Source organism: Plectrocnemia conspersa, unplaced genomic scaffold, assembly GCF_051122295.1.
Source record: "Plectrocnemia conspersa isolate PC_06_02 unplaced genomic scaffold, ASM5112229v1 ptg000004l, whole genome shotgun sequence".
Lineage (NCBI taxonomy): Eukaryota > Metazoa > Arthropoda > Insecta > Trichoptera > Polycentropodidae > Plectrocnemia > Plectrocnemia conspersa.
In genome coordinates this window covers 19,713,296-20,001,653 of record NW_028277168.1, presented here as the reverse complement: position 1 = coordinate 20,001,653, position 288,358 = coordinate 19,713,296, and the positions used below count along the sequence as shown (strand labels likewise).

Here is a 288,358-nt window from a genome sequence, read left to right as displayed (position 1 = left end):
AATAGCAACTTAATTAGAACAACTTACTTCATTGTTTTATAGAAGAATAGCATATATCCTGAAACCTTTTTAATTTCAGATGCTTTGGGTAGAACTAAATTAACAGAAACATATTAAAAAAATTACATTTGACTAGGAATCAGAAAGCTTTCCTAAAATAATACCTTATCAGAGCCAACACCAAGCACTAGTTTTGAGTTTCATATAGTTTTCAGGCGCTAAATATATTGTTAGAAAAAGTAGTCACAATTCATCACCATATAAAAGTACTTTGGAACATTCAAGTATCAAGATAGCAAATCCAACGGCTAAAAATTAAAAAGGTCTTCGACCCAAAAATACAACATCGATGCAAAGTAATGTTTTTGCTAAATATATTTTTAAAGGGCGATAAAAGATATAATACAATGGTTTTTTAGTAAAGCCTGACTCTACAAAAATTGTAAAAGTTGTTTAAATATATTGTAATACTAACTATACTTTTATAAGAAAATTAACGTAACAGCAAACGTTTTATAAGAAAATAAAAATTTCCCAGCTTGTTGAATGCAACACGATCAGTTTGGCTATAGATGCTTTATATGAGCGCGTGGGGAGCGAATCGAGGGCTTCCAAAATGGGGTGGGTTTGTTCCCAGGGGCGTTATAACTCAGCAGTGAGCCGATGTTAGCAGTAATTACGACTCACGCGACTCTTTACAACCCCAGAACCCATCAGACCACCAGCATTTACTTCTAAATTTTAAACATTGAAAATCTAATACGAGCCACGCGAGAACTAAATCATGAATCGAACCGTTGTTCGTTAACGTGTTGAGGAAGTTTCGTATATCACTTAAAGACAGTTAAGATGCGGAAATAATTCTGGCTAATGGGATAATGGGTAATAAAGGCACAATCGATTCTTGGAATGCTTACGAATAAGTCAAACCGCAATATCCATTATGTTTTATATGCTTTATTTGTATATATATATAAGACTTTTAATATATAAATTTGTACATTCCAAGAAGTTTGAAAGTTACCTGAAAACTAGAGTTCACACTCTCTTTTCGAATAATACGAGAGAGCTCATGGTTTGTACTGATGCGCCACTCGCTCTCGTCTTTTATAGCGTCTTATTATCCTGCAGAACACTTTTCTCTCGAATGAGTTGAGAAAGCGCTCGTTAACTTTGTTAAATGTCCAGCTCTCCTAACCGTATGTTAGCATAAGCTAGATTAATACATGATATTTGCTCATGTTTTATTGCAAAAGGCCTAAGAGTTGACTTTTAAAATTGCCTGTCTACATCCATGGTAAGTATTATTATAGATTTGTAATAAGCACTATTTTTTAAAATATTAATTTGTCACCCCGTCTAAAATCATTTACTTAAAATTTTACTATCCTCATTATAGTTATTGTGTGGTAATTACATAATGAATCATAAGCAACTTTAAAAGCGATTGGTGATATGTCTAATGATATTCCTCTATAGATTGAACATGTGCGTTATAATATATTCATGTATCATTGCTATAATAATATAACAGGGTAACAAACAACACATAGAAGAGCTGGTGCAAATATGGATGAGGTTTTCAACACAATAGTCTAGCGAAAATATTAATTAAAGCCAGTTCACAATGAAATCGTTTTATGTAGTGTCTATTCTAGAAAATTTTGACGAAAATGTTTATTACTTAAAAATTTTATAGAACCTTTTTTTGTTAAAAATTAAATTTTTACGAATATTTTTATGACAGCTGCATTTTTTATACCGCTGCATAGGAAAATGTGGGTCCGTGTCAGATGTTTAAAAATATGCTTGCTTTCTTGGAAGCATTTGAATAATAATTTTTTTGTGATTTTCTCAACTATTCTAATCGGAAATCTAAGCACCACATAGGAATCAGCTTTTTGCGAAAACGTATGAAGACTTTCCACATACTTTTTTTAACAGCAATACAAATAAGGATGGCCGATTCTATTTGAGGTAGTATGTGCTTTTAAAAAAATGTTTTAAGAATATTGTGTGATAATGTATCTACTAATATGTTTTTAAAAAATATTTATTTCAATTACTGTGAATAATAAAATATATATGCTTGAATATTGGCAAAAAAAATTGCGAAAATCTGAGGAGGATCGTTTGCCAGTTGCATTGCATGTTGGTAATATTAAAAATCATTTCAAAACCGTTTCGATATTTGGGAAGGTTGACTAAGCCATCAATTATTGTTTTGGGTATTTCAAAATCACTCATAAAATATTAAAAACTAAAAGTTTTCCATCTACACTTCATGTTCACGAAGTCTACTTTTGCTCAGGAAGGTCATTTAGGGAGGGATTTCCCCCTTGAATTTGAGCAGAAAAATGCATGCCGTTTAATTAAATACTATAAATGTTTATTAAAAATATATTAAATTACGTCCCTGATTCTAAACCAGAAATTAAAAAATCGAAGAAAATCTAAATCTCGATTCTATCCCAAAATTTCAGTGAAATCATATCGAAATACATTTTCAACAGTAGATATATATTTTTACCAGTGAAAATATAATTTATCTGGCAAATGCTAGTATATGATTTCAACTTTTGCGATATATAAATGTTATTTTTCAGTAAAGTTATATTGTCACCAATGTAGTCCAAATACATTTTCGCTATTTGATATATATTTCTACTAGCAAAAATATAATTTACCTGATAGGCGCTAGTGAAATTATATGCTGTTTTAAAACTCGATTTGCCCTTTACGAAACATCCATTTGCTGTTCTAATTCAAACCTAACCTAATGAAAGTTCTAAAACTAGTTTTAGAACTTTCATTCCAAAATACAAACTAAGCCAACTCATCTCTCGGGAAGAAGAAGTACAGAAATCGCATCTCGCATATTGCTCTATAGCTGCCTTGATATTACACTATGTTTTAAAAATATAATTCTTTTTTTTATCGATATTATTACGGACTTTTAATATGAGGGTATTGATCAAAGTATATTCAAATCGAATATTGCTCAATAGGATGGTGCAAAAACAATTATCCCTTCTCAGAAGTCAAAAATTCACGTCAAAAGCAATAAAATTGTGGTGGCGCCGTCGCAGTGGAAACGCTCGTTACCGAGCGTTCCCACTGCGACGGCGACCAAATATTGACCAAAGTTTAATTTAGATATGCTTCACTCAATTCTCACTTATTTTAAGTCGTAATATTGTTATATAAAAGTCAAAATAAAACGCTTAATAACCAAGCGTTTCCACTTCGATGGCGACGGCACGATTTTATTGTTTTTGACGTAGATTCTAAACAGCCTTTGAATTTCGTCATTTAACTAAATACTATGAATCTTAATGAAATTGAAATATTAAATAAACAACCACTATAAGGCAGCAATTACTTCTGAAAAACTAGTCGAAATAGTTAATTATTAACAATTCAGCGAATTCTCTTATTGACTAAATGTTGGATTCTTACATGATCATTTGAAGAGAAATATTTTGTAATATATCTTAATTTTATCTGTGCAATGCTTCTGCCGATTTAATAACATCAGAATCTAATATTTTTTAGATTGAGGGAATGTAAATATCATGCCAACTTATTTTATTCCTTTTAACCTAATTTAGCTAATATATAAACTTTTAATAGAGATATTTACACGATAATAATCTTCACTTGTGTTAAAGCAGTGATCATTCACAAACTCATCAAAATTATGTTTTACAAATTTCCTTCTCTTGTCTTAAAATTTAGGTTTGATTTTCCATTTAGATGGCATCTCTATTGCTTCAGCTTTTACTGATGCATACATATTTTTTATTCACTTGTGGCTGATTCTAAAGCATCTAATGCGGTAATCAGATCAATATATTTTTTTTGTAATAACTTTGCAAACCTACTTATTCCTCCTAATATTTTTAGGTAGTGGGGAAAAAAACGACCTTTGATATTGCCGGTATAAGAAAATGAAATACCGGTAGTAAATGAGCATCAGTCATAAGCAACTTTTCCTGATCAATGGCAGGACCAAATAATTTTATTTATAACTGAAATTTTCATTACAGTTGAAATAAGATATAGATGTAGTCGGTGAATTACGGATGATGTCGTTAACTACCACCGATTTATTTAATCAATGCTTTTATTATTATTATTGTTTTAAAAAATATAGCTAGTCTCTTTTCAAGAAGAGTTTAAGAAAACCTGTTTACCAATCGCCCAACGGGAGTGTTTCAAAAGCGATTGCGCCACCCCGTAACTTTTCCACTTTGCAGCCTAATACGAGCGCGCGGGGTTGTGCCGTACGAAAATTTTCAAAATAACTATGCAAATTGGCATACACGGGAAAAGGGCAGGAGACGAGGACGAAACAGGAGAGCGAAGAGACAATTTCAAGTTTAGATTGGAATATCAGGGGCCATTTCGCACGGTCTATTATGGCCGTGGAAAAGTCGGCCTAATAGAATGAACTCGACTGCAACCTGCCCTATGTTTGAATATAAAACGCTATAATACAATATAAAGGTAAAAAAATCTATTTACCTTTTATATTATAATAACGCATTGTTTTTTAAACAGTGTTTCTTTAGCAAATACATAGTTTATTTAAATAAAATATATTTAAAAAAAAAAAAATTAAAATTATCATTATCATTACATGATTAACATTGAATGAAATTTTATTAAAAATATACAGATAAAATGTACTAAAATACAAAGGTATAAATCCGGCAACAATGGAATTTGTATTTTCTTTTGCATTTAAAAGCACGCATAATATATATTTTCACGCCGTTTATATTATATTATTATTTATGCGTTAATAGCTTTTAGACTTGGAGTAACATAGCTAGTGTATTTTTTATCCTGACATTCCTTTTAGCTTATCCGCTAAAACATCGATTGTTTTTAAATCAATGAAAGGAGCAAAAAGTCATTAGTGTTAATGGCTCTTTTAAAAAATATCTTACAGATTAAAATCATGTTCATAATAGAACAAATCCATCTGAAAAAATCTATTATGCAAAATTATATTCTGCTGTGAAAATACAACTCACTGCTATGGATTTTTAGTATAGTATGTTTGCCTTGTAATTAAATATATTTTTCTCAAAGAGAAGTATATATTTAATATAGAGAAGTATTAAATTCAAGTAAATAAAATAAATAAATAAATGCATTTTCTTATTATTTCCTAAAAAATAACTACAATTTTTCCGGTTCTGATTTCCATTGCATACCACGTTCACCCACCCACAGTCACCTTGTTACAATCTTGTGACCACAATAACCATCTGACGAGGAAGCAATTGCGTCGAAAATATTTAAACGAGCCCCGGGGCTAAGCAGTTAGCTCCGAGATAGCTTTCTAGCCCCACCTGAAGACATATCTCACCCTTCTGACATCACATTACCAACCTCGCTTAACCCCTAAACGCTCATAACATCGACATTAAAAATTCACTTTTTATATTCCTAAAAACCTAATTTTTGTGTATTACTAAAAATGTGAGCTTGATAATAATATACTACACCCTCTGTTTATATTATCGCCCATAATCATACCCTATTGTCTGAAACAGCTAATATTTTGATTAAATAACCCCGCGCGTAAGTTATGTCAACGCGGTAACGAGCTCATGGTGTGAATTAACCCACAAAATGATATCCAGTTAGCCGAATAACCAATGCTCGTGAATTATGCATTATCGATAAGCTTGATCCTTATTATTTCGGAACAAACAGAACATTTGTAAACAGTAGTAAAATCAAATTAAAAATGTTTAATGTATAATAGAATAAACTAAAGATCGTAGTCGTAGCTGTATGTTAATTATAATCAAATTCATTCAAGCTGTTATGCTTAAAAACCTGCAAGGACATTTTGCTGTTATTTTTAACCATCAAAAACAAATACTTTCCCTGATCTATACAGAATTACGAAAATAACTAGAAAATTATAAGACAGCAATTTTATCAACACCAGCCAAGTATTCGAAATTATACTTCAAACTCGATTTGATTTCTCGAGGAATTAAAATTCTCATTTTCACTACTCGAGAATTCTCAAAAAATGTTGATAAATAAAAAATATATGTAATATATGTTATATGACCTAATTTTTCTTACGCACCTGTACTAAAACATTAAAATGCAATGGGTATAATTTTTTTTCAATATTCGTGAAAAAGATCAGCAAATTTCTTGAGAAGAAAAGCTTATCGAAGGGGACTTGATTGCTCAACAGCATCATTTTTGTTTATTTTATTGAATTTTAAAGAGACTTTTGATAAAGTTTGTCACTCTTAAATTTTCAAAAAAATTGAAAGTGTACAAAATTTTAATTTAAGTGTGTGGTAATCCGATAATGGATTACCATTTACCTATAAATTTTATTAAAAAAATAATTATATTATAAAATGTATATCAATGTGTATAGTTGCACATAAATGGCAACCGATTTTAAGCGAACTACAGATTTTATCAATTGAGAAGCCTAAGGGCACTTTGTGATTTGTATAATCACTTAGTGTGCAGTACCCTTCTGCACGCTACTCTAGTCTAAATGCAATCGCCTTACTTTTATAATAAAAAAGTTCCAAAAAAAGTTTCTATTTCTATCCTACAATTTTTTTAATACTAGATATGCTGGTATATGATTTTCTCAACTTTTGTCGACGAGTGTACTTTTACGAAGGCACTTTTTCAAGTTGCTTGTAATGAATATATACAATCAGGATATTCCAAAAAAACTTAATTTATATGTAATTAATAATTACCAGCGCTTGCATTCCCTAGTATTTTTTGTTAGAGCAATATGAACAGGAATGTTGAGCAACTGAATATTCTTAACCCGTGTATTGATTTGTTCTCATCTAGATACTCGCAGTTTATTACGTTAATATATATTGTTTTTTACTGTGTGCATTGTCGTAAAACTGCAATTCCCTGCACAGGAATTTAAATAACAATAAAAATAAAATAAAGCATTAAAATAATAAATAATTTAGTACAAAAAAATTTAATATTAATTCCTAGTAAATAAATACTGATTTTTTATATGCTAAAAACACAACTCTGATCTGCCAGAGACATCTATTGCTTGAATCTCTATTATAAATAGTTTACAATTGAGCACATGTGTCCGTTTTTCCTACAATGACATTGATACCGCATTTCCACGAAAATATGTCCTATTCCTAAAATAAGCCCTAGTGTGATTTTTCAGGATATTTGAAATATAAGCCTTTATTTATATATATATAATATGAAAAATTCTGTTTTTCTATATAAAAATAAAATAGTCGTGTTATCAATGCATTAATTGGACAAGAAGTACACATTTAAGCAGAGCTCTATTGCTGGATACAAGAGATTTGTACCAATGTTTATACAGAACATGTAATTGTAAAAAAATCAGACCGACATTCATCATTTGATGGATTGCAATAAAAACGGGATTTTTTTACTGGTATTACCCATATTTTCCGTTTAACAAAAAAATATATTTGCTAAAAATACACATGACATACTCGGAGGACGGTCGTACACAAAAAACCGCCATTTAAATCTATTGTTATTATTTATTTGATCGGTTGCTGGAATTTTGATATTAATTACACAGAATAAATTATTCGATTCGGTAATTAATATTTATTATCCATTTAGAAGTAACAAAAAATATTTATTCTTCACATGCAAATTCTGCTTATACGATCAGGTGATTTATAAATAGGTCATAAAATTTGCTGATGCTTTCAAGTTTATTATCCGTGAGCACTTTACAAAGCTTCTGTTAGTTCTTTGACTCGTAGTAAAAACACATTTTTGCCGTCAAAAATATATTGGGACGGGTGAGCCCTTTGACGTTTTTTTACGTTAAACAAATTCATATATTAAAATTATCCCAAGCTCACAGAGAAAAGCAAAACAAGATTGGTTCTGAAATATTTAAATACATTTCCTGAAAATAAGCTCTAGTGCGTATTTTGGATCAAAAATTAAAATAAGACATTCATGAGGTCGTATTTAACTGATTTTCGCAACATATTCACATAAAAAAACATATTCTCAAAAACCTAGTTTTCTTAAAATTTTCAAATGTTAATCTAAATATTTGTTTTTATCTAGTAATATGCAAAAAATCAAATGTTAATGTGTTTATTATATTATTTCCACTACTATGAAAAAAAAATGTTCACATTAGAAACGCTCTGCTTTTTATTAATTATCCATTATTTTATATGCTTATAAGTTATATTTCTTACTAATCAAATTTTCGCTGAAACATTTAATGAGAAGCTGTTTATTAATTACAAAAAATACTTATGTTACTGCACATTGCTCGATTTATATATTATTATTTATTCAATGTTGAACACCCGAACGTCCGGAATGCAATAAAGCCCAACAGCACAATGGCGATTGATGATTGCTCCATATCCAGGACTAGGGACGGGTCGAGCCCAGTAAATTCGACAGGAAAAATCTTACCCTGTGTAAGTGTTAATTTACGAGGCCTCACTCGGGTATGTAATAATCTGGCACCGGATTTAATTTGTCGGAGTGATTTCACACTGCCGCCGACCTGGCCAGACAGCCCGCTTTTAATATATCACGGTAATGACCCATTTTGAACTGCGCACCACCTATTAGCAGCCAGGGTTGACAGATGATGGCGCATTCCTCGCACAGAGGAGCGTACGCATAGTATGTACTATGTAGATAGTAGGTTGGATGTTGTGATTCGGCTAAAAACGGCTGAGTACATAGACAGACGAGTATTTGTGCAATATGTTTTATCAAGTGTTATTTTATTATTACTATATATAAAACACTTGTACATATTTGGAAATATATAAGCCCATTAGTTAAACTGTACTGTAATGTTGCGCTTTGTTACACTCCATAGATAAAATACACTATGAATTAATTTTAATAAATTAAGACCATTGCAAAGCATAATGATAATCAAAAATCATGAAAAAAGTCTCGGTCGATGCTTAACTTAGCTCCGCTTGGTGCTAATTTGGATCAACTCTTAGATGTCCATAACCGATAAAAAACAAATTTTGCATAATTGTTCCTAAATACCCTACTCAAAACATATGTTTCTCCCAAATATATATATGTAATTCCTATTAAATCTGTTCCAATATATTCTCAATTACATTATAAGACCTCCAGGAGACATTATGCATCTCTGAATACAGTGTCTTTTTTTGTATATTACTTAACTCACAAAAATATAATGTTTAAATATTGAAATAAGTAAGATTATATTTGTCTATTCATTTTAAAGAACTATATTCGATATATGTATTTAAATGCCACACCTTGAACTAATTACAGTTGTATTAGTGCTATATCGACAGTTAATTAATTATATGTATATCACCTCACATATCAATGTTTTGTGAATTACATTTTAAAACGCTCAATACGAAATATACTACATAATCGAATTGTTCATATATGTAGGTCATTAATGAATACACATAATACACTTGAACAACCGCTAAATTTACACAAAAAATTAAATTTATTACAGATGGTACTAAAACATTCGCAGGGGATGTAGCTCAGCGGTAGAGCGCTCGCTTTGCATGTGAAAGGCCCCGGGTTCGATCCCCGGCATCTCCACAACTTTTTTTATATTGCATATTCTTATTTGTTCAGCTGTGTTTAACTAACTGCTAAAGCTTTACATTATACAGCAATATTAAAATTCAATAGAAATAAAATATTATCAGGGGATGTAGCTCAGCGGTAGAGCGCTCGCTTTGCATGTGAAAGGCCCCGGGTTCGATCCCCGGCATCTCCAAAACATTTTTTATCATTACACACATCTATTTGTTTAGCTATCTTTCCATAACTACCATACCATTGGTTATTATATTTGGTGCTACTATTTTTGATGTTGAATAAATCAGTTATGGCTAAATTTTATATAAATAAAAGTTAAGGAGTAAGAGTGAGCAATAAGATGTTCAAAGAAAGTTGGTGGCAAAAGTATTTGTTGTGCATTGTGTATTAGCCACAAAAATAGTCACTCCTTACAATAATTAATTATAGCAGTTATTAAAATCAGAACCCATAAACTAATTAATAGATAGCTTAGAAAACTTTGCATTAAAAACACATTTTACTTTTGCTATCATGGCTTTAAATTGATATTGTTTTTATCATATCTTTGGCTCATTTGAGCTTAGCAAATTTAATCAAACTAATTTACAACTAAATTTGATTATATATAATAAATTCTGCATTTAATATACTAAATTTTGGATATATTTTTCATTTAAAGGTATGACATCAATTATATATTTTCAACGAATTCTAGATTGAGTTTTAGGCACAATCTAAATCGCATTTCCAATATGTTTTGAAAGAGAAACTAAAAGTATATTTTTTATATCTAAAAACAGATTTTAAGACAAGATTTTCTAATTAAATTTCATTGTGCTATTCAGCTTTTTTAATTAATAGTTTATAAGTACCATATAGAAATCAAGAAGAATACATCATTTTTTACAAATAATCATAATAAACATTCAGATCCATTTCAGCTAACAGTAAAACCTTAACAGGGGATGTAGCTCAGTGGTAGAGCGTTCGCTTTGCATGTGAAAGGCCCCGGGTTCGATCCCCGGCATCTCCACATTTATTTTAAACATAGGTTTTGTTTAAACAACTGCTAAATATATTACAGCTATCAATGGAAAGTTCACTATTTTTTTTAAATATGTAAATTTAAAAAAAAATAGCAAAAACACAAAAAATATTATAGTGGCATATTTAAAAATTTCCTAACAATATTAATTTCAAAATATATTTTTATAAAAAAAAAACAAGTAAAATTTAGCAAAAATATTATAGTAACAAAATTATGTTTTAGCATTTTTTATCTTATAAAATTGTATGTATTTATCTACTCTCTATTTTATAACCTTATGCCCGATACAAATAAAATTTTGCTTAGTTGTTCCTTAAGACCCTACTCTACACTCTCATTATCTCCATACATATTAAATCTGTTCCAGAATATTCTCGGGAAAATATAATCTCAGCGCATCACAATTAACTTTTTACTCGCTTTGACTATTTGTCTACTCTTTCTGAAGAACTGCCTCTGATATAGTATATATATTTAAATGTAACAAACTTTTAAAGTAATTACAGTTTCATTTTTGTATCGATTAAAAATTAATTATATATGCTACCTTTTAATGCGATTATTGTTGATTAATATAATTAACTTAATATATTCAAGTTTTGAACATATTTTTAATTACACTTTAGAACAATTTTATACCTAATAGGAATTACATTATGTGATCCAATTGACCACATGTGAATGTACGTCATTATTGTATATACAAAACACACTTAGCTTTGTTTAAACAATCGGTAAAACTACACAAAATTTAAAATCCATTACAGCTGGTACTGAAACGTTCGTTGGGGATGTAGCTCAGCGGTAGAGCGCTCGCTTTGCATGTGAAAGGCCCCGGGTTCGATCCCCGGCATCTCCAGAACATTTTTTAAACATTATACAGGTTTGTTTGTTTAGCTTTGATTACACAAATCGAGTTCTCCACATTATTTTGAGCTAATTTTATATATTTTAACTCTAATATAAATTAATTATAGGTACATATCTTTTCCTTCAGAGTCTGACCCTTCGCCTCAATATAAATTCATTGAATTTTTCGAGAGAGCACAACAGATAATCTTTATAAATGGTTATTAATTTCGGTTAATAGCCTGACGTGGTGTGCCCCACAGATGGATAATGGCCGGAGCACGCTCCAACCCGATATTATTAAGTCAGTGATTTATTGGACTGCATTATTCTGCATGATCGGATGCTGCAGACAATTGCAGATATTAATTAAAAGCAACACTGAAATGCAACATCACGCGCAACGATTCAGCGTAATACATTATACAGAATGTCCCATAAAACACACATTAACAATCAAGTTACAATTGATTTTATTAGACTTAATTATATAAATATCAATATATTGATATTAAAAATGTTTTATCAAATTAACATTAAATAGGAGATTTCATATTGACATGTTATTATATGATATTATACATGCTTTGTAGAACAAAAATTCTGATGAATTAAACTGTAATTATTCTAATTAAAACTTACTCCCATTACTAATTAATTTACCTGACGTTGATATTTTTTCTTTCGACATAAAAATTAATTTTAATTAAATCAACCTGTCGTCGGATCAAATTTGCAAAATGTAACGCGGTATTGACACACCACGGTACCAATCACACCCTTGTGTCTATGACGAGTCCATTAATCATACCACCCCGCGGGCGGTGACAAATATGCGAAACCACCCCTTGGGCAATACTCTTGCAAACGAGCCGAACGGTCGGGGGTCGAACACACCGATTAGCTCTATTTAATTAAATATTTTTACACGACAAAAAATATAGTTAACTTCCTATTTGACTAAATTATTAATCCTTCAAGACAATTATTACTTTATAATATATTTAACGTGTGATAAGATCGATTATGTTATGCACTTTGTGTAAATTTTCCTATGTACGTACTTCGCATAGTTACTCTAGTGCGATGCATCTTTCCACACGTTCACTCTCGTGTCTTGGCATTTAGGGCATTTGCTTCTCAATCCTCTGAGTATTAATTATTTAAAATTATAATAAACATTAACTACTATTTTTTAAAAAAAAAATTTTCTATATATTTTAGATTTAACCATTAATCAAGTAATCAAACAAATATTATTTCATTCAAAAATGCTCATAATATTTCGTAATGCGTCATGCGTTTTCTTGTAATAAAAAAATACTATGACACCATTAAGTTTGTTTCTATATGATAATCAAAGATGGTAGTATACTATTTCTACGTACTATCAAATAAAAAATAAATTATATTTTACTTCAATTTGTTATAAAAGGAGTCGCTTTTTTGGGGCAAGTGAATTTTTTTTATGAAGTGTATGAACCATAATTATTTATTTCATATAAAAAATAATATTTTATGTTACACTTCTTGAACAGAAATAAATTTGAAGGTCAACTTGTCTGGCTAGGTAAACATAAAACCAATCCAATAAAAATAAATCGAAACTTCCCGGTTGATAGTACATTAATTAATAGTTTTTCAAACTAAAATTCTGAATTTTATTGCAAAATTAAAATTCATAGATTAAGAAACCAGGGAAAAAAGCTACAATTCGGATAAATTATAGCCGTATTAGTTTATTGTAAAATAATTAAAAAAGAAAATATTATTGCACATTTTGTGTAAATTGAAAATGGTTGCAATGTTTACAAACCATTTATTTATAATTTAATAATATGTATGTTTAAATACTTCTACAATTTTATGTATAAACGATTTATACAAGATATCCGATTATAATATAATATAATTTGCACTCACCAAATTTTTCGGCGTCCTTTTTCTGCTTACAACTGTCACAGACACATTTATTTTCATCACTACACTTATACACCACACCATATCACTATTTATATTTATTATTTACACTTTTTTTATCTATCGCACTATTTTTTTAAGCTTTATCCTTGTGAATATTTATTTTGTAGCTTATCCAAAAGCCTTTCTGGTGGATCGACAGCACAGGCACAGAAATATGTGGTAGAAACTGGTGAAATGTATTCAGAATCGATAGATTCCGCTGAATTCTGCAACCAACCCTTAGCCTTACTCAAAAGAAAATCTTTGAATTTAATTTTACCGTTACGATTCAAATTTTGATAGACACTGAACGAATAAAATAAATAACAAACAACTTCTTTTGTTTATTCTGTTGTTTTTCGAAATTAGGTAACTAGGTAATGATCGTTGCGATCAACATCTCATATATTTATTATAGTCCATTATATATTGTAAGGTCGGTTATTCTGCTTTTTTACCGTGCCTCTCATCTGGCTGTTATGAAAATTAAATATCATTCTGAATTCTCTTTTCTTATTTTTTTTTCAGGATGATTTTGTAATCTGCCGTCTTTACCGTTCCGTTGATAAAGTCTATACTTCCCACTCTGACATAAGAAGAGCATCTCCAGATCATTTGGCTTCTTGAATTTCACACAGCTGGCTGAATACAATAATCACGGTATTTTTCACTTTTTATACGATGAACTTGAACGCTCCATCTGACCCAAATAAATTAATTTTACTCTCATCAGAGAACGTTACTCTTCTCTAATCGATAGAAATGCAATTTTTATGCTGATTGGCCCATTCCAGGCATTTTTGTCACATTTTTTTAATCATTAACGGTTTTTTAGCAAGTATACGACCGAATAAATCTTCATCTCTGAGATGCTTACGAGTTGTGACCACAATTATTTGTTCTTTGAACTCGCTGGTAATATCTATCGCTGTTTTAAGCCGATCAGTTTTCCTATCGGCATCAAAATATGACATTCCATATCGCAATGATTTTATTTTGTACACCTATAACCAATCGTTGACAATGCTTTGGATCTATCTGAGTAATATCTTCACGCTTACAATATTTAAACTGTTTTTTGCCTGAGGTTTCCTGTAACACTTAAAATGTATGTTAAATACAATCCTTCATTGCAGCATGCTATGCATCCTAAAATACAAATCTCTATACTTGCAAGGCACGTTAGCAATAATAGTCCTGCAAAAATATTTTCGAAACAAATTATTAAAAATAAGTGTTAGGGACTGACAAAAAATTTAAATAGCAATTTTTTTTAATTATTAATTCCAACAATGTTCTACATAAATATATCTGCAAAAATACACCCCAGATGCACTCATTGCTTGTCGATAAATTTTCATAAAATTTCCTGATACACTTATATAATATCTGTGCTCATGCAGCTGACGATGTAAAGTTTTAAAAGCGCTGTCAAGCGACGCCGAGCAATATTGCAAGGCTCTAATGCAGAGTGCCTAATCCGCATGCAAGCTCCGCTCTCCATTCCGCGGGTACTTTATGGGCGAAACCCCGGAGCTTTAAAGCTCCGGGACAATCCAGATGCTGAACACAGGAGCCATAAAAACTTACCATGCCAAGTCACAGCTTCTTCCACGGCTCAGTTTGCACGTGAATAAATAAAGGTCATCCGAGGAATCGGCCCAACAACGCCGACCCCGACACGTAGGACCGTGATCGCGAGACGCAAATCCGCAAAATGTTTGAAATGTTAACGAAGGGACCGGGAACTTGAACGAAATGTTTGTGTGGGTCTACATACGAGTCTTACCTCTCGCCATATACATCAAGTGTGTATAAAGCTATATTGAGGAAAAGAAAATTAAGATTTTCAGAAGAAGTGTATAGTTCATGTTCAAAAATCATATTTTTAAATCAAAAATAGTTGTTTGTATTGTATGCTTACAATAAAGAAATATGAAAATCCTGTAATACGTTTTTCATCTCTACAAGAAAATGAATATTCCTTATAGAGTTTAGCTTAGAAAAATTCAGCATTGACAAATAAAATGTTTTAATAATTATCTGCAAGATTTCTTTACGATTGTGAAAAAAACCAGGAGATAAGATTTTACTAAAGATCTTGACATTTTTTAAAGATAACTTAAAGTTTATAATTCACGTGCTCGATATATCACTAATTACTTGCCAATTGAAGATTGGTTTTAAGATCTGCCTTTGTCCTACTTGTAGAAAGCGTTAATATTATTCTAATTAACAGTAATTTCTACATGAACAAATTTTCTTTTTCCTTTCTAAATAAAAATGTTTAAGCTATTTTCAAAAAAATCAATACATTTTCAGTTATTTTTCAGATAAAATCTGGATTCAAATCCCACGTGAGTTAAAATATGTTTCCACTTTGATTCGCAATAAATGATAATATATATTTAATTTTCTGATTAAATCTTTTGCTCTAGCCTCACAGTTATATTACTACATATTAACATTTTATGTATATGTAAAATTTATTGTATGTCTGTCTATATTTTGAACGATCTAAATTAAATTTTGCAGCTTTCACAATTTGACACTTTTTATCATGAAAATGGGAATTTTATTGAATCCACTACAATGTTTTACTTTCGACCATCATGCCGCATTGGGGTAACCTGTTAGGTCTTGATAATCTTAATTTAATATAAATAAATTGTAATTAAAATTATACATCAATTTCAATTACGTTCAAATACAGTTTGTATCTTTATGTATAGGTATACGTAAAGTACATCTGTTTCTACATCTGAAGGATCGAGTCGCCTCGAAAGCGGATTGAACTATGAATTCCGGAGGTTGAGCTGGACTAGGGTTAACGTAAAGAGAGAAGCGGTTGCTGTTTCAAAGTCGTAAAAAATCAGTGAGTACAAGTTGGAGATTTTTGATTGGAAAGTTGATGATGTTGTTAGTGGCCATATATATTTAATTTTATACAAATCGTCACCTTGTAAGAAATATGCTCTCCCTCTTCTTATTGCAGCAAATTACATCGATTTTATGGTGTTGTAATTGTATTAGTTATATTCTAATGCATTTTTTAATAAGAAGTTTGCTATTGGAATGTCCATAAAATATTTTAATCAAGCCATATTGTACACAACTTTTAATATAAATTTCAAATGGCTATTGTGATGATCCATCTATTGTCGCGTACGGTCTGCACCAAGCTCCTCTAAATTTATGGCAGGAACTTTAAGCTGCACCAGCCGATATGACAAAAATGGTTTTGTTTCTCACACTCGGTGCGTCAATAGATCTTAAAAAATCTTAAGCAATAATGTGTTTGCTGAAGTAGCAAAAACTCTCGTACGTCATGAAATTTGCACATGCTTTAAGGCTAGAATTTATAAATCAATGCTATTATTTTTGATAACACTGTAAATTAATCACTTAACATATGATAAGATGCCATAGTGTGTATCATAGCTTATTTAATCTGATGATATCTATATATTGAATGGAACTGGGTAGTAAATTACAGTATATTTATTATAATATATATTCATTCTTATTACGTAGACATAAAAAATATGCACTAAGCTATAAACTATTCCTTAAAATTTTTACAGATTTTTAGATAACCCTAAGAATAATAATTTAAAATAAGACTGCAAACAAATATGTTTCTTCTAACTTTTAACCCTATTTTATTAGGCGAAGGATTGATTTTTTGTTCAACTACAAAAATGTATTATTTAAAACTGTAGAAGATCCTATTCTTGAAACTCGCGTTAAAATCTGTGATCAAAAATGATTATTTATCAATAGGGATAAATTAGACAATAGTGGTATCATACAAAGGCCCTCGTTACGATTCGGAAAAAAAGGGTTTCTCATAAATAACACGCAAGGATTCTCCGGTGCATTAAATGAATATTTCTTTGTTACGAAACGGTCACGGAAAACAATATATCACCGTAAGGCCACAACATTCTTGTTGCACAATTCGACCTCGAAGATATCCAACAAGCAAATGTCACTTTTTAAAGGTATTGTTCTAAGAAGCGAGTGCAACGATTGGCTGGATTATCGCTGCATGAGTGTGATTAGTCAGCAAGCTTTGCAGATCTGAATACAAAATGCTGGTGTTCAATGATTCGCCCCGCCCGCGAACAACATACGGTCATGGACGCTCACATCGCGAGAGGGACTCCATCATACGAGCACCGCAGCAGAGAGGGATCAATATCCACTATACTGTCGCAGCCATACCAATCAGAACTCTAAGGATCTTCCACTTAATTCATCCCTCCGCCAACTTTTCCACCACCGCTCGGAGAATAATGATGTCGCAATATGTAAATTTAACTAATAAAATTCTCACAAGTTTTCACCTGCAACTGCATCTTACGAAATCACACCCCCAAAGGCTTAGAAACCTGAAAAAATATTTAAAGAATACTACGATAGATTTTACTTTTTAATATTATAATACGGTGTATAGTCGCTGATTAAAAAAAATTATAGACAACACTGAGATTAGTAAAAATAAACATATTGTATGAGTAACATCCTTAAATGTAGTCCTCAAACATCCAAGCATGAACGACATTTGGATTAATAATTAGTATTTTACAAAAAAAATATTTCGTGATTGCAAATCTTTAAAGCTCGCTTTTTTTAATAATGTATATCAGGCGCCATGGAAAATGCGCGTCCGACAGAAAATTGTGAGAGAAAATCTCCTCGACGCTCATTACGCGCGAGAGATTGAAATTCGTGGCAATTTTCGACGTTATTAAAGCCGTGTATATACGTACATAAGTATATAGAGATTGTCGATTTGAGAGATAAGCTCGAGATTAATTATGAGCGAGATGAGCAATAAAAAAATAATATCAAAACTGTAGTAGATATAATATATGACTAACATTAAAAGCAAATTATTTTGAGTTAGAAATACATTTAAGCTAAAGCAATTCAAAGATTCTCCATCGACTTTTGAATAAGATTAATTCAATATGTATTTTTATGGAATAAATTTTAAAGGCCGCGTGCGTCGGCGGTTGATTCGTGCATACTATAGCGTAGCATAAATAAAGGATTAGTGTTGAGAGTAGTGAGGATTGGAAGAGGAGGCACCTGGCAGCGGGTGATGGAAACCTGGGACCACTCCCAAAGGGGTAATCAGTCTCTCGACCGAGGATATTGCGACATCTCACGGCACATTGCCGAACCGCACACATACTATATGTTACACATATAGAGTATATCTACATAGCACTATCACGGGCCACATGAAATCGTGGGACAAACGTCGATAAACTACCCCAGCACGACATCGATACATGTCCAACACAAAACGTCAGGTTCGTTGTCATTAAAATGGACAGATCGACAATGGGTCTGTATCGATGTAATAATATATAGTCAATAGGGTTTTATTTAAAAATAAATACCCTTTTCTGGCACTAGATCTGTTTTCAGACCTGACTTAAATCGAGCTGAGATAGAAAATAATACGCTATTATTAAAATAAAATAGTAAACTATAAACGAGAAGTTCAGAACATAAAATAGGAACTCAACTAGTTTGCCTTTAATATTCTTAATAATATTCCTTAAGCCTCAAAGATTTACATACGCTCAGATTCAATAATTTAACTTTATAGACGTATATATATTATAGCCGTGGTTAAACTATTCCAGATATAAATGGGAGACTTAGCGAAGTTAAAATACAGAAGATTCAACACGAAACACGCGAGTTGTCATTCTCCAATCATTTATTAGCCTGGTCTTAAAGAGTGGTAATTAAATTCGTTCGTTTATTAGGCCATTATTGAAACAATTTAATAGCTCCCGGGAGTTTCTGATTTTCTACTAAGAAAATTGTCTAAAATTAACCCAACTTTACAACTAGAAAGGTTTGCAGCGCTGATTTTTTTACAACTTTTTTGCGACAAATATTGCGAGTTGCTTTAAAAAAATATTTAAAATAATGTGTAAGATTTATTAGAATGATTTTTTCTTAACTTCGATAGTTTGGAATCGGATATTGAAATATGAGAACACTGATGATTATTTTATTAATATAACGTTGGCAAGCAAAGTAGAAATATATGAACTGTAAATTATTATACCTTTTACTCTTTCTAGTTTTTTAATATTTTTTATCCTCGCTTTTATCACTTTGAATATACATACTTCCATACATCAATAAAATAAAGTATTGTTATATTCACATGTAACACATCCATCAATTCGTCTACTAAATAAAATTGTAATTATTTTTATACATTTTCCAATGTTGTTTGTCGGTTGTCAAATTGTCTTAGGAGCTTTTTATGATTAATTGCTCTTTTGTAAATGTAAAATTTCCATAGCATATGTATTATAGCAGTGAAAGCAAAATTGCATTATACATTATGAGTTAGGTTCTCAATTGAATATTCGATTATTCAAATTATTTCCCCAATTTTCAACTATATGAATATTCGTTTATACTATCAAAAATGAAATTTGAAAAAATCTTACAATGAAACAATTTGTATACTTGAGCAACACTAGCAGCTTTAAAATCCATGGTCCTTTATGTGCCTTTATTTTGTTTCGAAATGCGAGACAATGAGATGCTTTTTGTTAATAAAAATATGCTTTTACCCCTTCTAAAAACATTTGAGACTATACTGTTTATCGGAGGTGTATACTATGACCGAAATTAACAGAATTTGTGTGTTGAACGAAACAAAATATTGTATAGAACGCTTAACGCTTATCAAAAAAACAGTTGTGCATCTCAATTTTTTGTAAAGTTCATTTTTTCTAATTTAATTTATATGAAAATTCGCACAAACGTATATCCGTATCGCGTGGTTTAGATATAATAATAAGGACATAAACCCAAACTTGCCATCTCTTTCTCAATTACGAATAATGATGAAATGGATAGCTCTCGAACTGACTATGTTAACGCAAATAAATTATTGTTTATTTAAAAATAAAAAAAAAAACATTTCTTAAATGAGCGAAAGCTTGAAGCTCGACTGTATTAATTTTTCAACCTTGTATTACACGAGCTACAATCGCCGAGTCAGATCACGGAGCTATGCAAAAGTGGTAGCTGGGTCACTTGACGGGTTGGAAAATTATTGCCTAGTAGCAAATAGAAGAGTCGAATAACAAATGGCGGCCGGACGTTTCCGCGATGTTATAACCGTCTCCGCCACCGCCGCTAAGATCGCGTTTATTCATAAAGGGCGGGGGCGAGAGAACGCAACGTCGCAAAACGATTTGTCCTTCTGTCAAGTGTCACAATATTGCAACCAGCACAAAAAGAAATATGGACCCACCCGGGCGGGTGCTAATTTGACTCTTTTTTATTTTCGTGCACTGGAGAAAAGGGCACGAAAAAACGCTTAATTAATCACTGAGAGTAAATCTTTGAGCTCTTGCTGTTGCTATAAGACCAGCGATATTAACTAAAAAATGAACGCAGAATCTCATTTGCCTTATGAAACAGTTGACTGGTTAAAATGCCATCTGAAGAAAATTGTAATTAAAATACTAATTTGTCAGGATTTCGGCAATCGGACAATCGGCTTTCTCTTTTAGGCTAAGAGTAATTCTCTTCATATCCCATTATAATTTCAACATGGTTTTCTTTTGATTGCCAATCAAATTCTATAGCTTTTTAAATATAATTAATTAAATTCTACTTACTATCACAACTTTCCGAAACATATATAAGCTACTCAAACGCATCTATACTATCTAGTATAACTAAGGCAAACCGCAATTCTGACACATTGTTTTACACTTATAAATTCGCTTTAATAAGAGCAGTTTGACTATTGAATGAAGTATATGCAGAAATAAATATATTTCATACTAAATATAATAAATTTAAATTAGTACATATCATCTTCACTAATAAAAATATAAATAATTAATTGTAAATTTTCATAAACGGCAACACTATCCAATTTTAAAATATAGTTTAATATCTTGCCATGGGCACCCCGACAAAGCCGCGTAGGACAATCCCGCGCCGTCATAGCCGCGCAAAGTCAAAACAAAATTCATTTTATAACATGGTTTTTATTTATTAATAATTACAAATATATATAGGAAAAGGGAGGCGTCTCGCTACCGCTCGCGCCGACTTTCACCTTGTAGAACCAAACAACCTAACCTTTTTTACTGATATTGTATTGATTTATTTTCATTTCGGTATATTTTGTAACTGTCCAGCATCATCCAATCTATGACTAACTGTTCAAAAAGCGAATCACTAGTGATAGAGCTGTCTACAAAACAAAATAATTAGAATTAAAAAAATCATTTTCTTTCATTTTATTCAATTTTATAATTTTGATTTGCGCGGCAATGTCGGCGCGGCTTTAACGTCGCGTCAATGTCGGGGTTGTATTGCGCGGGATTATCTTGCGCGGCAATGTCGGGGCGGCTTAGTCGGCACGGGATTGTCAGGCGCGGCTTTGTCGGGTCCCCCTTGCCATGTCCCTGGACACCAAACTGTGTTGAAAGAAACATGAAGAAAAAGAAGAACTTGAAATAAAATATAGAAAGCTATATTTCACTATCGGAGGAAATTCAAAACATCACTATACAACAAAATCAAGTTATGCAATCAAATTCTGAAGCCAGTTTATGTCTACGGCTGAGATGTGCCATACAGTGCTACATTAAAATGATTAAAAAATCATAATAAAGTATTACGAAACATTGTAAATGCTCTATATGGAGACATTTGTACATCGTAACCTATGTGTTGAATACGTTGGCGACGTAAATATAAATCGTATTGCTGCTAAACATGAAACACGTCAACATCGAGGCAGCAAACTCCGCAATATGGACGGCTGAAAAGGACTAAGCCATTCACACTGGTCTATTTATCGTTACTATTTATAAGTGACTAATAATAAAAAATCTACTGCGACTAAAATGTTTAGTGTATGGTGACGATGTGGTAAAAACTCAAACGTTTAAAAAGTTTAGATAGTTTATTCTTGAAACATGTATATTACCCATCCCATCTCCTGCGCTCCGATGATGTACACTTAGTGTACATCTAAAAATGTGAAAAAATTATTATTATCTCATCATGAAAATGATGTAATTGATTAAATAAGCATTGTCACTTTAAACATATTAGAGTTTTTTTACTTATTTTGCATTAACCAACAACATACAAACTTATTTTCAACACGTTCTCCTCATATCTCTAAAGTTTCATCGTATGCAAGTATATGCGACCCATTTCCACTGCGACACTGTATAAAAAGCGTTGAAATTTAAAACTATCCGGTGTGAATAAACATAGAAAATTCGAGTAGTCGAAAAGTGTTTGTTGGGACGTATCAGTATTTAATAAGCGGTCGAATGCGAGCGTTTTTCCCAAGTGAGCGTCCCGGATAAGCACTTAAGTGTGCCCAGAAGAATCGTCCGGGAAACATGATATCATCCAGACGGGAACACGTCGCCTTATTTTCCCGTTTATATTTTCCCTGTCAATATTTAATGGGATAAACGGTAAGACCGCGGCGACCGACCGAAAGCGCATACACACGCTTTGCATAGTAAACGAGCGTATGAACATACAGTTTTCCACAACGGAGACATAGATATGGACACGAGATGTGAAAAATCATTTAAATTATGGATGCAGAATCTTTGATAAGGATTAATTTATACAATAAAAAATTTGTCGTGAAAAAAAACATGCAAAATTGACGATCAATGCTTTAAATATACGACTATCTGATTAAATTAATTAATCTTGTTTAATTTGCATAGTGCATTTTTCAAGTATACGATTTTTTTTTAACACTGACTCACGCGAAAGATTACAAATGTGATAAGCAAGGAGTGATTACGCCGTTTAGCTTTGCTAATTATTTTATGGAAATCGATCCAGTCACTGAGCGTAACGAACGTGAAGGGTTAAATAATAGGGGATGTTCTGTTAATTTTATACAAAAATTGTAAAAGATAAACTGTTGACAATGAAACTGTTTTGAATAAAATATATTATTTGTATAAAAAACATAATTTCCTTTTTTTATTTTTAAATAGACTTATTATTTCAATTATTAAAGATCAGAAGAGAAATTGTATTCTTTGCCTCAATGATGAGACAAATTATAGAGTGAACGGTTAAAAATTATTATGAGCCAGGCCAAGATCTGTAAATTAAATTACATTATGTAATAGATTACAAAACAGTTATATAATATATCAGACTTCACAAACACGCATGTGTATTTCAGTAACGAGCTTTAATACATACCTTTAAATAATTTTAAAATGATGTTATTATTATCATAAGTCATAACTCATAAAATAATTATTTTAGTCAATTGACAAGATAATGGACCAAGAAAAAGCTACAGTTAAATTCCCTTAATCTAAGTGGAGTATCACAGCCAAACTATCTTTCAATTTTAGTAGCCATATTATGTTGCTGAGGTCTTTAGATTCATCAAATAAGTTCAATGGTATGTTGTCGATTTTGGGATAATTTGACACGCATGCGATTGAGACAACAGTCCTTTATAGCTTTTTTAAAGACGATAGTATGTTAATTCTACGAATCAAATTTTCTTTATTGTTTCAAGCTAGTTTTATTCACATTGCTTTCGCTATGACAATAAAGAAGTCTCAATGACAGTCTCTTAATGTGTTATAAATTACCTTGAGAGAGGAATGCTTCTCTAATGATCAATCTCACAAAGACAGATGGAAATATTTCAACAAAAAACATCATCTATATCAGGTCTGGGCAAACGGCGGCCCGCGAGCCGTATCCGGCTCGCGCCGAAATTCTATCCGGCCCGCGAAGCATTTTAGAAATTACTTTAATATAAAAAAATATGTATGTACATATGTTACGCCGAATTTGTGAAATTGCCTATTATACGAAATTTAATGTTTTAAAAATATGATCTTTACAGAAATTATAACGAACTTCTGATATGAGAGTATTGGTTTTGACCAATGTATTAAAATCAAATTTGGGTCAATAGGAGGTCGCAAAAACAATTATCACTTCTCAGAAGTCAAAAATTCACGTCAAAAGCAATAAAATCGTGTCGACGCCGTCACAGTGGGAACGCTCGGCAACGAGCGTTCCCACTGTGACGGTGACGGCACGATTTTATTGCTTTTGACGTGAATTTTTGACTTCTGAGAAGGGATAATTGTTTTTTGCGCTCTCCTATTCGTCAAAATTTGATTTAAATATGCTTCATTCGTTTCTCACTTATTATGAATCGTAATATTGTTAGGTATATATAATTTTATTATGAGCACTAGATAACCAAGCGTTTCCACTGCGACGATTTTATTGCTTTTGGCGTGAATTCTAAATAAGGACGTCAAGGGGCACCCCCTCCTTTGAAAAATGCCCCAAAAAATGCATCTCATTTGATAAAATACTATGAATCTTAATAAAATCATAATATTAAAAAAAAAAAAAAAAAAATTTCATCTTTAGAAATAATTTTTAACGCTGCTTTGTGTGCAGCAGATTCTGTGAACGATTTTTTTCAAAGTAAGCTCAATTGCAGTTTTATATCTTTTCTAGAATATGTGATTTCATTGTTGGCCCATTCTATGGAAATTTTCATTCGTTTCAGTTCCAAGAGCTCCAAAATTTCTGCAAGATGTTATGTTCAACCATTTATTTTTTGAGCAAAAATCGTTTTTTTTTTATCTATTGACCAGCAATCCGGCTAATTATTTTGAGTTCGGCCTTGCTCCTCAAGATCAGCTTGAGATGATTCAGAGTCATCAACTTGTACCAATATTTCCATATTTTCTGTTATCGTCTTGGACTTTTCTTAGTGGGACCAGCGGTTGAACAGTAACTGGAATTTTCTTTCATTTTTAATCTTTTACACTAAAAAAAAATAAAAAATGAAAATAATGACGTTACATTTTTATAAAAAAAAAGAAATAAAACTCAGTAACAATTGCTTTTAATACATTAAAAATACCGTAAAAAAAGGGTACCGGAACGTCGTTCCACCACGTTACATGACAATAAAAGCCCTGCCCGTAGATATTCGGCATTGTGGACTTCGAATGTCGTGTTTTTATGGCAAAGTAGACTATAAATTATTTTGTTATTAAATTAGATGACAAAGCATTATGCTTATTGTTCTATGGCGTTATGTCTGTACTAAAATAATATAATATACATCGTCATAACCAGATATTCACAACTTACGCGAAAATAAAGTAAGGAAAATGAGTCTGTAACTAAAGTCAGTTCATAAGTAGCTCATTTTTAAGTTTGTAATTAGCCCTTTAACGATGTGGAAATTAATTAAATCGTGTATGATTTTTGTAGCCTTACTTCAATCTATTAGGCTTTTGACGAAATCAGTTGCTTGATGTGTTGAGCACATTGTGAGTAACATCAATAGCCAATTTAGCAAACGCTTTTTTAAATAATAATACAGTTGCAAAATACAATTTATTCGACTGTACTATTGAGAAACTTTTACTATACTTTTAATTAAAATGTATAATTCTGCAAAGTGATGACATGTTAAAGAAAATAAATTAACAGAATTTTGTCAATTATGATCAAATGTTTTGGGACTTGATATATTTGTTTTTGATAGCACTTTTTTAATAGGTATTTTCGAAGATGAAATACATAAAATTACAATTTCAGGTCATAATTAATAGATGATCGTTTGCAATAAATTTTGCCGATAGGAATTGACGAACTTTGAACCCCAGTTTGATTAAATGTTATCTAAAAAAGAAAATAAGTAAAACTTACAACTAATTCATAATATATTTCTAAAGATTCAAATATATGCGAATATTAAAATTTTAGAGTAAATTATGTTTGTTTTTTTAAGGTCGCTTAAATTTTGATTTTTAGCCCACCGAGCCTGATATATAATATTTCTAAACTGGGCCTTTACATAAAAAAGTGTATAGACGATGGTTTTTTGTTGAAGTATTATTCCTAATTAATTTTATATATTGAAAACATAACTCAGAGAAATGTGGATGCGAAATCTGGTAATGACATTATAAGGCAAAGAAAACAATAAATTTAATTTATAAATATCTTAGTCAAGATTGCTGATTAAAGCTTTAAATTATTGATCAGAATATCTAAAAATATTTATATTATAAAATTTATATAAGTTTGCGAATAACCCTTCTAGATGATATTTTACTTTATAAAATTATTCCCAAACCTTACATATTCAAATACCCCATTATTCATCGCTCTGATAGTTTTGAGCTCATAACGTGATACGCTGTCCGATTTGCTTTTTTTTCTCTAGCCGGTCCCTTGAATATGTAAAAGATTCAACCGATGTAAAAGTATTCAAAAATGTTTTACTGTTGTCAGATCCCACGGGATGTACGGAACCATGACAGCAAGATAGAGTCCACGAAAAAGCTCTGGACATTTCAGACAAGGGCTCGTTTCTGCCTCGAACGAAAATAATAAATATATTCTTACATACGAACGCTTCGCATATGTCCGCTAAAACAACCTGCATATGTATATTTATAATAACACATACACATACACATACTTTGTATTTATTAACTGACTTGTCAAATTTAACAGCGGAATCCTTGCTTAAAAAGCTTTATGAGCAATCGCATCGAGAGTGTCTTTTACGATTGTGTAAAATATTAATATGTACCTATCCGAAAATATACGACTGGCATCGTAAAAAATCTGCACTTTGGTTTATTGGGGATTTTTTGGATTACGCATCGCGGCCATTATGCCGTAAAAATATTGTTAAATTTAATAAAAAATGGCTATCGACCTTAATGGTGCTTTCATCGCTAAAGGGAGAGTTCTTATACCTTTTTCACTGGGATTTGGATATGTATTTTATGCTAATAAAAGGGGTATTATAGCATTAAATGTTTTATTGAAAAAAATATGGACGCTCTCATATTAATCTGAATTAAACTGAGAATAATATTCAAGTAGATAAGCACTAAATATAAACAATGTCCAACTGCTAAAAAAATATCTTAAACATATACATATCCAAAGTACGTCACACTGATTATTAACGTCAAAATAAATTACCGAATTCCATTCAATACTATTATTAATTATTACAAAAATAAATTATCAAAATTCGTATCTTGACAAAAATAAGCAGTGCAATAATACAAATAATGATAATACAAATACCTTTCAAAATTGATAGAAAGTTTTTTATGCCTCTATTATGTAAAGTCTCGAAATTAATTTTTAAAAATAAATACATTAATAGTTAAAGAACATTTTAAATGCAAGACCGCTAAAACGCCGTTGATTTTAATGCTAAGGACAACAAATTGATTAGTTCATATTTAAAATATATATTTATTTTAATAATTTATTTAGCTAATATAGCTAATTGCTTATACATTAAACAAATTTAATCAAAACATACATTTAAAAGACTTTAGTAATATAGTTTACTTCATAATGCACGTGAATGTGAATTTTTGTTGTTACTCCATTCCGAGCAAGCTTGTGTAATTAACGATCTAATTATTGCTTTATATAGGATTTTTTCTCTGTTTTTTTTGTCGCTCAGGATTTTGTGGCTCGCTGTTTAATTCAGTTTCCTTGTTCACTTTTAAGAGATGGAAGCAAAAAATATCTATGTTTTGTAAAAAAAATTGCTTTAACTTTTACTCGGTTTATTTTAATTTTCCATTAAACCAAATATTAATTATTTTTTTGTAAAGATGTTTCTAATTTAATTGCAATTGGTTTAAGACTGTAAGAATTAGTTATGAGAGTTGTGTCTTCTGCGTACATTTATATGTCAGTTTTTTTTCAAGATAAAAAGATCTCTCCGTTGATTTCTCAACGGGTATGACGCTAGTCTCGATATAACAAAAATAAAACCGCCTTTCAAAGAGTCACGCCGTAATATGAATATTAAATATCGACATTCGAATATAAGACGTAATGCCCCGCGTAATTTTTGATAGTCGACCATAACGTTTCTCGCGGTCGTGTCAATCATGGCGTACACTTTATGCGGTCGGTATCAAAAATAAAGTTCGGGGCGTATAAAAATGGCAGTAACGGGCAGGCGTATCCGTGTCGGGGGATGATATCTGAATATCATGTTGACACCGGCACCACGAGAAAAGGCGGATAACGTTATATGTGGAGCCGGTACGTGTTTTTTGAAAACCTTTTAGAGTTATTGAATACGTAATGGCCGCCAAGGTGGACGGCGGCTGCCGTCCGAGACCGACAAAACGTGCCGAATTATTATTTACCGTATTTATTATTCAAATTCAGAAAGGATGTGTGCAAGATCCTGGAGGTGGCGCCCCTTTTTTCTAAGCGCCTTGGGATTTGCGCTTCTCATTCGACGTGGCTATCGTTGATTGACAAAATCGTCAAAGTCGCGAATAATTTTAAGGGCGGTAATTAATAAACTAGCATTGCATTTAGTCAAGTATATAGTTAAATAGTATATAACATATGCATACAAATAAAAAATAATTTATTTTGCTCTCTAAAGTACTAGTAGTAAAAAAATATTCGATATAAAAATATGCACAATATATCAGAATCACTAACTAACCTAACCTAACCTAACCTAACTCTGACTCAAAACGCGGCAGGAGTATTTAACGTTGATTGTGATTGGGATGATTATCATACTTTTTTATTTTGCAAGAAACAGTCACCCCACTGGTGTTAGGGCCGAATGGTGTGACTTTATCAACCATTGAGCTTGATGGATCTATTTGGAATACATTTATTGCACAATTAATATACATATGTACACGAATATACAAATATACATCAGGTGTTAGTGTCGGGCGGCGGTGTTAGAGCGCAAATTAATTAAAATGGTTTAGCAAACCGTCAAGTTAGTAAACCGAAGTAGAATAGTCGTGGCATATAGTATTTCAAGAATTGCAGCTTTGCCGTTGCTTCAATAAGTATGTGTAAATTATTGCGAAACATTTTATATGTTTTCTGATATTTATAACAATAATACATACCAGGTTTATTTTGGATAATTAGCCGTAAACTTCCTGCATTAAATATGTAAATCAATCATGTACAATATTTTAAGCAAATTAATAAATTTTAGACAATTTTTTGTTTTGACAATGCCATAAAATCTTGTAACCGCGCGTTTGAATGATAACAGTTACACTGTTCATTGATTACAATAAAAAAAATACCATAATAATTATTGTTTTAAGCTAAACTGCGCCCTTTTTTTGGTAAATTTTCGATTGAAACCGCAATTCACTTTTTATTAATTTAGAGTCTTTAGTTATTTTATAATATCTCTTCAAGTTTTGAAAAATAACTCTTTGTTAATATATTCTAATATGCAACTTATATTTTCAACTAATAGCTAATGACATTATTATATAATACAGATTTTTTTATGACTTCATTAAAACCAATTCGGATCAATTCCTCGCATTTTACAAATAAATGAAAAGGCGCTTGAACTCATTTACTAACTATATAGAAAAAATGCACCAAATATTATAATCTAATAATAAAAGCAAAAATGCACAAATTAATAATATATAAAAAATTTCATGTGAATAATATGAATTTATACTTCATTAAATTAAAAAATTGCTGCAATAGAATTTCATCAATATTATATTTTTTTCAATAGCTTGAATTAGTTCAAATCCCTTAACGAATACCCAATTTAATTTACCTTATTATATAACCGTATCCCATTACATATTTTTTAATAAAGTAATGTATTACAACAGCCCGTTAGTTCTGCGCTCACATGGGAAAAGATGATCATCGCTACATTCGCGTTAATTTAAATTTTACAAGCCAAATTGATAATTAACCGTCAACACGTTAACGCGTCAAATTAGTATCGTGCTCTTATAATATTATGTATATTAATGAAACGCGTTAATATTTCAGTTAATCATAAAGGGACATCGAGTTGTGTTTAATGAATCGTCCGGGTCGAATGCTAACTTTTTTTTATTTGGACCATTAATTTGATCAAACGCGATAGCGGTGACGTTAGTCGCTTGGAAAACCATCAAAGTTGATCAGGCCATCTAGGATCCTCTTGGGGGAGTCGTGGGGTGAGTGTAGCAGCCCAAGTAGTATTGGGGCTCTAATTAAGTATACGTTTGGTCAAGTGCGCAATCCAGAATTTATGTGCTTGCCCCGACACAAATGCCGTGACTGTCCAACGTTTCGTCAGTCTAGTTAACACGACGTGACATAATCACCTGACTATTTGACATATGTATAGTAATTATTTAAACCAATTGCGGCACATTCCCGCGACCGTATTTGTGGTATTAATCGCTCCGGTGATGGCAACCTGGACGGCGATTATTCTCGTGGTATTTTGGATTACGTTTATTGATTATTAATTAAAATGACTACATTACCATTTTATTTCTTATTTTATATTTTAAGTATGTTTTCAATATCTGTTAAATTAAGTACATGTTTAGAATAAAATAAAATTCACTAGACATAAATCCAAATGGATAACAACTATTTGCGTTATTGAAACAATCACCACTATAAAGTAATTAAATTATGACATCTAATGATTGTTTATATTTGTCTTAACTTAATATAAATATATAGTACTGAAGTAACAACAACTCTATTACTTTTCTGCATATATAAATAAGGAAACACACAAAAAAAAAATCCTGAAGCCATAAATATACCTATTACCAATATCAGTTTGTATGATCTTCAATCGACTTTAATTCTAACTAGTATAGTAGTCCGGGACAAGCAAGAAGGTGAAATGCGTCTGTATTAGTCACAGGGTGTATATCGAGTGTTTAACAGTTTTTTATTAATTTATTTTATATTATTTTTTACCTACTAATACTTAGAGAAAAGCGTTTAATAAATAATTTTAGATTATTGTTGTTTTTACAAAATCGTAAAATAAACTTAAAAATTAGAATATAAAAAAAGATATTTCGCTTTTCATTGAAAATTTAAATATTTCTGTTAATTTTTATTTATGTTATTTTTTAATTTAAATTCTTTTAATTATTGTGAATACATCTTCTTATCACTGATTTATTAAAACTATTTGGTTTTCGTTAGTTTTGTAATTCTGAACAATTTTGTAAGCTGGGTTGATCCCCAGTTTTGTCACGGCGACTACCTGCTGCATAACTGTTATGCGTATTTTAGGCACTACCTAAAAATACGCTTCTTATTGTATTCCGCCATATCTACATACTTTCTAAACACTCTGTATTTTCTTTACAAAACAATTGACCGCCTCGTCCTAAGTTAAGTTTCGCCCAAACGACAACTCGTCAACCAATACAATGCATTTTACGACAATAAATCATTATTTTCGTTGCAAATACATGTATACAAACCAATCAAGAAGGACTAGTACGGATATCCTCACAGATTCACTAACACTAACACGTTTCACCTTCTTGTTTGTCCCGAACTATACTACTAATTTCTCTACATTTTTAAATGCATCAAACTTAATAGTTAGAGCCCCATATTTATCATCGCCATTATTTTATCATTTTAAGTACTTTAAGATTTGTTAATTTTATCTAACGAAAGCAATTATTTTTTTGGATAATTTATCAAGAATAATAATAACAGCATTTTATTGTGTCATTTTCAAAACGATATTAATTTCCGAATAGTCTAATATCAATTTAAAGCAGAAACATTTGCTATTATCAAAGTCAGAGAAAACCAATCTATCAATTCAAGGTATCGTTCGTTATCGTTCGCATTTGATTACCGCACACCGCGCCATTTCGGCGTCACGAACACAATTTGTGTGAAATGTCCTGGCCAGGCTATTTTTTAAATTAGCGAGTGATTTGATTCCCATGGGCGGTGGGCTGGGTCACGTGGAGGCCCTGAAGGGCGGCGCGTCACGTGACTCCCCGGGTTCAACCGGTAGGTAATTAATTAATCAAAATAATGATAATCTTCACGAGGTTCAAAAGCGAACGAGACGAGTGCGCCGTAATTGCTTCATCATCACGCGATGCCGCCGAAGAAAATTATTCGAATTGGATACCTACTTGATTAGGTATACACTGAATATAACGCGATGACGGCCATCGCTTTGAACTAGCCCGCGAACGTCCCAGGAGCGGTATAAATTTTCAGCTTTAAAACGTAACGCACTATCGTTTTATACGTTTGACGTTAAAGCATATACATACATGCTTAAGCCTCTCTTTTATAATACCTTAAAATAATGGAAGCATCCAGCCAGTTTCCAGAAACAAATTTATACGTTTCATCATTCTAACTTCACACAAAATAACGTTAAACTGAGTATTTACTGTAATGTATTTATTTAGACCTTTAGATAAAGACATCATTAATATCATGGTAACTAAAATATTTTTTGAGAAAAACGATATCCTGCTCTCCCTAGCCCGTTTTAATTACTTACAACTTGTCACTATCTATCGGGCTTCCTACGCAGATTCATCAGTCCCTAACTTATCGCAAAGGTCTTCCAAAGTTTTGCCGCTTATATTTTCCTCTGAAATGATGCTCTTCACCTGTTTAAGGTAAGTGACTCCCAAACTTTTTTATAATACAAATTTATTTTTTATTTTATAACTACGCAATCTGCAGTTTGACGAAGTTCTATAAATTCTAAATACTAGTGTACGCATCACAGCTATGAAGAATAGTAAACTGGTTTATATTTGTAATTAGGCTGAAGGAGATTCCTGTTTTAGTACACCTAAAGACAGAAAAAAATCTTGTCCGAATATCCTAATAAATAACAGGGACAACGAATATTTTTGTGGCTATCGGGAAGCAACCACAACGGTTTCGCTTACAAAAGTTCATCCGGTAGATATACTCATGTTTAAATAGAGTGGTTGAAAATGAATTATCAACTAAGAGTTTAGTTAGTAAAATTATACTTAAACCCATCGATATTTAAGATAAAAGCTATTAATATATAAAATAGCCATAACGGGCAAAAAGTGTGTTGTTTTTCTAATGTGAATATAAAAATCTTGGAAATACATATTTCTGAAAACAAGTTTAATTACATGATTGTTATTAAAGGTATTTGTTGTAAATTAAAACTATCCTTAAAATAAGTAATGTTATAGTTTTATGCGGGGGGCTTTTTTTTACATTGAATAAACAAGCCACACCCCCCCACACCCCCCGCAAACTAAAAGTTTTATTACTCGTCTTAAATCAGGCATTAACTCAATAATAAATAGAAGTATTAGTTTAGGGCCGCGAATATGAAATTAAAAATATAATTAATAGTACAAAAAAATGTATTTTTAATGATATTAAAGAAATAAATATTTGATTAAATAATTCATAAAATCATGTTCGTGCATTAATTATTTACCTTTAATTCGGATTCCTCTGTGTATAATATTTTACCGAGGCCCCGCCAACCTCCAGCCGGCCCTGAATATTAGAGTATTTTTAATAATATAGATTAAAAAATATTGAAATCAACAAAATGATCGATATGCAAATAAAAACGCGTATTTTAAATATTTAATAAAAAATATTTTGCCATATGAATGTTGACGGGTGGCAATTACACACATATTGAGCCGCTGCAGTAGTATTTTATTAAGAGTATATAGTTTACATGTTATTTCATTTAAATATTTGGAGTGAACGGTGAACGGGGCAACACCAGCCGCTTTCATTCCGTTGAGGTCCACCAAAAGAATGTCTGCCCTTGGAGTGCCACCAAGTTTTGTTCCACCAATATTAAGCGTTCCACCTTATTTTTCATTATTTTCTACTCTGTGTATTTATATCGTGTTTAAAACATACTTTTTATAATTATTAACAGTTTTTTTAATTATTAACAAGTAATTTAATAAATATAAAAATTAATAATACAATATTTTCCTATTTGTTTTTGTATTTTCTAATAACTGCAATATTTTACCATTGTATTTATTGGCAAAATAAATAAATTATTATTAAACTAAATGTTTACTTTGTATTATGGTAAAAATAAAAGCCTGATAATAATATTTTATTAAAAATAAAAAATATTTTTGTGATCGACGATATTAAAATATTGTTTAGGCCAAAATGTTATTTGTTATGAAGACCGTTCATGGTCACAAGATATTATGTTATGACATCAGCTGTCATTGTTTTGAACGCAGGCTTGGTGGCAATGTTCCTCCATAAAGTGATAATTATAAGTATAGTTTTAAGTTTCTTGGCTGCGACACAATGTTACAAGCCAGTAATACTCCTCCACGGTGTTTTGACGGGTGCTCCGAGCATGAATCTAATCGCCAGTCGCATTCAAGAAGTAACAAAGAATATTACATAAATTTCATGCATATATTTGTCATTCATATACTAATAAATTATACACACAAACATACTTCGACTTAAAAAAATTAAAAGTTTCCATTGCATCTCATGTTTTGATGACAAATATGACGCACATTCTTTGACGTAGATAACATGTTATCTATTTATGTATGAACAAGTATTGAAATTTGTCAAAATATTTATTTAGATACATCCTGGAACAGAAATATTTAACATTGAACGATTCGGAGGATGGTCCAGCTTAGAACCAATGTGGCGTCAAGTTCTCGAAATCGGTAAAGACGTTGTAAATATATCATCGAGGTACCCCGATGGAGTAAATCTTATAGGTATGTTTATATTTAAAATTAGATTGTACGATCAACTGTTTTATTTATGTACATAATCGTTTATGTTCTAGGATACTCTCAAGGTGGTTTGATATCGAGAGCAATATTGGAAAACTATCCAGAACACAATGTTAAAAATTTTATTTCATTAAGTTCACCGCAGGCTGGCCAATATGGAGGTAATTGATAAATAATATAATATAATTCATTATAATTTTATAACATATCATCTTTACAGCTGCCTTTCTACATTTAATCTTTCCTGGACTCGTGAGAGATACAGCATTTGAGCTATTCTATTCGCGAGTCGGACAACACACAGCTGTAGCCAATTATTGGAACGATCCAAAACATCAAAAGTTGTTTTTCGACTATAGTGTATTTCTGCCATACATTAATAATATTATAGAGTAAATATATTGTTTATTCCAATTATTTAAATACTTGTATTAGTGATAATAATAAGATAATCTATTTCAGATCAGATAAAAGCGAACAATTCAAAAAAGGATTATTAAAATTGAAGAAAATGGTTTTAATTGGTGGACCGAATGATCAAGTAATCACGCCTTGGCAAAGCAGGTTTATATTTGTATTAGATTGTTAATTAATATTTCTATACGGCTATATTAATAATAATTATTTGTATTTTAGCCACTTTGGATATTATGACGTGAATGAAACTGTGATTGACATTAAATCTCAAGATCTATACACAAAAGATCTCATAGGAATAAAAACATTGGACAAAAGTGGAAGGCTGCATATCATCACAGTGCCGGGAGTAGATCACTTCATGTGGCATCTTAACAACTCCATAACTGACAGCTATCTTCTTCCATATTTAGATTAATCTTATTTATAACAATTTTTTACAAAACAATACAATAACAATTAGATTATTATAGAGTGAATAATTTCATTGGACTATTAATTTATTGTAGATAAATTAAAATCTAATCGTAAATTAATTATACTCATTTATCATATGTCTAGTCATATTGACCATATTTTTATATACACTTTTTAGAGGGCGTGTTTTGTGTGTAACTCCTATTGTAGACGTTACATTATTTTTATAATAATAAATGCATGTGATATTTAAAACGCTCAATTCTGTCTTGGAACTCATTTGTGTTAAAATGACCAATAGAAATATTATTGTGTTAAGATGTATTACGAATAGATAGCATTGCACTAGTCTTGTCGCAAAGATAAGATTACTCAATTAATATGTAGAAATAGCTGTATCATTATTTTGTTTAAAATAAACATCTTTCTACATATATATCGTCGATTGTTTACACACTTTTATGATTATTTATTATACATTTCAAAATTTGTATTCATTTAAAGTTGATTATTTAATTCTAGATTACAATCCATAATTTTTTGTTTAATTATAATTTTTGTTATAATGGTGATATATACCTAGTTTATTTTTACATAAATGCTTTTTACGACAAAGTGTTATACATATTTATAGTATAATAATATTTTTTCTATGACGTTACTTGTTAAAGGTTTCTAACCACAAAGATTCAATAGCCTTATGGAAATTTATACACCAGATTCAAATTATTTTTTTATGTAAGTATATATTTTTTGTAATACTAAATCGATATATCAATATATATGATTTCATTTGCTAAAATCATTGATAATTAATCAACTGTGTGCTTAATAATTCGAATAAAAACCTTAAAAATGCAACATGAATTCAAAACCCCATTCTATTGTCCTGTAAATTGGCAGTAATACTACATATACTTTGAAAAGCGATAAACAAATGGCAATACGAATTTCTTTGAGCAGACTTTTTCCTTTTTGTTGAAATTCCATTGACCAATGACAATCAAACAATCAAAACTGACTTCAGAACTGAAAAAAAAAGCCTTTAGGTCTGTTCATCGCTGAAGGGGTTAATTGTATAGACATATCTTTAATAATGCCATCTAATATAGCAAATATGGTGGGATAATATTATACAGTTGATCGCATAGCTCGATTTCTTTCACTCCCCCTTGTTTCTGAAAGACTGAAGAAATATTGGTATTTGTTTTTTAGTGCTAAGAGCTAACATATAGTAGCTTATTATAGTTGACTCCTAGGCGATTTTATGAATGTTCTCTGTAGAGCACGTTTATTTTTTACTAGCCTCTATCAACTCTCCTATCTCTAATGGGGCCCATGAAATCATAAATAAGCACAACTTAGAGTTCATGATGTTCTGCAGTTCCACAAAGTAACACAATAGCTGATTTCAAACTTGAAAAAAGCGGTTTATTGATGGTTTGGTGGAAAAGGTTGGGACTTTCTAGGAATAATTGATTCCAGCGATTCACTACCGCCAGTGAAAAACTTTCCCACAAAACCTAATGAAATCTGTGAAGAGAGATTATGCGTATTATCTTTTTAAACGAACCGTAGGTATCATTTGAAAACTAAATGCCGAGGAAGAACATTTAATTTTACGACGTGTACAGATCTCTTCAATAGTAATTTTCGACCTACAATCAAAATTAAACGACGTAAAGTTGGCTCAAGCTGTTGGTGCCTCGAACATCCGTCGTACTCACCTCCAATGATTTTCATATCTCAAAGAGGTGCAGCATGTGGAGAATGTATAACTGCGCACTTGGTGCGTTAATTTTTTCTAGAGAAATCAATGCATTTTTAAGCGCTGAAAATATTGTATTGAACTATCTTTATGACTGAAGACTAAATATATAAATGTCTCGTTTTGTACCGTAAGTGTTTTCCATTAATAAAATCCATAATCAACATACGCAACCGATTCACTCGCGTATGGCCTCGCACTCACTCACCAGAGCCGGCCCCGTCCATAATTATAATATAACTGTATTATGCCTCAATAGTAAAAGCAATTGAAACTAGTCGTTTAGTCACAAAATAATAAATTATAATATTTTTCTATTATTAAATTTAATTTAATGTGTAAAGAATTTTTATTAGTTCTACGAAACCTCTAGCTTTTACTAAATTGTAAGAAAATAAAAATTATGATTTTTATATATATGAATAAATAAACGCGTAATTAAAAATATGTACTAATATATTTAATATTAAATTAGTAATAAATATACATTTTAAAAGTTTAGCATGATAGCAACATCATTATCTAGTTCATGGTTCTCCCGAATGGCAACACCGTTATAGAGTCAGCCGCCCGGAACCGCTGAGGTTATGTTTATGACTGACATGTGTGTCCTCTGACGTGTTTTTAACCATAGGCGTTTTCGCACATATACAGGTACTAACGCAAATTATTTATATTATTTTCTATAATACGCGCGTCTCACGGAACGGCTCCATTTCGTAGTTTACATTCGCCGGTTATTGACAGCGGATATTGATTTATGAATGCACCAATAAAAACCAAGGTTGCATCTAGATGCACTCGGCGCATTGTGTTTTATTAGTCATCTCGTGCGTACGACTCGCAATATACAATTATCGAATCATTTTCAATTATGAAAAATAGTAAAATTGGTCCTAATGCAGTTGAAATATGAGCATTAACATTAGACAGCCGCCATTTTGTTATCGCATTTGAAGTATTTACTTTTTTTTCTTTAATAACCTAACCTCAAAATATATAATACATATAGCGATTTATATTAATATAAATGTACATATCAATACTAGATACGCAATTTAATTAAATGTTTCTAATCTTTGACTATTCAATAAAATAGTATTTTTTGAAAATTTTATATGAAACATCTGGAAGCATTGTTCCTTTGTCAAAACGTTCCATTCCTTGCAAAATTCTTAAAAATTGTTTTTATATACTTTGCAGCTTATCTTCATTACAAATATTTAACTCTATTATACGTGTCAGTTACATGATAACAATTCACAAAAATCAACTATAAAGCTCATTTAATATATTCATTTGCAACTTAAAATATATCATCTACCAGCGAGGTAATTAATAATATATTTTGATTGAACAATTAATGTATTACACTAATCATGTGTCAGTGTCGAATGTGGAACAGTACGGATGTATCAAAGTAGTGTAGCAGGTCATCAAGTCAGTAGTCCTTAAAGAGCCGTTTAATGTTACTCAAATGCATGACTGTAGTTCCAAGTTCTTGCGAACTCTTTTATATGCTTTTTTCGAGCAGCTTTGCTGAATAATGAATGAGTTTTTTTCAATCAGTTAATCCCCACCCTCTAATGAACTTACCTGTCATCCGGCTCGTGTGAATTTTTAAAGGCAATCCCTAAATAAGTATTATTTTATAGCTTTGCGGTTCTTTTACATAAATTAATGAATACAAAAGAGTTAAGCTTGATGATAATTCAATGTAATTACTAACTGAGCATTGAATGCGGACAATATCATTTAAAACTAAAGTTTGTTTCGCGATATATACGAATACATGGATTCAGAAACAACCCCGGCTAATATGGACTTCTTTTCTTTTCCTTCTCTAATTTCAGCAATATTTGCATATTTTTCTCTTAGCTTTCCCGTGTTCATCTTTTTCACAAAAAATTGAAAGATCAGATTTTCTAACCTTTTCTGTCGTAAAGGAGAAGCCTACTATTTTTTCTGTTACTTTAATTATAAAATCACGTAGGAAAATTCTTGTCTCGTTACAGGAATTATTTAAATTAATGCTATACATGAATTTATTTTACTCTTATTACCATATTTGGTTTGGCGATTCCTTGCTTCTGTTGACACCAGGGCTATGGAGTCGGACTTATAAAAAATCGACTGACTCGAAATCCTTTTTATAATTTTCTTTAACAGGTTAAAGAGTGTTTATTTTCCACGCCTAAAATAATCAAATATGATTTAAAAGATTTTATAAACGGTGACTTATTAGAAGCAATTATGTTTTTAAGATTTAATTCAGTTTAAATCACTGATGAAAAGGATTAAATCTAGATTTAGTATTGAAAATTTAAGATTAGATTTAGTCAACCTGGCAAAATGAAACCAGCTTTTTCCCTTTCAAGTGTAATTATTAAATTTGTTATTTTTATTTATTTTAATGCATCGTTTTATTCTATTTTTTATTTAATATAAATATTTTATTTCACTTAACATACATTATGTATATTATTTTATTAAATTTATTTTTTATACTTACTTTTTTACATATATGTGAATTAACTAAACGTGACCTTTTTTTGTTTAATGATTTTTTAAATTTGAAAATAACTGGTATTTTTATTGCCATCAATTACATGCTGGTAAAAAATAATCTTATTAAAATTGTTGAAGTCGGAGTCGGTAAAATTTTAAACGACTCCACAGCCCTAGTTGACATTTTGATAAAATTGTGAACACCTCTTGACGATTTTTACATTTTTTTACCATATCCCCTGTATTGTCTATTTCATCGCTGGTTCACCTCTTTAGTTTTATATTAGCATAGCAATCGGATTATATTTCCTGTTCATTCTTAATGTTTCGGTAATGTAGGATTTTTGCCTTATCGGTTTTTCTGTAATAGGGATTCTCGTATAAAAGTTTTTCATAAACAAACTCACTATATGCTATTCTCTCTACCATTAGTTTATGGATCCTTTTTCTTATCTGCAGGTGGCATTTTTCAGTTTTTAATGCAACTTGTTTATGGGTAGCCCTTTTTCTTATTGTTATATTTGGTTAATTTTTAGCCATAAAATGCACAAATTTTGCTGGTATCTATCATATTTCGCAGAAATTTACAATCATTCCATTTGAGGGTCCATTTTGGTAAAGGGCATATTTTATGACATAATTTGGATCAATGTTGAAACCATTGGTTGCTGAACCTTTTGAGATTGCTATATAAATATCAATGAATCACACATAATAATAAATATATGTTCAAAAAAATGTTATTCGCCTCTTACTGCCCATTAAAAATGAATTTGATTTTTTTCTTTAATGATTACGTCAGATCAGACAATTTTCAACCAAGTACCAAAAGTCAAAATATCGGATTCTGGCAAACAAAAAGTTAAATGATGTTATTTGATTGCTTTTATTTACAATAATTTTGCAAACACAGTAAACCCTAACCAATCCAGACTTAGTTTTATCCGAACCTCACCTAATGCAGAGAGCTCTAAAAAAATTTAAAATGTAAAAATCAGACGACGATTGTTCAAAGGTCATATGTATTGCGACTGAGGTCATTAGGCAACAACCTGGTTCCCGGCTGTGGTCCAGACAGCTGCTTGTTATTTGTTACATAGTACACCTGTTGAGCTCATATTGTCCATATGCAGAATGAATATGATCAAATTGAATGACCAAAAATCCTCTCATATCTACGTCATTCAACAAATGCCACACTTATTAGGCGAAAAAAAAGTGCTGTTCTGTAGAATATTGTTTTTTTTTAAATAATTAGCCAGAGTGAACACCCCCATAAATAACTCTCTGCAACAAATCCTTTTCTGAAGAAAAACTCCGAAAATTTAACTTAGATATGTGCGCAAATAATTTGTTTTATGGAACAAAGTATTTATTTAAATGCAGATATCTCATAAAATAATTTCCTGTTTTTTATAATATAATAATAAAAAAAATTATAATAGAAATAATGTGCCTAACCTTTAGAAGTCCAGAGGCATCTATGTCATACCCAATATATTTTCTATTTTGTAAAGCCATTTTAAATGATTTGACGATAAAATTTATATTATTTTATTTCATAAGTTTCTACGTATAATATGATTATTATTACCTTATTTGTATTAATGTCATGTTAAATATCTTATCATAATGTTTCGTTTATTATTTTTCAGCATCAAGATGACTACATCTTTGGCGCAACAGCTTAAAAAGCTACAACTTCCGCAGTCGTCTGCGTATAAAGAGCAAAAGAAGAAGGCCTCGTTATTGTTCGATCCAAAAGAAGCAGCGTCTATCGACAAAGAAACTTTCTATGAAATTGGATTAAGTGGTTTCACAGAATTAAAAAACATCAATTCGTTTTTTAACGAATTTGAAAACACTCTCTTCAGCGTTTCTTCTAAAGTTTTCGAGAGAGCAGTGCAAACGGAAGAGTCCAACAAAAAGTTAAACACTGCATTAAGAAGTTTCCTATTGAAACTCTCTCCTTATTTTTTACTTCTGCCTTCTCAGAAGGCTCTAGAGTGGCTCATACAAAGATTCCACATTCATTTATATAACAAGAATGATATATTTACGCTCATATTGCCGTATCACGAGACCAAAATTTTTATACGTTTTGTTCAAATAATGAACTTGAGCGACGAGACCGAATTTTGGCATTGGCTGGAGCCGATCCAGAAGCCCGGAATTCCTTTAGCTAAAATCGTATTGCACAACCATTGCGTATCGAACGTTGGATTTTTGAAGTTCATATCTGATATGATAAAGGGTACTTTGGATGAGTTTGGCGATAAAGCTGAGATTCTTACGACGCTCTTTGCGTTTTATTGTTCGACTATTGTCGGTACTTTAGAAAGCGCACCAAAAATAACGGAAGCTATTGTTACGAACATTTTACCTGGAATAATGGAATGTTTGTCGTCTCCGTTGATTGATTTGCGAGCTGCCGGTTATATGATCACGGCACAATTGGTTCTGAAGGTTCAGTTGAAAGCTAAAACTGCAAAGCACTTAGTGCATAAAATAATTTTGTTCAATCCTGAACTGAACTATGAAGCTGTCCTATTATTGCATATCATTTATGAATCGCAAAGTAATATTATAAACATTTCAGAAAAATGTTTAAACAACTTCACTCCAAATCATTTGGAAATGTTGTGCTTAAATCTTGAATTGCTGATTAAGAGCGGAATCAACATTACTAAATTTATGTTGGCTTTTATGCGTGGAGTTTTACCACTAGTGCAGAAAGATCAAGAGTATTTCAAGAGATTTTATAAGCTACCCGAAGCTGTTGTAGCTGATGTAAATGTTGAATCATCCATTGCCGAAGATTTAATCAAGTAAGTTGATTTATCAATAACACTAACCCAAATATAAACTTTTTGCTACAAAAGTAAAATAATCTATTTAAATGTGAAAATTTGCACTTAAAACTTTAAACATAACAATTTTTTTTTATTAATAGTGAAAAAATCATTTTTAATTATATTTTACATCAAATACATTGTTTTTGATACATTATTTTTTTAATAGATATTTTGAATGCTCTGATTTTAACTCTGACATAAAATTGACCTTAATAGAAACATTAATATTAGTCATATTGAGCGACTATTATCATTGTTATTTATTTAATGTTATACTAAATTTAATCCACTTAACCCTTTAAACGCCAGCAACCATTTTTTATGTTATTTCTCTTCACGCGTCTTAATTTACTGATAAATGAATCTAGTACAATAAAATTTACTAAAAAACAAATTGTAAATAATTAATTAATTTGTTTTAAAAAAATAATCAACAAGCGAGTCGCTGGTGTTTAAGTGGTTAAAGCAAAATAGGCATTCCAGTCAGCATTGCTGCCTCAATGATGTATGTTTCTATGCTTTCACAACTAATGGCGTACCATTACACAATTTTTATGGACCCAAACTCTTCAACAGCATAATAGCGCTACTAACCTTAATACTTACATTATATATTGATTAAGGAAACTAAACATGAACATGCTGCAATTGGTACCATTTATTTAATTTCCCTATTAACCACTTCATAACTGAAATGTTTTTCAAAAGTTGTTCAAAAAATCGATATTTTTTTCTTCTCTTTTTTTAGGTAAATAATAAATATTTAACAATAAAAAAAATATTTTTTTAGATTATGTTTTATGAATCATTACTTCTATTGTTCAATTTTTTTATTATTATATTTAAAAAAACGTGTTATTCGAGGCATGTTCTAAAAAATATTTTTTTTTTTAAATATTTATTATTTACCTAAAAAAAAGAGAATAAATTAATATCGATTTTTTAACAACTTTAAAAATCGAACATCCCACACATGTGCGGAACCAATCTTGACCCTTTCTCCGCAGATGGCTTCTATAGAAGTCATCAATAAAATCGCCAGTACTTATTGGGCACCTAAGGGTGCCATCAACCTTTGAGCCTAATAATATGGCTATTTAGTATAATTTAAGGCTGTAAATTACTTGAATTTATTGAACCCAAATATTTTTTTTAAATATGGCATGAATAGGTGCCCCTCACATATTAACAAATTTCGAAACGGCCCGTAAAAATATCAGCTACACTGAAGAGGTTAAGCGGTTAAAACTGTTATGAAAAATTAATACCAATTTAAATAAGAATGCAATTTTACATTTAAATAAGTTATTAGTTTTTTTGTAGCAAAAAACGCATTGCGCAGCGTAATCTTATAAAAACAAAATATGTTTTTTTTTCAGATGTGTCATTGATTGCTACGTTCCAAGTGTTAAAAAAGCTGCTGAAAATGACGACGAATCTGATATTGAAGTAATTGAAGACGACAATAAAACGAAGGATTTAAGTCCAATACAAACATGGTATTCAGGATTTTTGAAAAGCCTCGAGCAAAAGTATCCATCTGAATTCGATCAGGTGTTGAAGCAATATAGAACAAACAGTCAAGTGTCCGAAGAAAAACTATCGTCTCTCAGCGAAATTCTCGGATTCGCTCCAAAAATAATGAAAAAGTTGGGTGATTCGTATCTATTTGAGAAATTGTATCATCACAATATAGACGTTCGCGTTAAAGCAGTCGATTATTTGATATCTGAATTCAAGACTTTATGCATCGACAATAAAAAATTCTTAGGCGAATCTGTGCTCGATCGTTTAAACGACGAGAGCCCAGATGTTGTACAGCCGATCTTGTCGATCAACGTCAATATTCTAATAGACGTTATCGACAAAGAAGTGCTTATAGATAATCTACAAAAGATTATTATCAAAGGACAATTGCAATTACCGTGGTTTAAAGCTGCTTGTGAAGCAATCAAAATTTTGCTGACGTTTGATATCGATCTATTGAACAACGAAATATGTTTCTCTATAATGCCATATTTATTCCCGACCAATGAAGATGCTAAAGATATCGTTTTGAATATTTTAAAATCAGAATTGGGTAAATATCTTTTGTCAAATCAAAATGTTTCGAATATCACTGATAAAGACGATCATAAAAAGATTTGTAAGGATATATTCAATTTGTTAAAGACAGGTTCTAATTTGAAGCAAACTGATTTAGTAGACATTTTAGATTGGGTGGAAGAAGAGAATTATATGTCAATTTTCTATTCTTTAATTTTGATATCGTTCAATATTAAGAATGAGAATTTAGAAAGTAACCTAAAATTGCTCAAAGAAATAACTCAGTTCATTAAAAGATTGAACATTGTAACCGTCGATGAGACTACCGTATTATCTGAAGATACTATTGTGACATTTATAGACGCAACGAAAGAGAACAAATTTCCAATTGAACTTTATATGTATATTTTACAACAACAAATCGAAAATATTGTTGTGTCTGATCGTTCTCAACCTTGGCTCGATTTTAGCGAAAAAAATTCCAGTAACGAATTCATCGTGAATTTATTTGAAACAATACTCAATAGTCGCTTCAGAAAGTATAAAAAATGCTATAGTTCAACCATGAAAGCCTTGCTCGACATCATATGTCCGAATAATAAAGACAAAGTTGAGTTCATGGCAAATTTGGTTATAGGATTCACTAGTTCTAAAAAGGAGACTGAAAATTACGGCGAATCAAACGCGATTCTCATCAGAACTATCCGAATAATGAGCGCTATGTTTCAAAATATAAAGGACTTGGCTTGGGCGTGCGAATCAGATATCATAATCACATCCATTATCTTGTGCGTCCACTCTAAAGAATTCTTAGTAAGAGAAGTCACTTTTACTATTATAAAAACTATCCTGGACAAATGCGCTCCTAGCACTAAATACTATTTTCTATTCTTGCAAGAATTATCGGCTAGAAAGGAACAATTGATGATTGATCATAATCAATTGCCTTTGGTTGTGTGGACGATATTGTTCCAAGATAAATGCAAATTGAGAGCGCTACAAGTTCCAATGAAAACGACCATGAACTCATTACTGAAAATACTTTTGAGCAAATCGACTCCGTATCATGTGAAGCGATGTTTAACTACAATTTTAGTGTATATAAATACACCGGGCGTTTTAAATACGTTATCGCCGCTTGCGATGGATATTTTAGAAGACAGCAAGAATTCAATAATGGATTATCATCGGTCTCAAACGTTTGCAAACATCATACACCGCTTAAGTGTTAAAACTTACACTCCTGAAAGTGACGATCTGTGGAAATTGATCATAACTTCGTTCGACAGATTGACTATGATCGACGACGAGAAGAACATTCTTTATTCTTGTATATTTATAATGAAGCAAATCAATCAAGACCTCTTCGGTATATTATCGTTGGAAAGATCTCAAGAAATCCTCAAAGCGGTCATATCCGCTGGAACATATGGAAATAATGCATTTATAGTAACAACAGCCTCTAAACTCATGAAGCGTATTGAATTGTCGGCGGATCAAATGCTACCGTTGTTTAACGAAATGCAAAAGGCTTATGCGTCCGACAAAAATAAGACACAGAAACGATCGTCGACTCCAACTTTATCGCTCTTAGAATCGAAGGAATGGAAGCTCGGTGTTACACTATTGGAATACATTCAAGATAAAAAGAAATTGAACGGTATTGATGAAATATTGAAAGTATTATTCAGTACTTTGAAGATGTGCCTGAGTTTCGATGAACAATCTGCTGTCGAATACATCAAACAATTGCTCTTATCGTGCATTCTACATTGCTGCCAAAAAGTCTATCCATTCGAAAACACCAAGGATAAAGACACTTATAAAAAAGCGATCGATATCGAAATGATTATTCTCTGTATAAGAGGAACGCAAAATCCTCAAACTCATCATCACACGTTAATGCTTTTACCACAAATTGCTTTGATGTTCCCGAACGAGGTGCTGCAACACATGATGGCAATCTTCACTTTTATCGGATCGTCTGTCTTGAGGCAGGATGACGCTTATAGTTTCCAAATCATCACAAAGATAATCGAAACTGTGATTCCGATCCTTGTTAAACCTGATAACGTCACTATATTAGACGATAAACCAGTACCCGTGTTACAATCTCGTGTAATACCGGTGTTACGTATATTCGTAGATGCCGTTTTGGATATTCCAGAACATAGGAGATTCATTTTATACAAAAAACTAATCGACACGCTGAACGCTGAACATTTTCTATGGACGTTTTTGGGATTGATGTTTGAAAGTTACATAGTTCACGGCGCAAACGAGAAGAAGGCGGTGGATGATCTGCAGCGTAAATTATCCGACAAAGAAAAACCCGTTGGAAGATTAGATTTTGCTATTTCGTTAACAGTTGACTTTGCTCCTAACGTCATAATGGAGACGTGTAGTAAATTGATTACGTTTTTGAAAACAATGCCTGAAGAAAAACCTGACGGTGAAGAAGTGGTGAAGAAAGTCGATCCGACTGTTATATTCTCAGTTCCTCATCATACTGCTAAACAATTGAGACATTTCAAGTACACCATCATTACATTTGTCAATAGTCTTTTATCATCAGAGATCTTCATTGCGAATGTAAATGCATTTGAAGACAAACCCATTATGGAAACTCTGTATAAAACTTTCATTGTGAATATATTGACGTTTATTCAGACTGTATCAAGAACGGCCGATCAGAACGTAGGAAAACCTCAAGCTAAATATTGGAAAGTCATGCTGCATCATTGCTACGAAGTCCTTGATAATGCCAATAATTTATTATCAAGTAAAATGTTTGTGGTTGTAGTCCGAGGATTAATGAGTCACAACTTATTGGCCGTTAAAAGAAAATCCATGGAAATATTGAACAATAAACTACAGCATCACGCGTCATTCTTCACTACATGCGAAAGTAACATAATGTTCAGCTTATTAGAACCATTATTGGACATCGTCAAAGATATCAGAGTATATAGCGAGGAACCGCAAATCAACAAACAAGAAACTGAAGTAAATCAGCAGACTGCACTTCTATCATTGAAATTGTTGATCAGATTATTGTGTAATGATCATCCTGAAGAATTTAAACCGATCCTCGTTTTAGTGACCGATTTGATCAAATCGCCGGCTTTTAGCGGAAACCTGATGGCATCTGTCGTGTTATGTTTGGCGGAACTATGCAGCAATTTAAAGACTCACGCCATAAGTTCTTTACCAATGTTTATGCCGAGTCTCATTAAAATATTGAAATCTCAGACAAAAGAAGATGCCCCGGATTTAATTCTTCTGAGTGTGATTACTGCGATTTATAAAGTCGTCGACACAGTTCCGCGATTCTTAAGTCCGTATTTGGAAAAGCTTCTGTATCAACTTGCTATATTGTCGGCGAAATGGGAGAAGAAGAATAAATCATCGCCGATTATGGCTAAACTGACTATGATCAATAATAAGATATCTAATAAGATTGCGCCGAGGGTGCTGATTCCGGTGATTAGTCAATGCTATAATCTTCTTTTGAAGAAGGGTAGCTTTGACGCGATCGGCCCAGCTATGAATATTTTAGCCGAAAGCTTTTCTGGTGTGACTGGTCCAAGTTTCACGGCCTTACAACAAGATTTGACGAGCTTCTTTTTATTGGCATTGCAATTTAGAAGCGATTATGTAGAAGAGAGTGAAATATCTCAGGAACAGATTGATGTAATTGAAGAACATATAATAAAAGCTCTAGTGGCACTGGTGCTCAAGCTTTCTGAATCATCTTTCAGACCTTTATATTATAAGATATACGATTGGTCCAATAGATCTAATGATGATAAACATAAATATAGATCGATCACGTTTTACAGGTAATTTAATTTTTTTATTTGTATTACAGTGTGGCCCAATTATTTGGGTATTCCTATATAATATTTTAATATTTTATATTGTTTTTAGGCTCAGTAGTCAGATTGCTGAAAGTCTGCGCGGTTTATTTATATTATTTGCCGGTCATTTCATCAAGAATGCTGCCGATTTACTCAACGCTTGCAACAAGACCAAAACTGAAAAATTATACTTTGACGACGAATCCGATTGTTGCATTTTAATTGAATACATATTAAAGACGTTCTATTCTGTATTCACTTACGATAGTCAAAACTTTGTCAACAAAGAAAGATTTGAAACGATTATGCAACCACTTGTGGACCAATTGGACAACACCGTAGGTGGAACTGAATCTTTGACTTTAAGAGGAAAAGAACTGATTATACCGTGTATAGCACAATTCTCCATGGCCACTGCCGATGATTCGTTATGGAAACCGTTGAATTATCAGATTTTATTGAAGACGAGACACGCTGATGCTAGCATTAGGTATATATTTATTTTTTTTATTTACCTTTATAATTATGTATACTAGTGTTTTGTTACCAATTAGTAGGTGTTTAGGATGCTCTCTTTATGACATTGCGACATAAAAATTCCCATGAAAGATTAAGAGAGTCAATGATTGTCATGCCCATGGCAATACAATTTGAATCAATCAGTGCGATGCTGAGATTCAACACATTCTTACTATTATCTACGCGGTCGATATTGCTGCCCAATCGCATGTGTATTCTATGTCTTAACAAACAACTGTTTGTGCAGTAGCGATATAATACCGCTACTAAATTTGACCATTAGTTAAAGAACTTTATCATTATCATGTAAATTGAGTGCTGCATCTTCTCTTAAATCTTAAGTCATTCGTTGTAGATTCTTACATTGTGATATATATTAAAGACGAGGATGATAATTTAATATAATACTTACAAACTATTTCATTCCACATACAAACAGATTATTATATGGATTCTTTAACATTATTTTTTATTAAAGATTACTGGGCTTGGAATCCATGCGTGAAATGGCTACAAAACTTGGCGATAGCTGGTTGCCACTATTGCCTGAAAGCGTGCCATTCCTTGCCGAACTTTTGGAAGACGATATGCCAAGTGTTGAATCAGCTACGCAAAAAGCTATTCAAACTCTAGAATCTGTGCTTGGAGAGCCGCTGCAGAAATATTTCTAATCATATAATGTATATTTTACTCATGTGTATCCTATGTTTCATGTAACACTTTTGTTTTAATCAAATACATATATTATATGGTCTGTAGATTATCTTATTTTTTGATAAGTTTCCTGTAATCCTGAACAGACCCATTTGCTGTTTGTTCAGTGCTTTTTTTTCACTTACCTTCTACATACATAATAAGCAACTGAATTATTCCTGAACAACCTAACTTAACTGCCGTGAACAGTGTGCTAGCACAACCTAACATAACTGTCGTAAACAATGTGCTGGCACAACTTTGACAACCTGAGACGACTGCTATAAAAGTGGGGTGTAAGAAGTTATAGGCAAACAGGTAGAATAACTCCGTCAAATTAACAAAACTAAATTTATTTGTCGTATTTTAAAATTAGTTTAAAATAAGCTTATAAATACAAAAATGTATTTTTTTCAACATAGCACTACTACTGTAAACGATGTGCTAGCACAACCTAACATAACTGCCGTAAATGATGTGCTAGCACAACTGCTGTAAAAGTAGAGTCTAAGTTGTAAGCAAACGTAAAATAACATTTGATTTTTTAGTTTAGAAGGGTTGAAGTAAATTTCGAAACGACGTGCAGGGACGCCATTTCAGTTTTTTCCAGGGTGGAGGCAAAAGTTGGTCAGTCGGTGGTTTGTTTTAATATTTCGATTTCATTAAAATGTATTAAATGACATGCATTTTTCTGTCTCAATTCAAGGAGGGGCAAATGTCCTCACCCCAAATAACGTCACTGACGACGTGAGTTATGTTACTCTTATTGACCAAGTATAAGTGAAAGAAATACCCTCACATGGAGATACAAAATTCAAAGCGGAGCTAAACAATAACACTATTGGCCCTAAATTTACCTTCTCTCCCATTCGTCCAAGCTACACCCAAGGACCAGAGATATAACTACATGTAATCCATTGTGTGCACCACTGCCGTTACCAGTAATAAGGCCCTACGACTCCAACGCTTTGGGTGGGCACCCAGAGTGTGACGGCCGGGTGAGTAGTTCCCTACCCCCCATAGTACTAAGTAGTTTTATTAGTGTTCCTCCCGAACATTAAAGGAAACGGGCTCTAGCCTACATTGCATGCATTGCGTTTTCTTTATAGTAATAGCAATAAGTAATACCCAAGGACCAGTATAAACATTTGGTTACAACCACTACTCACTCACTCAATGAAGACTCTTGGACTGACAGATGAACTCACGACCCGCTCACAGACGACTCACAACATACTCACCAGCTCGAATCAGCTGACCACGGGGGAACGAAACACCAAAGAAATGGCATTTTCACAACTATAAGGCTCTACGATTCTTCCTCATTCGACACTGACACCCGATACTGACACCTGCATTTTTATTGCATATCGGTATAAATTATATATGTATTTGTGTGCAATAAACTGTATATCAAACAGCTCTACTAGCATCTAACTAGCTGAATAAGTCACACTAATCGGCATATAAATCCTGAAAGAAGAAGTTCCTCACACGACTGAATCTATTTAAAAATAAACGAATGGTAATTTTAGAGTACTGCTTGCTTATTAGAAACATTCTTAAAAGTGCAATATATGCATGCAGGTCTTCTCAAGAATCATCTTCTACCTGCAAGTGAATCAAAACGTCGTGGACTTCTGGGTATAGATGTTTTTCTACAACATAACAATGCTCGTACCATACTGTTCATATTACGATCCAGGATCTCTATCTTCGAGTATCTTTAACATTCGTAGAACTCAAAAAAGTTTAGGTCTGATATAAAGGTATACAAGTAACTGTACACACTCAGCTAAAAGTTTTTTTCTACGTTGAAAAATTATGTACATTCGTGACTATTCCATTCAATAAATTACAATATAAAAAATATTTTATGTTTTCATTTGACTCACCTTGTATAATGATAAACATGGCTATAGCATCATAGTAGATTAATATAGATATGCACAAATAATTAGATCGGATAAGCCAAAATACGTACTAAATTATTTATTTGCCAATATCTAACAGTTAGATTCTGTATATAAAATATTCTTCTACAATCAATAACTCGTCTCGAAATTGGATCACATATATTATGCTTTTTCTACTTGCTGAGTGTGTGTAAGTGCGCACGGTGATAATTAATTTTTCTGATTATCATCATAATAATTAAATATTCTAACCAACCAAATTGTTTCATAGGAAATTGTATTTCCTCATCTAACATCTCTTTTTAACATTCCCTATCCATATTAAGTTGGTTGCATTTTGTATAGCAACCTGACATAGAGACGATATTACATATTAAGTGACTATACAAGGCACACATTGCTCTTAACAAATTATTCGTGGAAATGAAACACACAATGCAAAATTTAAGAATTTATTTTATTATTACGATTTTTATGAATATTGAATACTTTACATTTATCAATGATCAAATATTACAATTGACTTATGTCAGGCAGGATAATATGTTTTTATATTATATAATTTTAATAAAAATTACCATTGTTTTCATTAAATAAAATCAACGCATAATAATATAATTATATAGTATAATGTGAATTGTTTGAAACACTAATGTTTATATATATTGTCTACAATGATTACTCGATATCTATAACAAAAGCCATTTGTTCAACTCACTATGTTGACGTACAGAAAAGCATAATTATTAATATAGGTAGCTTTATAATTGTACAATAATATATGGGCTAAAAGAACATTAATACCTCATTAAAACAACATGTTTGCAGTTCTTATATTATTCAGTCAAAGTCTATTTGTGTAGAAGAAACGATGTGTTCAAACAAAACACGACCTCTTCATAATACATATTTACATTATATTTATCAATAAACTTTCCATACAATCAATTGGATAAAATAAATTCATAATTTAATAATAAATTATAATTAATAAAACGATATATCTTTGGTAGACATTGAATCTTCCATCAATATTGTAAATTGAATCAGAAAATCTATCGTTGACAATAATTTAATATAAGCTTAGTATTTAGGCATTGTTTGTATATTCTTGTAACATATTTGGTAAAACAGTCTTACATTGGTCATCTTGCGACTGTTCATTCGTCCGTTCCATACCAAAAAAAACGTTCATGCCACCATACAAATCTGAGTAAAAAAACAAAAATATACATCCGTGTTGCATTGAATTAACACATTAGTACCATCATCCCTTGTAAAAATAAATATGTTACATTGTTTCAATATATATGTGATTAAACTGCGTTCGTTGTGTTAACTTCATGATCTTTGGTCGCATTGCCGTTTTTAATGGTGACGTCTTGCGTCAACGTTACAAACTCTTCACCATCTACGTCTTGTTCTTTTCTGAAATCAAAAAGTTCACCCATATTATATAATCAAAAAATCAATAGAGTATTCTTAATATAAGGCTAGTGTATGTTCCCACTACTTGACAGCCTGTGTTGATCTGTTATATTTTTTATTTACTTTATATGAAAGAAGATTTATTTACTTCAAGGGTTTTTTGTATAACCTTTTTGTGAACGTTTTTTTAATTTTATTGAGCTAACAATTTATATGAAAACTAAATGTACAGAGCGTGTAATTAAACACATAGATACAACTGAAAAAACACTAATTAAACATTAGCGGAGAGAACAGACGCACCGAAATGAAACTCTACGATGACAAAGAAAACTCGAGACAATCAACGAACACCATAGAAATAATTAAATTGCTACTAGTAAATAAAAATAAATAGTATGTATATATCTATATATGTATATACATATATTCATTTCTAGTGATCTCTGTGATTAAAAAATAACATAAAATTATTATTATATCATAATCAACAAAAATAAAATTTGAGTGACGCAGCTTCAACCCCATTGGGAATTGAACCTGAGGCATATTTTGTATGAATAATATTTAAATACTACATACATGTAAGCTTTTATTATTCAAATTATTATGTAACATCTTTAAATACCTTTTTCTGTATTGGAATATAATAAACACTATGACTGCATTGCCAATAAATAAGGCTGCTATTAAAAGAGAAGGAATGATCACGTCTGAAATAAAAAAAAAAACAAGTTTATTATTACTTCTTATAAGCTTGTATACAGTATTATTTTTTCTTAATGAATTTATTACGTACCAACGAGCATGTTGGATGAAAATTCTACTTCAGCGTTCCTGGTATGGTTCGCTATGAACGTTCCGTTGCTGTCCCGAATTTTGATGTCTTTTTCTGTAAAAAAATAAATATTATAGACATTATTCTTACTGTATTGAATTACTTTTTCGACAGATATAATAAGTAAAAGATTAAAATACAATCATACGATAATAACTAGAGAAAAATAGTACCCCTATGATGGGTACATTAGTATTCTAATATTTACTATGTCCTTTACGAATCATATGCGACACAATGGTTAGTGAAGGTTAAAATGCTCATTGTATTTGCATACATTTTAACGAAATCAATTATTGACGTTTGTATGTTATATCTAGACACACACCTATAATCCTTTATTACAAAAAAATATTTCAGTATCTATACACTGTTTTAAAATTATAATAGTAATATTCTATAATGTACAAAACACGATACCGATATTTATTATTATCTGTTTCCTATCTTATCATAATTCTCATCTGATTTCTTAAAACGCGTAACGCTTATGTTACTAATAAGCAAGCGCAAGATTATGAGTGCGACGTGTGAACCTTTGAGAGTGTAAGGCCTAAATTTAGGTGCGAGCAACAGCTAGTGGTTCAGTATTTTTAAATATTATATAATGATTTATTTCTTTGTAGTAATTTATATTTATATTGAGCTATATACATTCTATTCAATATGTCCTATGTACATATCATAATCGATATAAATTATATTCGTGTGCTTTTTTATCAAGGCAAAAGCGTTGAAAGTTATTTTGTAAATTAAAAATAAATCAATCCTAACCCAAAAATTAAATTCGTAAAAATCTACATATAAATCTGTGATGACCAATATTTGATACAGAAGTAAAAAAATCAATGGTGCGACGAGATAAGGGAAGACTCATTCATGATAATTCCAAAAACCGCTATAATAAATCGCCCTATAAAACGGACCACCACCATCTGCCGGTTGGCCTTCCAGAAGTCCAACACCAGAGCACCATTAAAAAGCATGTCTCACAAAGAAGACTTAATACCACATAAGGCCCAATGCCGAGGACCTGCTTTTGCTCATTTATGCCCACCTCATAAAGGTGCAATTTTTTAGATAAGCTTCTATAGCTATACCACGAAGACTAGCCCTCAGAGAGCATGCACCCATCAGAGAGGACCTGCGCTACTGTACCTAAGCTTTCCAGACAATTAATGCTAGTAAAGCGTCTCTTAACGACCGTAGTCACAGATGCCCTCCTCTATCCCCATTGACCAATGAATCACAGTAAATGTAAGTTTGTATGTTACTGTTTGTTGAATTCTCCATGGTTTCGTTGCTATTTATTTATGTATCTGTCTATATAGTTAATATATTATATTATTTATCCCAAATACAAAGCAAGGTGTGAAACCTATCCGCATATATGAGGCGAATACACTTTTTTCCTAAACACCTATAAATATATCGCTGTTTTAAATTATTATATTTCTGATTTAAACAATGTATCTTTTAATATGTATTTGGAATAAACAGCTTAAAAAGATTCATATATTATATATTTCTAAGTTATTACAATCTACTTTATTGATGATAAAAATATGAAGTAACAACTTATCAGATTGAACTAATAAATTGTTTTGTACTTTATAAATCTGGTATGTAAATTAAAACTTTTGAATTGTGCGTGCTCATTACATCTGCATTCCCCAACGCCTTTTCAGATAATAAGTGACTTGCTATCGGTAGCAGTTACACATTATCCTACAATACAAATTAAATATAAAAATATTATATTTTTAAGAAATTATTTTCATGAATATAAAAAATACTTACAATGTATAAACTCAATAAAAATAAAATGTTCTGCTCAATCGATTATGAAAATTGGTTCGGGAAAGTCAAGCACTGAACATTGAAAAGAAGTACTTAAACTCGTTAGTCAACAAAGAATTTCAATATCTTGCAAAGTGCAAATATTTGTTAAGCCAAAAAGTCTCAAACCGATTTCGCTTGAAATGAAAGAAACGAAAACCACAAAAACAAACAATTCGATCTTCGATTGGTTTATACATACATACATATATTTTTTCTTCTTTATAAAAACAGCAATTTCATATAAGTATAGTTATTTATTTCATCGTAATTATTATTGTTATTGATATGATTTATATCCAGTGTCGAATATAATCATTTTTGTTATCGATGAATCAATCTGTGATATTTTTGGCTCGCGGTATTAAAAGTATTATAAATATATCAATAATAGGAAATTCCGTTCATTTGTATATACATTTTACACGACACAATGATAATTGATAAAAAACAATTTCCGCAAATTTACACGTAGATACCCTTTGTGGGGATTTAATGAGACCTTGCCGCTTTACAAAATTATGCAGAAAATTGCGTTTAATTTAGAAATAAATATATAGCACGTTAGCGAAAATGTTCACTTTACTAGTTGCTGTGAAGCTGTGAATACAGTTTGTGATATAATGAAGTGTTGTCTGATTTTAGTTATGGTGTTCGCTTTTGTAGCGATTGAAGAAGTATCTACTACTCCAAGTTAGTCGTTTTTAATCAAATGATATTATGGGCGTGTATTTAAGTTGTACGATGTATTAATTTCAGAAGAAAAATGTGGTGAAAATGAAGAGTACCAGTCCTGTGCCATGACGTGCCATGACACTTGTGAAAATCCTCACGGTTCGAAGGGAGTTTGCACCAAGGAATGTTTCAATGGATGTGTTTGCCAAAAAGAATTTTTCAGAAATAAAGAAGGAAAGTGCGTCGATTTGTCAGAGTGCCAATCAGAAACTTCTACAAAAGCACCTTAATATTTATGTAACTATTACACTATTTATTTTTACATCGAAATAATCTTGTTTGATCTAATATAATAAATTCCTGTATTTATAATAAACATTATTTTTTTCATTTTCAATATCGTATATTATAGATAGATTACTATATTTTTTGTGAAACGTGAAATTGTTTGCTAAAGTTTCCGCGATGTGATATTTATGGCATACTGATATGAAATAAATATCACTTCATTGTAACTTTGGTAGTAACATATCGAAAAACAAAAATAGGATTTTGCGTAGAGTGTACCCCAAAAAATAATATTTAAAGTCAATGATACAGAGGTATATTGTATTTAAATTAACAATCTCGTTGAAATACACCAGTATCAGTGGCATAAGTCTGTGACTATTACCTGAAAGACCTGGGTTCGAATCACATATGATTACATATGAAATCAGAATTAGTGAATATTATACAATCTTATCTCTGATGACAGATTAGATTTTCCTAATCTCTCGAATGATTAATTAAAATCATCTTTATTCGTCCATATAAGGTATTAAATATTCTCTAATAATAATAATAATCAAAAACATGTCAAAATGATTTAAGGACAATATGCGTTTTAACTATTTCTTTATAAGTTATAAAAAGCTTTTTAGTATATTTTCAGAACTCTGAACATTGTAGATAACTAGCAGAAGAATATTTCAAGATATGATTTAAATATTGAATAGGAATTATGAATGATATTGTTTTTCGTATTATATTATTTTTTCATACGAAATAAAAAGTATATTTATTATAAAAATATATTTATTATTGCTAAATGATTTTAGGTTATGACAAATAAATATATTTATATTATTATAATTCATTTTTATGTTTATTTGTATGTTCTGATAACTAGTGCTTGAAAAATTATATAAATATATTTATATGTAATGTAGAATATATCGGTTGCATAGAATATTAACAGTAAATTGAACACACACAAGTCACGAGTCTTTATTTTTCTGACTAATTGGTACAATAGAATAGTGTTAAATTAGGTAAAAAATACCCGATCGAATTCCATATGGAGCCTACTGTTTTTCAATTTATATTTTGTCATATTTATGAAAATGGAAATTAATCAATATTATAGTACTATAATCCGATCAATCATCAAAGATTATGTTATCCAAGATTTTCCTAATCTCTCGGATTAATATCGAGATTATTATATCGTACACATAAGGCATTAAAATTTCTCTAATATTGAAATACTACGTATAAAATAATATGCAAATGTGATTTGAGACAAGAATATGCATTTTAACAATGTTTTTCTTAGTTTTCCGAATATTTTCAGAAACTGGGAACAATATGCTAATACAAATAAGATATAATTTTAATCGATAACGTATTTTTTTAATTTGGCAATTATTTTTTTTCATTTAAGATACGAATAAACATTTTCGTACAAAAGCAAAATTTTATTGATTTAAATGAAAATCTTACTGTTACTTAATTTTTGGACTTCTTATAAAATTGTGAGTTATGGGAGTTTGCGAATTTACACTTAGGATCAGGGCTTTTTTTTAAACAAAAAAGGTGCCGGAACTCACTTCTCAAGCATTTTACTTAAGAAAATTATATTCAAATATCAATTAAAGCAGCTTTTCCTATGCCACGAAGCGCATAAAAAATAAACAATTTACTTATTTCAAAGTATTGGTCAAAGTGTATTCAAACCGAATTTTGGTCAATAGAAGGGCGCAAAAACAATTATCACTTCTCAGAAGTAAAAAATTCACGTCAAAAGCAATAAAATCGTGCTGGCGCCGTCGCAGTGGGAACGCTCGTTGCCGAGCGTTCCCACTGCGACGGTGACAGCACGATTTTATTGCTTTTGACGTGGATTTTTGACTTCTGAGAAGTGATAATTGTTTTTTGCGCTCTCCTATTGGTCAAAATTCGGTTTTGATGTTCTTCATTTGTTTATCCCTCATTTAAAATCGTAATATTATTAAATTGTAGCATCTTATTTTTCCATATTTTGCGTCCATACTTTACATAGTCTCAAACCCTAAATTCCCGTTAATGACTGTGATCAAAAACGATCATTCTTTAACAATGGAGACAAATGCATAATGGCGTAAAAGGATTTGCGGGACCGCACAAATCACGTCGGGGTCACCAGTTTGGCGACAATTAAAACAATTAAACACAGATTGAGCCACTGCAACAGTGTTTTATTGAGAATTAAAATTGTTTATTTGCTTATTTATACAATTATGGGGCACAATCCCGCGACACATGCGGTTGTCAGTAGAGAGAAAAAAAGACGCCAAGTTTTGGCCATAATGAAAATCAATATTTAAATATTCATTTATATAATATAAAAATGTTTCAGTTATTGTTGTAGTCTTTTTTTAATGGGAACGGTGATTGAGAAGTATCTGAAATTTTCTTTCATTTTTAAACTTTTACACTTAAAAATAAAATGTTACGTAGATTGTCAATCGATTTTTATAAATTAAAAATACCGTAAAAAAGATGCCGGAACGCCGTTCCACCGGGTTAGAGTACGCTCGGGATAAGGATTCCGGTTTGTTATTGTGTGCGTGAACTGTGTGGCTCAAAACAATTTCGCTCAGAATATTTAATTTTTTTATTTTAAAAGAAAATATATGTTTATTTAACATAAATACATCTGAGCTAAGTTGTAAATTTCAACGAACAATTAAAAATATATAATATAATCGAAGAAACCAAACATTGATGTCATTAATTAATTATTTGCAAAATTCAAAATCTTTCACTAGTCAAAAAAAGAATGAAGTCTTTAGCTATTCTTCAAAAGCAAAAAGATTTAAAATGGGGAAAGAAATTATTCCCAGATTGTTTAATGGCTCGATGACTCTATTAAATCATTAGAATCCATTTAATAAATTAAAAAATTATTATTGGCGCAACGATTAGAATAATAACTTTTTCTCGCCTTACAGAGAATAGTGTAAAAAAACCAACAATGTACGGATTAATGGAAAAATAATTAAAATATTTTAATCCACGGGTAAGAGAACGAATAACTTACAGTGTATATTTGAAGCCTTGATATCAATTAACCCAGATATGCCCAAGAAATTTCATTTATAAATAAAAAAAACAGTGGCACGAGTTTAGTGACCTACCAATGGGACAGTGGGCATATCTGTATTAAACCAATATCAACACAAAATTATTTAAAATAAATCAATAGAGAAGATCGAACTTCTGTGCCACACTGCACTTTTATGACGAATACCAGCGTTGACGAATCAGCGACTGTCCTTAGAAGAGAAAGCGAGACAACGAAGTACACGCCACATCGGTTCTCCCTCTCATATACATGTACACGCACATAATAACAAACCGGCATCTTTATCCCGAGCGTACTCTACATGATAAAAAATCTCTGCTTACGACCATCGATAAGCCGTTAAATTTCTTCCTCTATAAGTCTGTTTTACTTATATTATCGATATGTTTGAATTTACTTATAGTTATGGTTTTTTTAAATATAATAAATATAAAGTTGCAATTAAATTGTTTCAACAATATGCTTTTTTATGCAATATTTTGTTGAAGAAACGTTTTTCAATAACCTGATTTATAATTATTGGTTGTTTTAAATCGTTTCTTACAGTCATATTTACAGTTGTTATTATTGGTAATAAATATGTTATCTTTGTTATCAATGATTTTATAAAATAGTTTTTTTGCAAAAGCTGTATTTTACATATACATACACCTTCTTATCTTGTTAATATTTTTCTTAGAAAATTGTCATTTGATTACATTAGTATTTATTACATTTTCATTTTTATTGATTTTCTAATAAATTAAATTTACTTAATGAAAGATAGATTATAATTAAAAGATTTTACTTTATATGTACATAAAAAAAATCGATAACGGTGACAGTCGCACATTTTTTTGTTAAAAATGTAGTAAAACGACGAAGCAAAAAAGAGACTTATATTATTTGCACGTATTGCATAAGCAAATATGCCATTGTATCAATCTTCGGCATTGTCAGCATTCAACGGCTGACACATTATTGTGTATTGAACATTTTTTTATATTCTACAAAAATATGTCTTTAAAAAGAAAAATTTTCATACACAAAATATTCAATAAAAAAAATGGATTGTATTTATATCACAATGAATAATAATGATATTTAGTAGACATAATATAGTTAACAACGTACAACAAATTAAACTTTTTAAGCATCACTTTGAAGTAAAAATAATTATATATTCAAATACCTTAGGTCCTTTATTAAACTTTACTGCCTTTCAACTCCCAAGTACTTCGTGTTTTATAAATTTATAATTCAAAAGCCTAATCGAATTTCTAGATTGAATATTTTCCACTTAGTTAATAGTACAATATTTGCTCATTTTATCCTATTTGAAATATGTTTATATACATATACAATAAAAATATGTTATTGTATCAACTAAAAAAAACAAGCATGTAACGTAGAAAAATCAATATATCCACGTAAATATTACATAGGGCGTTTTGTGTATTTCGTACGACAGCGTGGGATTAAGGATTCTTTAATAATAAAGAACGGACCCTTGAAACAAATCCAAACAATAAGTACCATAATTCATTTCTCAGACTTTATAATTAATGACGCCTTTCTTATTTTTATTTTTTACGACACTACGTCTTAATTTAGGCCGAATGTTAAATTATTAAATTGCGAAGCACCGTAAAACGCCTACGTCGTAAAGGCAGTAACAATTTTATACATTTGATCGTGACGATGCTATATTTAGAATTTTATTAATATTATATGCATTACCTTGCCAAACTGGATACTATAAAATTTAATGTAAAATTATATTCTTACTACATTATTAAACAATAGTGCTTTTATATCAGATCATATATACAGAATATTTATACTATTCGAAACACGTGTAAAAATGTATAGCTCTAGGCATTATGCCAAGAAAAGAAGCAGAGGTCGTTCTCCTATGATTGATTTACTCATCAAATGACTAGTAATTTATGAAATAGAAGAAAATAACACTGAAGAAATATAGTTTATTGCATAGCGAGAATGTTATCAGTGACCTTAGTAGACCTTACTACTATAATACAAAAGATCTTAAGTAATTTCAAGCATGTATAAAAAACAATGACTAAAATATTATGTTATCTTTTTAGTGAATATTTACTGTGGTTTTCATTTCAACACGTTCAACAAGCGTCGGTTAAAGAAGTGACACAGTCGTAATAAATCAAGCTGTTGACTTGAAACTCGGCTCGAATGTTATTTATAAGGGTACTTTTCGAATTACACCAGTCAAAAGATCAACAGGGTAGAGTGTACACAACAACAATTTCAGTCTGTTAATGCAAAGTTTAAATACATATCAAGCCCAAGGAGCTTTGAGCAGAATGAATGTTGACATAGGGTGGGACCAAACAAAGCAGGTCACGTGCTCTATCGTGAAATTATGACGATCCCAGTAGCGTACCTCCGTCAGGGGTCGCAGGTTAATTAGATCTGAAACTACGGATGGCTCTCTTGTAAACTGGTAACTAGATTAGGTCGAGGAAGTTAATCGGAACAGATGATGGGTTAACTGATCGAACGAGCCGGTATTATGTGACGACACAAGAGGATCGAAACAGATAACACAATAACCGAATAACTAATATATATATATATATATATATATATATATATATATATATTTATAAAATATAATTAAGGGAGACTTTTTTTCTAACGTGTCATAAAAGAAGAAAAAGTACTAGAGCTATCGATTTGTATCGTGCGAATGTGTCGTTTCCGATATTCGGAATTTAATTTCGAGGCGTTCGGAATTCATTTTGTGCTTCGGAATCATTGGAAAATTTATACGAAAATTACTGTCGCAATTCTGCGCAATGAATATTAATTCTCTCGTTGGAAAACACAAACACGCACCGTCAATTAATTAATCCTAATGTATACATGAATAAATGTACCTACGCGTATGTAGTATATATTATAATATGTATGTGCAAAAGTTATATATTATGTTATACGTTAAACTTAATTTAGCGGGTGTCCCATAGAGAAATTCAACTTGTAATATCTAAAGAGAAAAAACATGTTAAACATAATACATATATTGTCCTTTATTAATCTGATTTTTTTAATAATATCATCCAAATGAAACATTAGGAAAATGCGTATGAAACATTATCTTTCACGAATGACTTTCTTAATTTATTTTCATTAAAATTCATCCTCAATCTAAAATTGTCGTGGATTGTTGATGTATTTTTATAACAATAATGTTTCTCGAGATATCAACATTTTTCTATGTTTTATTACGTCATAAACTTTTTTTTAAATAAATTTAAAATTACGACCGAATAGATGGGCTAACCTCATAAGTACATGATCATAGATACAATGTAATAGTAGACATCGTATGCGTGTTAGTCGTCAAGCGATTTAAAAGTGTGGTATAAATATAAACACAAAACCTATTCTGTATCTAGGTATAATATTCATCGCGACCTATTTTCGTTCTAAGGGTTTAATTCCAAATTGTGAAGCCGATATTGAGGGTATTCGCCGCAAAGTTTCCATTGTGTATTGCAAAATCAATTTAATAATTTGTCTTTGGAGTGTTCGATAAGGAATTTTATGTCGGATGAAATTATTTTCCGGCAACATCTGTCCGGCAAGATTGTGAGTAATCTCTCAAATCGGAAAACAGTCTAAATTAGCCCGAGGGAGAAAGAGAGAGATGCCGTTAAAACAAACTTTGAGAATCAATTTCCTTTCGTTTAGAACGCAGCAGTTTACGGTCCGTTCGCATTCAACGTTCCGTTGATAAGCAATAAAGGCAAAAACGAGCAAACATCCCTCGGTACGTACATAGGTATTAACCGAGGGATGTATACCGGGTACTTTGCGGAAGTTTGCCCGAGATACTATCGGTACGGTTCCGGATTGGCAGTTGACCAGATTTTTCCATTAAATAGGTAGGGGTCGATTAAAACGTGTAAAAAGTTTCCGAGTGAATAATGTTACTTATGCAACTAATGAATTAAAATATATTATCTACTTAGAGTATATTTTAAATTAAATGCTTCTATTTTCATTACCAATAGAAATTTTGATTTAAAAAGTATCAATCTAATACCAAATATATGACCTAGTGACCTAGAGAATACTTTAAATTTTGTACCCCCGCAAAATACTTATCATATCAATAACAAACTAATGTTCAATGTCAGAATTTATATAAATAATATCAGAGCAAAATCAACTCTTGGAGATTCAGATCGGATGAAGGGGAAGCAGCTGCTTTTCTAGAGCTTCAAAAATACATCTGAATCGATTTGGTGTTCAATTTAAAATCGGACTGAACTCTCGTATATTCCAAGTCGGAAGCGAAGTGAAAGTTTTGAGTAAAATTTAAAAGTTAAGCTCCGAATGAAATCGAAGCTTTCTATTTTACATCTTTACGATTCTACTCGTTTCTTTGAACAATCCAAATAATTTAAGGCAAATTTTTATTTCTGTCTAATAAACATATTATTAGGCACTTTAAATTTGTCTAACAGCTAATTTGATATGTAATGCTATTATTACGTTGTTTGCATCAGCACTAGTGGGTGCTCTTCTTGAGGATTTTTTCAATCGATTGAAAATTCGTAGAATCCCGAGAATTCCCGGAAAATTGAGATTTTAAAAATATCAAAGAACTCTAAGAAAAGTCACCTTAGACATTTTTCTTTATTTATGGATACTGGTGGAAAATCCATCTTAGACATTTTTATATTTTATCGAAATTAAAAAAATCCCAGGAGAGAAATTTTGGGAAGGACCCACTAGTAGCATATAAAAAAATGGCAAATAAAAATAAATCTACCAATTTACTCGCATATCTATCTGAGAGAAAGTACACGTAAACGTATTTATATTTTGTCTGTAAAAATAACTAATAATAGATTTGGACCAGATAGACTTAGAATACACACAAAATTAATTTTAGTAATAAATCGATAGATTTCTTGTGTTCGTGTCAGTATAAAAAAATATTTTGTAAAATTAAAATAAATCTCATTATATATACATAAATTAATTAAAATTCTAATATAACGCATTGATTTTAAATAATAAAAAAATGTTTCAAATTGGTTCTTAACATTGTTTTGATTGTTCCTACTGTTGAAAACACGCACACGATAGTTTTTAAAATACTTTGCTTATTAATAAAGCCAATTCATATTTTTTAACTGATATAAAAAACGGACTATAAATAAGTAGATTTACTAAACCACTACATGGAACGTTCGTTATAGTTATTAAAATCATGAAAAATTTCTTTGTCACGCAAAAAATATTTTGAATCAATTTTTTACATAATAATTTCATTAAGAATATCAAATACTATTCTATTATATAATAGTAGAAAAAAGGCAAATATATTTTTATTACGCTGGTTTAGAATCCAAATTAGAATGCTGAACGAAATCGAAAGTTAAAGTAATGAAATTGAATCATGGTGTTCGAAGTAACGTTCTAATTAAAGTCACTGATGTGTTCGCGAAAAGCCGTTTTATATGATCGTGATATGAGAACATTAACAAATAGCGAATAAGGGTGAAGCATAAATTTTCTAATTAGGTATGTTTTTAGACAAAAAGCTACGCCTTCGAGATATATTCTATATTATTGTATGAAAATCACATTTTCAATACTTTTTTATACCAGTACGACAGACTAGTGGTATTAATCGATGACTAATACCTGAAAAACCTGAGTATCTAATATTAAAAAAGTCAACTATATATTCAATACTTTGGTTCAGAGTCCAAAAGTGCCTGTATTTTAGAATTAAAATATATTATTTCTACACTTGTATCAACAAAAATATTAATTGAAAAAATAAAATATATTGAACTACAAAATACACTAAAATATTTAAACAAGCGATTTGATTTAACTTGGAAAGTGTCATGTAAAATTATATATACCAAATTTTCATTTTCATTTGTGTCATAATGAAAATATTTAAATACAATACTGCTACGATTTATGTTGCTAAGTGTATTTATTTTGCATTAATTTAAGTAAGTTTTTAACGTAAATTTTTAATCAACGCACATTTATTATACATCTTATTTTTAAATCCAAATATTATATAGCATGACTTTCTGAGGCTTTCACGTCATAGTTATTATCGCAACCGCACTGAGAAAATTACCAGCAAAACTAGTTTTACCCCGCTCTATATCTATTGTAAATAGAGAAAGTTACGCACAAGTTTTCACGTGAAATTTCATCGCTATCTCACATAAAGCCGCTCATGTGCGACAAAGACGACAAAATGATAATACCGACTTTATTATTATATTATTGAGGCAAATTTTAACGTTTGCCCTTAAAGGGCTTCTTACTGATTGTTTTCCGAGTCGACACAATAGAAAGTCTTCAGCACGCCCGCATGACGAACTTCGCTTAGATTTGAAGTTTAATCAAGTTCGCCTTCAATTTATATAAATTCAATCCGTAATGTTGGCTTAATTTAATATTAAACGCGATGACGAAAATTTTGCGAATTTCTTCCGTTAAATTATAAATAGACGTTCCTATTCGTGGATATAACTATACGTAAAATACTATTATTCATACTGTTTTAATTAAATAAACAAATAATTCGTTTTAAAAATACACTGTGGTCATCAAATCATCGCAATGAAAACTATGGTGGTCTTATTTAGGAAATGTTTAAGGATAAATTTTATTTTCTGTATAAACTTTACGCAAATAATGTTTTAGTTGCAACGAGGACTCTACAGTGGCAATAGCTAATAAGGTACTACTAACATGTATATTATATCAAATACTTATTTTAATCGTTTTCACTAATAACAAATATACTGCACAAAAAATAATTAATAAACATTCGATAAAAATATTTAACTTAAAAAAAATTATATCACTTTGAATAAATAGTTTATGAATCAGACGCTATAAATATTTTTTTCTTATCAAGAAAATCTGTGACCACATTTTTTTACGCTGCGGCTTAAAAAAATATTTTTAATACAATACGCACAAGATTATCTGTATTTTCGTTAACGACCCGTTTTAGCGTTTGCACTAAGATTAACGTTTCGAGTATTATTGTTATTTAACGGCACGTTAACGGCACCCCTAACGGCTCGCATGCTCCATTATCAAATAATCAAAACCATTTCTAGTTTTGGGAAGCTGAGTTTGCGGACCCGTTTTCGCTACTATATTATGTATTATTAAGCATCTTGCTCCGGGGCATCAGTCGGATGATTAATTGAGAACAGCGTTAGGATATGAATTTTGCGAAAAGACCAAACGTCCTGAGGGGCGGAAACTTTCGGGGGGTCAATAATGAGCAATACTAAAATAGAAGCGTGCTAATTATGCGAGCAGGCAAATTAAGTCTTAATAAACTCATATTAAAATAAACATTTCCAATAATTTTATTTTTGCCTGGAATTTTAATTTTTAATTTTTACATAAAATGTTACAAATTTATCAGTGCAATATTAAACACAAAAAATATGTGTTATATATAACTACTATAATTTTTTTATATACTATCCGTTAAACTTTGAAAAATCAATATAATGCCAATGGTTGGCAGTCACTAATAGAAAACACCTATTTAAAAAGTCTCTCAGTTCACAACGAGCGTCGTATATTTTCGTCATTTGAGCTAATATTGGAACAGCGATTTTTACGTAGTCTACCACACAACAAAAAATCTGACTAGCCGTTAAAAAATAACCTAAAGAACGCGGAAACGACAGTAACAATTTTAAATGTTTAACTCCGTAAGTCTGTTTTGACGTACTAATTGAATCGGTTAAGTTAACTGTAGTAGAAGAAGCGAGCAGCTGTCGCGACGTGGCGTATGTTTGGATATTATAATTAAATTTTAACCGGAATGTTACTTTGACACAATGAGTTTTTGAAGTTAAAAAGTAAGGGTATGTGACTCTTTGTCTCTTTCATCTCATTATACTGCATCTCAAAGGAAGAAAAAACGACACTTTCGACAAAATCCGTGCATTGTATTCTGATAAAATATAATATAGGACTCCGATTTTGTATCGTTTTATTCCAAGAAAGTTTCCGACAGATTTACAGCACTCAGAACCTTTTTGGATAAAGTTTTCTATATAATAAGTCGAATGAAAAGGCAATTTATATTAAATTATTTGGTAAACATACGTGTCGAATTTTTCGTTGGAATTTGACTCTCGTTATGTGCCTGAGAATATTGAGTTTTATCATGGAAATTTTTTCTTCCATCAATTTTTGATGAAAGCCTTTTATACGAGTCTCAATATACTAATATAATAAGCAAGAATATTGCGTATTTAATATTTTTTAAATGTGTTTCATATATACATAAATCGCTCATACCACTTGTAAACAGTCTTCAGAGTCACTACATTGTCACCATATCATGAGCTTCTTTAGCACCTTTTTGCAACATAAAATAAAACTTAATGTTAACGCGATGTCCTAAATCCATAATGCGCGACAGACACTCTTCCGACTCTAGAAGCCGGCTAACAAATCACAACTTGTTCAAACTTGACACTGACTATCTCAACGGATCAGGCTATCTGACTTATTACTTCAAATGCATGTAGCGTCAGAAGTTGCTGCTATATAAATTCATTCACCGTATTTTTTGATCACACCTTGTATGTATATATATAAGCATGTAAATCATATTATTTATAGTAATTAAATTAAAAAAAAACATGTATCATTTATTAAAACATATTAGTAGTATATACATATATATTAATATATATTTTTTTATAGCTATGGAATGGACAGTGTCACAGAAACGTAAAGACCATCTTTTGCGTAAAGGATATAGGTTTCGCAAAGAAAGGATTTTGGCTGATAGTAGTGTATCATGGAGATGTTTGCAGAAAAATTGTCCAGGGCGTGTGAAAGTAAATCAACTTAACGTTGTCGATATTCATGAACATAATCATGCACCAAATCCAAATAAAAATGAAGTCACCAAGCTCAAAGCTGAAATTCGTCGACGAGCATTGACAACCGTCGAGAAACCTCGTCAGATCATCCAGAACGCTACAGCTGGAATTTCTTTGGATTTAGCAAGCAAACTACCGGCTGAAACATCTATTAAACGAATGATCCAGAGACAACGGAGGCAGCATATTTCATTTGGTCCTGTAAATTCACTCGCCGATATCGCGATTCCAGATTCTATGAAACAAACTATAAGGAATGAAGATTTTCTGCTTTGGGATTCTGGTAACACAGACACAAAGAGAATTTTGATGTTTGCTTCTCTGTCAAATTTAGATCTTTTAGAAAAAATAAAGCATTGGTTTGTCGACGGGACCTTTAAAGTGGCACCGACTCTTTTTTATCAGCTTTTTACAATACACGCGCTCATAGATTCTTCAGCGATCCCTTTAGTATATGTTTTACTTCCGGATAAATCCAAAACAAGCTATTTACGAATGTTTCGTAAACTTAAAGAAATAAAACCATCATTAAACCCAGCAAGTATTATGTCAGACTTTGAAAAAGCCAGTCAGAGTGCATGCTTAACAATTTTCCCTGGAGTACAATATCAAGGCTGTTTCTTTCATCTCGGTCAACATCTATGGAGAAAAATTCAGAGCTTAAATTTAACAGAAGCTTATCAAAATGATGAAAATCTCCGAATTCATGCCAAAATGTTGCTAGCGCTTAGCTTTGTCCCCATATGTGACGTTCCTGGTGCTTTCGAAGATTTAAATGCTAGCTGCCCACCTCTACTGACTCCATTGACCAAGTACTGGGAAGATTTTTACATTGGAAGGCCAAAAAGAGGTCGACGAGGAGATCCAATGTTTTCTATAAGTATGTGGAATGTAAGAGAACGAGTGATCCACAATCTTCCTCGGACCAATAATTCAGTGGAAGGCTGGCACCTGAGTTTTCAAAACACTGTAGGTTGTAATCATCCATCAGTGTACAAACTAATCGATCAATTTCGTCGAGAACAGGATTATTACGAACTCAAAATTCAACGATTCAATTCAGGCTTTAGACAGACGCATGCGTCTAAATGTAAGTACGTTCAATTAAATATACGTCTTACAGTATTAGTAAAGGATTATGGAACTATTGCGACGTTGGAATATTTGAAAAGAATAGCTTGCAACTTTGATATATAAAATTAAAATTAGAATAAGACTTTTTAGTGCATCTCTGCGTATTTTGTATTTAGTGTGATATTTCATATTGTCTATATCGTATTCTATAATATAATAAGATATAACACATTTATGGGGTGCCCCATTATTATGGCCAAGCCTGTATATTGTATATGTATTTTGTTATGGACTTAAAATATTTTGTATATTAAACTTTTATTGTAATTTGTAATTCGAATTATAGCCATTGTTTCTGTCATTTTTCCATTATGATCTTCGTATTTTTATGTCAGTAGTTTTAATCCAATTTATGTTTTATTACTATGTAAATCTGTCTGATTGATACATTTTTTATTCTCCATAATTATATTAATTTTTAATTAAATTATTTAATGTACATTATTTTTGTTTTCCATTTATTTTTATATTTCTATCCCAATTGTATTTAATCAGTCAGCAAAAATAAAAAATCATTATTCCAGTTTTTATTATTTACATTTTTAATCAATGTTTTTTTTAATTAAAACGCTTTGCGCTATTTTGTCGCTGCTACATTTAATGGCAGTTTCGAGGAGCTGGTCCGATTCGTATTATTTCAATTATTATATTATGATTTTTTCATCTTCTATATTATGAATTATTTCTGCCCTGTTAGATCACAAGAGTCCTTATTCAATTTAAATAAATAAGTGGGAATACATTGAATATTGCAATATCAATGTCTATACAGAAACTAATATGTGTGAAAAAAAATTAGTTTTCTATAATATATTGCAAATATCTAAAATAAGTTTTTATTTATTTATTATTTTTGAAATATTATTTCAATTACACGTCTGTGCCAAATCTTTTCTCATTATTATATTTATCCTTAATAATTTATTTCACGGCACCACGTAATTAATCTTATCAAACAGATTGCCGTAAATTAACGAGGGTTTGCCACCGTTTGCGTTAACGATGTGAAATAGGGGACGTCGACAATGCGTCATACATAATCGAGTGTTGCCATCTTGCATTTCTACGTTATATTAATGATGACAATTACTTAGCGGTAAATTGATGTTAAGCATAACTTGCTATATATTTACTATTATTATAATAATATATGCGTATTGCCATTTTAGGACCATTTGTTAACAACCTAGATTTGTAAAAAATTCTACAATAAAATTGTAATGTAAAATAAATATTATTTAGTGAAAGTTATCACCAATCGATGATGAATTAATCCCATTACGTAAAATCCAATTTGCGGTAGTTTTATATCCCCACAATCTGATTTGTACAGCTGCTTGATTGATTGAATTACATCCGTTATATTGTCTAGTATCTGAACTAATACTAGACGATTAATCAGAGAAATAAATGTTATAATAATTAATTATAAAAAACTGTTATATTATTAAGATTTACATAATAATTAATTCGATTATGTATATAAATTGGTTATTAAAATATTTTATTTTATTCTATACATACAGTGGCGGCCACCTAAATAAGACACTTTTTACAAAATCATTTCGTAACAAAATATGGGATTGGAAAGAAAACGGTTGAGACTTAAAGCCAAAAACGAAGAAATCAGAACAAATGCTTGCATTTCTCTAAATTACATTTTAATTTTTTTTGTTCTCTTAAGTACCATTTGCTTGACAATCCATAACAATAAATTAACACAATAGTGCGACGACCCATTTTAAAATATTTATGGGACCAAAAAATGTTTTAAACATAAATAAATAAATATACACAAATAACAAAGACTGCCGCTCAATTTTAGATATCTTTACCTGCGAACGAAGAAAGTTTATATCGCTTGCAGAAATACAAAATTGTACCGTTTTACAACAATTTAAAAATCCACAAGTTATATTTATGTTTATATAAACTGATGATATGTATATTTTTAAAAACTAAAATACGTCCCGTCGAAGGTCAAATGAAACGTTGCAGTTAATGTCATATTACTTTATATATTTCTTAAAAATAGACATGGTACATATTTGTTTGTGAGTTTATATATTTGAGCTAAAAATGCTTAATTAGCATATTTTTATATACAAATAAACAAAGTGATGCACGAAAAAGGGCATTACGTTTAATAATATGTGGGATGTTGATTTATTATAAATTAAAGAAACAAATATGGAAAAAAAAAAAAAAAAATTTTTTTTTTAAATTAGTATACCAACTCATCAGTGTAAAACAATTGAAAATAATCAATAGGTTGTATACAGTTTGCAGGAACTTGGGGCCTAGGACATTTATCATTTGGTGGAAATATTACTATGTATAAGGTACATTGTCATTACTAGTTATTATTCTCTAATTTTTTGATGTGGTGCGATTTGTTTGAGGTACAGTTTCTTCCTCGCTATTATTTTAATTGCCTGTATTCGATTCAAGGCAACAGGCCTAATTTCGACGTTACTTTATTTACTATCATCATTGGAAGATGAAAAATCAAACATGAAATCCTCCCCATCACTATCATTATAAAACATATTATGATTACAATCATTATATTCAGCGATAGCACTGTTTTTTTTACAATAAAATTTAAAAAAAAAATTACAATAAAATTTAAAAAATTAGTAATTAAAACAAAATTATTATTCACTATAGTCTTACTTAGACACAATTTATGGACACCCGAGACACTGTCAAAACCCCAATAGGCAATAAAAACGTCACAGACGCGTGTCTACCGAAGGACGATCGCCAACCATTGCCTTCGGGAGAAATCTACGGCACATCTGCATTTAAATTTAATCATAAAAAACCCGACTTATCGCGATAAATGAGCTCTCCCGAGCTTGATTCAAGTAAAAATGATATTTTTTTGATAAGATATGCTTCTTGAAATTCTTATCTACAACACTGCAAAAACGCCATTCAAAACATGCACAGAACATACCTAAAAATCGACGTTATATTTCATTAATTGAAATGGTGCGCCTGACGCACCCTACGAGTAATATAGAGCCAAACGCTGGTGCGTCTCACGCACATTACGAGCAGAAAGGGTTAATGAACAGTTTGACGGGCTATACTGATGATACCGAGATTTAGTACCCTTGCCTTTCTGAGAAGTCCAAAACGGCGTATTGTACACATGGTCACTATTTAAAAGGAATCATTGTCAAACGGATAATTTTTGCTTTCATTTTCATTTCGAACGCCGTGATATCGATTTCTTTCCTTATAAGGATTAATTCAAATAATTAAAATTAATAATAAATAGTGTATTTACCTAGAATATAATTTTAATTAAATAACAACTTTATTGTGGAGAAAAGTGCACATTGTAATCCTAAAAAACGAGAACTAATTGTGGATTTAAAAAATGACAAAGGTTGGTCAGTGCAAATAATATCAGAATATCTAAAAAATCAAGATGTCAAATATATAATGCGTTAAAACATTTTAAAACATATAAAACCTGTGAAAACCTGAAACGTAAACAACGTCCAAAAAAACTTTGACACGTGTGTATCGAAAAATAATTAAAATTTCCAAAGAAAATTCATTAAAAACTGCAGAAGACATTAGAAAAGAAGTAAATCAATTAAATGAAAGTGATATAAGTGTTAAAATAGTGCGTAGAAGGCTGTATGAAGCAGGATTATATGGCACCATTGCTCGACGTAAACCATTAGTGAAAAAAACAATTAATTTTGCTAAAAATCATTTAAACTGGACAATATTAGGCTGAAAGAATGCTTAGTTATAAATAGAATAGGCTCTGGTGGAAGGCAATATGTTATAAGATATGTAAACGAAGAGTTCAACCTCAGAAATACTATAAAAACAATTAAAAGAGCTCAAGGAAGCATTATGTTATGGGGTTTTATGTCTTGGCATGGGGTCGGTCCTATCCATTTAATTGAAGGGATTATGAACCAGGAAGTATATGTTAATATTTTGGAACTCGTAATGTTACCTTATGCTGAAGATTTCGGGTCATTGTCCTGTTTATAGACAGGACAATGACGCAAAACATATTTCACGTAGGGAAAAAAAGTCGTTCACGGACAATATTATGGATGTTTTGGAATGGCAATCATGCAGCCCTGATCTAAACCCTATTGAACACGTATGGAGATATTTAAAGCACAAAATGAATTTGTCACGAATTTAAAATAAATAAATTAAATTGTAAAAAATGAGTGGGAACTGATTCCTGCCGCAAATACCAACAATTGATCGAGACAATACCTAACTGTTGTAGGGCTATTATAAGGACAAAAGGTCACCCTACAAAATATTAGCGGTATTTTTATTTTGTTTTATTTTTTTATTTGTTTTTGAATTAATAGAATACACTCATATGTAGGGATTCCAATCCCGGGCCAAAATTTTGATCCCGGGATTTCGGTATTGCAATAAGTCGATCCCGGGATCCCGGGACCAGTCCCGGGATAATTTTCCTGTTATTTTATCGATAAAAATAATTTAAAATGAATAATACGATATATTTGTACATCTGTTTTTTATAACGTACAATGTATAAAGTACATATAATTTTAGTCTTTGGCTTAAAATAGAAAATAATATAATAAAAATAAAAAAGGACAGGTCTTATATATTTATTTGAGAAGATAAAAAATTAACTTTTGTCAATGTATGTACATATGTACATTAATAGACACAATTAATGGAAAACATTATTTTGAATACAACTCACGAAGTAACATCAAAGCATCAAGCGTTTCATCATTTAGCCTTGATCTGATTTTGGTTCCTAAGCAGCCTGCTGCTGAAAAAGCACTTCAGACTCACAGCCTCAAAGATTCACAGATGACACGTGCAACTTGCGCAAGTTTGTACACGAAATATAGCTATTTTGACAATAATAATTCGATTGTGCTTGATAAATCAATCAATCCAAAAAATTCGGGATTATGTTTTATAATCCCGGGACTCATCGGGTATTGAAAATCGTTCGGGATCCCGGGATCCCGGGATCCGGGATCCCGGGATTGGAATCCCTACTCATATGTATCTCGCATATAGGTGAATCACTTTTATAAATTAAATTTTAAATTAAAAATAAATATTTATTACAACATTATGTAGATTATCTAGATAAAAAATAAAAAGTTGAAAGGTTTTAACAATTTGAGATCAGGAAAATGTAAGAAAACCTAATCTGTTATGATTGATCTTAATTATAATTACATAATAATCACTAATTTTAAATTAATAATAAGATACAAATTTAAAAAAATTATGGTACATATGGGGTTTGAACCCATATCTTTCTAGGACTATACCATTAGTCTATCGTGCTATTTAAGCTTAACTTAATTAGCATATTATGCCAGTCAAAAAAAATTAAAGGATCAATGACAATATTTTCAAATAAAGACAATGATTCTTTCGACGTTTTAATGAAATAATGTAGATGAGAATGAATTAGGAATGTTTTTATTGGCTATGTTATGGAATTATTAAGCGATCAATTATTAAACATGCATTAAATATTATAGTAAGAATTATAATAAATTAATAGAGCAATTTTTATGTTCTCGTATTTTTTAATACATGTTTTACCAATTTTTCTGTTGGATAATTTTTCAATTAATAACCAAAATATAATTCACATGCAAACATATTGACCTAAGTTATTGTAAATGAAGTCATCACCTAAAAAGATATATACTGTAATAATAAAAAAATGTATTGCTTATTTCATAAAATTTAACAATATGTTTTTGGGATCACTTTTTCTTAAATTTAATTGCTTAAAATGAAGTTGGCTACTATTTGGCTGAAGAGCATATTATTTTACATAAATTTATTTGTGTTAAAAACATATAAAGGAGTGATGAATATCAGGTTGATTGTATAAACGTGCCTTGATATACAAGGTAAATTATAAGGCGTATAAATGTGATGTATCATCTACTTCACACCTTTTAAAATTGATGCTTCACTGACATTCATATTAAGTAAATTATTTTATTTATAGATAAAAAATATGCTTCAGATGCTTTTAATATTTTTTAACAGAAAAAGGTGAAAGGTGTTATAAAAATACAACTGAGGTGTCCTTAAAAAGCAATAGAGTATTATATTAAATTCTCACTTTTTAAATTTTGTGATTATCACTTATTAAAATTACTGCTTTAAATAAATACATCACTGACTTCTGTTGTTGCTTTCTTTTTACCCAAAAGACGTCTAATTCCATATTACCTTAATGTCTTTCAATTTCTATCGTTTCTGAGAGATCGGAATTAGTGATTATTATATAATTATAATTCAGATCGATCATCATATATTATATATTCCTAGAATTTCCTAATATTACGGATGAATATCATGACGGTTAATTAAAATTGAGCTAGGTCGTATATATTATCGTACATATGTATGTATGTATTCGGTATTAAAAAATCCATTATAATGAGCTTCTTCAGCTTATATGTGTAAAAAAAACATATAAAAAAGAATACCTTTAAAAGTTTTTATACTACATTAGAAAATAATAATCAGATGTACAAAATGTGTTTTTAATGAAATTTTAAAATATTCTAGTCACACTGTATTAGCGTACTATCAATCTTCAAAGTTAGGAAATTTATTATCTTCTATTCATTTTATTTTGTCTGTCGGCTGAATGAATTTTTCACACATAACAATAGATAAAGCAGCTCGTACACGTCCGATAGCGCGTCACGTCCTATCTCCACGCCGCCTTGTTTTCGTTTCGCCGATTTAAAAATGGACGAACGTATGATCAAATAATATACTTCGCGTCTAAATCTATACTACGTCTACGTCTACGTGACTCGCTCGGTCACGTGACAAAGGCCGTTAAGAGCGCAACCGCTTTTATCGACGACGATCGAACGGAAAAACTCGGCGAGGTTTTTAGAACCGATCGCGTGGACATAAAGGGTTTTGTTTTATGTTTCATAATAGTAATAAGTCGTATGTTTCTGTAAATTATGACGACAGTACCTACTCTTTTTGACTATATTTTAATATTTTATTGTAATTTATTGAACAGAATGTAACAACATGACTTTTCAACGTTCAATTTTGATTGTTGTTAACTTTAATTTTTTTCGAATTTGATAGTTAAGTTTATAAATATAACGCAAAGTTTATTTAGTAAAATGATAATTCATAATTAAAAAAATCAGTTCAGTAAAAGCTGCTAGAATTAGATTCTTATAAAGACAAAGTTTTATTGCTGTTTTATTGCCAATCTAGAGTACGCTCGGGATAAGGATTCCGGTTTGTTATTGTATGCGTGAACTGTGTGGCTCAAAACAATTTCGCTTAGAATATTTAATTTTTTTATTTTAAAAGAAAATATATGTTTATTTAACATACATACATCTGAGGCATAGTTGGAAATTTCAACGGACAATTAAAAATATATTATATAATCGAAGAAACCAGACATTGATGTCATTAATTAAATATTTGCAAAATTCAAAATCTTTCACTAGTCTAAAAAATAATGAAGTCTTTAGCTATTCTTCAAAAGCAAAAAGATATAAAATGGGGAAAGAAATTAATCGCAGATTGTTTAATGGCTCGACGACTCTATTAAATCATTAGAATCCATTGAATAAATTAAAAAAATATCATTGGCGAAACGATAAGAATAATAATTTTTTTAAGCCTTACAGAGAATAGTGTAAAAAAACCAACAACGTATGGATTAATGGAAAAATAATTAAAATATTTTAATCCACGGGTAAGAGAACGAATTACTTACAGTGTATATTTGAAGCCTTGATATCAATTAACCCAGATATGCGCAAGAAATTTTGTTCTCTTAAAATTTCATTTATAAATAAAAAACAGTGGCACGAGTTTAGTGACCTACCCATGGGACAGTGGGCATATCTGGGTTAAACCAATATCAACACATAATTATTTAAAATAAATCACTAGAGAAGATCGAACTTCTGTGCTACACTGCATTTTAATGACGAATACCAGCGTTGACGAATCAGCGACTGTCCTTAAAAGAGAAAGCGAGACAACGAAGTACACGCTACATCGCTTCTCCCTCTCATATACATGTACACGCATACAATAACAAACCGGCATCCTTATCCTGAGCGTACTCTACATCCTTTGTAAAAACTACAGAAATTAAAAATGTTTTTAAATCTTAAAAATAATTGCCAACATTGATGTAAAAATAAGCATCTTGGATGTGCCAAAGATAAAAAGAAATGGATCTCTTATACATTTCTAAAAATTAAATTAAATTAATTTTTTTTTTCATTAAAATACTTAAAATTGCTTGATTCCCGGGAATTCCCGGGATTCAAGATTTAAAAATAATTTATAAAAACATAGAATTAAATTCAATTATAATAAAAATCCTTTAATTTATTATGTTTTGATGTAATTTGAATACTTTCTCAATTCAACGAATAATTTAGGATAATCTCAATGTCTCAATGTTTATTCTGGGGCAAATAGGAAAACGAAGAAAATTTAATTATTAGATATTCAGCCTTGCATTTAATACGATTTAAATTATGCAACCTTTTTTTACATTTCCTGAGGTTTTAATTTTACGTTGTTTCTTTGTTTCCGCCGCACAAAAGGTTAATAATAATTGTTATTAATTGATACCGCAAATCCTACGAGGGCGGTCTAATGCGAAAACGAAGCGAGAACGGTTTTCCGGGGCTGAAACATCCCCGAGGACAATAAAGCCTACATCGCGCAAAACCGCATATAATCCCATTCAGATTATGGCGACAACAATGGCGGCGAAAAGCCTGCCAGGGGTGTGAGATAAAGTGTCAATTTATAATAAACGAGAAAAATGATGAGAGTTTTCCGGGTTGGCACAACCGTTTCCGCTGGAAAACGAAACCGCAGTTTGAGAACGACTGGCCGGTGTGGTTGTTAAACTTTCGAGTGCCAGGATTCGACATGCGAATTTATGAAGGAAATTTTGTCGTATAAATAGACGTCCCGATTCGGCATTAACGTTAACGTGAATATGTGCCAAAATCACGTTGGCGTGTCCATAAATTGCAGATTTATATGACTTTAATGACGGCGTTCTTTATAATAATAAAATAAAACAGTAAAAAGATTATAAATTAAAGATTAAAACTTAGTAACTGATTTAAATATTATGTACGAACATATCAACATAAATTTATTATCCCTATAAATGACAAATCACTTCGAAAAACTAATATCAAACTATTTCCTTATCGTCAAGCAATAGATTTGTAGCTTAAGTACTTTCATTGTCAAACGAATACCCGGAATACCATCGCCATTATCACGGCCATTATTTCAAATACGAACTCCAGTTTCGTTATTACCATCATCATTATCGATAACGTTTGAAATCGCAATGCATTGTCGATTATTGTTATTGTAATGTCGTCGGCATATCTCTCACTGAACGACGATATACTTTTACGATAATATTGTATTAAAATCAGATATCTTTAAAACAAGAAGATGTTTTGATTCGTTTTAATATGCTGTCAGATATTTGCAGAACTAAATTGGAATTGAAATTGTAAAAGCGTAATTTTGCCGCTCGTTGAATTTCAATTAATTAATAATGGCAATATAATTTAATGGGAATTTAATGTAAATGACATTTTTATCAATTCTAGAATCTATTCAATATGAAACATGCTGCGGTAATTGGTTTATCTTCGAAAACAACCCTCGAGTTTGAACAGTGTCCGAGATTCAAAGTTTTGCGGTCAATTTATTGGATTTCGAGGCGAATTGATGAGTCTTTTGGCAAAAGCTTCGACAAATTCCGTTCTACGTGTCTTGAAATATTATAAAAATATTTTTTTAATACAGCAACATGTGTTGCCTAAAAATTGCATATATTCTGAGAACGTGTCCGTAACAATGCCGTCAATTATTTTTGAATTTCAGTCACGAACTCGCGGAACGATACAATTGATTTTCACGCGAAAATTTCGAGAGCGGAAAAATCTTTACCATTTTTAGCGTAGATATATCGTCTGATTGCTGAGGATATAAAATGTCAAAAGATCAATAGTTCGAGAATATTTTTAATATGATCCAATCTTGTCGATAAAATTTGTTATATAATTTATGAGCGTATATCGCGTGATAAGAAAAAAATATCAAAATCTTATAATACAAACAGCTGTGTAAAAATAAACATTCGCTTAAAGAGCGTCAGATATCCAAATATATTTGAAAACCGATGTTTATTCAACAGGCGTTATCAAATTTAAGATATCGTGAAAGTTAAACACTTCGAACGGATCAAGTTAAAATTTAAATTACGGTAAGATTGTTCAGTCAAAACAATCTAAAGATTTTTACATAAATTTACATGCGAACTTTACTAACTGCATTAATATAAATGATTTCATCTACACCTCAAAGTGCCGACATTAGAATCAAAATTATTGATTCTATCTAGTGTTTTTTATTTCTTAATGTTATTTTCTCAAGCAAAGATAAATTAATTCTGATTTCTTGAGAAACTTAGGCCAACAAAAAATATATGCATATAATATACAGTATAATTCTTTTTACTATTTTATTACAAATGACTAAAAAAAACAGTTATCGTGCACCATCCCACATAATTTTTTCCAGCTCCTCACAGCTATTGCCAAAAATATATTTGTGTTAGGAAAGTTCATTAAGAAGCTATATGGCTTGTGCAAGAGGAGAGTAATTGAGCGCTGACGTACTGGTCACAACGGTTCGGCATAAGAGACGCGATCGCAACTCTCTATACTGTAATTTTTGGCAATAATTAATTTTTATTTTTTATTAAACCTTTCGTTGTAACCTGACAATGCGTTACAACGAAGTAAATCTGTACCAACTGAATAAGTCAATCAGATATAATGTATACCTACAAGTAAGTATTAACCACCATACTGAAAGTCTAGGAATCGGTGACATCTATATTAATAATTATAAATTATTATGTGTTTTATATAATTTATAACCAATATGTCACTGCAGCTATGTAAATAATATTATGGTTATTAATTAAAATATAAACGAATGCAAAGTAAAATAAAACACTAACGAAAACAGGATTACATAATTATTACATTATTTATTTATCTAAAATTCCTATATGAGAAATTATTATAATTTTGCTTTCCATGACATTTTTCCTTGTATTTTTTTTTTAAAAGTCAACATCATATTATTTATAGCATTTACATAAAAACATAGACTCTTAAAGACCTAATATTAATAATTTATAAGTCATTGATACTTTTATTCTTATTTTTTTATAGTCAAAATGAAATATTTCCTAAACGTAATGTCTGTACTACACTCTCTGGAAGTTGTCCGAACCGAAGATACAACTGAAATCGGCCGAGATCTACGACTTTGAGTAAGTGACCACACTGTCGCAAATTTCATATACTGTCCGGACGGCGGCCGTTAATGACGTTCGAACGGCGGCTTCAGTCACATCGAAAAATGTGCCAAATAATCGCAATTTTTAAATTATCATATTATTAAAATTACGCTACTTATAATTATAAAAGTTTGTGTGTGCACTCACCAATACAATATCAGTGAAAACTTTTCGGTCGTAAATATTCAATTTACGCAAAATCTTTTGTCTGCTTTTGCAAAATGCCATAAGGCATAAAAATGCTACTTCAGAATACAAACACCACATCCTAGAATTTATCGCCATCGATTCTAAATAACAATTCGTTATGGTGTGACATTTATATAAACCGATCTATGAAAATACTCGAAATGTTCGAAACGATTTTTTTAATAAAATCTATTATAGTACCACTAATTATTTTTTAATTATTTAATTTTTTATGAAAAAAAATATAATAACGATGTCTGTTAGAAGAATATACTATCAAAAATTTAATTAATCCCTTTTGGTGCCCTAAAATATTCAAAGATGTCAGTAAGAGTCTGTTGAAGTCCCCGATAAGCATGTGGTATTATAATTTGACCACGTGACCACGATGCAGCGCTCGACATGCGTGCTAACTATAGGACACCCGCGCATACTGAAATTGAACCTAGTTACTCGTTCTATCTCAGTTTTCGAAACACCGTATCATTATCTCTCTCACTCTCGTCACTTAACACGCGAGAGAGCGAAAGGGGAAGTATCTCACCGCTCGCGCTCGAAAGAGCAGCTCCGACTTCGGTCTTTTTGCCGACAATGTTCGGAAGCGCTCGAAGCTAGACAAGTCGACTGAATTACACCCACTTTACCTCCCGTTCTCGGTAACTTTAGAGCGGGCAGAACCGAACTCGATCGAAGTAACTGAACACCTGAATTAAAACCAGTATTCATGCTAAAAATTACACCAGTAATTTTTAAAGAAAAAAGCATATATGAAAATTCTTGATAAATCTTCGAAAAGAAACACTTATTCTATTTATCCACAATATGGTGATATTTTATGATGAAAATTTAATTTTTATCTCCCAAATATAAAATATTTAATGCTCTGTAAAATTTACAAAAGCTAATAAAATCTAATCCGGCGTGATTAACTGAAATCAGAATTGTAATATTACTCAGTTAAATGGTAATTAAAAACATCGTAGATTCTTGTGGGATTTGAACTCACGGTCTTTAAATTAATGTGTAAGGACTTATCATTAATCAACCGTTCCAAATCCAATGTTTTGGAATGTACTTTGAAATTTAAAATAATACTAATCGATATGATTTTTATGTATTGAATTCTAAAAATATCAAACAAGTTGCTCTCGCGACATGTGGAGTCAATACAAAAGATCACAAAATGCATTTTCTTTGGCATAATTGGTCAAAATAAAACTTTTTTACCATTGAACAAGGCTTCTAGTTAACAATAAAATAAAAGAGCTTTTCTCGAATACATAAAACACTTCATTACTAACACGACAACATGCTACAACTTTGTAAATATTTATTATTTTATATAAAAATAAATATATACAAGACATATATTCACACTTGGTCCTAAAATTCTGAAACATATAGCTTCACATATTATTTAACCTAACTGACAATATAGTTATAGTAGAAATAGTATAGATCTTATTATTTTTAGTTACACAGAAAAACACCATATATGCATTTATAAATATTGTACGTCGTACATAAAATATCTATAAAAAAAATACTACACTTGCTCTTTATATTTTGTATAAAAGGCAACAACAAAAACTCATGTAATATTCAAAATATGTATTAAACAAAATAATCTTCAGCAGCACTTTAACTATAATTGATTAGATTCTTTGAATTATTAGTATTCAAAAAAGAATTTCACGCTCGTGCGTCATCAAAATGTTACTAATCAATATTTTATTTTAAAACTGTTTTAATCGCAGAAACAGTGTTCAACTATATATTTTTGCTTGCAAATCATAAAGTGACAATTGAACCTTATTCACTAACACTGCACCACACAAACTCAATTTATTAAGACCTAACCAATGCGATGCTACTACATCCATGTAACATAATTGGTTAATAGAGCCACCATTCAAGCTCCCCTCAATTATCTACTAAACATCGTCATATCAGACGTGACTAAGGGACAAAGGAGGAAGATGCACCATTCGTTATATTAACCACATGGCGAATAAACTGACATATGACTAAGAGGCTAAAAGGACTTCGGTGTCCTTTGTCATCACTTACTAAAAATTTATCTAGCGCACATGCAGGCAAACGTTCGATTAACACATGGTGCTCTTTATAATATAATTAAATTTACTATATGCCAAAAATATTTTATCACAGCTACAGATTATTACATTAATCATAAACCATATAAAATATAATCGTATGATCCGAAAGTATACAGCCAGATATATATAAACACAGTTCCTTGAAAAATTATCGTTAACAAATAAAGAATTATGAATCAGAATAAATATAGTACATACTATGGTTGTATACTAAGCAAATTGATTATATACATACATGGGAAACCATTAAACCTAGTCGTTTCATAGGAAGGTAATAAAAACCTGTCAATTTATGCATGTCAGCGATATTTGAGCATGTTTATTGACTACATACAGGTCAATGATGTGATAAGGTTTCCCTCAAAAAACCCTAAAGCCAACAAAAATCGATTTTTATCTCTACTTTATATTTAACTGCGATAATTTTAAATGCATAAAAAAAACATTAAAACGTTTTTTTGTCGTTAAGTAATTATTTTTTAATATAAAATGTGCGTTAAATATTTTACATATACAAGGAAGTTTTGGTTATGATATTATTTTTAATAGACGTTTTAGATTTTTTGGACTTTTCTCTAAAACAGGTAAATGGGAAAATGTATTATATAATATAATCACCACCTTTGAACCCTACTTCATTAAAGGTTAACATTAAAGCAACTTTGAAAACGTATTTTAGTCACTAAACTTTGCTTGTTTCTCGTTAAATATTCACAACCCCACGTTTTGCTTTTTAACCGCCCGTTATAATTAACGTCGAAGCCATTTTCGATATTTTCCTTCCGTGTCCTTCACTTTTAACCACCTAAGCTCAAAACGAGACGAGCTCACGCAAAACGGCTTCAACTTGTAAATTCGTCAAAGAAAAGCCTATTGACTAATAAATCATTCAATCCTCAAATACTTTCATTTAACCATATCTTTAAATTCGCTTCACGGAAAGTTTTTCTCAAACCAATCCTTTGACGTCACAAGGCGAATTCATCGCGGATTTACATTAAGCCCTTTATCTGGTAAGCACTTCTCGCGTGTGTACCTCTGAAACATATTTGGTTTGCCCCTTACAAAAGAATGAAAAAATATTTCGTGTAAAATGGAGCAAAAAACATAGCATGTACTTTTTGAACCGGTGAATTTAAAGCTCGTTTTTGAGCTTACAACCCTTTGGACTGATAATAATTTAATTAATATTATACAGGATGTAAATATATGGATATTTTAAAGTCCGAATCAGATTATACATGTTTTGTATATAAGATATACCGCCATATTTTTAAAATAAATTATACATCAGGTAGAATTCAGAATAATTTGTAGTGCTAAAATATGTATGTTTTAAAATAATTTATATTGATATACATATCATGGATCAGGATAAGATAGCGTGGCATTGAAGCAATCGATTTGATTTAGGGGAGATAAACGTTTTGATAAATAATTCACACATCAACCTATTTCACTGTCAACCGTATTATTCTATTTGTTCAACTCGAAACTTAACACATTGTATCAGATGTCGATAGTCTCTCTGGAGCTTTAAGCCATTAGACAATAGCTTATCTATGCAAAAGTCCTGAAAATCCAAAATTTCTCCAAAGACGAGCAAGAAAATAAGATATATACTACACTTTCTAGTGCTTGTTATTTCAAATATGTTTTCTTCCCTTCCGAATCGAAAGAAAACACTCATCCGCGGAAAGAAAGAGCCACGAAGGTTTTTTATAGTGACCTATATTTGGGTCATAGCCCCTCACTCTTCCCATGTAATTTGAGATAACGAGGCTTTCATTGCCGACCGATAAATTTGAAGCCACAATGGGGTGTTCGATTAATAAAGTTTTGTTTGTGAAACAAAGTTATAAAATTTGAATTAGCGCTAAATAAGCACAATCAGGGTGTTCTTAATTACCGAAATTGGGTCAGTCCATAATTTCATGCACATTTACACCATATGTTAGTTTAGAATAAACACAATTTCATAGAATAATGGCTATGATGTTTTTGCATATTCTGAAACATACATTAAAGTATACATTTCGTCGAGTAAATATTGAAGCAATGATTTTGCTATAAGCACAATATAATTTATTTATCAATAAAATTAAAGGTTTAGAACCACGGTAAATTTAATTTTATAGCATTTTTACACAATATAATGTGTTTAACTGTTTTACACCTAACCAGAAGCGAAATAACAGATGGCTATATTATATTGTATAAGTGAATTTGCCTCCAAAATGTAGAAATATATAATAATTTATGATCAGGATTTAAAAATACGAACGAAAAAAATATTTTACCACCTCTGCATACAGAATCTAATCGATGTTTAATTCTCGTTTTTGAGCTTACTTTTACATTCATCAAAATAAAAATTGTTTCATAATTAAAACATCGTAGTAAAAACACTGGGTAAAGAATATCTTTCACTTCCACCTTGACTATACTTAAAAATCACAAAAGTATAAAATATTTGGAAAAACAACTCTATGCCAAATTCTTATTATAAAACATCTACAACCATTCAATGTTATTTCATACAATTATCATAAAATTTATAGCAAATTGAAATGCATACATTAACAAGCAATTTGTTCGTAGAGGTAATCATAAATAACAACTAAGCTTATCTAAAATCAGCAGTGTAAAAAACGCATGTGTATGTTATAAACTACATGTTTTACAGTATTAGATACAGAATAATATATAGATACACATTTTAACCAATTTTAGAATCACTGTTACACAAATACAGTCTAACAAAGTCTTTATTAGACATTAACAAATAGTCTGGTTCCACCCTAAATCATCACATTGGCCAGATGATAAAGAACTGGAAAAGGCGTTACACTTATTTTAATTATCAATGGTGCATTAGCCAAAACACGGCCGTACTGAGTAACTTTCTTCAAACATTTCAGTCAGAACTTAAAACACAGGACTACTACCTCGTTCCTGATTTAGAATTTACGTGAATTTAGCTGTGCTTGCACTAAACAAAGCTACACTGAAACGACCTTTAAAATACCAAATGAAACACCCAAGATTTTAACCCGATCTTTGAGACAAATTTTTTTTATTATATTTTTTGGTCAATAAAATGCACTGATCTAATTTAAATTACAATTCTTAAAGTTTATTTGTGTTGCTGAAAACTCGCGAATGGAATTCTTATATCAATTATTTTTATTACTTTATATAAAATTTGAGTTAGTTGTGAAAGAATTGAACACAAACCTGATTTGTGCTAAGATACTGAGTGACACATTCAAAGATGAAAATGTGTTTATGCTTCAAGCGGCTTTAATTTAAAATTCACATTGCTTTCGCCATGATAATGATTGCCGTTGTTACTAAACTATCGTATATAAACGTAATTTTAAATGGTGTAAAAAATCATCAAATTTATAAACCAACATCACAAGTGAAATAAATAAAAAATAATAATTTGATACCAACTCTTAAAATCATATTGGTATTTGTCAAATTTTTTATTAATAATATTATTTTTAGTAAAAATATATAATAATTTAGTGGCTGAATATGGGAGCGGATAAGCCTGATATTTTTTTTAATACGATTTATTAAAATAAATGGATAATAACTAGAAGAGTTTTTCGACCTCTGATATATGGTAAAGTAGTAAAGTAGTACGATATATATGAAACGATACATATTAAAAACATCTTTTAAAACACTACGTTGCCTGGCAGACGGAAAAGCACTATCGAGCACTGTGTGAGCAATGAATTTTCCCCAAGATCTAATCCCCTGTTCTACGTGGCTCTGCTGTCTATCCACTTTCGTGCCACCCGGTGGAAAATAACCTCCTCGATTCAACCCACACCCCGATGTCTGGCTCTCGGGGTTTCGGCTATACTTAACGAGGCGGGACGCCAGACGAGAGCCATGTCTGCCAGCACACGCATATAACATAATATACAGTATCTTTAATATAAATCCATAATTAATTTATCTCTTCCGTCGACCCCATCATAAACACTCACCAAACTTCCCCTAACAAGTCCATTTTTCCATTACTCGTCCACGCACCGATCAATCATATCACAAAGTTATATGTCATTCAATTTCATACGATACAAAGTTAATTAGTGAGAAAATGGAATAGTCACATTGTAATCGCCCTAGCCCGCAATACCACGGCCACGATTGCAATATGAATGTTTAACACGTCCATTCTAGCGCTTCTAGCTTTATGCGTCCCATAGTTTATTCGAAACCTTTATGAATGAAACAGTAGGGGTTGAACCAGGGATTTCCCGTGACGGTGCCGTCGCGGATGTGTGCGTGTGCAAAAGCCAGTGGTGTAGAATGGCGTAAATGTGTAATAAAAAAAAATTGGCGATATAACCGAATCATTGTATAGCTCTGGAAAAAGTTGTTTTGTTCAACTCTGCTACAGAGATGAAACTGGATATTACATTTGCATAACAAAAACGGTATATGGCGCAATTGTTAAACTTGCGTGAGAGTATTTACACATACACATTCAAACAGGCAAAAACTATTCCTGAGATTTTAAGCACTGTTAAGGGAATTCATATGCATATGTTGAGTACATACTACATAACACAATATAGTTAAAAGCACGCAGTTTCCGGTAAACGTTTCATAAATAACAATTATCATGAATATCACGTCATTGCCATAAACATAAACAAGTTGATGATTAATTTCAGCAGCAGTTTTTTCTACAAAAAAGGATTAAGACTTAACATAACCATTTTAAATACACACAAAAGGTACACTATTCCTGTAACTCAATTTAAACTATCCTTTCCGAATATCCTTCACATATAATTTATTAAAATTTATTTAATAACCACAGCATGAAAAATGTTTGATCTCAATTTACCATCTAAAAGTTGTACAGATATCTGAAGTCTGTTGTTGCATTTTTTAGTAAGTTATTATATAAATTATTTAATATTAATATTACTTATAAAGTAGTAGGTAAAAGTATCTATTTTTAACTAGCGGTGTAACATTGAGTTGCGGACAAACAGTTCTTAATGAAGTATTTTACTGGCTTTGAAATTACGCTGCGTATTTACAAGAGTTTATTTTAAGTCTCACAATCGAATAAAGCTTATTAAATTTCTGGTCTCGTAATAGATTTATAAATGTATTTCATATAATAAATAAAATATAAATAGTTCAATTCTTTGATATTCACACAAAACTTTAAAATCTAATGTACATTTTGCATTTTAATTTTGGTTAAAAATTCGACAGCGAAAGCTCTATTACTTCTTCAAGAAAACATACTAAGCTTTTAGTGAATTATGCCCTACCTAGGCCCTAAAATGAATTAGTTAATTGTGCCCTAAAGGCCCTAAAATTAATTATATTAAAAACCGAGTTTCATAATCTAAAAATTCTACGATTCAATAACGAGTTACTATAAAATTAAATTGCATTAATTTATATAATTATGTGTTCATATACATATATATGCTTTCATCCTAAACGCAATCAAAAGCAATAGGAATACTGCATCTGTCAAAGTTACTAAGGATATTTTTTATAACTAAGTAAAAGAATGATGGCAGCTAAATCTAATCTTTCAATTATTATTAACATGTATGAGTTATATTTTTTTAAATATGTTTTTTTTTATACGAGCATTAAATCGTTATCACTTAAAAAGTAACGATAACTTATCTTAACAACGTTGTGTTATACAATAAATTATGATTATGACACATTTGGGAAATATTTATAATAAAAAATCACAGTAAGTGCAGAATATGCAGACTTTCTAGTCTTATTTTATACGAATCTTTCTCTTTTACAAATATATATGTATGCTTTATTGAATCGTCTCGTTACAGATCTTCTGCATTATATCGGGACCAACCATAATGCATAAAACGAATAGATTTGCGTCCCTGGATTTTTTTTCAGCATAAACGGTACGCTTCATAAGATTCCCATGTCGTCTGGGCGAAGTACCGTTACACGAAATAGCATGCTTTATCTCTTTCTTCGTTGCGTGCGACACCCCTCCTACTTTTATTTCTAAGGAATCGGCGTCAGTTCTGGATTGTTAAATGAATAAATTTGATTAACCTACAATACCACTAACTTCATTCCATAATTTTGCTACTTATGTATCGGATTTTTTTAATTTTGTGCAGTTTTTTTAAATAAATATAATTATTATAGTCATTATTAAATGTGTTCCTACTATTGCTGTTTCAAAAAGCAATAAAATATTTGTATTTATTATAAGAAAAGAGCATTATTATATAATAAAAATAAAATGGTGAATATTTCTTTAGAAGCGCAGGGTAACACCCCCACGGAGTATGGCTGAGAGGCAAATAGTAGTGGATTCTAATTAGAATGTAACGGTAAACCGTCGAGCTCGATAGGGAACCTTATGATGCTAACTGTACCCAATAATTAAAGCAGAAACAATTTAACTAAAACTGTTGGACAATACGTATTATATAAAAAAAAATTGCTTAACAATATACATTTCAGAAAATAATCACGCTGATAAATTTACATAATTATGAATATGTAATATTACACGCTTTAAAGAGTCTGATAAGATATGTAAACTCATCCCTTAATTTACACGGTAAATACGTTCCAGAAAATAAATCAATCGATTAGTATTCACGTGTTATTTAAACGTTTATATAACATTTTCAAGTGAACGATCAAAATGTGCATTCCAAAAAGCAATTTAGGACACACTGCACGTGCAGTAGGAGAGGTTTGAGATGTAGGTCATGTACAGTGATTATGAATAAGCTATTAAACCGAGTGATACGTGTGGAAACAAATATTTTTCTTAATCTCGTAAATCGAGGGATAAGTGTATTAAATAAAAACAAAACATCTAGTGATTCGAATCATATGCATTAATCAAAGATCAAGGACTGAAAAAAAGACGTAAGTTTTTTAAACATTGCTTGATGATATATAAATTAGATTACTGTCGTACCTTCGTCATAGATTTTCATTAAAACATTACTACCACTTCGCTACTGACTTGGAATAGCAAGAGTTTAATCAAACAGTCCATTAACAGTCACCTTGATTCTCTACCATCCAGAATTTGCATAGTATTCTGTATCAACAGTTGCTCCATAGCATCTTACAAAATCACAATACAGGAACTAATTTATTTAAAAAAATATATATATTTAACTATTGATAAAACTATGATTATGTAGCTATATTGTTAATCGAATATAAATAAAAACTGGATTCAAAGCACCTAAAACTAGTGTGTATTTAATACTTTGAACTATTAACACATTTTATATATTAATCAGATATCTTAGAAGCGTTTTATTATTACCAACTAATGTTTACATGATCTAATATAATTGTTTACATTTATTAAAAATGAGAAGGACTTTACTAATAAACTGATAAATATTCTCTCTCTTAATTGTACCTTTTGACCGATACAAATAAATTTTAATCAGGGTTAAAACAAAGATAAATAAATGTGTATTTTATTGTACTATATTTTTTAAATTTCGCTGATTTTCATTTTGGAACTATGAGAGCAATCCATCCCTATCTGGATTAAATTTTGAATACACTTTGCTATGTGTACTCTTTATGAAACGCTACCTTCTGATTTATGTATGTAAGAAAATAAAACAAAAATGCGTCTCTAATGAACGAAAAAATAGATTTACATTTATTTTGCTACTAATTTGGCTATACTTTCATGTATTTTAGAGATTTTAGCTAAATAATTAATATAGAAACTTAACAGATTATGTAATATTCATATGCATTTATCTAAATATATACAAAAAGTTATTGAACTATTTATTGTGAATTTTTGTCGCGTTTTGATTTTAGCTAATTTATAGCTTTTTGTTGATACAAGATATATCAAGTATGATTTTAGGGATATATTTTCATGGCTTTACATAAAAAATGTATGTAAAATGTATATGATCCTTAACTTTTAACTTAAACTTTGCTCTCCTGGAAGCAAGACTTTCGGTTTTAACATGTATATATCAACAATGTATTTATTTTGCACAAATATGTTTGTTTACACAGAGATGCACACTTATTTCCCATATAAAGTTTTGTTCAAACATGATTCGATGTTAACGAAACATGAATGACTTGTAAACAAAGCGGGCTAACAAGGTAACTTCGTACATATCCATCTCGCTGTATACCCAGTATCCGACAAATATAGAAAGCCTTAAACCTTCAACTAAGTATCGTTATCTCGCTGTATAATAACGAAGAATAAGCGTAATATTCAAGTAATTATATTTAAAGTTATTTATTAATAAAAAATAAAAATGTAAGTCATCAGATTGCATTGTTCTAAAGTTATTGAGTAATACATAAATTGCTTAACTATACATTTTAAAAATAAAACATAACAATAAAAATGCCGATTTTGCGTACCATCGTGATTTAATTTTCCGTGCGAACGTCGTGTATTAATTCATCAATTTAAACGTAATATTTCCATTGGATAAATTATAAATTGGAACTTTATCTCGCTGTGTTGATAATGAAAATGTAAGCACACGAAACGTTCGCGATAATAGTAAAAAATCGTTAAAACAATCATTATTTTTGTAGTTCGGTGTAGCTTATCTCGATTTTTATCACTCAATGTAAATGTTATTTATTCGCGATATTGTTAAAAATCATAAAAAAATGTATATTTGAGTTATAATTTTTATTGTATTTATTTTTATAAAGCTCCCTTGAAAAAGCACGTGGTGGAGTGCTCGCGTCTATAACCGTTTAACCAGAGCTTTTGCCTCTAATGTATTAATAACAAAATACAATATAAACCATTTACTCAAATCATAAATGTATAATTTAATAATAATCTGATTATAAACAAACCTGCAATCAGATTCTCGAAACAAAGTCAGAGCGCGAAGCGTGACGCGTCCGCACACGACGGAATTTCCGACTGAAATGAGGGGAGTAGTGACGTGCCACTTGTAACCGTTGTGCGCAATCGTGGCCACATAAAAGTATTTAATATATAATATATTTATATTAATATTAATATTGTAATTTATTTGTTAGAAATTAGTATCATGTGTCATTTGTGCCATATTTATTTACTTATTATTGTCAACACATTTCTAAAACAATATGTAATATGTACAAATACATTTAGAAATAACCCGTTGATATACAACGGGTTATTAATATTTATTATTGTGACTGTTATTCTTTCAAATCAGACTCCCAAGACTGCACCGCTATAATATTTTTATTATTTTGGTGTACCCAATGACGAAAGAATATATCTATATTTACTTATGTCAATTGGTGTAGATGCACCATCTGGACTTCGTCTACCCTTCTTCCCCTCAATATCAGAATCTTCAGAAAGCCCGGTTCAAGCCACACAATATCCCCCAATTAATTAAAAACACGCTTTAAGCATACAAAACGGAATAAAAAATCGATTTTTTTCGTCGGACCGACTCTATAGCAAAATATTAAAAACAAGAATTTCACAAGAAAACAAGAAATTTTTACTGCTGTCTTCATTAAATATCTGTAATATTTCTTTAATATAGCTTCTATTAGAAAATATGATAACGATTAGATATTGCTTCAGATATTTAATCTACAAAGTGCATGCATTTTATGTGGATGGCTTTAATTCGGATAAATATGTTACATATTTTTTTTGTAGCCGTGTTAATGAAAACAATTAGTGAAAAATTACTCCATTTTATGGATCATACAAAAAAATAATTGGGTGTAGTCTGCATTAAACTACACATTATATTTGTGGTAAAGTCTAATAATTATACTACTAATGGTGGCATTTAACACAAAATCAATTTATAAAAACTATATTTACATAATTTAGAAAATAATTGACATGTTCGCCAAAAAAATAATCCTTAAAAATGTTTCGCGCAGTTGTTTACTATTTGTATGTTTGACGTACAGGCATTTTAAAATCGTAATTGAAAATAGATGCATTTATATCATTGAATTTTGATATATAAAAGTATTAGCTACGTAAAATCTTTAAAAATTCTACAATAACTCGAGACTCTAACAGAAGTAAATAAATTTACATTGTATAGGAAAAATAAAGTTGAATTTGGCTTTTGTATAAATAAATCAATGGATTAATAACACAAAATATTTTTTCAATATTAATAAGATATATTTTTGATGATTTATTTTTTTACAGATATTTTTAATATATCTTCTTATTGTATTGAACAGTTTGATAAAAAAATATTTTTGCAGTATTAAGGAGATATATTTTTAATGATTGATTTTTTAACATTTCTTTCTGGTATTTTTTTATATTTTATTATCATATATGTAATATATAGATTCTTATTAAATGTACTACTAGTGAATCTAAAGTCATTAAAGACTACAATGTACAATATTATACACAAAAGACGTCGTAAAATTTGCATAATAGATTAATTAAATACAGCATAGCTCTTATTCCGTTTAATAGCTATATGTCCTTCAAAAGCAAGATAGATAATATAAAGTGTCTTATTATAGAGCTATTATCGTACCCGTTGTAGTAAAAATTAACTGAATGATTTAAAACCCTTATAAAGTATAATTTATTAAAGAAACATAATTCAATCGTATTATCTAACTCATTACTAAATGCTCGAATATTATTGTCTACTAGTAATTACAAATTCACATGCATGCATTAACACACATCTGCGTGTTTCATGTTTATTGATCTAAATATTCACAATCAATAACTATTTAGTAAGTAGTGACACGCCAGATTAAAATCTATTTTATTGTTTATACAATATTAAAAATGCTTACCATGGACGACCTAATATGATTCACGATATTTATCAGTAAGAATAGGAAAATCTATGAAAAACTCATCTATAACTACTAATTCCGATCTCTTAGACACAATATAGTTACATATACATATATATGTAAGTATTTATGCATTTAAAAATAAATACACTTCACTTTAAAATTATTAATATTTTATTAGCGATTAATAATTTATATTAAAAAAATTGTTCAAATTGCAAATTTTAAATGCTAATAGCTCTTACAGTTAATCTTTAATTACTTAGTTTTGCTTTGATTAATTCAACAAATTATTATTATAGAAATGTTACAATTATTTTCATGGGCATGACTGGCAATTTATATATATTAGAATTCATAATTAAATATCGAATTATTATTGCTGAATTTTCTAAGGTAGTTCTACCGATTTAACACACACAATACATCATGATTAAAATCCAAAAAATAAATTGTGAGAAATAAACTCAATCATAATTGATTTACTTAAATTTGTTTGTGTTGGTTATCAACTCAATATTATTTTCATTACAATTTTATCAAGCGACAAGTGGTACAGTGGTACATTCAGTATGTTATGAAACAGTATCCGGTTGACACAAGTGTTAAATCATATGTAATATAAATGTAATACCCTTTAAGAATAGTGCACGTGTAAAACTATAAATGTTTATTTACGTTGAAGTATATAGCTACAGCTATTGTATTCGCAACGTAACATAAATATTTGCAACAATTTACATATAGACATTGCATTAATTGAATAAATAAAGTTGTTGCCAATGTTTTATTATTAAATTAAATTTAGCTAAAAAATGGAACATCCCTATAGCTCTCCCTGATACGGTCGTTCACCAGCGATACGCAACAAATGTCCTTTATACACCCTAACCATAAAGAAGTTTTATTTTATTAAAATAAATATTTGTGTGACTCAAAACCAATCTAAAAGTGAGCGTTCTAAAATATTACAAAGTTGCGATTTTGAGGAATAGCGAGAGAAGATTAAAATATATTTAACAGTCTTTAATAATATTTAATAATAATAACAATTCACACATTATATAAATGCACTTTTCAATGTCGACTCGAGATGCAATCTTAGTATTTCAGAATTAAACATTTAATAATTAGTACGCATAGGATTTTCATCGCTATCTACTATTTTAATATATTAAAATCTTATCAAAAGAGCAAATATTATTTTATTTTTAATTATTTTTAATCTTAAGTAATTATTTGTGTTTAGTGCGAATCCATTGGTAGTGTAATATAATTTTTTTTTGATAATTTTGGTATTTTGATAAGAATTTATCTCTCTACTTAGAACAACCTGCCGGAATGCCGACACCATTATATGGACTAGTATCCAAATTCCATCCCTATTTTGCTAATGGAGACATAAATCCAATCTAAGACCCTTATCACTCATCGATAAGAACTCATTCAACCCTCTGTTAAAATAATGATCTACCTGATCTTTTTTTCTCTCGTTTTGAACAAAACACCACTTACTCTCGTAACAATAAGGGAGAGGACTAATTAGCTAATATGATGAGTTTTGGACTCACCGATGCATAAAGGCAGACTCTTATCCCACGTGTTGCCTCGGAGGCAGTGCAAGGTGCGGTGGCGTAGCCCCCCGGGAAAGCTGAGCCCTACGCAGCACATGAAGTGGGCCTCCGCCCCCCGGCGCCACGCTAAGTAACCGCCGTGGGGTGCTCGAGGGGTCACGCATCCAATGGCTGTCAAACAACAAACAATAAATCCATCAACACAATACTCTACAAATTTAGCTAATACGAAATAAAAATAATAACTTATAAAGCAAAATTATTTAAATAAAAGCACATGTTAAAATAAAATATATCATAAATTATTTCGAGATATAAATAAAACGTTACAAACACGTGTGCTTATAAATATAATGGAAACCCTCGTGCTTTACATGAGTTAAGCAGAGCTATGTGTAATGTAAAAATGATACTTACATTATTACTTTAAATTTAAGCACAGCTGTTGTAAATTTAATTTAAACAATGTTTGAATAAAAATTCTCTCTCTTGAAGCTGATAAAATAGCAGTCAATAACATATTTATATAATATAATTTATATGTCGTTTAATAAGCCACGATTAGAAGCAATATTAGATGTGTCAGTAATAAGCAAATAAAAACATTGTTTACTAGATATTATTTATGATAATGAAAAATCATGATATAATATTCTTAAACGTATTAATCTATAGTTAACCAATGTATATGCTACAGTAAAGTTATATTTTCATTGTTTCAGTGAAATCATATTTGAATACATTTTCAAGCTAGCAAAACTATATGCTGCTCTAAAATATTTATGAAACTCAATTTGAAAGTTGCAAAACATCTATTTGCTATTAATATTCCAACCTAACCTAAACGAATTAACCAAACCCAATTTGACCTAATGAAAGTTCAAACAATGCTTATTTATTAGTGAAATTCTATTTTTACTAATATAAATATAATTTCTCCAACTAGGCCAGTTAAAATGTATATTTTTAATTTCAAATGTATTTATTCATTGCGCGAATATGTCGTCCTATAAATATTTTTTAAAAGAAATTCACTGATAGCGTACAGATTTTTTTTTATTTTTCGCTGTAACCTTACAGATGTAATCCTAATGCGTTAAAACGGGGTAAATCTGTACCATCTGAATAAGTCAGACAAATGTAATGAATACCTAAAAGTAACTAACCACCAGATTTTTCAGTCTGGGAGTCAGTGACAACTATATAAACAAATATAAATTATTATATGTATTTTAATTTATAATCATTTGATGCCACTTTGCAGCTGGAGCTGGTTTTTAATAAAAAAGCATTTTTATAAATAAAAATTCGAATCTGCTGCCGTGACTCGAACCCGTGACCCCTGTATTTTCCAACCTTTTTTAACAAGTGACTATCAATTGAAGACCACCGTTTATGTCGCTATATCAACTCTTTGAACGCGCAAATTGACTAAAGTCGCCCGATTGATTTTTCGCAAAAATTGGTAAAAAAAATGAGTTTGTAGAAAAAGCTGTTTTTTGTGAATAAACATAAAATATAATTTTAAATAAATAAAAATTAATAAAAATCAGAACATTTGAACACAGTAATAAGGTATAATTTGCATTTTTCAAAAAAACAAATTATTAATAATTTTTTGATTAACGCGTCCAAAGGGTTAAAACGTGTTACGCCTATCAAATGACAGTTTAGAGCAGCATATAATTTCTCTAGCACCTGCTAGATAAATTATATTTGCACATGTAAAATTATATATCTATTAATGAAAATGATTTTACTGACATTCCAGTGAAAATTTATTTTTACTGTTAATACACATTCACTGTAAAATATGTATTTGAAAATGAAAAAAATAAGAAAATCGCAAATAAAACTTTGAAAATTCATTAAAATACCAAAAAGCATCAAACTAGATTTAATTAGCTTTTCCTAATTTTATGGATAATGTTTTTAATTTATATACATTGCTAATATTTTAAATAATATAAAATAAAATTAATTTACATTATAAATTAAATTGCAAGCAAAGACTGAATCTTCAAAAATATGTACATATTTAAAGTATTTTTTAAAAAACATGAAATTAAATGTAAATTTGGCAATTTAAAAACGTTTTTTTGATTAGTTTTAAATAATAATTATAATTAATAAATCATTTTAACCCTTTATGTGCTAGATGTGAATAAATCCGAATCACCATGTAGGGCTGTTAGTGCAAAATTGGATTAATCCCACTCTCGATAAAAAATAATAGATATTTTTAAGTGCTCAATTGATTTTAATAAAGAAGCAAATAATTAGTCAATTATACAGTAAAAAATATAATTAAAGATTTAATCCTGAAAGTGAATATAGATGCAGCATAAAAGGAATATAAACATATAAAAAAATCTTACTGTATTTGTGACTTTTTATGAAAATTGATTCAGCACCTAAAGGGTTAAACCTAGTTAAAGATCGATGATTTTCAGCCATTTTAACTATTTGAGCTGTATGGCCGTACATATACGGCGGTAGATCTTTCACTGTTTTGACGTACCCTAAATAGTTACATATTTACATATGTATATAACTAAATAAATGATGATTATTTTTTTAATTTGATTCAATGTAAATAATACTAATAAATTAAAGGGTACATAAATTAGCACAACAAAAAATATGTTATATTAATTTTATAAAAAAATCCACAAAAGCCAAAAAAATATATAAGAAATGTATATAAAATAAATAAACGAAATTAAATATTAAAAAAGCGTTATTAAATAAATTATTAAGACACACTATATAATTTACTATAAATACATTATAAATATATTACAACAAAAAAATTATGGAAAAATAGTTATAATTAACTTGCTCCCAAGTATATACTAACAAATTAACAAATATATCAAACATATTATAGGCTTAAACTTAAAAAAATCAGAGCTAGGTTGCTGTAAATTTTATGTTTTTTATAAGTCGCTTCGAATATGTCAAACTCTTTAAAGCCTGATATGTATAATTACCATTAATCTCTAAAATTTTATCATTTTTAGCATTCTAATATACATTAATAAATCTAGTTGCAGTGAAATATTCTTTTCTACAAGAAATGTATCATGTTCTACACATTATTCTTTGACAGAATCAGAAATATTTTGTCTGCTTTCAAAGAACTTGAATTATTTCTATGCAATCAGCTTAAAAATTCATAGGATGTGTGATATAATTTATTTATGCACTTGAACTTAAATAAAATAGCAGAGCTTAGTTTCAGTTGACAAATAAATAATATAAAGATTTGCCTTTTCTAAAAAAAGAATTCTTATGAATATGATGATCTATTAAAATCGAGGTAGGTTGCGCACATGTGGTATGAAAAATTGTCTATATGTATCCAACATATGTATAAACCAAATTATGAATACCCGTCACGTGAATTTGGCCTATAATTGGAATTACATAGAACTTGAAAAAAGATGTTTTTTTTATTTTATATATTTATTAAAGAAGCCATGATAATGAACAAGTCTGATTTAACTTTTTCATTATACGGATATCTCTCCATAGAACAAGCTCAGCAAAATTATTTTATTTAAAATATAACCCATGAAAATTCAGATTTGATATTATTTTTCCAGATTCCTCAAGAAGCATATTAATTGATTTTTTATGGTTTATTTACTTAATAATTTTAGATCTAATACCATTTTTACAAATTTATCTGACTAACCCTAGTCTAAGTAACTCATTAGAGAAAACAAAAATGGTTCAATCGAGTTTTAAGTTGTGGTTTTTTTGAAAAGTAAAACCACATCATTAAATTAACAATTACAATATATATAAATATATGTATTAGAATAATTGAAATTGCAATAATAAAACTTTCATGGTGTTTTATCAATACTTTACACTATGCTACCTAAAAATAATTTGGCAACTATTTCGAAAGCAATTTATTGGCAATTTACGAGTTTAACAATCCTATATATTTTTTTAACAACGCGAACACATTTTTATGTTGTCGCACAGGCGAAAGGTAAAAAATATGACGTCGTAAAAATAGTTTCACAGTGTAGGGGGTACTTTAATTCAGATTTAAATTTAACATCACACACGCGTTCTTTTTCTTCAAAATGCAGACAAATCAATGACGTAGCAATAAAATGAATTTATCAACAACACACAAATATAAATTTCATATTGACGTTTATGTATTTTAATACACTCGAAATAAACATAATCAAAAGAAAAAAAGCGTCACGTTCGAAACAAATACGCAGAAGTACAATTTCACTCTAGCGAGATAGAACAAAGGGAATCCTACACCAATTACGTTATTACAGACCCACCCACGTTACGGGAGATATAGGCGACAAATAAATAAAATAACCTACGTGTACGTATAAATGTCCTACCTTATTATATTGTACTCTATATTGTTTACAGGTACAATTTTGCACTTAAGTTTTTTTATCCACGAACTATATTATAATAATCGATTTTTAAAGTAGAATAAATTTCTGTATAAAGATTGCCACAAATTTATATCTCCCAAAATCATCGATTGTTAATATAGAGGTATATAATATTATACATTGCAATTTTGGTTTACATATTTATTGACAATTTTATATTGAATTAAATATTGAAATATGACAAATTTATACAACTGAGATCAGCGTGTATATATCTTATCATTGTGGCAAAACATTGTTATAATTATAAAACTTGTATGAATAATCAACACTTCCAACCGGTTTAAAATTTATGTATACACAATAAAACATACGTAATAATAATAGAACCTATTTATATATAATTATTATAGTCATTATTATCAGGTAAATTGACACAGCTGACATTTTTCTGTGGGTCATATTTTTTTTAATCATATTTCTATTGCGTCACAATTAAATTATACGAATTAACTCATTTTTTCGACAGAGTCGAAATGTAAACATAAATTAATAAAACAGAAGCGAGTCAACCCTAGAAATAAGTACGCAATTCTGAATCGAAAACCCAATTTTCGGGCTTGAGTTATATTAATAATTAATATGTTTAATATAGCATTACATTTAAAACGTAACAACGATTTTAAAGCCAAAGGGCAAAGATGGTATTTCTTAAAATTGCTATATTCAGCCCTCGTACGCAAAAAGTGTTCCGCAAAGATCTTTTTGATAATTCAGCTCACTCATGTCCCAAGGGGAAAAATTTTAATTGGAATTTATATTTCGCATAATTTTTTTATACTTTAGTTAATAAACTTTGTATTTTATCGACGAGTTATTTCGTAATCTGTGCCTGTCGTTATTATTACCCTTTTCAGCCTAAATATATAATGAATTTCATATTGGATGCAATAATACGTTATCAAAATAATTTTATTCGTCGCCATATTATTTGAATTCTCGCCCTTTTCACTGCCACTAACATTCTGTTTTTAATCAAAATAGTGACAAAAAAAATGTTGCGGGATTACAAATAAATGTCGTATATATTGATATTGAAAAAGCTTTCGACATGGTTTATCATGGGTTATTAATAAAAAAAATGCGCAAATAATCAATTATTCTTGAGTAATTTGAGCAATCATAGATAGTTTGTGTAGATAATGGAGGATTTGGCGGGGCCTCATAAATGGAATAGCCTAGAGCAGGGCTTCCCAAACTTTTTCAACGACGGAACACTTGGCAAATCCGAAAATTTCCGCGGAACACTGGTGTTCCGCGGATCCAAAATAGGTGTTCCGCGGAGCCTAAATAGATATTTCACAAAAAATTAGAGTAGATTAAAAAAATTGTTAGTCTTGCTAATACATAAAAATTGTTCATAAATCTGATAAAAAAGCTTGAAAATATGTGTTAAATATTCAACATTGATGTGTATAAAATCTGGAGGGAAAAGTTTCATAAGTCGGTGTTGTTTTTTTTAACTTTAAAATTTGATCCTATTTAAACAATATTTTTTTTGTTAATCAATCACACGATATTAGTGCTTGTTATACGAATTTTATTTATGTGACTAGATATGCTACTAGCAGTCACTGTATTTTGCATAGGCATGCACTGTTGACTAAAAAAATTTCCACAAATTTAAAAAATGTTATGAAGTAGCCGTGAAAATGATAAACTATGTAAAATCTAGACCACTTCAATCCAGATTATTTAAAATTTTGTGCGATGAAATGGGTAGTGAACATGAAGCACTTTTATTACATATTGAAGTGAGATGGCTATCCAGAGGAAAAGTACTATTAAGACTTTATGAACTTCGAAATGAATTATTAGTCTTCTTGAAAGCACAAAATAAGTTGCAACATCATTTTATAAATTTTTTAACAAATCCTTCCTGGTTGATACATCTGCATATCTGGCGGATATTTTTTTTAAAGTGAAATGATGTTAACTTATAATTACAAGAAAAAAGTATAATAATTTTGATTGTTTTCCTGTCTTGGATATGAATGTTTAAATGAATTGAATTTTTAAGTAGATAAAAAAGTTTCACAAGTATTTTTAGAACACCTATATTACTTGAAAATAATTCTTTCGGAATATTTTCCAAAAACTAGTAAGGACGATTCCTGGGTTCGGAATCCACAGTAAAACCAGTGGGCTTAAGGGATTATGAGAATTTAGTTATGACTCTGATTTGAAACAAAAATATCAGCCATTAAATGATTTCTGGGCGAGTCTGACTGAAGAGTTCCACGAGGTGTCAAAACAAGCTCTGGTTTGTTTACTTCCGTTTTCCACGACGTGTTTATGCGAAGTGGGATTTTTTAAGTATATTGCAACAAAAACAAAATACAGTAATAGACTCCACGGCACGGCAGATATGAAAATACAACTAACCAAAATTGTGCCTGATATAAAAAAAATTGTTATTTAAGAACCCAAAATCATCAGTCATTAGGAGTTTTATTTATTTGTATTTTTATGTATATTAAATAAATTTAATACCATTTCTTTAATAACATGTTTTATTTTATTATGAATTACCCAGCCTAAAAAATAAGCTAAGTGTTCCGCCAAAATTTTCGGATTTGCCAAGTGTTCCGTCGCTGAAAAAGTTTGGGAAACCCTGCACTAAAGAGTTATAAAATACACAAATCACTCATTCCTTATAACAAGCATCCTAGAAGATTGAACAGAAATTTTATTGAAATTTGGAGAGATTTTTCACTTTCACTCGAACGTAACTCTGATATCTTTTTACGAATAGTTGCACCCAAGTTCCACTGGAAATAAAGATCTGTTAAACGACACGACATGGCACTTTCACATGCTAAATGGTTGTCAGCAGCTCATTGCCACAAAAAATCTCTCGAATGCTTTTCAACACTATCGACATATTTTCTCATTGTCATGTATATCTCCGTTTATGTATCATATAAACCTGGGTTGGCCAACCCGCGGGCCGCATGCGGCCTTGAACATTTTTCCGGCCCGCAAGATTCATCACACTTTTACAAAATATATTTATTTTATAATCGCCAATACACCATAGACAATTTTTTACTCCAAAAAATGTTTATAGTGTATCTAAATCTAATATGGAGATATATAATTTTATATATGGCCCGCGGAGTTATGATTCACTTCCAAAGTGGCCCGCAAGATCATTTGAGTTGGCCACCCCTGATATAAACAATTATATGATACATATATTTACACATGAATAATCACTTGTAAGCAAATGATTAATTTTATATATAATAAAGCACACAGAAAGAAAAACGCAAATTCCTTTTGAAGTAAGTTTTTTCTCCAATTATAAATTAACGAAGAGATTTATTCACTTTGGAAGTTGCTCATTAAAATGTAACATTTAGAAATAAAATCCCGAGGAAAGCTGAGCTACTACAGAAATTCAATAAAAACATACATATAGCCTTAGTAGTTTCAGAAGACGCACACTATACTTGAATAATATGTATTTGAAACATATTGATTTTATTTTTATCTCCAATGTAACGTTTCCTCGTCTCTCTTAAGCGAACACGATATTTAATACACTTTTCAAGATGTAAGAAAACCACATCCAATCAAATTAAAAGCACTGCAAGCGCAGCAGTAGCTGAAGCGAAAATGTGAAACGGTCTAATCTCCAGAGATCTGAACGCTGCGATCAACGTTTAAAACGAGTCAGTGGTAGTACTAGGTGGAAGGGCTACAAATTTACACAGGCATTAAGCGCGCATCGCAGGTACGTATCTACGGTTAATTTCATCCGCCGGTGTTTCCATTATCCATTCACTTTTGCCGAGAGAACGGTCGCAATAAATTCGCGAAATGACGACGTCGCGGTCCAAACGACCAATCCGACGGATTAATGGGCGCCCATCGTAAAATCGGCCCTGAACGTCGAATGATATTTACCCGTAACGGCGCCGTAAAGTGAGTGGAAAGGAGCCATAAAAAAGAGTCCATTACAATAATATGCTCAAAACAATTTTTGAACGGCAAAATGCTTTATGAGACTAAAAATATGTAGATATACAAAATACGAATGACACAATGGGAAACGTACTAGAAAAAAAATAGTACTGAAAGAGCAATATTGCGAAACGAGTATTCTCGCTGAAAACGTAGCACGTCGATGTGAGCTAACGGAAATTCCGTTCTGTATCATACCTATGTATTATATCATACGTATGGTACAACGTACGAGTAATACGAGGGATGGTACATAATTTAACTGATTAAAAATAAATATGTCAGAGACGACGCTCACCTCTTCTCTATATGTATAAAAGGAAGTATACCGATTTATGTTTTTACAAAGGCCAGCAAACTCATAAGGGATAAAATATATATATATTGAATATTTAAATTATTTGGCTTAACACCTGTAACGTTTTTATCGTTTAGCTTTTGTATTCCCATAAAAGAGAAGGGTTACTTTAAGCAATGTTGAAGGTTCCTCACAGATCAATACTGTGCCCATTATTTGTCTTACTATCTATAACATATACAGCATATACAATACTTCATGCAAATAAAAAATGTATAAAGCTATTTATAAAAGAGACGCATAAATGTTATTTCAAATAACAATTTTTCTTGTATTTATCTGTATGCAAGATTTTTATTTACAAGTTTTAATTATGACATACAATAAAGACATTTATTTGTAATATACTGACATGTGTTTTAAAACAATGATCGGCAAATTCATAAGGTATAAATTTTATTACAAAAGTTTAAATTACATGGCAAACTATTTGAAGTATTATAATCAATGTATTTTTTTAAATCCTGTCGTTATATATTGTAGAGGATTCTACATACTTCCCCATTAGAAGCAATCAAGACTAAATTTAGTAAACTGAGTTGCTTCAGAAGTATTCAAATGAATATTTACTAAATGGTCACTATCAAAGAAGTATTATAAGAAATTTAATAAATATATTCTTAAATTCCATATATAATATATTGTATCCATATGTAATATTTTAACACAAACTATATTTGACTATTAAATAATGCCGATGAAAATCGGTTTAAAGCTATATCATATGTATACTTATTACAAGAAAAAAAGGTTAAACCTTTTTATAATTTGTTGAACAGTATCTGTTTATATGGTACGAAATTCGAATACCCATTTCCCACCGCTTGTCCTTTTCCCGGAACCAATTGAACGTGTTATCAGGGGGGTTACGTTTGTAAATACGATTCCATGTGTAATATATCCAGATAAGTGTAAACATACAATACATAGGTATGCATATACATATATGTATATAAATTCCTAAAGATCCTTGCATGTAGAAATCTCGTTTCATCTCCGTCCGCAGACAGGTGGGGCGCATAAAATTCAACGCTGACCTTTTGCATCAACCTGGTCATATTATTAGGATACGTGGGGTCCTTTCAAGACGTCACTTACCAGAGTCCTTTTTACTAAATTTACCATTATTCTGTCGAGAAGGGTTGGCCTATTTGAATTTTTCAAGGCTCCTTTCCCGCACCCGACCCTTACGCGTCCCGCTTGGTGCATATTTAATTTATTGATTCGTAAAGGGATTAACTCAAGGAAAATACATAATGGTTTGCATAATTCGTTTTTACGTTCCTTTCATTTACAGAATAGAGACAAAGCATATTAAGGAATTAGTTAGGAATACGATGGTTTTCAGTCGCTTTCTATTCATTATGCTGGACTGAATATAAATGATAAACAAAAACAATATTAATGAAACGATTTTATTTTAATATTTTATAATAATTTTGGAAAGCTTACTTGAGATTACCCTAATAATTTCATCGTGTTTTTGGATGTTATATTGTAATATTCAAGATCTCCACTTAACACGCGAAAGATTTCGATCCCCGCAGCGTCATAAAAAAATATGTTATTTACCTATAACCTATATTTTAAATTTTAAAACGGTATTAAAAAGTAAAGAAAAATAACTAATAATCTATACCAGGGCTTCCCAAACTTTTTCAGCGACGGAACACTTGGCAAATCCAAAAATTTTGGCGGAACACTTAGCTTATTTTTTACGCTGAGTAATTCATAATAAAATAAAACATGTTATTAAAGAAATGTTATTAAATTTATTTAATAAACATAAAAATACAAATAAATAAAACTCCTAATGACTGATGATTTTGGGTTCTTAAATAATTTTTTTTATATCAGGCACAATTTTGGTTAGTTGTATTTTCATATCTGCAGTGGCGTGGAGTCTATTTCTGTATTTTGTTTTTGTTGCAATATACTTAAAAAATTCCACTTCGCATAAATACGTCGTGGAAAACATAAGTAAACAAACCAGAGCTTGTTTTGACACCTTGGGGAACTCTTCAGTCAGACTCGCCCAGAAATCATTTAATGGCTGATATTTTTGTTTCAAATCAGAGTCATTAACTTAATTCTCATAATCCCTTAAGCCCACTGGTTTTACTGTCACGGAAAATGGATTCCGAACCCAGGAATCGTCCTTACTAGTTTTCGGAAAATACTCCGAAAGAGTTATTTTCAAGTAATATAGGTGTTCTAAAAATACTTGTCAAACTTTTTTATCTACTTGAAAATTCAATTCATTTAAACATTCATATCCAACACAGGAAAACAATCAAAATTATTAGATTCAACCGATAAAATCTGAAATTGTATTTTTTTATCAAAAGATTCAATTTTATCTCTCATATTAAAAATTGTAATACTTTTTTCTTGTAATTATAAGTTAACATCATTTCACTCTGTAAAAATATCCGCCAGATATGCAGATGTATCAACCAGGAAGGATTTGTTAAAAAAATTATAAAATGATGTTGCAAATTATTTTTTGCTTTCAAGAAGACTAATAATTAATTTCGAAGTTCATAAAGTCTTAATAGTACTTTTCCTCTGGATAGCCATCTCACTTCAGTATGTAATAAAAGTGCTTCATGTTCACTACCCATTTCATCGCACAAAATTTATATAATCTGGATTGAAGTGGTCTAGATTTTACATAGTTTATCATTTTCACGGCTACTTCATAACATTTTTTAAATTTGTGGAAATTTTTTTAGTCAACAGTGCATGCCTATGCAAAATACAGTGACTGCTAGTAGCATATCTAGTCACATAAATAAAATTCGTATAACAAGCACTAATATCGTGTGATTAATTAACAAAAAAAATATTGTTTAAATAGGATAAAATTTTAAAGTTAAAAAAAACAACACCGACTTATGAAACTTTTCCCTCCAGATTTGATACACATCAATGTTGAATATTTAACACATATTTTCAAGCTTTTTTATCAGATTTATGAACAATTTTTATGTATTAGCAAGACTAACAATTTTTTTAATCTACTCTAAATTTTTGTGAAATATCTATTTAGGCTCCGCGGAACACATATTTTGGATCCGCGGAACACCAGTGTTCCGCGGAACATAGTTCGGAAAACCATGATCTATACTATTACATATTTCTCAAAATATGTCTTTAAATTTGCCTCTCTAAAATATCACAAAAAAATACCTTTTGCTGCTTATTTTTTAGTGTATTTAATACTTCGTATTCCTATTTTTTTATTCTGAATGTTAATGATATTATACAACTAATTATTCAAGTAATTAAAATGGATCGATTCAAAAAATGATACCAGTTGCAAAATGTTAATTTTATTTAATTGTCAAAATGTTTGACTAATGAAAAGCTATCAGTTATATAGTTGAGTTGTTAAATTCCCTGAATCCATGTGAACCATAATATTAATAAAATCCTCAAGCACATGAACACATGATTAAGAAACAATCCTGACTGACACATTTAAAGACACGAATGTATTCCCAAATGATTGATTCTTAACGATTTACCATTTTGTTTCAAGCAGCTTCAATTTCCAATTCACATTGATAATATATAAGTTACAACGACAGTAGCTCAATGTGATAGGAATAGAAGGTTAAGAATTTAATTTTTGTGATCAATTATTATTTGTCACATACCTAATTAAGTGTTGAAGAATTTAATACTGGTATACATAGGAACTTAGAATTGAGCTATTAAATTATTAGTTCAAGACGGATGTTAAAGCAGCTTAATTTATTTTTGTGCATTTACTATTAAGGTGATTCTAGAATTATATGCCTTGAAGATGAAAAGAAAAATGTCGTATGAATCCTTATTTAATTAATAACAACCAACTCAATACGGTAATTGAATAATAAGTTAAGGCTTTAACAAAAGTTAGACGTTAGTAATCCATCCGTTCTGGACCAAACAAACTTGACAAATGGGTGCCACACAAACAAAATTAAAATTTTTTTACACAACTAAATCAATCCATGTTTTGGTCTTAACGTATGGCGAAATGTGGACAACAAAATGCGGTCTGCTTCATAAATAATTTTCGGAACCAAAACTACATCAAAATAAATTATTGCTGACTGTTTTGTGGTCTGCGTTTTTAATACAACATTTTTTTAATCTTAGGAAAATCATTACGAATGAAAGTTATTGTCAACAAATCCACAAACTAACCAATCTAAAATGTCCAATACTCTCGCATGAAAATGCGTGACAAAACATAAGCTGCACTATAAATTATTGCCTGACCCATCATATCCACCATTTAAACATTTACAGGGTAAGGTAACAACCAAGTTAAAATTAATTATTAGCTGATAAAAACGTATTTTAATTTTCAATTTATTATCACCAATATTTTCTTAGCAACCTAATGAATATATGTATAATATATTATATGTACTCATAATATTACATATTTTGTAAGAATATTTCATTCATTATAATATGTTATATGGAAACACTAAAAAATCCATTTAAATTTACATATCATTGTGACAATTCGTTCTTCGACCTCACTTAGAAGTTTTGTGAGCCCTTTTTGTTTTTTCTTCTACTTCGCAATACGATATTACAGGCCCTAAGACCCTCTTAAAACTTTTTAAACTTTTCGCATCTTCAACTAGCACGCACGTCCAATAAACGTCAATGTAGAAATGGAAAATGTAAGATGAGGAAAATTTTCTTTTCGGAATCATTACGCTTCTTTCTAATTGTGTCGCACTGTGACATTAAATTATCTTTAATGAAAAGAACATTTTTCAGATTCAGAGTTGGTAATTGTATATCGACATTTTCATGGTGTATAGTGATATCTATAGTGCAATACCAAAAAAATCATGCATGTTGCTTTAAGATGCACTACTATGATAAATTTGTAATCTGAAAATGAATAGCTAATAGCATTATTTTTATTTTTAATAATATTATATATATATGTATAAAATATTATATATTTTTTTAATAATAAAAAATACACTAATCAAAAGTTAAAATTTACTCTCTCGGACATATTTATAGAATCGCGCGTTCACACAGCGAACAAAGCTCGTTACGCGATTAAGCTTACGCTGATGACGTTACAAGGGTGGAGAGCTGAAGACCCACTTAACCTGAATAATTAACGTAGATATCAAAGAGGAAGTCTCTTTGTTCCAACGTAGGACCGCAGCACCTCGCTTATCAAGCTTCCTGTAAGTTTTTAATAATGAAAAGCCCTTTCCAAAAACTTGTCACCGACCGTGGGATGCGAATTATACGGCAACAACCCCAAGTAATACTTTGGTAATCAAAATTTAATCTCCGAACGTATAATTGCAAAACACGGCGTAATAAATTCGATTCGAAACGTTAACAGACAGGGATTTCTAGCGTAAACATTATGAACACGCCAACGTTAATGGCGTCTTTAATTATTCGGCATTACTTATTAATGTATACTATTAAAATTATGATTTATGCTATTTGCAATATAAACAGCATTAATTCAACTATACCATAAAATCAAAAAGGCTAAACATAAATTCGGAAAACTGCGCGGAAGTGCAAATGTAAATGTGGCAGAATTTGCAATGCGAAAAACGATAAGAAACTTCGAAATGGGTCGCACATTTATCTCACTAATACGGCGTTACTGACATTTAAAACTTGCACGTAACATTGTGCTACTACAGATAAAAAGTATATATTTTTTTCGCTTTGAGGGGCTCAAATGCAAAACCTGTATTAAAAAATCTGAAATGAATTATGAATGTCATGAAAATTGAGATAATTATGGCAAAATATTTTTCTTCCCTTACTCTATCTTTTACTTTGCTAAATTACTAAAAGCAAGCTTTTAAAGCAATATTATCATTAATCAAATTAGTAATAATGATCAGATACACTCTATCTAAAAAAAATCATTTAATTATTAGAGGTATGCAAAATATTTATATACTAAGCCGAATATTTCGCATAAGAGTTACTATGGTAGACTTTTTCATATCAATACATAGCAAACACTTAGGTTATAAATAAAACATATTATAAACAATGAGATAATTAATATCAGTGCTTCTCTAACCACTAAATCGTTTTTCTAACCACTAAACTAAATTTCGTGTTCGACTTGGACGGTTTTTATTTTAAGAAAATGACAAGGATGGCATTAACATTAATCAAGGATGTCATTTAGATTGGGAATTGCCCCCCCCCCCCACCCCTTGAATTTAGCTAAAAAACTATATCTCATTTAATGAAATACTATAAATCTTAGTAAAATCAAGATACAAAAAAACTATCAATGACTGGCCAACTTTCGAAATTACATCCCTGACAATAATTATAATAAATGTATAAGCACATCTGTTGATCAATATTTAAAGATATTTATATTTTAATATATTTTAGTCAATACTCGAACCATTTATTATTTTTAAATATTTTAAATCAACAGATGTCACTAGTACAATTTGAATATATGATTAAAAAATTATAAATACCTTTATAATGAAATAACACTCCTCTCTTCGGAAACAATATTTTAGATTTAGCCCTTAAATACACGTCCAAAGATTCTCCTTCAGACTCGAACACTATTGGTTTATCGACTTGTTCGCACGAAGACAACAAAGTTCTACCGGTAGTGCCGTCTTTGATGATCAATCTGTCTACACAATCCTTATCGTAAGGATAAATAATTGCTGAAAAATGAGATAAAAATAATTATTAAAAGTTACATATAGGTACTATATTTTGAATAGAAGTTCCCAGCCCGGTAAAATAAACAATGTATTTCTCTTCAAGGAAAAGAGATAAACAAACATTTCGAACACTTTTGAAAAGTTGAATTCCTGTAAAGACGCAGTCCCTAAAATGTCCTTTTACTTAAAGATATGACTAAAAATCTGTGCAAGAATCTTTATTTGTAAAAGGTTTTTTAGTTTTTTTCTTTACATTAAAACCAACATTTTATTTTATATTCTTATTTTTATAAAATTATATCTAATAACAAATTGTAAACATGAAAATGGTTATTAACAAGTAGCATGTATTGTATATAATGGAATGCTTGTAAAATTAATCATATATTTGAAATAGGCTTTGCAATAATACTTTGATGAATATTTTAATTTCAGATGAATGGATCATGAACTGAATCTCCTACAATTTACTGATAATGTTAGATGTTGAAGGATTGAATAAACATCTAATTGATTTGCGAAAGTAATTTAAATGCAAGACATTGAAATGAATCGCTAGATATGTTCTCAATATATGGTGAGAAAGTACTGTTGACCCCAGATTCGCATGCCATTTGTATTTGCGAACACTGCTTTGCTATGTTTGGCATCGGTGTGTTAAACTTTTAAGTCCACGCATTCCAATATTCAAAAAGACATTCTTCTTGTAATATTGATTTAGTTCTCTTTTGTCAAAGGAGACGAGATCTAGAAATCGTCAAAGTCCTTAGATAGACCTGCGGACGCAGTCTAAGGAAAATTTCAGAGTGCAACTGGACGAATGGTAAAGTGACACTTTATCATCAGTGTTGTTTAGTTTAACTCTAGCGATAATACAAAATATGGGAAAGATGTAGAAGTTTTACTGCTAGCATACATTGACCATATTGCAATCGGGTCTAGGAAAATTAACCGCCCGCAATTCCTAGCCAACAGTTTACCGCTGCGTCCAATGATCACATAAACAATTTATAGCCAACAATTGATCGCTAGCATGTTTTACCGTTTAGAAGCACAGATGTATTTGATCAAATCATAAAAAGTTATTTTTTTTAAGTTTCTGCTTTAACCCTTTGATTAGTGAGTTAATTTTTCAGCATAAACATATGTATGTACATCATGAAAGTGAGTATTTTTATTTTTTTATATTATATTCCTTTTGCTAATTTTTTTCAAATATTAAGATTTTAATTTATTGATAAAGCAAAATTCAGTGGCTGTCAACATTTTAATATAATATTTTTAATTTAAATTTATCATTTTTTAATATTTTATTTACATCTCAAATTCATCATTATTTTTATTTATTGTATTACATTTAATCACTATATTATTGTATATTAATTGATAAAGTAAAATCAGAGGCTCACAACATTTTATTATAAGCTTTTTTATTTTACGTATCAACTTATGATTATTTTATTTACTTATAATTTACACATTAGAATAAATGTTGCTTTATTAATAAAATTATTTATTGGTTCTCAACATTTTATTTTTTACTTAAATTTCTGGCTTAAGCTATAATTAACATATTTTTTTGATTATTTGAAGAATATATGAATTCGACGCTCAACCAGACGACATCTTCGTCGATTACCAAAGTATTCCCATATAATGTGCAACATACATTCGGTTGTTCTTGAACTCCAAGAACGAATAATTTATGATTTATGATTTGACAAAACACGTCTCATTGCTTCTAAACGGTAAAATATTCTAGCGATCAATTGTAGACTATAAATTGTTTATGTGATCAATTGTCGGCGGGGAATTGTGGACGATAAATTTACCGGATTCCATTGCCATCATAGACATCCAAATCGCTAACCAATAGTTTACGGTTCTAAAACTGTACATGGTATGCAGCGTCTTAACAGGTTTCAAAGAAAAGTCATGCGGAGGATTTTTAAACCATTGAAGCTCACTACTATGTAAATCCCCCAAGATCAAAAAGCTAACAGCAGGTGGACTTGAAGAGCAAATATTGTAAGCCCAAGACTGTGCTAGAGGGATAGGATGACTACCCATGCTGCACGACTGGGCCTGATGGAATGGAAGATGACGTTGAGCTCAGGACCGAGTTGAGTTGCAACACCATTTCTAATATCAATCAAAAAGAACTTGAACTTGCTCATGTACAGCATTTTATTTAATCAATAGAAAAGTAGTAATACTTTTGTAGGGCTGTAAATATTAATCAAACATATAAAAGGTTGGGAACCTTCCGATTTAGAACATCCATGTATAAAAAAATAGTTTACCTCTAAATGATAAATCTATGACTGTCAGCTGAACGGTTTGTCCTGGCGCTGCTTTCAGCAGCCACCTGCAAATCGAATCGCCGACATAATAATGTGGATATCCAGGGCTGTGTATGAACCCTTCTCCGGCCTCCACCTCCATATTGCAATATTTGGTCACCCTAGAACCTAAAAAGTTAAAACAAACAATTCATTAAGACTGAAATGTATTCAAATTGCTTCAAAATCGACGGACGCAGCTGACGCGACTGACCAATACAAAATTTACATGCCTCGATAAACTATCGAACCCCTGCCAGACGCTCTAGCCCCCTATTCCGATAAACAGAAATAACTGACCGCTTGTATTGGCCATAAATAAAATCTCCCTTTCAATAACTTTATCTATTCCATTTATCGCCAAAGCCGACGCGATGTTTCCAAAACAAAAATGCACTTTGGATACTGTGCCAAATTAGTGTCAAGTCAAGCTACCCACACCCCACATAATTGTCAGGAAAAATTCACATAAAATTTAATACAAAAGGGGTTAAATTTTCAAAGCGGTATTGAATTCAACGCAAAATGTGTAATTACGCTTGAACAATTTGGGACACGCATGAATAGATAGTTTACATGCATTTGTATGTTTTCACGCGCGTGCTTTGCGTTTTATCGTATAAAAATTAATTGGGTGCTGTGTATCGTACTAGGATTTTAAATTATGTTCACTTTAAATTATAAATATTTATTTGTACACACTCTGAGTAATGTATCTAAAAAACGTAAAAACAAAGTGACATTATCCACTCTTAACTTTTATACAATAACGATACTTAAGAAAGAAATTTAATTGACATTTTAAGGTTTGGTGCCCCTAAGGGGTGTAACTTCGTAGTCAATAAGACGCAGGTGGAAATTATTAGATTATATTACATATTGCAACAGATTATGAATGGTGAGATGTTTTCTCCGAACAGTGGTGGAGAAGCTGGCGCAGGAATGATGTCGGTGGAAGATCCTCAGAGGTCTTGTAGGTGGCGTGGCAGCGACAGTACAGCGGAAGAAACCTCTTTGTTGCGGTGCTCGAATAGTGTAGTCCCTCTCAGGATGTGAGCGTCCATGACAGTATGTTGCCGGCTCCGTCTCCAAAAAGGATAGTGATGCCGTAGACCATCAGCAGCTAAATCGCGACGGTCTACCCGTCCATGTCATTCTCGTGACGACCTAGGAAGGAGACCTCGTCTAGCGCCTGTATGCGCAGTATGCAGGCGCGAAAGCCAGGCTAGGTAATATCCGGTCCTGATGCGACCGCGGAAGGAGGGAGTAGGCCCAAGAACCTTCCAGTATGTTGTCGGCGCGCGAATGGGCGTCTGCTGGTCTCTTCGAGTGTCCGCTTGTGACTGCTCTCGCCTCATTGAAGACCAATCACAATCATGCAGCGATCATCCAGCCAGTCGATGCACTCGCTTTCTAGAATACCGAATATGTATACGCTTTGAAAAAGTGACATTTGCTTGATGAGCATTGTCCAAGGTCGTATACTGCTCCGGTGATTTATTGTTTCCCATGACCGTTTCGCAAAAAATAAATATTCTTTCAATGACGGAGAATATTTACAGTAAGAACACGCGATTCTTTCTGGTCGTAACGAGAGCTTTTGTGAGGTCCTATCCTTTACGCTATTGTCTTGTTTCTTTGTGGATGGGTGATCATTCTGGTCACATTAAATTAACGTGAATTTTAAGAATAAGACCCCACAATATAAATTCAAGAAGTGTACTAATATAAATCTTATTAGATTATAAAAGTTTATTATTTATAAGAATGGTTTATTAATTAATTCTTAATCCATATATTACTAAATGAAAGTTTTAAAATACATTTTATTTATTTTGTTTTATTATTTATTAAATAGCTCGAGAAAAATATTCAAATGTTATGGACATAAGAGCTGCCAATAAAAAACAGACGTCTAATACGTGTGGACAAAGAACTCCAAAGGGTTCAGTGCGCGTTAAATGACGTCATACATTAAGATACTATTAACAAATAGATTTTAAGGGATTGTTAACTAATAATGCCTTTAAATGTTGACTAATTACATTTAATAATAATCTCCGACTTACATCAGCAACAAATAAAAATTCTTCCAAAAGTGGAAACATTTCTGTGTTTTCCTTTTGTATGCGACAATCCCAAATAGCCAGCTTCCTTTTAAATACATTCATATTGTCTCTTAATGTGAAAATATTTATTGAAAATCCTTGGAGAAAAATATTAAGTTCATTAATATATCCGCAATATATGAAGTTTAACTATCTCCTACTCTTCCAACGTTTCAAATAGGGCCGGGAAGATTTCCATTTAATAATAAACATTTACATACTTATGTATGTAAATGCATATATTACTACGTTTGAAAAAGTTGAAATCATGATATTACTAGCACTTGCCAGATAAATTATGTTTTCACTGGTAAAAATGTATTCCGATATAATTTCACTGAAATAACATATTTCAAAAAATATTATAGGGATAGGTTCGAGACTGTTTTTTTAGATTTTCATTTAGGGATAACCCAAGAATTTCTGGTTTAGTATCTGGGACGTAATTTCAGATTTTTCAGCGGGGGGTGCAAAAGTTAGTTAGTTAGTTAGATTTATAGAATTTCATTAAATGAAATGCATTTTTTCGACCGAATTCAAGGGAGGCAAAGTCTTTTCTCACGGTCGATGCGTATTTGGTTTTCTACCTGGTCTGGTGGTATCCACAAATCTAAACATCAAAATAATTATGGAGTAGTAAATTATCAATGTTGACTTTTTATTGATTATTATATAGTGAATAAATATTTACGTTTTTATAAGATGATTTAATTTACTTAAAGTAGAAAGCTCTTAAATAAAAAGATATGTTTATTTTGTAGCATTAGTCTTTTGAGTTCATTTGTGGTTTTTGCCACGTAATTTATCAAAAATATGAGTCCATGACCTTTCAATTGGTCACAGGAATTGATACTATTAATCTATGTTTCAGATAAGAATCCCTCGATTAATTTACTTTAAAAACTAGCAATTGTTATGTAATCTTGTTGTAAATTTTAGTTTCAAATTATTTTTACCCTATCTTCTGTGAAACACACGCACACAGGAATAATTAAGACTAATTTAATACCACTTTGATATTCTATAAATAAGAAAGAAAAACATTAACGTGTGCGCTTTTTTAATAACTTTTAATCAAGCACGTGCACGAACTTCCTAATTTATACGACACGTGTATTGTAAAACGTTTTTACGCTACGAGCTATGATTCATCAAATTTTATATTCCATAGCAATAATAAATATTTTTTATTAATAACTTATACGATGAAAAATGATTGGAATAACGACCGGCAATATTTTATCGAAAAGCTACATCACTTTTGCTAATATAATGAAATTACCCTATTTTAATCAAAATTCCATCAAAAACCTTTCACTTTAACCGAAATATTAAAGTGTATTAACCAAATTTCTATAAATATATTCATTTAATAAATTACTTATAAGAGTTATTAGGTTATAACACATATGGAGACAGCTGCTTGCAACGTTTCGGCGCATTATTTAATCCAATAATGCCATATGTCACTAACATAAATGCACAATGCATCCAAAGCATATATGAGATTCTTCTCACGTGCTGCCATTATATTTTACTGTGTAATAATTTCAGAAGCTAACCAATAGTTCCTAATGGAACCTTAACATAATTGCACGATACAGCTTAATATATAATATTGAAATAACAGATAAATTAGGGTCACTCGGTCATCTGAACCGCATAATAAATCTTCACTTTATGATAATCATTAATCACAAAACTGACGACGTTAAGGGGTGTTTATTCTACCCCATTTTCACACGCCCTTAAAGAGCGTCTATATGTGCATCTCTTGATGTATTTAATATCAAAAAATTGTCCGGAAACATAATAAATGATTAATTACCGTCCATGCAAGCGTATTTCATGTAAACGATCCCTGGCCCCCAACTCCTAGATACTTCATAATCGACGTTCAGTATGAAGCTGCAGTGGTTCACCCCCGAGCATCTGAAAAATATGAATAAGTTTCAGTCATGGCACTAATGAAGGCATTACCGTTTTACGACGCTTCTTTTTTGGTGTATAAAAAAGTTTACCTCCATAAAAGTAGCGAAGCTGTGGAAAAGATTGGATGGCTTTTTATTATATATTTCGTGTATTAAAAGGATGATAGTACACTGGTTTATTTTTTAATGTGCACGAAAGGATGTTAAATTGTTTTTATTATTATTTAATTTTATTAGTTGTTATAAATGTGAAATGTTGATCTTTATTATATAATCGTATATGAAAATATTTTTTATATCTATTAATATGTAAATATATGTATTGATTACAGATAATTCTAATATAAATTAATTCATAAATTTAATTAAACTTTAGGTTGCTATATCTATGAAGATCTTTCTAAGTTTTGATATCAATTAGAGATGTATTGAAATATTATATCTATTATAGATTAAAAGCTTCATAGATATTTATATTATTTTATATAAAAATATAATATAATCCAGAAAGTATTGAAGCGTTATTTCGTAATTAAAATATTTTATATTAATAACTGAATTTTTTTATTATTATATAATAGATATTTTTAATATTCTATAGCAATAACAATATATTATATAACAACAAGAATAGCAAAATATTATCAAATTAGAGTATTCGATAGCCTTAGAAACGACTCTGTGACATTTCAATTAAATGAGTCTTTTATTTATGTACTGCAGAATGATCTTATCTCTTTTATAAATATATTTTTTATTGAATTTAATTAAAAATATTTCTTCATCTTGTAAATATTGATATATATATAGTATAGAAATAGTATTTTATTGCAACATAAAATTATACAAAAGTTTATTGCTTATATAACCAATACCTACTATTAAAAAGGCCAAAAACATCACGCATGACGTCATCAGGAAGAGGGATAAACCTTTTTTTAAATATATATATATATATAATAACTATTGAAATTTAGTATTTATAATTTATTTTTAATAAAAAATGTTATAATATACACATTTACATATATGCTTATTTAAAAAATATCTAATATACTTCTATGTACATATAATATTTGGAAATACACTCAAGATACCCAATCCTGACAAATGTGGCACAAAAATTAATGACATTTAGCTAAATCCGCACTTTCTGATATAAACATTATAAAACTGATGTACGAAATTAATGAACATCTTCACGATTATCACTAAATCAGGACAAATATTACCAAATCAGGGCAATGTCAACGATCTCATTAATATTATTTTATCTAATATAGGATTTATTTTCTTTATTACTATTTTTATATGATCATATTTTAAATTGTATTTTTTTTCTACTGAAATGTTTAATAAACATTCTATTATATAAATAATTAATATTTCCACCCTGCTTATTGGTATGATTTTTTATATAAAGAAGTAGATCGCAATTACAAAAAGGTTGGGCCGCCCTGGTCTATGAACCGAAAATCAACTGAAAGCCATCCTCAGTTAAAAAGTTACACGATAACAACATTTTTCATGTTTTTAATTGTTTTGTCACATGAATGAAAATTTTCGACAATATTCTAATCACGATCCTTTATTAAATTAAATTACGATTCATAATGTTACTTATTTTATTTTTTGGGTGGCTCTGAAATATTTTATCTAAAATATTAGCACTGCGCAGCCAAATATTTATCAACCTTTTTATAAAATTTTAATTTATGAAGTATACAATATTTTCTTTAACACCTTCAATACCGTGTGCATAAATTTGTGCGTTCCGTCATTTGAACTTCATATAACAAAAGCACATTAAACTTCCTATTTACTGTAACGTCTTTAATCACAGATATTACTAATATCATATTAATTAAAACAGATTAGGAAAATCGATGTAACGTGTTCGTGACATCACGGACCAATTGGTCGCTAAACAACACGAAAAGACCTTGTGTAGGTACACTATCAGAAATACCCACAATAGATCGTCCGGTAGATTTGAACGAGAAAAAATACCTACAATATAAAAATAAGCTTTGCATGCTACTACATACTGGTTACTAAGATTTTTTTTAACCGTGTAATTGATAATTAATAAAATATATATACAATAACCTCAAAATGTCAATGGCCAAGGACAAAAAAATTAGATTTTCAAATTTAAAGTAATTAAAAAAATTAAATATAATATATAACACGACATAATAGCATTCTCAAAATCTTAACTATAACAAATTATACATTCACATAATTAAGGAAATAGTTTATACTTTACTTAAATGTATTTCAATTGCACATGAAATATTATGTTTAACAAAGAAATTAGTTATAATGTAGAACATTTCGTAACTATGAATTACAAAAATCTTATTCCATTGATAGGAATATTGAAAAGGAATTTCTTTCATTTTTTAAACCAAATATCTGATTTTAGCTCCATTACCAGAAATTTGCTATTTCTGGTCTAGTGATAGGTGTGCCGCGGACCGCTCTAAACCAAACATCTAGACCAGGTCTCGGCAACATTTTTTGGCTACGGGTCAAAATAATAAAAATGTGATTATTAAAAAGACTATTCGGGTCAGTGAAATTTTTGGTCCTAACAACCATGTATGTGGTCTAGTCGTGACACGTTAAAAAAATGATATTTGCAGAACTGAAATGGGTCACTTTAAATCATTAAACGGGACACTTTGTGACCCGCGGGACATAGGTTGCCGAGCCCTGATCTAGACTCTAGAGCAGGTCTCGGCAACCTTTTTTGGCTGCGGGGCAAAATAATTAAAATGTGACTATTAAAAAGACTATTCGGGTCAGTGAATATTTTTGGTCCTAACAACCATATATGTGGTCTAGTTTTAACACGTTAAAAAAAAATATATCCGCAGAACTGAAATGTGTCACTTCAAATCTCCAAACGGGTCACTTGGTGACCCGCGGGTCATAGGTTAGCCCCGAGATGCTTGGGTCTAGACACAGAACCGCTATCTCAGTTTTTTTGATATGAATAATAATTAAATTTGACCGCTCAGAAAGCGACAAGCTCCCTTCCCACCTGCGATCCTGTTGCAGGTGGTGAACGATCATCGATGCCTTTGAATAAATCTAGAAGACTTCTTCAGAGGCTGCCTCACGCTCAGGAGCCCGCGCCACGTCTCATCTTCGCGGCTAGTGACTCCAGCATGGAGTGCACGTGACGGGTGAGAACGTACTACAGAAATGATCCTGTGAAGTACAGTCCTAACATTACAACCGCAATGGCTGAGGTTATAAGCTACCTGAGTATAACTGCGCTTGCGAGTTTCGTGAATCAGTAGCGCCATCTATTAATTGATTTGAGTACTCCTAATACATATAAATATTTATGCATATAATATATTTTATTTATTTTGCATATTATTATGAAATACAATAAGAAAAACAATTTCTATAATAATTATATTTTAAAATATATATTTAGCTCTAGCGGTGAGTATTGCCTCTAAATTATATCAAGATTTTTACTATCTATATGATTTTTTATTTGATCCAAAGAGCGAAAATTAATAAATATGTTATTTAAAATTATTAATCATAATACAATTTTATCGTTCATATAGAATCACTAAATATATGTATATTTTAATGAATTTTCTTATATTGTGAAATGTGATCTCAAATTACAATCCGTTAAAATTACACATAGTTCTAAAAAAATATCTTGGTAGAATTCTTTAGCCATTCTGTTCCAAAGTAATAATACAATTTAAATTTCACATTTAAATATAAAACTATATATTGAATATATAAATATATAAAAAATACTTGTTAAAGTGGAATTTATCTACTAAAGAATTATTATCAAGATTTTTTTTACAAATTGACAGAGAATTGCTCTATACAAAAAATAATTGTTAATAAAAAAAGACATAGAATACAAAATACTAGTAACTCCATAATTTTCAAATATACAGGAAGTGCAAAAACGAGTAATTGTAAGCAACGTCAGGACCACCTGCTAAATTTATTTTCTTAAGACTGATTGATTTGTGGCTTTTTAATTTAATTAAAATTTGAGTTTTCATCGGCATAACAAACAAAAAAGCAATAATGGCAAATCTATTATTATTATTAAGCTATCAATGTATTTAATAAACATGTAACAGACACAGCACCCGTAATTGAGCATTCAAATGATAACTACGCTGGCAAATATACCGATTTCGAATCTACCGAAGCGTCCGAAAAAATTTGTATTAGACAGTAACAAAGAGTCTGGCTCCACCCCCGAATCATCCACTTCAGCCAATGGACCGAAGACTCCCATCATCAATGTATATTTTCGTGTATTATATTCGAGACAAACATTCAATTGTTTTCAATTTAGAAACATGAAAATATTTTACTGCGTTATTTTTCTTTTTAAATAATCTAAAAAGGTTTTTTATATTGTTATTGACAATTGTCTCACGATTATTATTGACAGCCGAATTTTAAAATTTTTGGTTAAACAATTGAAAAATATAAATTCTGAGCTAAGCTCGAAATTTCAACAGGAAATTAAAGATAAAATATATAATCGAAGAAACTAGACATTGATGTCATTAATTGAATGTTTGCAAAATCCAGAATCCAGTAAAAAAAAAATGGCTTCTTTAGTTATTCTTCCAAAGCAGAAATATGTAAAATGGGGAAAGAAATTATTCGCAGATTATTTAATTCTAAAGTTGGTTGCCTAAAAGAGTAATAATTTTATAACACTACTTGCTCAGTAATGCTGTAAAAATTCTAACTGCAATCTAATCCAAGTGACAAGAACTTCTGAATATATGTTTCAGAGCGCCAATTCAATAGTTGCAAAGAACTAAGATCTCCATGTCTTAAATATCCACCAGATTTCGCTATTGCTCACATATTTGAATCGCTCAAAGGGGCAACGAGAAATAGAGGTTCAGGTCCGACGAAGAGATGCAACAGACTGTGCACGATTAGCAGCGTATGTGATTAAATGAAGGCTATCCATATAATTTGTATTAAACGCCATGAATACTAAGTGAAATAATTATGCCTTTTTTACCTCTTTTCTAAATAGATTAAGAGAAAAAAATATTGAAGGTATTTAATACAGTAACCATCCTATTTTGTACTTACAATATATAATAGATACCGCAGTAGACTTATTTATTACCATGCATTTTTTATTCACTTTTATCACTTACATTTATTTATTAAGCAAAATTAATTTGTTACATATTCATTTAAGCAAAAACTGCCCATAATTTGGCATGGAAAATTGTCTTCTTTATCTAGAAAATAATAAACTTCGTGCTACTTTATGTCGTTCGTTTCCTGTCGCACGAAAGATTTATTCTATCGTTCTGAAAAAACCCCTCTTCATTTTTAGCAGTTAGAAAGAATTTTCATTTCGTTTAAGGACACTGGTTAATGTGGTCATTATTTAACATATATATATTTAAATAACAATTGTATACATATTATTTAATAATATTTATAAATACATATGCAACTAAATAAAATTCATGGGATCAAGGTGCGGAGCTACCATGTGGCACAAGGTACAATTAAATTGGGTAATATCGCATATATCACAGGGTGTGAACATCGAGCCTTTGTGAACGGTCAGATTGGTGACAAGCCGACAATAGTTTGTCGCCATTGGGGCTAAATCCTCCCCCGGATTTCAAGGGTAGAGCACACAATGGATGCATACACAGTTTCCGTCTATATAAATCGTATCGAATGTGATCAACGGACAGTGGTCGAAAGAAACCCCTCAAATGATACAAGCCATTTATAAAATCACTGAAATTAACATATCACTAAAGTCGCTATAAAGTAGTTGTTAACAATAAAGAAAAAATAGTTGTTAATAGTCACGATCTTCAGCACTATGGGAATGATTGATTTGCTGAACTACATATGGTTGAAAGGCATGCAAAGAAAATATAAATTTAGAAAATTGCTCATCCATTTCCAATCCCATCTAGAAATTAATTCAATAAATCACTCCCGATCAAAGAACTACAAATAATTATTTGTTTACATCCACACCGAATAAGCTTGTTTACGTTATGCTCTTTCATCTGTGATTTCATGCAATGTTATTTTTTGTGTATTATTTGTGTTATGTGAAAACACATAATCTCGCCGGAACTGATTTACGTTTTCACGCGGATATTCTTTGTTTATTAGTTTGTGTCATTGAGTAAATCGAACCGTGACACCTATTATCACAATGAGCGAAGCCACACATTGGAAATAAAAGAATTGGGTCGAATTGTGTGTAAGTTACAGGCGAGAGGATTACAGCAACAATCACAATACAGAAATCCTTTCGATTTCAAACGAAGCCTCGGTGGGACTGTTGTAACATATATACAAATATCTATTGTAATACGCGCATACTTCAACTTTTGTGTATATTATTTTTTAATATATTTTTAATATTTCAAAAATGACAAATTTTAATAACTATATTTGCTGGGAATACTAAAGAGCAACTCAACATATGCAGGTTAGTTAGATAAAGGCTTGCGATTAAAGGAAGTGTATGTGTTGCATATTGACTTTGCCTTCAATATCTAATTACAATATATTTCGGAATCAAAATTTTATTTTGTCACTCTTCTAGATTAAAAGAATATATTTTCTAATACAAAAAATAACACATTGTTTAGGTATGCCTCTAATATTCTTAACGCCTGATTTAATATAATTGTTTCAAATCTGTTTTATTATAATTTATATTTTTATTAAAATTTTCAAAAATAGGTGTAGGACTTAGGACTGTCAGTAATAATCGATTTTCAAAAACTGTTCTATTGGATAAATCTGTAAAATTTAAATACTAATTTTTAATAATATGTGAAAAATAATTTAACTAATAATAAATATAATGTTTAAAACATCCGTCAGACTATCACCATTTCAAATCATCAGAGCATTTTTAGAAGAGAAATTTAAAAATTATCAAATCTTGAAAGTATGTAATTTATTTTCAATTTTTTGATAAATTTGTAAATATTATATTATATATCATTTTGCTTTCAAATCGCCTTGAAACTAGTGCTTATTTATTATACTAAGACTAGATTCACGAATTGAATATTGAACCTTCTGGAAAGTTTCAAAATTTTAGGAAATATATGTTAACCATTTTGCTATATTTGCGAAATCCACCAAATATATTTCATATTATAATATTGGTTAGATTCTATCTAAATTATTATATGTAAACAGAATCTGATAATAAAGTAATTGAAGAAACTATTTATAAGAGCAATGCTATAAAATAAACCATAATAATGCGTATTCAATTAATATGCTTTTTAAGGAACCTAAAAAATATTCAATATTTAAGGCAAACATTAGAAAAACCAAAAATATTTTTATTATTTTTATCCTAAAAATGATAAAATATAATATTTTGATTATTTTAGGACATGCCCAGTAGGTTGGATCAAGCCAAGCGGAAAATCCCGCTGGTCGTCTTTGTACTACTGACTCCAGTACTGCGAGGACGCGGCGACGAGTCTACATATAATGATACATATAACTGAAAAATAACAAGTAAAACCATATTAACTATATAATTTATGGTCCTTAGAGCTCTGGAAAAAGATCACACGCGTAAGAAAAAACACAAAGTTTAATTACCATTGAAAAATTATTCTCAAGTAGAAATTAAAAACCATTTTTTTTTTAATGATTTTAGTTTATTTCATTAAGTTTTAATTAATGTTGTTTTATTTCTACTACTGAAAATTTAATTTTAGCCACATTCTAAGAACACAGAAACTAAAAAACATTTTTTTTCGTAATTCAGTTTTTTATTTAAATACTATCTGAGACCTTTCATAATTAATGATGTAATTTGCCAATTAATTTTTACTAAAAAAGTCAGTTTTTTAAATAAAATCTATAAATTTCTTATAACATGCTCTGTTTTTTATGTATTTTTTAAAAATATAACTCTTACGGTAAGGTTTTAACGCTACCTTAAAGTAATGCTACTTAAAAATAGTTTTCAAGGAAAAACCATAAAATTTCGTACTACGCAACTTCAAATATTACTGATTCTTGACCAAAAAAATCATGCTAAAATATTTTTTTAACTAAAATAAATCAATAACTTACATTTTTGTTTGGTAAATAAGCAAGTAAGTTTCTCGTCGTTCTAAACTGTAAACCATTGTTTAGAAACCACTGTATTATATGTTTTCAAAAATGTGTTATGCTATACAAACGTCGCGTGTTTATCGAACGCAATTTTAGATTTTTATGGTATCGAAACAATTTCAATCCGTGAAATTTTTCGTTATTCCTGGATATGCATGAACGCATTTTGGATGAATTACGAGTATATTTGGGATAAATGGGGGAAATTCGATTTTAGGGGTCAAATATGGCTGCACATGGCGTGATGTTTCTGATTGTTTGAAGAGAAAATAATACAATTTGTGGTTTTATGTATCTGTATCATATTTTATAATAAAAAATAGAAGCATTTTTAGGGTTGGATTTGTATACATTAAACGAAAACTATTTCTTTTACACAATTGCATTAATTTATTAATAAAAATGTTTTTTGAATAACAATCACAAATACAAATTCAATTTGTAAGAAACATGCAATTTATGCTCACAAGAAAAAATGATTAATGTAGTAATAAATTCAAGGCAACTATTATTTTTAAAAAAACTTTTGACTTTTATTAACGATCTACATCATTTTAGAATTCTACTTACATATTTTGAATATTTGTCTATTTTTAAAATTAAGGAACACCTTAAAATCATATATCAAGTTTAATACAACGAACCGAATAGAGCTTTCCGTGTAGATTAAATTAACAAAGCACGCTTTCTAGACATATGGGAATACGTCTGATTCTAATATCTAATGGCATTATCGCATGCCTATCCATGACCAGCCTTGTCCTACTGCTTTGACTTGACCCAGTGAACCACTATTTTCTAATATTCCCTCGAAAAAAATGCGTAACACTTCGGAGGGTTCCGCCTGGTTCTTATTGCCCTAAGCTCACTATGATTTATCCCCTTTTCCGCCGAGGGATCCGGCACAAAGAGTCATTGCACGAGGGTAGTAAATAATGAAACCCAATCGATAAATAGCCGAACCTTGTCAAAGTCACGATCTTCGAAGCACCACAGGGAAATCGTGCCCAAAATTTGATATTTTAATCGCCGCACTGTGATATTTCATATAATTTGACATTTTGCTGTGAGGCCACCATAAAATCTAATGGCTCACGTGCAGAGTTTAAAACGTTTATGCTTTTTTGAAAGTGGATCACATCGCAAAAAAAAGTTCTATGCTATCGTAAAGCTCAGTTAGGTGTTTTTGGCACTGGATTGGAGTATCAACATTTTTATTGTTGAACATAATGCATAAACCACTCCAACCTGAATTTCCATTTTAGATAACGTTCTCTGTTTTTTGGTCTTTATATTTTCATAAAACGATAAATGGTAAACCGATAAAAATCCGTCGAGTCACTAGATGCTTAAATAAAACTATAACTTAAAAATAATAGGTTGTAACATAGTATATTCTCACCGTTTTTTCCACTTAATTGCGAAACATTATTTTTATTAAAAAATATTATTTTTTATTTAGTAAAATGACAATGATGTAAATTCACCAAATTTGGTTTCCAAACAACCCACTTAAATCAATTCCTCTCTAAGAAGTCTTGGAATTATTTGAGAAAGGAAATTGAGTTTCATTGTAAGTTTAGAATAGCATATAATTTTACTAGCACCTATCAGTTAAATTATATTTTCACTTGTAAAAATATATCTACAGGTGAAAATGTATTTGTAACATACAATATTTAGCATTGGAGGAGATTGTTTTATTATAACAGTAGATTCTAATTTTACTGATGATACATATATCTAATCCATAAAAAAATGCACCCAATTAATTTCGTGATCCATATTTGCAAAATATTTTAACATAATCTAGTTTGTATGTATTTAATTAGAAAAAAATTTCAAGCATAAATTATTCGCACAAATCCACCCCGCATCGATCAACAACCCCTCTTAATATGCCAACTCTACCCTCCGCAAGGGGGACTACACTTGTCGGCGCTTTTTATGATTAGCCAGCAGAATATTTAGATGAGGGCTTTGTCCCAATTTTTTATTTCATTCTTAAACATAGCACAATACAAATACATACAATGCAACTAATGCATAGAAAATATCTCTGGAATTAGAAGCATCCCGGACGTTCATTGTCGACTGCAATATCTATGTACAGGTAGGAACGTTAATTAACTGAAGGTAAAGCTTCTATGACGCCTTTGTTATTCATAGTTCCAGGTAAAACAATTTGTAAAGTGTTCAAGGTTCTTATGGGTAAATCGGTGTTTATTACCATCATGAAATGCTTAGAATTTGGCCTCGGTTTCTATACATTCAGATAGAACAACCCCCAAAATAATAATGCTAAATATAAACGTTATACGAAATAGTTTTTCTGTGTAAGTCTCTGAATAAATTTCAACACAATACGCCCCTAATGGACTCGGCGGTGCTTTTTCATGCTTCGCCAAAGAACAGCGACTCCATTAATCCTTGAAGCATCGTTTAAGTTTCGAGAAGGCGAGAGGGCTTTGGTTTAATTAAAAACCCAAAAATACGTCTAAAACAGTGAAAAAGCTAATCGAATAAAAATCATTATTCACGTATAAAAGAAATTTATAACATATTTCCCTACAACTGGTGTTAGTCCTCACAGTAAGACAGCAAAATATTGTGACCGCTAACTTTTTTACGCATCTATTTACATTTACTTAAATATTTTTTAGTTTCATCCCTATCTTCAAAATATGTAATTTCGATTACTACAATAGTGCTACAATATATGTACTGCACAATTCTTAATTTTACATATAATTGTTTTATATATAATTAGGATCTAAGGGCCCATACGCACTGTCGGCTAGCCGCCGGCGACTGGGGACCGCCGGCTCAAAAACGCAGGTAGCTAGGCTAGGCGGCTAAGCCGAGCGACTCGAGGTCGGGTAGTACATTCGCGAAGAAATTGCAATATTAATTTTAAAGAGAAAAAAATATTATTTTATTTTCAATATAATATTGAATTTCCCCGTATGAAACGCTTTTTGTTTCCCAAATGCAATTATAAATGTATCTGTATTATGTTAATAAAATTAATTTAAATTGAGAAGCAAGAAATAATATAAAATAATTATACATATTATTTCACAATATTTTTTTTTCGTTATCAATATTCATATAAAATTATTGTAAACGATTCGGGATTCAATTTCTACGATGAGCGTTTCTGTGTCGAAGCCATTTTTTGTGAATGATGTATAAGTCGCCTCGAAAGTCGCTCCTCGTGCGAATGCACTCATCTAAACCCATGCTTTTATAGGTTGCCGCGACAGGCAAGTCGCCTGTGCATCACCTCTGCACAGGATCGCGCCTGACGCTCCGGCGACTCGGCGCCTGCGTGCGTATGCACCCATTTAAAACCATATAAAGTACAGTCGCCGGGCGGCTAGTCGCCGGCGGCTAGCCGACAGTGCGTATGGGCCCTTAAACAAAAGTTATGTATATATATATATATATATATATATATATATAAATAAATCTTGTCTATTAGCCTTTATATTTGTTTCGGGGAAGAAATTAGTTAAGTATTTAATTATTGATAGTTCATTACTGTTCTCTCATTGTCAATTGTATGTCGCAATGACACCCAAATTTAAAATAACCGTATGTGCTAGTATTATAAAACAATTCAACAAAAAAATCGTTTATGATAATTGTTATACTGAAACACCTAACTATATTTTTTATTTTAATGAATAATTTTATAATATCACATTAATTATGCTACAAACATTATAAATAATATTTATCCATTATTGTATAAGTAACGCTTCTATGTAACACGCCTCAGAGCTGAAACAGTAAATCTATGCAATTAGTTATGGGCTTTGTCCGACTTTTACAAATGCTGTTTACAGTAGTTTTCAAACTAATGAAACGTGACTTAAATCTTTCTCTTCTAGACGCCCGGATTAAACAATGCTTATCCGCACACATATGAATTATTCAAGCACTATATTTGATTGAATAATGGCAAGATTTATTATCTATCAACGGATATGAAAGCTATCTTTGATGGTATACGATCGCCGTGCGTTTTTTAAGCCCACGTCTCAGTCGAGGCCAATAACGGCATGACCCACCCACGTCCCTCGCATATTCATATTGATTTTACCCCTTTCTGGAAATGGTCCACGATCTGGGGGTCTGGGTGTAGTTTATCCACCCCTTTGGGGCAGGTTAGTTGGGGCATTCCGACGCCAGACAGGCCCACAAAGGCCTATGACACCCTCACATAGGAAATGGACACGTTGTTTGCTTCACCTTTCGTTGTTTGGATAAAAGATACCGATGACAAATCCAGTTTATTGCTTCTCGGATTCGTAAAATGTAGACACGTACCCGTCGTGTAGTGAATAAAAAAATTCTGTTAAAAATGTAGAAGGTTGTATTTGCCATCGTAAAAGTTCTCGCAATGCATAATATAGTATAAAACATATGTGAAACTGCATTATGACAAAAACAGGTGCGACACAAATTATATAACATAACGATAATGCATTGTTTTGAAACGCCAAAGTTTCGCAACTGGTAAACTTCGCCGGTGTAAAGTTCAAAATAACGCCTGAAAACTTTCATCTTGTCTAAAGTTTTGATAAATGTATTACCAAATTTGATCTTGTTTTTTAAGCAGTATATACTTTCTCGAAATGAGTAGCTTCATTCAGGTGTATAAATAAATCCATTTTGGAGCACCAGATGCTCATGTACGATATGCCATAAAAGCATTCTCAAATATAAATGGAATGAAGAAGAGATGAGTTGCTTTATTTTTTTCATTACAATTTCATTGCAAATAGAAAAAGATGTTTTATATAAAAGAAATATGAAAATGCGTAACGAATACGATGGTAGTAACAGAATAATAGTAGACGGTTAAACGGAAAGCACGTGCGTTCAACTCAGATACTCAGTAAACGTGTACGTGATATAATTTTGTAGTGAAACTGCAGTTTTTATATTTGATGATACTGTATGAACTGTTTACAAATTTTAACAAAGTTTTTATAGTATTGAAAAACAAATAGGTTAAAGAAACCAATAGTTACTGTTAAATCTAATAAAATAAAATAAAAGTCAGTAAAACAATTAAAATATTTGTAAATCAAGGCACGAAATAGACATTATGTGAAACCGGAAACCAGCTTTAGTCCATAAAATTTAAAAACAAATATTTTTAAAGACAATAGGAACGTCAATATATCGTAATCAATTAATGATACTTGGATTGTAAAAGATGATGGAATTTACAATATCGTTTGCTTTTGGAGAATAATTGTATTAAATATCCAATTATTAATATTCTAAATATCATATTTGTGAAATAAGCGAGCGTTCTGGTAATATTTAAAATTTATAAACCCTAGTAAAGCTCTTTTATTATTTTATTTTTTACAGAACAATATGATAAAACTTTATAAAAAAAAATTTGCTCAAAGATAAGATAAATTTATTTATAGATAAAAATAAATTATCTTTTTATTAAAGTCAAATTTCTTGACAAAATTTCTTATTTCAAAACTCTTGCTTTAACAAAATATTCATAAAGCTGGTCTAAGCTTCGAGTGTATATCGCATATGTTAGGATATTTTAAGATAATTTTTTTTGTTGATATATATTAGTTATACGTTGGTACTTCAAGTGTCTCAGAAAAGGGGACATCTCTATATTATGGACATCGAGCTGGATTTGAGACCATGCGAAGAGAGAAGCGGTGGTTTCTGCAATCTTCGATGGTCTGAAATTGATGGTCTGAGAGCTCTTAGAAAAGTTCTGATGCTTTGAATTCCAGAGTATCAGAGAAAATCTCTGAGGAAGTGATCGTTGATTTTCCACATTTTCCTATTTATATCATATTGTTCATCCCCTTTTTTTACTTTGTAGCGAGTTTTAAAACAGAATGCCGTTGGCGCTTAAATGAAAATTGCAAATACCAAAACGTCTAAAACAAAAAAGGGTTTCTTTGTTAAAATGGGACACCACCGTGAGAACTTTTTTTGCAGATTAATCAATGTACCCTTAATACAAAAAAAAAATATTATAAGTATCCGTCGCAAATACCTTGAAAATATTTTCACAAGGCATCTGAGACGGATAGTTACAATATTTTTAATGTATGATGGATGCTTTGATTAATCTGCAAAAAAATTTGCTAAAAGCTTTTTGACTGTTTTTAGACTTGCCGATTTAATATCTCCTTTGGATGGTCCAATTTTTAAATGGAAGGGTGGTTAAATTGATGAACCCTACAAATCATTTCTAATTGTATTTTTATGAATTAAGAATCAAATGCTGAAACTACGGTCTGCGGCCAAATCCAGCGCGCTGGCAATTTAAATCTGAATGCGAGGTAAAATATACACGAAACAGGTTAAGGCTTAGTGGAGGGAAATAAAAGGCTTGAGAAAATTCAAGGTGTTTAAAGCCTCTTATTATTTATTGTACTATTCACCAGCAGGTACTTTGTGGAAAACATCTCAATATATTACATGCTATTGAACCAGTTCTTAGCGGTAAACTTTACTCGCTCTCGTCTATAATTAATTTAACCGTCGTCAACTGCGTGACCTTTTTATTAGAAATGAATGCCAAATATCTTTATTTGTAAATTTTAATTGAGATTTTTTAAACTCATGAAGCAAATATTTTTTTAACAAAAAATCCGCTTCAAGATATTATTTTTTTATACTAAATGGTGTTGGAAATCAGACTTTTCTGCAGATATCATGGGATTTCTTAACAAATTGAACTTAAAACTACAAGAAAAGCACTGCTCATATATAAAACTTACACTGCGTTTAAACATTTTGAGAAAATACAGTTTTTTAAACGCACTATTACCAAGCCTAAAATATTTACGATCTGACCCTTCACAAAAACAATCGCTGAATTGTTCAAGGAATCGAGTAGATTAAAATTTGTTATTTCTGGTCATATATAAGCCAGAACTTTGTCGAACCCCGAATCAAAAATATAGTCCAGAGTCAAGCAGTCGCTTTTATTTCAATCGTCCGATCTGGTCTAGACAAATAGTCACCTTGAACCTCCAAGAGTTAAATCGATATTCGATATTACTTGAAGCAGCACTACGGCAATATTACACAAATTTTACGGATATATAACTATTATACATAAAAATAATTTATATTATATAACTTTTTAAAGCATACTAAAAAATAAGTATGCTTTAAAAAAGTTTTTATATGTATAATAAACAACACCGAAATTATGTAGATATGTACAACGAAACTTATTCATAAATACGTTCGTACTTTTGTAATTATTTCAACCCATTTCTACTTTTTGGTGCATAGTTGAAGCTATATAACACTTTTTCAGCCGAGAAAAACTTTAAATTGCCGAACTTTTTGCGTTTTGCTTTTACGGCAAATTTTAAAATTACCCAGCATTTTCAAGTGTGGCAATTTGTACTTTTCGCTCCTTTGTATTTTTACACTTAATTAATGCAGCGTTTTCTTATCAAATCTTACAAAGGAAAAATTAGGTTAAGAAAAAAGTTAACGATAATCTAATGTTAAATCGATATGCCATTGACGTCACGACGTATTTCGGCTTAAATGTCAAAAAACCAAGATTTTCACCGACGAGGGTAGTCGCTCACTTATCTACTTTAGATAACGCTAAACTCACATTCAACGCATTAAAGCAAAAGATTTATATTCTCTTTTGGCGAATGAGCACGCAATCCTCGTTTCTTTCAAACATTTCAGAGAGAACTTATCGTCGCCTTCAGTGATGGTTTAAAACGAATTCCCTGTTTGTTATGAAGCAAAATATAATAGAAAATAAACCACATCCTCAGGGATACCACTCTTTGTTTGGTTTTGGATAATAAATGGGGGACAAAAGACAACGTGACCTAAAATTTGCAACCCCAATTCCACGTCATCGTTATGATAAATGTCTTCCAACCCTCTACAAGATTGCATCTATGTATGTTACGTGCTCACCTGTGATTGATAGGCGCCCTGAGATTCATCTCCGAGTTTCTATCTTCAGCCATGATCCTCTTAGTTGCGTTGTACTTCCCGGCAGAAGTATGAGGATAGCTCAGCTGGAAAAAGCATTCGCTGCACGTGAGTCCCTCTTGCTCTGAATCAGTGTCGTTGTTTGGCAAGATGAGGTCAGTGGCGTTTGCTGGTGTGAAAACAGCTTCCAAAATGGCCAGATGGTCGTCCAGGGAAGGACATGTGAGTCTAAACTCATTATCGTGACATGCTTGCTGCTCCACAATTTCTGTAAAAAATAAAACGACCGTGTTACTGTTTATTTCGATGTGATGCTAACATATTTCATATACCATTCTGCCACATATTCACTGCTTGTAAAAATGTTGACAGATTTTTTTGTAAGAAAATAAGTTCTTAAAAATAGCAATATAATATCGTTAGTAAAAGCATCAAAATACTAACAGACGACCAATGAAAAATGCCATAGTTTTGTAATACTTTTTTTTTAAATTCTTCGAATACTTGGAAGATGACCAACACAAGGTAAACAAACAAGACGATTAATGTCACAATATGGCTTTTAAACATGTAAGAGTAAATAAAGCAGTGTTTGATGATAAAGTTTTATGAATAAGAATTCTAAGCCTTTAACTTAATATGCGCATATAATTATTTGGGACAAGTCTATACACTTTCAAAGACGTTAAAAATAACAGTCAATTAAAAGGCCCTTAAATGAAGCCTTACAGTGTGAAACATAAAAATTTTAATACGCCCTAAATTTCGCCAGGTTCAAAAGGTAGGTATCCGTTACAATTACATAAATCCTCATTCACGGTGACTTAGCTATGGTAATGAGATTAATTTGTGGTAATCCGTGTATTGTGTCAACGTTCTCGCGTTTCCTAACAATTGTCAACTATAACTAACCACGTGTGATTAATTGTGTCAATGCTATGAGTGACGTTCGATAGATTCGAAACGAATTTGGTTTGCGATTGACAGATTTACTAAAATCACAGCATATTGTATTACCTTAACTCTGGTGTATAATTAAACACATTGCGAAAAACTTTTAGGCGCCGAATAAACTGCGGTGTAAAATTAATTATAAAGGAGCGTTAAGATTTATAGATATGAAAGGTTCAAGGGTATAGGCTGCGCAAAAGTCTAAGGTCGTGTATTAGATAAATTTTAAAACTTATTAATAATTAAAAAAATGTTTTTTATAAATGACTATCAAGTGTCTGGGTTAAAAATATAAAATTAGTCTAGCAGAATGAAAGTAGTGTTACTATTAATACTCCTCAAACACAATCTTTAAATATTTTCTTAGCTGAAAATATATTATTGTGGCGAGGTTATATTTATCATACAATCGCCAATTACAATTAGTATAACGAATTGAATGTTTTATATGTGATATTATGCTCTCATAAATTAATTAAATAATATTGGTTTATCGTTTTGAAGAATGAAAAATAAAGTTGAACAAAAAATCAGATCATACGTTAGACTGTATTAATAATAAATTATTTTTTTTGACAAAATATTTAATTTTGTCACGTACGATGATTATTTATATACACTATTCATATAATTTAAGAAGTGTATTGAAAAGGAACACCTAATGAACATTTTATTCACATATTCTTAGAAATATTTACATTAATGGTTGACATGTACACTCAGTGTACATCGCAGTTAAGATGATTTATAATACATAAATAATTTTTCATTAAAATAGATAATTTGTCTAGACCACCCAGATCGTTGCGACGAAATTATTTGCAAGCACTTGCATTATAGCCTATAAAAATAATTGCTTTATTAATTTGTACACGGTGTACTAAATTAACTTCGCTTCCGACTTAATGACTTAATAAGATCAACTGTTAGTTTAACAAATTTAAACTTAATGTGAATAATCAGATTTTTCATATAATAATTATTAATATCAATTTCTCAGACTTCATTTGAAAAACACGGAGCACTGATTCACTAATAGAGTGATCCTTCTTCATGGAATAATAATAAAACCAAACGCTTTGATTAGCCTGGCAAACTATTGCCAAGATATATTACTGAAATGTCTATAAAATAAATTCCTAATAAATATTCGCACGTCAATGTTTTCATTTATTCCACGCAAACTAATAATTGCAATTGCTACGAATTCCCAATTGAGTATCCAAACGTTTCCAGAAACCATAAACTTCAATGTACAAAACAGTCGTTCAAGTTAGATCGTTCAAATTTATGAGTGGGCTTAGTTTATACATCCAATGCTGCTTCAGCATTATTTACGTAAAAACATGTTTCTTTTAATACAAGCAATAATAAAATAACCAACATATGCAATAGTGAAAATCGTTTCCATATTTATTATCAGTCGCTGAGCATTTTTGTTTTCGCCAGATGAACTTTCAGCTTTTGGAGGGGTGGAAAAGGCGAAAATTTACAGAGGTCGTTTTAGCACAATGCCAGGCAAGGCCGTTTCATTTTTCGAAAGGTCGTTTTTCGGATATCATTTCAAGAAGCCGAGATGAAAAGATAATTTTCCGCGGCCTCAGCGAGATCGCAATCAAATGTGAAATTTTGCTCCTTTTTTACAGATTAAATTAAACTCGGCAGATCGTAAGTAACAAGCCACAATATAATATATTTAACAATAAAAAGAACATATTTGCATAATTAAGTAATTTATATACATTTATACTTATTTTCGTTTATTCGTTTAATATATGTATTAATTCGCCATGCTAAGAAATCAACATAAAAATAGCCACTGAGCTCATTGAAATATTTTGATAAAGAAAATGTTATTATTACTGAAAGACTATACCGATTTATTAAGATGGAAGTGATTTAAGCTTTCGCATACATAGAAACATTTTAGAATGGAGAATGTTTTAGGTTTCTCTGAAATCTAGATCTAATTGTTGAGTGTATTCTTTAACAAATTGCTTTGATTTTTTAGGCTAATTATATATAGTGTTTTCATAAAAATAGAGCGATATAAGATTTTTCAGCAGTTACATCCTTTATATTCTCTAAAAAACTATTCAATAAAAAATCCTTTTTTTTTATAATAGAATCTAAAAACAATAGAATATGTTAATACAATCATAAAAAATAGGCTTTTATAAAAGATTTATAAAACACAAAAAAATATATAAAGATAAAATTTTACAATTTTATAACAGAAAGAGATTAAATAATTTTGTCAACGTCTTGTTAATATATTGTATTATCTTATGACTACTAAATCGAAATAATGAAATTCCCAGTATAACGGATTTTCAATTTGTCCCCAAAAAACTTTCATAGAAAATGTTTTCATTGTAACGAAGACTGATCTCAGTATAACGAAATATTTTGATCCGAATTTAAGAACTTGCCAATATTTCTCCGAATTCAGTTCGTCTTTGACTTGGCGAGTGCCGGGTGTGATCACAAGCGACATTCAAAGTGTATCGCCGACCCTCAAACATTTTTTATAAAACATTTTTTTAACAAATGTTATTGTGGATAAAAAAACTATATTTCAATCTTGTAAGAGGTTATTTTGATGCTATACACATTAAAAATTCATCGGTTAAACACCGATATAAACTCTAATAGGGACATGGTTTACGGATAATATTGTCTGGGGGCACAGACTCCGAGGTTGTCCTCCTTAGAAGGATAAAATGGCGCAAATTTTTGACTGATTTCCAAGAAGCGCTGCCTCCGTAGAGGTAGCAGGGCGTAGACTCTCTGACTCGGCCTCGCTCCGTTAACGCAGTAATTAATGGAGGTGGCTGGTCAACGACAGAAGCTTATGAATGATGCCCCACTACTGTGTGACGCGAAAAGGGAAAAAAGAGCGCTGTCTTATCTACTCTAGTCGACGACCTAAGATCTACTGTTTGTGGTTGCTCAATACTCTCAATAGATATCCCTGGCACCTACCGAAGGGAGGGGTTCCTCAGAAGCACTCAGAAACACATAATAAGCTAACGATTTATTCAATCACGTTTTTCTATCTTAAATAACAGTTTAAAATTTTGTTCCACTATTATCTAATTTGGAGAACAGTCGCCGCAATATATTAAATTTGAGCTTTAAAATAAAAAAATATATTTTTTAGCATTAGCATAATATTTTATTAAGGAATTATAATGTTAATCCATTAAAATATTTTAAGATAAAATTCTTGCTTCTCAATTTTATTATATAATATAATCATTACATCATTTTGCAATAATATGCGTATATTTTATTTATAATCGCAAATTATATTATTTATGTTTATTTATTTTATTTGTACTATTTTTAATACTATACAATAAATATACAGTGTAAATTTACTAGTTGTTTTATTTATATAGTTTGATTAAGCAAATACATAAATGCAGACAGACAACATGTGTATGTGAAAAACAAGGAAGTGGTTCAGAAGCATAGCAAAGTATGGAAAGTACGAAGGTGGTTGACGATCGCTTCTTAAAACAAACATACATTTTAACAGTTTAGTCATAAAAAGTGTACGTAAACAATAAAACGTTGCTTAAGACTGGATTTTATTAGGTCACTGAATTTATGGCGATTGTTTTCACAGAAGGATGAACACACGTGGGGTGAATTCTAAAAACTATGTAAATTTGATATTTAAAATGCATTTAGTAAAAATTGAACGAACTATTGTTTCAAATAATATCATCAATCACTTTTAGGATACGTCTATTTATTAAATTCATACATATAATCATAGCAGTGAAATATTATAGTAACACTTAAATAATAATCAGCATAGTTCTACAGTATTTTAACATACATAGGATAATAATATTTATAGTTTATAATAAATAAATAAATAATAGATATTTATAAGAGTATAACCGTTACATATCTTGATGTATTGATTTCAATATAAAGAGTTCGGTTTTACTACAATTCAGTCGAATTTTTTTGCAGATTCACTCTAGTGCTTTTTTCTTCTCAATACACTTTGCGGAGTGAATGGAGTGTGAAATACAAAAGAAGCCACATATATACCAATATGATACAGATAAAAGCTAGTTATTATATTTGTCCTTGACCTTAAAATAATATTTTTATTTTTCAGATGAAAATAAATAAGATCTCTTTATAGTTTCTAGCATCACGTACCAATCGTTTGGTACAGTTTATCAGATCACTCAGTCCAAATTCGTCCATGACCCGCGGAATGTCATTCAACCAACAAATCCATTCTTCGAGACCCAAATAGGAAACACAAAGGCAGACCGAAAAAGCCAACAGATCAACGGCACAATAGGTAGAAAATGATAAATAAAAAAGGTGAATGGGAAAAAACGCCATCGATCATCCCCTGCGCGGATGTTAACCGTTCTAAATGTCAACAAGTCACATGACTAATCGCTTATCGCCGGCTTTTTTTTATTTTAATGGCGGGGAAACGTATGAAAAGCTTTGATATGCTCCTGTTTACCGAACGGGTGTTCGGTTGTTGTGTCACGCTTTGCGGCAGTGATTGACAACCTTTTTAAACGGCGAGTCCAAGCGCATAAAAAATCTGATGAAGGTAAAAAACAATGCTAAATTAGAATTATAGCAATAAATAAAATATTTTATTATTTTTAAATACTATAAACATACATATAAACACCCAGATTAGCGCAGAACGCACTGAAGTTAGCCGCGAATAAAAAAATAAAATATTTAATTAATGGTCTTAACTCTTAACTTTGACAATTATATTTTTTTTATTAATTATTTTTATACTAATAAACAAAATAAAATAGCCACCTATTCATAATACTTATTTAATGGATTTTTCTTTGTTGGTTAGTATTTATTTGTAAGGTTGCATAATTCATAAATATTTACAATTATTCATAAATTATATTTTTCATGAATAAAAAACACTACAGTCTAAAAAGCGACAATGCACAAGTATTTACCAAAGTATGCAGTTTGCATCGAAGAATGGCAAATTTATTAACACAATAACAGCAATTATTATAAGCAGCAATGAATGAGACAAAATAATTGCATAATATACTTAAAGTTCTAATGCTTCAATTTCAGATGATGAAAGAATATTGCGTAATTAGAAAATCTGTTTTTGCCAGCTCTAAAAAAGATTTAATAAGGGAAAATAAAGAACTGCAGCTAATTGTCTCCATGAAATATCGTTATCTCATGAAATGTACAACTACCAGAGCTTCAATTGGTCAAAATACATCTGGCAAAGCATGAATTGACCAGGATCTCTTAAAATTCTTATATTAAAGCTCTGATCCTAGCCATAATTTAATTCAGGATTTGCTATTCAGAGTGAAATATTTGACTATAAACGGAGTAGCTTGAGTTTAAGTCAAGTCCACCTCGGCCACTAGAGACGACCTACGCTACGCTAATACTACGCTGAGTCTACAACGTTTCACGTGACTCTGAATCATTACTGTGCTGATACTTGACTCAATAAATTGAGTACAAATGTGTTCAGCACCTGTCAAGGCGCGTAATGATGTAATTTTATGTTTTTTAATATCCAAATATAAATAATGAAACTCTGATCTGACTATGATCTGAATGTCGTATCAAACTAACCAATCGCTCCAGATTAATGGTCCACGTTAGAATTTTGAAGTGAGCCGCAAGTGTCAAATAAAATTGCCTAATTTTTATACCATGAAGCTATAGAAATCCTGCTCCAAAAATATGACGAAAGATCTACGCGCGTAGCCTTTTATATTAGATATCCGTATACATATGTATTATACCAATGACAAAATTGTATATAGAATACTATCACCATAATATCTCTCCATATCAGATCCAAGGATTTTCGAACAGCATTATCATAAAGCATTATATGTACATAAAATAGAGAACCCATATTTGATCAATAAATTATTTCCGCCCTCATACGTTTCATACGAAAACTTCCCGAATATAAAAAACTTTTCCTACGGTCAAACACGACTCAAATTTCAGTTTAACTTTCTCATTTACTCGTTTGTACACTTTATATTTTGATGTGCCAATTAAGAGTCATAAAAGCACCGGGGGTAGGAAAACTTTTATTTACTCGCGGAAAATTTTTATTTTCTGCACCGTTCAAAACAACGCTCGATTTATAGCTCAATTTCCTCGCTCTCGTTGCTCGTTTTGTTTGTTTAAATTATTTTTTTATTGTAAATAATAAAGCCATTAATCACAGCACGCGTGCCGAGGGTTGCGCATCTATTGTATGTGCTTTTCGTGCAAAAAAATCAATAATAAAAAATGTATTTCATAATAGTAAAGCTTCCTATTGAGTTTTAATCTCGATCTTTGTTGACAAGCTCACGATTCGATTTATTGTATATGAAAAAACGAAAAATGATTTTTTTATAGATTTAAGTTTTACCAAAGTGTTTTTGACAAATGGTTTCGAATTAATCTGATCTAATATATTACGTGGTATCGTGTGAGAGATATTGCAACATCTTGAGAGAACGTGTTACTCATGGATTTGTGGAGATCTCCGCGATTTATTACGTACATATTTTATTTCAGAAGCGAAAATTACATCATTATTTATGTAAAAAAACACATATGTGGATATCCGTAACACAAGATTGAACTGGGCAGCAAAAATCTGGGACAAATCCCCTTAGGCCAGAATAATATTTATTTCGAAAATATTTCACTACGAAGTGAAACATATAGAGCTTTATTTAATTTAATAATGGTTTGGATATATACATATATGTATAGCATAAATCTAACCCCATTTTTAAACAAGTTATGTGCCAGTTGACAATATAGATGTTTTCCAAGCTTACTCTAATCTTGCTTAGATTTAAAACAAAATCGAGATCAAATAATATAAGCTATAAAATAAATAAACATATTTAAAACTATCTAATCTTCGCCGTGAGAAGATCACATTTTGGTGACGTCAACTGACCGCCAAGATCATGCGATTTAATGCCATTGGATTATATATCGTGTCTACGCTGACGAACCCGAAACGTTGGAGCGCCTAAAAACCAACATCCGACAAGTTATATCAAAAGGATGGGCTGCTGCAAAAGGTCCGAGGAATTATTCCAAATAATTAATAAAATACCTCAAAAGTTTGATTAATAAAAATTATCCGAGATATCCTTAAATTTGTGTTTTTTTAAAAAAAGTTCGAAAACCGAATTTTGATCACCATTTTTAAAAAAAATAATACTTTCCCTTGCTACTTTATTTTAAACGGGTATTTTGAAATCCTATTTTAAACAATTAAAAATTATCATTTGTGTCAACTGTTTGCCAAACGAGATAACGAAGTTTATTGGATTAATTGAAAAGCGTGATCAAGTTTTTTTAATATGTATTAAAAGCGTTTTTGGGAACGGAATTCAGAGATAGATAAAATAGAATAATAATTAGCAATCAATAACACAATATGTAAAAAATAGATGTATTAAATTACTATTGAAGCTATTTGCCATTTTCTAAATCTCTTTCTCTCGTCTTTGTGTAATACAATTTCTTTAGAATTAATGACGCGAAAAAATAAGTTTTTTGGCAATCATTTGACCATGAACGATTTTCGTCGTGACTGTTCCCGCTAGCTCTTATTTTTAACACTCGAAACCCGAGCGTTTAAATAGGGTCTTTGAACTTTATTGTAAATTACGTAGTAGATTCATTTAAGACCGTGTCTTTGTACATTTTATTAAATAAATCAAAACCATCCTCTAACAAATTCCTTTTGATAACGCGAAGTGACGTGGATGCCCATTGACGGAATAGGTACACAGAAACTGGACTGTAAAAGAGGGTCACCCTACTCTAAAAATCTACCCCTTAATTTAGACAGAGGGAATACAGCAGCGTGTTGCTGCGCATTTCACCTTCATAATTCATTGTTTTTTTTAAATTTAGATAACGCAATCAGAAGTGCTTTCTCTGCTCAAGACTGCCACTCCAAGAATCCCTTCGTTTTACACGAGAAGCTCGTATTTCAAAATCTAATTTCGTTCTGTTCCATATGCATAGGAAGAATAAGAAACTTTTCAAATGATCCATAACAAAGATTTAATAAAAGCAACTCATAAATAAGAATTGCGTAATGTTTGCTATATATATTCATTATCATATATATTAAAAATGTTTATCACACTGTATATTTTCCATGTTTTCCGTATGTGGGACGCTTATCGGCGCCTATTCTGGCTTTCGAGGTTAGCAGGGGTTGTTTATGGGTGGCTTAAACTATATGCTGAATTCGGTGGGGTCAATTCCACCCCCCTTGAAATCTTGTTGCCATAACTACGACCCGTCTGAGTGCACACGGCCCAAATTGCAAGCGAACCCGCTTTTCAACGATGCAGAATTTTAATTTTGTTTATTTTACACGCGACCCTGAGATTAAATAGCAATTTTAATCTAGAGTAAGCAAAAAATATATTTGCTTTTAAAATTGAATGAATCTAAAATTTACTTACCTATATAGCCGCACAGTACAATGTTGCAGATTCCCAAGAAGAGACCCCAAATGACCATAAACGATCGAGAGGTCGCATCCTTTCTTCTAGAGCAGTAATGATGAACGGAGTATTTGCGGGATGATTCGAAAAACATCGTTTTTCATTATAGAGTCACATCATAAATCACTCATAATTAATTTATAATATCACTACTCAATTGAACACATTACAAATCTAGAAAGAAAATGGTCAGATTATATATTTTAAAAGGATTCTCTTCGACGTAATATTATATGAGTTTTAACGGAAACCAATAAAGTACGCAATCGTCAAAGCAATTCATGTCTACTAGATCGGTTTACAATACATTTGATAATATCATAATTTAAACGAGTTAACTATTAATAACGTCGAGGAAATTTTACAGCATTGTTACACCATATAATTTGCTACGCATTGTCGGCGAAGTCTAATCATCTAATCTAATCCTCCCCTTAAGGCTTTAATCCAATAAATAGGGATGAGACACTTTCATTATCTACGCTCTAGCTCTCGCTATATGTATCCAATTATAAATTTCCGAGCGCTATTGCATTTAATTAAACTATGGCTTTTCATAGCTTAAGAATCTTAATTCCACAAATTATATATAACACATTAAATAAACACTTAAGAGTATAAGAAGTATAGATAAATATATTTTTTTCAATATAGAAAGGTTGGGAAGACAAGATTTTTTTTGAGAGCGTTCAACAAATCAATAGTGATATAATGATGACCGTATATTAGCTATATATTTGCATACATTAGTAGACGTTTCAAAGACAAAAATTGCTCTAAAGAGCTTCGAAATTACTACAAAAAAATACTAAATAATAGTTTTATGAACATAATAATAACTCAATTGATTTCAAATAATTATATATATTACAAATGATTATCGAAATATATTTATTTCGTATACAATACATATATTATACTAAAATGCAACTCAAATATTTATATATGGTAATAACTAATGTATTGTTAATATTATATCTGTGACATTAAGAATATTTTAATTAACAGTTAATGAGATTAAAAATTAATTTAACTTACTTAAATATATGCAATTGAAGAAATTAGTATTAATAACACTGATCACAAATGAATAATAATAAAATATGAAAACAAAACAATGTTTTTATTATATTCAAATGACACAGTTTTTAAAAAATATACACTGACCCTGAAAGTAATATGATATTTAAAATTACCACAAATATAAACCAATAAGTACCTGAATGAAATTGATTTTTTTATTAATATAATATCAGATGTGTTAATCGTATAATCAATTTATTATCAACGAATGTATACCTAAACCTTATTAAAAAAATTATTGACTATTATTTTTTTTTACATATTAATTAATTATTCATTTATTTGTTATTTATATTGAACACTTTATTTTTATATATGTTTTAAATGAATTATTTAATTTATTAACACACTAGATCGCGACGAAATGGAACTGTACAACAAACAACACGACCCTCCCGCGCGACGGCCGAGCTAAAACTGACACTATTCAACTTTGACACTCGTCGCTTCCTTTCACAAGCTTTGAAAGCTCTTCCGGATACAATTTTTTTTTAAAAGCTCAATAAGACAGACTTTTAGCAGCAGTTTATTATCGATAATAATCGGCAGGAAACAACGACAAATTGCCATCTTTGTTGTGTAAATTACGCGAGCACCTGACAATGGAATACGGATTAACCATTCGTAACCGTTGCGAAACCATCAAGTTGATCGTATTGTGGTATATTGATGTCACTGAGTTAACTTGTGAATGATTTGCATCATTAGATTGTGTGTGTGTGTATGTATGTGTATTGAATAGAAGAAAACTATACGTTTATTTTTGCCAAACCGCTCCTATAAAATTTAAAAATACGTATTTTTATTATTCCTTAAAGTTGTACCAGAAGTTATTAAAATCAAATAACATCAAAGCGAACTATTTCATTTTTTTTAATTATTAAACATATTAAGCATAATGATGTGAAACGGTAATAAACCGTGGTAATAAAGCTAGCTTCAATATAAAAATCGTGGACTCTAGAAAGAAGAGAAACTTGACATTATTTTATATATTAGTATAATAATTATGTATTTATATATTACACGTTATATTATATAGTAAAAACACTCATTAAATTAAAGCAAATTTTCCCATAAAAAATATTTGAAACTTAAGTTCATTCGCTCCAAATGCCAAAAATATTAATTTATAAATTTATAATAAATACAAAATTTTATAATAATATTTTTTTTATTTTATTATTATTTAAATTTACAATTAAATAAACGATTTTATTAGTAATTCATATTGTAATCACTGGTGTCTATCACTGATAGCTCAATGAAATATTCTTCTTTTCGTGGAACTTAAACTAGGAACATATTTGCTTTTACCTCCTTTAGAACATTTAGCAAAAATGATACATAGCATTCCCATTAAATAAATTTATCACCATAGTCAGGTAGTGCTTTTCCATGAAATTCTGCACTGTTTCCCACATTTTACAGATATCCCTAATCTCATTTTAAGTGAGTGGTTTCTCAGCCTCTTTCTCTTTTTAACATCTCCTCTGTTGCCTCGTGCTGTTGCTCGCGATGCAGATTTATTAGCTATATTCTACTATTGAATATCGTCGCATTCACCTGCAGTCCCATGTTCTTCCCAAAGAACACTATTTCATCGATAATTGGTTATTCCCGTTCATGAGCAAACCCATCAACGCAATTAGGCCAAGTTTCTTCAAGCAGAATTGAGGGTTCTCTTCGTAACCCCACCCCATACTTTATCGATTGAGACAGTTCACGATGTGGAAATAATTTTTCTAAAAATCTGGAGAATGAGCAGAAGCATTATCCATAACTAATTATTTTACAAAAGTATGTCTTCTAGACTTTCGAGATGAATCATCAGCTCAGTTGGGAAGAAAAAAACGCAATACGTGCTGCTCGCATCGCTCGTTCATCAAACCAAATTAAAATAATGCTCGTATTGCGAAACACTCGTTAACCAAGTTACTCGCAACCCGAGGTTCTATTATATTTAAACTTCAAAGTCACTCACTTGCAATAAATTTCTAAGTAAATAAACCATGAAAATTATTATATTTAATATTGATAAAAAATATTTCACATAGTACACTATATATTAAAAATAAATAAGTATATAAGATTTTTTATTTATGTTCAATAATGTGCCCACGCCATCAACTATAATGTACAACAATTGATATATAGTCTTAAGAAACATTAATCCAATTTTGATATTATTATTAATGTAACAGATAAGCAATTAATCTTAATATACCACAACTTAAAATAATAAGCATATGTGCTTTTGGCGCTCGCGTGAGCCAAGTTTCTTTTTACTTTAATAATTTATAATTTCGGTTGTTATATTATTTATTTTCGTCAATAAATCTCAATATAAAAAATATTATTTTCCGTCTTTGGATGTTGTGGGATCACGCAACTCGAATAAAACGCAGGCATAGTCGTATAATTTCGCGTTATGACTTTCATGGAGATTTTGGCGCAAAGGAATTTTTTTCCTGAAACATTGTAAGACAGCCTTCGTACATTATACAGCCAGAACGTTGGCATAGTGTAAATTTACATTTTAAACGCTTATCTAACCAGTATGTTATTATATAAAAGTGAATCTACATGGTAACCTACTAGCTTACATAACCAGCAAGATAAAATAATTAAAATTTTATGAAAGCATTATGTAATATATACGTATATATGTATATACACAACCCTATGTGAATTTCTCTTTAAATATATAATAAGTAATAAGGAAAATGTTTAAAACGCTGAATAATGGCATGAGTAAGTATGATACTATCTTTTACAGCTACAGGGTTATTTTAACCAGAATTATTTAACTTACTTTTTATCTTGCTTATTGCTTGTAAACGTAAATAATGCTATTCAATATTTTTGCTAGCTATTTAAATATTTTCAGCGAAAAGTAAAACCTAAATATTATATAAAATCTACAAAAGTTTAGGTGTTGATATAAAAGTGCGTACTTTTTCTTGATTTTTCTTATTTGCCTGCCTTCAAATTAATTGTTACATAATGCTGTACAAGGATCGTTAAATTATACTAATCACATATTTACAAAAAAATCTGAAAATCAGATAAACAAGAGCATATTATAAATCGTATTATAAAACGTTTATTTCAATGCGATAATTAATTTGACCAACATACCACAATACACGTTATAATCTTTAAAATTTTGTTATTATCTATAATATAATATAAAATAAAAAAGTCACTGGTTGCAATTTAAAGGGGGAAACTGAAAAACATTTTACAGTCACTCCAACATAAAAGCTTCATTAGTAGTCGTTTCTCGACCTAATTCACAATTCTGTTTTAATAGAGGCGAATATTACTGTGCTCAGTAATTAGTATAAATTTATATTTATATAAGCAGAGCGTTCCAAGCCTTCCAAAACTTTTGATTTTTTGCCCAACGATACTTGAGGGGCAGCTAATCTTTATGACACATGATTTTTTCTTCTTGAAGATATCAGTTATACCACATAATACGTATAATATAGGAATTCGCAATTAACCGAGATAGTTGACTAAAAACATGTCTATTCTCATATTTACTAAACATAATAATAATAACATTTTTGAATTAAATTTAATATTACAATCTTAAAAATTGGTCAATATTTGCTATTTTATTTTACATAACAACTCGAATTCAGGGCTAAATATATTTTTTTGCGTTTGTCATGGTTGAATAACATTGTTCACACAATTAAGCAGTTAAATATAGAATTAGCCAGGTTTAATTTTTTACTATACTATCAAAATAAAGAAAGGTTTTATTATCCACAAATATCCTTTAGCAAAATGTTTATACAATTTTAAACTATACAACTCTTTGATGGTATAATTATATTTTTTCTGTAAATCTAATGGGAAAAAAATACAATGTTTTATAGCAAAATATTTTTAACATATGTAGTTTTGCGTTAGTGTTTGGTATAAGCATTCACTAGAACAAATTGGATGGTTGGAAGGTCTTCGCGCCGTATGAAATCGAATTGAGAGTAGATGAAAATACCATATGACATAAGCTATCTTACCTGCGGTTACACATACTATGATATAAAGATTAAAGAAGCCGTGAAGGTGAGTTAAACTTTTACCTGCTTTTTACGCCTTAATATTTTTATTTACAGACCACAATCGCTAAAAAAATATAATAATATAAATCCCAAAATAAAATACGATAATTATGATCAAATGTATTAATAAAAAAATCATAAATAAAATACGCGGAATTTATATAAAAATAAAATATGAGAAACAAGAAAAGTATTTTTAGATAACCGAACCCTGAATTACTAAAAATGGAACCTTTCCATTTTGACATCATATGTGTGATCTAATATAACATTTCTCAGAAGCTATGATATTAACTCTTACCAAATATATTTCGGTCACCACACAAGCAAACGTGAAACATATTGAATTCAGCAAAACTAATTTACAAGTTTTGCTTAACGTGTGTATCCATTCTTCATTATTAACTTCTTCGTACAAACACGTAGAGCCCAATTACCTAGGAAATTTATACAGGCATCAAGTTGACGACGTCGTAAACGTTGCTTCCAATTTAGATAGACAAACTGTTGCATGCAATATCTAACTTTTACTCAATGTAAGATGTCATCGTTTATAAGCAATAAATTAAATAAAATAACTTTTTGAATAGATTTAAATTTTATTTCAAGTAATTGTTTATAAATTAGAAAATCTTTGGGGAATTCGGCGGAGGGTTATTTGTGATTTTCTTGTTCTTCTTCTTCTTCGGTTGAACCGTTTCTTTCTTCAGTATTTTTTTGGGATGTAACGGTTGATATAAAATAAAATCGTGCGGTAGTTCGTCGTCTTCGTACAGCCTCTTCGCAAAATATATCCTCCTAATCCTGACGTTTGCATTTATCTGTATCTTGCAAGTTTCCACATACTCAGTGCCGTACACTCGACGCGTAAACTGAGCCAAGTTGAAAAAGATTTGGTTCCATCCATTGGACATACAAAGAGGAACGGTCGTAGACAATATGTCTATTGAGGTCCTTGAAAGAAAATTGCTAACCCTGAATCTCCTGGGCATGTTGGTATCATCCAAGATAGTCAGCTCGAATGAAAAGTACTTTTTCATATTTTTGATGATCAGTATCAAAAAGGGCAGCCTGATTCCCAATGTCTTTTTTGGATCGACTGGACAAGCTATGAAACAAGTAGTCGTGATCATCGAGCTCAGTTCCAAAACAGTAGAATTTATATCTTGGTCAACAACTCGGCAAATCCGTCCGTTTTTTGCACTCGACCTCCATATAGATAGGGGGTCACTTCCGAGACTGTAAAATATCGAAAATAAGCCGTTGTTAAAGCTCTCTCTGAACATTATATGTGAACTACGTGTGCTGGAATAAAACAAAAACAAATACATTTTATCTAAATTTAAAAATAACAATAGTATTAGGTTGCTAGGAAAATATTTCCGACTTATTCAAATACATTTTTCTTTACCAATCGATACAAGCATAATTAGAATAAATTAAATTTATTTATTCCAGTGGTGTATTTCTTGTCGATTTGTATACAGGATTTACCGATGTATATATGCATGATTTCCAAACTTGACCTCTTATCCAGATTTCCAATATTCCTGATTTTTAAAATCAAGCTATTCTAAAATTTTCTGTTTTTATAGAAGGGTGGGACATACTTAAAAAGACATTTAATTTTATGATTTGGTAATCCCGAATTGAAAACATAGTATTACTATATGTAGGCATAAACTAGAAATGCTGCAAAATTGCATCCTGAAAGGTAATAAATAAGTCTTTCATTCAATTTGTCGCGAACCGTGCATAGTCAACCGTAAACATGTCAGTTAAATTGAATAGATGGTAAATTATAATATCTACTTCATATAACTGAAGGTGTATTAATTATTATGAATAGAAACATACCAAAATATGTTTAATAATATATATTTACCTATACATATGTATATAATATTTATTGAATATATGTATTGTTTGGTTAAGCATCATATCATATTTATTGAAAGATCAACGAAGAGTACAAAAAGTAGTATAAATTAACAGAGTTTTCTGTATTTATTTCTTATGCAACATATAATTATTCATAACACATGACTAAATTTAAAAAATAATAATTCAATTATAATTATGTATTTTATTAAATCAGGCAGTTATATTCTTATACGATCACGTATTATATGTACACCTTGTGTGTTCGCTGTGTGAGTACAGACAGTGGAATCTGGCGTTTGGCGGCAGTCGGTCCCGAACGCTTCGGCTAGGCGTTCGGAACACCGAACTCATAATTCCCTTTAACACAATTAACTGTAGTACTCGTTTTTGGATTTAGACCTTTGAAAAGAACCGGTTCGCGCATTCCAAAACTCAACAATATCTGCATTATAAGTGTCTCTGGTGCATTATGTTTTGATAGCCCTGATTGTATGTGTAAATAATGATACATAAGTATATACATTCATATACACATTTATCCAAATATAGATCGTTTGGAGTAACATCATCATGCTACATATCAATACATTAAACGCTCAACATTGACATGATTATATTCAGATTTTTAAAATCTATTATTATCGTTAATAAAATAGTACGTAAAATTCGCGTGAATATTCTCTTGGACGAAATTTATCGAAATATGTATTTTTTAGAATAATCGGCAACAAATTAAACAATCAGAAATATTCAGTTGTTAATTATTAAAGGTCATAAGCTCAGTCAAAAAAGGCCAATATTTTTTTGACAAAAGGTCAGTAGATTATAGCTGTTCTGATTTGTAAGGTCTCCAGCAAAACTCAATTTTTTTATATATAACACTGTTTTATTTTATTTTTACAGAGCGCAATTATTTAATATCAGCAAAGCATATCAATCGACAATAGACTACCTTTCAGCATCACCAAGTATCATTTTATCATATTTTTGTATTTCCTGAATATTTGATCGAAAATTCAATCCTATACCAAATAATATGTATGCATATATATATAGCGTCATCTTTTAATAATATATCCTTACTTAACATTGAGCATCACTGAAGCCAAATGTAAAAATAATCGATTTCGGCGTAGTTCAGCATTGAATGAAAATAAATTGCGCGTTAAACAAACCCTCTCCTTCCAATCAGAGTGCAAGCCATCGTTCAATGGAAGATCGAAAATGGGGTGAACTGCATCCAGCTCACAGCCCCCCAAATTGCACGTGCATCTCCTCTGTGCACGTACGCACACGTGCATAAGTGTATGTGTGTATGACACGTGCATACATCTGTCACAATTCGCACGAATAATCTCGTTCTCCTCGCCCGACGACTTTATTGATTTGAGCTAATTCCCCGAATGTCAGAGTATATCGTCCTAGTGATCCTTAGGGAGTTCGTGCATAAAAAACTGCTAGGGGTTACGTAAGACAAGAACTATAGGGTTGATCCCTTTATACATTGTAGGTCTTCGACCTTAAAAAAAAAACAATAAAGAAATGCATATAATTTAAAGGGTGTGATGATGTGATGCCTAAAATCAATATCAGATATGTCAGTTTTATGGGTTTTTAACCATACTTTAAAAAAACTAATAGTAAACTAACACCAAAGACTCTTGTTACTAGAGAGTTAGTAGCCCTATTATGCTACTGAATAATTTAAGATTCATATTTTTTTTTAATTTATACAATTAGCTTTATTAGATAAATAAATTTATAAAATAAACATTAAAATAATAAAATTGTGCAATGGAACAGGGTTAGTTATAAACACAAGGAGCACATATGTGATTAATAATTAAGTAATTAGGATATTCGCTCAATGTTATAGAGGATGAATGATTCTCTCATATACAATTTTATATCCAAGACCATCCAAAATAACACCTAAATATTGTTACAATTAAACTTCATTCTGATTGTTAACATTTACACGGCATTAGTCTTCACTGGTGTTAAAATAGTAATCAAAATAACTTGTCAAAATTACCTTTTACAAATTTTCTTCACGTGTCTTAAAATGTTGATCTTTTATTCTGTATGTCATTTTAATGCTGCAACACTCATTTTTTGAAGTTATTTATGTATATTTCTAATGCAGTTATAAATCAATACTATTTTAATTTTTTAGTAAAAGAATACATGAGATTCTTAATTCAAAACAGTTCACATTGTCTTAAATTCTAAATTCATGCTTCTTCAAGAGATGTTATTAAAACTTTCATTAAATCTAAAAAATCAAAAAATTAAATAGTATATCATCTAGGTCTATTCCATTATTTATGTTTATTGATTCACCACTAAACTTTGATGATGCATTTAAGAGTAATCTTCATCAATGTTTCAATAAGTTGTTAAACCCTTTAATCCGCAGTGCAGAGTGGCAACACTTGGCGGGCGTGCATTGCGATCGTGGGTTAGCGGATGGGAGATCCAACGGCGCTTGCCATTCCAGACAGACGTGTGACCGGAGCTCAAGCCAACCTGACAAAAGACGCGACGACTACTACTACTACATTTACATATAAAAACTTGTAACAAAGTTGTAATTTGATAAAATTAGTAGCCTAGTCACTGCTTTAAATATACAAGAACGTAGAAGAGACATAATCCTTTTAAACTATTTACATTTTTTGCTGCATGTCAAAAACGAACATTGTTTTGTAGTGGTTTTATTTTTATGTCACAAAATACTTTTTACTAGGCTTAAAAAACGATTTAGTTAAAATTAAAAAAGCTACGTAGTAATAAAATAATACTTCATCTCTATGTTTTTATTCAAAGTAAAAATACAAAAACCCTTTATATTATATTTCAATTTTTAAATAAGACACTGAGAGATAGAATCAACTAATAAATAAATTACTTGATTGTACCTTTCAATAATCTAAACAACACAACAGTCCTCGATGCAAAATATAATAGTATCACATGATAACTACAATAATACTGTGAAAATATATAATATGCGGTTTACTAATGTAACTAAGAAGAAACAGTTGCATATTGAAAGTCAGGAAATTATTCCAAAAACCTTGTATCTATGTTAGTAAGTATGTATACAATGAAAGGCGTCGTTAAGTACGTTCACTTATGTGAAATAAGGCAACTCGTTTGATTATTATTCCTTTGTACTTTAATGTATTATAATATAAAATTACTTAAATAAACTTAATCGTATAAAACTGAGATTTCATTTATGAATATATAAAAAAAATATAATGATTATAACAACTATATTTCTAAAAACTTGGGATTATCAAAAAAAATTGCTAACTGTTTTTAAAGAATACTATGAAATTTAAAATTAAACTGAATGTAAAAATCATTATAGCATTTTAAAAAAATATAATAACAATATTAATATATCGTTAATTAGTTGTTCATTCAGCCTTTTTGAAATAATTAACCTGAATATATTATAAAGTTAACTTGCGCTATAAATTAGTTTCTGTGCTAAAACTAATCATTGTAATATTGTATCACTAAGTTTATATGTAGTCTAATAATCTTCTCGCATATCTCAAATATACATATTCATAAAACTAAATAAAATAAATAACCTTTAGGTGGTTAAAAATTATAATAAAAATAAACGACATAAATTATTTTTTAACAGTTGGTAACAGTTATTCATAATAACTTGTCGATGATGGAAGTTAAAATTATTACTTCGAAATGAGCAATATATTTTTTTGTGAACTCGAACATGATATTCATTCTCGGCCATATTGATGGCACATAACTCATAAATCACATCTGAGGTAATTGTTCGATTGGAGTGTCGAATTTGAAGTCTTCTGGGAACAGTTTGGATGCGAACGGTATCATCAACTTGTACGATTGACGAATCGTAACGTCGGCGACACCGGCAATATCACCAATTTCACGTTGTCCGCGTTTATCAGCCGAAGCCTGTGAAAAAGTTAAATTATAAACATAAATACAACATGAATCTATAAATACATTATATTAAAATTAATTCTAAATATGCATATAATAGGATATCAAAAAATATTGACATAAAAAATGTTCTCAAACGAAAATCTAATATTACCTGAGAAGCCATGTAAATAGCAGCAGCAGCCACTGAAATTGGACTTCTTCCTGGCACAATATCAAGCTCGACGGCTTTGCGTGCAATGTGCGTTGCTCCTCTTTGGACCATATTGGGTAGAGACAGATTCGAACAGAAACGGGACATGAAATCTGCCGTAGTTATGAGATCCACGGAAGTTTCCAAGGCCTTCAAGATCAGCTTGAAACAACGGCCGATTTCTTTCTTACTGATCTTACTGACGGCACAGATTTCTTTGAACGTACGAGGCACGCCCTCTTGTCTGCAAGCTATGTACAAACAAGCAGAAGCAATGGCGTCGTTGGCGCGTCCTTTCAAATTCTTACCATCATGTACCTAAAAAGATATCACGGCATAAACACAAAATTATCAACGCAAATCATAAAATGGTAGTTGTTTCAAAACATTAAAAAAAAAAGATAATACCTGCTTGAACAGATTATTTGCTCTGTCAACGATCGTCTTGGGCAAATTAATGCGATCGGCCATGTTATTTATTTCTCTAAAAGCATTTATTAGAGTACGATCTGAGCTGCTTATGGTTCTTCTATTTTGATATTTTGAAACACCAAAACTGTCAAAAGATGCATCTCCTCTTCCAGGACCAATCATCGTAGAAAGATCGCCTCCAGATAAAAGATGATTTTCAGGACCACCGACACGAGAAGGATCTACACCGGTTTTTTCGTTGCTGAATGTTCTCCATTCTGATCCGACATCAATAACCCTAAAAAGTAAAAGTAAAAAAGTAATTTTATTTCCTAAAAATTATCATGGTTTATATGTGAATGAACATTAAATGTAATCCATTGATGAGTATATCCAAAACTATATTACTTAAAGTCTAAATTATGTAAATTGTACATTAAAACTTAAGGTAAATTAACTAAAATCTGCAATAAAAATATAATAGAATTTCGTCGTAATAAAGGATCATATTATTTATCAGCAGTTAATCATAGTAGGAAGTAAATTAGTGTTTTTATTAATATTTTTTGTGGTTTATTCATAATAACCTTAGATCCAAAAAAACCTAACATACATACAACTATATAAATGCAACGATACTGCAATTGTAAAAAAGATTATAAATAAAATCATTCAACCATTGCACATATTAAAATAATAACAGTTTAATCTCATTTTATTGTAAAAAAAATGTATTAGTAAAGGTAGGGCAAAATATTAATAATAAAAAAACTGTATACATTATAATGTCTGTCTCAATAAAAATTAGCAAATGGAAATTTTTACAAGATGTCGATTACTAATTTTAACTGAATGTTACATTTTGAACTTAAACAAACACATACTTTTCATTATTTTTTTTCGATAATCATAATTTAAATAATCATCAATGTAAATGTCGAATATAAATAAATTTCTCGACTCCAGAGATAATGCCAGTTTCAGAACACTCATTTTACTTAATTGAGAGTTCTTAAATTTCCAGAATCCAAAGGACTACCACAACACAACCCCTTTAGGTTGATACCCCAATTATGCTATTAAGATCCATCAAAATTATGCAATGGAAAGTGGTTAGTCGTAAAAACAATAAACACATAAAATTGAGGTAAAGATCCTGACTTGCGCATGTGTTTATTCCGAGAATCTTATTGATTCCTACCGATTTCCCTTTTTGTTTTAATTTGTCTCAATTCCTAATTTAACTTGACTAGATAAGTAATTTTCATATAATTAAAAAATTGCTGTATTCTGTGTGTGCTTTATAAAGCTAGACCATAGGTTATAATACAAATATAACGAATGGATATTATGAAATAATTATATTTTATTTTAATATATATAAATATCTCAAAATCTTACCTATCTCCAACTACCAGTCCACATTCAGAACATATCTGATCTCCCGCTCTGTAATCTTCAATCAACGGAGCTTCTGGGTGTGCATAACAACACACCCGATTGGTATCAGTTCTGAAAATTAAAAATAGTTTTAAAATTGATTCTCAAAAAATGGTAGTTGATCATGCAAAAATGACCAACTACCATTTTATTAAAATTGGCATGTAAAACTTGGCAAATAGTCTCATTATTGATGAGCAACTCATTTATATCATTTACTTATTTTTTGCCACAATTTAACAAGTTACACGTACATTTCGATATCCCATTTTTAAAATATATTAACCTTCTAAACAAACTAGAACAATTTCAGGTGTTATAACCGTACAAAGTTTCAATAGTTTGTTGATGTTTTCCTCAATTTAGAGCAAGCTTTAATAATCTCTCGTTGCTTCAAAAAATTTTTTTCAAAAAAAAAAAAAGATTTTTTTTTTACTGTTCTAGAGGTATTAATTATTGGTAAATTGAGATTCGCTACGCGAGGTCTTCTTCAGATGATTTATGAGATACCCATATTCTACAAATTAACACCTTTCCTAAGGGCTGATTTACACACTGCCAGTTGCTGGCATGCCAGCTGGAAATTGGCTGGCGAGTCACTGGCACGCGACGACTGGCATTCCAGTCCACTGGCACCTTACCGTTTACAGTGCCAGCAACTGAAATAATTATTGTAGCGCTACTCACCTTGCGCAAGTACGTCAGTGTGGTAGAAAAGGAGCTGGCTTGCCAGCAAAACAAAAATATTTGTTCTGCTAGCATGCCAATGGCGCACTGGCTTCTCCAGTGACTGACGTTAAGCGTTTACACGGTGCTAGTCGCTGACATCCAGTGACTGGCAACCTCAACCGGCATCGTGTAAATCAGCCTTAACTTTTTAAATGTCTGTGAACCAATGTAGGCGACATGTTGATTTTTTGTGCTAACTTCTGTAACGTTATCTCGGACCTGCTTTGATGCCAGCCCTAATATCCTCACTAACAACCCCTAAGGACTACCTGCCCCTATGAAGATATTCAATGTCAAAATTCTCAGAACGAAATTTCTAAAACCACATTTGGCACCTTCTAAATTTAATATCATCACTGCCCGTTCCATTACAGATATTTTTAACTGTTATTGTTTGCATTATAACTGAGATGAAACTCATAAAGCATAATATAGCTTAACTGAAATTAATTTATTTCCACTATCATTGTTGATTTAGGCTTGAAAATAACGAAACAAAAAATATCCCGTTAGCATATTTTTTCTGCAGCTAAAACTTTTTATCTTTGCATTTCAAACGCAGGACAAAAATTGGGTTTATCTTTTTTTCTGACTATTCTTCCACAAAAACAGTAGAAGCACAACCAACATGTGATGCTCTTACTCAGAATTACGGCATGAAATGACTGGCAACTCAGACTGTCACAAATACTAGGTATTTAACAATTTCTATATAAGTTATTTTTTACAACCCCTTACAGTATTAAAAATACAGCATATTCAATTGTTTCATATAACAAATCTCAAAAACGTAGTCTTCTTCCAAACCCATTATATGAATGTCTAATAACACCTTGCTTAAGATACGGTGATATTTCGCTCCTGAAATCGTCACTGATGTTACGAATTATGCAATTTGCAAATAAAGAAAATAATTCATCAACAATTCATCTCATTCAAACATACATGTGAAATCGGCCCTGTAACAAAAGGGTCAAACATTTTATTGAAATAATAATATGATTAGGATACTATAAAACATAAGGCCGGCTACAGACGTAACGAAAATCATTGCAATTTAAGACTGCACGGTTAAATCGAACACTACTCAGAGGACGCTCGCACAAACATTTTGTCAATGGATGAGCCTATTCCTGATTTTAATGATTTTTTTATTCTTTTTTAAATAAGATCTGAGATTATTAATTTTTTTAACAATAATTTCCATTGGGATTGGGATCAATGGTTTTATATACTTGAATTAATTTGTCATATGTGGGTTCTTTCCGATTTATATTATAAGTCTAGATTTAACCTTCCAAAGGGATGGTTTGTTTTTATAACAAGTAATAAATTATACCAAATGGTCGTGATATTCGCGGTCTTCTTGTTGTAATATGTCGGAAATATGCACTGATTCGTGGCAAGCAACGACAAGAACTTAGCGATTCGTCATCAACAGAAACCAACAACGATTTTGGCGGATCGAAAAACGAGCCAGCTCCGACGAACTGTGCAGTTGTATTTTTTGCAATGACTTATCGTCCAGACGTTCGATAAAACTGCATAGTTTGGACTGCACAGTTAAATTGCTACGATTTTTCGTTACGTCTGTAGCCGGCTTAAGTAAAAATAGTTAGGTATACAACTGACAATAATATAACTTGTTTACCATGTTTTTAGAAAATTCTAGATCACTTTATTTCGAATAATAGTGTATAACCACAAATAGATCTACTTAAATCAACAGTGTTGATATATCGACAATTTTCTAAACATGGATGCATGGATGTTAATGCAAAATATTTTTCAGTTGCTCCTTAACGAAAATAGCATACAACACACTCTCTACAATTATAATGCAGTAGGTTAAGTCAATAAAATGATAATCTAGATTTTGCGCAGTTGATAAATCTTCTCTGTTTTGATTAAAAAAAGTATATATTTTGTAAATTCGTTCATTTTATTTTACATCCTTCTACCTTGGAATATAAGATAAAGGCAATTATGCTTGTTAAAAAAGTTAAAAATATTACAAACACATGATACTCGAAGGGCAAATGTAGTTATGGCTTGCGTGTGATTATAATGTGTATTAAGAATTTAATATACTATGAATAATTTTGTTCGAAAAAGATTCATATGTTGCAATATTTTATGCAAAATATTTTCTAGAATCTTCTAACGATCACTTTAAAAAAAAAGTGTGCCGTGAACAACATATTGTCTAATTTTATTACAAGGATAGTCTTACCTCATCGACATGATAATTGAAATAAGTCCTTGATCTTATTCCAGGACACTTCAGCCTTATCTTCGATTATCGCTAGAAGAACACCTAGAAACAACGATGAGGGTTAGTTAATTAAAACGTTAAAGAGTACTGATAACATACCAACAGGTAAATTTCACAATATTCACGGAGAAATCGACTGATATACCGTTACGATTCTTGTAAATTGGATACACAGCGAAACAAAATGGCCGACAAAGTGAAAAATACAATTTTGGAAAACAAAGATCCTCACAGGGTAGCAATCTGCTAGTTTTAGTAGCTGGATGCAACGATCTAACGAATGACAGCTGTTAAGCGCGCGCTCATAGCAGCCATTACACGTTGGCAACACAATCGTATCAATAAACATCGTGCTGCCATTGTAAAAAAACATGCACAAAATATAAATTGGAGAAATATTAAATTTATATAAAAAAATATATATTTACCGTTATATAATACGTAAATATTATAAGGATTAATAAAAAAATAATAATTTGTTTTAAAAGAGAAATTAATTATTTTTTGGATAATATATCTTTTGCTATATTAAACAATTTGTATTTTCGCTGTAATAGTATTTTATAGATACATGCTTAGAAAATAAAACCGAGTGGACGGTGCAAGAGGCAGCACCGGCGTTTACGACTCCTCTAAAATTCGGCAAAAGTATATGCCTACGTCACGTCAGTGCTACCAGAGTGCCAACAAGTTTTGGCCATAATATACAGGAAAGGTGTTTTGCTTTTTTATACTTTCTAAATTCCGTTCAATGTGATGCTTCTAATAGATAACAAAATACGTTATTGTCTATTAATTATCTTATAAGAATAACCTTTGCATTAGGGTCATAATTTAAACAGCTGAAGATTTAACAACACTGTCACTGACCACTTGCAATTTTTGTATCTGCTAAGCGCATTCTACCAACTCCGTCTGTGCTTTTATTTATTTTTTTGGCAAGGTGCGTTTTTTTAATTTGTAAAGACAAGGCCCATTTGAAAGGTGCATTTTTAAACAATTCTAATCCACCCTAATTGGTGATCCGCACAGTCGCTTGCTTAACGCCGGGCAAGAATAATAAAGTTGCTCTTAACAACTTGCAAATTATTATAGCAATTGGTTTTATTGTGCAATTAATTAACAAGTAATTGCAACATATTAAGTCACGCTTAAGTGGTGGTCTCGACAATTAAGGTTACGCCCGAAAATCACTCCCGTGAAAGAAGAAAAAACAATTAATAACATTTATACGTTTTACTGTATTGGTAAATTGATGTACGATTCTGTTGACAAAATATTTGTTTGTGTTACTTCTGATAATTTTCTAATTTAATGAGTAAGTGTGTTGCGGAATAAAACCTTAATATGAACATTTTATTCAACATATTTACAGGGACGTCACTACAACTTTATCCAGAAGAAAGAGCAAAAATTGGACAGTCAGTGGTCGATTTTTTATTATTTCCATTTCATTAAGATTCATAGTATTTCATTAAATAACATGCATTTTTCTGACCAATTTTAAGGGGGTCCCTATTTAGAATCCACATCAAAAGCAATAAAATTAGTAGTTGAATATTAAGACTTTATATAAGTGTTCATATTAAAACTTTTTATAATAATATTACGACTTATAAGTGGGAATCAAATGAAGCATATCTAAACCAAATGTTGATAAATAGGATAGCGCAAAAAACAATTAACCCTTCTCAGAAGTCAAAAATCCACGTCAGAAGCAATAAAATCGACATCTGTCTGTACTTCTTCTTTCGCTTATTTTTCTCTGAGAAATGAGCTACCTTTGTTTGTATTTTGCACTTGCCCTAATGAAACTGCTAAAACTAATTATAGTTTACTTTCATTAGGTTGAGTTTGGTTAGTTCGTGTATGTTAGGTTTGGGTTTGAACAACAATTGGGCGCAACTGACAAATTGAGTTTCATAGACATTTTAGAATAGCAGATAATTTCTGAAAAATACAATCACTGTAACATTTATACATCGCATGTAAATAAATAATGATAAATATGTAAATGTATATATAGATTTGAGACTGTTTTCTTTAGATTTTCTTTATGGAAGACCCGATAATTTCAGCTCTTTCTGGGAGGGATAGCAAAAGTTAGTCAGTAAGTGGTCGTTTTTAAATATTTCGATTTCATTAAGATTCATCTATTCCATTACATGACATGCATTTTCTGGCCAAATTCAAGATGCCCCTACCTGCCCCACCCTGCATATTTATAGAAATATGCATATAATAAGTTGACATGTATACTATATTTACATAGCAGTAAAAGAGAGGTTAAATACCGTTTCTAGGTTCGCTAATGCAGTAAAATGATTTATAAATTGCTAGTATTTTTCTCTCATTCTCAATTTTATGCAATTACTTTATATTATAAATATAATAGTATCTGTTTCAATATCTTTTATTAAAAAAATCTTTTGATAAATAAGGAGAGAATTTTTATTTTGTTATCTGGTAACACCATATAGGGCTGCCAGACATCCGAATTTTTATATTATAATTTTAATCGGATACATTTATCATAGTTCTTAGTTATGACTCCTTTTCCAGATTTTTATAAATCAGTCGAGTAGTAAACCTTAAAGTAAATCTTTATTTGGATGACTAATTCATACCAGATCATTTTTTTAATCTAGTAACTACAATGGATCGAATTTGATTTGAATCATATTTATTTATGTTGCATCATACAATGCAATGATTACAATAAAACATTTATATTAAAACCAATGAAACATATATAAGAAATATATAAAACTACATAAAAAAACAAAAAAAAAACGGTTTAAAGCTGATCTTTATTCAGGGTTTTTTTTAATTTGTCTTATCAATATTCTTAGTTATAGATGATCATTTTTATAATAATAATTTAATATAATATTTTAAAAGTTGTGTTTTATTTTTATATAATACTACAAAACGTATACATGTAATTATTCACTTTATTTTATTAAAAAATATTGCGAAGTATTTATGATTATATCTGAGTTCATTTAGTTCATTTAATTTATATCAATATTATTAAACATTAGTGTTAATCAAAAGAAAACATGCATTTCTTGCATCATCATACGCAATGCAGTTGTGAACTAAAGCAGATAAAACAGGAAACTGCATTTACCGTAAACATGTTGCGCAAGAGATGGCGCAATACTTCCACATTACCTCCCAAAAACTAATTACAAATAATAATTTAACAATAAACCTAATTTTCGTCATCTATTACGCTTTGTTTATAATATTTTCGTGACGCGTACTTGGATTTTTATCAACAATATACACATGTACGTGTTACTAAGCCGTAAATGCCGTTACATATTATAATGGACGTAACGATTAGAAAACTGTCGTTAATTACAACTAACAACAAATCACGATAACCCTTTAAACGGAGCGTTCCAAGTTTAACGACCGGGACTTTAACCCGACCGATGTATTTTGTGATTGTATTTTTTAGTAATTTATTTTTAACAGAGATGAGCTTGAAGAACTTAATCACTTTACATGACGCATTAATTTCACGTTAAACGTGAACAATCGGGCATCGGAAAGGTTTAGCTTAATCACGGCAATTTCATAAATTCAAAAAAAATGGCGTAAGTAAATATATGAATAACAACCATAACATGTTGACGTCTATCATAGAAATATAAATAAAATCTATATTGATTCATGTGTATAGCGCACATAGGCGACAAGTGTTAAATTCTAAACATTAATTCAACATAATTGCATCATTCACCCGAACTACGTCACTTCGCATTGAGAAAAGTGTCAATTGAATAATTTTATTGTGTATCTATGCACAAAAGATATTATATTTATACTGATTTGAACCTTTGTATTCAGAATAAGGTTCAAGATCACGACCACATCGTTGGCTCTCGTCACGAATCGTCATATAAAAATCACTGGCATTGTAGAGTTAAATATCAGTCGTGTTTCCTGTCATTTTATGTATAAAATGAGATATTTTTAATTTAAACTTTAATAATATAAACCCTCACAACATTCTTTTTTATTACAAAAATAATTTATATATTAGTAAATACGTTAACTGCCATGGTGGCCATTATGGCCGGCACCTAAGGTTCGCGCAGGGCCATGGTGGCCACCTATGGCCGGCAAAAACTAAAAAGTAAAATGTTCCCGGGAAGCCGCCGCACACTTCCCCGCTTAGATTTTCATGCATGTATGGCCACCATGGCCTCTTCCAAACATTAGCAAGACAGAACATCCACATTGATGCTACTTTTTTTTTCAATGTGGCCACCATGGCCTCCACCGAACATATCCAAACACGAAAATTTAAAACTTCATTATTTCAATCGAACTCATTGGAATATTTATGTATATATATAACAAATAATACTGTATAATATTTTGAAGCATATAGGTTAGAAAAAAATCATCATTGACTAAAAATATTTATTTTCAAATTATGAAAGTAAAAACAAAAATTTTTTTTTTAACCGAAATTATACATATAGTAATAATACAATTTAAAAATAAAAAGATAAGAAAAAAAAACATATCAACACAATAAAAATTGAATATTTTATAAATTACATACTGTACATACATAGAATTATTATTTTTCTACATTTTTTTATGGTCGACATTGAAACAGGGTATGCAATAATGCGGATTGCTTTTGCATCTCCCACAATAGGTAGTTACCCGTTTTGTACGATTTTTTGCATACTTTCGTCCATTATTTGTCACATTTAGTTTATAGCATCTAGCGCAAAAACGACGAACTTTAGCTGCTGGGCCATCTTTTTGTAGCATTTCGTGTCGTGTACTTCTTGGTGGTACTTGGTGGGATGTAGATGCCTGATTATCATTTTTACAGGTTAAATGTAATAATAATTGCTGTCTAAATTCGACAATTGATATTTTCTTTTTCGTCACCTCCATATACAGCAATCTTGAATTTACAACAGCTGTATTCAATAGTAGTTCGATTGCAATTTTCCGGTACCATTTAACCGTTTTTCGTAAAGGGGTACAATATGCAGCCATTTGATCCGATAAGTCTACTGACGATTTCCCTCTATTATATTCTTCTACCATTTTTGGCTTTTGTTTTATTAATCCTCTTCTAGTTTTTACGTCACAGTATTCATGTGTGTGTTTGGTGGAAAGAAGCATGACATCTCTGGTATCTTTCCATTTTACTATATTAATTCCTCTTTTATTTTGCTTAGCAGCAATTTCTCCTTTTTTCAGTTGTGCATTTGCGACATCTTTTGGGATACCTCTTCGATTGGATCGTAGAGTTCCCAATAAGTGTGAGTTTTCTGTTATTAATTTATTAGCTAGATCAATACTAGTATACCAGTTGTCTGTGCATATAGTATGACCTTTTTTAAATAACGGTTGACACAGTTCCATCACTACATTTGTAGGTACAGAACCAACAACATTCAACTGTTTGCCTGTATATATTTTCAGGCTGTATGTATATCCCGAGGACGTACATAATTTAAATATCTTGATTCCATATTTGTGCCTTTTATGCTTCATATATTGCCTGAAACCTATTCGTCCACGAAAAGGAACCAAACTTTCGTCGATGCAAACAGTTTCATGAGGGTTATAGTGTTTTTTAAAATTATTGTTCAACTCGTCAACCAGATTGGATATTTTCCACAGCCGGTTTTAATAAGTTATATTTACATTCGACTATGAAGGTGCGCAGGTGGTAATGTCTCAGGGCTCTTGTGGCTGCGTGCGGCGAGTGGTTCGGGAGTTCCAGGAGTAATCTTCTGGTCTGTCGATGAGGGCGCGTGGCTGATTCCTCCGGATGGCTGCTGGTAGATCTTCTCTCTCTCTGGCTGGGTGTTTCGTCTGCGTCTCTCTGCTATCTCCGACCGATGCGTCGCTGGCTCCCTTCTGTCTCTGGCCGTTTCTTGTCTGGTGCCTCAGCCGACTGCCCTCTTCTCCTCGGAGTCCAGGTTTATATCCTTTAGGGGTTGCACGCTTGCTGGCCAATCGCGATTGTGCATCGATCTCCTAGCCAATCGCTGCAGTCGCTTCGTAGAACTCGAGAAATCGGATGTTGCATTTTCGAAAGCGAGTTTTTTGCTTGTCCAAACTTCCGCATTCTTCGGAAAGGGTTCGCAGTATGGTGATTGCTTCCTTATCGTTTTGTCACAAAAGGGATTCTCTTAACTTTGAAGAAATCCCTCTTGTGCCATGATTTTTGTCTCATTGTTAATGAATGACCCATTGAAAACGACAATGTCCAAAAATAAAATAAAAAGCTTCGGGTTTCTTTTGTCTATCAAAAAATGGCATGAAAAATGTAAGGTATATTGGTCATGGTATCTCTGTATTTGAAAAAAATATGTGTGCCTGTTGTTTTATTTTATGAGGGGTTCTTGGTATTTATTATACGACAAAGCAAATGGTCAACTATCGACTGATTTTTTTATACAATAGACTTATTTAATACAATATGCTTTTCAAGCCACTTTTTTCACCCCTATTAAAATTATTACCCTTTTTTACATACATACATAGAAATAGAAAGTTTTGTCGATGTCTCTATGGTCGATGTTGTAATATTTCAAATCTCTATAGATTATAGACAATACAAATGCATTCCATTGTGAATCTGGAAATACACATGTTTATCTTTTATAACATTAAATAATTTAAAAATTTAATAAATTGTTTATGATTGATAAATTGATTTAAGTTAGATAAGAGTATGTTTTCCGGCTGGGGGATCAATCATCCATGATTATTATAATTTAATTGCGCGACAGCAAGTATATATGTCTTTTCACCATACTTTTTTATATTCATAATCCACTTAAAAGGTTCGGGCACCATAGTCAGCGACTGTTGATATATTGATGAAAGGCCTAATATAGTTTTATCGTGCAGTAGTAAAACACTGGTAAATATTCGAGGGCGCCATGGTGGCCACTAATGGCGGACACTTATTCTACAGAGCCATGGTGGCCATGGGTGGCGGACACCCCCAATAACACGTTACGCTTGCATTTTTCAACCACTAACTAATTATTTATATCATTTATTATTATATATGCAATATCCAGTCAAAATTCGTTTTGGCCTGGACAGTATTTTTCAAAATTTTGCTCGGCAGTTAACGTGTTAAATAAATTTGTATTAATATCAACAACAGAACAGGGTTATATTTTAATTAGCTATGACAGTAAATTAATAACAAAAAAATAAGAACCGGAAAAATATTTCAATTCTTCGAAAATCAATTCTTCTGAAACCGGTTAAATAAAACATATAAAGCGATGACAGAATCTAGTATTTTATTTTGCATCTAGAATAATAAATATAAGACAATCATAATACATCAATATATATATATTAGTATATATATTTCGAACTGATTAAATTCAATCATATATGTATATATGTGACGTATACATAGAAATAATTATAATACTTACTAAAAAAAAGGTGCAAAAACCGTGTGTAAAAAAAGTTTTCGTATTTTCATTTTTATATTATTTTAACATTTCTGACTTCTTTACTATTTTCACTAGGAGTCACGAATTTTTCTAAATTTCTATTTTACTTTAATTTATATTTTCAAACGATTTTTACTTCTTTACTATTTACTTTTATACTTCTTAGACGTTTTTTATTTTTTTAATAGCCGCCATTTTGAAATAATTCAGCAAATCAGGCTAACTAACAAACTTGGTATTTAAAAAATGTATTTTTTTTTTAATTTTCACTTACTTATATTTTTAAATTATTTTTACCTCTTTACTATTATTTATTCACTCTAATTCTTTTTAAACTTTTTTTTAATAGCCGCCAATATTTGGGTTCTATTTAATTCAAACTCAGGTCTTTCAGGTATTAGCCACCGACCTATACCACTAGTTTATTGTGATGGGTAAAACGATTTAACAAATTGTAGATGTAAGCCAAAACTCTTCACTTCATTGAAAATCTCTTTACTTCGAACTTCACAATATATGAAAGTTCAGATCAAAAATATATTTTAAATAGATACAATAAAAATGTTCTTATTTTGATAACACTATTATATATATTTGGTTGTTGTTATCGAGATAATAACAACCAAATCAGATTGGTTGCTTTCATCGGTCTGGGTTTGACATAAATTTTCATTTAATACGTTAACATTTTTAAGCATATTTTGTTATCATAAAGCCTAAATAAAGACATCACGTTTAAATGTCATAATATGATTAAGATAGTTTTATCGTTAATTACGAAATAAACCGTTTAAAATAATACATAAAAGAGTTTATTGCACACTAAATTTTATTTTAATATGGTCTCATTGCCAGACATGGTCCAGACGATTTTGAGAAAATTATTGTTTTTGGAAATTAGCCAAGAGATTTCGAAAAATGTCTTACGCCTACATACATAATATAATAATGATGTAATATTAAATTTAGAGTACTCGTTAACTCATTACGTAGTATTTTAACGATTTTCTATATATAAATACTGTAAGTAAATCCACAATATTTTTATTCAATTATATTAAATAAATAAATATTGCAGATCTAAATCACGTAGCGAGAAATTTTCTATCAATATTTTACCATATTCTTACATAAGTATTATTAAATATAATTTAATAATAATTATTATATTTTACCTAAACGTTTTTCTTGTGTAAAGTTTTTGTGTATCTAAATAAAAAAAACAGAAGGTCATGCAATATAGTTCCTTAATTTTTATTTTTTGGTCTGATATTCAATTATGCCAATTTTCATATGAATTAGCGACTTGATGATTTATGCAAGTATTGAAGCTGCTTTAATAGAAGTTCTCGCATAACGACAAAGGCTCGCAATTAAACATTATAAAATATTCGCACGTACGAAAATAAATCTGAATAATGTCTAATCACAAGTCGTAGTCGAGGAAAACCTTGAACAAACGCCGATCGAATTGCAAATGCAAAATTTTTATGAATTTCAAATATTTCAAATAATTTTGTATCCTTGAAAGATTTGGCGGTTGACATTGGTATTTTTTTAATATGATAATTTTACTTTTCAGTATGATAAAAAAAATGAATGGAATTCGCAGTCGTTACTATCGTCCACTAACGAAAACATATTCGGTGATTCGCGGATTCTCAAATGATGATTCATTGTTGTTGATAGTAAAGTGGTGTCTTCCTTTTTCCGCCATGCCAATAATGCGTGATAATTAAAAACGCTCGTTTTGCGAAAGATAAACATGTTTTTTTGTATATTTATTTAGAAGAGTTGGCTATTTTAAGAAATTACTTTTCTGCCAAATTAATTAATTATAATATTAATATACCAGCATAGATCATATATGGAAAACTAATCTAACCGGAACTGTGTGTATTAAAATTCATACGTATAAACTTTTTTATTTTTATTTATTTATTGCAAATCTTCCGTTAAAACATAGCAGACATTACCCCTATGCGTTCCAGCATGATAAATACAATTAACAACTACAAGTAAATAGTGGCACACCAGACTGAAATCAAAATCTGTAAATCAATGACATTTTTTATTAATTATAAACTATAATTACGTATCACTAACTTTGCCCTTATGAAATATCTTCAAACATATTTTCATTTCACTCGTAGTTGATTCTTTACAAGAAATTGCTCATTAATATTGCCACATGTTTTTTTTATATTTTAGGCTAAAAATAAAAGTTAACTATTTATAAGCGAATTTACAAAAAAATCGATTAACTATATTCTATAAAATTACCAAAAATTTGTTTAGTTGGATAACTAAATTGAGGATGGATAATGAATGACACTGAATTCAAATTGTCTCAACTAGATAAAATCTGTTCATTGTTCACAAAATGTTGAATGATGTTGTTGAGGTTTAAGCGATAAATGATATTATCTGTCGGTAATCAAATAAATGACAGCTTATAAATGACAATTTGACTAGCATCATGATTATCACAAAAGTTTTTTTATTAAATGCAAAAATATTATTTTTTTCCTGAATAAAAATCAAGCTTTCGCCAAAGTGTTGCATATGGTACTAAAATATAAAAGCAAAAAGGCACTACCTCAACATAAAAATCTTCCATCTATCCAATAAAATCTAAAGTACTTCAGGGCAGTGTATTAGGTCCAGTACTGTACTTAATATATACCTACAGCAGACTTGCCAACTAAAAACACGACAATCTGTGCAGCCTTTGCTGACGACACAGTTATTATGGCTTCTCGTGAGAACCTAGGCACGGCGTATACTTATCTCCAAGAAAATATAGAAATAATTCAAAGGTTCCAAAATAAAATTTTAAGAGTGACATTGTGTGCTCCGTGGTGCATATGTCCGAAACATTTTTATTCACAAATACTTGAAAATGAAAATTCTCAAAGGAATGGAAACAGCAAGACGGAAATACAAGGAAAGATTGGAGAAACATCACAATAAATTGATTATGGAGAGATCGATTGAAAGATTATAGAGGTCTGTATGAAATCGAAACGTCATTAAATTCGTCATCATAATTAAAATTAATTCATTAAATCGTCATTAAAATAGTCATAATTTGGATCACACAAATAAATTGCCAGTTCAGATTTCTATGACGTGTCATGAAAATTATTGTTGATTGGATTGTCGTTGAAAATTGGCGTCATTATGGCGTAACAATATATCGCCAATGATATATTGCACTATTTATTAGTTTTGCAAATCTAGAGCACGTCACAATTGTATCGTATTGTTCTGGGAAATTGGAAAATTCTCAATTTTCTACCGATAATGAATAATTTACGATAATTATTGTGACAAAGTTACGACATTAGAAGATTTGTTACGAAAAATTTAAATAAGCATCATCATCGTCAATTATACATTTGTATAATTGAGATGGAATGCATATACGCCTCTGTTTAAGTACTCTAAATTTTATTAATAATGGACAAATCGAAGCACAAGTACTTATTGATCAACACATTTTTAAATAAATCATAATTTGGTTCCCAAACAATAAGTTATATTATTATTTTTTTCAGACTGCATAGCGAGTTATTTAAAAAAACGAATAACTGGGACTGTCCCAGTTTGCCTGGGATGTCCCGAAAGAAATTTCCTTGAATTTTCATTGTGTAGATTTGATTCATGTTAGTGGCTAGACATATAATAAAATTTATTTTATCATAAAATATAAGTAATCGTACGATTGCTATGAATCTAGATATTCTCAACGCATTAACAATTTCCTCAAAGATATATTATCTATTACATTGTTTTTATCTTAATATTATCATTAAAGGAACAATGATCATTCATATAAAATATTCAAGTAGATTTATTAGTTTTGGATGAAAAAATTATATGAATCATCTAATTTCGCCTGCTTTATTTCCCATATAATATTCGAAAGTGATTATCAAAAACTATATATTATGTGTATTTTTAATATTAGACAACTAACACAAAATGTTCATTGATTTCTAATTTAAAAACAGTGCTAAAATTTTTTAAGGAAATTGTTATCTGGTTTAACCATTTTTTGTCGTATTACTATTTTAAGGTCAATCAGAATTTCTGAGAAATGAGTAAACCACAAGATTTATGCGAAAGGTTTTTAAAAATATTTTAAATCAGATAACTTATCTGAAAGGTAAAAAAGAAAGTGTGTATTACCGAAGTAGCGTAGCGAAATAGACCACGACATTTATTTCAAATAAAAATATATTATTAGAGAGAGAAGTATTGATTCATTTAATCGTAAATAAAAATGTTTTCTTTTAACTTTCACTACGCAATCAAGAACATTAATTATTTAAGCTTGGGGTCCAGATACCTTCGTATTTAACAGTCGCCCTCTATTTATGCAGTTCCCTTGTTCACTTTTTGGTGGTGGGGACGAGGGTTATCTGCAAGTTATGCAAAATATTGCAATTGTATTTTTCTTTCGGTTTATTTTAATGTTTCATTTAATCAAATAACTATTCAGAATTTGTAAGGATTTCCGTTACTTATAGCAATTGGTTTAAGGCCGTAAGAGCTTATAGCGGCTGTGTCACCGGTGCACATTGATAAGTCAGCATTTTTAAGAATATTAATTTTATTAGTGAATAACCAAACAATATTTTTTATTTGCACAACGTCATATTACATGTTTAATGGAATACCGTTTGTGTTAAATGTAATAATTTACTTTTAGCCGCCCGCCCGCTAATTAGGAGCGGCCCTGAATTCACTGTTCCCTTGAAGATTTTACCGTAATGTTATAAGTTACGAGAGAAACATCTATTCTGTAATAATAATATATTTTCATGATAAAGTTTTTCACCGATTTCCCGCGAGGCCCATGCGTCCGCGCACGCCGAGCCACCCGCGCGGATAACCTACCTCACGTTATCGCGACATCTCTCCCTCCTCGTCTACGATACTACGGACGGCCGCGTGATTCGGCGAACGTCACCTTCTCGCTTGCGATTGTCGGACCGTCGCGCGCAAGAGCGAGACGGCGAAGACGCCGCGCCGCGTAGAGCGTCGCGCGATCCTACTACGGCGGCCGGTCAGTAGCGAGTCGGTCGTCGCGGAGTTCGGTCGTGTCGCGCCACTCGCACGCGCGTACTATTGACCTGTCAGTGTTCGATTTCGTCAGTTCGCGAGTACCGAAGTTCTCGATCATGGATGCGGTGCCGCAGAGTTCCGCGCCGAGGACGGTCGTCGGCAGCAAAAGGGCCGAGGGTCGCGAGGAGGCGACCAAGGACGAGCTGACAGAGGAGGTCTCGCCGCAGTCGCCGCGGCCCTTCGACCGGCTGAGGGCCCCCGCGGAGGGCTCTGCTCCGGCGAGGGCTGCGTCGCCGTTTCAGGCCGCCCTCGTGGCCGACCGCTACCTGCTGCTCGACCAGGTCGAGGGCTCTTCGCTGTGTCGGTGCGTCGACGTCAGGACGCAGGAAGAGTACGTGTGCAAGGTAATACATACTCAATTTTTTCGCATAATCTCGACGCCATTGTCGGAATCCAAAATGGCGACGGATTTGTTTTTTTTTAATTATTCGATTATTTAAATCGTTGATTTGAAAAAATCGAATACGCGCTCGCGCTCGTTTTGAATCGGGCGATCGCAGCGATCGCAGCGATCGCAGCGCCTCTTGCGGCCGCTCACCTGTCGAAACGTCAGCCGCATTAATTATTTTGCGAACACACACCCGCCGACGTCATCGCTATTTGGCCATAACTTTGACGGTGTATGCACGACGAATTCGCTCTTTAGACCCCGTATTATCATAACGCAAATTTGAATTTAATAAATTTAAAAAAAATGCGTACGACGGTAGCGCACGCGCGCGGCTCGCCGGTTCAGGGGAGCCCAACTCTCGCACCCTGATAATATAAATGAGAAAAACGAAACGACCGTTCGTTTAATTAAACTGCCGGTGTTTTTATGTCACGGCCTTTTCGCCGCGGTCGACTACATGCACTTGCAATGCCGCGGATAGAAAACGTTTAAACTTCGCCTTCGTCTTGTATACGTACATATCGCATATATACGTTTGTATACATATTTATGTACATATGTATTTGCAACAATTCGGTCTTGCGCAGATTTGCAAAGAGCAATCAACTTTCGTTCTATAATTAATTATCGATTAGTTAGTTTGTATTTGTTTATGTAATCGAGATAATTGTAACAAACGTGAACTTCGAACTCAACATATTTTCTTTATTTTTAGTTACTATTTTTGTCTTATCGAATTTAAATTTCCTAAAATAATAAAAATCACACTTAAACGTCCTGCGAATAAATGACATTCGAAATAAATGACACTCACTAAATAAAGTAAAAATAGTATTTTTAAATAAAACTAAATATATTAATGTCATATTTTGTTATATAACTCATTATTCGTTAATAAAAGCATTTATTTTTGTAGTTGTTTTGTAATACTATTAATAATACATCTCAGTTGTTGTTATAATTAAGTTTGACTGGCGTTATTTTATCCTTCAGTTTTGCTGAAAAAGTATGTTTTTAAAATATGATAACACTAAAGGATTTAGCTTGTTCTAATGCTTTTTTTACCATGACAACGTAACAAACGTTCTGATTGAACCTCCAATCCGAGCTCTATTTATAAGTTTAAAACTAGATTCTTTATATTTGTATTTTCTGATATAACTATTATTAGTGTATTATAAGCATATAGTCCAGGTTGATCTAATTCATGTTTCCTATGTTGGCAGCATTGTAAATCAGATAGCTGTCAAATGTTAGTTTGAAACAACACAGGGTTTGAAGGGTTAAATTTGTGGGTTTTTAAAAAAAAGTTGGGAAACTGAAGTTAGATCAATTTTATTCGACAAAGTTAGGCTATCCTTTAGGTACTTGATGAGTAAATATGAAAAATTGACTATCATTTTTGAATATCTTTATCGTAATTCAACGAAATTATTATTTTTTTCACTATGATATGACAATATACATATTTATATATATGTATTTAGAAAAGCTCTTGGAATGCTTTGCTCTAGAGTCTAGACAATAATCTTTATTATAATCTTGAATAATAGTTTATTTAAAATGGGACGGGGGCTTATGATAAATTTAACCTCAACGTTATTTTATTCAAATCGACAGAATCGTAAGATTTTAAGAAAATATCCTTAAACTTCTCACTGCGCGATGAGTAAATTAAGTCAGGTTTGTATACATAATTTTGTAGCAGATATAATAAAACTTCATAGATAACACGATCTTATAGAATCCAATAATGAGCAACCTATGCGAAAGATAAAAAATAATAAATAATGTATGCACTATCGCATAATGCGATCAAAGTATTGTTCATCCATCATCGACTTCGATGCGACGTAATTGACTTTTCCAGAGCGTAGTTTTCCCCCTTATCTGCGAACTTCGTTTAACGGTTGCCAATCGCTAGATTAGAGCACGTCCGCTTTAATAACCTTTATTTTTCACGGACGCCCCTCTTCCGACTACCGGTAGCCGGATCGCTGAATCAAAGTTACCGACTCCGCGCTGTTACCTGGACGGCTATTAATTATACCCAGAGTCGAGTAGGTGCTCCGGCGATCATCCTTCGAGTGCCAGACGAGAGTGCACACATATACTCGAGTGAACGAATGTGCCATTCGACCCGGGTGTGGGGTACGTGTACATATACACACCGCGGATGATCGCTTTGGCTTCTGGTATCTCTTCGGTGCATTGAACCTGGAATGGTTTTGCAGGGAGCCAAAACGATCGTTAAGCAACGACTCTCGAATGCTCTCGCAGTTTAGTTTTAATTGCGGCCAAACTCGATGATTCACTTTCGGAGCTTTATTGACCGTGACTCTAGATTTCTATGCTAAAAAATGCTATCAATCCGACCGACACGTTTTCATTCTTGGTATATTAAACGTAGGTGATACGTGTGTACAATTCGTTGTCTCGAGTTACTTAGAGTCGCGATCGCATCCCTTATTGCTGTTCGTCATTGTGGGAACATCGGCGCTCGCTGGTTCCTCAACGAGCTCACTCACCATACACAAAGATGATGCACTTATTTTATACGTGTGATATCATTTATATATTGTCATCATTGTTTTTTTTATTGGGTCATGACGCACTGTAGTAACCTATTAGGTCATGATGACTAGCTTCTAAGTGCATATACATATGTACGCTCTCCATATTTAAAGAAGAAACGAGAATTCAAAAGTTATATTACGTGAAAGACAGCTGGTATTATATACCGAGCTTGAGTTTGCTTTCTATGATTTTTGTTTTTATCCTTTAAGCAAACCTGTGAAGATAATAATGTTATTAAAAATACAATAATTTCATTCTATTTTCAAACATATAAAGTAGCCATTGAAAAACATATATATACCCTGCGGCTTTTTCGTAAAAATTTCAGCAACGGACATTGTACAAATTGTATGTTACGTCCAATCGCTAAAAACTTGCCAAATCGAATCGTCTATCAAAAGAGCCGATGTGGTAAATGTCAACATTCGCCATTGTAGACAACAAAAAATTGTATCTGTGATATATCACTCCATCTTGTCTAATGATATTTTATTGCGTTACGTGATACCATTCAAAGGGTCGTGCTGAATATTAAAAGCATTTTTTAAACATACGACACGCTCACCTGTCGTGATGTGTTCAGTGTTCGGAACGAGCCATTGTTGCTTTTTTGCTTGTGTATATTTTTTAGTCGGTTCTACTGTTACAATTTGAGATAAGGTATCTTATTTGCATAGTGTGGCGTACGGGAGAAGCAGCCTTGCGAACTAGTTTTTGCAAACTTGTCGAGTACTTTTGAACCTAACTCGGTTGTAAAATTGTTACAATTATCTGACAGAGATGGATGCGTACGTGTGGTTACATATGAACGTAACAATATTTTTAGATCTATTGCTAAATATTCTATAGTTTAACTGATTTTCGCACGACCCATTTTTTGAATATGTAAAATTGGATATCGGCGCGTGCTATTTTTTACATTTCTATGCGTAAACAAACTTTACTCAATAATTCGAGATAAGATCGCAAAAATGTGGCGATTTGGCACGCTAGTCCCAATTTTCGTCGGGTTAAAAATAAACCCGAATTGGTGGTGACTCCCGCGCTGAAAACTCGAACCGATTGAGATATGGCGTGACTCCAATTCGGTATATTTTCCTTTTACAAGGATTAGATTTTTTACCTTGTTCGTCGTCATAATCGTTGGCAATCGAGCTTTAAACCGAAAATACTACATTGTAAACACGAGCGGCTGTTTGGCAACGCTCATCACTAAACGCTCATAAGCACATCTTTTACTCGGTTTAGACGCGACAGTGGCGATTAATCTTCTGGCATTACACCAGCGTTGGCGCTTTGTTCTTAAGTGGATTCTCGTGTATATGTGAAACAAACACTGTTTCTATCGGTAGATCGAGAAAATCGAGAAATCGACTCGAAACGGTCGGCGGTCGGGCTTTCTGGTGTTTTGCTAGATTTTGTGGGAATTCCAAATAAGTAAAATGCCGATTCTCCGAATTGACGTCACGCGAAAAAGTGATCGAGTCAGAATCGAATTTTTAGCTGCTCGCAAACGGTGCCTCGACCTTGGAGAAATTTGCATTTTCGACGGTGGAATCGCTTTTTTCGCAATCGGTCGTCGATTTTAGTGACTTATTTGTATCGGCGAGGTGTCAGGCCGATTTGGTCGACTTGACCGTGAAGTGCGAATTGTGTTCGCCAATGTCAGCTCAGATTCACTGCCGTTTTTTCTTGTCTGAAATTTTTACCAACGTCCGAGAGTCCTCTATAAATACTGAAGGTGTTTGAGTCACTCTCTTATTTTATTTTAAACGTCTCGTACAAACATAGTATATGCTTATTTTATCACTCGCCAGGAGATTGGTTATATGTATATGTAATCGGCTTTACGGCTTCCGCTCCATATACATATATACATATAAAAAGAAGATCATCATTAATATATTTTTTGCTTAATATAATTTGCAATCATATGGTAATGTTCATATTGATCGAGCATCGAATTCCGCACGCCGGCTGCGTTAATTTTACGAAAATATACTTACCTGGCATGCGAATCACGTAGTAGTGTGATGTTCCAAATGGGAATTTATCTTCTTGAAGTTTTATTGCGTATATATATGATATTTTCGCACAAATATTAACACTGCGTCTAGATGATAAGGGGTCGCTTTGCGGCCGTTATTGCAATAATTTAAAGTTTGCTCAACGCAACTTTATCTAAGTGTAGTACATTTGTACGATTCATATTTTTATACGGATGCTTCTGTTCGAGTTTAGTTTAAACATATATTATTGGCGAAACTTAATTAACTTTGTGGTTTATAATCTTGTGTGGTTTCCGACAACTCTTATACGGAATCATCGTAGAATTCTGAATATAGTATTTGACAAGCGAGATTCCCTAATTATTGAAAATAGCGTCAACGATAGCTTACCCTTGTGACATTTTAAGGTTCAATGAAAATCGATTGGATCAACATTAGTGCTCTATTTCGAAAATGTATAATATCTATAGTTGCAAAATATTTACGAATTATATAACTCGCGTTGTAAACGTAGTAGACGCGGGTTAGTTTTATTTGCACGCAGATGTGTGTTACTTAACGTTGGCTAACGCCATGATTCAAAATGTGTTGAAAGAGAGCGAAGGATTACAAAAGCCGCAGCTATCCGTCTGTCCATGTTTCTACCGTAGTCGATTTTGTTGTATAGTACCACTCGAACTATACGTATAATCCTATACGTTTATATCGGCGCAATTTCCGCAATCGACAGATAAGGATCGTTTCGCAAGAGGTCCGCCGATTCCGAAATTATCTTATCTATCACATTTATATTATTAGGAGTCGAGATATCAGTTTGTTTTGTAGCGACACGTGGAAATCTTTTTTGTGAAGGGTGGGGGGGGGGGGAAATCGATGAAAGTCACTGCCGTGTCTCATCTCATTGTCTTTTGTTCTTTAGTGTATAAATAAATAATTGCAGAGGCGGCCGTGAATGTTTAAAAATTGTCTAAAAATGTCCGAGTGGGTGTGTGCTCTTCCAAGGTGACGTGGCCCTGGACGAAGGCGTAAATTGAACCGAGCTATTTTGACGTGTATACTTCTGGTCCTCTGTATTGGGTTTCTGAAATGGATATAAAGCTTCTAAGTGGCCGCTAATTAAAGAAAATGTGAGTTTATTAAGATTTCGATTTAAATTTTAACCTTGTTGGTGTGTTAAATTTTAAACGACTGACGAACAATTGCTACTTTTTTTAAATGAATCTTACTTTAATAAATTTACAGTATGATTAGTACACTTGAATGAATAACGCGTGTACACGTTATACAATTTTATATTTATCTTTGTCAAAGCAAAGATCAAAGAACCGTTATCGAAAGACACTCATCATCGCGACATTTGGCAAAGCATCGATCTTTTGTCGATCGGTTCTAAATCAGTCGCGCTCCGAAATAGTGTGTATGACTCAATCAATGAACATGCTATTATTGTAATATGTAGTTAATAATTATTTTATCTGCTTTCAGGTGGTCGATAGGGATTGTAGTGGGCTGCTGGCGGCGCACTACAGACTGGACTCGCAGCCCCATGTGAATCCTCTGCACGAAGTGTTAGTCGGTTCTAAAAAAGTTTACCTAGTGCTACCGCGAGCTCACGGCGATTTGCATTCGCACGTGAGGGCGCGAAAAAGGCTTCGAGAGCCCGAAGCGCGGAGACTCTTCAGACAAATGGCCGAAACTGTGCATAGTTGTCACGAGCACGGAATTGTTCTCAGAGACCTCAAGCTTAGGAAGTTCGTCTTTTCCGATCCCCAAAGGTGAGTTTCTGCCTTACTTATTTATAAATCTTACAGAAATTGTTTCATCACCTGCATTCGAGCTTTCTATGGGGTAATAAATCGTATAGCATATAAATGATATTTGGTAAGCCTTGACCGATGCGTAAAGCGAATCTTCGGCATTTAAAAATATGCCACTTTAAAGTCAAGGATTAAATTTATCGATTGGAGTCCATTCAGTAATTTTGTATTGTTTATGGAGTCTTTAAAAACAACATTTCATTGAGCATTAATGTATCTTAAAGGTTTAAGTACCTACTAATCTGAGCAAAAACTCTCCGTCAAATATGTCTTTTAATACGTTTTCGCAATCTTTTAATACGTCACCAAAAGAACTGCGTGCAGTCGACAGTTAAGGGCTCATTAGATTAATTATCGCGGTTGAACGCATTGTATTTAATATTTTTAAGTGCAGCTTCAGTTGTGTGTCTTACTATGCAACCTTTACATTATTTAAAATTTCGCCGAGCCGTTCTAATTTGGAAATGGCTAAATTTGAATTTCGGTTTAACTCCGTTTTGGCACTCCTCCGATCTAAAATTTTACTGCGATACATCCACGGAAGAATGCAATAGCTATTTTCGATTTATACAATTCATGGGTTGTACCCTATGCACTGCCGATGCAACAATGCGCTTCGACGTAGCGGCTGCGCAACGGTGTAGTTGCAAAACACTTGACTCACAGCTGTGGGAAAATTCTACGACCGGCCGGTGCGTTGCGACACCCTGTTGCGTCTCTTATCGACCCTGAAAATTCGTATATTTTCAACGAATCGATCGAATGATATGCAAGCAAGCACAACAACAATATCTGCCTGACCGTAACCAGATACGACCGCCTCGAAATCCGATCGAAAAGACCGATTAACGACGATCGTTACGACCGATTAACGCAAGCAACTTTTGACCTTCAATTGTCGCGAGATTTGATTGCGATTGCGACATTTATAGTTTATATTTTTTCTAATACATTGTGTACTACACACACACGAAATTCATTCAATTCCGATGTGTAAACATTACCTTACGAGCCATTACCCAACTCTCGCGCTGCCACCGAAGATTACCTAATAGTCTTCCAACGATTTCATTGCCGCAATCGTCGCGTCGCTTCTGCTCGCTATAGTGACCAAAAAAACGAGATGTATCGCCTTGCACAATTGACACAAAGCGGCGGAAATGCCCCGCCTCTGCTTCGAGTCCGTCTCGCACACCCCTTTCTCACGCAGGCTCACCTGCATGTGGGAATCTCGCGAGTTATCGGGGTCAAGGGCATACGATCCATATATCGTAGCTCCTTTATCCCCCTCGCCGCGGATCTAGTTCCGCCGCAAGTTATTCTCCGCCGGCCGGCGACTTTCTCCTCTCGGCGCGTTTTCTCACGAGATCGTCCGACCTCTCCTAATGCCAAGGTCCAAGGTATGTGCATACCCACCCGTCTTGTTTTCCTCGTCGCTCGTCTATCGGCGAAATTCTGGTCTGGCAGCGGTTCAATGCGCGACTGATTGCCAATTCGCCTCGGTCGCCTCTTCCTAGTGTATTTCAAACGGAGCCGATGCCGTTTCGGACTGGACGGTGAAATTTTGTTCTTCTATCGTCTTCCGCCGTGTAAAACGATCACACGTTAATCGTCGATTAAAGCCGGACAGGATTTTTAACGAATCAACGGCAGTTTTCGCGTCTAGATCAATATTCTAGTCAATGAAAATTACAATACATTCGTGAAATACTAATTCTTTTGATTTTTGAAAGTCCACATTTCTAATAATACGATATGTGTACACACCCAGCATAGGAACCGCCATCGTTTCTAAAACGCCGCCTTACAAAATAACTTTACACACAATAGCTTTACATTAGAGTTCTTCCATTATTCACTTAATATATAAATTTATTTTAGATTTTTTTTGGTTCGTTACACTTTATCATCCCCCGAAGCAGCATCTCCGCTCCAATTGTCATTATCACGCTGAATGTCAAGCCGTCATTATCGTGGACCGCGGCGATATCTCAATGTCGCAATAAAGGCATGACAAGCTGTGTTTTCTCAGCTCTAATCGCGCATAGCAATCGTTCAATTGTATGTTTATTGTACAGGCATTAGACAGGGACGTTATTTGGGGGAGGGACAGGTGGGGACATTTGCTCCCCCCCTTGAATTTGGCCAGAAAAATAATGAAATTTTAATGAAATTGAAATATTAAAAAACCACTGCCTGATAAACTTTTGCCTCCCCCCCCCCCTGAAAAAAGCTGAAATAACGCCCCTATCTAAACTAGAAATTATCGGGTTAATTATCTATCCCGAAAATATTTTTAAAAATATCATTTCAGTGAAATCATATCGGAGTACATTTTCATCGATAGATATTTATTTTTACAAGTGAAAATATAATTTATCTGGCATGTACTAGTAAAAGTATATGATTTCAACCTTTCAATGCATATTTATTTTCATGCTATGTATAAATGTTACAGTTAATGTGTATTTTTCGGTAAAGTTATATTTACACTAGTGAAGTGAAGATGCTTGAAAATGTCATGAAAAATTAAACTTAATTTGACACGTGCGAAACGAATATTTGCTGTTCAAACCCAAACCCAACATGACCTAATGCGAGTTCTAAAACTAATTATATTTTTAAAACTTTTATTAGGCCAAAATACAAACTCAGCCAACTCATCTCTCAGGGTAAAATAAACGGAAGAAGAAGTACAGACAGACGCCGCATCTCACATATTGCTCCAGAGTTTTTCTGCTCTTTAACATCATTACATTCTTTTTTAAATATTTTTTGTTTTAAAAATATATAAATATATATTTCTGCACTTCAGCATCATTACAATATGGTTTAAAGATATGATAGAAGTGTATTCAAACAGAATTTTAGTCAATAGTAGAAACGCTCAGTTATCTAGCGTTGATATTAGTTAATATGTTTATATAATCATCTATATTTGGCAAAAAAAATGCTTGGCATTCTTAACATACATCGCCTTATTTCGCTTGGCATTGAAAGGGTTAAAAAGTTTTTCCTCCGCTAACGAAGGCTGCCGTTTTTTATTTCTCTTATTTGAGCATGGCAGTCCTTCGTAGCGCCGACGACAGGTAACCAAATCCCGTTACAGGCATCGTCTCAAATTATTTACATTTTATGTAATAAAAACAAATATTCTTACATTTCGCAACGAAATTCTAAAAATATTTTTCGCCAGAGCACAAACGCTGCGTTGGTTAATTGGCGAAACCTATTGTTTATGATACTTTGTAATAATTATTGTTTGCGTTATCATCGCGAGTTTCGCCGCGTTCTTTAATCATAAAACATCCAAGGTCTCAGCAAAACGCCATTATTTCGTTTTTGGCTCGGATTTGGGTAAGGGGGCCAAGATCTCTACGTTGTGACGTTTTCGTAAAACCTGTCTGCTACTTGCTCGCGGGACCGTAACGCATAATTTCTTGTTGGTTTAGCCAAAAAAAGACGAGCGACCGAGTGAGCCTCTTTTGGCATACAGATTTTAAGCGTTATCTAGATCGTTGCATTTTTTTCTTTGCCGTTATGCGTTGTGGCATATGACATCTTTGCTTTCTTCGAGTCCGTTATCAAAATAAACGCACGACATCTAAATCATTTTTTTTCCAACTTCCGTCTTGATTCGTATCTGGCGTATGGAGTGTCCGACGTGCATCAGACGCGCTTATGTATTTCTAGCGGATGACTGCTAAGCAGCTGCGCTAAATTTTCACGTTGAAAGATGGTTAAAGGAAACGAGATTGACGTCAATCCTGTAGGAATTCGCGGGGTCCGCTCGCATCCACCTTGACCTGACCCCCCGAGAATTTCAAATTAATTCGTAAACTATCGGATAAGTCACGGACCCGGAAGGCGTTCATGACACGAAAACGTGTGCATATCATTTCGGCTGACGTCCGACCGCTTCCATTTGTTGTATTTCGAAATTTGCGTCTCGTTATGCCGACGTGTGAGATATTCTGTATATATTTTTTTTTAAATATGTTTATTTTAATTTGGAATAAGCTACTGTTGGAACACGAGTCGTTCTCACGAAAATCTCGTCCGAATCAAACTTTCTCTTTGTGTATAAAGGGGGTGGGTTTTGTGTGTTCTCGGTGTCGGCTCCCTCTTCTCTTCTTTGAAAGGAATATTTTAAATTGAAAACTTGTTTTAGAACCGGCGCGCTTATAGAATTTTGTTCTAAAATTTTATGATACCGTCGTTTCGACCCGTTTGCATATCTCCAGAGTAGGCACTAGCAAAAATCAGACGTACTCCCATATAACTATGCACTCAAATTATTATTGCATATCAAAAATCTCATTTAATATAATAATTCGCAGGTTCAATTTGTTTATGTCCTTGCTATATATAGGTACTATCTAATATTTTTATTAATTCATTATATTTCGTTTTGGAATTCAATCGATTGAAATTGCTATACTTCAGAGTTAAATGTGAAAATTTCACGAGAGTGAAATATCATTTTTTAATTTTTCATTCGACATCGATGGTTAAAATTCCATTGAAGATATTTGTTTAATCCTTTTTTCGATGAATTGCACATTCCGCAAAAGGCATTGCGTGTTGCGCCAATGAGCTCAGTTTTGGCCTGCGTCATTCTATTGCAATTTGGCTGCACGAAGGTACCTACCCGACAGCTGACGATCAAGATTGTCCGTCAAATTTTTAGTCAAATTTCCCATGCACCCGCGGGAATCGTATTCAAATCGATGCCTCGTGGCCGGCCCTTATGCAAATTGCACGCTTCGATCATGCGACCCTAGACTCCATCCACTCGCCGCTCTATACCGCACACACGAGAAGGGTCCACTCGATTCGAGTTCAAAGGTCCCCGCGAGAGCATGAGAAGCATCTCGAAAGTTTTCCCTTTGACGCGACCTTTGGGAGCTTCTGCTCTCGCGGGGCAAAGGGGAGCGCTCGCACAAAGGGCGGCTAGTTTCAGCACAAAGAAAGTGTTACCTTACAAAGTCTCTCCCGACGCGCGGCACAAAGGGCGCTTCGATTAATATTTATTTTTATTCCGAGGCGCAAAATCAAAACGCGCTTTACTTTTTATTATACACACCCATGAAATATTTTGTGTGAACTAGATTTCGAACGATTTCGATATACGCACGTCGCAGGATGTTACATCTCCGGGCCGGATTTTTAATCTATTCATTGGCCGCCGTGAACAAATCGCTATACGGATGCGAACTTCATTGTTTCATTGAACGATGCATCCTTCCACACGAGCGTATTCGCCGCGGACGTTGCGAAATTATAATTATCATTATAATAACTCAGGCAAAAAATCCCGCACGCAGAATGTTTTAACGCGGCTTTGGTCAAATTTGGAACTTTCTTTAGTCCCGCCGGAAATGCTGATCAATACGACAAATTGTATAATGTATCGCAATGGGGTCCGGATGTTGAGATTTGCGACGGAAATGTAGCACTTTGTGGTGTTTTTCAATAAAACCGGACAATGCACGAAGATGGATGGACCGAAGCGGGTTCCGTGTATTGTTGTGACTAATGCGCGTCAGGTAATTTGTAAAGTGGACGTCGGCGACCCTTTGCGCGCGACAGACGGATTATGTCCTCCGCACCGGAACCGGGTTCATCCTGGGGGTGCGTGTCAAAATTTATTAGTTTACCCATTTGAGACGTTTGGGGATTACTGAAGATGAAACATTGTGATTTACTAAGCTTATTAGGGGCGTTGCTGATTTACGGGTCGAATTGATTGTTTCCGCTTTTTGTGGGGGGTTATTGTGAAGAGATTTCTTTAAGCATTATTTACAGTATAAAAAGTAAATACTTCCTTGAACTGATTATAGTTGCTATAAAAAATACATTGTGTACAAATGCTCTATTAGGTAAAACATTGCGCAACATGAATGTGTAATATTATATATTATTTTCTATCTAAGACTCGTTTAATAATACGTCTCATTAATCCCGTAACCGTTTCAGCTGTCCAATCGCTTCTAACAAACGGACCTAATTAAACACCTGGACGGAGGTAACGCGCGGATTGTTCGCGAGTTATCAAGGTTATCGAAGCGTAAATTGAAAACGTAAAAGCTTCGCTATTAATTTGACTCGCGTACATAATCCGAAGAGATATTGTTATCTGAACCTCGTCGCGTGTCCCACGTGCACGCAACACGTGCCGCCATCTCTCCCGTCTCAGCTTTTCAGTGTTGCACAATGGATCTGGTCACGTGTCGCGCAGGGAAATGCGGTCCGCGTTTGGGACAGGTGTCGTTGCGAAATTACCCTACGACCTACCTGCCCTAGACTCGCCTGAGGGACGAGCTGGTTTCTATGAGGCTGAGCCAGTCTCTAAGCAACGGGGGCTTTGATTCACCCTCTGCAGGTAAATAAAGGAACGTTTCATTGTGATAGGGCTGGCATGGTTTTACCCTTAATTCAAACTTTTAGGAATAATTTCAGATACATTATACGATTAGCATTGCAACATAATGCGGTTGTTTCAAAGTCAAACATACGATTTCACGTGATCAATTAAGAGAAGAATACGGACGCTTTGCGTGTGTGCTGTTGATAGGTCATATAACAAATGATGATTTGCATGCGTATTGAATATATTTATAAACGTAATAAATTAAACAAACAATTATTACAAAACCTAGTTCGTTTTTGCCTTCGGTCGGTCGTTCGCTGTTTTGCAACATCGCTCGCCGTATTGGTCCACGAAGATATCTTCAACGTTCGTTACAGATCATATTCGGGAGATGATGAAAGAAGGCCAGAACGGACGGCGGTCGAGGTGTTGTAATCCCCCGCGGGTTACCCAATTGCCAGTCAGTCGTTCGGTTCGGTTCGGTTCCCCTGCGAGCCAACCGATGTGCTGTTTCGAAACGAGACTTTTTATAGTCAAATCCGGCGCTGGACGTCCGATCCGACGGTCACATTCGTAAACTTGAGCCATTTACCGCTGAAAACTTCCGATTCGAGGGACGGTATGAATTTTGCTCAAATCTAATGCCCAATAATTCGAGTAATAATACCGGTTTCGGCGCGTGTTACGCCATTCTCGGGTTGACAATGAGTCGACTCCCATTGTCAGTTGGCTCACACGAGATGGCGTAACGATGGATAATCGATGTAAATAATTAACACTCGCGCGCACGCGGTTTCGTCGGGCATAATTTTGGGAAAGTCAAGGTTCGACATTCGTAACCCTGATTCATCCCATTCGTGAGGCAGTTGACCCCATGCGTTCCGCGTACCCCCGCAGGGTGGGCCCGATTAACTCGGATGATTCTTCAGTGAGTCACTCAGGATATCGTCCGTCTGGCTGCGCGTCTGATTTTTTTCGCACGTGACTAATGACCGGTCTCGAGAGAGCGGCTCGTATGCGAGTGAACCTTTTCAGATTGTCACTCGACCGCGTAAAAAACGTAAACAAACACGCCCAGAGATGATGCCCGCTCGGTATGGTTGCGATATTTTTTAACGCGTGTTGCAGCAGCGCTATTGCAAAACGCCATCTTTTCGGATTCGAAATAATCTCCGGCTTTTGGACTGGTTTCAAATATTCGTCCGGTCGGTCGCAGAGGCGTTCGAGTACGCTTCAAATTAAATGCTACATTATTCGGTTGACCGTGGCCCGTTGTGCGTGCAGTGATGCAATATTCGCCATGTCGCAATTTAGTGAGAGAGTTCACCGAACTTCCCGGCTTTAGAACAAACACTCGCCGACACAAAATTGACGTACCGTGCTAGATGATGAGCTTGCGGTCTTTTTTTCTAAGCGCAGTTTGCCAATTTTTTTATTATACAAATTTAAATTGAACCAATAAAATATACGTATAACCACAATATTTCCGGCGCTAATACTATCCATCGGTGTTGATTTTTTTTAAATCGTTATGTACACCGATTGCAATACACAACAAAATTGCTAAGCAGAAAGAGCACGTTTATTTTTTGTTCGTCTCAGGAAGCAGCAGCGTACAGCAACAATGGAAGTCAACGACTTCGCCTACGATCAATTTCTTCGGGCGTAGTCGAAGAGTGTTATTGAGTCACGACTCTGCCAGGATAAGCAACCGCGGTAGTCGCGTATATACATCGATAATATCTTTTAACGTAATTTTAAAAGGTGACCTTAATTATCAAACGGACACCTTGCGATAACCGAGACTGTTGCAATTTAACCAAAACGGTCCATTTTGCAATTATCGAGATGTCGAAACGCGCTGCGAGCGTTAGGTTTAATAATAATAATAATAAAAAAATACTAATCAACATTTCGTTCTTTGTACGAATACAGCGCAGAGTGGTCAAGAGGAAGAGTCCACGGCAACGGATATGACCGAGCATCCGTGTCTGGTTTAATGACCAGGCCAAATATATGTACGCGTGTTCGTTCGGTTTCATGGTCTGCATCTCGATTTCCAATCCGGAGAGGAAGTTTGCAGAAGTGCACGAGATGTGCGCCTGATTATAATATTTTATTTTCTGAAAAATGGTATATATATTTGCACTTGCACAACGCTCGCACGTGTTTTTTTCTGTACGGCGTGTCCTCTCGTGGCTCAATAGCGTGATGCAATTGACGTGACGTAATTTTCAATGTAACTCCTTTGCGCGTGCAACCATCGAGAGGCATATGCCTTTTATATTCAATCTCGCGCCGTTATGATATTAATTTTACGAAACGCTATACAAATTGACGGTTTGCACTCGAAAGGGGAGGTACCCATCTTTATCGGAGGACCCTTCCGACGCCCTGTGATGGAGTGCTTCGATGGAACGACTTTCGATATTCGCAAGTCACGCACACATGTGCCCTCCGTGAGTTTTGCAACTCCTTTATGTCCACGTTTAATAGCCAGTCTCCGACGATTTTCGATTAGAGCGCCCCGGGCCCTCAATTTGCAATCGGCCACCGTCGATACGTTCTCCTTCGGCGTTGACTCAATTTATTATTTTCATCTTGCCGTAATTTAGCATTGCCAAACGTTTCCAGGGAGAGATAGATCGGATCGGAGTTGTGCAAAACTGATTTGTGCGCTGCAAAACGCTGCAAAATGTATGCTTTTACCACTGCGCCGCGTTGATCGTTGGTTCTCCGAACTGAATTATGACCAGCCTCGGGCGTGAGGTCGAATCCTGCGAAAATTGCACTGCCTCTTCACGGAAGCCGCTGGGCGTTCTGAGGAGGCAGAAATAAAATAAGTCCAAACGGAGAAGCTTCTGAGTATTTTTACTTGATGATTGTTTTTGTAAATTTGTTTACGCGGAAATAGTAAGCAAACACTTTTATAAACAACGATGATCACCAAAAGTTGTTAATCGAATTTTGAGCTTTTTTTTATATATTATTGTATATAAATGAGAGGAAACACATCTTTCCGGCTCGAACAATCGAAGATAAACTCGAAACGAAATCACTGCACTGACACCGTATATTTTTTGTTCCTCTCGGCCGGTCAATATTTTGCGACTCCGTCTATATTTCTTCTGCTCTGCTGCCGATTTTTTTTCCGCTGCGCGACCGGTTTTAATTGACTTGCAAGTCCATCGTCATGAGGCCAGAGCGCATAATTTCGCCGTAGCCATCGACCGTGATTTTCGGCCCCGTGCTTTAATAATTCCCATAACGATAACCGCGCCGTGTTTTGTTGTTGTTTGTTATTAACGTTTTTTAGCGGTTTTATCTTATCTTGAAGCATAAAAACGACACTTGCTCGGTCACGACGGCGCACAAGTGCCGTTTCGTCAGTGCGGGTAAAAAAGCACTGATATCACTACGTGCGTTTACGTGTACATGTTTATGCTAATGTTCGCCTTTTTTTATCTAATCACCTGTGTCACCTTTGTGGCGAGCGGAGCGTGAAAAATTCGCGAGGTCTCGTGCTCTTCTATGTAATACCATCTCCGACTCGTGAGCGTCGCTCAATTGCATTTGGGATTGTCTGTCTGGTTCAATGCCAGGTCCGCGGATGTTCGTGACCGAGCCGTTTTTTTTGCTCGGAGTAGCGTATCAGTCTTTATTTATTATGATGCTCTTTTCTGCGAGCGAGCTCACGAAAGTCGCGCGAATAATCCTTGGCGAATCGAGGCTCGGCGATTTCGGTAGCAGCGATTTACTGAATCGATTTGACCACGGTTTATGCGCGATTTTTTATGATCATTATACCGATGTGTTATGTTAAATTGAATACGTACATATACACACCTGAGCGGATTGACATTGGAGTGTTCTTGAAGAACCGGCGTTTAGTTTGCATTTGTGCCGGATCTTACGTTGCGCAATGCGCTGCCATTCTGCGTTGAATTTGAGACAAGGTAAACGTTTCCGTATATACTCGAATAGAAAACATCTCGATCGTATTATTTTATAGCGTCACGATAGATCGCTGCGAAACATCTTGCGTACTCATAAAATAAAATTTAAATTAAAAGCAGGTTTTACGTTCTGTCGAAGATGAAGATTGTAATGTAGTTATATTTTATTTTTGTATTACTCGCGCTTTGCGCCTTGTTTTCAGTCGTCGTTACATAAAAGGTAAAATAAAACAGATCTTCATTAAAACCGTACGACATTTCGATCCTTATATGATTCAGTCGCGTGCGATCGACGGGGTGATGAATGCACTTATCCGACGATATGACGAGGCCGCGCCGAACATCTCGTGCGTGTGAGTTACCTTTACTTACCTATGCCGTATGTTTTCCATGAAGTGAGCGCCGGCCACGCGGCACCGCAACCTTCTCGCTAAAATAAATTTCAAGGTTTGACATGATTTCGATTGCGTCACGTCCGAGCGGTTCGGAATCGCGACTGGCAATTCGATCCGAGGAGTCGTGGCCGTGAGCCTGAGCTGGTTGCTCTCTGAATGGAGCACGGCTCGTGCCACAATGCACAATGGGGGTAATTTGAAACAATGTCGACCTCTCGGCCCGCCGTCGGGGAACGCCCGACAGCCTGCCGAGCGTATCCTTTCGATCAGCCTCTAACGAGACGCTAGAACTATGCATCCCAGGTTTTCTGGAATACGTAGACTGTACGCTGTCCGAGGTATTTTACGTTCAAGGCTAACGTCGAGGTGTTCTGGGCCGTTTCAGCGGAGCGTTTAATTAATGGCAGCAAGTTCGTTGCTAAATTGAATTAATAAATTAAACGCCGAGGCTTTAACTTCTTCCTCGGGACGGGTTGTGAATACGTACGTATATCTACGCGTGGGTGTACATATCCAGATGCGATTCAGGGTCGTCTCGTGGCGGTACATACTCTTAAGGGCGGCCGTTCGAGTAACAATACATTGTAATTTATGTATTAATAATAAGTTTAGATCTACGACAAAACAAGTTTTGTGCACCACGCAGTGCAGGTTCTAACGTTTGAAGCGGGTCATTGCTAATATTTATTTATGTTAAAAAATCACTTATGAATAATAAATGCTAAAACAACACGGTAGTAATCGCATACCTTGTAATTCGTAAGACCGACACTTACAGAATCAATTTCTAAGCGAGAGATTTGTCTCGCGTTAAACCGACGATACGGCGAAGCGTTCTTTTTTTCAGTGAGCTCGATTTTTTATTCTGAACACATTCGTGTTGGCTTTTGAAAAACGTTCAGCTTCCTGCTTCCCACACGCGTCGATTTCCTGTGCGAAAAGAAACGAGGAAAATTTAAATGTGAACGTTCTTTCTCTTCGGAATAATATGTTCTCTTTGCCTTTGGGTCCTTGATCCCGCGAATAAAGTTCTACGAGTTTCTCGCTCGCCAGATGGTTCCGCTACTTTATGATGCTCTCTATTATATTCTCTCCCGTTATATCCGGTCTCTTGTTCTTTTAATTCCCCGTTGTTTTTTTTTCAAATATCCGCATCGCGTTTCCGCCTTCTGGCTCGAATCCTCGATTAATCAGATGCCTATGTAGGTTCAGAGGGACGCGTAACGCTAGAAATTATATTTGTATGTTTGATTTTATAAATAACATTGTATGACAAACGGCAGCGTCTCCCACCTGGCCCCTGCCCCGTTTGCGATACGCTTCACCTGGTGGACCCGGAATCTGGTCCCCGAACGTTTGTGTTTTCGAATCCTTTGTCCCTATCATATATGCGTACCAATGGTGTCAGATAAAACCCGAGCACCGAATACATTTTTATACATGGAAAAAATTAAAAAGCAAACGGCGACGCGAGCAGATGTTTGAATTTCGAATGGTTTAAAAACTCCACCTACGATGCTGCGCAACCATTGTGCTATTATTGCTCAAGATTTGGGATAGTCCGAAAAAAATCGGACCTTGTGCAAACACCTTGATTTTCACTGAATGAGTCTAGGTAAAACGAAAAAAAAGAATGCAACCGACTTGCGTTGCCGTTTGTGCGTTTTGCGAATCGGTTAACGCAAGTGGGGATATATCTAACAATGGTCTTTTCTTGTGTTCATCACCTGCGAAATAAGATTTACCTGGCCGCGTCGGACACAAAGATTGTGCATTGTCGTTCTCTTGCATTATTTTGGCCAAGAAGATTTATGGTCATAAACTTCTAGTCGAAGAATGCGGTTTATTGCCTGTTAATAGAGTGGATTTGCTTCATTCAACGGCGAATTGTATAGCATGATTATAGTATTTATGGTGCACGTTATGCACAATGATCATGATTCATTTTGCAATAAACAAACTGAGGTGATCAACCCTGAGTATCCGAAGATCACGTATCGAGTTCCCCGCACGAGAAAGCGGATATATGAAGCGCAGCGTCCGCAATATTAAACGGCACATTATAAGGTCCTTTCGGACGTATCATGCAAAACGCGTGTCTCGAGGAGCTTGCCAAAAATGGCGATATCCCTGGCGTATAGTTTCATCTGATGTCACCTTTCGATCGAGCGCGATAGCATCTGCCGTTCGGGAAGGAAGAACAAAGGATACGCCAGAAGCATGCAGATGACAAACGTTACCAGTCTCACCTGGCCTCTCGGGCGACTCCCACACTTACCCGTATTTTTTTCAGCAGGTAAACATAAACAAGCGACAGCTGACGCCCGAATCTACATTTGGATACGAATCAAAAATCATTTTTGGATCGGTTCCACGTTTCGACACTTCATTCATTCTCGAAAAAAAAAAATTCGCCCGAAAGTCAAGGTGATGATGAAATTTAGCGACCGGCATAGGGTCATATGGCGTCCGCGGGACGTTTACCTGCCCTGCCGCGAACACAATAAAATCCAATGGGTTCTGTTGCATTGCGAAACATCTGCCCTCGATTCCTTTTTACTAACAGCTCTAGGCTGGCTGGATCGTCTCTCCTCAATTTCGACCCGACTGACAATGGCCGTAATTCGCTCGTCTCGCTCTTCGCGGATAGTGGGCGCGCTACCTCTCCCACTTGCTCGTTTTAGGATTTATTGCGTGTCCCTCTTATATTGTTGTGTGTGCACCTTTGGTCCTTTTTTGCTACCTGCTCCTCTTCTTCTCCTGCGATCTCGACATTAAATCAACACAAGGTGCATGCTTCAGATCGAACATCTGCTTTTTTTCGATTATCTCGTGTTTTCTGGGACTTAATATACGAAATCCAACGTCTTTTCTTAAATTTTTATCTCGCATTAAAATCCAACATGATGAAAAGGACTACGGATCGTTCATCAACCGTGGCTTATATTTTTTTGTACTAAAACGCTCGAATTGTTTAGTCAGAATGATCGATGGTTCGGTTTGCTTGCAGTTTACAAAAAATAAAATAAAAATACATTAGTCAATTGTAACACGAGCAACCCATTTACAATTTAAAAATAACAGAACGGCGCCTAGCAATTATACGTTAGAGATAAGCGCATTCTTCGCGATAATATTACTTTACTGATAAAATTCCGGAACTGGCCGACGACGTATGTTTTTTGCCATTTCTGCGTAACAATGTTATGACGCAATTCCGAGATCATTGCCGACGTTTGAGAAATTTGAACTTTTAATATACGGATATTAGTCATTGGGCGTTTTTTGAGTCACTAACCGTTGATCCAAACTTGTGCGATCCTGCCATGCATTGACCGGTCAGACCGAACAGGTAACGATCTTTGTTACCTGTAGCGACCGGCTCATCGTATCGTTTTGCATCGCGAACGGGAAAATCCTCTTGTTAATTCACTGATAATTAAACACGATTAATACGATAGTTTGACACACAATGTCGGGTATGTCCCCTAGTATTGATGATATGAAACATTAAAATTCCCATGGAAAATCTTAGAAGTGATATCACAAAGACCCCCAGGGGGTTCTATCCGAACATTCGCACGTCGCCATCGCTGTATGTGTGTATAATCGTTTTTAGTCAATCGCAACTAGAAATAATACGATTTTAATGATGCTGGCGAGTCAGAATGCGCGATCTGAAAAAAAACATCGTCCATTGTTGTGGAAGATGCTGCTGGTGATACTTCCGCGAAACATGTAAGTACCAGCACACCGGCAGTCAACTTGAAGAACAATAATTATAAACTGACTGCTGTTCAGATACATAATATATATACTGCTATTGTGATGTTGTTAGTACGACAACGTTACGACGCTCACGGTACGATCGCTTAATTAATTTGCACCTTGAACTTCATCTTTCATTATTGCATCGTTTACTTTGATTAGAAACTAATTTTGTGTACTAACTGTTCTTGAACAATGGCCGAGATGGCTAAATTCACGTATACAAACAATGGCGGTCGCGGAAGATAAAAATACCGTTATTGTTTAACTAATTGGTTCGATTCCAGATTGTTATCTGATACAATCAAGGACGTCATTTCAGCTTTTTAAAGCAATAAAATCGTGCAATCAATAGGTGGACGGAAAAAACATTAATATCTTCTCAGAAGTAGAAAATCCACGTCAAAAGCAATTAAATCGTGCTGTCGCCGTCGCAGTGAGTTCCCACGTGACGTGATTTTATTGCTTTTGAAGTGAATTTTTGAAAATAAAAAAATACTTAATATTATTTATACTAATTTGGTGGTGTTTTTTTTATACCACTTAGAAAACCAACTACAGTTTTATTTTTGCGGACTGTGCTAGGAATATTATTATAGAAATTCACACCTTCGTACATAATTCCCCTGGCCGTTCTCGTTTTATTATGCCTAACTATCCTTAAATTGTTTCTATTTCTAGTATTAAATCTATGTACATCTTTATTTATTATTAAATACTTACTATATATGATTACTAAAACATTCATCTTCAATATTTCTTGAACATGTAATTCATCTAAATTATCAATCATACTTCTACAACTAGTAAATCCATTTTTATTTAAGACTAATCTCGTTGCCCTATTTTGTAATTTTTGCAACGTCATTTTATCTAATTTATTAAATATATCTAATATAGTTGCACAATAATTAAAATTGGGCAATATAATACTATGGTTTTTTTTTGTGTTAAACATTTTTCATTTAAGATAATATACATATTTTCCTAGTATTTTTTTAATACGTAATTACGCGTTTCTTAAAATTAATTTTTATATCTACAATTACGCCTGAATATTTTATATTATCAACTATTTCTATAATCGAGTTATCTATAATTATTTTTATATTATTATCTAATATATGTTTATAATTAATAAACATACATTTAGCTTTATTTTTATTTAGTTTAACTACATTATTTTTTACCCATATTTCTTTTAAATTTATTTCGTTATTTAAATTATCTACAACTTTTTTAACATTATTACTTATGCAATATTTTAATGTGTCGTCCGCAAACAGATGTATTTTATATTTTCTTATAATAATTATATCTTTTATATATAATATAAACAGCAAAGGTCCCAATTTAGACCATTGTAGTACACCGTGAGATATTAATTTCTTTTTGATATACGCATAATTTATTTTAACTTTTTGCTTTCTTATAAATAATTATTAAACCGTCGTAAAACTAATTCACTTAATCCGATATTTTCTAATTTTTTCAACATTATACTTCTGTCTATTGTTTAGAAAACTCTCTTGAAATCCAAGAAAACTGCTCCAGTGATTTTGTTTGTTTTGTCCTTGGCTAACAACCTAATGCAGTCTCAGTGGAATATTTTTCTCTCAATCCCGATTGTTGTTCACATAGAATGTTTTGAGAAATAATGAAATCCTTTAATTGTTTGATTACTACTTCTTCCATCACATTTTCTATACAAGGCAGCGTGTTAATTGGTCTCATTTCCTCAACCTTTTTACTATATTTTATTTTAAGTGTATTTCTCCTTCGGAGAGTGTTTTATTTACTAAATAATATAATATATAATAGTTCCTAGTATTTCCCTTTATTTTTTTTATTTATATTTACATCTAATTCATCAGTACTGGTTCCTTTTTTTAATTTACGAATTATGTTGTGAATTTCTTCTAAATATACTGATTTTAATTTTCCGATTAAATTATGATACATAGTATTTTATTAAATGACATGCATTTTTCTGGATACAATGTCAGTTTTTTTATATTTGTACTTATTATATATTCGTTCCTATATTGAGATGGAATAATAAATCATATGATTTAATTAAACTTCGATCCGCTCGCGTTTCTACACAATAGTATTATTATCGCAGAATATAATATAATATATTAATGTTAATTAAGTCGACGGAATCTTTCCAATTTTAGAACACTATGGAAATGCCGTTCGTGTTTCTATATAATTATAATATAATTGGACCGATGATTGATATTATTAATGGAATGAATAATTAATATATTTTTTGAATACACTATGTTTGTACGCATTACACATACGCATGTGTATATGCGCCGGTCGATTGCGAGAAGAATGGCCAGGTCGGGTGGTCCTTTGCTCGATGTTGGGAAATCCTTGGTACAGCCTTAACCCAGTTGCGTTTGTTGGTTGCGCCGCTTAACCTTAACAACTCCGTTGCTGCTTGCTTCTGGCGACACGACACGCGCACCGGATATCCACACGGTTTGCCAATCGGTTTTGTATAGCTGGCCGTCTGTCGTTATTAGCAAAACAAACCGCTTACGAAAAATAGCAGCCGTAATCGCTGGTTACGCACATCCCACCGAGGGTTAAGACGCGCAAGTAGCGCTGTTTGTTCGGATAATAATGTTCCAGTTGCGCAAGTTAGTCGCGATTAGGATAATTCAATATATTTAGTATTGTCGAATTACAATAATCTCGATTATTCAAATAGCGCATTATAAGCGAACCGTTTCTCGTACAAACAATAATCACGCTACGTACTAAGAGATAGCTGTTATCGTTTATTTATGCGCAAAAAGAGCTCATCATATCAATAACATAGATTTCTATTTTGGTTTTAAATAAACGTTTTAGCCACATTATCATACAATTAAACTGGATTCGAATTGAACTCTGATATTTGTTTCGCGCCTAATGGAATACATTATTGCAAATTACGTATGAAACTATGTTCAATGCCTTCGATTATGTTGCTACATATGGCATATTGAGCAATTATTACGATCGCTTTATTTATGTATATATGTTATTAATACAGTCGAATATAATTCATTTTATATTATTAATAATTTTGCAAGTCGCAGTTGTTCAACGCTTAGAAAACAAACCCTATCCATGCGTTTACACACGGGTATGTACATATCGACTTTTTCAACGTCGAGCACCTGTTCTTCGTGGCACAGGTGTATGTGTTTAACTGTTAATCGCTAAGAAATTCTTATCAAATTTTCGCGTGTGTTGACAAAGCGTTTTCGTGAGAATTGAAAAAATATGTAGGTATAATAATGCGATACCTGCCTTGAGATAAGCGCCGAGACTATCTTTGCACACTTGTGTATAAATCAAATGTAATAATATACAACGATAAAGCGCATTTCCCTTGACACATATCCATTATTACGAGACGCATCTTTGCTTAAAAATAAAGTAATCGCCACAGTGAACTTAACTCAAAACAAGGCGCAACTTTTTTGTGTTTTTTAAAACGTATCGATCGAACCGTGACCAAGCCCGCAAAACGTGACGTCATTCACGTAGTTATTAACGTTTTTTGTCAGTCGGCACATAAGAGTGTGAATTAAGAATTTCGATTGACATTTCAACCCTGAGGCGTGTCCGTCGGATTTTTTGTTCCGACGCAACTTCGCGAAGCAAATTCAAGCAAAAAAGTGCAGACGATAATTTTCGATTATTAATATTTATTTGAAAGCTACGTATTGTCATTTATTTGCATCTTTCTGTGGTGGTGGCGGTGGTGGTGGTGGTGGTGATGATGCTGTCTCGGTTGCTGCATATCTTGAGGACATCTTCGGTCATCGCCACGGCTCTGCCCACTCAATGTGCAAATCTTGATTTCGCGCTACTCGGATAAACCCAGCGTCCTCAAGTTCATGTTTATTTATATTTATAATATTGCCGGTTTTTATGTTTTTTGAGAATAAAAAACAGCATTGTGCTGTTTTTGCATATATGGTGCGATCCGTCGAGACACACCTCCCACTTGTAATATATTGTTATAAATTCGCTTCTGTCACAAACTATGGTGTATGTAAATATGAAAAAAATGCACTGTATATAATTCAATACTGCTGAAAAATTTAAACGCGGTCCATCTCCAATAACAATCGATGAGACCCACTGTTCTGGGATACGTTCAAATCAATCGTGCGTTATTTTGAACGCTCGCGTATGCGTGTCGCGTCCTCGTCCTGAGGTCACGTCAACACGCCGAATACGAAAATAAACATTACGGGTCGTCGCGCCCCAGGAAAAACAGGTTGCGAAAACGAGGTGAATAAAATTCCTGTCGGAGAGTGAGACGTGCTTATTTTCGCCCTTTACGTTTTGTGATCGAGTCGAAAACGCCAAATGCAAACAAAATAACCGGGGTCATTTTGATCGGCGGGGCTAGCTTTTGCGGAAGATTTTCTACGTTGCTTATTTTTTGGACCTTTATGGCTCATTTTTTTAAACATTTTTCCTAGCTCATTTCTTGAAAGCTGCCGTGCAATGTTTTGTTTTTCGTTTCGATGTTGTTGTTGTCATTGCCGAAGCAAATCGGTGACCCAATGGAAAATAATCAAGTGTGAGCTAAATCTTTGCAGACTAACCGTATTATTTATTTAAGCTACGTGTGACGCATTTTTAATATATAGTTAACGAAATTATATTCTCACGCTTTATATCGTTATCTCAGAAACATGATATGAAATTGAATACCTGTTAGTTTCTAGGTAGTATATTTTTTACTTACTGTCGTTTAGCTCTTATCTTGCTCTGTTTATTTTTTACCGTTTTTTTTTTATTGCATTTGATTGCAATTTCCCATCGGACAACTCGTTCGCCCGGAGTGAGCGCATCATTTATGCATCCTGCTAATGAACATTTTTCCATATTGCCGCATCCTCGAACGAAACCGGTTTTTGATAGTAATTTTGCATATACAGAGTGTGTAAGTACCTACAACTTGACCGCGAGCGCTTTTGAGCTTCTTCCGCCGTTTGTTTGCCCTACACTCAAAGGGTGCACTTTAAAGCACCGCGAGAGCTCCTTCGATATACCGACTATTAATATTATCTTTCGGCGGAGGAGCGGTCTCCTAATCGCTACTCTAGCGAGTTGTTATTGCCAGGTGAACGACCCGCGTTGACTCTTGCAGATTTACAGTTCTGAACCTTGTTATTATTACTTGTGTATTGATCGAGCTCGCATAGCTAAGCGTAATTTTGAGAATATTTATTTTGCAAAAAAGAGCCAATTGTCTTTTTTTTTGCTCATATAATTTGTATCCGCAATGCGAAAATTTGAAGCACGGATAACAATAAAAATACTATTGTAGAATTACAGAACATCACGTATTGTGTGTAGTGTGTGCGTAAAAAACTCAATTATGTACTGTAGAACGAAATAATGATACTTGAGCTTTTGCGAAATTAAATCTGATATAAAAAAAAACGACTTTGTCCATCAATCATTGTTTTTCGGACATCGTAAAAAATGCTCTCGATCGTAATCTGAGCTATTCTTTTTTTTTGTAATAATAAAGTCGCGAACGATTTGCGGTTAGTTCACTCACTTTTCTCATCAGATGACTGCTACCTCTGCTGAAAGCTACCGTATTTCTCCCGCACGCATCGTCTTTTGAATGGTAATTACGTCTCGCACGTGGTCAGCATTCATCCGCGCTTCTCTTCATGCAGTTATTTATTATTATGCCTCAGATTCACACGAGCTCTTCTCATATGCACAGTTATCGCTATTGTTGTTGCCGAGTTTTTTCCGCAAACCAAATTCACGGATAACCCGCCATCATTATTACAGATGAGCTTTTAACGAGCGGGATGCTGAAATAAAAAAACGCGAAAAAAATATCAGAGGAGGAAACGAAATAATGACTCTTGGAGTCGTGTGAGAAAGGACGCGATGTAGCTTTTCGCACACTCGAATTTTTGCATGCACCCCCCTCAATCGATTGGTTCCGCAAAGTGTGCGTGCAGTAAAATTTGTTTCTTAAAATGTATACGTATTGTAATCGAAATCTTTTAAAAGTATTTGCCACGATACCTATCATTATTTTTTCCAATAACGATTATTTATGTATGTATATAGATCAACATTCGCTATCAGCTATAGTTCGCCACATCTGCGCGATTCGCATCTGAACGCGCATCGTACATACGTATTCCAATAAAGGTGGAAATTGTCGGTCATCGCGTGTGGGGGAGAGACAAACACAATTTAGCGTCGATTTATTTAAATTTATTCATGGAATAAGTCTCTGCCGAGAGCATAAAGGCGTTTACGAGAATCTCGGTACAAAAGTGCGAACAATTGCGTGGTCGCTTCTTGCGGTTTTCGCGTTTAATTCCATCGGATGGATATTTAATGGTCGGCCGTTTCCCTAAATGATTATTGTTATGGTTAGTAAATACAAGGGGCTATAAATGAAAACAAGCAGCGGGTCACGTAATCGCCACGATAAGCGAACGAAAACAGCACAGCAGCGCCATGTCAGATTTTCGATTTTCAACGCCCATTGTCTTGTTCGCAACAGTAAGGCAATAAAGTAACAGGGAAAACTAGGAATTGAAATCGGAAAACTAAATTAGTCAGTCGCCGTTGAGCAAACGATTGAGAAACTTTATGTTGAATTGTAAAACGTTTGATGGTACATCCTTCTGCTCAAGATATTAAAAATTATGACAAGTTATGGTAATGTAACGTACTTCCTAAATTTTTAATAAGTAATGAATTCGATGTTTTTAAATGTCCTATTATTAGTATTGTATGTTGATTTCGGAACTTTACACAATAGCTCATTCTTATATGTGTATGTATGTACTTTCGTTTGTCAATTGCATTCATATAAATTCCACTATATTCCATTCATGGCGATAGCGACTTTGTTACACCGATTTTCAATATTGTGAAAACCGAACTACGCAAGCATTTATGCATTGTAAGCAGTCGTTTACTCATCGATTAAAATATTAAGTCTCTAGATAAGTTATTATCGCTATAATAAAGTTCACCGCAAGGGCGGGTACGCAGAACGCGGAGCAGCTTCTTTAATCTCATATTTTAAAATTGTCGAGATGCAACTGGTTTTGCTCTCTTAGCTCGGGGTTAAACCTGGCGGGAGGGTGGGTGAACTCTCCATAATACTTCCTCTGCGGCAAATGAGATCGTTCCCGTTTTTCAACAGTCGAACTGCATACGCAATGGCGTTATGCAGCTGGCTAAATTGCATCAGAACTATCACACAACCTACTCTATGGACGCGCGTGACACCAGTCTTGTGTGCGTTGTTTTCCTCGTTTTCTTCCGCGTATTACGAGCCGTTCGATGTAGTGCATGCACTTTTCGATGCACCCGCTCTTCCTGCTCGACTCTCGACGTATCGGTTCGATTTATTATATACATATATGCTTCGGTCGGTTTTGCATGCCGATCCGCGAGAGAGGAGAACCCGGCTCGCGAAGGTCGTCGATCCCGTCGATTTTATTGCACTTTGCCTGGTGGTGCTCCATGCACTACTACTGCACTTGTTGATTGTATTGTGCCAGCCATGTACATAGCTGAATAGCGAGGGGGACTTTTCTGTAGTGTTTATGTCGATATGCTGAGACTTTGCCCTTATCTGAATCAAAGAGCAAACAAAGAAAGGGTCGTAAATTTGGCGACCTTGCCCCAACCGCGTGTTTGACCGTGTAATGTAGTTTTTCAATGCACCGAGAAACAAACAGTGCGTCATGCATTGGACGATGATTGTATGCGGTTTTTTCCAAGCCTCGTTTCTCTCGGTGCAATATGGATATATGCGCATATGTACATAAGCAGACACGCTAAAGGACGACTGGTATGCAATTTGATTCGAATTGTATGTTAAGTTATGGGTTGCGCCATTAACAATGTTAAATTTGATCTATTTCCATGTAACTATCTTGACATCATGTTAATGGATCTTGTATATTTTTATTACAAATAATTGCATGGAGAGGACTATTACAGTTTTTGTAGTCAGACATGCATGCAGTTAAATAATACCAGTAATGAAGATCACCATTATTTAATAAAAAAAAGTTGGGTTGTATTAGTATAATTATTGTAATATTATAACTATAATAAAACAATATGGCATAATTTATATAATAGCAATAAAATTAAAACGAAGGCAATCTATTTTTACTGCGAGCGAAGAACTTCCTGAATTAATAAATAAATAATATTTGGTATATATATTTTTGTTAGATTATTATATGCTACTGTAACTTTGATTATTCAAACCGACGCAATTAATATCTAACACATAGATAAACGTATTTTTCAATAGCGTTTTCCTCAATAGTCAATACCAGTAGTTGGCGATGGTTTATTTGCAGGCATGTAAGATTTTTTTTGTCAATGACGGCGATAGGTCAGGATTGTTGACGCAAACTTCGTTTGTTCTCCGACAATCTGGTTAACAAGAACTTAAAAAGCCATTAAAGTTTTAGTGTTTGAGACTCGAGACCAGATCTGCCCGGTTCGTCTTGAACAATGTAGCAGGCGCCATTGCCAATTGCTGTAATTGCAGCTTTTGCGAATTATGCAAATTTTTTGAACGTATATGCCGCGCTGAAAAATTGACGCGTCAGTCGATACTGACACGCGACAGGGCCTTTATTAATGACGGGCGTGCACATACGCATCGTCGTTTTTTTAGTTTGTTTTTGTTTTTATTTATAAAGTTGACCCGGCACGTACGAGCACACGCCATACGCGGACGCCGGGTATCTTGGTACGAAAATCTTCCGAACAGGTTTGCCTGTTGTATACTCTTTTTATATCTCTCTCTGCGAGAGGCTTCGAAACGGGATTTCGCAGCGTCGTTTGCATATATTGAAATCGTACACGCATGCGAAATCGCTTTTCGATTATTGCGCACACTGCACTATCGGATTCGTCGATAGTGCGGCTGATCGAATTCATCTGGTTGCCTTTTTTATCGGCGTTGCGCAGTCCGATTTGCGATTCTTCGCACGATTTCGGCGCGTTGAACGAGCGCGTTAACTGTAAAAATTACGGGATCAGATTTCCGCGGAGTTAGAGAGAGGAATTCATTGTTTGGCGGATGCGATGCGAAAATCTCTCTGGCAAATGGCGTTTCGCGATAATAACGTGGCAATGAAAGTTTTAATGGATCCGAGAGGCTGCATCGCTGAATTTATGACCGCGTCTTCGGAACGGAGCCGCCATGACCAGGGCTACCAGATCAAAAATGCAAACTCCAGACCAAGGTCTTGACCTTTATTGATCAAGTATACTGGTTCGTCTTGAGAGCTAAAATAACATACTTATAAATATATTTCAGAATTACTTGGATGGTTCCAAAAATCAGGACATTTTCGGATAAATCCGGACGTCTGGCGGCAACCCTAGCACTGAACGAATAACTATTTTATACCCGCTCGTTTACAGCGGTCATGTTTTTAATGCCTTGCAGTTTGTAATTTATATGCGTGCCTCTCTGGCAGACGATTATTTCTATACCCAAGGCGGCGAGCATTCAATTTGGATTCGTCGATAAGGGTGACAACCTTCGAATGGGTCAATGTTTGATTGCATAATCGAAACGCTATGTACGCTTTTCCCGTAACGACGTGCATCCGCGATAGCTTTCCAAAATTCGAGAGCATCTAACTGTTCGCAATTTTTTAGGCATTTCTCTCGCGCTCGTGTGTGAATTTTTTACCGGAGCGCCGCTTTTACCTGTCGAATGTACAGTAACGCGTTAACGGCACTCTCGGCAAAATCGGACAACGTAAAAGGCCGCCGGTAGGCGCTCGCCATGATTGATAGTTTCCCACCCATTCTGGTTCGGAGACGTAACATAGCTAAACGTACTACACACAACATTAACACACACGTGTTGCATTGCGATAATTACGTCGCCGTCGTTTTCCACTGCAATCGAGATCTTTGGTTCGCCAAGTTTTCCGCATTGCCGTGAGGTAACGTGAGCCGCTCCATCAATTGCGAATTGTGAAATTGGTCCATTCTTTGCCGATTTTCGATCACTTCCTGTTTTTAATACGGCGCATTGGGTGTACGTAGTGTTAACATATTTTTAAAAATTAATAAATAAAATATTATATTGTGGGGATCTATTTATTTATTATGGCAACAATAGGCGGAACACTGTTATCACTGACGCGACGGCGGCGTAGAGAAACACGTTCCTTAGCGAATCTCGATGAGAAGACCACGACTGGTGGGACCTCGTCCTTCAAATTATTTTATGTACAAATTTATTAATGCAAACAGGTGCGCCTTTTTGAGTCACGTGGTAGCAGGAGCGCATACTGAGTAAGGAGGCAGTCGATAATTAATTTATTATTTTAATTATTAGGATTTTTTTCTTAATTCCTGTAAATTATGCTTGGATACGAATCTCGAAAGTCGCATTAAAAAGCACGGCTTCAAACTACCATTTTGTGCAAAAAATTATTAACACGATCCGATTTAGTGCGCGTTTTAGTCACACGGTAGTAGGAGCGCATTCTGAGTGAGGAGGTACGTGAAGTACCAATTTATTGTTTTTTTTTATTCATGCAAATTATGCTTGTGTACGAATCTCAAAAGTCGCGCCAAAGCATGTACTAAAAAGCACCGCGCTTTTTAAACTACCATTTTGTGTACAAATTTATTTACACGAACCGGTTCAGTGTCTTCTTGAATCGCGCCAAAGCGGGAGAGCCAGTACCGGAATGCTACTCCCTTTTGGGGTAATCAATGAAGAGTTAATGTGAATCCGAATATCCTGGTTATTTTATTTGTTGCGTTGTAGTTGTGCTGTGCTGTCGGTGATTATTCAATAAATTTTACCATATTTTCTGACGCGTTCCGGTAATGGAAAAAATTACCGGAACGACGTTCCGGCCTCACTTCACTACTGTATGTACGTTCGTAAATGATATCACGGTCGCGCCGGAAGAGCACTGTTGCGACAGTCGATCGCGGCGCGCCTCCGCTGAGTTGCGACATGCCCCTCGCTTTTAGTCCGACACGTGTCGAATTATTAAACTAGATTATGCGAGTCTTTATCTTTATAGAGAACATCCCCAATCGAACCCGATATAATGCAATTTAACGATCTCACATTAGCGCGTATTAGCAGGTGTGTTTCGCCCCCGATAGATCGTATCGGGCTTCCGCGTTAGAATCGCTCGCCCCTTTTCTGGATATGTGTCATTAGCGCGATGCGTTCTCGAGCGCAGGATGCATCGGAGAAGGAGGTATTTTTGGATGCGCAGCGTTGCAGCTCTCTCCGGTGAGATTGCGCCAGCAGATCCACTAATAGAAGAATATTGTGAAATTCGGGATACTATCGGGTTTCCGGGTGTCTAGACCGATTTATCTCGGGTCAATTAGATCAGATTGCACATTCGCAGCGCCTGCAGTTGTCATGTCATATTCTACATGTCCTAAATGCCTTCATTGTGCAATTGATGGAAAACAAAAGTATGCATTAGTCGACGATGACAAATCTGTTTGAACTCTACGAACGGACATAACGTCAGTCGATAGGAAGCCGTTTGGTTCTTCCGGTAACCGTCCGCGTTCGAACGACCCAGTTTCTCGCGTACGTGAAAAATAGAAAAACAACGGGTCATACCTCTTCGAGGAAGTCACGCATGATCGACGCATTCTCGCACAATATTTACGACCATACGTAAGGATCGAATCCCGGTAAACGGCAGCTAGGTACTCGCTCGACATACAAACCGATCCAAAAAGCAGAACATGAGTAAAGGCACGCGCGGGCCCGAGGAATTCCCTAACGGGATGTATCGTATTCGCTGATGAATCAGGTTTCCGACGTTGGCCATCGGCGGTTATTTGCACCGCGGACGACAGACAGGATCGAGGAACAAAAAAGACGACTCGTACAATTAAGCTCGACTGGTAAACAACGTTTATTTTACTTCTCGGGCGAAAAAATTAGATAGGGATCCGATGAACTGTTACGTAGTTCACGATCATAGTAGTCATCGGCCTGACTTTCTACGTCGTTTTGCGATCGTGCATTTCTCTCGCCTCCACTTTTCTATTGCAAAACCTCAGCTGAGAACGTTGCTCCCAGGTTCGCGGAGGTCGCACGCTCGACTTTCTTTCTCGGCCGACGTCCTCTGACGAGAAAGGTGAAATGCCTACGACGACGAGAAGCCGATTACGAAACGGCCGCCATTTCTTCGCGGCGGTGATTTCACATTGAAAAAAATACGATAGAAAGCGATCGAAATTCAGCGATCTTTTTGTTATCTGGTTCCCTTTGTTTTCGTCGAAAGCACAAACGGGCACTTGTCGCGTGGACGGCAAGGTGTCAATATCGAGGAGCACCTGCTCACCCGGATCGACAATGGACTACCACGAACATTTAACAAACTGCCAATTAACAGCTATTAAAAGGAGATTTCGAGACCCGTCGTTTTCGTCCTGCCCCGTCGAGTCGCATAAATCAATCTATACGACTCTTTGTCAGCGACGATTTCACCTGGTATCGTAAAAGCAGACGTTTTTTGTCGATGTGGTATGCTTGCTTTAGAACGACTCTTAATTACATAGTACATCCTTTGGAATCCTTTTCAGCGGTTTTTACATAATACGAGCCTGTATGCTTTGTGTGGCTATAATCGCAATATTCGTTTATATAGCGAGACCATTAGCCATAGACACAATTGAACCGATTATATCGAATATGTTTTGACGCAAAGCCAAATTTACAGCTGAAACGCTACCGCCACCCACGCATCCCGATACTTAATTATGCGTTCGAAAAGCGTACATTGTCTGTCATCTAGGCGCGTCGTTGCGTCATCTGGCTTTTATACATATCGAACTTCACACGTACTTTTGTAATAATGTTACAATCTATCGATAAGGATAAAAGAGCGATGAACGTCAAATTGTTTCAATGATCGATCGTAGATTCACGTAATAGTTGACTCACGCGAACTTGTTCGAATAGATACATAAAACTAATATAAATTAATTTACTACAAAAATATTCAAATATTAGCAAATATTGATTATTTCACTTGCGACTCACTTCATGCATTATACACTGATATTAACACTTTACCGACCGCTCACGCCATATGGAGTGCGAGCCTGCCGAACGTTAAATACCGCGCACGCCATATGGAGTGAGCGGTAGCTATGATTTCGTTATCAAATTAAAAATATATGCTTAGAGATTTTTTAAGATTTTTTTTTGAAAAAAATTAAATATAAGTATGAAGTTTCATTTGATATTGAAAAAAAATATTTAATTACTGTGCCTGGCCTTATTATTAGACACGTTTGTCTATATATTATAATTTGTTTATATATTATAATTTTTAAAGCAGAAATTCGTTTTTTTGCTATTTTAATATTTTTTATAGCATTAGTTATTGAAAAAGAACTAATTTAGTTGTGAGAAGTCATAAATTCTATGTTTTTAATTCAAAACAAAAATAAAAATATTTTTCACTATGCAATTCGGGACTATATTTAAAATATTTTGTATGTCCTTCTTTAGATTAAATAAGTGCCTGAATTTAATTTATAAACGTTGTTTAATTTTTGAAGGTTCAAAGTATGATTCTATTCCCGAATCACCTTCTCGATTAGCTCTCTTTTAGTGGTTATTTCGATTTTATCAATCTCTTCTTCAAATGCTCCCAAATATTCTCGACGGTATTTTTGTTTTGCAAGTATGCAAAATATCTTCCCAGTGTTATCAGTAAAAATGAACAACAAAATCATATATAATAAAGATATAGTTCAAATATAATTGAGCTGCCTTTGTATTTCTTTACTTATGTCTTATAATATAATCAGGTACTGTTTATCTATACAAATTCGAAAATCCATTTAAAAAATATATATTTATATCAAATATATTTTGTAAATTCTTTCTACTTTGCATTTTTTTAAGTACACTAACATTTTTTGTGAGTTAATCTATTAGATAGTACCGGTTTCCCGAATTTCTAAATTGACAGATTAGCGAGATTATATCGTATTTTTTCTGTCCTGTAATTTGGAAATTTCGACCGTTTATTTTATTGAGTGAATTTTATCTATCACGAGATAACACAGATTTACTGGAAGTGATTCTAAGAAGTGACTCTTTTTTTGAAATTGGGAATTTCTTTTGAGATAAGAAATAATATGATGCACTTAAAAAAATATGAATAATAATTCAGTTTAGCTAACGCTGTCGTGTAAATCGCATCTTGTTTTCGTGTGCTCGAGTGAATATTCTAAAAATAATAAAAAAATAAAATAAATAAAAGGAACTTTGTGCTGCAGTGATTCTTTAAAAATATTACGCTTACGCCTCTTTATAAAATATAGTGTCTATAAAAATATAAATACAGTGTATTTTATATAACAAAGTGTTAAAAATATAGTTTTTATTTAAATATAATTATAACCCAAATAAATAAATGGCAGAAGATAGTTTTGTAGAGGAAAATTACGCGGACAATGATTCAAATATTCCCAGTGATAACGAAAACTTTAGTGATAGTGATACAAGTTCGATTGTTCATGAAAGAAATCGTCCTCGAGTAATGATGCCTATTAGCGATGGAGAAGATACTGAGGATGATGATATTCCATTAGATTGGTGTGAAACTGATACACCTAGGCATAACCAGCCATTTGAAGGATTGTCGGGAGCAACTTTTGATGTTGATATCACGCGCCCTGAAGAAATCGCCGAAAAATTTATCGGTGATGACCTGTTCCGCATTATTGCAGAAGAAACAAATAGATACCGTGCTCAAACTTGGAATAAGTACAAACAAGAAGTTAAAAATATTATAAAAGAAAAAAATAAGAATATGTGGGGCTTACCGGATATTCTAAAAAAGGCTAAACTACGAATATTTGAAAGTAAATATAAGCGAAACGGGGAAATTTTATTACAATTGTGGAAAACAGTAAAGAGTAGAGATATTCGAATGATATCAACAATCCATAATACAAATATTGTAAACACTGAAAAAACTGACAGAAGAACTGGGCTGCGTATAAAAAAACCAATTTGTATAATTGATTACAATAAATACATGAAGGGAGTAGATCGGGCTGATCAATACCTTTCGTACTATCCAATATATCGTAAAACTAAAAAATGGACGAAAAAAGTGGCCATGTATTTATTTAACTGTGCATTATTCAATGCATTTACAGTTTATAGAAGTGTAAATTCAAACAGCAATATAAAGTTTTATGATTATTTAATGAAAATAGCAAAATATTGGATAGAGGAAAAAACACCAGAAACAGAAACACCAACAATTTCAGAAATGTCTGAAAATTCACAACCGACATCCACATTCGCCACTGCTCCCTCATTTCAAAGGCTTTCAGACAGTTTAAAACAACACCAATTAGTCAGGATATCATCTACTAATGAGCGTAAAAGAAGAAGATGCATAGTTTGTATCGCACATAAAATAAGAAAAGATTCTCTTTACATGTGCAAAGAATGTAAAGTAGCTTTACATGTTGGTGAATGTTTCTCCTCGTATCATTTGAAGAAACATTACTAGGTAAATAATAAAAATAACGTTTGTGAATTTTGAATTTTATTTTTTTGATAATTCGTATTGGTATTATTTTAGAATTAAATATTGTGAAAAGTGAATTACAAGGGAAAGACATTGAATAATAATAAAGTGTGTACCTGAAATATTCCGTATTAGTGTGAAGAAATTTATAATGGTGAGTGCACTTTAAACTTGCATTATATAAATAGTTATTGTGAAAAGTGATTTACACGTGAAAGATAATGTACAATATCTGTGTATGTGCCTGGAAGATTTCGCATTACGATGGAGCGAATTACAATGGTGAGTGAATATTTTATTGCAATTGAATTATATATCAGTAAACTCATATTAGTAAAAATGTCATTTCTCATTTTTGTAGATAATCATTTGCACAAAATATCACAATACGAAAAAAAAGTGTGCTTGAAAAAAGTTTTTTTAAATTTGAAAAAGTTTGAGAACCGCTGGATGACTCAATTTAAATTATTTTTATTTAAATTTTTAGGTTATTCATTTTTATAATTTTAAAATCAAGATAATCATTTTAAAAATCTAATAATAAGGAAATGTAATAATTAATTTTTATTTCCGGCGATCCACATGTTGAGAACCACCTAATAATGACTTAAATTGATGCATTGATACATTTTTAACATGTTTAGAAAAATTCAACTAAATATTCGGACCGTATCAAAAAATACATAAATTTAAATAAAAAAGGTAAAATTCGCGAAGATTTGTGAAAAGGTGCCGGTATTTAGCGTAAGTCTGGTAGTGAAACTGCCGGTCGGTAAAGTGTTAATTACCGTATTATACGAACATTATAAGACAGTTAAATATTGTGGACGCGCGAGTCATATATAATCATAGTAATTTATGCTAACGCCACACTTCCGTAGAGTACATACAGGTGTATAGGTCACAATTTGCTGTTTCGTTTGTACACTCCAATGTAACCCTGGATAGCGCTATAAAAAAACATGAAGTGTTTCACAAAGTTTTCGCCCACTACTGTCATTAAATAATATTGAAATATGTTTTGTGAAATTTGATGTGCCCAACTCATTACTGTTTTCTTGGGCTATGTAATGTGTTGAACAAACCGTGTTTCACATCGGATGTCAACATTGTTGGAAAGGCTGATTTTTTTGTATCAAGAGAAGCTGACGAGCTTCCTTTCTTTTTGAATCGCTCATCGGTGTTTTTCTTTCATTTTCTCTTGCGCCGCCGCCAGCCCGGAAAACTTTCTTTCGAGTGGCGCAATTCGCGTGCAATGAAATGCAATCGAGACCGTTTTTGCATGTTTACTTTCTAACGGTCTATGTTTCAGATCGATCGCCGTAAGCGAATTGTCGCAATGCATATTTTTTCGCGGAACGTTGCCGCATCAATTGCGAGTTTTGCTTTTAATTTTGCACAATTCTCACGTTAGGTATGTGTGTATCGAAGGAGACCGGTTTTCGCGACAGTTTCTGTCAGTCATCAGCTCATTAGCAACTAGTGCACTCGCCCTATTCGATGCGTGATTATAATACGTATCATCATAATCGTTTGGTATTGAACGTTGTTTTTTTTGTCTATTGTTCCATTTTGAATGAGTCGAACGTTGCGGTATCAAGTCCGCCGTTGCGATAACGTATTACAAAAATTACTGTAATACGATTGTGTTGCGGGTTGGCAAAGAATAGTGTCATTGCTATGATTTTTAGGTCAAAAGCGAAACGAATCTTGGTTAAGTGGCTTTTAATTAGCATTTTTGTCGCAGGTTCACCGCTGCTGCTAAATCAGTGCGAACGCTTTGCGAAAAATTTAGCACTCTAAACTTGGCCATCGACCGTGGGCCGAGCTATTTCAAACTCGTCTTGCTTGCGAACGAGATGATTTCATAAAATTGATGCTTTCTCAATGGCTCGCTGAATGTTTTATACGTTGCAACGCTGATTCCGCAACAGTTCGGATCCCTTTAAAGTGCCGAGAAGCTGTTCGATTTAAACTACTATTAGTCACGGTCGGAATATAATCTGATTTATATTTATTTTCCGGTTTTAAAGATTGCCAAGAGTTAATTTTAAATCTAACTTGACCTCCGTCGATTTTTAGCTAAAGCGTTCAGATTCAGCCGCATCAATCAGATCACTTCAATTTGCATTTTCGCAACGTTTGACCCGCCATATTTCGCAGTTGAGCTCGACGTTTCATAGATTCGGTTTCAAAACGGACTCTGCGTTGCTGAGACTTTTGCAAGACCTTGCTTTTGCTCACCGACGTTGTCCTCTCGCGAAGGCGAGGGCCGCCATTCGGATATCTTCGATCGTAAACTTCAAGTACCGAACGTAAAATACTTCGGATGGATACTGTCGAATCGAAAAAGAGATAGAGTTTGGCAGGGTCTCGGTCGAACGTTCGGGGCGTCTATTAAACTAAAGACTGGTTTCATCTCAAAAGTCTTAACAATAATTTAACTTCAGTAATGCTCAGTTTTACAAATAGGAGATTTCGCATGTACGCGTATATCAAAACACTCGTCGATGTTCTCGCTTCTTGCTCAACACAAGTACGCAACAACGATTGGTAACTATCGTACGTTGTTGAAAAGCACAGTTATACAATGATGAAAATGCGCCTTTTTTGCTGTTGCGAGCGTCGCTTATCCTTTCACAACGAGCGTGTCTTCCTCCGCGTCCTTATCAGTCCGACGATAACAAAGACCGCAGATATTTTTTTCTCCATAAAACAAGGTAAATTTAACTGTCTTGTTTGAGGAAAATGAGGCGAAGCTTCCTCTGCCGCAAAAGGATATGGTTGTCGTTAAGGATAATTTTTAATTTTCCTGCATGCGGTGAAACCTTTTGTAGAAAATTAGATAAGTAAACAAAATATGCGGTTTTGCAGGTGAACAAACAGCGTTATCGGTGTGTGTTTTTAAAACGTTCAGATCGCAATGGGTCGTTGCGAGAATGACCCTTTTAAGATGATTCGATAAGAAGGGCGATGCATATTATTTTTATAATACAAAACATGTTCCATGTAGCTAAGATACTGTGTCAGCAGATGTTTGTTTCAATGACTGTTTTATTTTTATTCTTTAGATTCTTAACTTCAGATAATTTTTTGTTATAAGCGCGTATTTTTGTTATGTGTATTTTAGCAAATTTAGAGTGCTACAACGTCATTGCTTATCTTTTGATAAAGCCAATGGCACAGTCACGATGAGAATCGATACCAATTTAGAACTATATTCATCATTCATTGCACATTTAACGTGACGATGGTGAAATGTCATGATATCATATTTCAAGGATCATGTTTGAAGAACTCGTCAATTTATAAATTATTCGTATTAGAAAATGATTCACATGGACTTGATTGCGTTTCATAAATGGGTCTCGAACCAGTTTCGCAAGAAGCGTTCCTAGTGTTTTTTCTTCATATCGTACATACCTTTTTGCAATTTGTCAAATTGCTCAATTCGTATGTGTGTATATTAAAACATACGATATTGTGAGCCTTTGTCGTATATATGCCATTCATCGGCCTGCTTGCCCAATGCCCCCGAATGCTTCGTTTCTTCGTCGTTTTCGCAACCACCTTGGCGATTTGAACTTGCCACAGTCACCTCTGTGTAAAAATGTGTCAATAACGCGCCGTTCTGTATGCGTATACGTGTTTGTGTGTGTGCTGTGTGTATACGCACAAGTTTTAATATATGATTTTAATAATTGATGACAAACCGACCATCTCTAGGGTATCAAAATGTATTAATTTAACACTGCAGCCTCGGTCGCCCTTGACCCGGAAATTGCTCTTTTGTAAAAATACACATTTGTGTGTACGTTTAATGTACGTACCACAAACTACACAATGCGTATGGATACTTTTTTATAGCATAATTGCCGCCGATTGCTGCATTTCATCCGTAATGGTTGTATAATGCGTTGCGAAATGCTTTTTGGCAACGAGACCGTCTCGATGTGTTGTTTGCATCAGAAAATTATCGACATAACGCGGCTCGCCAGATGATGATACTGACACACACACACACACACTTATAAGGACGGGAAAATAGCACTAATTGATGATTAACGAATGAACACATTTCGCTAGCGTTTTTAAATATAGTCCTAGAGCTTTAAACTGGAGCACTCTTTCACCCTTGGATATTTTACGGTCTATTGTTCCGAAAGATCGTTGTCTTTTATTTTGTATTGATACAAAATTTTGTTACTTAATCACTCAAGGATATTTTTTATGTTAAAAATGTGTGTAATATTACACAGATTTTTTTGTTATCGGCGTTATATTTAGTCAATGAATATATTATTTTATTCAGAATTTACGGTCAAGGGTAATAATAATACGAAATGCATTTGAAAAAAGTACGTACATGTATGTGGATAGGTCGGTAGGTCGAATACCGACATTGTTAAATATTGTTTCTATTTCAGAAAGCTCTTCTGATGAGCGCCGCTGCATTTTTGGCATAAGCGTGAACCGGAAATGCCGTCCTTTTTCCTCGTCTTCGGCATTTCCGCCTCAGCCTCATTTGTTTTAGTAATAAGACGCATTGCGCCTCCCCGCGACACTTACGAAAAGGCTGCGCCTTTGCGACAACCTCCCCTCTTGAATTGTCCGTCGATTGCGTCAAAAAGACCTACGAGTGTGTGTGTGTTCAAACAAGCAGCAGCAACAGCGAGATAGCTCTCGGATCATGTTTAAAGTTTTGTTTCAAAACTGGATCGCCTTTACGTGTGCGCTTCGTCGCTGTCGCAACTCAATGACAAAATGTTAAAATTGCATTATTACCGTTCGACATTTCGGTTTTTTCTTTTTCTCCCTCTCCCGAGCGTAAGGATCCTCTTGTGCAATTTGCATCTGCAGCACCGCGTTCAGGGTCTCTCCGGTTGGGCAAGTCTCCGCCACTTTCGCAACTCGTAATGGCTGTCATCTTTGAATGATTTTATATCATGCCCATTGTTCGGTGCGTTTCTGTAACGAGGCTGATTGGGCAAAGCGTTTTACACCGTAGGCAATTAACATAATTAGCATATTTTGTCGCGTTACCAAACTATGCGCTAATGCTAGTTTTAAGGGTTGTGCAACAGCGCTCCAGCGCGTGTGCATAATAAACTTATCATCATCCGGCGAACTTTTGATTAAAGGAGTGGTCTGGAAACGATTTCGATATCTGCCAGTCGCAATCCCAGAGACACACCCACCTGCTCCGTTGCGAAATTTTAAAGCGGCGCTCAGAGCAAAACCCGACGGAATGCTATTGCGAATACGATTATTATACTATTTGCTAATGCCGTTTTGTGTTCTCTCTGTACCCGCTCGTGTGTAAGCCCGCCATCGGAAGCTGTCCGTTTCGCGGATTGGCGCAACTTTTGTGAATAGCGAGCACCGTTTAACCTTTCGCCGCTGTCCGCGTACAATTAAGAGTTGCACGATAACCTGCTGCACTGTTTTACTCGTATCTAATGAGGCGAACGTCAGATTCGCTCTTGCGCCAGGCGAGAGGTTAACCCGCGTCCGCCGATTGACCGCGCCTGGCCTCTGTACCGCTAATCTGGGCACCTCCGCATTTCGGCCGGAGCACAATGACGTTGGGCAATTTTTAGGCGATTTTCAATTAATCACGTTGCCCAATCTGCGCTAACCCTCGAGCGTGGCACCGCACAAATACGCAAACTCGGATTTTGGGCTTTCTTTTTTTTACGATTGTCGAAATTGCGACCTTATCTCGCGACAGTCGTTCGAATCGGATGTCGCCATCCGTAGCACCACCACGCGCTCTCGCCTACGGCGCTATGCAAATTGTAACAATCGATGGGACCGCAATTAGCCGGTTTGTAGGCATAAACTGCCGCCACAGTTGCGTCGGCTCATTATGGCAGTCGAGGTCGTAAAAATTTGCGAACAATACGGGTTATGTTTAATGTGACAATTTTTTGACGCAAAAGCGGGACAAACGCGCGCTGGCGCAACACCGCCACGCAACACTACTATTTTTCATACGAAGCAATTTTTAATAATTTTACAAGGAAGAGTGGGCGACTCTGGCGTCCTTCCAGCGACGCCTGGTTGCTTCGCCGTTGCTCTATAGATAACTAATATTTTTTTTGCATTGTTTCAGAACGGAGTTGAAGTTGGAATCGCTGGAAGACGCCGTAGTGTTGGACGACTCAGACGACGACCTTCTGCAGGACAAACGTGGGTGTCCGGCGTACGTGTCTCCCGAAATCCTTCGAGCCAACCACACGTATTCTGGCAAGGCGGCCGATATGTGGTCATTAGGAGTCATATTGTACACGATGCTCGTAGGAAGGTGAGGATCCCATTATCTTACATGACATATGTGGGGGAACTTTTTGTATCGTTTCTGATGAAGCAGTTGCGTCACTACTTAACCGACGAATGCAACACGAGCGTCATTCTTGCTCAACGTCCCCGGATTGCATTCCTCCGAGATGAGAGATCTCTCCAGCGATCCTGTGACGTTCGAGAATTTATTTCGAGATCGGCGCAGATATCTTATGAATGACGCGCGCGCGAATGTGTGCGTGTGCGCTTTTTTGTTTTTGGAACGAGGTGGCCTTTCTTTGGTTGCGATGGCCTTCTGGACCGATTCGAGTTTGCAAGATTTCAGAAACGAGTGGGTACGATAAATCTTGCAATAGTTTTTTTATCTCTCGATTTTTAATCGAAAGGCTATGTGCATAATTTGGCTGCGAGGGTCAAAATGCGCTTTTTTGAAAGATATCGTATGTATGGTCATTGTGTTCCTAAAAGAGGTGGCCTTGTTTGCGCTCATTGGTCACGATAATTGAAGGACTTTTGACATTTTTTTTGTCCAAGATAAGCTTTTTGTGCACTCGCGCGTCTAAAATGATTGATATTATAAAATTATCACGTCAATGTGTACTTTGTAAACATGCATTTCATTTTTTACCACGATGCTTCATTATAGCATTAAAGCATGTGGGTATATGTATCATTATCGTTTTTTTCGCTCTCGGCCGGACCCGACGCCAGCACACATCAGGTTTTACTCTTGCACTTTTTGTGTCGTCCACTTAAAGGGCTGGAAAGGTGGCACGTGGTCCATTTCTTTTTTTACATCATTGCGATCACGCCCCGTCGATCATTAGCGTAATGGATCTTCTTGCGAAACACGCGATTTTTGCTGGACGCTAATAATATTATTTTTTTCGTCGCTGTCGTTCAGTCCTTTCGCAACTATTCTGAGGCTTTTGTTAGCGCGGAAGCGCATTATTTCGCGTTTCGTTTCCGGCCGTTTTCAGCTCAAAAAAGGGCCGGATATTGGCTGCATTTTAAACGCATACGCAACAATGCGCCTCGCTCATAAAAGGCGGCCTTCGAAGGTATCGACGGACGGAAGTTTATTTTTTCCTTATACGCCCTAAAATGCAATGTCTGCAGAATTGATGGGCAAATTTCTGAATCAATATTTGCTTTGGACGTCCATTGTAATTATTTCAACGCCTCGTTTCATCTACACAATTTTCTGAAAGACATTCATAACATGTAGAGTCGAACGGCAAAACGATCGAATTGAATGTTTTTTTCCGTTTGCAGTTCGGCAAAGTCGTCGGTTAGGTCCGATCGGAACAGGTCCTCTCGCACCTGTCGCTTCTTCCTTTATTTTCGTTTTTTCGGAAGATCCGGTCACCCTCCCCGCACTGCTCCCTGCCGTCCGATCCTTATCACCTGACCTGTCGTAATGAAACAGAGGAAATTACCGTGCTGGCGATATTCACCTGCTACGGCGGCCGTTACGCTCGAAAGGTTATGCGGGCCAAGGAAAGGAGGCCTGGGAGAGTCGCTCGCACATTGAAAAATCTTACCCTTACTCCGATCGCCTTACCCTTTTCCCCCGAGGGCTTTCGTTGTGTGTTCGATATTCGCACCTGCTCTCCTTGTCGATGCACCATGTGGCGAAGACGTTAGCTCTTCGCCCGCGATAATTGCGCCTAGGGACGAGGGGGGAAGAAATCATTTCGGCCGTTCCTACACCTGCTGCTTGCATTAAAAACGCGATGCGTTTTTTAATATACTCGCGTTTGGGTTCTTTTCTTTTACTGACTTCGGGCTATGCGATCGGGCAGGTAGGGGCCCGCGAATCGCTTTTTGCCTTCGTTTAGGGTTGAACTCTCCCAGGCCGTAAAGGGTTTGGCGTGTTTCACCTGTTGCTATAAAAAGGGGTCGTTCCTCTCACGATAATTCGTCTTGGGACATTTCCTGCCTACCAGATTAATTATATAGATGCGGGTTTTGGATTTTTTTATTAAACGTCATCAAAAAGCATTTATATCAAGAAAACCGTTATTTTTAAATATCAAACTGATTTTTTTATTTTCGATTGTTTCAGATATCCTTTCAACGACTCGGAGCACGTGTCGCTTTTCGCAAAGATCTCTCGCGGATACTTCGTAGTGCCAGAGTGTTTATCGTCTCGGGCGAAATGTTTAATAAGATCACTTTTGAGACGAGAACCGTCAGAAAGGCTGAGCGCCGAGGAAGTACTAAGGCATCATTGGCTCACCGTGGGCGATCGGCCCGATCCTCCATCGTCGAGATCGACGGACCAGTGCGTGCCGGATTTGCACCTCTGAGCCGCTTCTTTCGTGCCACTTTCCTATATGTATAAAATAATTACAATTGTTTCTACTATGTTCGAAGTTGATGTACTTTTAAAGAGAATCCGATTTGATTTGTCGTAACATCTACATTCAAATGTGTCCATAGATATTTTTTTATCACCGAATAGCAATCAAATCAGACAATATTAGTTTAAAAAATTATATTTTGTATAGAAAGAATGTTAACTATATGTACTCATACATATGTATATAAAGATTATAAATTTGAATTTTACTTTGTATCATATAAAAAGCAAACGATTTTTATGTTCATCCGTGCAACTATATGTATAGAAACAATATGTGACTAAACTATATTATGTCGAAGATGTATTTCAAATTATTTTGAATTGCATTAGACATCCTAGTCTGAGTATAATATAATAAATACATGTAATATTATATTATCAGTGTGAAGCAATTGTAATCTAATGCGCGAAAATGTGTGAAAATTATTTATTAAAATCATTAAAAGCGGGCGCAGTTATGTGTGCACAGTTGTTAACCACATTTGTGTACTGTTAATGCGACCGTTTTATTTATTTTAATATATTTTTTAAAATCGATCGATAAAGAGGAGAAAAGAAATTGGCCAAATAAATTAGGATATGATCTAATTGTTTTCTAATTAAAAAAATAATTGTTCCACAGCATTCTGTAGTCTGAGTGCGGGGTTAAAACCATGTTTGTGATTTTGTTATTGTTAAGAGTGGACGGAAAGATAAAAGCGAAGTATCTTGTGTACATAATTCTTAGGTTTAATAGGCTAAGCAGAGAGAGGCACTCGGTATTTATTCGAAATAGTGAGACTGATTTCGCACTCGCTTCATTGAAGAAGCGGTTGCGAATAACGTAACATACTTCCAAGATTGATTATAATCGTATGAGTATATAAACCAGACATCTCGTTGCCGCTAACTCCGCGTTGAGAAACGAGTCATAGGGTCAGGTGTTCCAAATGTTATCGATGAGCGTTGTTAAGTTATTTATGTTAAAATTTGTTTTAAGCTATTTTGCTTTCATATATGGATCAGGAATCGTAGGTTTTTTTTTATCGTATAAAAATGTACTTTTTTGTATATTTATAATTTAACGTTTATCTTGATCTCCACCGAGCGATACTTTTTGTTTTAAATATAGGAATTTTTGAATATATTTATATTTGCCATTTGCGTTGCAAAAATAGTCAACGATAAGTCAAGACGAATGCAATTTGCAAGTTGTGAATGCAATGCAGCGGTCTGTGTTTTATCTTTAGATTATATTTGATTAAGTATTAATCAGATTGTGTATGAAAAAATAACTATTTATTTGCATTCGATTCCGTTAAACTTACACCAGTGTGAAATATTGATTACAGCGATTTGATCATTGTACAATCTGCAGTACGTGTATACGCGTCTGTATGTATATATGTAGAAAATGATATCATTTAAGTTTGTACATAGTATAATTTTCCTCATATGTATTTCCTTTACATGATCTTGTTAAAAAAACACCGAAAATAAAAATATTTAAATTAATACTTTCTTTCGTTTTAATTAATTATACATACATTTTTTGGTAAAAACTTGTGATTCTCTACGAATTTAAGCTATAAGACTTAATGGTAAGTAATAATTTAAGGTTAAAAAATAATTATAATTGCCTATTTAAAATTTTATTAATCAACAAAAAATATTTCATAAATTATATACACATTTATATGTATTGCTACTTTCAAATTGGTTAAGTGTTACATGTTTTGATAATTTGTATTGAAATGTAATGCAACAGTAACATTACAATATTAACTCTAATCGATTTACTATCAATGAACAAAAATCACTGTTTTAATAAAACAAATAATTAAGCGCAATCTTTCTTTTGCATTCAAAGATAGCTTCAAAATATTCAAATTATTACATTGTTTTTAATCTATTCGGGTTTAAGATATTATCTAATTACAAGCAAACAATTAAAAACGCCAAATGTATCATTAGATAATATATTTTATTAAGATTGATCTACTGAAATATAAATAGTCTACGGAACGACAGCTTATTGAGGTATTCAATGATTGATTTGTCGCTGTTGTTCTCCTCCTCCTTGTTGCTGCTGTTGTTGTTCTCCGAAAACTTTCATTCTCCTCTCCAACTCTGGCTTGAAATGACGGATTAATCCCTGAACAGGCCATGCGGCACCATCGCCCAAAGCACAAATAGTATGTCCTTCGATTTGCTTGGATAGCTCCCATAACATATTAATTTCATTCGGTGAAGCATTACCATCTACCATCCTATGACAAAATAAAAAAGGTTAATATAAAAATTGTATGTATTTGAACGGATTTATTTCGATTGAAGATTTATGAAATACGAGCCATACCTATACATAATCTTATTCATCCAGGATATTCCTTCTCTGCATGGTGTGCATTGTCCGCACGATTCGTGCTTATAAAACATGATAAGTCGAGCGATTGCTTTGACTATGTCTGTTTGAGCGTTCATCACAATCACAGCAGCAGTGCCGAGAGATGTTTGAGCGGCGACTAATCCGTCGAAATCCATCAAAACATCTTCGCATACGCTATTGAAAAAAAATAATAACTCTATTATAAAGTTTACATCAGCGTACAAAATATTTGATACCAGATACAATACAAATAAATTAAGTAAAAAATGTAGATCTCGTTTCATAAGGACAAACAACTAATAAATTTAACCAACATTGGGTGTCATTGATAAAATACGAGAAATAAAATTTTACATTAACAAGAAAAGCAGTCACAAATTCATCAAAGACTATTTATTTAACTAACCTTTTGGGTATTAATGGAGTCGAAGAACCACCAGGAATAATAGCTAATAAATTATCCCATCCACCGGTGACTCCACCAGCATGCCTTTCGATCAATTCTTTTAACGGAATACTCATTTCTTCTTCTACGGTGCACGGTGTGTTTACGTGTCCGGAAATGTTGAAAAGTTTGGTACCAGAGTTACGAGTGCGTCCAAATGATACAAACCATTCGCCACCACGACGACAAATAGTCTGAAAAGTGTTTAAAATTTATAGTTTCAAATATTTAAGAAATGCATAAATAGAAATAAATCGAATCACACAAAAAAAAACATACAGGTGCGACTGCGACAGTTTCTACGTTGGTGACAGTAGTAGGGCATCCGAAGACGCCGACATCAGCAGGGAACGGAGGCTTCAATCGCGGTTTTCCTTGTTTGCCTTCGATCGATTCAATCAAAGCTGTTTCTTCGCCGCAGATGTAAGCTCCAGCGCCCCTGTGCATGAATACGTCAAAGTCGTATCCTGAACCACAAGCGTTTTTACCAATCAAACCAGCTTGATAAGCCTATAATTATATATTGATCATAAAATTATATAATAATATTTAATTATTAAAAAAAAAAATATAGACCTCTGCGATGGCAACTTGCATGTTGCTAGCTTCATTGTAGAACTCTCCGCGGATGTAAATGTAAGCCGCTTGAGCTCCCATAGCTTTACCGGCGATCAAACACCCTTCGACTAGCTTATGAGGATCGTGCCTCATGATCTCGCGATCTTTGCAAGTTCCGGGTTCTCCTTCATCGGCGTTTACGACCAAATATTTAGGTCGGCCATCGGAAGGCTTGTTCATGAACGACCATTTCATACCAGAAGGGAAACCGGCTCCACCTCGACCACGGAGACCTGACGTTTTGATTTCGCCTGTAATAATGATTTATATTGTTAATAGTTTTATTTGGCATTCTACACGAGCGCTACTGCTCCTATTTTCTTAAACAATACTAAGTAAATAATAATGTTATTTATAAAACTATAAATGCTTCATAATACTATGAGGATGCAGTCATTTAATATTTTTACCTCTTATTGTTTATTAACAATGAAATATGTGTATGCCTAATTAAAGTAATAAAATAGTTTATCATTGAAATGACTTAAATAAACAAAAGGGCGAGAATCACTGTTGGATTTTGTTGAAATTTTTAATATACAAGGTTTGTCTTAAAAGTATTTTTTACTCTTTTCAGGGAGCTGCGTGTATGGACAGTGGGGTGTCAGGGTAGCCTTTTGAAAGGTCGATACGTTATAGAAGTGTGCCTTTGTTGTTCACTTTCTTGTACAAAAATAAAATAACTTTAGGATAGAAGCGAAGCTTTAGGATGGACAGCGCCCTGGGCGACTTTCTGGACCAGGGCTGATGTTACACGTCAGATAAATCACAAATGAGGTAGAAATACTAAGAACAGACATGCATCAAATCATTACTGAGAATGAAAATTACATGAGGAAAATTTCTGCAAAACTTGTTTAATGAGAAGAATGAGAATAGTATGTTCATTTTCCATGAACTGTCAGGTTATACGAGAGCTGAGTCTGATGACTTTTTATCGTAGCTAAATGACAATTCTAAAAATCATATCCCATCAGAAAGAAAAAAATTGGAACTAATTAAAAGAGGGCTCTGAAAGGCCTCAAATATAAAGACTTCCTCTACTGCTATGAAAAATGGCAAGCGTCGCTGGAATGTTTGTGTTTTATCGTTAATCGTTGTGCTTCAAAGTAAGTTCCAAGTGTCTTACTTTGAAGGTGAAGTTATATGGTTGACCACCCAATTGAGCTTTAGATTAAATTTGTCGCAATAACTTGTCAAAAGCTTAATAAAAACTAATTATTATATGTATTTGTGACTTGCAGAAAGAGTTTATTCATACATGATGATTGGAGATTTAGATAGATTATAGCCCAATTTTTAAATGGGCCTAAACAAATTCAGAAGCGATCAATACAAGCGCCAACAGTCAGTGGAATGGCTTTATTGGTTCCTCACTGACAGCATTGCCAGTGGGGAACGCTTGTTACCGAGCATTTCCAATGCAACGACACCAATATGATTTTATTGCTTTTGACGTGAATTTTTGACTTCTGAGAAGTGATAATTGTTTTTGCGCTCTCCTATTGACTAACATTCGGTTTGAATACACTTTCAACAATACTATCATATCAGAAGTCAGTAGTCATATCGGTAAGGATAGCTATCATATTTTTAAAACAGTGTAGTATCCAAGAGCAGACAAACTATGGAGTAATATGCGACATCTGTCTGTACTTATTCTTGCACATATTTTCCATATATATTTTGAACTTGACCTAATGAAAGTAAAACTAAAACTATAATTAGTTTAAAAACTTCATTAGGTTAGGTTTGGGTTTGAACAGCAAATGGACATTTCGCAACTATCAAATTGAGTTTCATATATTATAGAGCAGCATATAATTTCGCTAGCGCCTATCAGTTAAATTATATTTTCGTTAGTAGAAATATATATCTACTGGTGAAAATGTATTTGGGGTTCACTACTAAATATATCTTCACAGAAAAATACACATTTAATGTAACCTCATGTAAATAAATAATGATAATTATGTAAATGTATATATTACTACATATGGAAAAGTAGAAATCATGTAATTTTACTAGCACATGCCAAATAAATTATATTTTTATATTTTCACTGAAATTTCACTGTAAAAATATATATCTACTGGTGAAAATTTATTCCGATATGATTTCACTGAAATATCGTATTTTAAAAAATATTTTCGGAATAGATTCGACTGTTTTTTTAAATTATCTACAAGGGATAATCTGAGAATTTCTGGTTTAGAATCAAGGATGTTATTTTAGCTTTTTCCAGGAGGGGGGGGGGGGATTGATAGTCTGTGGTCTTTTTTTAATATTTTGATTTGATTAAATGACATGCATTTTTCTGGCTAAATTTAAGGGGAGGGGCAAATGCCTACACCTGCCCCCCCTAAGTGCCTCTTTCATATTTTATAGGTATGTTATAAATTTTAATCATAAAATTTTATGTCTATAACTTCTTGCAGTGTGATACATTATAAACATTAACTCAAAATTTAATTTAAATATGTATACCATGTCAAAAGGGTGTTAATAAAATACAAATAATATTAAAAAAGATATATATACCAATTATCCAGTCTGCTCCTTTTAATAAGATCTCTTTAGTCTTATACCAATCTCCGCGTTTTAATGAGCCTTTGAGTCTCCAATCATGTCGACCGTACAAATTCGTAAAAACGCGATCTTCATCAGCGAGATTACCGAATGTAGTTTTGGTTTGATTACGTCGAATGCTCAAGGGGACGAGCGGTAAATGTATATTATTGGCTGTCAAGGTACCTGAAAAATAATGATATAAGGTAATACATAACAAAATTTAGGGATATAAATCTAAAATTAAGCCACAATAAAAAGGTTGTCGTGTAAATTGCGATTTTATAGCGTGGTATGGATGTACTATTAACATTTATCATATATGCAAGTAAATATAAAATGTCAATAAACTTCTTCATAAAAACGAATCAATATTTGACGTTCCAAAATAAAAAGTGAGACATGCCAAGTGCACAATTGCTGTATTATGTAAGACCGGCGCATAAATAATCGTCTGTCTTTTTCGGAGGGTAAAAATGGATAGAATTATAAAACAGTAGTCTTACCCAAGGCACGGGGCCCCGTCCTTGCGAGGGCACCCGCCAGGTTGCCTGCCATCTTCAACGACAGCTACAATCGCAACCTCGAAGTCTTAACGCGATAAAACTCGACCATAGTCGAGACACGCTGATTGCAGAAATATTATTTTAAAATGTATCAAAATCACAGATAAATACTTAATAATAATATATTAAACTATTATACTATAAATATAAACTGCGTTAAGCACTTTTGTCAGGTTATTATAAATATTTTTTCCCTCTTATTTTCCTACACACATGCAGTAATTGAGTACTCAGAATATTTATTATATGAAGTAAGTTTTCGCACAAATGTGAATTTGTTGTCTTTACAAAAGAACCCGGGATTGATCGAGTGTCATATTGTTAAATTGTTGACATGGAAGTAGGCTTGCTATAACTGATTGCCTTTCAGTTAAAAAAATGTCACAAAATTTAATTTTCAAGTTCGCCGATGACGGCGGAATATATTCTAGATAGGTCTTCCTTTACTAAGGATTTAGGTGTGACTTTCGAAGAACGTCTGAAATTTAGCCAGCACATTGCAGAGACTCACAGCAGATCGTTAAAAATGCTCGATTTTATCTTAAGAAATGGCGCTACTTCAAGAATATTTTAGTATTGCGCACTCTTTATGATGCTCTAGTCCGCAGCATACTAAAAACTAGCTCTATTATTTGGATTCCAGACGAAACGGTCAATGTAATAGAATGAAGCTGGAAAAAGTACAGCGTAAATTCCTACGATATTTAAACTTGAAGGAATACGGGTATTATTCGTTATTGTTTCCCAGTGCTTTTATTTTAAGAGCGCTGGGATACGTTTCGTTATCAACTCGCAGAAGTGTTTATATAATTAAACACTTCTGAAAATTGCTCAAAACCATCATAGACAGACCTTCGGGGCTCGAGCAGCTCCAAATGTGGGCTCCGGAAGGTGGTTTTTAATTCTCGGTCGCGTCCACTGTTTTTGCCTGTAAAGTCTAGAGCTGGAGCACTTGCCAACTCTCCTCTGGCAAAAGCCGTTCATCTGCTCAATACTATGCCTTGAGATATTGACATTTTCTTGTACACAAATGGGGTTTTAGTTCAATTCGAGTGGGACAATGCGCACCTGTTGAAGTGATTTGTGTCTGTTCCTTTATCTTGTTTTCGTGTTTTTACTTATTTGTGTGTGTTTGTGCGTATATGTATTTGTATGTATTTTAACATTAGCAATATTCCGTTTACAATAATAAAATAGCATATTTGGACATTTTTTTTATTCAGGCAACACTAATCAGATCTCGACAATCAGCTGGAAGTTCTGTCAAAACTTTGCTGCAATGGCCGCCATAGCTCCAGTCACCAGACTATCATCGCGAGTCCTTAGAATATTAGGATGTAATCCTGGTCCAATGACTCTACAAGGAACAAATACCTACCTTATAGGAACTGGCAAAAAGTGCGTATTTAATTATTTATACAATTTGACCTTATGATCACATTATTTTCTTATCATATAAAAATGATTTATTACATGATTAGCAAATTATTTACAAAAGTAATTATTATTGTTTTTATTTAAATATTTATACTGTAAACTCGATGAATATATATTTCAGGCGTATATTATTGGATACTGGAGATAAAGACATACCTGATTACGTTGCTTCTTTGAACAGTGTTGTAAAACAAGAGAATGTTGATATATCGCATGTTATAATCACACATTGGCATCACGATCATATAGGCGGACTTCACAATATTTATAAGCATTTAAATTGTAAGTAAACATTATATTGTTTTGTAGTATTGTATTGATTTAATGCACAGTATGTTTTATTGTATAGCTGAATGCAAAATTTGGAAATTTGAATATTCATTGGATGAAGAATTCCCGCCGTCCGTTAAATTCAATTGGTTACGAGACGGTCAAGAGGTAAAAGTTGAGGGAGCGACTGTAAAAGTACATCATACTCCTGGACACACCGAGGATCATATAGTGTTGAGTTTATTGGAAGACGGCGTTTTATTCAGTGGAGATTGTATATTGGGCGAAGGTACTGCTGTTTTTGAAGATCTTTACAATTATATGAAGAGCTTGGATAAAATTTTAAAAATAAAACCATCAGTGATATATCCTGGGCATGGAAATGTTGTAGAGGTTGTTGTTATTAAAAATTATAATTATCTACTTTAATTTCGATATTAAATATTTACATTGTTTACAGGAACCGCTTTCAAAGATTGAATATTATATAAATCATAGGAATCAGAGGGAGAGTCAAATATTGAATACTTTAAAAGAAAAAGGAGTAGCAATGACTACATATCAGTTAGTCGAAATAGTGTATAAGGAGACGCCGAAGGAGTTGTGGCCAGCAGCTTCCATGAATTTAGTTCATCATCTTACGAAGCTCTTGAAAGAGAAAAAAATAATACGCCTTGAAGAAGACGTTGATGTTATGTGGCAATATAAAAATATTTCTCCTTTGTAATATGAAAGTATTGTTATATTGTTAAATTTTATATGAATATATAGTCATTTTGTTTTTATATTACTGTTTATATTTATAAGTTATAAAGGGTTATAGAAAATGGGGATTGAACAAGTTACCCCAATATTTAAATTTCTGTTTTGAACATCATTTAATAATAATAACCGGCGGTCATTTCCGGAGCGCATCTCAATGCCTCTAATAAACTATATCCACAATTCAAAGTGCTAAAAAATTTTTTTCAAAATCTTTCATCAGAGACGTTTTAACTCTTGTATAGTGTGTTTTAATTGCACCAGTGAGCGTTACGTCCGTTTAAATGTACATCAAAGAATCTAAGAGTAAGTTTTTGAATATCGAAATGGAAATATCATGATTTATACAGATAAATTAATAAAAATAAATTAAGGTTTTGGTGCCGGGGGCGTGCCAAAGATGATGAATTTCTCCTTCAGCCTAATACGACGAAACAAATCTTCCCCCAACACATTAACTTGGCATCCAAAACTAATATTATGCTGTTTGATTATAAGAGAAAAACGAATTAGAACCACTTTTGGCTCCAATTAATATGTGGGTATGATATATTTTATAATTGAGGCTTTTAAATGAGTTAGTGCTATTGAATACAGCAAACTTTTTGTTAGTTTGTATTCATGTTATGTATTCCCCTTGATTTTTTAACGAGGACAATATTAGTCTAAAGATAATAGTATTTTTAGTTTACTTTTAAAGGTTTGAAAAAAGATTTTATGTATTATAAATGTAAGTGTGTTTTATAAATTAAACATTTTATTTCAAAAACTATTTCTTGCATGAGTCATGCACGTCAATACATTCACAAAAAAGATTACATTTAATTCACGTATGTATGGTATATTTTGAAATTTATCTTTATCCTCACTTACATATTTTTTAAATTATTTATTCTTTTTCCCCTGTTATTTCATTGATATGCAAAAAAATGTGCTCGTATCTTTTAAATTATCGTTTCATACAAAAAATATTTTTCAAAGTATACCATACACAAATATTGGTTCTATATTATGTAAAATTTATAAATGGTAACCATATTCCAACGATCAGTCTCGCAATAAATTCTATTCAATTTTAGCTTTTAAAATGGCAAATCACTGTTATCGTATTAGTAAATAGTGTAAATACATATATAAGTATACATAATTTAGACATTGACTAAAAGTAACATAAATTGTAAATATCGTTTTTTTATAATTTGTTTATCTGACAATTTCATCAGTTATCTGTGGTTCAAATTCTTGATCGTCACTACAAATATTTACAAACAATAATTTTCTTTATCGATTTAGCCATACAATAAAATGGAACAGAGAATATTGAAACACATTAATATTATAATTAAGTACAGTGTGTATTTAACATTAGCGTGCTGTAAAAGATATTTTTGAAAAAAATATTACATGTGTATAATATCACAGTCAACATTAAAATTAATAATTGAAGTAGTTTACAATTGCTGTGTCATAAATACGTCAATTATACACCTTGTTTATCAATAGTTTTATTTTGTTAACAATTCCGATTATTAATTTCTAAATTATATGTTTTTTGTTAGTTGAATAGTCTAATGTTTTTGTCATTATAATTATGTGTACATACAAAATGTCAGTGCTTAATATAACTGTGTATACATAGCTGATTCTAAGGAATACAATTACAAAAAATATCATAAAAGTCATGTCTATTTAGGCAGCAAGTTAAAAATTCAGTTATCCAGTTAACAAAAAAAATTATACTAAAAATATTCCTAAGCATATACATATGTTGTGAAATACGCTGATTACAATTGCACTTTCCCTATGAGAACAGTAAAATAGACAAAATTAACACTATAAACATTCACTATAGTAAACTCTATTGATGATTATTGTCTGTGTTTCTTTGAAAATCTTCTGGTGTTTACTTATCGTTAAACATTTCTAGAAAAATCTTAAATAATATAAGCTTTCAATCATTTTTATGACTAATAAAACGTGTGGTGCTTGCTAGTCAGATTAAGATATTGCTACTAAATATTTAAGTGCTAAACAATCCGATGTTTTTAATTTAGCGTTATATAATAGAAATGTCCAAACTTGCTTTCAATACAAAAGTTATCATGTTTTGTGAATGAATAAAGTAAAACAATAATAAATAAAAATCAAGTAAAAATATGAGATACATTATAAATGCATATGATACGAATAAAAATAATTAAAACATCAACAAATACACTTCTGTTGATTTTGTAAGCAAATAAGCAAATCAAAGTTCATTTAACTTTCCGTAAGCTAAAATATGCAATAGTAAAAAAATATGATTAAATATGTACATCTTATTATTCCCAATAGTAAATTTGCATTGCTTGGGTCATATTTGTTGATTATTTTTATAATTTTACGCAACATCAATCAGAGGTCCCGTTTGTAACTTTACGACTCTGTTGCCGCTGAAGTTGCCGTTGCAATTGCGCTTTACGGAGACTTTCGGCCAGTTGTGTAGATTGATACAGCCAGCAACCCTAATAATACTTTTATGTTGAGTACTTATATGTATGATATTTATAATATAATTGATATATTCATGTATTACTTACAGTTGTCCATCGATTTATGCGGTTTCAAAAATATACTTATACGGTATTATGCACATTTTAATTTTTTTTGATATATATTCAGTGCTTCCTTTGGAGTTTAGTCATAAAGATCATGTGACCATAATAGTGCACTGGTAGGGCCCAGATTGATAACTCAAGGTACTATGTTTGATACCAAATTTACAATTCTAATTAGTAAAAATAAAACCACCAATTGTCAGACATTGATGCACATTGTTACACATACGCTGTTAACGCCTATGGCTCACGCATGTTATGTTACAGCGATGGATTTACAATAATAATAATAATCTAGATTTATTTACCACAAAAATTATTAAGCGCTCATAGATCTGGTTGTAATTTTATAGTCTAAAGAACCAATTATGCACTTTTATAAATTTTCGGAATTCCTTCGTTATAAAAAAATAAAGATGTGGCTGTGACTCCAGAATTTGTTATTTAACTGCGTTGGGTACCTTTGTTAAATATGTAATAGTCCAGTCAAATAAGGATTTCACCTGAATGAAAAAAAAGCTGAAATTTTGCACAGATCTTTGTTTTGACGTTTCTGAGACGGGCTGAAAAATCTCATAAGATCGAGTGTCGTTTTTTTTGCAAATATCTCGCTTCCTATACGTTGGACGTCATTAGATGTTTCACAAAACTTGTAGAGAATAAAATTTTCTACAAGTACATCATTTCTTTATATGATTAACCGTTTACGAAATATAGCGCGGAGAGCGGGAAGTGCGCACCCATTTATAGGATAACGCTACATAAACTACAGAGCCTGATGCCTAGTACACTTTACAAAGTGAATTATATAATAAAAATATTATTCATTTATAATTATTTATAAATAAGAAATTTATGAGAAAATATTAATTAAAATTTTATATTAATAAAATAAAATATTATAAATAATTTATAAGTAATAAATATGATTTATAAACAATAAATAACAAATTAATACATTCGTGTCCACAGCACCTTTGAGGTAAATGCAAGGTCCATTTTTATTTATATAGGGTAGGCCTAGTCCATGTTGTACAGATATAATTGTTTGAACAACCTCCTAGTGAATGGTATCAGAAGCTACTCGGTCCACCTCTGAATATCATCACCAGTCGGCATTCGTCTCAAGATTCCTCTTTTTCGTATTTGCAAAAATACGATTTTCGTGACCTTTAACCGTTGATATTTTGACTAGTGGACACTCGATCTTATGAGACTTACAACGTCAAAACAAAGATACACTTAGTCTTAGCTGGTTTTTATTTAATTAACTACTTTTTAGAAATGCGTTATTTAATTTAGGCTGTCTTGATTTTTGTATGGCACTAATTTAGTTTAGTATATTATTCTTTCTGATAAGCTAACTTATCATGGATGGCATAAAGATAATATTATTACGTTTCAAATTTAATTAAATCCTTTTATTTTGTAAGAATGCACTTTTTGAAATGTATCTACCACGTAAATTGAAGGACATTTGTATTGCTTATCAATAAATGAAATTACTTACCACCATTATCATGCAATTTAATAGCAGAGGAATTGAAAACACTATTGATATAAAAAGACCTTTGCTATCGAAATATTGCTGGCGTGATAATAATGCCCAGTTTTTAGATGCATATTCGTTAATACTCTCTGCAAAATATACTAATAACACTGAAATACAAAAATAAAATGCATTAATAAATTACATAAAAATATGTAAATAAAATAAATACTTACATAGTGTGAAAAAGAATAATATTTGAAAGTTTGAATAGTTTCTAGTGTTCAAACTTGTTACGGTTATGATAATATGAAACGAAAACAGATATAAAAATAACGGATCGGCCCAATCAATCTGAAAACAATAAATTTGTATAAAAATTATTTTAGTTAATTTTACAATAATAAAATATATTACAAGATATCCATAAAGTAAATATATAAGGCTAATAAAAATGATTGATTTACTAGGTTGTCAGCACTACCATTTCTGCAGATATTTTCACGAGGACTATGTAGACACGTTAAAATATCTTCAGCTTTTTTGTTTATGTAGCCGTGGCTCCGGAATTTATTTAATTTTGTCAGATATCTTTGTTAAAATACGATAACAAATATTTTTTGTGCAGATATTTCTTCATTATTTATTGTGATGTGATGCCTAAGCAAAATTCAGAATTGCTTAAAAATATGGATAATTATAGCCAACGAGACCAAGTCAGCTAAAATCATGTTCACCTCTAAGAGAAGCTGCCTACCAATGAAGTAAAACAGTGGAAATATTTTACAATAAAATAGTGTAAATATAGATATACACTTAAACAGCTAATTCTTATGGCGAATATTGGTTAAAAAAATAAAACAAATCAGGATCTTGTCTGTCATTGGTAATAAAACTATTAGGCCGGTTTCACATGAAGGATGGATTCGCCCGGCGCCGTGTAGTGGGGGTGGTGGTGTATGGGCTAGTACTGACCATTTTAGACATGCCGGACGAATCCATCCGGCGCCGGCCCGACGCTGCCCATACAACACCAGACCCGGTGCCGGGCAAAACCGGCCTTGCAGTATAAAAAAACATTAAAGCAAATATGGACTTATGAAATTTAAACTTGGGGTACAACCAAAATTTACAAAGTTGAAATAATTCAAAGATTTCAATCAAAAACCCATGGTTTGTGATCAACGAGATAGTGAAAGAAGACATAAAACTTCAGCAAAATATATCTTAAGAGATTGGGGTTACACCGAATGAAACGGTAAGGCAATTGTTGGTTTCCAAAGATATTATATGCACTTACGACGACACGGCTTTCAAATGGCGATAAAAACATTAAGGTGTGGTTAAAATGTGATTAAAATAATCAGAATTGAAATTTATGAGTGTCGAAGAAATTATTTCTAGTGTCAAGCAATCGGAAGAGGAAAATGAAAAATAAAGTACATTAATCACATTACAACGTTCATTTCTGTCAACACTTTATTAGAGTAATTAATTAATTAATTAATTAGTAGTATCGAATAAAAATACACAATAACGTTAAGGAAAAATTCGTACTGAATTTTGAAATTGGCCCTTTGGCAAAAAAAGTTTATGAAGTCATTACCAAAATAAAATTTACTATTATATAATCTTTACTTTCCAAATATATCTTATTAAATCAATTTAGTTAAGCTGTTCAAGGATTTAGAACTCAAAAGCATAATTGAAAAACTAAAATACAAAATCAATACATGAAAATTACAGTTTTGTATATGCAAATGTCACAGTTCAAATCATACGTTTTCTAAATAGATAAACCTGTTAATTGAGTTTAATTTATGAATGTTAAAAGTGCAATAGTTCAAGGTAATTGTAAGTTTATAAGTAACTTAATTATAAATGTGTTTATATTCTTTACTGAGGGCTTTCGATATACGTACACTTTGTAAATAAGTTAGAAGGCCGTTGATATCGTTCACTTCGGCAAAGTCGGTTTCCATGTTGAAGAGCATCTTGTCAAACTGACATATTCAGTCGTTCTAAATCAGCGGCACGCGTTATCGCTGTGGGCGCATTAAAAAACAATCTAAATTGCATGAATTTTTTTTATCTTTATTGCTTTATGTTTTAGTTGAAATAATTTTGTAGCCGAAGTAGTAAATAAAACAAAAATTGAACAGACATTTTGTTAATTTAAGTACTAGCAATGTTTATTTATTATAATTGTTATCATTTAAATAAATAATCCACATCTAAAGTAAATATATCAAGGTTGCTACATTTATTATTTTTAAGCCTTTTATCCGAACAGGATGATAATATTTTATTACAAATTACAAATATTTAAAATATCATTTCCATCAATAAGCCCAAAACAACATTTATTGGTAGTTTAAACGATATATATAGCTGTCAGATTAATATTCTTGCTCTTTTTCGATAAATTATCAATTTATCACTATAAAAATCAGCAAAAAGGGTAATAAATCGTATATAAAAAACATTAGATCATTCACCGATTCATTGACGCCTGCTTAGCTGTTCGATATTTTGTAGTTCTCCACTAAAATATCCATAATATTAAATGACCTTCTTTTAAGAATGATTGTCCTCCTCAAAAATGTTGTCTTTCTTAAGCAAAAATTTTCGAAATTACCTTCTTTTTTAGTTCCCGCAGCAATCTATCATTCTTGAACAAAAAAATCCGAGATAGTCTTTTTTATTTTTAGTGTCCTTCTGAGAAGATTGTAATTACATAATGAAAAAAATATTATAAAAATAAGTATTTTGTCTAGGATGAGAAATATGGTAAGTATAAATACAAAAATAATCTATAATAAATAATAATAATCTACAACTGCCCCACTTTCAATTTTTAAAAATTTGCTGCACAATTGTCGTTCAACAAAATTTTATGTGCTTAATCGATTAATCAAGTACAAGAAATAATGAAGATTAATGTTTTGGTATTTATACATAAGTTAAAAGATTTAATAATTAATAAAGATGTGCATAGATTTAAAACTAGAAATAGAGGCAATTTAAGGATAGTTAGGTATAAGAAAACAAGTACGACCAGTACTTGTTTTTTTATACGTATGAAACATTGAAGCTATGATTTAATTTGTACACATTCGAAATATAAATATATTTAAGTAGATTGCTACTATTTTGGGTAAAGTTTAAGGTAAATGCTGACTATCTAACATTTATATTGATATTTATATTTATGAAGTAAAATAATACTAACCAATAATTAATTTAAATATATTGACAATCAAATTAGAAGTCTTACAAAAAGGGTTTACAAACCAGCCAAATATGTTGTACAGATACGTGAATAGTATACTTATAGACTGATATTTCCTTGAAAGAAAATGAATTGTCCTTGACCCTTATTAGTAACTAGTACCAAATACAAAAAAAAAAAAAAAAAATGACGAACAATACTGCACCTATAATTTTGAACGACACAAAAAAATATATTTTGTACAAAACGAAACCGATTTAAATGTTTATAATAGTCTATAAAAAATATTATCGTCGACTATATGGTCGAAAATCATAGCGTTAAGACCACGACACGCGGCTGCAGCTGTGACAGGCGCCAGTGTCAAGCTTGTCGCCGAGTCGCCGGCGTTCGACGTCATGTCAGGTGGCGACCCGCTGGTGCAGTCGGTGCGCCTGTACCGGCTGCGCCCCACGGCTACTCAGGGGCTGGTGCTGCCGTTCGCGGCGCTCTACGCGATCGCCCTATACCTATGTCTTTTCTACTTCGAGACCTCGGAGCCCGGCCTTTTCGGCATCGCCGCTGTTGGTGTTTTGCACATCCTCACGGCCCTCTGCTGCTACTGGAGCGTCCATGTTCATTGCTTCTTCGCTTGCACTAAGGTACGCGTCGATATTCACTCGTTATTTGCGTATTCGTTTATGCCACATTTTTGGACACAATCCAAACGCATTGTACGATGTCTTCATTTTCAATTTTTCTTTGTACAATTTCTGTATTTATAATTTTTTGGGAATGCACAATATATAACATATTGTCGGCACCGTTTACATCATGCATCCAGTTATTGGCGGTCTTCTAGTACATTTAGAAAAAATCCATAGAACCCTTATTGCATAACAAAAAATAACATAAAATTCTGATATAAAATTAATTTTTCATCAATTATACCAACATAAACGATTTGATACTCATTGGTCGTTTAATTTAAAAATTTGCTTGTCTTATTTTATTAGTTTTTTGTAAATGTCAATTTTTATGATTTGATTTAAATAATACTTATGGTCTCGCATTAAATAAGTATTGTTGAATGTATCTTTTGTAATTATCCCTGAATGTATTATTTTTGGAGCTCCCCAAGGATTATATCTTGACCCAATGCTGTTTCTTCTGGCTTTTGATTATATGCTTACGATTTAAAACTATTTAGAAACATTATACCGATTATTCATTCTTCATCTTTTAAAGATAATTTGGATTCATTGTGAAGATGGGTTTGTATAATTATTATGCAGTGGTAAACCATTTATTATACAAAAAAACATTTAGGAGTAATATAATTAAAGACTGATGATATATAAGTTTTTAATTTAATTATCGAAAAAAAAACTTTTTTTGCTATATTTTGTAAAAACAATTCAATTTACATAATTATTTACACTTTTACTTTTATTTACAAATTATTTTCTTGATTTTTTGAAGCAAAATTTTCCATCACTTCGCTTAAATCTGTTTTCATGCCTGTATCAATTTCAATGTACGTGGTCGATGTCATTAAGTCGTTCTTGTATCATTGAATTTCTCTGCCACATTTTCAGCAAATTCTCTAATCTATTGAAAAATCATTTTACCATCAAAACAGTGACAGGAATTGTGTAAAATAATTTTAGGGCAATGCATATATTATATTTACAAATATGTAATTTTTTCTCGAAAATTTAATTTAAAAGTATGAATGGATTTCAGCGCTGAAAACTGTTTTATGAGTTTTTCTATTAAATCATTCAATATGTCTTTGACAAAAATGTTGTTCCTTTCGTTGAAATTTAGTTCTCTAAATATTGAATATCGAAAATTGGTAAAAACAATTCGTTTATTTCATTTGCTACTTAAAATTGTTAATATTAAAATTTCAAACAGGAAAAAATTTAGAAATTCTGAAAGATTCTTCGCTTTTAACGACTTTTCTTCTATTTTCTGCGACTGCTTTTAATAATTTTCCAAGATTCGATTAAATGCTGCATTTCATGCACTGAATCTTTAATAATAGCAATTTCGACATCCGTGGATATTCGTTTACTTTGTATAACAACATTGATGTTGTTAATACTCTCCAAAATGTGACAAAACACTTGTTAAAAAAACATAACTGAAATAATTCGTTTAGTTTTTGTTGTATTTAGAGCTGGTGAAGTTAATTTTATAGCCATCTCTCCGAGAATAAAATCTAATACTTCAAGTACTCCGGAATAATGTTTAACAATTAGTCGCTTGGATTCTTTCACTCCACCTTGTATTTAATAAACTTTGAAATTATAATGGTACATATTTTCTCAACACTTTACTTAGAGTAATTCTTGCCACAGCAGCAAAAGCTGATATATCAGATTTCGGCAACTAAGGGATTAAATTTGCCTTTAGCAACTTTTATTACTAAAGAAGTATCTGCAGTTTTATATTTCATATAGGGAGTTGAAGACCTTTCTAATCGCACATTCATATTAAATTTATTGATTCATTTCGTTTATTTTATTTATCTCTATTTAATTATACTTTAGTATGTATTTTTTCTCTCTGTATATATCATAATTTATTATAATTATAAGATATTATTTATTATTAATTGGCGATAAGCTGTTAAACAATAAATACATACGTCAATTTTTAATTGCAGGAAGACAATCCTACTAAAGCGACCGTTGCTAAAGTCGTGCCATCGGAACACAATGGTTTTTCAGAACTTGTTGTACTGCACCATTCGCAAGTAATTATTAATAAATATTAAATTTATTACATCTCATATGTATATTTTATTAATCAAATCGATAATTTGCAGGTGAGCGAAAAAGAAAAGTATCCGAAAGTATGGTTCATGTTTCAAAAGTTAAAATACGTTTATGACTGGGATAAGAAATCATTTAGAATCATCGATTTTCCAGTCAGTAAATGGGCCAGTGAATACTTAAAATCTGACGGATTGCAAGATGCAGAAACAGAACAGCTAGTCAAAGCCGATTATGGCTTGAACCGACTCGATATGGTAAATATTATTTTCTGGTGTTAATATGATCATAGCAAATAAATTATCAATTTTATGATAAAATCGTAGAATAAAAATACATATTTATTTGTATATCAAAATATTATTTTTATATAATATGTATAATTTATTTTCAGGATGTTCCAGAATTTATGGAGTTATTTAAAGAGAGAGCTACAGCGCCTTTCTTTGTATTTCAAGTATTTTGTGTAGCACTTTGGTGCATGGACAAATATTGGTACTACAGTTTGTTCACACTATTTATGTTGATAATATTCGAGTGCACCTTAGTCCAGCAGCAATTACGGAACATGGCTGAAATCAGAAAGATGGGCAATAAACCGTATTCGGTGTACGTTTATCGGTATAGAAAATGGACTTATTTGAAGAGCGATCAGCTGTTGCCCGGCGATATTGTTTCATTAGTGAGATCGAAAGACGATCAGTTGGTTCCTTGTGATATTATTTTATTGAGAGGTTCTTGCATTGTGGACGAATCTATGTTGACTGGCGAAAGTGTTCCACAAATGAAAGAGCCTTTGGAGGCAGAGTACGAGAAAAATCCCGACTGGTATTTTGACGCTGAAGGAGATGGTAAACTTCACGTTTTATTCGGTGGCACCAAAGTTGTTCAACATTCGCCACCGAATAAAAGCGATCAATCCGGATTACGCTCACCTGAAAACGGTTGCATTGGATACGTGATGAGAACCGGTTTTAATACGTCTCAAGGAAAACTGTTACGTACCATTTTGTTTGGCGTGAAGAGAGTAACAGCTAATAATCTCGAAACGTTTGGCTTCATATTATTTTTGCTCATATTCGCAATTGCCGCTGCTGCATACGTTTGGGTCAAGGGTTGTGAAAATCCCGATAGGAACCGATATAAATTGTTTTTGGAATGTGCTTTAATTTTAACTTCTGTGGTACCTCCTGAATTACCCATAGAATTATCACTAGCTGTCAATACATCGTTATTGTCACTGTCGAAACTTCATGTGTTTTGTACCGAGCCGTTCAGAATACCCTTCGCTGGAAAGATCGAGATCTGTTGCTTTGATAAAACCGGGACTCTAACGAGTGACAATTTGGTAGTGGAAGGTGTGGCAGGTGTCGGACCGTCTACAACTGCAGATGTTACATCACTATTGGAGGCTCCTACTGAAACGGTTCAAGTATTAGCTACGTGTCATTCTTTAGTGCAACTCGATGATGGTTTAGTCGGAGATCCTTTAGAAAAAGCGACTCTCACTGCCGTCGAATGGAACTTGACCAAAGGAGAAGCTGTGATTCCTAAAAAAGGAAAACTTCCTGGTTTAAAAATTTTCCAGAGATTCCATTTTTCAAGTGCTCTTAAGAGGATGTCAGTTTTAGCCGGTTACCAATCTACTGAAGGCGGCGCCGTTGAGACGTTTTACATAGGAACTGTTAAAGGTGCGCCTGAAACGTTAAAATCCATGTTTCTTACAGTGCCGTCAAATTATGATGAAATATATTTATCGCTAACAAGAAGAGGCGCTAGGGTTTTAGCACTCGGTCATAAAGAATTTGGTAAACTCAACTCGCAGGAAATTCGCGATCTCAAAAGAGAAGATATCGAGTCAAAGTTGAAGTTTGCTGGATTTGTGATCATATCGTGTCCGTTGAAGAGTGACTCTAAAAAAGCAATAGCCGAGATTATAAACTCCTCTCATTCCGTAGCGATGATCACCGGCGATAATCCACTCACTGCTTGTCATGTCGCTAAAGAGTTAAAATTCACGAAAAACTCCGATACTCTCATTTTGACTAGTTTAGATGAAAAATGGAAATGGAAGTCTATCGATGAAAGCTTAGAACTACCGATAATACCAAAGATAGATCTCAAAGATTACATCTCTAAATATGATTTGTGTATTACTGGCGAAGGACTTGTCTACTTAAAGGAACATTACACTGAGTTTTTGTCAATGTTGTTGCCTTATATTAGGGTTTTTGCAAGATTTGATCCGAAACAGAAAGAGTTTGTTATCTTGAAGTTGAAAGAATTAGGATATTGTGCTCTGATGTGCGGAGATGGTACCAATGACGTTGGAGCTTTGAAGCATGCAGAGGTACATATTTTTTTGTAGTATTATTTATTTAGTTTGAGTTGTATTAATTATATTTATGTTTTAGGTTGGTGTAGCAATTTTATCTAATGCGCCAGAAAGACTTCCAGAGAAAAAAAGTAAAACTTCGAAGGAAGTGGTTAAAGAACTGAGAGAAAAACGAAAGCCAGAGCCAGCTCCGGAACGTTATTATGAAAGACGAGGTCATAATAATATGAATCATGGACTAAATAGAACGTTAAACAATAGGGAGTTTCCGAGTCGAAGAAACGGTCCAAACCCACCTCAAGCAGACATTCAAGCTCGTATTCAAACATTATTGAAGGAAATGGAAGATAAACCACAATTGGTCAAGCTCGGTGATGCTAGCATTGCTGCTCCATTCACGAGCAGATTATCTAGTATTATGTGTAGTGAGTATTTTTATTTTTGAACATTCATTAAGTAAAGTTAATGTATTAAATATGGTTTTGATGTTTCAGTTTGCCATATAATAAAGCAAGGCAGATGTACGCTAGTGACTACATTGCAGATGTTCAAGATTTTGGCGCTCAATGCTCTGATCCTTGCCTACAGTCAATCTGTGTTGTATCTGGACGGAATAAAGTTCAGTGATACGCAGGCAACTTTGCAAGGTCTTCTCTTAGCGTCGTGCTTCTTATTTATTTCAAGATCAAAGGTATCATGTGGATTGAAAGTTTGTTCTACTTATTATTTGACACTTGCTCTAAAAGTTACTGTTGCTGTTTTTTAGCCTTTAGACAAATTATCAAGACAGCGTCCGTTGCCAAATATATTTAACGTTTACACAATCATGACTGTGTTATTACAATTTGCTGTGCATTTTATCTGCTTGATATATCTAGTACAAGAGGCGACTAAATGGATGCCGCCAAGGTAACGTTTTGAAGACTTATTTTATATCAATTACAATACTACAGTTTTGTTAAACTTAATTAAATATTACTTGTATTTAATTTTCAGAGTCGGCAAGCCAAAATTGGTGTTAGATCTGGATGAAGACGAAGAAAACTTATTTGTACCTGATTTGCTAAATAGTACTGTTTATATAATTTCAATGGCTTTACAAGTATCAACATTTGCAATCAATTACAGGGTATGATTTTATTTTATGTAATCTATAATTGTGTGATTTGTTTTTAACTTTTTATGAATGTACATATTTCTGTTGAAAAATCAACAAGGAGTACAGAAAACTAGTATGTGCCTGGAAAATATATATTATTCTAATCCTAAATATTGTATTTTATAAAATCTAATAGTATAAAATTTATTTAATTTTGCATATAAAAGGGCGAGTCAAATGAGAATCTTAATTTTTTTATCATTTAATTTATTGATCAATAAACGATACTAAGCGCTTACAGAGTGTATCATACATTTACATTTTTTCGTTCATAGTGCAACTGAATTCATGTTGTTTTAGTTTTTTAATCCATTGGTACATTTGCTGGAGTGATAGACATTCATCACCATATTGAACTATTATATATGTAGCACCGATGCTATTTTTTTTCTTGCTGCTGTTTTGAATTTTTATATTATGTAAGGTTTTCATTAGACTCATTTTCTTATTATAAGTGAATAAAAAATATGGTATATAAATTTATCCAAGTTTAAAATTATTACTATTTCACTTGTGACTAACTTCATGCATTCCATATTGATCTGGTATGATATTCATATTAAATGTCATATTGAGAGAAATTTATTGTTATTTTTTTTATATCATTTTCATTATTTTTATGATAAATATTTATAAAATTATGAAATAGTATTAAAACATTAATTTTGATGTTCGACAATGATGTTATATGTTTTAGAATGAAACCAACTTAAATATATTTATTTTGTAAGTGCTAAAATAATTATATGTTTTAATAAATAAATAAAATTTTAGGGTGAGCCGTTCATGGAGAGTTTGACTCGAAATCGTCCATTGTTATACAGTATTTTACTGTCTGGCGGTGCAGTTTTCGCGTTAGCTCTAGGCATATTACCAGATCTCTCTCATCAGTTTGAAATAGTTCCATTCCCACTTGAGGTATGATTCGCTTCGATTGTTGCATATGAAACGTCAATATGAAAATTAATAATATAAAATTTGTTTACAGTTCAAAATGATCCTAGTTCAAGTGTTGATAGCGGACATGGTGTTCGCTTACGTGGTGGATAGGTCTTGCCTGTGGTTGTTCGGTGAAGGAAAACTAAGGACTCCTTGACCTCTGTCTAATTCCAAAATGAAAAGTTGTTAGTAAAAATTTAAATAATGTGAATACATGCTTTATGAATATATAACAAAAAAAGAGTGTTATTTCTATGGTAACTGTGTAATGAATGTAAAAGTTTTTTATGATAATGTGATATTTTGTAGAGTTTTTAATTCCAGTGCATTTATACAAAGACAAAGATGGATAACAGGTTTAAATCATATATTCAGGCATGATCATTTTTTTACACATTAAATAGGCGTGTTATTATTGTAAACATTTATAGTGAATTTTTATGGTATTTTATATACACTGCAAGTAAAAACAGGTGCCTTTTCATAATCTGTATAGTGTTATGGTTTTATGTTGTTTCAATGTTTTTTTCTTCTATAAATAAAATATGATTCAATTATGATTTAATACATAAAAGATCACATCTAAGTCATAATAAAAGACTTTTTGTTGTGAATGTATTATTTTTTTTTAACAAAGCCTTTAATTTAATTTTTAATTATACTTTTTACGCATTAACTATACTTGGATTTTTTCTTATGACTAGCTCTTGAGTCTTGAGACATTTTTACGTCAAGTTTTAAACATTCCAAATATTTTATGTATATAATTAATTGTAATCACAATTCATGGACCAAATTATATGCTGTATCTAGAGTTTTAGCCATTTATAGATCAATTTTGTACTATTTAACATAATAATATAGACTTTGAAAGCAAACAAATATTTATAGTGAGATTTTTTGCACAGTTTTATATTGTAATATATTGAAATAGAATATTTAAATGTTTTGATGTAAATCAAGAGCTGTTGTTAGAAAAGGTCTCGATACATTTTTACAATGTTGACTGAAAAATGGATAATTATATTCTGTATATCGATAATGATTATGCGTGACATTCTATAAATTTATTTTGTTTAATATATTATTTTATATTAAATACTTGGTTTATTATGATGACCATTCAGTATTCTGAAATAGTCCTCATTGCGATGGTACTCATAACATTGGCACAACTTTTAGTTGAATATTTTAGAAATCTTATTTCCTCGAGTAAATGAAACAATTTTTTTTTTATCATAACTTTTTTTATTTATTTTTATTTATCGGTTGTGGTAGGTTTGAAATATATAATCAATTTTCAAATTGTTATTTCTCTTAAAATATTTATTGAAATTTTCATAAACAAATAAATAATAATAAACTTTTATATCACCCGCACTCAAAAAGTGCAATATTGTTATACATTTATAAAATTGAAGCTTTCGTGTGTACCATGCAGCTAATGGTTAGAAAAATATTTATTAGAAGAAAATGTGTATAATTTATAGAATAAATATATTTAAAACGTATTTCATTTTTATTAACATAATTTTAGTTTTTGTTATGAAACAATTTTTACTTCACAGATCATTACGAAGTAATTGTTATATTACGAACACGTCATGATTTGATACAAGCAGTTTCCAAACCGAATTTTCGTCGAAATTAGTTCAATAAGAAGTAGTCCACGCTTGCCATCCCCTCAGGGAGGGTGGCGACAAGGGTTGGCGGCTTGGAGGTGAACAGATACATCATTATCACTTGTTTCGTTTGTGAGCAACGAATCTTATATACATATGTATGTAAAGGTATAAATAAATAATCTATTCTCAATGTACATGAAAAAATATACAAAATTTAGTAATTAAAATCTAAAAACTCGTCTATTTCATTTTAAAGTTCTACACCTTTAAAAAAACACTATAAGTAAATTTTATTAACACAATTTTCTTAAAAATAACGTTTCTTTGCCGCATATTATTTGTTTATATGCCAGTTTACTTGAAGTTGAGAAACGTTTGTCTACCTGGATGATATCATGAAAGGCCTTTCCAAACAGAGAGCGAAGCAAAGGCGTGGCGAGGCGTTTTTATTTTGTAATACACCGAGTCCTTCGAGTCTCGTCACACAGAAAAGCGAACGCATAGCGTTCCGAGGCGTGTTATAAAATAAAAACGCCTCGCCACGCCTTCGCTTCGCTCTCTGTTTGACAAAGCATTAAGTATATAGTTTGGGGGCAATTATTTATTTAGTATTATAATCAGTAATAAAATTGTCTCTAAGGAATTGAACATATAAAGTTTTGGATGATCTCCGTCTATTCAATTCTTATATTATTATTTTTTATTTATTACATTTTCAGCCAAAAACAGAATTAAAAAATTTACCCTCAAGGGGATCGATTTATTAATAACTAATCTTATGACTCACACTCTTAATTCCATCCAGTCTAGGTTTAAGGAATTTAGTTTTCATCTAAAAATCTTTTTAGGAGTTCCTCTCTTCGTAACCATTATAACTTGGCCTATTTAAGGTCTCGCGTGCCTCCATTTGACAAAACGCACGAACCTCGTGTCTCATGTGTACATAGATACATAGATAGTCTCGAAAGGTGTATGCAAAGCGGTTTCGCCTCGTTACCGGAATGATAATGATGTGTATACGTCGGCGAGCACGCCATCTCCCGACATGGTCCCGTGTTAATTCACTTTTTTCCCGTAGGGAGTGTGTCAGTCACCGCAGAAGCTTCGCGGGACGATTGAGTGATTTAATGGGCATCGTCGACGAAAATAGGTCGTAACGAGCCTGTGACACAATGGAGGATGCGTGCGAATCCGCTTTTTGCCAACTTAATTGGCGGCGGACGTCTGCCACGCTGACTTAATGCCCTTTGCCGATTTTCGCCGATCCAATCGACAAACTGCGACCTCACAAGGTCGCCGTTCCAATTATATTTAATGGATCGCAAACAACGTACCCTCTGGTTCTAATTTTTTGTAGTGCAGAAAATTCACGACAGCATGAACATTGGCCAACCCATTTTATTATCTGCTTTTATTTTAATTACATTTGAGATACATATATAAATGATCTACATACCCATAAGTCTATCTATAATTTTTTTCTTAGGGATGATAACATACAAGCCCAGATAATCAATTTCCCTAAGGTCGCCTCAGCAATGGCTGCAATATGAACCGGCGCACTATTTCGGAATGCGAAATTGCTGCCTCGCGATCTGTTCATGTTTAACTTTCACGCGCCCATGCTACTTATACCACTTTTCAGAGAATTTTGCAAGAGAGTTGGGTGAGTATATCCCCCTTTCTCTCGCACGGATTTGCTTGTACGTGTACCAGCGAGATGCACAAGTGCGTGTGACAGAGCGAGAGAGCTAGGTTAAAGTGCCTCTGACGCACGCATCAGACGGCGTTTCAAACGTGCGTCGTATTTGTCTGCCTGTCATCGGGATATTTACGTCGAATCGAAGAATATTCATGCGCTTCTCAGTTATTTTTAGACTTAACAAGTATATTTAATATTTTCAATTCGTTAAATAATTTTAATATAAACTAACTTTACTTTAAATAATATTTATAGCGATGGCCGAAAGATATAATGATTCCGATGATTCGGATCTCGATTACTTGAGTGGTGTTGAATTTCTCTCAGATGAGGAAAACGTGATTGAAATGTTCGAATCGGAATCAGACGAAGATTATTGCAGTTAGGAAGTAAGTACTTTATACATTTATATTTTAAATTATTATTTATTATAAAAACAATAATAACAAATTTTCATTATTTATAGTTCATATAAAATATGTCAGATTATATAATGTAAGTATGATATCAACATTTTGTTATGATAAAAAATATGACAAATATAAATTATTTTGCAGGAAACTTTTTATATATATCGAAGTTGGGGCACGTTTGGAGCTCACGTCCTTTTTTTTACATTTTTATATGACGTATGTGTGTTTTTTGTAAATAAAATATTTTCGCCTTTGCTCCTAATACTTGTTAAAAGTAAAAAGTTTGCTTACACAGATAAGAAGTTGAAAACGCATTGTTGATAAGATATTTTTCTTTCACAGAAATCCAGAATTAATCTAAGGATATGTCAGTGAATTTCTTCTTGGATGTACGACCGAACTGCAGCCAACGAAGTTTTCCTTATTATCTCCAAGATAAGTTCTTAGGATGAGCAGAAGTTTTAAAGTATGAATCTCTTACCCAATCATACTTCAATTAAAACTCTCCAGCTTGGACTCCAGTGGCGTAGCTGTGGGGGGGCGGAGGGGGCTGGCCGCCCCAGGCGGCACTAGCTTGGGGGCGGCATATTCGCGATGGGATCGTCTAGTGTGGTTCTTAACCCTGAATGTACCAAAACATATATAAATCCACGAATAACAAGAACTTATCAATAACCAATTTATTATTTTCAGAAATGCTGATTTTATGACCCTGTAAAAAATATATGGGGGGGGGGGTGGCAATTTTGAGGATCGTCCTGGGCGGCACATACCCTAGCTACGCCACTGTTGGACTCACTGAGTTTTTTCAGACTTGAAACCGATCAATGACGGAATGAAAAGGCCGAAGAAGCAACCGCTTCCCTCTTTACATCACTCTGGTTTAGCTCGATGTTAGGAATCTAAAGTTTAACTCGCTTCGAAAATGACTGGATCCTTCGAATAGAAGACATAGATAGAAATTTCACGTATACATAACATAAATATACAAACTGTATGTGAACGTGATTAAAACTATTGCACAATCATCAAAACATTGGTACATATATTAATTATTTATTACCTAAAAAAATGTTATGATCCATATTTTGTGTATCAATTTTGAATCCCCCAAAATCGCCACTTATTGTTGTTCGCGCAACACCCTCAATTATTAGCTTCTATTTTAAAATAAAAATTAAAATAATTGATAAATTTAATATAAAAATAATCTGAGATTTATATTTTTAAGAGCTAATTCCATCAAGTAAATAAATATTTATTCTAACTAACGCAACTTCTACATAAAAAATATAATAAAACTTCTCAAAACTTGTTAAAATTGTGACTTTTATAGAAATCATTAAATCCGAAAGGTTTATTAAATACCCATTTCGATTTCTAATGCGCGCGAGGCGAACTTCCATATACGAAAAAAAATCACAACGGAGGGCTTCGGAGGAGCGCTAATGGGCCCTCTCGAAATCGGATAAAATGCCAAAGCATACATTTGTCCTGCTAAGGAGGGTTGGTAGGATACAATGGCAATTCCTTTCCCAAATCGGGGAGTTCTTGACACTTTTTAGGCGGCCACCGGCCGATCATTATTATAAATAATGGATGGATGAATAGGATGAATGCGTTCGCGTCGCATAAGCACGAAAAGATTGACGTGTCCTAATTAAATTAATTCAGAAAAGCACTCAGCGTCTTTAGCAGAGTGGCCAGAAAGCACTATGACATAATAAAGTAAATTATTATTGATTAAAATCAAAATATCATGGAAAATACTACATATAAAATAACTGAAATGATTATATCACATTGACAAGATGCCTTGATAAAAACCGTGGGTTGTATTGACGAATATCTAATCACTCTATCATAAAATGATATAACTACTGCTTCTGATTTCTTAAACGTTACGCAATATTTATTCAGAATTCTAAAGATAATTTTAGACTGAAAATTATACAATTAAAAACGACAACAGTAAAACATCAAGGAGCAAAAATAAGAACTAGTTACTATATAGTTATAAAAGTAGAATACTTTTTTGAATTGCATGTACTTTATAGCAGATAGCAGGTTTAGGTTAATTCTCCAGAATGACATTTCTAAAAGTTGATCAATAAATATATAGACAGAATCGTGTCTTACAACATTAATGCCATCAAAACCAAGCTTAACAATAAAATATACAACTGTGCTTTGAATTTAATTCAAAACAAAGCTACTGAATGGTGGATAAAGAAGGGTATTTATTTATGTAACACAAACACAGTAATCAAGTTTGTATTGCGAATTTTGAAATAGGTTAATAATTTTCGCGTCACACTGTACATCCATCGTTATGTATCCAATTATGATGAAGGGCTTCGATTGGTATTTGGTTTATACGTATATATTATGAGATACATACATATTTTACTATGAAATTTGGTCATGAAGAAAGCACTCTCAAGGTAAGAACGATGCTCTCCGCGAGAGATAAATAAAGTGAATTGGAGTGCCCTCGAATTTGATTCCGTTGTGGACCCTTGGCAAACGCGAAAAGGGGAAAGTGTGCATATCGAATCGAAGGAGCATGGCCTTAGGGCTAGTATTAATGAGCCAGGATCGAGGTTGTTAATGAATGTTGTGAGTGTCAACTCAGAATGCTCACACCAAAATGTCGTTTGAAATTCGTTGAAGACTGTAGGTGTATGTATGTATTATTTAATTGAATATAAAATTATTAAGTAAGGATAATCTAATTAATAAAAAAGAATGTTTTAATTATAAACAAGAAGCTATGTATATTATTTTTATATAAAGAAATAAGAAGAATATAGTAATAACAAATATCAAACCAATTAGCGTAATTAATTTAACGTAGTAATTAATTTTGATACATATTTCCCAATTAAATTATCCATAAAATAATATATTTTATTTATCTGTTTTCAGTCTAATAACAATATTAAAAAAATGGAAAACCAAGGGCCGCCTAAAGAATTTAAACGTATTCTGTCGCTCTATCTTAAAACCTATAATTTATTCTACATTTATGAACCAATAGTAAAAAAATACAATATCATATCGATTGAAGACCTCACCTGTTTAAATAGTGCATAATCTAACAAAAATAATTTAATATGCAATTTTAACTGTTAATCTGATCTAATAAAAATAAGTTTGCAGTTTTTTCTGCTTAGGTACCTATTTTTAATTTGTTATGTCTTAATTTTCTGCTATCTGCTCCTTTATATTATTAATTTATTTATAATACTTTAGAATCACTATTTTAGTTAAAATCATACAATGCAGATATAAGAAAATGATTTACTTATAACCTAGTCCCAAGTGATACATTGTTAGTAACATTATTATATTGCGATTGTTTCTTACATACCGTCAGATATGGAGTAAAAAATGTTAAGGTCTATGGTCGCGTGGCAGTAGAGGTACCTAAAAATTTCTCCACTTATTATAAAAAAAGTCTAAATACGTTCGGCTAAATGCTTTTTGCTATTCACAGGACTAAAAGTCGTTAGTCTTCCAAGCCTTCCACTATTCTTGAAAATTGTTCATATACATATAATTGGCAGATGCATGATTGATGTCAGTTTGTTACGAAACATTTCCTTCACTACCTTGCCCCATATTTCTGCATTCATATCCTCTGATCGTATCATAAAAAAATCTGGAATTGCGGCTGAATAAAACCTCTTAGTATCTTAACATAATCTTCAAAATTAACGTAACAGAATTGCCACCTGAGTTTTCAAAACCGTTGAATCGTTTTCTTCAAACTTCCTGAATCACGATTTAATTAAATTAACACTCGGACATTGTTTCACACTGTGTAGTCGGTAATCAGCGCAAAACATCGTTGTTTTTGTAAAATTGTTTTAAGCAGAACGCGACTTGTTCCACCATGAAGCGCTCCATTGCGACTAAATTTCCAAGGACCAAGCTCTCGCGCACATGCGCGCCCCTGTTTCGCGCGATTCCCGCTCAGAAGCGATTTAAAAATTGCAAAAACTCTTGGACCACCCTGTATTTTAAAGGAAAATAAAGTTCAACTCAACTAAGAACTTTAAGTTGAGCTGCGGAAAATTGTAGATGTAATGGTGTAATTTATCTTCATCATAATTTAAAAAATAAATTGCAGCTGAAATTAAAAAAATAAAAGGGTTATAAATTACAAAAAATATGGTATAAATATGGGTAAAGAAACATGATAGTGATTTTATTTTTATTTGCCTAAATTATTAAGGGCCAATTTATTAGGGAACTGCACTATTTTGGCCAAAGCTGAATCTCATATTCTTTCTATTTTATTTTTTACTTATAGTTGCTCAAAAATCAAGATGTTATTCTATATTAATATATATAAAAAAAAAAACAAAAAAAAAGATTTCCTATTCAATTGTTGTAACTTGTTTGATATTATCATTTCATATTAGTTCACTATTTTTTTATACGTCGCAAAAAATGTTCCGAAATACGTTTTGCAATGGTATACTATCATTATTTCATAGTTTAGGCAGTGACCCAATGGAAATATGGGATAAGAAAGCAATCAACGGCCGGGTGAAGATGGTTACAGACGAAGAAATCAAATCTCGAGTTTTTGAACTGAGTGGGGCAAACATATCCACATGCTACATAGAGTGCCCCAAAGACCCGAAGCAAACTCTAGGAATTAGGCTGCCCTTCTTGGTGATGATCGTCAAGAACATGAAGAGATACTTTTCTTTTGAGGTGACTGTACTAGACGCCAGCAACATGATCAGGAGGTACAGGGTTGGAAATTTTAATTCGAAAACAAACGTAAGCACCCTATCTACTTCCATACCTTTCTGTTTGTCCGATGGGTGGAATCAGATACACTTCAATCTGAGCGAATTTAACACGAAGGTTTATGGAACTCAATATATAGAGACTTGCAGGATAAGAATCAATGCTAATACGAGGATCAGGAGGGTGTATTTTTCCAAAAGATTGTACGACGATGAAGAGCTTCCTAATGATTTCAAACTGTACCATCCCATTAATTCGAAGCCGAAGAAATTGCTTGTTGTCGACACTAAGAAAAATAAAAAATCGGTTGACATATTGAGGCCACCACCAAATTCACCAAAATAATGAAATTATATGTTTATCAACTACGTGTATGTTTATTGAAATAGATCAAAATTTTGAAACAGCAATTCTTATATTTATTTACTTTTAAATGTACATACATATTCACTATTTTTCTGATATTATATACACGTTTTTATTTGCCATTCAGATATGATATAGCCAATACTCAATTACTCTGAATCAGCAATTTAACCAATATATTGTTTTCCGATTACCAAAATCTTTCACTACTATTTAAATATGCGTCACAAACATTTAATTATTTGTTGTTTTAGATAGTAATTGTTATTGCAAATAATACATATGATTGGCGGACGAGGCTCCACCGGAAGTCGTCCTTCTATCTTCGTCTACCAAAGAATGAACGTTGCCCTCGTCGCTGTAACATTAGTGTTACTAGAGCACCTTGTTTTGTGGCTAAATAAATCAGCCCCCAACAAAACTTTTTATAACCCCGCTTAGAGTATTTTTTTCACACAAGTTAAAGTAATTCTTGTATCGCAGAACAAACGACTAAGTGTTCACAAATTGCTTGTCAGTGGGGTAGGGCCTAATTTGTACTACTTATCTTAAAGTATTTTTACCATTAATTGTTTTACAACTATTATTATAAAAACCTTTACCATGCAAAAATAAGCACATAAAACAATTGCAATTATTTATCATTAAAAATATATGTTACTTTAAAAAGACGCATAATTCACTACAATTTTTTTGTAACTTATAATAAAGTATAAAAATCGTTGCTTCTTAATCTTTCCCCTCACATACAGTCCGAAGAAAAATCTGGTTTTTAAATTTACCCCTCACATACATGATCCGATTCGTCCCCTATATATTTGCTTAATTTATCATTCGTTCTTATTACAAGTGCGCGTGTTTCGTCGAATTAATTAGCAAAAACATCGTTTTGATCGAACGTTGGCAAATGTGGTTAATTGGACTCAGCATGGCAACCGATCTGTTCCCCGTTTCAGAGATTCGTGCCGTCATTGTTCGGTGTTGCCATCATTTTGTACGTATTTTCCTTAACATTGTGTTGTGTTACCTGGACGAACAATGGTGCGATTGTGTTCTCGGTAATTAGCGGCTGTAATATCTCTTGCGCGATGCTTGTTCCGCCGACATAAACCTCATACGTATTATGTGTATATTAAATTATTTATTAATATACACATCATTCTATACAAATTCGTCGATTCATTTCTGATTATAACTTTATGATATTACTCTTATTCTACAATCACTTTAAACTTTGTAATATTCAATGTAAAACGTCAGTTATTGTTCGGTTTTCTTTCAGCCCTGAGTGATGTTTTTGATTGTATTAAGAAAATATTTTTTACCATAATTTAAAACATTTTATTCCTTCTTTTCTAATAAGCATACTACATGATACAATTATATAATATAAATAATAATAATTAATTAGAGGTATAAAAATTACAACTATAATTACATAATATATGATAATAAATATGATTCGTTAAACGAAACAAATTCGTAATTACCTCTAATTATTAAAATATATTTTAATGCATTATCATTTAAAATATTTATATTGTCTCGTAGAATAAACTTAAAACAAGAGCAGCCCCTTTCAGCAGTAAATTGTGTTGCTGAAGCTCCTAAAACCACAATTGCAATTTTGTATAAATGAGGATATGTATTTTTATTTTCCCCCAAAATCTTAAAATACGTTTTTTTCTGTGTATTATTTGTACGTGGTTAAAGTCATTCGTAATGAACGTAATGTCCACGTCTATAGAAATAGGAAATCTATGTTTCTATTGGAAATTCTTTACTTTAAAAAATCTTCTAAATCGTACTCATTTTCACCGGACATTTTACTAGATGATAGTTCTTGTTCGTTTGTGATTGAAATTGAATTTGTTCCAAATATTTTTAAAATGTTGTACTTTTGCAATTTTTGTGACTGCATATTTGAACATGTACCGAACCGAAATAAACCGATATTTTTTCAGTTCAACCGACAAAAATGACGGGTTTTTCCGGTTTCAGGTTTTCTATTCAGTTACGGTTCGAAGCCCTGGACACAAGTGGCTAACTATTTGCATGAAAGACTTGGTTTTGAATCCCATATGGACCTTAGTGTTTTTAATTTAAATTTTTATTGATGGGGAGATTCCTCCCCCCTTGAAGTTGGCCCGAAAAAATATGTCATTTAATTAAAGACACGTAAATAACGCGTTAATACTCTCCGATGCATTGAACTAATATTTCTTTGTTGCGAAACAGGTATTGAAAACAATATATCACCAGCCGATAAAAAGCATCGTAAAGTCACAATATTCCCGTTGCATCATTCGACCTCGGAAGGATGTCCAGCAAGCATATGTCACTTTCTAGAGGCGTGGGCATATTTCGTTGGTCGAAGAAACGAGTGCAACAGTCGCTGCATGGTTGTGATTCGTCAGCGAGGTTTGTAATCAGGGATGTGGAGTCGGAGTCGGAGTCGGAGTCGTGGAGTCGTGGTGTTTTGACCGGAGTTGGAGTGAGAAATGAGCGACTCCGACCATTTTTTCTATAAAATGAATTTTTTTAAATTATGAAATTTTAATTGCATAATAATAATAGTATAGCGTATGAATATTAAACGTGTAGAAAAACACCAAAAATACCTGATAAAATTAAACTTTTTTGTCGGAGTCGGAGTCGGAGTGGAGTCGTGTTGTTGGTAAATATCGGAATCGGAGTCGGAGTCGTGTTTTTTTTAACGACTCTACAGCCCTGTTTGTAACCTTTGTTACTTAAGGCTGGCTTCCAATGAGGAGAGACTCCATCATACGATCGCCGCAGCAGAGAGGAACTAACCTCAACTACACCGTCGCTGCCACAACTACAAGACCATTGAGGACTTTCCACCGGACATCATCCCTCCGCCAGCTTCTTTACCACCGCTCGGAGAATAACGATACTCAGTGAGTATTACTCACCCACTACAGTAATATATAATAAATTATTACCAGTTCAACGGCGATTTTCTAGATGCGAAGTCACACCCCTTAGGGTTCAGAAACATTCAAGTTCCATAGTTTGTCTGCACTTGGATAGTACACTATGTCTTAAAAATATGATAGCTATCCTTACCGATATTATTACGCTCTTCTGATATAAGAGAGCTGATCAAAGTATATTCAAACCGAATTTTGCCCAAAAGCAGGGCGCAAAAACAATTATCACTTCTCAGAAGTCAAAAATTCACGTCAAAAGCAATAAAATCGTGACGGCAATGGCACGATTGACGTGCATTTTTGACTTCTGAGAAGGGATAGTTGTTTTTTGCGCCCTGCTTTTGAGCAAAATTCGATTATATTGGTTATATTGTTATAAAAGTCTTAATATTAACGCAAGATAACTAAGTTTTTCCACTATGACGGCAAAATTTTATTGCTTTTGACGTAGATTTTTGCCTTCTGAGTAATGATAATTGTTCTTTGTGCTCTCCTATTGGGCAAAATTTGGTTTTGATATGCTTCATTCGATTCTCACTTATTGCAAGTAGTAGTATTATTATAAGCGGTCTGAATATGAACGCTAGACAACCGAGCGCTTCCACTGCGACGGCACGATTTTATTGCTTTTGGCTTGGATTTTTGACTTCTGAGAATTATTGGTCAAAATTCGGTTTAGATATGCTTACTTATTGTAAGTCGTAATATTGTTATAAACATGCTATATTGTTATATGAAGGCTAAATAACCGAGTGTTTCCACTGCGACGGCACGATTTTATTGCTTTTGCTGTGGATTCTTATCGGAAACACCCCCTTGAATTTTCCTAGAAAAATGCATGTCATTTAATAAAATACTATGAATTTTAACGAAATAAAAATATTAAAAAAACGACCACTGAATGGCCATCTTTTGCCCCCCCTGGAAAAACAGAAATGACGTCCCTGGAGAATACGGAAAAATCTATATTTTTACTGAAAAAAAAATCTAAATCTATATTAAAAGTTTAATTTATATTTTAAACGTTTGCTTCAGTTTCTTCTACAACTGAAACTAAAACACAATATTTAGTCTTGTTTTTGTTTCTAATGCTAAATGATCTATAACATTTTTATTTATTTTGAGTTATGCTAATTGCTTTAAAAACTGTATGTGACCATATTCAGAGCAATAATCCCCAATTCAGTATCTGAGACCTGATAGGCCAGGATCTTGGCGACGAAGTCTCAAGGTCAAGCATGCGGGAAGCATCCCGGGCATAAAATGCCTTTCGTTAAGCCGGACCGAGTGGGCTCGTTAGTACTGGGTGCGCGGTTTTGATTAGCGCTACCGAACCGACAGTCATGTGAGCCAAATCCACTTTGTATTCCGACAGGACACCTATTAAAAGTGAAAAAAGGACGATAAACAAACGGAGAGCGGACGCCGCGCCGGCTTCTTGCGCCAACAAAGACCACTTTTTGCCCGCAAGATCTGATGCGATCGCTCGTTATCGGCCACGGGCCATAGACGAGCCCCAAAAAGGTCTCAATCAGTTGCCCACAAGCTCGCAAGAGTAATAATAATGAGATATATTAGACGTTTGTCCTTACTGTCGCTAAATATGTTTAATTTTGAATGAACTTTAAGCTTTTAACTTCATTAAGCTCTCGACTGCTCCTGCAGATTAGTATCACCCTTTACTCATTACTATACCTTATATATAAAAAAGTAATAATAATTATTCGTAATATTTATACATAACATTAATTGTACTTATTTAAATAATTATAACCTCGGTGATGTACTTGCATTCATTTGTCATTAAATTTTTTTGAAAAAACGTTTGTCACGATTTTATTTATTTATTGTAAATTTTACGTTGCAACATAACAAACTTTAACTCAATAACACAGTGGTTCTTAACCGGTGCACCGCGGTGCACCAGTGCACCGCGAGCTTATTGCAAGTGCACCGCGAGAAAATTGGTAAAAACAAAAATTCCGCAAAATAGTAAAATTTTAATGTTTCAATCAAATTATATTTTATTATAGTCGTGATACCCCACAATGGATAAATTTATTACCAAACGAAATTGTGAATCAGAACAAAATATTAATGACACTGGGAGTACAAGTGGAAGAAGTAGTGAAGATGTTACTAGACATCATACGTCTCATACAAAAGAAAATATATCCAGTAAAATAAAAAAAATTAATGGACAGTATTCTGAAGAATATTTACGTTTCAGTTTTACTAGCATCAATGAGGAAGGATATCACATTCCACTATGTGCTGTATGTGGAGAAAAACTGTCCATTAGCACGATGTATACTGACAAGTTAAATCGCCACTTCACTACGAAGCACGCCGATCTTGCATCAAAAAGTAAAGATTACTTCAAAAGATTGTTAAGCATGCAAAATAAACAAGCGAAATATTTTGAAAAAACTGTTAAAATTTCCGATAAAGCACAACTAGCGTCATACAAGATTGCTGAATTGATTGCTGTACAATTAAAACCACATACTATAGCAGAGTCTCTAATTTTACCTGCATATTGTGAAGTAGGAAAAATTATGTTTGGTGATGAAGCAAAAAAGAAATTATGAAAATTCCTCTTTCAAACGATACAATAAAAAAAAAATTAAATATGTCGGATGATACTGAGAAAACAGTTAACGATAAACTTTCCAAGCGATATTTTGTTTTACATGTCGACGAATCTACTGACATTAGCGGTAAGGCACAAATACTAGGATTCGTTCGTTTCATAAATGAAAACAAAATAGTGAATCAATATCTATGCTGCAAAGAACTTACCGAGCATACGACAGTACAAGATGTTTTTGATCTTATTTATTCATATTTAGAACAATTTAAAATATCATGGGAGTTATGTGTAGGAATTTGTATGGATGGTGCTCCTTCAATGGTAGGCTCATTTAAAGAATTTGTAACCCTTGCAAAGACAAGAAAACCTAATATTATATTTACGCACTGTTTTTTTCCATAGAGAATCTTTAGTTTCGAAAACACTAAAACCTGTACTAAATCAAGTTGTAAATATAGTGAATTTCATAAAATCAAGACCTTTAAAAAAACGCATGTTTAAAAAACTTTGCATTTCTATGGAAGCTATGTACGAATGTTTGCTTTTTCACACTGAAGTCAGGTGTTCATCTAAGGGTAAAGTTTTATGCCGATTCATAGAACTTAAGAATGAATTGTTAATCTTTTTTCGAAATGAAGGTATGGATGATTTTGTAAAATGTCTTCAGAATAATGATTGGTATGTTAAAGTGGCATATTTAGCAGATACTTTAAATTACTTAAATAACGTTAACACAAGTATTCAAGGAAATAACGAAAAATTCATGACATTCATTGACAAATGGACAGGATTTCAGAAAAAATAACTCTTTCGAGAAATCGAATAATAGAAAAAAAAGTAGATATGTTTCCTTCATTTAACGAAAACATTCCCAAAGGAGTTATTTCCGCAATAATAAAACATTTAATTTTATTGGAAGAAAAAATTGCACATTATTTTCCATTCTTAAATATAGAAAATTATGACCGGATACGAAATCATCAAATTAGTCTCATTGTCAACTGATCGTACTCCAAAAATTAAATTTTCCGAAATAGCTATGAAGAATTTTTGGATTACTGTCCAAGAGGAATATTCACTTCTTTACATAAAGGCACTAAAAATTTTGTTACAGTTTTCAACATCATATTTGTGTGAGCTTGATTTCTCAACAACAACTAATATGAAAACTAAAAAACGAGAAAGACAGAAAAAATTTAAACGAAGAATTCAGGGTAACTACATAAAATATTCGACGTAATATTTCTGATATCTGCAAAAGCCAACAAGCTCAGGTATCACATCAATTAATTTTTGATTTATCATATAAATTCTATTATGTTAAGCAGGAACGTCATTTTGGGTAAACAAAGGGGGGAAAATGCACCACTTAGATTTGCCACCCAAAGAGCACCTTTAAATATTAATACAAATATTTTTAATAAAACGCGTAATTAAAAATTGGTTCTAGGGCAAAATTAACTACCTAAATTTATTTTCAATACTAAACTTTTTTATATAATTTAATTTAAAAAAATATTTAAAAAATTTGTATGTAATTTTGTATGTAACTATTATTTTTTTAAAATACATAATAAAAATTATGTCCACATATTTTTTTCGACCTCTTAATTCTGGTGCACCGCCACTTTTTCCCATGATCAAAAGTGCACCGTGACTTTGAAAAGGTTAAGAACCACTGCAATAACACAATCAACAACTAAAGTAAGTAGTGAGATCCATTTTTTACACGTATTGAAATTTGGGATCGATTTTTAACTTGAAAATGACTACATTTTAAGAAAAAAAAACGAGGTAATTCTAATCTCCAACATAATTTAAGGAATATTGGTTATTTAAATATTAACCTCAAGTAGCTAACCGCATATTAGGTTATTACTTATTAAGCCAAATCTTTCACAAAAAAAAATTGACCCAAACAAACTCTTTTTGGAACGGTTTTTCTGAGAAACGGTAGTCTTATCGCTGTCGTTTCTTTTTTATAATTTTTGAAAAAAAATTAATATTCTTTATTTAATTTAAAAATATTCGTAAAAAGTCGGTTAACCGAGTCAAAAAAGCCGCTTTCGTTTTTTTTAAATTACCGTAAAACCGGTTAATCGGTTTTGGTTTTAACCGGTTTGAAAGCCTTAATTTTCTTTTTATTATTTTTTAATTTTTTAATTAAATACTACTTAAGCAAAATACGTATATAATGTAAATTATATCACTTTGTCAGTATATAATAATAGTAGACAAAAATTACCAGTAATCGAACCGGGTACCCGGTTAAAGGATGCAATAGAATCAGTGGCGTAGCTAGGGTACGTGCCGCCCAGGGCGATCCTTAAAATTGACGCCCTCCCATACATTTTTGGCAGGGTAAAATAATAAATTGGTTATAATTAAGCTCTTGTTATTCGTGGATTTATATATGTTTTAGTGCATTCAGGGTTAAGAACCACACTAGACGATCTCATCGCGAATATGCCGCCCCCAAGTAGTGCCGCCTGGGGCGGCCCGCCCCCCATAGCTACGCCACTGAATATAATAGGTTCATAGTTGAAGTTAAGCATTGAGTGATAAACAATAGTGATTCCAATATAAATAATAATTAAATTATTTTTTTATAAAAAAAATATATGTACATGAATTTTGTATTTGGAACGAATTAACTTAAGTTTTCATTATTTATAATAAGGAAATTTGCTTTTATATATAGTGTTTTGAAATATGAGCACGTTGCTGGAACTAATTATGCTCGTAAACCAATATCCCACTATAGTTCAAATCTTTGGTTTCATATTTTAATATTGCATTTGACCATAATTTTCATTTAAATCGGTCACTTTTAAAGACGATTTTTCTGTAGAAACTCGTTTTTGTTAATCTGATCATCGTCACAACTCTATCAATAAACAAATTTTCAACAGTCAACTGCTACTTCATTGCCACAAGTAGCATCATTGAGTATTTATAATGACCATGAGCTAAGATCTTCAAAGCACACACAAAATTAAAACCATAAATTTTAGTATAACATAATTGACCGCAGAATATCGAATGCCCTTTCGGCCCTTTCATAATGCGATTAACGACGAGAAAACCCGGCGAATAGTGAGCCCTCAGCAGCGGCGGTACAAAAAGGGCATAAATCTTATGACGATGTCGGTATAGGCGTAGTGAACATCAAAAACGGTCGCCGGTCGTTTTGTGTGTGGGTTTGTCGCCGGCGTGTGCAAAAAGCCAATCAAAGCATAATCCCATTTCTGGTTTTCGGTCGTCCCGGACTTATCGATGACCGCGAACGGGTTCATTAAGCACCGCCGAAGGTACAAAGCGCTCCATTAACTTTCGTACCCGGAGCTTTTGTCTCGACCGCGAGCTTAGTGTCTCCCGTGACGGACAAACCGCGAGCTTTTCGGCAACTCTCAAACTTTCGTGGTTTCCTGTTTGCATTGTGCCGATGTATAGCGAAAGCTAGGATTGTTTGGTGGTTTTTGTTAGTGATTCAGTATTTTTTCATTTTAAGTAAATGTTCAATGAGAAGCTTAAATTATTTCAATGCATTTAGTAACTGGATTTGTACCATATGAACCTAGAAACAGATTGACTATGAATAAAATATGTTTTGAATATTCTCATAACTCAATGATAATTTGTCATGTCGGCAGTGTTGAATGTATTTATCTAAACCTTTTCTTCAAGGTTGATCCTCACTTTCCTTGCGTTGAATCATAAAATATCGAATCACATTATTCTATTGTAAAATAACGGAAGTCATTTTTTAAACTATTAAAAAATAATTTATATTGTATGTATAATATCTATCAACACACACTATAATGGTCGTATATTTTTTATCAATCAAAACGAAATCTTTGGTCACTCTTTAATATTAATGTTCTACGAAATATATTAAACTTATTTGTCTATGGTGAAATAATTGCCCGAATCGAACTATTCAGTCCATTGAAAATGAAATAAAAAATAAATATGAATGAAAAGCTTTTTTTAATTTTTGGCTCATTAAGGCTGGCTGCAATCTGGAAGGGCCTTAATAATAAGTCGGCCGGTAAATGGGCGCACCGCACGAACGTATTGTTCATTACTCGCCGTTAATTGGCCAAACAAGTTTAGCGGATACCTTTGGCCCAATTAATTTCTGCAAATGCAGCACGAAATAAATTGTTTTCCGAAGACATTCGTTAATTACGAGCCCAGGGCGCACCGACTTTAATAGGCCAATAATAATGAGCGATAAGTTAACGTGGGAAACCGGCCGGGCTTTGCTTAATTAACTGCGTCTCTCGCTCGCGAAGGCAACTTCGTACTTTTAATAAAGGAACCAAATTCGGGACGTTGTTGTTCTTATGGATGTGCTCTTTTTTTCGTTCGGCCTTTCGTCGAAAATCGTGCCTTATTAAAAATGATTCCGTGAGAGAAAAAAAGTCGACGGAAAATAGTGGGCACATAATAAGAAAAAAAAAATAACGATTCGGTGAAGTAAATATTACAAATTAACGTTTATGATGTATCATGCACTTAATTGACGAATTTTCTTAATCAGTAATAATACAAGAAACATAGAGATCATTGTGCAATGTTCTGAGAAGGCATTCGCGGCTAAAAAAGTATTTAATAATGGCTATAATTTTATTTTGTGCATATACAAATTCACATCTTCCTTACTTTCCCTCTTTCAATTCAATAACATTAGTGTAGTTTTGACTTTACTTAGAATAAAAAGCGGTATAATTGAGCGAGTTTTACTAAAAAGGAAAGTTAGTTGATATTATTACCCACAAATAATGGAAATTACTACATTGTGATTAGAGATTTCAATTATTTGATATCACAAACAATTTGTATATCGAATAATAAAACTAAAAATATTAATATATATTCAAATAGTTTCTAATATAAAATATTATTAAAAAAATTAATCACATTTGTGGGGACCACACATGCTCTCGTTTGTGTGGGAAATTATTCTTGAAACTCGCGTAATTACTGTAACTTAAAGTGATTATTTAACAATAGTGCTATTACTTAAGGCTCTCGTTACGATTAGAACTAAAGGGTTCCCTCATGAATTACATGCAAGGATTCTCCGGTGCATTTAATGAATATTTCTTTCTTATGAAACGGTCACGAGAAACAATATATCACGTGAAGACAAATAGTACCGTAAGGCCAAAACATTCCATTACACAATTCTTCGACTTTGGAGATATCCATCAAGCAAAAGTCACTTTCTAAAGGCGTATATTTATTTCGTTGTTCTAAGAAACGAGTGCAGCAATTGGCTGGATGATTGTGATTGCTGAGCAAGATTTGCAGTCTTGAATACCTAAGCTTGGATTACAGTGAGGAGAACGCAGTCACCTGGCAGACTCCGGAAGACACTCGAAGAGATTAGCATATTCACCCCGCCTGGCATACGTGTCCCCACCTGAGACTCGATCATCGCAGCAAGACACTGTCACTGCCACATAAAAGATCCCTGAGGATCTCCCACGGACATCATCCCTGCGCCAGGATCTCTACCACTGTTCGGAAAAAACATCTCGCCATTCATAGTCTGTCGCAATATGTAATTTAATCTAATAAAATTCTCACTAGTTTCCACCTGCGTCTTACTGGCTGCGAAGTCACACTCCAAAGGGTTAAAATTCTTAAACATTATACATGAATAGGTAATTATTTTTAAAAAACGAGTTGATTTATTTGCTGCACATTTATTGCATTTTAAAAATAACAATTTATTAAAAAAATTAAATTTTCAATTGCTTCTTAACTTTGTCTTGATTGTTCCTGCTATTGAAAATTCCCACTCAATAGCGATTGATGTTGGCTTAACTTTTGGGAAAAAAAGTATTATATTTACCTAATTTTTTTTAACCGTGGAATATAAGCAACACTATATGTATCAAATCAAAACTAGTAATTCTATTTTGCTAATTGTTAACTACAGCATTTTACTTGTGATATTAGGATATATGTACATATATAATAGTATCCATTTTTAAGAAAGTTTTCGTGTTTTTTTTTTTACTTTTTTTGCTTTCTTATTTTATTTACTATATTTAGGTTATCACAAACTATGTATTGAGTTAATATGCATCAATTTATTGACTCTATTTGCTATTTATTTTAAATATATTTCTGACTATTTATTTATTTATTTATTTATTTTATTAATTTATTTATTTATTTTATTAATTTATTTAGCTTAATAGCTAATCTTTACATCTAACAAATTTAGTAAACATATATAAAAATATATAAAAAATACATAACAGAAAGAAAAAATATACAATAATAAAGACTTAATATTATAATATTTTATTTCTATATGTACGAAGGTGTTTTTTTATTCCATTTATAAAACCCGTTATATTTTTGCTGTTTCGGATTTCTCTTGGAAGACTATTATATAAATTAAAACCTCCGTACATAATTCCCCTAGCCGTACTCGTTTTCTTATACTTAATTATCTTTAAATTTTCTCTATTTCTAGTATTATATTTATGTACATCTTTATTTCTTATTAAATACTTATTAAAATAGTGTGGTAACATATTATTTTCTAACTTATATATAAATACTAAAACATTCATACTCAATATTTCTTGAACATTCAACCATTCTAATCTATCAATCATACTTTTACAATTAGTTAATCTATTTTTATTTAAGATTACTCTCATTGCCCTATTTTGTAATTTTTGCAACATTTGTTTATCTAATTTATTCAACATATTTAATAGTGTTGCACAATAATTAAAATGGGGCAATATTATACTATTGTAAATTAATTTTTTTGTATTTATACTTAATATATTTCTTAATCTAGATAATAAACCTATTTTTCTACTAATTTTTTTTAATATGTAATTACAATGTTCTTTAAAGTTTAATTTTGTATCAACAATTACTCCTAAATATTTTATATTATCCACTATTTCTATATTAGAGTTATTTATTACTATTTTGGTACTATCATCTAACACATTTTTATAATTAATAAACATACATTTAGTTTTATTCTCATTTAATTTAAGTACATTATTCTTTAACCATATCTCTAACACACCTAATTCATCATTCAAATTACTCACAACTTCTTCAATGTTATCACCCATGAAATATTATATATGAAATATCACTATGAAATATTGAATTCAAAAGAAAACGATTAATATGAATAATATTAGCAAATTTACTTCACTAATGTAAGTGTATGAAATGTTGATAGTTTAATTATAAATAAAATGATCATACGTTTTTAATAAATATTCATATAGTATGTATGTTTCATAAAAAATGTATGTAGGTATATCACCATATGAAAAATCTCGCGACGTTCGTTATACGAAGGTTTGGTCAGTTGCAAAAAAGCGCGCTTTCCGCCGTGGAAATTTTTGATTGGCAATTAGGCGAGTATAAAATTTTGTCAAAAGTTTTTTTTTCTGTTTGCAGAAAAAAAGAGAAATGTATAAAAAGCCGAATAATGGCCACTATAAACGGGTGAGGAGCCCCTGCGGTGTTGCGGGGTCCTAAGATGGCAGCCGTCCGCCTCTGCGCCATATAATGAGAGATTTGGCCCCAATTAAATAAATTAGGTCCCTCCAGGAGCCACACACTCGACTCCGCTCGAGAACCTAACAAACAACCGCAGGAGCGGACTGGGAGGCCAACAAATACATATTAAAATAAAATTATACTGTAGAGGTAATTTCGTCGAAACATACTATTTATAAATTATTATCGTTATCACATTTTTTATTTTCGGTCTAAACCGAAAAAGTTTTCTGAATAAGTTTTAAATAAAACTATTCTAAATATTAGTAAATGTATACATTTAGAGATATATTAATAATTTATATTTTGTGTGGTAACAATTGTACGCTGAGAATAATAAATGTTCTCACATATTTAATCACCTATTTTGTTTTTTGCTTCTGACAAGTATTTAACTGAAGATCAGGCGCGTATGGTGAGATATACGGAACGCACGCCCTTATCTCTCACTCACTCTCGTCACTTCACACGCGAGCGAGCGAAAGAGAAAGTATCTCAACGCACGCGCCTGCTTAAGATGCACTAGAATGCTATTTAATATTTTATATACATTTTTTTGATAATCGGGTTTCATCACAATTGAAACTTACTTTCGATATTTAGGCTATGGTGGACCTGTCATGATCACAAATTCAAAGTATGCCGCTGTCGTCCTATATAGAACTAGTAGTATAACGATGCACTTGCAATGGGTCAGCACTAATGACATTAATTAATCTCCGTTTGCACAACTAGCGGCACTTGTGCGTGTGTTAATGAGTTTGTTTACATGTGTTATGATTTTGTTGTACGTTCAAAATCCGAAAACATGAATATTAAAATTAATCTAATGGTCTTCTTCACAATAATGTTCAACCAGAGCAGTTTTATTTTGCATTATTATGCCTTCTTCTCAATGTGCAGTGCTTATACTTGATTGTTCTGTGTAAACTTTATCGTAGTCAGTACTCGAGATTTTGGATAATAATTAAAATTAATTTATTATGTGGTTTTCCACTGACCATTGAACCAATTTTATTTTTTAATCGGAAAATTGATTCGCCAGGACCCTTACAATCTTTTCTATAATCTCTCAGATGTTCGGCAGAAATCTGTGTCCATTACACATTTTTTTGGATACAAATATAGAATACGTCCTTCCGTCGCGTCGCCAAGCAATTATCTTTCCTATCGTCGCCGCCGCAGCGTTGCCAACGTTGTATTGCCCCCACAATGCTTTAACGGAAAACTGTATGTATTAGGATTCAGTTTTTAATACTCACGACAATATTTTATTAAATGTAAAAATATTATGATTTAATGATAATATTAAATAGTTTATTACTATTAAAATTGAATTATGTTTTATAAAAAAATTATACTTTCTATGCTTATATATCAAGTATGTTTATGTGTTGGCAAAGTGTAGTATGATAAGTAAAATTACTATGATATATAGTGCTTCAAAATGAACAGCTCAGATCTGGCAGCATTTATGTTTGTAAAATTTAAAGGTCTCAAACAAACAAATTAAAAACATCCCTTTCCTCTCCGCGCTAGACCGCTCTACATAAAAGTAAATTAAATAAGTTTTTATCACTACTCACCTTTTCACCTTCTTCTACAAACTTCACTTAAAAAATTCCATCAATCTAAAAATGGACATTACGCGTTTTACTGTCAATGTTTTTTTTTTAAATTAGGCATACAAAAAACAACACGATTAAATTTCGAATACGGCCCCGACGGTGCTTGACGCGGACAACTTTTTTGATTAGCCTCATCGACAAAAAATCCATGCAATTATACTGCGTACAGTTTTCTATGAAAAGCGAACGGGATTCGCCTTATTGACCGTCGGGGGCCCTCACCGCCGGCTCTGGATGGGCCTCGGCGCAACGCAGAGGGCCCAATTACCCGCGAACTTGTTTATGGGTCAAGAGTGACGTATTATACATTTAATAACCGACGACAATTTACAATTCAGGCGATTTAACCGGGGTGGCAATTAAATCACGGTAAAAATGTAGCGTGTTTGTCTTGTAAGATTTGATGACTAAATGGGTATATAATATTTGAAAAAATAGTAATTGCTTAAGAACATTTTAGGCAACGAATTTACTTTGTACTTAATTACGATATAATTTGTAATAATCGTTTAAAATCTTTGATAAAAAATGAACATACATTTTAAGGACAGTCGTTTTAATGATAAATTTGTTCTAAGATACAGATCGAATACAAATGAGCAATTAACAAGAATTTTGGAAAGCTTGGAACGCTCACACTAAATGTATATAATCGAAACGTCACTTTACACGATTTTATGTTTACTGAAATACTATCATATATGAATAAAATCATTATTGCCAATTTTATTGAACCGGAAAATATATAATACAATACATACGAAGGTACACTAAATGCATCTAAGATGGATTTGTTCTCATAAAACCTACATATGTTATTGAAATGTAATAATATAAATTCCTTCACTTTTCATTCGTAGAAAATCAATATTATTGAAAAGTTTTTCAAAGATGAGACTTGCTCTTAAGAGGGTTTAGTGGAAGTTTCTATAAAATATAGGAAAAAAAATTGTAAAAATAATATAGGATTAGTTTCATAATTATTTTCCATCCTCGGTGGGCTCTTATTAGTACAAAACCAGCTCAGTTAAATCTAGTTTATACACTGTACAATTTACAATAATAAAATACGATCATCGCTGTAATTACAAAACCATCAATTAACGTGTGGACCTCGGCGATTCCCGTTCTGTAACGAAGTTAACTAGTTAACCAGTTTTGAGAACCAAACACACACACACACACACACACACATGATTGTCGCAAAATGACAGCGGTCTCATTAGGGTGTCCTGACATAAACAATCGTGTAATGGAAACATAATTGCAATGGTAAAATCCGGACGTGCGATGCATTTTCGCATCGCAACACTAGTTGGCTCATATGATGCTAATGTATCACCCGAGCCAATTGGTGTCACATATGACAAACGCACAAATTGATGTAATCAATTAAATCTAGACTTTGTGCCGAATATGACACGGGCTTCCAAACGTCAATTATGCGTTTATATTTTTTGACGAACGGTTTTACCGAACACGGAAAATAAAACGGACTAATTGAGCACAAGATAAAATATGGTATAAAAGAGTTGATATGAACTATTACCGTATATAAAATAATGGAAAAATAAAATTAGCTATATTAGCAATTGTAAAACAGTCAAAATTGATAATCCTAAAGACAACGATTCAACACCTTTACACAACATTAGTTAAAACCGAAAAAGAAGGGTAAGAACTGTGTTAAAAAATAAAAATAATAACAAAATATTGAAACTATAGCAATTAGTGGTTGATGTTAAATAAATTATGTTTTAGATCTAAAGAATTTTAATTTGTTTGTTTTTCTTGGATCAACTAAATGCTTGCTAGTCAGAAATTTAGAGATCGGCCAAAAAGAAGAGAGTACTATTATAAAGTCAATGGCGTCGAAATGTTTGATAGAATTACATTAGATGTCCAAACTATCTATAATTGAGAAAATATAAATTTAGCATTATTTTATTACGTTACCCACTGCATACGCCACGTTAGCGTCCTCTGAAGTATGAGATTTCATTATCAAAAATATGTATTATGTAATGTTTTTTCAAGAAATGGCAATATACATTCACATATTATCGAAATGTGATTAAAATTTTTTTTTTCACTATTTTTTTACCATTTTTACTACTTCATTTAGAAATATTTAAAAAAATAGTAGTTTTGCGACAACTGTCGTTAACGGGCGTGTAAATTGTTTCGTTACATTTTTCTCGAATAAGTGTTTTCGTTCATATTTTTTGTAATAATATCCCTTTCAATGTTTTTAATTATTGTGCATTATAAAATGTCTATAATAAATATTTAGCCATTTCACTTAATTTTAAATTAAAATAGTAATTAATTTTGTGTTATTATTGTAGTGTTTTCATACATAATTATAAAATAATTAATTTATTCCTATATTTTAAATTATTGTGTATTATAAAGTATAAAATATATTTTAAAACACGTTAGGGATTATTTGTGTGTTATAAAATGGCTCTCAATATTTAAAAACATCTTATATATTATTGTTCTAGGCCATCGCTTCAAATTTAAAAATAAAAATAAAATTTGAATTTACTCCGATTATTTTCGAGCCGCCGGTAATGCATTCGGTTGTTTCGACCAATAAAAAACAAGCATCTAAATATAAAACAAGATGGCCGACATCAACGTGATAACAGTTTTAAATAATTATTATTTATAAATAAAATTTTGCTACGCGACAATAATTTTCATTAATTCGCCATTTGAATGAATATAAATAATCGGATTGCAAATTAACTAGGTGTGTTATAACTATAAAAATTAAATATATACATAATGTGTCGAAGATTAGAAGAATACATTGAATAAACTGGATAAGCAATCAAAAAACAATATTCGTAATGAAATCTTCAAATTTTCAATTCCTGTCAACGAGCTCCAAGGCCGAAAAGTGAGTTTTTCTTTTTATAATACATAAACATTATCATTTCTTCCAATTTAATGCAAATATTCGTTAGATTTGACTGAATATAATTACTCGAATTAAATGTAAACATGTAATATATACTTAGTACGTATGAAGATTGAGGTTAATGTCGATTAAACCGTATTAGTGCTAATAAAACGTATTTTTTTATCCATTGATATTTGGGGATACTATCTTTATGACGATCGCGTAACAATGATTGTGATGCAGTTTGTTATTTAGCTGAAAAAGCTTGGTACAGCAAAATAAATTAAAACCATTATTGCAGCAAAAAAATTCACCTAGATCGTTCCGTTCCGAGTGACGACTCACAATATATGTACATATGTGTAGTTTCTTGGATGTTATCTAATAGACGACATTTACAATGATTATAAATATATGATTGCAAACCTGGAATAATCGATAAACAAAATATCTAAGAGTTGCTTATTTTTAATTCTGATGTGGCAAAATATGTATGTTTACGTCATGGTTTTTAATCAATTTTTGTTCTATGCCATCATTCCTCTTTAGGAATAGCCAAATTTAAGTTATTTAGTTACATCAAACTTAAGTAGTATGTTCTTTATAAAAAGATAATACTTGCTGACAGTGACTTCAACAGGAGAAGATTCACTCTTTGTTTATAAACCAATTCTACGTTGTAGTCATATAGGTCATCAAATTGTTTTATCATTGCTTCTGAAAAAAAATTTAAAACAATAAGACCTTTATCAAGGGTTACATTGAACACAATATTACTTCTAATATAATCCATAAATTAAATTTAAACGACAGCCGAAGAACAAATTTGCCGGATGTTACTGTAGAGGATTAAAAACGTAGATTGCTATCTCTTCATCTTCTTCAAAATTGTCGCAATATGTCATATTTTAATTGTTTGTCATACGTAAATGTTATTAGATCTATCATTGCTTCTGAATAATAGCTGTGAACGATACTATATAGTGGGTAAGATGTAACTTTTTGTTTACACTAATACGATATTGTAATGTGTTTAATTAGCTTTGGTATGTATATCTTTAATTGCCAAATCACCGCTGTTTGTCTTTTAATCCTAGAAAGTCAATAGTAATTTTGTTACAATAACCATTCACCATTATTTAACCATTATTCATATAACCAAACACTTACTGGCACACTCAAAATTTATAGTTTTGATTATATTGTCTATAATTATAATGCTACATCACTTTGGATCATTTTCAATTGCCACTTTGTAAGAAAATGCTGTGATTATAACATTCACTATGTTAGTGAAGGCTCGCAAAAAATAAATGAAGAGACAACTCAACCTTCAGTAATGATAAAAACAAGAAATAATATTAAAAAATTTTATTCATGCGTTTTTATGCATTGCTAAGGTTGTCGACGAGGGCTTTCAAAGTATTTGTTTGGCGAGTTGTTAAATTTTTTAAATTTTTCGTGGGCGGTCAAAAAAGCGGGCGCTGAATAAGTATTTTTTTTCTTCTCCCGGGAAAAGGTAGTATGTGTGTGTGTGTATTTTTCAGTGAACTATTTTCCCGGTTGCGCTTTCATTACCCACGGCCGAATGCATTACGCATAGCCAAGCCGAAACGTCTGGCCATTGTTCGGCCAGTAGCTGGCCGTGACAACCCTGTGTGGGACTAATTGCACATTCAATCGAAATGGACGATGAAAAACACTCGCGCAAAAGCCTTTTCCCACAAAGGGAGTTCGCGGAAAAATTTCCAGTTTTCCGCCCAACTCAAGTTCTCTTCGAGTTTTTCACCTTTTGTCAATAACAGATATTCTAAAAAAATAACAGCATTGTTAGCAAAGGAAAAATTTAATTATAATTTTAATGGTTAAGCAATGACAAGTGTTACAGTAAATACACGATCGAGATCGATAGTAAAAACGTAGAGAAAAAAAAATTCTGTCTTATTTTATAGATCACAATTACACAACTCTCAAATAGGTTAAAATAAAGTGGTTCCATCAGTTATACTTATAGAGTTTAAAAATTAATTTGAAATGTTGCTAAAGCAAAAGTTGGGAAAAACAAATTCGATTTAAGCTTAATAAAAATGATTTGTGAAATTTTATGTATTAATTGAAATATCTCATCTTCTTGATTAAACCTTGTGTAGTGTAAAATCTTTGTTTTTTAGTAAAATATTGGACATATTTTGCAACTTAAGAAAAGCATTTTGGTATATAATATTGTGCATGTGCATGATAATTAATATTATTATAATGTATATTATTTTACATGATATAAACTGATAAAAATGTGCTTCCATTGCTGTTATTAAGCAAAATTACAGTTTTAAACTTAAGCATATTAATCTAAACCCTTTCAAGTAAGTAAGGTACTATTAAATTAATGGATACGCGCTATATGTATGAATTATGCTTTCGACACCCGAGTCCATTATGCGTTAGGTGCATTATTGACACATGCATTAACATCAGCGTTAATCCGATTAAACATTTAGATATGCACTTCAATATTGTACGTAAATGGTAAGCACTCTATAGTAAAGTTTTAACTCATTCTTTCATTTTAGCGATCACTCGGCATTTTCCCAGGCAGGGCGTGTGAAAAATGTTAAAAGCTCGTAATGACGATCGAAAAAATAAAATGCATTGTCAGTAATTGCTCTAACGAACCATTTACACGCATGTATTCCAAATGAGTGATATCTATTGAGTGCTGTTGTGTGACAAAATAAAAACATATCTATAAATTTGTTAAAAATCTTTCGTTTACGAATTACCTGTTGTATATATTATATTTAAATATTCCACTGTAGCTGTCTAAATTTACTAAATTTAAGCGCGTTTGTGTAAAAATTCAACGGAACGTTTAGCAATCAATGGCCCCTGAAGGCATGGTATTTATTTACAGAAGAGTTGCTTCAAGCACCATATATCCCTTGATTACATGTCATTATTTCGATTTTGAATGTGAAATGCGTATGTAAATTAACGCCGATTCTCGAGCTTGAAGATCTGATAAGGCAATCGGTTGATCTGATGTACGGCCAAGATTCGTGTTTAATCGCATTTAACCTTTTTTTGTAAAATACGCCACGGAACATTAACAAGATAGATTATATGGTAAAATACACATGTTTTTAATGTGCGTAATAAAATATATTTTATAATTCATATACCCAATTAGATAGCATTAGACTGGAAATAAATAGTAGCTTTATAGATCTGAGATACCTGAATGTGTTGGTTTTATTAATTTATATAATACGTGACTTTTAGAATCAATATTACAACAATTGGCATGTATATTCTATGTGTTATGCTTTTAATAAAAGGTCTGCAGGGGTTTCAACCACCTGCACAATTTTTTAGAATTTAGAGGGCATTCCAATGACCATTTCAAACAAATAAAAGTGACATTCGGGGCAGAGAGTGTTACTGCACGATCCACTGCTTAAACCACTACCGTTACCGGTACTAGGGCCCTATCCAGATTTTTAGGGCTAGATGAGCGGGAACCACCCCCCCGTAGTACTATGTTATTTGTTTATTTGTTAGAGTCTCAGTAGTGTTTCTCTCGAGTGTTTTGGGAAACGCTCTCCTGATCACCTGCAAATCTGTTGCTTAGCTTTTGCATAGCATTAGCCTTGCATGCCCCTGCATTTCTACGCTTCATCCTTGACATCTCTTGCTTGATGACTCAGTTCCAGTTTCGACTCCCCGTCCCTAAAGGCCGGGCCCTTGTTAGCCTGCTGGTTTGAAATGCAGTACTTTGCTTGTCATTGATAGTCCAAAGGACGCTACCTGGGTTGGGTGTTCACAGAGTTTGCTTCCTCTTGAGAGCCTGGGGTTTTTCAGGCTCAAAAGAGGTCCCTCACTCTCCCACACTGTTATCGGCGAACTCCAGCGTGTGGTCGACTGGCGCCGAGACATTCGGGGCACACACAAAAAGAGATCTCATGACCAAACTATAGCGATAGTAATTAAAAATATTGCACATACCACCTAATATTTTAAGTAAGTACTAGGGATTCTGAAGTCTCGGGCTTTTTCGATTCCCGGGACTCGAGACCCAAATTTTTAAAGTCCCGGGAATTCCCGGGACTCGAGACTTTGATTATTTTTCGTATAATCATGAAAGAAAATTATGTTAAAAAATTAACTTATTATTATTAACTTTAATTAACTTATTATTATTAACTTATATTATTTGTGTTATAGGTACGATAGATGAAAATTTATTTAAACAATTTAAAAACACTTTATTCGATATTTATTTAAATTTAATTTATTACAATTTTTTTAATCGAAATATTTATATCAATATTGAGTTCAAACCTTTACTTTTGTAAGGAAAAATATGTTTTTAAAAACACCAAGGCGTTTAATGATGAATCACATAGCATGTTCCTGGTTTTTGTGGCAAATATTCCAGATGTAGAAAAAACTCTCTCGCTTTCTGTAGATGTTGGCTTAATTGTAAGCAATGATTTGAATAAAAGCTCTAGATTCGGAGTTCGCTTGATAGTTGAATCTAATATCTGAAACTCTTTTTTAATGTTGAATTTTTTATTTCTAGTCGTTGAAATATTTTGGTGGTTCGTGCGACAGAGTTGTGTTGATTTCAAATATTTTTTTTAAAAGGAAATTAACAATAATTTCGGAAGTTAATAAAGTGGCATCTCGACGACTTAGAGCTTCAACTGCCAGTTTTATAGAAGTGAGTACTTTACAAATATTTTCCAATACGTGAATGTTCGATTCATTCCAAATTTGGCCGATGCCAAGATCAATTAATGATTTTCTAATGCAATTTCGTAACTTTCAAAATCTCGAGATCATGGGTAATAAGGAATTCCACGTTGTCTTCATATCGAGACATAAATTAAGCTCGACATCAAATTCGCTCTTTACATATTTTTGTAAAATTTCACTTCGGAAAGTCTCGAGTCCCGGGTTATTAATTTTTAAATTCCCGGGACTCGAGACAGCAAAAAATCTTTGAATTCTCGGGAATAAATTCCCGGGTTGTCCCGACACAGAATCCCTAGTAAGTACCACCAAAAACTTTTTTTTTTGTTTGGAAAGGACACCCGCTAGACAATACATTCTACCCTTCCCACATTACTATTGTTGTTCTATCTTTTCGTTACCGATCACAGGAGTAGCTGTCCGGGCCGTTTATAGTTTAAGGCGTGAATACATTTTGTTGGTGTGTCCAAGAAGCGGTTAAATTGCTTCGCAAATATCCTTATCTGCGATTCGCCAGAGCTGTCGCATATCCGCATTATAAAATATGTGACAATTGGTCACAGAGGCAGAGAGATAGCGGCATCTACATTTCTCTATATATGTGTTACTTCTCTATATATATTAATTAATTACTATTACCAGTTTTCCGGCGTCTATTTAGCTGAAAATTCACACTATTTCGGCCGCAAAACTCGTTTTTTTTTATGTATTATATATTAGTTAAATATTTTTTATTGCTACAAAAATAATCAAATATATATTTTAATACCACTCTATAGCATTCATAAAATGATGAAAACAAAATATCGTCAGGGTTATAATTTTTTATAACAATTGCTGGCATTACGGTCGTATATTAAGGCAAAATACTTTGGCACATAAAGAGTTAAGAAAGACAGTATTTCGACCTTTCCAGACTAACTAATGGTGATTGGTTTATATTCACATGCAATTATTTATTAAATTATTATTATTTATATCCCCGAACAGCACAATTCCAGGAATATATTGCTTCATTTCGAAGATTTCATCATGATCATGAAAGCCAAATTTAGGCTAACAATTGCCCACAATCGAGGCGAACAATGAAAATTGCAAAAGCCGGCGTTACAAAGGGTCGGGGCAGCGTCCACTAATGGAGTGATGGGCACGTCAGTAATCATCTATGTAGGGTACCCCGCCAGGTAAGCCCGCTCTAGCTCACTACCGTTGCTAAAAGCAATTAAAAGCGCACTAGATCACTTCCCCTTTGCACCACGCTTTTAGCACATCCAAGTGCACCGATGTACCGCAAACGATTGCGCTTTAATACCACACACAATTATTTATAATGTCCATTATGAGCGTCGGTTTGACCGTACCAACCTTTTTAGCTAACATATCGAGTATTAGATTTAACATATAAACAAAATACAATACAATAGTATTGTATTTTGTTTATATGTTAACGTTTTTGGCAAAAAAGGATTGAACAAATTATTCGGTTGCATGGTGTTTTTTTTTTAATTTTGACTTTTAACTTGATAATGAAATTGTAAGCAAAGTTTTCGTCGGCATTTTTCTATCATCGAACATCTTGCTTAAAGCGGGGTATTGAATTAAAATCTCTGCTAGCATATTCGCCCGTTAACATATCGCTAGCAGCATAAAAACTACCATTTTATTTGTAAATGGTGCGTGATAGACAATGCGTCTACCAGTATAAGAACCGTTAGAGCTAACTACTCCTTGTATTAAAGACCTACAAAAGTTACACCTTGCAGTTTCACTTATTTAAGGCGTGAACATATTTCGTTGGTTAAATGATTAAGCGATACATCGGACCACCAATATCCGTATCTGCGATTCGCCAGAGACGTCTCGAATCAAGCGTATAAAATATGTGACACTTTGTCATCGCCAGACGATCACACGATTCGAGACGAGATGGCCAAGCGATTTGAGCCGGCAGACGATCAGACGAGGTCAAACGAGAGAGACATAAGCGGATCATTCAGAGTACACCATTTCTTCACCAGCTTCTCCCCCATCAAATTGTACTCTATTGAATAAACTTTCACCAGATTTTTCGGCGTCTAATTTGGCTGTGTTGCATAAAAATGGTTTATTAGGTATTATATATATATATACATATATTATTGCAACTTTTTTTAAATGATTTAGCAATTTATCAGCATAATTGTAATCTGGAGCCTTATTATCTTTGAGATTTACGTGCGATTCTGTAATGTTCTTTACGTAAAGTGTACCACTTTTTACAAATAAATCGAGTTACCTTTGTAAAAAAAATAATGCTGTATAATTTTGTACTTGTTTGAGGTTGCAAGTTTCCATGCATCTTGAACACACTTATATTTTTGGCGCAAGCTAGGCTATATAATAACATTTACCTTAACGAATTCATCATGCAGTTTGCATTTTACATGGCAAGCCTTAGAAACGATGGTAAAATCACATTACCTAAGAAAATATAGTGGAAATTTCCTTTTCGATTAATTGCGAACGCGAAAGACCGCACCAGGCAAGTCTATGCACCACAGTAATTGTTCTTGACGGGAAATTTATTTAATAACACGACACAATATTACTTCTAGACGCGCATACACTTTATTAAAGTAAATTAATTAACAATACCCATCAATATAATGAATAAAAATCGCTTTTCAGTCACTACGATCGATGTCCATTAACGAGATTAATTCGCTGTAATGTGTGTGTTGGTTTATTTTATATTTTTGATTTATTTGTTTACGTCGAGCTTTGTCACTATCGCATTAAAGAAACGGACAAAGCTTTTAGCGTTGTATTGGTTTTGGTGCAAAATGGTGATTTGATAACGCTCTCTGATCGGATTAAGCCTAACGAATATTCAGTTGCAAGAATTATTTATATGCACTGCCACTGTCCAAGTCAAAGCTCTAACTTCTCAAACTTTGGTACATATTGAAAAAACGTACCTTCAATAGAATGTAATTGAATATTTATTTTATTAAAATTAAAAGCAAATTATGTTTAAAATAATGCAGTAAGAATATTTTTTTGTTCTGTTCATGAATACAATACACGTAACATATGTTTATTATAATTTAATTTTATACCGAATATATTTTTTACTCCAAAAATAATCGGATATAGTAAACTTTTCTGAGTCTTCTCTTGCGAATTTATAGAGCAATTTATATAAATATTTAAAATACATCAATAATCTAATTATATTTAATCGGTAATTTCAGAACTGAACAAATTACTAAAAAGAGCAATACTTTATCAATCAATATAAAAATCGATAAAATCTATTTATAAATTCAAAAAGTTCCATCAAAAGCTTTAGATTCAAGTGATTCACAATCACAATCAAAAGAAGGCTGAGGATTTTTAATCCTTCAAAACGGGTTGAGTTTAGTGAATGCAGTGAGCCTTAACATACAGGTTTTAATTCGAGAATAAGTTTATTTGCCTTTTATTTCAAATATTTTTTTAACAAAATCACATTGCCTTCATTATGACAATGTTGCTTAATGTGGTGCCTTACTCGTTGTAAATTTTAAGATAAAATGTTAAGTAATATGATGTAGCTTGAAACCAAAAAAGAAAAGTAGAAATATAATTATTAGGTATTAGATTTTTTTATAGTTTAAATTATTTTTTCTATGTAATTATTTAAAATTTTGTAAAAATAATTCGGCTTGTTGGAAAATTTCACTACATACGTTAGAGGGATCAGAAAATAATAGTATAGATCAGTGGCGTAGCTAGGGTATGTGCCGCCTAGGGCGATCTTTAAAATTGCCGCCCCCCCATACAATTTTTGCAGGGTCATAAAATAAGCATTTCTTAAAATAATAAATTGATTATTATTAAGCTCTTGTTATTCGTGGATTTATATATGCTTTAGTGCATTCAGGGCTAAGAAGCACACTAGACGATCCCATCGCGAATATGCCGCCCCCAAGCAAGTGCTGCCCGGGGCGGCCCGCCCCCTCCGCCCCACCATAGCTACGCCACTGGTATATATACCATGAGATTCTGGACCGAAATCGTTTAAATAACAAAAAAATATTTATAACATTTGTCAGACAGTTTTGACAAAAAAATAAGCGGAGACAGCTCCCCCGAGCAGGTAGCAAAACCTACAAATCCTATCGCTGCTGGTTTTACTTAAATAGTCTTAAAAGTTAAAATCAATAATTCAATACCACAAAATCACTCATGATTAGTAAAAAAAGGCCAGCTGGAAAAGTGGTTTATCTCCTATTTCTTCAATAATTTATAAACCGTGTTTTTTTCTTACTTTTCACTTTATTTACAACTATAAACCTAAGCCCGCTATCAGTGTAGCTCATGCTTAATTGACACATGAGCTTTTATACTGACATTATTGAAGTCTAGAAAAATCAGATTTTTTTCAATCGGCAGATTTGGTTCAGCTCAACCGACTGTGAGTCGCCATTAGTTCGTTTTAGCTTTAAAAATGATTAAAGATACAGAAATATCCCACTATAACTATATATAGATATTAACTTATAGTACAAATTTCTAGCAACTAAATGTTAATACTGTTTTTTACTTAAAACTTCTAGAATTTAAAATTGAGATATTTATTATCAATAACAGTTGTTTTACAAGATGGAAATTACATGATTAGACGTTCAGATTAAGAGCAAGAAATTTTGATTTTTTAACAACATTCTGATTTCTTTAAATAGCATTTTACAGTAAATGAGAAAAAAAGAAAAAAAAGTTGCCATACCAAAGTAACAATTGAATTTATTTCGCTTCATCGAGTTTTGCCCACGTTTTGTTTTCAGGTATACAATTTCTTTCAATACATAAATGTTTTTTGTACTTTTTATTAGCAATAAGTGTTTTGAAAGCTGTTTTCATAATTATGAAAATGGCTGAAAAAATATTTTTTGCGAAAATATTTTTCTCATCCACACCAGTTGATAATTTATTTACAAATAAAAAATTGAAAGCCAATCGCTAACAACAGTTTCACTTTCGCAAACGTACTACGACAACCGTAGAGGGGCTACGGGTATTAGCTCGACTTCGGAGCTTAATTCATGGTTGCATTTTTCGTCAGAGAGGGGGCGAGATAATTTATTTTTCACGGCACGTGCAGGAAAAGTTCCACGAAAATATCGGCGGCGGCGACGCGATTGAATTATTTAAACGCGCCGGCGTTGATTTTTCCAGTTCATTTTCCCGAAGCTTTTCCGATTCGCCCGATGAATTATTTGCTTACAACATGCAATATTAGGCGACGCAACCGCAGCGCACAAAAGCTGGACCAAATTTTATTTTCAATTTTTTGCGTCACCAGAGTTGGTAAATAGAAAGAGCGAGCACTTTGCGGCGCTCACGCAAAGTCAAAGGACTTTATTTTTTCCACTGTATTACTGAAATACTTGTATCATATATAATAATGCGTAGGACTGAAAGCAGTTCAATCAATCAACTTAGTATTTTTTCATTAATATTTTATATATATTATTATTTAATTTAGTACATAAAAAAAAAACAATAATACAGGAATAATATTGTTATTAAATACCATGGCAGTATGTCTTTAATTATTTCAGGATAAATTATCTATATTTATCGTAGTTTTTATTTTTGTGTGGTAACGTATTTAATAAAATTAATATATGTTGTAACTTTACAAAATTAATATTGCGCGTTCTGTTTTGCCACAAGACACATCTGTTCATGTTAAGATAGTTTTAAAGAAATCATCGTCGTCTTTGGTGGAAGAATAATGTTAACAAGTTTCGTTGTTTAAAAGAATATTTAAGAAATTAACGTTCTTCGCAAAAGTTTTCGTCTTTTAAGCGGCCCTCTGCTAATTGAACGGGTCGATTGCTAGGCGTCGCGTTGTGTGATTAGCCCAGCAAGAAAGCACCACTTGTAAAACGCCCCCCGAGAACTTTATTATCTAGAACCTAATTTGTTATTTAGGACTTGACCGTTAAACTTTGCATAACAGACCCAAATTAATATTGTATAATTAATTTGGATCTCCCCTGCGAGAGAGCGCAAAAATTACACGCGAAAAAATTAAATGAATAAAGACGCCCTACAGTTTTGATTGGTGCGTTAATTTATATTATTATAAACAAATTTTTAATTACTAATAAGCAAATAATAATCAATGAAAATATAGCATTGATGCTGAAAGTTTTAAAAAACTGCTGCCTGCTAATATTAAAAAATCGTTAAAGGTCTTTAAAACGATTTTTTTCGAATAGCTTTTTAAAAATTTAAATAATACTAATAAAAAATAATGTTACTAACCTAAGCATCACAACAACCCCAAAATAGAGAGCAATAAATCAGATAACTAGCCTCTACTAGTTAAACAAACAAATACAGAAAAAAGCGAGTATTACAACCAAAGTTAATAAAGTAACAAGAGTTGAATAAATCTGATAAATAAAGAGTAGCAAATGAAGTCACAACTTATTCTCTCTGAAAAATAACAAAAAAAATTAAACAACCATAAATGCATATTCCACCCATTAAATTTGAAAATAAAAAATGGACAAGAAATAATAAAGAAAAAGACATCGCATTAGCTGATCACATAAGTTTACAAACATTTCTAGAATCCTGTCTAGAAAATGAAAAAGAAAAAGTACTGTAATTTCTGTAAGCACCACATCAACTCGACTTACCTCTAAAGAAAAAAAGGAAAAAAATTCTTTAATTAAAAATGACCTAAGCTTAAAAAAATCTCCTGGACATGATTTAATTATAGAAAATGTGCTTAATGAACTGTCGGATATTAGTATACAATAATTACAAAATAATTCAACGTAATAATAAAACCTTATTATTTTCTAACAATGTGAAAGATGGCACAGGAAAGAAATCAGGAGACGTGAATCTAAGAGACCAATTAGTCTCTTGCCTATTATATTTAAAATCATTGAAACTCTACTGATAGTTCAGATAAATAAATCCAATACTTCAGAAACGAGAGATAAACTAAAGCCACCAATTTAACTTTCTGCAAGAACAAGGCACAATTTAACAAATACACTGAGTGGCAAATAAGATAATTCAAAATCTACAAAAGAGGAACTATTGCTCAGTTGCTTTCCTGGATACAAGTTAGATTTTCGACAAAGTGTGATGAATGAGAAAAGTCATATCTATGTAGAGTTATTGAATTTAAACTACTGTTATAAGTGCATATTTTTATCATAGTCTCAGTTAATTTATTATTATTTTTATTTCAGTAACATCTTTCAAACTTTGTTCGTAAACGTAATTTTTTAATTTAATTTTAATTATCTATTTTTAAATTAATATAATTATTACTTTTGCGCAAATATTTATAGACTACGTCTATATTTATTCAAAATAAGTAAGCACACTATATATGATTCATTACTGTGTTGTCCAGGGAGGTAAAAAATCTGTCCCGTATCCTGTTGCGGGACAATAATTTCCCGGCTCATCGTTTTGTATTTTCATAGCGGGAACGTCGCCCGAAGAGACCCTCAAGTGCCATTTTGTCTGGGACTTACCCCTACCCTTAGCGTTGACCCCACAGCTTTTATACCCCACAATACCTCATACCCTCGCTATTTACGTTACACTAATAAGGTTGCGATTTATTGTAAGAAGGAACGATAAATGATTGTGCTCAGTCGAAACTATTATGTAATTATTTTCATACTTTGTTATGGGTCAATTGACGACTTATTGAATATATAAATTACATATAATATTAATATTTTACAGCTCATTTATTTATTAACTGATAGTAGGAGGGCGAGTGAGAGTGATAGTGTGAGTGAGATAATTTTTATTATTTTTAGGAGTTGTGCTTATCTGATCTTATTTATATTTACATACAGATTTTAAGCAATTTTTATTTTTTCTAAACCAGCGATCTCAGGGGGTCGTGTTTGGCTTCTATCCGCCCAACGTCCGCCAAATACAGAGATGTGTAATACAAATTGGCAATTTGGGAATGGATAGCGCTCGATGTTGAACCGGTTTAGCTTAATTGCATCCTTATACCGACCGCACATACATCGTTATACACATACACCTTAGTGCACGGTATAACTGGTGCGATACATATTTTCATGCAAAATGTATATCGGATAGTTTACATAGACTAATTAGCTCGCAGTGAGCATTCGTAGCGCTTGATAGTTATTATTTTTCTTCAAATTACATTAATTCATATTACAGCTTGTTATACATCATCTTGACAGGCTTTACCAATATGATGGCTTTTATAGATAATACATTGTATTAACATGTATATGTACCAGGCGCGTGCGGTGAGATAGTTTCCCTTTCGCTTGCTCGCGTGTTAAGTGACGAGAGTGAGTGAGAGATAAATGCGTGCGGTTCGCATGCCCTTATCTCTCATGTGATTAAAATATTTCATATGACATATAGTATAGAGATTTTTAGACATTTATGAAAACAAAATTATATTTCATAATATGTGTAAATAGAATATTATAAACCACATTTTACATATTTTTATTCTCAATTATAGTTGCTGAATTATTTTGTAATATCTTATTTACAATATGTTATTTGCACTCTCATTCGTGATATACTAATTATCTTTAATAATTTTATTTTTATACACAATTCAGAAAAACCAATTTTTTTACAAAAAATTCAGCAGTAGCAATTTTTCTTTCAATCTGAAAGCATATATTTATTGGCTCTACACTGTCTCATTTTAATCGTCTTAAAAAATACTTAGTAATACTTTATTTTAAGAAAATTGCTGAACTACAGTACTAAAAGTTTTCGATAAATTCATTGCTTTAATTGCTTTTAATTTTTAATTTAATTTTACATTTAAGTCACCATGTTTCGAAATTGCCCTCCAATTATTAAAACTATTACTGACTAGCACTACCACATGATCAGGGCAAAAATTAAGGCTGCAGTACAACTATGATTATGAAGAAAGATAGTCTCTTTGAATCATTTAGGACGGAATAGTGTAGTACGTACCGTCTCAAACTAGTAATTCTGAGGTTGCAGGTTCGAGCCCCGGCAGCGGCACTTGAATTTTTATTTATAAAATATACTATTATAAAAAAACCGGCATATATCACACATACTAATTTATAAATATATTAATAGACTGGTGGTTATACTTACTTGTAGATATTCATTTTACTCAGTTGGTACAGTTTTACCCCGTTGTAACGCATTGGGCTTACGCCTGTCAGGTTACAACGAAAGATTTAATAAAAAAAAATAATAAAAATTAGTTATTCATCTCAAAGTATATAGCTTATTACATACCGTTGATGTTTTTTAAGTCAAAATAAAATTTCAGCATCATTTGGTGGTATTTTTTTCTTCAGAACCAACTTTTATCATCACAGAAAAGTTGTTAAATTGACGCGTATCATGAAATTTGCTTTTTAATATAAAAAACCCAGTATTTTATATTTATTATGTAATAATATTGGGTGACAATAAAGTAGTTTTTTGACACTATTCTATTGTATATAAACTATACGAAAGTACCTCAATTTTCATTATTTTTGTTATATATTTTTAGTTACTAATGATAATTTATGATATCATGTAATGATTAAAAAAATGTTTTTAGTAAACTGTTTGTGTTAAAAGATGTCTTTTTGATTTTTGCCTATATTTTGGAATATAAATGGAACAAAACTATTTACTTTGTTTGCATTAGTAAATGCAATTAAATATAAAAATCACTCGTTATATACATATAAAATACATACAAGGTTTTGTCGAAAATTATGTTAATTAAAAATAAAATTATGGGGTCTAGTCGTCCCCCTGTTCGGACAGCAAATGTAAATTTTGCCTTAAAATCTATATTACAATTGAAATAAAATAAATAATTGTGTAGAATTATGGTAATAGTAAAAAATATGCATCCCCCAAAAAAGCTACGTAACATTTATTTTTAAAAAGAATCGATTATGAGTGAAATTATATAAACAAGCTTATTTTTTCATATTTTAAATATTAATATACGTGTATTAGAGTATAATTAAAAATATTTTTTAATATGATAATTATTAATGTTATTTAACATCTGTTTTTAATAAGAATTTAATATTATTATTTAAATTAAATATGTATATATATATATATATATAACTTTTGGTCAATTAATACTATGTTTATATACTCATATATGATTTTTAAAGGAATACGATACATACATTTTCATTAAAGATATTATAGTTTTCTTTGCAGAAATTATGAAAGATATGGTTATTATACTATGTTATGATTGTTATTTTTCAGAAGGTTCACGGAGTGAGACAGGGCGTGGGAAGACAGGGAGCTGGAAAGAGAATGGATGGGATAGGGTTGTAGGGAGGCGTGCCAACATGAACGTACCGACAGTTAGATTATTACGGCATTCATTAGAGTTCGCTAATTACTCCTTGCTTTAATGAATAAGCTTTAATGAACCACTTTCTGTTAATTAAAGGCAGTGCCCAGGACTATGGCGGCACCAACGTCCGTGGGCCCCTCAGGACTCTCACTCTTTTTTACATTATTTATGATTTTTTAATTAAAGCACTGTTATCGTAAGCGATAATTGTAATGGGGTTAAAAAGTATTGAAATTAAATTAAAAAATAATTTTAATTAATTTAAAATTAATTATTAACGTTTGTTTTTGTTAGACACGACTTGAAAAATAATGAAGGAGAGATTTAAATAATATTTTTTATTAAATATTAAAAAATATTATTTTTTTACAGTGGTATTTAAAATTTACACACTTAGGTTGTATGATTTTCATTTTGCTCCTCATACTCTTTACCAAAATTACTTCAACAGACCTAAAATTGTGTATTATTCGCATTGATTTCAAAGAGAACAATAATCAACACTTGCCTCTGAGATGGCCCACAGCTGCACAATATTAACTACTGAAATATGAGCAATTTTGTAAATTTAGGCTATCACAAAATATTTTTATTCAAAGTTTATTTATTTTGTTTTAAACTATTAGTTGTGTGATCTGGACTGTCACAATTTATAAGTAATATAAAATAATCGCAAAACAAAAAGGATAAACATTTGGCAGCGGTAAAATAAAAAAAAAAAATACTACCTGCATTATTAACATACACCAAAGAAATAATTCACGACTGTTAAGTGTTTTTAACTTTTTATAAAGAAAACGTTTTAATTTATTCTGGTAAATATTTGTTAGTCAGAATCCTTTAAATGAAATTATTTTACATGATACTGATGGTAATTAACAATTGGATTTCCATGAATTATTCATTTTTTTATTCGTTTCACAATTCTCTCTGACAGCTAGTTAAATATTAGTATCACATATTATATGTAGTTGTAAATCAATAGGGATTTATCAATTTTGTATTGAAGCTATCTATTACATATAGTAAAATGAAACAATATTATTTTATTATCAGTTTATATAGGCACTTGCTCCACAACATGTATTTTGTTTAAAATTACATTTTCATATAAAATATTGAAGTCAACCGCGCAGCGAAAAATATGTTTAAAATTTTTTTTTCAAAAAATTAGTTTATTGGTAACTTGAATAGTTAAAACAATATTTTTTAGTAGTAAAAATGATTAAGTTTGTCTGTCGGAGGCTTACATGTACTATACATGGATTTTCGGTCATGTTGATGAGTTAAATGCGTGAAAGAAACGAGAGCGGAGCAAATGAAAAGTGGGGTTAATTATAACGGGGTAGCTCACGAGCGTTTACATGATTAGGTATTTAATTAAAAAGTTTCTTTTATGAAGAGCATAAAAAGGGGCAGCGGGAATAATAGGGGTGAGCTAAATATGAGTCGCGGCTTGGTTCCGAGGGGCCGGCAGCGGGCGGGGGGAGGTTGCAAAAGGGGGGGGGGGAACGGAGGGTGCCCATTGTTTATCAAACGGACGGGACGACTTGTTAGCTCGCGCTGGACCGTTGCTAATGATGTGCTTTTAAGATTTCAACTCTTGCTTGCGGTTCACCGACGGGTTCTTATTAGCGTCAATATTCAAAGGTATAAATAACAATACGCGTTTAAACATTTTAATTATATAGTAACTAAAAACCTGACATATTTGAGGCTTAGAATCAATATCTGGTATGTTTATTTTAATGTTTTTTTTACAAATACAGGGAATATTTTCACAGTGCCGTTTCTGTTAATAAAAGTGACGTTTATGTTTTATGATTAGTCGCAGCAATGAAAAAATATTTCTTTTGGTGCATAATGGTTGCGCAAATAATACGCCATCGGGCGACAAAGAGCACCGTTAACATTCAACCTATTGCATGATTTGATCTTCAAAAATGTTTATCAAGCAAATTTTAATCTTTAGAGGCGTGGACATATTTCGTTGGTCGAATAAATGAGTGCAACAATTGGTCGAATGATCTCTGTATTGTTATGATTTGTCGGAGAGCTTCCTTATATACGATACATAAGGCCAGTCTCTAAGAGACGATCGGCAGAAAGCGAGACACACAGAGAGACTACGAGGCATTAAAGGACCATCTCGAGGACATCATTTCTCAGCCAGCTTCTTCACCAATGCCCGGAAAAAAGCAATAGTTTTTCACAATAGCTTGTTGGATTATATGTTATACTAAATAAATCGTTACCAGTTTCTAGCGTCTATTTTTGACTGCGAAGTCACACTCCTAATAACCTTGGAATAGTATTGTGAATTAAAAAATACATGCTGATTTATAAGCATTGCAAAGTTATTTAATAATAAATTAATATTTATTATAAAATTAAATCTGAAAAAATAATAGCTAGGTAGTATGAAGATGGAGAGCCATACTTTCGTATGTACATAATAATTAATAAATAGTAATGTTTGCATTGGCTAATCATTTTAATCGTCATTACGCTCTGGCACATTAAATACTAATTTTACCGCCTTTGTAAATTTCTTCCAATTTACTTATATTTAGTATACCTAATTCCTAAAATATGACATGTTCTCTTGTGTCAAACGCTCATATGGCTGTCTGCGCATTTGACGCACGCTATTTTGTTACAGCGCTACTTTGGTAAGCGCTCTTATGACGCAGCGTTTATAATGCAGCGCTCTTTTCACGCACGCCCATTTGTCCGCGCTCATATGTGACGTTGCCTTGTCTGCGCATTTGATCTACGCTATTTTGAGGGGCCGCCATTAACGGAAGTATTTTATTTAATAAAATTCATTTTTTTAATTTTTTTTATAGTAGAAAGATCATTTTCGACAATGAAAATAATTAAAACATTCAATAGAAATAGTCAAAGTGAGAATACATTGTCAGCTCTTGCATTAATATCAATCTAAAGAAACTTTTCGACAAATTAAAAAAAGACAATATTCTATATGATGCGGTTATTAATTTTGGAAAAATAAATACATAATAAGTTCATAAAATAAAGAAAATAAATTTAAAAATATAGTTTTGTTCTCCCCCCCCCCCTCATAACCGTATGCTCTGTTTCAAAATCACGCACCATTCCCATATTATCAATATGTAATAAAAATATATTTTTTTAAACTATTTTCAACGGAAGAACGTCATTTGAAAATGTCGTAAATTTGGCACATATAAATTAGATTTAAATAATATTTTTCTAATAAATAAACTTGAAATCATCAACATTATACTTTTAGAAGGTCAACAACAACAACAACAAATGTGACCTTCGTGTCACTCTTGCATTAAAATAAATCGAATGAGAGATAGATATTCTAAAAATAAACAAATAACTTGCATTAAAATAATTGGAATTAGAGATAAATATTTTAAAAATACACAAATTGTCAACCTTTGATAAATAATATTTTTTATGTAATCTGAGATGCACGACATTTTAATCCTTATGGTCTATTATTCACGAAGCATAACCTTGACCTAGTTTGAACTTGTTTATGCATCACGAAATATTTAAAAAAAAATCAGTAGCTAAACGTCAACGGGCGCGTCGACTGTTTCGTTACATTTTTGTCGAATAAGTGTTTTTATAATAATATCCCTTACGATGTTTTTAATTATAAAGTGATAGTGTAATTTAGTGTATGTGTTAGAATTAAGCAGTGTATTTTTGCACCGGCGCGGCGCGGTGATGGCGATGGCGTCCTTACCGAAGCCGCGCCGATGCGCCCCGCCCCCACTACCCTACCCGTCACGCCGAAGGACAAGGTAATGTCTTTGAAATTTTCTGCGTCTTTCGAATATTGTTAACCCTTTGTGCTCGTAAGTCGACAATGTGTCGACATCCGAGTGTATTCCAAGTGTTGCACTCTTAAAACTTGAAATGCGTTTATTGGCTTTGTGTTGGAGCTAATTTTGCAATTTCAATTTATTAATGGTAAAAAAACTTATAGTAAACACATTTTAGTAATATTCAATTTTTTACTTAAGCAAATAAGTCAATAATCTTAAATTTACGAGTGTAAGTTTATTGTAAAATTTTTCACCGGAATATGGCCGGATCGAGCGGTCTTAAGACCGGATAACGCTTACTTGACAGTTTTACGTTGGCTCTTATACTGATTTTTTCCTTCAATGGGTATCTATATTTTTATGATATGGGATGAAACGGGATCATATGCTCTAATTGCGTATAATTGTTACTTAATATTGTGTGTCTGTTATGAAATAAAACGATTAGAAAATTTAGTAAGTAAAATTTCGCTATTTCGTATCGACATTTTTAGCGTTAGCATTTTAACTCAAATAATAATGTTAGTCTAGACCAGGTCTCGGCAACCTTTTTTGGCTGTCAAAATAATTAAAAAGTGACTATTAAGAAGTCAGTGAATATTTTTGGTCCTAACAAGCATATATGCGGTCTAGTCGTAGCACGTAGGTATTTATAAAATCGAAATTGTATTTGATAACTCAATCTACACATTTGATGTATTTTCAAGCTAGTAAATTACTAAATTATGTAAAACAGAATTAGTAATCTGTGTTTTAATTATTTATAAATACATACGTATATTGATTTACTTAGAGAAATTATCCGATATAATAATGGATGTTTAAGGAAGTGACGATGAGCTTGATATTAACCGTGATATTATTACTGTGACAATAATAGTAGTAGGAACGATATCTAACCACTTAAAAGCCAATATTTGATCTAATTATAATCTTAAATAATATGACAATTGGTAAATATTGTTAACCTAATATAATACCTCTGTACCAAGAGATCCATTTACTGTCCAGATACCCAGAGACGCGAAACTATAGAATAATGTATC

General features: G+C 32.3%; 10 protein-coding genes, 1 long non-coding RNA gene and 5 other non-coding genes across 24 annotated transcripts; 11 read left to right on the top strand and 5 right to left on the bottom strand.

Moving 5' to 3' along the window:
* The first annotated feature begins 9,555 nt into the window (after window positions 1-9,555).
* TRNAA-UGC (transfer RNA alanine (anticodon UGC)) lies at window positions 9,556-9,627 on the top strand. Its single transcript has one exon. It is a non-coding gene; the product is annotated as a tRNA-Ala (tRNA).
* A 109-nt stretch (window positions 9,628-9,736) lies between these two features.
* On the top strand, window positions 9,737-9,808 carry TRNAA-UGC (transfer RNA alanine (anticodon UGC)). Its single transcript has one exon. It is a non-coding gene; the product is annotated as a tRNA-Ala (tRNA).
* Window positions 9,809-10,573: 765 nt separating this feature from the next.
* Window positions 10,574-10,645, top strand: TRNAA-UGC (transfer RNA alanine (anticodon UGC)). Its single transcript has one exon. It is a non-coding gene; the product is annotated as a tRNA-Ala (tRNA).
* An 802-nt stretch (window positions 10,646-11,447) lies between these two features.
* Window positions 11,448-11,519, top strand: TRNAA-UGC (transfer RNA alanine (anticodon UGC)). The gene has a single exon. It is a non-coding gene; the product is annotated as a tRNA-Ala (tRNA).
* Window positions 11,520-34,586: 23,067 nt separating this feature from the next.
* On the top strand, window positions 34,587-36,238 carry Ppt2 (palmitoyl-protein thioesterase 2). The gene is made up of 6 exons (XM_088185248.1): window positions 34,587-34,769; window positions 34,983-35,124; window positions 35,196-35,303; window positions 35,363-35,534; window positions 35,605-35,706; window positions 35,779-36,238. The coding sequence occupies exons 1-6, from the start codon at window positions 34,587-34,589 to the stop codon at window positions 35,975-35,977; spliced, it is 906 nt and encodes a 301-aa protein (XP_088041374.1). The 3' UTR covers window positions 35,978-36,238.
* Window positions 36,239-38,294: 2,056 nt separating this feature from the next.
* On the top strand, window positions 38,295-50,290 carry l(2)k09022 (HEAT repeat containing 1 homolog l(2)k09022). Its single transcript, XM_088185246.1, has 5 exons — window positions 38,295-38,398; window positions 41,908-43,080; window positions 44,487-48,995; window positions 49,084-49,503; window positions 50,011-50,290. The coding sequence occupies exons 2-5, from the start codon at window positions 41,915-41,917 to the stop codon at window positions 50,201-50,203; spliced, it is 6,288 nt and encodes a 2,095-aa protein (XP_088041372.1). The 5' UTR covers window positions 38,295-38,398; window positions 41,908-41,914; the 3' UTR covers window positions 50,204-50,290.
* A 2,289-nt stretch (window positions 50,291-52,579) lies between these two features.
* On the bottom strand, window positions 52,580-145,546 carry LOC148236204 (CUB and sushi domain-containing protein 1-like). 5 transcript variants are annotated; one of them, XM_088184405.1, is made up of 11 exons: window positions 145,478-145,546; window positions 145,264-145,349; window positions 144,003-144,218; window positions 134,524-134,809; window positions 118,284-118,387; window positions 114,309-114,476; window positions 111,805-112,005; window positions 96,524-96,697; window positions 54,369-54,461; window positions 54,198-54,282; window positions 52,580-53,569 (listed from the first exon to the last, which is right to left on the bottom strand). In XM_088184405.1, exons 3-11 carry the CDS (start codon window positions 144,136-144,138, stop codon window positions 53,458-53,460), a joined length of 1,359 nt encoding a protein of 452 aa, XP_088040531.1. In that variant the 5' UTR covers window positions 144,139-144,218; window positions 145,264-145,349; window positions 145,478-145,546; the 3' UTR covers window positions 52,580-53,457. The 5 variants fall into 5 exon arrangements, with proteins under 5 accessions (XP_088040531.1, XP_088040533.1, XP_088040534.1 ...); XM_088184407.1 differs by lacking the exons at window positions 96,524-96,697; window positions 145,478-145,546; XM_088184408.1 differs by lacking the exons at window positions 134,524-134,809; window positions 144,003-144,218; window positions 145,264-145,349; window positions 145,478-145,546 and adding an exon at window positions 121,436-121,625.
* Window positions 69,069-70,577, top strand: LOC148236206 (uncharacterized). Its single transcript, XM_088184411.1, has one exon. The coding sequence runs from the start codon at window positions 69,069-69,071 to the stop codon at window positions 70,443-70,445; it is 1,377 nt and encodes a 458-aa protein (XP_088040537.1). The 3' UTR covers window positions 70,446-70,577.
* On the bottom strand, window positions 121,404-121,622 carry LOC148236205 (small nucleolar RNA U3). The gene has a single exon (XR_015809479.1). It is a non-coding gene; the product is annotated as a small nucleolar RNA U3 (small nucleolar RNA).
* Window positions 145,547-151,411: 5,865 nt separating the features above from the next.
* On the top strand, window positions 151,412-154,923 carry LOC148236203 (uncharacterized). Of its 2 annotated transcripts, none has more exons than XR_015809320.1 (2): window positions 151,412-151,579; window positions 153,510-154,923. It is a non-coding gene; the product is annotated as an uncharacterized LOC148236203 (long non-coding RNA). The 2 variants fall into 2 exon arrangements; XR_015809321.1 differs by lacking the exon at window positions 151,412-151,579 and adding an exon at window positions 152,232-152,399.
* On the bottom strand, window positions 153,895-160,426 carry TfIIB (transcription factor IIB). 4 transcript variants are annotated; one of them, XM_088184332.1, is made up of 6 exons: window positions 160,186-160,426; window positions 160,045-160,128; window positions 157,044-157,154; window positions 155,640-155,940; window positions 155,193-155,549; window positions 153,895-155,050 (listed from the first exon to the last, which is right to left on the bottom strand). In XM_088184332.1, exons 2-6 carry the CDS (start codon window positions 160,053-160,055, stop codon window positions 154,889-154,891), a joined length of 942 nt encoding a protein of 313 aa, XP_088040458.1. In that variant the 5' UTR covers window positions 160,056-160,128; window positions 160,186-160,426; the 3' UTR covers window positions 153,895-154,888. The 4 variants fall into 4 exon arrangements, with proteins under 4 accessions (XP_088040458.1, XP_088040459.1, XP_088040457.1 ...); XM_088184333.1 differs by having other exon boundaries at window positions 160,190-160,426; XM_088184331.1 differs by having other exon boundaries at window positions 160,232-160,426.
* A 12,215-nt stretch (window positions 160,427-172,641) lies between these two features.
* On the top strand, window positions 172,642-219,771 carry LOC148236201 (tribbles homolog 2-like). Its single transcript, XM_088185179.1, has 4 exons — window positions 172,642-173,041; window positions 179,160-179,449; window positions 215,722-215,913; window positions 217,978-219,771. Exons 1-4 carry the CDS (start codon window positions 172,754-172,756, stop codon window positions 218,219-218,221), a joined length of 1,014 nt encoding a protein of 337 aa, XP_088041305.1. The 5' UTR covers window positions 172,642-172,753; the 3' UTR covers window positions 218,222-219,771.
* A 121-nt stretch (window positions 219,772-219,892) lies between these two features.
* ND-51 (NADH dehydrogenase (ubiquinone) 51 kDa subunit) lies at window positions 219,893-224,862 on the bottom strand. The gene is made up of 7 exons (XM_088185178.1): window positions 224,783-224,862; window positions 224,250-224,462; window positions 221,667-221,959; window positions 221,370-221,600; window positions 221,052-221,284; window positions 220,616-220,819; window positions 219,893-220,526 (listed from the first exon to the last, which is right to left on the bottom strand). The coding sequence occupies exons 1-7, from the start codon at window positions 224,832-224,834 to the stop codon at window positions 220,301-220,303; spliced, it is 1,452 nt and encodes a 483-aa protein (XP_088041304.1). The 5' UTR covers window positions 224,835-224,862; the 3' UTR covers window positions 219,893-220,300.
* A 1,184-nt stretch (window positions 224,863-226,046) lies between these two features.
* Window positions 226,047-227,334, top strand: LOC148236199 (beta-lactamase-like protein 2 homolog). Its single transcript, XM_088185257.1, has 4 exons — window positions 226,047-226,240; window positions 226,401-226,561; window positions 226,629-226,942; window positions 227,010-227,334. Exons 1-4 carry the CDS (start codon window positions 226,122-226,124, stop codon window positions 227,274-227,276), a joined length of 861 nt encoding a protein of 286 aa, XP_088041383.1. The 5' UTR covers window positions 226,047-226,121; the 3' UTR covers window positions 227,277-227,334.
* Window positions 227,335-228,050: 716 nt separating this feature from the next.
* Window positions 228,051-233,442, bottom strand: Tmem18 (transmembrane protein 18). Its single transcript, XM_088185258.1, has 4 exons — window positions 233,320-233,442; window positions 231,634-231,751; window positions 231,419-231,567; window positions 228,051-229,815 (listed from the first exon to the last, which is right to left on the bottom strand). Exons 1-4 carry the CDS (start codon window positions 233,389-233,391, stop codon window positions 229,702-229,704), a joined length of 453 nt encoding a protein of 150 aa, XP_088041384.1. The 5' UTR covers window positions 233,392-233,442; the 3' UTR covers window positions 228,051-229,701.
* A 1,515-nt stretch (window positions 233,443-234,957) lies between these two features.
* On the top strand, window positions 234,958-242,438 carry LOC148236197 (endoplasmic reticulum transmembrane helix translocase). Its single transcript, XM_088185256.1, has 10 exons — window positions 234,958-235,270; window positions 237,283-237,372; window positions 237,445-237,648; window positions 237,786-239,741; window positions 239,806-240,151; window positions 240,221-240,417; window positions 240,493-240,635; window positions 240,723-240,855; window positions 241,660-241,803; window positions 241,874-242,438. The coding sequence occupies exons 1-10, from the start codon at window positions 235,028-235,030 to the stop codon at window positions 241,979-241,981; spliced, it is 3,564 nt and encodes a 1,187-aa protein (XP_088041382.1). The 5' UTR covers window positions 234,958-235,027; the 3' UTR covers window positions 241,982-242,438.
* The last annotated feature ends 45,920 nt before the right edge of the window (window positions 242,439-288,358 follow it).

Excerpts from the sequence above, each read along its gene's own strand:
- Tmem18 (XM_088185258.1), bottom strand. The coding sequence starts at position 233,391 with ATGCTCTTCAACATGGAAACCGACTTTGCCGAAGTGAACGATATCAAC. Across the intron at positions 231,752-233,319 it reads TTCTAACTTATTTACAAAGT|ATTGATTGGGCCGATCCGTT; the intron begins GTACGTATATCG and ends TATTGTTTTCAG. Across the intron at positions 229,816-231,418 it reads TAAATTGCATGATAATGGTG|GGTTGCTGGCTGTATCAATC; the intron begins GTAAGTAATTTC and ends AAGTATTATTAG.
- LOC148236197 (XM_088185256.1), top strand. The coding sequence starts at position 235,028 with ATGTCAGGTGGCGACCCGCTGGTGCAGTCGGTGCGCCTGTACCGGCTG. Across the intron at positions 235,271-237,282 it reads GCTTCTTCGCTTGCACTAAG|GAAGACAATCCTACTAAAGC; the intron begins GTACGCGTCGAT and ends TTTTAATTGCAG. Across the intron at positions 239,742-239,805 it reads GAGCTTTGAAGCATGCAGAG|GTTGGTGTAGCAATTTTATC; the intron begins GTACATATTTTT and ends TTTATGTTTTAG.
- LOC148236204 (XM_088184405.1), bottom strand. The coding sequence starts at position 144,138 with ATGTTTTTCGAATCATCCCGCAAATACTCCGTTCATCATTACTGCTCT. Across the intron at positions 54,462-96,523 it reads GAGTCTGCCTTTATGCATCG|AAAAAGACATCAAAATTCGG; the intron begins GTGAGTCCAAAA and ends ATTTTTTTACAG. Across the intron at positions 54,283-54,368 it reads TTCATCCAACATGCTCGTTG|ACGTGATCATTCCTTCTCTT; the intron begins GTACGTAATAAA and ends TTTTTATTTCAG.
- LOC148236199 (XM_088185257.1), top strand. The coding sequence starts at position 226,122 with ATGGCCGCCATAGCTCCAGTCACCAGACTATCATCGCGAGTCCTTAGA. Across the intron at positions 226,241-226,400 it reads CTTATAGGAACTGGCAAAAA|GCGTATATTATTGGATACTG; the intron begins GTGCGTATTTAA and ends TATATATTTCAG. Across the intron at positions 226,562-226,628 it reads TATTTATAAGCATTTAAATT|CTGAATGCAAAATTTGGAAA; the intron begins GTAAGTAAACAT and ends TTTATTGTATAG.
- LOC148236206 (XM_088184411.1), top strand. The coding sequence starts at position 69,069 with ATGGAATGGACAGTGTCACAGAAACGTAAAGACCATCTTTTGCGTAAA.
- Ppt2 (XM_088185248.1), top strand. The coding sequence starts at position 34,587 with ATGACATCAGCTGTCATTGTTTTGAACGCAGGCTTGGTGGCAATGTTC. Across the intron at positions 34,770-34,982 it reads TCGCCAGTCGCATTCAAGAA|ATACATCCTGGAACAGAAAT; the intron begins GTAACAAAGAAT and ends ATATTTATTTAG. Across the intron at positions 35,125-35,195 it reads CGATGGAGTAAATCTTATAG|GATACTCTCAAGGTGGTTTG; the intron begins GTATGTTTATAT and ends TTTATGTTCTAG.
- ND-51 (XM_088185178.1), bottom strand. The coding sequence starts at position 224,834 with ATGGCAGGCAACCTGGCGGGTGCCCTCGCAAGGACGGGGCCCCGTGCC. Across the intron at positions 224,463-224,782 it reads GACGGGGCCCCGTGCCTTGG|GTACCTTGACAGCCAATAAT; the intron begins GTAAGACTACTG and ends ATTATTTTTCAG. Across the intron at positions 220,820-221,051 it reads ACTCCATTAATACCCAAAAG|CGTATGCGAAGATGTTTTGA; the intron begins GTTAGTTAAATA and ends TTTTTTCAATAG.
- LOC148236201 (XM_088185179.1), top strand. The coding sequence starts at position 172,754 with ATGGATGCGGTGCCGCAGAGTTCCGCGCCGAGGACGGTCGTCGGCAGC. Across the intron at positions 173,042-179,159 it reads AGGAAGAGTACGTGTGCAAG|GTGGTCGATAGGGATTGTAG; the intron begins GTAATACATACT and ends ATCTGCTTTCAG. Across the intron at positions 215,914-217,977 it reads TACACGATGCTCGTAGGAAG|ATATCCTTTCAACGACTCGG; the intron begins GTGAGGATCCCA and ends CGATTGTTTCAG.
- TfIIB (XM_088184332.1), bottom strand. Across the intron at positions 155,941-157,043 it reads GGACTGGTAGTTGGAGATAG|GGTTATTGATGTCGGATCAG; the intron begins GTAAGATTTTGA and ends TTTACTTTTTAG. Across the intron at positions 155,051-155,192 it reads CTATTTACATGGCTTCTCAG|GCTTCGGCTGATAAACGCGG; the intron begins GTAATATTAGAT and ends ACTTTTTCACAG.